The 282478-nt window shown below is 46.7% G+C and overlaps 3 protein-coding genes across 13 annotated transcripts; 1 reads left to right on the top strand and 2 right to left on the bottom strand.

Moving 5' to 3' along the window:
* Positions 1–45606: 45606 nt before the first annotated feature.
* Positions 45607–152090, bottom strand: LOC144115377 (uncharacterized). 4 transcript variants are annotated; one of them, XR_013311386.1, is made up of 22 exons: positions 151489–152085; positions 146078–146147; positions 144162–144477; positions 129562–129618; positions 129243–129433; positions 125101–125261; positions 117501–117883; positions 112766–112918; positions 110492–110553; positions 104718–104787; positions 95804–95884; positions 94594–94701; positions 88241–89481; positions 82349–82417; positions 80529–80646; positions 79265–79344; positions 79108–79176; positions 74613–74715; positions 74296–74369; positions 71617–71726; positions 47176–47363; positions 45607–45861 (listed from the first exon to the last, which is right to left on the bottom strand). XR_013311386.1 is itself a non-coding variant. In XM_077649741.1 (21 exons), exons 1-21 carry the CDS (start codon positions 151784–151786, stop codon positions 45797–45799), a joined length of 3879 nt encoding a protein of 1292 aa, XP_077505867.1. In that variant the 5' UTR covers positions 151787–152085; the 3' UTR covers positions 45607–45796. The 4 variants fall into 4 exon arrangements, 2 of the variants coding, with proteins under 2 accessions (XP_077505867.1, XP_077505868.1); XR_013311387.1 differs by lacking the exon at positions 129562–129618 and having other exon boundaries at positions 151489–152090; XM_077649741.1 differs by lacking the exon at positions 47176–47363.
* A 3728-nt stretch (positions 152091–155818) lies between these two features.
* On the bottom strand, positions 155819–172006 carry LOC144115376 (uncharacterized). Of its 5 annotated transcripts, XR_013311383.1 has the most exons (4): positions 171883–172001; positions 171689–171770; positions 171108–171258; positions 155819–157206 (listed from the first exon to the last, which is right to left on the bottom strand). XR_013311383.1 is itself a non-coding variant. In XM_077649739.1 (2 exons), exons 1-2 carry the CDS (start codon positions 166713–166715, stop codon positions 157070–157072), a joined length of 351 nt encoding a protein of 116 aa, XP_077505865.1. In that variant the 5' UTR covers positions 166716–170681; the 3' UTR covers positions 155819–157069. The 5 variants fall into 5 exon arrangements, 1 of the variants encoding a protein (XP_077505865.1); XR_013311385.1 differs by lacking the exon at positions 171689–171770 and having other exon boundaries at positions 171883–172006; XR_013311382.1 differs by having other exon boundaries at positions 171689–171997.
* A 413-nt stretch (positions 172007–172419) lies between these two features.
* Positions 172420–268441, top strand: LOC144115378 (uncharacterized). 4 transcript variants are annotated; one of them, XM_077649744.1, is made up of 21 exons: positions 172420–173592; positions 177970–178039; positions 179640–179955; positions 194524–194580; positions 194709–194899; positions 198820–198980; positions 206203–206585; positions 211155–211307; positions 213507–213568; positions 219272–219341; positions 226265–226345; positions 227466–227573; positions 232684–233915; positions 239734–239802; positions 241525–241642; positions 242827–242906; positions 242995–243063; positions 247664–247766; positions 248009–248082; positions 250649–250761; positions 268191–268441. In XM_077649744.1, the coding sequence occupies exons 1-21, from the start codon at positions 173295–173297 to the stop codon at positions 268253–268255; spliced, it is 3873 nt and encodes a 1290-aa protein (XP_077505870.1). In that variant the 5' UTR covers positions 172420–173294; the 3' UTR covers positions 268256–268441. The 4 variants fall into 4 exon arrangements, with proteins under 4 accessions (XP_077505870.1, XP_077505869.1, XP_077505872.1 ...); XM_077649743.1 differs by having other exon boundaries at positions 172957–173592; positions 266701–268441; XM_077649746.1 differs by lacking the exon at positions 194524–194580 and having other exon boundaries at positions 173037–173592.
* Positions 268442–282478: the final 14037 nt, after the last annotated feature.

Below are 282478 nucleotides of genomic sequence, written 5' to 3'. Positions count from 1 at the left end.
CCGCATTGCAGCATTGTAAAGAAAAAGCTAATCTCTATCACACACCTCCTCAGATTTCTTGGCGGCAAATCATGGGGCTTGTCGATTCTATCAATGCTACAACTCTACAGAGCACTCTTTTTGGGAGCTTTGCGGTATAGTTCACCAGCGCTTTCAAGCACACGCAAGACGAATTTGCGTTCCCTCCAGACTATACAAGGTCAGGCACTTTGCACATGCCTGGGTCTCCCTCGCAGCACCTCAATAGTTGCTACCATTGCTATCGCCCAGGACTACCCACTCTCGACGTATATAACCCTTGACACCCTGCGGATCCACATACGGCGTCTAACGAGGATTCCCCAGTACGACCTTGTGTCAGTGGCGGATCAAACACCACACGCAGCGTTTTCAAAGGTTATAACAGCTCACCAGTCGTCCATCCCATCACAGTTCACCCCGGCAGCCCGGCCTTCCTCTGCGCTGTGGTGTCTGCGGGAGCCATGCGTGCCCCTTACAATTCCGGGCATAACGAGAAAATCGAACTTATCAACACCGGGCATTAAACAGTTGACACTCCACCTACTCCACGCCGCATATAGTGACCGCACTCATGTGTATACAGATGGTTCGGTCTCAGGTACAAGTTCAACCTTCGCCGTGGTAATTCCTGCGAGACAGACCAGTATTATCCAGCAAACTTCGCATCGAACAACTCCACCGGGTCAGAATTGGCCGGTCTTCGTGCGGCTGTGCTGTACATCGGTGCACAAACACCCCACAACGGGCTGTGTTCTGCGACTCAAAAGCAGCCCTACAGTGTCTTAATTCTGCTTTACGCCATGGCGATCACGATCAACTCGTAGCTGAATTAAGACATCTTCAACACCAGGCGCAAAAAGAGGGTCATGACATCGTCTTCCAGTGGATACCGGGACACTCTGACATTGTCGGAAATGACGCAGCTGACGCTGCAGCTCGAGCGGCTCACGACAGTGCCAGCATTGTTCATATAGTGTTGACAAGATTCGACGCAGCAAGACATCTGCGAATGCTTGGCAGAAAAGAGATTTTAGCGCGATGGTCTTCTTCTGGCAACTGCACATGCCGTCTGCACCGCCTAGACCCCTTACTTCAACTCAGTCCTCCGTCCGGCCTCTCCCGCTGCGATGCTACGCTGTTGTGTCGCCTGTGGCTGGGAGTGGCGTTCACAAATGCCTACTCCCACTTAATCGCAATGGCAGACTCTCGTGCGTGCGAGATCTGTGGGTGCGACGAAACTATAGAACACCTTCTTTGTAACTGCCCTCGGTTTCAGCGTGAGCGTGCACTCCTGGCGGCAACACTCCGCCGTTTAGATCCCCGGCCCCTACTGAAGCCAAGATTCTGGGTCCTTGGAGTAAGCCTTCATCGCAGAGGACAGCTTTGAAGGCACTTTTCAAGTTCTTGAAGGACTCAGGACTGAGTGCAAGGTTGTGAACTGTCAGTGTGTGCCCTGTGAATCCTGCAAGTAATGACCAACGGACATGTGGAAAAGTGATCATCTCCCTTTGTCCTCACCCTTTCTATCTCTACCTCCATTCCCCTTCCCACGTGTAGGGTAGCATACCAGGCGCCGCCTAGTTAACCTCCCTGCCTTTCCGTTTCTCTCTCTCTTTCCGTGATAGCCTTCGCTTTCTGCGCGTAGACAGCGTTTTTTCGTTTCGAATAAGCGCATTTGTTTCCGCATACAGCCGGCATTTCCAACGGCACCAAGCTGGGCATCGGCAGAAATACGCGGCCGAATTTTTTTTCGTGGTTGCCTTGGGGTCGCAACCGCGGCCGTCGGACACGTAAATCCTATCCCTTCAAGCGTGTAGAGCCCTGCTTACTGGGCAGAAGACAATACACCGAGATTCTGAAGGGTTTGCTTTGAGCCAAATTGAAGAATAGCGCTGAATTGAAGAACAGAACTGAAGAAAGAGACGTGTAAGGCCAATAAAAGCTGTTTAGAGGACAGGGCACTGTCAGGGAAAGAATGGTGACAAAATATGCAACCTATACATAGGACTTCGCTCTTTGAACTGCAGGCGTCTTTCCGTGCAAATATGAGCTCCAATGCTCTAAGAAAAAGCATTCCCTTTGCGCGCCGCACATATCCTGTTTTTCCCTCGCCGATTTCAAATAACCGCAAAAATATACGGGTGCCACTTCCTCTCGCTTCGCAGCTGCGAGCTCAGGACGTTTTCCAACATTTCAGATGTTTATATTGCATATAAGCAGCTGATTGAATTTTATGTCTTATTTCTTTTTGACAAATGCGTGTGCGTTGTGCACGTGCGCTTACTGTTTCATTATTCTGTCATAGTTGCGCTGTCGGCGGCTTTTATCACAGGGTTTGTCAACCACACCCCAACGTCCGCTCGTCACCTCGTCCGTTTGTGCGCACCTTGCGCGAGCACGTTGGAAATGGTGCGCCGGGTTCGTTTTGCAACAGTCAAGAGGTTTCGACATCTAAACCACTCGGGGCGAGAGCGCTCGATCGGCACTGAGCATTGCATACTTTGCACCGACGTCATAGCGGCCACCGGCATTGGTCGCAGAAGCGCGGCTAAAACCTGAGCTTTTATCCTAATCCGCTTATCGCCACCTGCTCCGGCGTACAGTAGCGAAGCTAAGCCCTGCGCCCAAAGATGGCGCCCGCAACTCCTGTTCAGACCGAGTAAGACAGGACTGCTTGACTCTGCGCACCCGCAGCACCACTCGCATCAAACATCGGCCGAGCGCCCCGTGTAAGGTCGACTCGGGACAATGGCGAACCTGAACCCCCGGGAGAGCGAGGGAGCGCGTGCTGAGCAGTGACGCGTGTTTACGCTCGCCACGCCGCCGCCGCCGGGCGGGCGGGCTGCCAGCAGGCATCGCCTGCCAAGATGACACCTCCCAATAGCACGCGACGCGGCACCGTCCCGAGGACGGTACTACGCCCTCGGCTACGACGAGCCGCGTGGAAGGGGCGTGCAGCGGGCTCGCATTCCACCGTGGCTGCAGTTTACCCTCGAGAGGTCTGCGCGTTGACACCCCAGAGGCGCTGCATGCGCAGTATACCTCTTGTCCTTGGGGGTTGTCGAAACGCCGGAAAAAGCACCGCGAGGGCCTCCGGCATTTTTATTTTTGTTTACCTATTCCAGTCGGACAGTTTTGGAACAGATATTTCCCGGGCTTTATGTACGATGTGGTACATCAGGGACTTCTTGACAGCTACTGCTGTCCTGTGACACGCAATCAGCCCAACCCCTGCTCAGATCCCTTTCCCCAGTCGGATAAATCACGACTTCTCAGCATCACTGCAAAATGTGTATCTGGGTACGTTTCTATACTCACGTGCACGTGTTTCAATGAAATAAACTTCAACAGTGCATACAAAGCTTAGGGCTGAAAAAAAAAAGAAAACACGGCCGTGATAAGTGACTTCACTTTCAGCGTGCTCCAGTTGGCAACGTAATTAAATACAATTAGCATATTTCGGAAATGAAACCCGCGAATTTGATTCCGAAATATGCTAATTGTATTGAATTACGCTGCACACTGGAGCACGCTGAAAGTGAAGTACTGGTACTGCATTACTTTTGAAAAGTTACGTTTCGCTCTACGCGTTCTCAGATCTTAGCTCACCGGCTTAGTGAATTAATCAGAGAGCCGATTGGCATTAGCGGCCGAGAGGTCTGGAGTGGCAGGCTCATTTTGACGTTTCACAGGCGATTTCCCGATTTGGCGTCGCACAGGCCCATTTTGGAGTCCGTATATATACGCTGACGTGCATACTGGGCCCTTTTCTGCTTGGGGTCTTCGGTTCGATCGCGTTCCCGGCACACTTCACGGACTCCAGGGCCCACTTGCAGGAAGCAAATAGTCTAGTTCCCGGTGTTCTCTCATTCGCAATCTAATCCCCCCCGTTGGTTCTGAGGAAAGTAAAGGCGCATAACTGGCTCCCTGTGTCAGTGGACACCTCGGTCGGAGGTGGCGGTGGTGTTCTACAAATTGAGGCAGTTTAATCTCAAAACCAACGGAGGGTGTAGACTCTGCGGGTTTTGAGGAAAGGAAAAGTGTACTGTACAACTGGGCCCCTGTGTCAGTGGACACCTCAATCGCGCTTTGAGGTGCGCGGCAGTGGTATCTACCAACAAAAAAGTGCTACGCGTAACGCATTACACTGCTGCCGTCGTACCCCTTAAATTTCTTCTACTAAATGCCCTGTACAAAGCTATTATAGCTTTCGATGTAAAACATTTCAGACATAAGAACAAATTTAGTTGCATTTGTCACACTTCAACCTCAACTAGACAGCTGGCGCGCCGCCCACACTGTATATGCTATACGAAATTTATCGTTGAAACCCGGACTTCTTCAGCGCCGCACCATACAGACGTGCCGATTCCAGAATGTCCACACTGCGAAACAAGCCCTTTCCTGCAAAAAAATACTTGCCAAGTGGTTGTACGGAGCACTACTGCTGGCAGCTCTTGGATCTGTCTGCAGGAGTGTCAGATGTATCAGTTTGGAAAATGCCTCAAGAGACGCAGAAAATTCGGCCGTGATGGCACAGAACAACCCCATCCAAGAGAGGTCATTTGGGAGCTGTGACGAATTGTCCTCCGAATCGTCAAATTCGGACGTGCATGGGCAAGCGCACGAGAGTATTTTCCTGTCCAAATTCCACGGAGAATTTCTTCTCGTCCGTAGCGCCCCCCCCAACTTGTCGTAGCTTGCTCGAGCAACGGGAAATGGAGAGTTCTCCCTTTATCTCAGGGCCTCTGCCTCCGTGCGTCTATGAGCGTTTCGATACTTGCGGGCGAACATGTAGGTTGAGCTGCTGTTGCACCACCGTATGCACTACCGCATCGGAAACGACGTCTCCATCTCACGCTCGAAGATTCGTTCCTTTCTTGGCGGTTTTTCGTTGCTGCCAGAGGGAACCGCAGTGCCTTGCATCACCGATGTGCAGACACCGAAGTACGCACGCAAAGCGCACGCAGTAAATAGAGGCCGCCTCGTTAGTTCACAATACAATGAAAATATAAAAATAAAAAGCGGCATTGGCGGGAACGAGGACGCAGACATGACGGTCTTGTGGAGGAATCTACACTAGTGAACAAAAAGATAGGATATTTCAGTTTTTCGAATATAACTGTTTTTAGCGCACTAAAATTTGAGCGCGAGGTTGGTGGGATGACGTTATTAGACTTTTTACACAATAGCAATTAATGTTTATCATCATAGTAAGCGACGATTTGCTCTCACAACAAATTGATTGGACAACTGCTTTCTGCACTGCGTGAAGGTATCGTCGATTGTATGTTTATTTTATTACAAAATGGGGCAAAAATTTCAAGAATGCCTCTTCACAATAACCTAATACATCAATACTTCACACGAAAGCATTTTCCGGCGATCACTCCTTGATCCCGCCGAAGCATGCATGGAGCCCAGGAAACTGTCAGTGAACGTCTAGCCAAGGCTTCCCACTCTTGCAGCAGCTTCTCGAGTTGATATGCTAGGCGCTGCTGGCGTTTTCTCGCTCAGACGACGCACGACGCTTATCAAAATATATTAAATTGAAATAATCTCGATAGCATGGCTTGACCACTCCATGCGATTCGCCGTCTTATTCATCCAATTTTTCACAAGCGTAGAAATGTGCTTTAGGTCGCAATTATTTTGAAACACATATATAAATCCCAGATCCTTGCCTGCCTATGGAAGGATAGAAAACCTTTTCAAGAATGCCCTGAGCAACCTTTTCGATTATGGTACCTTGAATACACTCAAGGAGACAAAGTCAATGGGCGGAGAGTCAGCCCTGTGCCTTTACGTTCCCACCTCTGACAACGAGGTCCATATATAAATTGCGTTTGAGACGACGTGTGCAACGAATCCCATCATTGCCGCACGACGAGAGCTTTGATTCATCTAATTAAATCGCTCTTTTCCATTCATTACCTATCGCCACCTGGTGTTCCTTTGCCTACATCATCCTGGAAATGGAGTTCTTTTCACAGATGTGCGGGGTTTGAGCTGGGCTTCTGTCGTTTAATTCAGCGCATTGCATATGACGTCTCACAGTCCAGACAGTTACTGTAGAGCCTGGTAACAGGGTGAGATGTTCTTAATTGTAGACGCCAGTCAGTTCTGAGTTGTTTAGGCTCGCACGAACAACGTCTTTCGCAACAACTTAATTGGTTGGTCGCTCTGGCGAGTCTCCTGCGAAGATCGAGAAAGCAAACCTTCTCTGAACCTATATCTCTTCAAAACTTGTGAAGGCGTGGACTGGGCTGCTCTGAAATCTGGTGAAATCCGTTGGTGTTTCACCACATAGTTACTGCCGCAGATAACTGCTATGTGAGAAGTCCTGATGGCGTTATGTTAACCTCACACTCCGCCCATTGCATATAAACGTATGCCGTAATAAATGTAATCGTAGAATATGTCATCCGAAAGTAACAGCAAGTTAATAATAATTTAGAACAGACGGATATTGAACGCAGTGAGAAGCACCCATCAAAAGGACAAAATTGGAAAACGAAGTGAAGGCAAACAGTCACGTCACCGAAAACTGCAGACGGAAGGAGGGTCATTATTGCATCATAATATATGCAGAAATACAAATACCCGTGATATTTTGAACTGATTCGAAAAAATTGAAAATATATTTTTTTATTCACTACACTGTGCGTGACATACCTGCGCAGCGGTAACGTGCAGGTATGGCACGGTTCGTGGAGCATAACGAGCTGTCGCCGTAGTGGTGGAAGTAACGGGAAAGCACCTGCGTGAGGCACCTGTGCAGAGGTAACCGAAAACAAGCACATTCAGAAAATGCTGATTGAATCGGTGAAGAATTGGTGAGATATCCCGCCGGTAGCAAGGAAAAGAGAGAGAGAGAGGAGAGAGAGAGAGAGAGAGAGAGAGAGAGAGAGAGAGAGAGAGAGAGAGAGAGAGAGAGAGAGAGAGAGACGCTTGAACGGCGCGGCTGAGCCGCAGACGGTACGCGGTTGGCGTTCGATTTCCCCGCAGCCGGCTAGCGCCGGAGTCGAGAACCCGTATCGCGTCGACGCGATTGCGTGCGCGCATAGCCGGCAGACTGAGACAGAAGGCGACTTGAATGAGTGCGCGCGCCTTCGTGGAGTGAGACATTCCAGCGAGCCGAAGCAGTGGGCGTCGCGCCGGCTGTCATGCGGATAGCGATAACGAGTCGCGCCTTTCCCAGAGCCGATGACTGGGCCGCGTGTGTGACTCGTCCCGGCGCGCCGACCATCCCGAGCGCGAGATTGCGCCACCGCTCGCGTCGACTCGCCGGAGATCACGTCCAGACTGCGGCTAAACAGATCCCGAGGGAGCCAGCTGGTTGCGCAGTCGCCGCGCCATATGCGTCTGTGCCCAGTACGCAGCTTTGCGTTCGACACACAGTGCAGCCACAGGCCCGCTCTTACAGTATATAGCAACAGGGTACTTTCGTACTGGTCATGGAGGATCTGCGTAACACCATGGAAGCGCCCTGTCCTTACCCCTTGGCCTAAATTTACGCGACCGCGGCTGGTGTCGGGGTCGCAGCATTCGGGTCCAAGAGTTGGCCATCATTCGCTTTTTTGTGGTAATGCCTCCGACACTAGACACGAGAAACACAGGTATCCCGACGGCACGGGAACAGAGGCCCGTCTCCTTCCCTTCCCTGCCTATAGCCTCTGCTGCATTGCCAGAAAAAGCTGCTGGGCGCGACTCAGTGAACGCGAACTTCGTGTTCTTATTGAGCACGCGCAAACGCCCCATGGAAGCACAGAGTCTGCGTCTAAATTAACGTATGTTTCTGCGTTTAACGAGAAATGAAAAATATTTTTCTCCGACACTACTTGCCTCCAGTTGCTACATTTACTTCATTAAACTTTTTTCTTCATGGCAATCCTAACGTTGCATTCTCTCTCCATGTGCAGACGCTACGTCATGGGGCAGCCTGGCTTGCTGCCCCAATAGACAATGGTTCCTTTCGCTGCGGCTGGTCCTATCTCCACGATGCAGGCACCGTATACTCCAGTTCCAAGCTAGCCCAGACGCTCACTGGAAACTTAGCTCCCTTCGGTCAAGTCAAGTCAAGGCGCAAGACTCCTTCCAAGTAGAGTAAGGTTTATGGCACACGATGAAGCTGTCTTGAGACCAGCGCAAGCCAAGTTCGAGCCAAGTTACATTTCTGCATTCGGGGGTAAAACTTCGGATCGCACGTGGGTGTGACTGTTGCTGTTGGTTGCTCAATTTAATCACGTGAATATTGCCGCAGCCTTCTGAGAAGTCATCATAATCGGCCTGTCTTCGTCCACTGCAGGCCATAGACCGCTCCCACTGACCTCCAACTGGCCCTGTACTGCGCCTGCTGCGGCTGCCCCATCCCCGAAGAGTTCCTAATCTCATCCGCCCACGCGGTTTTCTATCGCTTCCTGTTACGCCCGCCTGCCCTGCACGAATACCCCCATGAACGTAACTAAGCGTTACGTGCTCCCCGTATTAAATGCCCTGCCCGCGACCAGTTCTTCTTGATTTCAGCTAAGAGATCTTTAACTCGCATTTGTTCTCCGATCCACTCTGTCCTCCTCCTCTCCCTTAGCGTTACACCTACAGTTTTCCTTTCGCTGTAGCCCGCCGAGCTGTCCTCAACTTTTGCTCAAGCCTTTTCGTTTCTGTCCCATAGGTGAGTCATGGCAAGATACAACTCCCTCGGCGTTGTGGCCGAAAAAATGTCCACTATTTTGACGAGTTACATGCACTGTAGGGGTTGCTCTGCGCGCGAGCTTCTCGAAATCGGATGTTTTTTGGGGCAATGAAGGCAGAATTTGTTGTGTAAATGCGCTTTCGAAATTCTAAAAACTGATATGGATATTCATTACGATGGGCTACATGCCTCCCAATAAATACCTACATGCTGATGTGTATGCTGATGTACCACATCGTTGACAATCCTATCCTGAAAAAAGCGCTCTTCTAACTCAAAAAGCCTATTTTAAAAAATTGTAGAAAGCCTTAGGTGAAACACCGTGTATAGCCGCTGATAGCCAGATGAGGGCTGCAGGAGAGAGCGTGAAGCAAGCCAACAAACAGCAAGAGCAAAAGGGCACGTATAGGCGAAACTAACAAAACCAGGTACTGGGATTCATATCGACCTGTGCCGAGGTTCTATAAAACTTTCTAGAATGAACATTCACACGGGCTGAAACATATACATAACAACATGAAAAAACAGTGGTGCATGAAAAATGACAATGAAAAGAAATAGATGAGAATTAGAGAATAAAAACCGTGAAAAGGCGTCGAACAATGCTATTGAGTACATCCTATAGTTTACACACACACACACACACACACACACACACACACACACACACACACACACACACACACACACACACACACACACACACACACACACACACACACACACACACACACACACACACACACACACACACACACACACACACACACACACACACACACACACACACACACACACACACACACACACACACACACACACACACACACACACACACACACACACACACACACACACACACACACACACACACACACACACACACACACACACACACACACACACACACACACACACACACACACACACACACACACACACACACACACACACACACACACACACACACACACACACACACACACACACACACACACACACACACACACACACACACACACACACACACACACACACACACACACACACACACACACACACACACACACACACACACACACACACACACACACACACACACACACACACACACACACACACACACACACACACACACACACACACACACACACACACACACACACACACACACACACACACACACACACACACACACACACACACAACACACACACACACACACACACACACACACACACACACACACACACACACACACACACACACACACACACACACACACACACACACACACACACACACACACACACACACACACACACACACACACACACACACACACACACACACACACACACACACACACACACACACACACACACACACACACACACACACACACACACACACACACACACACACACACACACACACACACACACACACACACACACACACACACAAAACCATACCTTAGCTGTAATGTTTTGTCTTTCAGAAAAGAGAACTCCTTTTCGGACAGTAAAAGCAAAGGCGCATTACACCTGCTCTTTCAGCGCCGGAAAGAGAAACGCTGTCAAGAAGCAGGCAGAATCCGCTTTCATTATATATACAATTTATTTATAAAAAATACCTACAGCGCCCCCACTACGGCATATATTCTTCTACAAGAGGGAAACATCATAAAAGCAACAGATGAAATACAGCAATTGAGGCAAATGATGCAATATACTGAGAAAACCCATGGACTATAGGAGGAAAGGCAAAAATAAAAAGAACGTTGCAGAAAGGCAAACACGCCCGCCCCAGACGCGGAGAAAATGACATTCAAAATGCAGCACTGTTTTAGCAACACAAAACAAGAACACAATGCACTAGGATAAGAAATATTGCTACACTGACATTAACAGTGATACTAACAGTCATTTTAACTTAATGCAATCATATTAACAGGTGGCTTTGCAAAGCGTTGGAAAAAATTGTGGGAGGGAAAGCAGCAATTTGTGCGGGCATACTGGTTCAATCATGTATTGTTAGCGGGAAAAATATATATTTGAAAGCGTTAATTCGGGAATTGTATTCGCGCGCTTTTAGTGGGTGGTCGGTGGGGGCGGAAACGTAACTTGGCTCATGTATGTATTTCTCTTTTGGAGTACCAGTTTTGTCATTAAGCACATTATAAAAGAAAGAGAGTCTCGAATATTTTCTCCTTTTTTCAAGCAACGGCCACCCCAACTTGTCGCGCAAACCATAAGAGCTTGTTTCGAAAAAAAAAAAAACAGACCGTTTTTGGACACGCTCCAGTTCCTCAATATTCTGTTTTGTATGCGCGTCCCAAGCGCTGCAAGCGTATTCAAGTGCAGGGCGTAGCTTGGACATGAATAACGTCTCCTTGAGTGGAATTGGCGCATCCCTAAAGTTCTGTCGCAGGAAGTTTAATGTGCGGCTGGCTTTAGCCGATATATAATTGACATGTGTATTCCATGAGAGGTCAGCCGAGAAAAAAGCTCGCAAGTACTTATAAGTTGGGACAGCAGATTTGTCTGAGCTGCCAAGAAAATAGTCTGTTCGGAAATTTTTTTTATTTTTCGTAAACCGGATGAGATTACATTTGCAGAGATTTAGCGCCATATTCCATTTTCGCACCAAGAGAACACGGAGTTGAGGTCATGTTGTAAAGTAGCTGCATCTGCTACCGAAGAAATGTTGCGGTAGATACAGCAGGCATCTGCATAAAGTCTGATTTTACTTGAAACGTTGCTACTGAGATCGTTTATTAATATTAGAAAAAGAAGAGGACCTAAAACCGATCCCTGCGGAACACCTGAAGTCACGCCCACACTTGCAGAACTGATTCCGTGGTAAACTACGTTTTCTTCCCACGAGATAAGTTTTTATCCAGGTTAGGAATGTAGTTGGGATATTTAAATGTGAAAGCTTCTGTAGTAATAGGTTGTGAGCCACTAAATCGAACGCTTTTCGAAAGTCTAGAAAAATACAATCTATCTGTCCAGCGTAACTTAAGGAAACGGAAATGTCGTGGGTGAATTCTACGAGCTGTGTTTCACACGAGAAACCGGACCTAAATCCACGTTGTGTCGAATAGATAAAGTTATTGTTTTGTAGATGGCTAATTAACTGAGTATATATGACATGCTCGAGTTTTTTGCACGACACGCTCGTCAGAGATATGGGGCGATAGTTACGTTTTATTTTTATCACCGCTTTTATATATTGGAACGACATCGGCGTTCATTATGCACTGTTTTCAAAATTACTGGTGTTCACTGCGGCTGCCGGTTTGTCCCAATTAAGAATTTTTTTTCGAACACTCCATTTTTAGGAATTTTTGAAAGTGTTCGCAGAAACACTGGTATAATTAAAAACAACGTAGAACGACGCTAGATATAAACTGTAAGCCAGTTTCACCGCATGATAGTTAATGTGTCGTGATATGGTTCTTGACATGTAACACAGAAAGAATTAAGAAAAAAAAAGCATTACGAGCTTTGAGACAGAAGTAGAAACGAAAGCGCATGCACACGAGAAAGGAGGAAGGGGAGGGTGTATAGGGTTTTTGATCTGAAAGCGTATTACGGGAGGAGTTATAGATTAACGCCCTCGCGTCTACAACGAACAGTCGCTCACTAGCTTTCGTAGCTTCTGAATTTCCGCATCAACACCAGCCACCGCCTGCGGGTTCACCGAGCAGAGTCTTGCCAACCTTCGCAGCAAGTGGACCGACCCCTTCAACACGGCGCGGTTTAGTGCAACCGCGGACCGAGCCCTTCTCTGAGAATCGACCTTCCGCATGCCAACACAAGCTGACTGTTCAGTTTTCCCAGCCTGCAGTGATCGTGGACCCGCCTCCCCGCGTCCTCGTCTCCGCAGTAACCTGTGATGTACAGCGCTGTGTACGTGGCCAACGTCACGCATTCCAGTGCTGTATCACCTGCAGCATTGTCCATGGCGGCTACGGATGGGCCAGCGACGGGCGATGGCTGCATGTTTTGCACCGCACACTCCGTTCGTAGCCCTGTCAGCTCTGAACAACCGCGGGGCACACGTACTACGGCAATGCACAGCTGAGGCGCATCTTGTCGAACAGAAAGAAGATGACGATGATGAACAAGAAGGCACTTGGACACGACGGTCACGTCGCCATTCGTCATCATCATCTTCAGACGGTGTTGATACTGTGGAGACGGTTTCTCGCTCACAGAAGTCCACTTCTTCCGCGGTAGGAGCAGCCGCACGCCTGCCTGCCCTGACCATTGGTGTCTGCGATCGGGTCGAAAGCATGCATTGCGTTTTTTCCTTGGTCACGTTCCTGCATGCTGCGCGTACCGTTTCCGCCAGGAAATGAGCCCTGCAGCCACTGGTTAACCATGAGATTAATGTATGCCGCTCATCTGAAGAATGGGAGACTTCACGTTGCGGGTGACCGGTACGCTCAGCTGATTCTCGGTCGCGTGAGCTGATGAAGTCGGCTCCAGTTCCTCCAGTCTTCTCATCGCCTGCAGTGGGGCGAGGAACAGCTGGATCACGTCCATCGTCGTCACAACCATGTTGCACGTCTGTGTAAGCATCAGGGTCGCTGGACAACGGCAGAACAGAAGCAGCACTCAGGCAGCCTCCGCAACCTTATGGTATGGTTCGCTGTCGTCTTGGGATTGCGCTTTGCCATGATCTCAAATACGAGCACAGTCTTCTTTCGTGGCACCCGTGGGAAAATGCAGCAGAATCAGAGGTATAAGGTGACTTCTGCTTCCCCCTTAGTGAGGGATCGGACATCGTTCGTTTTTTTTTTCTCTAACACTTGCTTCGAAGTAGCATCAGAGAGCGAGTCAATCATCACCACAATGCCTGTGTGCCTTGCCTTGAAGCCTACTGTAGCTATGCTTTTTAAGTGAGTTGGCGCATGCGATTTCTTAGCTTCTGGTTGATTGTGCTCCTTCCTGCTCTTATGGGCGCAACGCTTAATGAACTTGGCAGGCGCCTCAGTACGACCTCCTTTGTCCTGCATGATGGCGCCGGAAACCGGTGAAAGGGAAACATGCTTTGGAACGCTTGGGGAAGTGTGTAACCTGGATACGGATGTACTGCGCCGTCTGGTCATGCATCCACTTCGACGTCTCGTCCTGGATTTAGTGCGGCATGTCGTCATGGATACACTGCGTCTTCGAAGCCTTATTTCGACTTCTCTTCTGTGCTTCTCGTTTCACTTGTAAGTGCCAGGACAATCACGGTCGTACCGCGGCGAGTTGCACGTCCGCTTAAGCGTGCTTTCCTCGCTCATCCTTTCATTTCGCGATGACGCTGTCTTCCCGATACGGCGAGCCTTCTGTGGCAACCGATGTTGCCGCTCCTGAGAACTCCTTGGGGTACTGTCCGGCCTGTCGCTTACGTGTGGATGGTAAAATAGGCGCCGTCGCCGCTCCTGGGACCGTACTGGGGTGCTCTCTGGGCCACCGTACTGTAATTGGTGAGGTTACATGCGTGGCGAAGGCCTCCGCAGCACATATCTCTTCTCAAGACCACTGTTAAGATTAGCCTTCAGCCCAGGCCAGCTCAGAGCCTTCTATTTCTGAAAACTCATTCCCCTCTCCCCGCCAACCTCCTGCTCTCTCTCCGCATCTTCAGGTTCATGTGATGACCCCCATAATGCGCAGGTCCACACGGGACGGAGAGGCAAAGAGACACCGTATGGCTCAGTTTAAACAAACAGGTATATTCAATAATTACACATGATTAAGATTATACATCAGAGGCTGGGGCGTCCGAGCTTACGTGCCGACGACTTCATGGGGGCGATGGAGTGGCTCCGGAGTTGGGCTCGAGCGGTTGCTGGCAGAAGCTGCACGCCGTCGGGCTTCGGCGCTGAAGGCCCTCTTGGCGAACGATGTCGTCCTGAGCGTGTATGCAGTAGAATTTCAGTAGTCGTCCGTTTCTTCGAGGATGGTTCACAAACCCTTCCTCTAGTGTCGTTCGGCTTGGAAGATGAGCAGGAGGCGAGCTTGTAGATGATGACAGCAGAGCATAATTTTACAACATACATATACAGAGAGTTAAACTGGAAAAAGCAGAACTGAATTTACAAAAGAACAAACTTTGCACTACTTTACTCATCGACCGGGCAGGTTAGTGCCTAAGTAGCATCACATTACATGCTAAGCATGGAGCCCCAGCTCAGACTGCACTGCATCCGTTTACATGTGCTTTTAATCACTTGATTAACAAAGGACTAAGGGCGGTCATTTCCAGTGGCCCGCCCAAAGCATCAATTCTCCAATCCAAAATAACATGCGAGATGGGGACAACCCCTTGGGTTGGGCTTAGCCTCGAACCCAGAGTCTGTTAACAATACAAACTAAATAAACAACAAAAACGCCACCACTCTCTCTCAAGTGAGAGTATACACAGGCTCTCTCTTCGGAGCTAATTCACTAGCGCCTGTCTTTCCACATTCTTGGCGAGTACTGCCTGTCCGCCATGACAGGTGTCCGTCACGGCCCTTCTGGGAATGCGCTTTTGTTCACGAGGCACGGCGGGAAGCTGTGGGTGCCTTCCCGGCGATAGCCCACGTCGAAAGGGGAAGGAGGGAAAGAATGTTGTCTTCGCGGTAGCGCATAGCGTCGGCTGTGGTACGGCGCGCTCTGGCCCGCTGACAGCTCCCTTGTCCTGGAATGTGCCCGGGAGGGCCGCACCTGGAACGGCCACGCAAATTGGGGAGGATAAAGCCTGTTTCCCCGCGGCGGCGGCGGCGGGTCCGGTTGTTCTGGTCGTCACTCAAAGAGCATGGCTGGGTAATTGATGATGCCGCTGTCACGGCGGCGGGTCCCTTCGTTCTGGTCGTCACTCAAAGTGCATGGCTGGGTAATTGATGATGCCGCTGTCATCTGGGTCTCCGTCTACGCCGCGCCGTGGAACGCGGAACCTCGCAGCACACAAGGAATGTCACACTCATGGCAAGCCCATCACCGTCAAAACATGTGCCTTCAATAGTCCCGTATCATACCCTGGCGTCATACATAACATCGGTGTCCACGTCACCCTTGCTCAGCTCATACTTGATGTTGACTAATTCACGACTGATATTCTCGCTGCTCGCATGATGAGCACCACTGAATCGGTGCTCAAAACTTTCATTGGCACCACCATCCCCCAATTCGTCGTCTATTTCAAACGCGTCGTCTTCCTATGTCACTCTCATGAACCCAGCCCCCCCCCCTCCCCTCCTCATGCAAGCGTGTCTCGCTATGGGACACCGTGCTCACCAGTGCCTCAGCACAGCGTTTCGGCCGAGTGCCGCCGCTGAGCTGCTCCTCTATCCGCAGATCCGACCTCTAACGTATGTTCCCCACCCTGGTGCATTCATTGCAAGGTAAACACCGACCCCCTCCCTCGACCCCACTTGCCGCCTCCTCCTCCTCGCTAAGCAACACGAGCAGTAGTATGTGGTTATTTATTAAACAAAATAAAAACGAAGGAAAAGATTGCTTTTCCGGCTGCGGCATCTGCAATCGGATACTGAAGCACCTGAGCTGCGGCCAGCGGAAATAAAGGGACAGCAAGTACACAGGGAGATTAAATAAAAGAGAGCGGCGATAGGGGGGAAACGTCATGGTTAGGAACATAGTAAATGACACAATTTGCAGCGAGGGGCTGGAGGTGGTAAAGGGATACGTCTACTTATATAGGGCAGGTAGTGACAGCTGATCCGCATCATGGCAGGGAAATAACTAGAAGGATAAGAATGGGGTGCAGCGCATATGGCAGGTTCTCTTAGATCATGAATGACACTTTACCAATATCCCTCAAGAGAAAAAAAAAGTGTACAGCAGCTCTATCTTACCGGTACTCACCTAAGGGCCAGAAACGTGGAGGCTAACGAAAAGGGTTTAGCTTAAGTTAAGGACAACACAGCGAGCCATGGAAAAAAAAATGATAGGTGTAACGTTAAGAGACCAGAAGCGGGCAGAGTGGGTGAGGGAACGAACGCGAGTTAATAACATCCTTGTCGAAATCGAGAGGAAGAAATGGGCTTGGGCAGGGAATGTAATGCGAAGGCAAGATTACCGCTGGTCCTTGAAGGTAACGGAGTGGATTCCAAGCGAAGTCAAGCGTACAGGGGGCGGCAGAAGGTTATGTCCGCGAATGAGATCAGGAAGTCTGCAGGGATAGAGTGGGTGCAGCTGGCAAAGGACAGGGTTAATTGCAGACATGGGAGAGGCCTTTGCCCTGCAGTGGGTGTATTCAGGCTGATGATGATGATTAAATATGGCACTAATATCAGTGAAGCATCGAGTGTGCCAAAGCCGTACTTTCTCCGTCGCGCAGCTTTGTGCCGGGCCACGAAGCGCACCCCCTCCTCTTCCATCGCCACGAAGCTCCCACGCTGCTACAGTGAAAGGAACCGCTGACCTACGGCTCGCAGTGCTGGAACGCCACCAGCGCCAGCAACAATACATATCCCATGATCCGTGAGAACATATCCATGCCTTGGTCCGAACCCTACAGACAGCCACCTCCTCTATTACCTCTCAGCATACCAAGCCAAAGAAACACCTTGTCGCGTTCACCACTCCCTCTTCCACCGCCTAGGTCGCCCATTCGGCTGACTTGGTCGAAGCCACCTCCGCCGCTCATCACTCTCACTTGGTTCAGCTAGAGATTTCGGTTCACCAGATCCTCATCACCCTCGATGCCCAGAAGTCCTTCACTTCTATGCTCCACTGCCTGCCTGACTCACTCCCCCAGGCCAGAAAGAAGGAACGTGTCCCCTCAGAGGCCTCTACCTCTACAATATACTAGATGGCGTTTGGTGAGGACCTCTAAATTGTGAAGTGGAACTGCCGAAACCTTTGCCACAATAAGACCCCCCTGCATCAGTGTCTCCTCAGCTTCCCCTCCCTGCGCTATTTACTCCTTCCGACTCGGATGGCCAGCACCGTCCACGGTTACCGAGCCTACCATGCCACAACGGGCATGCCACTTGCGTTCATTTGTGTACACAGCGACGTGCTCTTCGAGTCACATGACATCCCCTCCGTCCCCCTACAGTAGCCGTCCCGTTCGCTGCCGTAACCCGTTACCCGACCATGCGGGCTACAAACGTACCCCCGAGCCAGCGGCAAGCGCGTCGGAGTCACGAGACAGCGAGCGCTCGCCACCGGGAGTGGGGAGAGAAGGCAATCCTGCTTCACGCCCTACTCTCGACAGTGACGTGACGTCACGACAGCTCTCTGGCCACTTATGGAAGGGTACATTCCCAAATTCGTAAGAAACAGATTGTTCCTATAGTTAGGGAATATCCGAGGGGTTAAAAGAGAAGCTCGCAGCGGGAAAGTGTCGCCTGCCTGCGATCTGCCCGGCCGGATCCGAATTCCTTGCCCGACATCCACGGACCCGACGTCGGTCGACAGCGACGACTTGGTGAGCCTGCCGAACCTCTACTTTATCGGATAGAACATTATTCCGCGGTGTGATTTACCTCGCGTTAGGTAATAAACTCTTTCCTAACGTGCTCTGCCGTTGCCTATTTCGTGCGAACCTGTCATGGCTGCGACTCTGCGCTACGGGTTGCGGAAACGTGGCGCATACGAATAACGCCTGTGTGTAACATGCATGGACGCTCGCCTTCCTGGCCGTCTGGACGCAGAGTGACCCCATAACCGGGACGCTTGCTTTCTCTGTTCATGGCGTCGCCGTAGAAGTCTACAACTTTCCTGCCGTCCCTGTAAAAAGCCGTGCTTTCGTTCCGTGCTTGGAAATGCTAAACCGCCAGCCAATTTTTTTTCTGGTAAAGGAACACTTTTTGCGCCACAGTAATGCCAGTGTTGGCGGACACCAGAAAACAGGCGAATCATGTTAAAGGAGTATATACATCTAATTTTGGTGGCATGTTTTATTCTCAACAATAATACGGAAGACACTAATATGCATGAATCACCACGTGGTATTCATTCGCCTACGACCGCTAACTAATTTATTATCGAATTTTTCTGTCATACTGTGTCGGATTGAAAAGCCGAATCAGGGGGAGGAAAGCGCGAGCCACTTTCGGTCCGGCTAACGCTAACTGAAAAACCTCCGCTGAAGCCTTAACTCCGTACACCATCCGTTGTGAACATATACCTAAAGGATGAATTGGCGCTATAGCGTCTGTAGTAAAGGACACGATCTAACCGCAAGAAGTTTCTGAAAGGAGAAACGGTCTCTCGCTCTCTCTATATATATCCCTTTTGAATTCCTGACTCGCGCCGCCGTTGCAACCGCCACGCATCCTTTCCGTCTGTTTCGCGAAATCCATCAGTCGCGCGATATTTCGAGTGCTGTCGCGTGCTTTGCAGCGCCGTTCACAGACAGTTCGGCGTCGTGTTCCTTCATGCGTTAGTGATGTTGGTGCTGCGACAGCTATGGTGGTGTCATCCATGCCCAGCGAGCGGCCAAACTCAGCGGTGCCCTGGAATAGGGACGCCGACGTCTGCAAGACGGAGGGAGACATCTGCTTGAAGATGAAGACCTCTGTCTGACCGAAACACCTTGTTAGAGCATTAAAGTGTATCCTATCCTAACCTTCGAAATTGCGAATAGTGCAGCGAGACCCGCACCCGTATACGACGGGAACCGCTACCTGCGCCCACTTTCTCGGGAGCCATCGCCATTTCGCGCTGTGGATCATGAACTATGATTTAGTCACTGCTGTTGACGAAGCAGTCATCCGGTTTGGCCCGCAGAAGAGCAGGCACATCGTCGGAACCGATTATGCAACTGCATGTTAACTGAATTTTATTGGTGTCGCATATATCAGCATGGAGAGTGAAGGCAGTTGCGTGATAGGGGTTTGCTTTCGCGCGTTTACGTAAATATTAAACAATTTTTTGCAATTTTCTATGATTGTAAGGTACATCATGCATGCTTTAAATTGCGTGCACTCACTGTGCACAGACCGGTCCTTCTGTATTGCGTGAATTATGCACGAAATTATGTACTATAGTTGCGCCGTTTGACATAACTTAACACCTCTGGTGCGTCGACGCACATTATCAGCTTTGTACGGAATGCTGTAATGTGGACATGTATAGGGTATTTTGAGAAATATCTCTTTTTGACTGAAAGTAATGGGAAGGATATATATGTGTCAATGAGTGCATGAAAAATGTTCTCTGTTCTCCAAACATTGGCCCAGCGCTGCGGTTACCATTGTTGACCAGCAACGCAACCAATTTTAACATGCCACAGCAGTAAATAAAGGGTGTACGAAAACCCAAGTAAAGCGCGGCGCAGAGACCGCGCGCAGCAAGCGGACGACGATACATCCACCCACCTCCGCTAGCGGGCCCGATTTTTGACCAATCCGGTCGCGAAGCAGATGCCATGCGAGCACCCCCCGGGCCCGCGTGCTTCGGTCGTCCGTTGTCATGGAGATAACTCGTACACCAAACGCTATGAACGTAAATTAAGGAGGAGTTGGCGCTACCGTCTGTAATTCGTGGCCGCTGGGAGGTATACGAAGCCCCCACCCCCCCCCCCCCCCTGGCCGAATGATGGCTGTGACGTCAACGTGTGCTTATGGGTGACGTGAGGCATGAAAAAACTGCAGTGTAATCGCTGCTTCTACATTCATTGTCATTTCGTCTCTTGAGGAAGGCTGACTTTAGCCTTGTAGTGTATTAAAACGGTGAAGCAGCGATTATATCGCAGCTTTTTCATGCCTCACGTGACCCATAAGCACACGTTGAGGTCACTGTCATCGGTCAGCTGCTGAAACCAAAATAACACAAGAAATTCGATATTTAGCGGTCGTAGGAGAATGCCAAGTGGTAATCCATGTATAATAATGCCTTACGCATCATTGAAAAATAAGGAAACACGCACCCAACAGTTATGTGTCTATAGACCTTTAACTAGTAAAGTGATTAACTAAATTTTAAGTTGACTAATTAACTGTTACTTATAGAGATTTGTAGCGAGCCCTTAGTAACAGGATTCTTGGTTTTTGAGGAAAGGAGGCGCAGTAATTGTCACATTTCTCGGTGGACACCTGAACCGCACCGTAAGGGAAGGGAGGAAGGTGGGTGTGAAAGAAAGAGAGAAAGGTGCCGTAGTGGAGGGTTCCGGAATAATTTCGACCACCGACCTGGGGATATTTGGGTAGATAGGCAAAAACTTTATTGATGAACCAAGTAAGGGAAGGCGTTAGGGGAGGTTTGGTTGGCGGCCATCAGTCCGTGACTTCTGGCGACCTTCTCCGCCCATTCCACCAGCCTCTTCTGTGAGGCCGGCTCTGAGCTAGAGACCGCGATCTCCCAACCTGCTATGTCTGTGAGGTTCCAGCGAGATGGTGGTTGGAGTTCTCGGCATATGAAGAGTGTGTTCGAAGTCTGCTCTCGGGGCATCACAAAGAGAGCAATCGGGCTTGTATTGACCCGGGTGTATTAGTGCCAGTTAGGCCGGTGAAGGAAACGTTCTGGACTGGAGTTGCCTTCATATAGTCTGTTGTTCCTTCGTGAGGGTGTGGTGTGGTGGCGGATATGTGAGCCTTTCCTGTCTATAGTGTAGCGCAATTTCATTGTAGGTGATTAGTCTGTCCCAGGCGCAATCCCTCTTGACTGTTTGTCCAGCTCGGTTGACGTGCGCTCGAGCAATAGAGTGCTCCTCCTCGTTTCCGGGGTTGCCTGCGTGGGCTGGCGCCCAAACTAGTTGAATTGGTCTGGGGTCGTGGGGGCTTGATTGGAGGCTTTTGTAGGTGGCAGAATGGATCTGTCCCTTTGCAAAATTCCTGATTGCGGTTTTGGAGTCGCTCATTTTGAGTGTGGCAGTGGAAGATGCTACGGCCAGTGCTATGGCCGCCTCTTCCGCTTCGATCGAGGGAGGTGGTTGCCCTTATCGAGCCCGAAGCCTTGTATTTGAGGTCGTGTGACACCACGCTTAGGGCATAGGCTGGGTTGCATGGTTATTCTGCCGCGCCTAAGTAGACTGCGTCTTCGTTGTCCGCGTGGTTTTTATACAGGGCTTTTGCGCGTGCTTCGCGTCTTTCCCGGTTCTGGGTTAGGTGTACGTTCTTGGGTAGTGGGTGGACGATTAGCTTTTCGTTTATTTGTTAACAAATGCTGTGGGTGTTGTCTGGAGGGGGACCGGTTGGTTTAATCTTTAATGCGGCTAGAACTGCCCGTGTTTGTGGAGGATAATCTGCCCAACTGTGTTGTGCGGTGGGCTTGAGTCAGTTCTTGTAGAGTGTTGTGGACCCCCATGCGGAGGAGTCTGTTGTTTGAGGTCCCTTGCGGGTGATTTACGGCCGATTTGTAGGCTTGTCTTACAAGCGAGTTTACTCTGTCCGTTCCTGTCTTTGTGAGGTGAAGATAGGGGAGTGAGTATACCATTCTGCTAATCACGAATGCTTGCACTAACCGCCTGAAGTCGCGTTCTCGCATGCCTCGGTGCTTGTTTGCTATTCTTTTGATTAGCCTGATGGTTTGATGTGTCATGACCGCGAGTTTGGAGATGGCCTCTGTATTGAGGCCGTTGCTTTGGATGAACATTCCCAGAATGCGGAGTTTCTGTACCTCCGGTACAGGGAGGCCGTCGACCTTCACTTGAATAGAGGGGTTCCACCTTATTGTGACGGTTCGCGGTCGGGTGGAGCAGCAGGATTTCGGATTTGGTCGGCGAGCATGCGAGGCCTATACAGGCCGCGCACTCCGCTACCGAGTCCGCCCCCACTTGAAATTGGAATTTATTGAATTTATAGCAAATACAAATTTTCCATCGGACCGAGGCTAAAGGTGATGTAAAAGTCACCTGACAGGGCCTTCGGCACTACAGATTACATGTGCAACACAACTTGGCGGGCACGGAGCAAAACAAAACTCAGTCACTGGTCGCGGATACAGTGCACATAAAAACGCATAAAAAATAGGACACTTTACGTACATCAAGTGAACAGTCAGAAGATCAGAAATGCGAAGACAAAGCAGGAATAGGGCACAAATAATCACATATGTTCCACAAAGTATAGTTAAGTTTTTTTTTCGTGAAGGATGACAAGGATGATTGTTCAAGAAGATCAAATATGCGAGGGTAACAATTGAAAAGGTTCGGGATTTACCAGTGAATTAACTGCTCGCCGCGGTTCTTATACAAGGTTTTAGAAACTTGACTTTTCTTAAACCCTAGTGCGGGTCTGTGTATTAGTAAACATTTAAAAACGCACTACAATCAGTTTTGTATTGCATGTATATAAATTCGCACAATCGTTGATAATAGAGTGCTGTTATACTTATTATCTGACTTCTGTTAAAGTATGCTGAAACAGGCTCATACCTAGACAGATTATAAATGAAACGCAAGCCTTTTTTTGTAGAATATAAATCTTTTCCATGCTTGTTTTCGTGCCTGCTCCCCCGTACCAACAAACAGTACTGCACGAGAGACTGGACCGTGGAAAAATACAGTTTCTTCCTCAAGTGTATTGGGAGAAGGGGGCGAGATTTATTTAGTATACCAATGTATCGGGCAGTTTTGCTGGTCACACCAACGGAGGTTTTCGTGAAACAGCACGCCTAAATATTCATGCACTGAAACACGTTCTAGGGGGCTAGACCGGAACGAAAGTGAGATAGAATTAATTCTTGGTTTATTGACAGCTGAGAAAATTCCGTCTTACGCTTTATTAACATTTAACATCAGCTGGTTGGCACAAAGCCATTCCAACAGATGTTCAAGTCATTTGTTTGCCACAAACATTAGAACGGGTAAGTTTCGTGAGGCAAAAATGCACTAGTGTCATCGGCATAGAGCAATAAATTAGAAGTTCCAGGGATAGCAATAATGTCATTAATATATATAAGAAATAATAAAGGGCCTAAGATGGAACACTGAGGAACCCCATATTTTATGAACTCCCATAATCAGAGGCAATATCATTCAAAACGATAAATTGAGAACGGTTGGAAATAGGCGGAGTGCGGCGCCTCTTATACCGTAGTGCGGTAATTTTTGTAAAAGTATTTGATGTTTAATTGAGTCGAAAGCTTTGTTAAAATCCAGAAAAATTCCTATGGAAAACAACTGCATTTCTATGTTATGTGCTAACTTATCTTTAATGAATACTAGTGCAGATTCAGTTGATTTCCCCTTCTGGAAACCATACTGGGCTGCAGAGAGCAACGTATTTTCAGTTCAGTGCTTAGTTAGCCTCATATTAAATACTTTTTATACTATTTTGTAAAATAGCGGGAGCAGCGATATTGGCCGAAAGTTATTGATACATTCGGCAGCACCGCCTTTGTAAAGAACTATGACTTTGGCAATTTTCATTCTATGTGGAAATATTCCGGTATATAATACCTGATTTGCTAAGTGGCATAGGACTTCATATAGAATATCAGAAACAGCTTTGATTGGCACTGCACAAAAGCCATCAAAACCAGAAGAACCGCTATTTTTAAGACCTTTGATTAAGCAAACAATTTCAGTTTCTGTGGTCACGTAAAGAAACATGGAGTTGGATGGGCTACATTGAATATACTTTTCGAACTCATAAGAACCACGAGCAGTAAAAGATCCCAAAGCTAAAATGTCTATTGAACTCATTGCTCAGAGCCGCACCGCCAAACATTTGGTTATCGCTATTTAATTCAGCGGGTACAAAAGTATGACGTTTACTAAGTAAACTTTTTACAACGCGTCAAGACTTTTGAGGATCGTAAGAAATGTCAGCAAATTTGTTGCCATAATAGCGAATGCGTGCCTTCTTTATATCGGTACCCAATTTTCTGCGTTTTTTTGTTGCATTCCGCGAACAACACTTTATCTCTGCGTGATAAGAATTTGTGAAAAAGAGCATTTCGTGATTTTATTAGCAGTAGTTCGCGTTTAATCCAAAGTTTCCTGGCTCTTTTGCTTTTTTTTACTGTTACAATGGGGAATACGATATCGTATAATTCTATTATTTTTTTCTAGGAATCGTTCGTACAAGTCGTTGGAGTTTTGGAGTGCTAAAAGTTCGTGCCATTCTACAGCGGCCACAAGAGATGGGAGCTGTTCAATGCTTCTCTTTGTTATCATTCGAGTATTGCGTGCAGTATTTGTGCATCGACAATCTGTAGACCGCCCTCTTGGTATAAAACAGAAAATAGATAAATGATCGCTGATACCACTGGCAAGAACACCAGCCATTGTTTTTTCGTGATCGCAACTTAACAAACAGAGGTCTATTAATGACTCAGTATTGACAGTGACACGGGTTGGGGCATTGATAACATTGGGGAAGCCATAACAAGACAAAATATCAACGAAAGTGCCAGATGCATGTGAGGGACGAAACAGGTAGATGTTAAAATCACCCATAATTATAACTGGAAGTCCTAGTACATAAAGTTTTTCTAGCATTAATTCAAGAATCCGGACAAATTAGTAAGAACCTGACGGCGGCCTGTAAACAACGTCATACATGAATGCCCTGGATCTGACAAAAAGCGATTCAATGTTTTGGTTCAAGAGTGTGTAGTCAGATGCAACTTCATAACACAGGCATTTTTTAACATAAATTGCAACACTACCGCCTATTTTAGCTTGTCTGCATAAAGCTTCACATCTATAACCATCAAAATGCACTATATCATCATAATTCCTGAACCAGGTTTCTGAAAAACCGAAAACATCAAACTCATGCTTTAACGAAGAAAAAAACTGCAAACCTCTTCATCCTTGTTACGCAAACTGTGCGCATTTAGGTGGTAAAAGGAAAAACACTTTGCCTGCATTTTCAATGATAAAGAAATGCTGCCAAAGGACTCTAAGTCATGATAGAGAAGACCAGCGTCATGACCTGCCATTCTTCTGAAAAACCGGCCGCAGCAGTAAACGCCCGCCGCTCATCATCACATTTTTTCCAGATCGTGTTCATCATAGATCTGATTCCTGAAGAACCTTATCGCCTTCTGCCCTACGAGCGAAAATGCGCCCGTCTTTCTGCCACACGAAGGCATATATAGTTAAGTTCGGTTCCTTTTGAGCGGGGCTAGCCAGAGTAGCCGTTTGTTTTCCGCGGTCAAGTTGTCCAGAAGCTTAACATCCGAGTCCTTTGTCATAAAAACAGTACGATATTTCATCCATTTCTGTTTTAGAGATGCCAGACGAAATCTGCCAATAATCACTGATTCCTTTCCAGCCTACGCTGGAAAGCGATGCAGGGATTCAAGATCCGAGTCCTCTAGGGTTGGGAGTTGTATCGAGGCCGCTAGGTTATTCATTATCTCGAGAAGGTTTTCATGCCATTCCTGAACTATTCCATGCACTTCCATGTTCAGTCTGCGGTTGTACTGCTCTAATTCATTCCTCTGAAGCCGTATTTGCCTTGTTGCTGGGGGTTTCCCAGTTTCAATGTTTTCTACCCTTTTCTTAAGGGCAGCCGTGTCGTTCTTTTGTTTCTCAAGATTTTCTAGCATGGTGTCATACTGCTCGGAAACCACCTTATTCAGCATTCAATTCCATCAACTTTTGCAACAAGTTCAGTAAGTGCGTCGACCTTTCTCACAAGAGGAAGAAGCAGACAAAGTTTGTCATTGAGATCCTTTAGCTGGCGCTCAATGTTAGCATTTTCAGCTGTCGAAGGAGCAGCTGGGCCAGTTTTCCTTTTCGCGGAATCAGAAGTTGGGCACTTCCATGTCGACCTAATAGAGTCACCCTAGTTTCGAAAGCTCGACGCAGTTGAAGAGTAGTGGATACAAAACAGCCTTGGGGTGTGCCCCTGCTTCCTAGGAGCAAGGGGGAGAATTCCACGGACCCAAATCTTATCTCCGCCGTCCTGTTGTTCAGAAAGGCGGTTAAATAAGCGTGTGTTCGAGTTCCTACGCCTAAGTCAGACAGGGCGTTTAGTATGGCTTCGTGCTGGACATTGTCAAAAGCTTTCGTGAGGTCTAGGGCTAGTAGTGCTCTCGTGCGCTTGCCGTGTCTGGGGTGTGGAATTTCTTCCGAGATTCGAAGCATCACGTCCTGCGTGGACAGGTTGCTTCTAAATCCCAGCATCGTATGGAGGAAGAGGTCCTGGTCGTGCATGTGGGTTTGGAGACGGCCGAGAATAACGTGTTCGAGGGGTTTTCCTAGGCATGAGGTGAGCGAGACAAAACGGAGGTTCGCCAATTGAAGTGATTTTGCTGGCTTTGGAATAAAGGTGACCTTAGCGTGGGTTCATTCCGGGGGGAGGATGCCCTTCCTCCAGTGTTTGTTGAACAGTTTTGTTACGGCTTGGATCGAATTTTCATCCAGGTTCCGTAATGTTTTGTTGGTGATTTTATCTTTGCCCGGCGCCGACGTGGTACGCAGTTTGTGCATGGCTGCCCTCACTTCCCACGTCGATATGTCTTCGTCGAGCTCGGGGTTCGGAGGGCCCGAGTATTCGGGGAGTGTGGTCTTAGCTGTGGTTGTGAGATACCCGTCTTTTAAGTTTTTGATCAGAGTGCTGTCGTCCACATCTAATTTGTGGACGATGCGGATGGCGTTACGTTGTTGGAAGTCTTCAGTGTTTTCTGGTTCCAAGAGGCAACGTAGAAGTTTCCGCGTGTCTTTAAGTCCCAGATTTCCTTCCATGCGGTTGCAAATCTGGCCCCGCTGTTGAAGGGTTGGGTGTGCTGCATGTGTTTCGATCTTTTTTACTAAGGCCGCTATCCTTAAGCGCCAACTCCAAGGCGTGGGCGTACGCTCTCAGCGTCGGCGCTCTTGGCGTACGCCAGAACCGTTCTGTGCATGCGCACTGCAGAAGACACCAGCGAACCTCGGCCAGGCGCCGATATCTGTCCGTGCTAGATATCGGCGTCAGCGCGCACGGGCGCTCGCGTACTCGTCCGAAGAGGGGTTCGGTTTTACAACAATCGGAGGATCACAGGGCTCTCGGTGACTCTTTTCTTCATGGCTTGAAGCTCTTTCAGGTTCCCCGAACTCTTCTTTGCAGTTTAAGCTGTCCTTTCAGAGCCCCCAACCCCTTCTCTTCCCGGCTTGAAATTCTCTCCGTCGGTAGGGTGGCTACCATCGGCTCAAGAGGGGAAACGAGCCTGCGCCAGGAACATGGAGATGCCTGCCCCTTTTCGACACTCGTTCAGGCGTACGCCAAGAGCGCCGACGCTGGGCGCATACGCTCAGGAAGGGCCCTTCGTGTCGGCACTTTAGTTTGAGAGGTCTGTTGTGTTCGTTTTTGAGCCATCTTTTTTGCATACTGGAGTGTGCTTCCCACATCTGTAGGGATTTTAGCGTGCACTGACATCGCACAGCACATGGGTGCCTTTGCGTTTCGCGTCCATCGAAACGCGGCCGGATTCGAACACGGGAACTCCGACTCAGTAGCCAAGCGCCCTAACTACTGAACCACCGTGGCCGTAAAGTTTTTTGTATTTCGAAAACGCGATTACCCTTGCCGCTGTGGCTCAACAAATTTGGGCCCTTTCTCGCGCTATTCGAAAATCGCGCGATTGCAGAGAGCGAAAAGCGACGCCCATCTAGTCGCGTCACTCCGTGACGCGCGTACCACATGACGATTTCTGACCCTCCTACGTTGCGGCGCTCCCGCTTCTCGCCTCTTCTGCGCGGGTGGGCCAGAGAACGTGACGTGATGAGCGTCGCTGTACGCACTTTCAAGGCGCGTGGTTTTCGAATAGCTTGAGAGATGGCACATTTGGATTGGAAAACATTGTCAGCATTGAACCCTATGTGGGCACTACACTAGATGGCTTCGAGCCCGTGGCTCCCGCGACGACCTTGTGAGCCCACTCAATGGCCCGAACTGGCTTCAACGGGTCTGAGCTGGCCAGTGTAGCCTCCCACCGCTCTAGAGAAGGGACTGGTAGTAGGTCCCCCGATGGTGGCGCCTTTTTGCAGCTCCATAGAATGTTATCGTATCCGGCTATCTCGCGGCATTCTTTAAAAGTCGGATTGTATTGCGTTGGGTACATGAGTGCTAGTTTCGACGGGCTAAAGAAAGCTCGCGTCTGGAGCCGACGCCACGTTACCTCCTGCCGTTTGTCGAGCTTCTTGTCTGGTGGAGGATATATCCTCCTTTCCAGTTTAAACTGATTAGTGCAGTCGTGAAGGGATGAATTCATCTCTCGTGAAGTTTGGGGACTCAACTCGGCTCACTGCTCGGCTGACATAACCTCGAGCAATACTGTGAGCCAACTGTGAGCCTGTTCCCTGAGTGCCGGCACCCATATTACACCTCTCTTTGGTAGTCTTGATTCCTTGGGATTCGTGCTGTCACCTCGTTTATAGCGACTTTGTTTAGCAATATTGTTTATAGAGACTTTGGAGTAGCTAATTATCCTGACTGCTTTGATGTTGACCATTGCTATGGCGATAGCCGCCTCCTCCGCTGTCCGCGAGTTCTTTGATTTGACCGAACCAGAAAGAACAAAAGCTCAATCGGACCCTTAAAAGCGGCTAGCCGCACTGCAAACGCAAATTACTGAGCACCCTGAGGAGCTCTGCCGATCCAACTGGGGACAAATTTCCGATAGTATGGCTGGCAATCTGTCCTCCAAACGCAGCTGGCATGACCCCAGGCAATCCAAAACAGCCACACAACACCACGTCACACGTTTTATACACAAGACCAACCTTTCTCCCGACGCACTCATCGATATACTTAGGAACACACATACAACTCCAGGTACCTCAAACCCCCTGCCCCACTTTGCAGGCACCCGATATGCCAATCTCGACGAGGAGATCACGCAAGCAGAAGTCAGAGCGGCCCTCCTGTTCTCTGCGCTCTAACTCCACCCCAGGAGTTGACCGTATTTCCAATAGCATGCTCCGCAATTTGGACGATCAGTCGATCACCCAGCTGACGGGGTACTTCAACACATGCTGGCAGGAGGGCACCCTCCCCCAATCCTGGCGTCACGCCAAAATCCTATTAATACCCAAGCACCTCAGACCGCTTACACCTGAAAATCTTCGTCCCATCTCACTAACATCATGCCTGGGCAAGCTTTTCGAATATGTCGCACTCGCCCGACTCACCCAACGCATGGCGGAGCAAAACCTCTACCCGCACACCATGGTGGGCTTCCGTCCCCATCTGTCGGCACAGGACACCATGCTCCAACTCACACAAGACATTTTCGACCCCTCACACCGGGCCACACAAAAGCTGCCTTCGCATTGGATTTCTCTAAGGCCTTTGATCGCCAAGACCATGTGGAGATAGGGGGCGACAAAGCCTTCCGCCCGCCACACCACACTCCCACTCCGCGGATGCAGTGTTCCCGCTCGCTAACTGCAGAGGGGTTCGTGCTCGAGGGACAAAGGGCAGGGACGACAAAGCGTTAACGCTCATATGCAATTTATTACACTTGCAATCAATACACAGAGTGGGCCAGCTAGCTACAAAACATCAACGAGGCATTCCTCGGAAATAGAAGGCTACGTAAGGACTTCCGACTTACCGGCTGGGGCAGGGGCGCGAATTTGGAGGTATCGGCGGCGAACGTTTGTATGCGCCGACAATGGCGGCCAGGTTTTCCCGTGCGCGCCGCATTCTTGGGCCAAAGCCATTCCCTAGCATTTGCTGGGGAATGCGACCAGAGCGCGCGTTTGCTGCGCTCGCTTCGCTGCCTGGAACCAGAAGACCAGCGGCAAGGCACAACGGATCTCCGTGCGGCTGCCGCGGAATGTGACGAGAGCGTGCGGCTGCAACCGCTCGTGACGCTGGCCGGATCCCGAAGAGCCTCTGTCCGGTCCCGAAGAATTCCGCGTAACCTACAAGGTGGCGCTCCCGTCGCCGTTCCCTTTCCCCCATGAGGGAGACTTTCCTCCTCGCCCAGCCGGTGCTATCCCGACGGCCGACGATGAAGATGGGCCGCATCGAAATGGAGGGGGAAACAGGTTTCCACGTCCTTTCCTTCTTAAATGTTGGCCTACGGTTGAACTCATCCGTGGAGGACAACGACGAAGGGGCCACAAGCGTTGCGATGAAGACTGCAAGACAGCTTGTACAGGCGGGGTGCTGGGATCACCCGGCGAGCAGCAATGTCACCGGGCACCCGTCCTTGTCCCACGGCAGGCATCCAAAATTAGCGTGCCGGGAGGTTGTTCACCATGACGCGCCTTTGTTGGAACGTAGGGGGGCTGCCCCCCCCCCCGCTCTCGTAGCTGCTGCAAACTGCTCGCCGGAGACTCCGCAGCTCGATGACTCACGGCCACAAGGCAGCAGGCAGGGACCCATAAAATGGACAGCAGGCCGGGGCAGCTTCTCTTGAACTCTGCATATCGCTCCTATGATCTCCAAAAGTTTGAATCAAAAACAATGGAGACCGCGCAAACTGACCATTTGGTAAAATGCAGAGCAATGTGAGTGCCAAACAATCCTATCCGGCACCACCCAAACGCTCGGTTCATTTGAACGTAGCTGGCTCTCTTTGATCGAAGCACATGCGCGGTTCGCTTTCCGGCATGGTGGTGTTAAGCTCACTTGAACTGCATTAGCGTCTCTGGTCGCGCGAAATTATCAATTCGCTTCACAGCCGTAAAAATATGCGAAGTTCGTTTGAACAAGTAACCTTTCTATAGTTGAGCGAGACCTCTCGGCTCTAGCGAGGTTAAAGCAAGCCCGTTTGCGCGTGCTTGTGCCACGGTACGACTATGTCCTCCCAAAAGCGACAGGCAGCTCCCGAAGAGCCTTAGGCCTACTCGCTCTGACACTTGGCGGTGCCAACAAAGGGCCAAGGACAATAGCTAGAACACAACGCCACGAGGAGATACGTTTCTGCCAAGGTGACCCTAACGCGAACAGCGCCCACCGCTTCTCGCGGTGTCGCAACGCCCCGGTGATTTTCCTGCAATCACGACTGCAATCCAAATCAGCCGATTACGGCACCCGGCTCCCAGAGCCAGAGACAGAACAGCGAATATTTACAACTATGTACAAGAAGAATCGGGCCACCCTTCAGGCTTCCGCATTCACTCGCTTCTGGCTTGCTGTCCTCCGTGGACGGCTCGGTCTCGCTATCAAATCATCTTAGCCTTGCTAGCAACTCTGAATTCGGTCAGGCCTAACGCTGTTAAGTTCGGCGGGCATTCCACGAACCAAACTGGCTGTCGTACCTGGTCCCAAGAGCAGGCCCCACGTTGGGCGCAATTGTGGAAATACGGCCTTCCGCCCCGCCCGCACTCCCACTCCGCGGATACAGCGTTCCCGCTCGCTAGCCGCAGAGGGGTTCGTGCTCGAGGGAAACAAAGGGAGGGGACGACCATAGAGTTAACACTCATGCTATTTATTACACCTGCAATCAATACACAGAGCGGGCCAGCTAGCTACAAAACATCAACGAGGCATTCCTCGGAAATAGAAGGGTACGTAAGGACTTCCGACTTACCGGCTGGGGCAGGGGTGCGAATTCGGGGGTATCGGCGGCGAACGTTTGTATGCGCCGACAAAGGATCCTGGTTTTCCCGTGCGCACCGCATTCTCGGACCAAAGCCATTCCCTAGCATTTGCTGGGGAATGCGACCAGAGCGCGCGTTTGCTGCACTCGCTTCGCTGCCTGGAACCAGATAACCAGCGGGAAGGCACAACGGATCCCCGTGCGCCTGCCGCGGAATGTGACGAGAGCGTGCGGCTGCAACCGCTCGTGACGCTGGCATCCAGAAGAACCCCTTTCCGGTCCCGCAGAATTCCTCGTAATCTACGAGGTGGCGCTCCCGTCGCCGTTCCCTTTCCCCAATGAGGAAGACTTCCCTCCTCACCCAACCGGTGCTGTCCCGACGGCCGACGATGAAGATGGCCCGCATTGAAATGGAGGGGGGAAACAGGTTTCCACAACCATCAAGCGATCATGGTGGCCCTCTCTGCCCTGACCAAAGGTGACCGTATGTACACCTATACTCAAGCATTCCTTACTAATCGCACGGCCGAAATTCACTTCAGTCTCCACACATCCAGCCCAAACAACCTTAGTGGCGTTGGCACCCCCAAGGATCTGTCCTCTCCCCTTTTCTCTTCAATGTCACTCTCATCCCCCTTTCCCGTAAACTACAAACCATCTGTCACCTTCGGCACACACTCTATGCCGATGATATCACGGTATGGACCCATGGCAGTGATGGAGACAGAGAATACTCTACAGTCGGCAGCTACCCTCACCCAAACACGTGCGCGGAGTATCGGACTCTCATGCTCTCCAGAGAAGTCGGAGCTCCTCATACTCCGCCCCACAACCCGAAACTGCCCCACAGCCCCCATAACCGTGATACTGGAAAACCGGTACATCCCGGAGGTACACGCTCTCCCGGTACTGGGACTCCACATCCAGAACAATGGGAAAAACACTCTCACCATCCAAAAACTCAAGCAGACACCGGTGTCGATATCCCACCTTATCCGCCGAGTTTCTGGACACCACCGGGGCATGAAGGAGCATGACCTATGTCGTCTCATTCATTCCTTCGTCCTCAGCCGCTTTCTCTTCACGCTCCCCTACCTGAAACTCCAGGGCAAAGAAATCTCCACCCTGGATGCCATGATCCGAACAGCATTTAAGACAGCACTACACTTACCCCTAAATACCTCAACCGAAAAACTCCTCCAACTGGGCCTACACAACACGATAGGGGAGCTTATCGAGGCCCACCGACAGACACAATATATACGTCTCGCGAGAACCCGGCAGACACATTCTACACACCCTCGGTATCCGCATACGCCACGGATCCCACACAGCTCCAGGTCCACCAACACATTCACCCGTGAACTAGTTATTTAAACACTCACCAAAAACATGCACCTCACCTACCACGAACCCCGCCGCAGAGCTCGCACACGGGCGCTGCCACTTCGCACGAGGCTGAAGAGGCCGCCATTGCCCTGGCCATCACGCGCACGGAGGCCCGGTATATACTGTCAGAATCTGAAACTGCCATACTAAATTTTTCTCGCGAGAGAGTTCGCGTCCCTGCATTTCGCATACTGAGCACTCTCGCCGCACGCCCGCCCCGCCACATGGAGCTCATATGGGCAGAGATGGGCATCCTCGCGACGGCGAGCCCTCATGAGGGCGGCGTCACCCTCCTCTCAGGAGGATTTCACTCGGTGAGCTGAGGGCGAGGGAGGATGGGCGCCAGAAAATTCGTGAGTACGAGGGTGAGGGAGGAAGGACATGGTGAGGTGAGGGCGAGGGAGTGCAAGACGCACGGTGTAGGGCGAGGTTGATGGCTCGAACCGTACTCCGGGCTAACGTATTTCGTTTGTGCAGCCTGTTATGAATTCACGTTTTAAAGCGCTAGTTCTGAGTGTGAAGGTTCCCGGGGAGGACGTAGTTTCTGCAGTCTGTAGGTACACGAGGCGAACAAGAAAGACGAGGAGCCGAACATATCGAGAACGTCGCACAATGTACTGACAATGCTATGCCGTAAAAAGCGCCCTTCTAACTGAAAAAGAATATTTTTAGAAATTATGCAAAGATTTAGATGAAACACCCTGTATAGTGCGCTAACAAGTAAGCACTGGTCGGGCCGTGCGGGTAGCCGCCGGTCCAACGAGTACCGTGGTATCGCAGTCAGCATTTTCATTATCAGCCCCGAGTCTGTCGGATCATCAGAGTGCAGAGTAAATCATGTAGTAATTGTACCTAGTAAGGCTATTGAATTCCCAAGGCCTAATAAGCCTTGTTTCCCGGAACGAAGTCCGATTTCAACTTAATGAGGTTTCAAAGAACTGGCTGTAGCGTAAAAATACTTCTACGAAATTCCACTGCCAAATCAAAGACTGTTGGCGGCGTTGAAGTAGAATTTTTTCACTCGCGCGGTCAGTAGTTAAGTACAGTCGTATCTCTGTTTTCGCTGGAAGTTCTGTATAGGAAAGCGGTGCCGCAATGTGGTGGGCAAAGCCAACCACTGTAGTCTTAACATGGAAATAAAGCAGCAGCTTAACCACCTTGGCCAGAATCATTGCTCGCTCCGCTTTTCTATGTACGATGTGCTAAAACGAAATAGGTGCACTGCTCTCTAAATAAAAGGAACATGTCTGTTTATTTCTGTCCCTGGTGAGACGTGTGACCACATAATCGCGCGCCTGATTTTATGAACCACATTTCTTGCAGGCATGGTAGAGAATTGACACTCAACGTTTGGGTAGTGCGGAGATGTTCAAGCAAAGAAATCACAGGCCGTTTGGCATGGGATTAAACACGAAGTATCGTGCGCTAGCACTTCCCTGGTTTTTCACTGTTTATCGTGACTTTCTATGCTTTTTCTTGACCTGAACTGGCTTAATTCGGTTGATAAAACATATAATGTAAGTTTGCATGATATTGCATCATTTTAGACTTGTACTGCGGTGGAATTGGTCAGTTATCTGCATTCACACATCCACGGGAGTTCTGATTCCGCTCCTGGCGCAGAGGTGCACTGCATGGTTAAGCTACGCGCCACTGCCTTGCGACAGCAGGTGCTGCCATCGGTGGGGCTTATGAGACCCATGTTGTTTCTGAGGAATCTCTCGCGATTAATGATTAATTGAACTTCCACAGTGGGCAGTTTGTTCAGAATCCGGTGGACAGCTTGTGATGACGTCACGACGTCACGTGACTAAGGTGGTCCACGTGCTAGAAGTAGGCATCGGACAGCAAGGCAACCGCTTTTCGGTGGAGTGGAAGCGCTAGGGCACTAAAATGGCAACCACAGGAATCGTTCACTCCCAACTCGGGGGGGGGGGGAGAAAGTAATTACCGTTATTGAGCCCAAATGCTGCATTATGGCGACCCGTTTCATTTTCAAGTGGCATGAATAATGTTTTGTGGCGAAAGCTACATTGGCCACGAACTCGCAGTTTCGCAGTCCTCGCATTCCCACCGTGGTCACACCGCATCACGTGACTGGTCACTTGACGAACCGCGTGACGAACCACGTGACAACAACTAGCCAGACAACCAGACTAACCTGGTCTTGCAATCAAGATTAACCAAGGATAACCAATCTATGCCTTAGCTTTCGCTACGTATATCCTGGCATAGCCGAGCTAAGCCACTGCCAATTTTTATTTTAAGCGACAGCATAAGAGCCCCACTGCAGCGGAAAGCTGGCATCGCACTGGGGGAAGACACTAAAGAAATAAAAAAAAGAACTTCATAGCTGGGTGAGAGGGATCCGAACCCGTGGCAGCGCTAAAAATCAGTCCCGCTGGCCGCTGCTTTCGACTACTACGCCATCGCCACAACTTTTATTAATCATCTTTTTATTACATTGAAAATATATTCGATTTACATCAGCTAAATCATTTACAAATCTTTTAGGAAATGCCACGAAACACACCGCAAAAACACAAAGCAGCAGAGTACTAGAGGCTAAGTAAGGATGAGCACGTCATCAAGAGGGAATGCCACTCCGATTTAAAGTCGGTCGGTTCATATACTTCACCCAGATGAACGATCAGCTGGGAGAAATCTTAACATACTGCCTGTATGAACTGCCAAGCTCTTGAGCTGTGCTTGCGATGTCGTCGTCTTTGTCGCGTAACGGCGTTCACGTGCGCTAAACTGCCAGTCTCTCACGCTGTAGTTTGAAAGCGTGATCTTCATCATCTTCCATGCGTGCGCGTGGAAGCGTCATCAGACGATCGTGCAGCAAACCGCACGAAATGGCGGGAGACTTAGAAGCAGTGAAATTCAGAATATTCTGTGCTATCGCAATGTCATCGGCTAATGGTAATTAAGCGTCCTACAAATTTTCCTTGTTCTGAGTCTATTCTGTGCTCGGCACTTATTGTAATTGTTGTGGTAAGGGCTACTGCATTGTTTTTTAAATATTCTTGGCAGGCATTAGTTTTTGTACAAATACCACAACGCGCTGACTCATTTTAGCAGTTCATATAGATAACAATAAAGTGCTATAAGTGCAGCGCTTATGTATGCACGCAGTGAGCGCCAGAAGTAGACAGAGTGATACTGTGGGGCTCAACTCGTAACTGTATCGGTTTTGTCTCACGTATCAGCTCTAACAATAAACACACATGTACACGGACACACACAATATAAGGATCTAGCCTCTCGTCCGATAGTGACTTGAGGGCTTGTCTTATATGTTTATTACTCAGTAGTATCGCCAGAAGTTGCCTACTGCAAAAAATAACTCGAGTCTTAAAACCACTGTTAATGAGGGTGAGGGAGGGGCGATGATGTGAGGACGGTATGAGGGAGGGTCGGATAAATTTTCAAAATGATGGCGAGGGTGAGAGAGGGGCATGGTTTCAAAAGTGAGGGTGAGGGAGGAAAAGTAAAAATGAGGGCATTTGCCCACCTCTGCTTATGGGTGCCTGCCCACTCCGGGAATTCAGGAAACGAGGCTGCCAATTTAGCCCGGGGTTCTCTCAAACGGGTACCGGCGGCCTCCAATCTAGGGTTCTCACGGGAGCGCATGCATTCATTCAGTGAACTAACGCAGGCCTGCAAAGCCGAGCGTCGGCTCTACCTCCCACCCCATCCCTCCCTCGACAATTATCACCAGACACTTTGGAGGTGGCTCCAAACACGCACCTTAACCTCCCCTTATATACTATATACGCTAGCGCTATCACCAAATCCACCCAAACCCCTCCTGTACCCTCTGCCACCATCCCATAGCCACTCCCGATCATATCGTTTTCCTCTGCCCGGCGGATCCGCCCCCGCGGGGCCTGGATCACCTTACCACTTGGGAGGCCTGGAAGACCCTACTGCGCTCCGAGGACCCGGCCAAGTAAGCCATCGCCGAAGGCCGGGCTTCCAGCGTCATGAGTCTCCGGGGACATGAACGTTTGAGTGCAGTGGGGCGTGCGGGGGCCCAAGGACCTGCGTGTCCTAAACTCCCTTGTTTTAAATGATGTTTTCAGCACCACCACCATTAATGTTTCACCTGAGTCGTTCGCGCCCACGACCACAAGGCAGTCGCCTCCTTCGTATTCTGCCGCGTCAACGTAGTCAGTGTATTCCGAGCCTTCTAGATTGGCTTCAAGGGCCTTGGCTCTTGCTCTCCTCCTAGGAGCCTTCGTGATAAGCAGGGTGCATGTTTTTTGGGATCGGTTCAGTAGTGAGCAAACTCTTCACTTCGATCGGTAGTTTTGCCTGCGCGTTTCTTTCCAGGATTCTAACTGCAGCGGTGGCCAAGTGGTTGAGCATCCGCCTCGCATGCGGGAAGTGCGGAGCTCGATCCCCAGTGCCGCCAGGTACCCACCGGTGATACAACGGGTACAAGCTTTCCCCTGGTCAGGTGCTCGGCTTATTTATGGTGTAATGCTTTGGGAATGGGTCTTTGACCCCACCTTGAGTAGTCGAAAATACCTTGTGCCATGGCGCTCTGGCCATAGATGCCCTTGCGCCATAAAAATCCATATTCATCATCTTTCCAGGATTCTATCATCTAATCCTAGGTTGACCAGGATGTTTCAGCCCGTGGGTGTGGTCGCTAGCCTCCTTAGTTGTGCATTATATGTGCCTCGCACAATGCCGTGCGTTGTTTTAGACCCCCAGTTCAAGAAGTCTTTCCGTAGGGGTGCAGTGGGGTTGCCTCAAGTCTGCTAAGCCTGCGTCATGATCCCTTCGTGTTTGGTTTATCAGGGTTTAACGTCCCAAAGTGACCCCGGCTATTAGGGATGCCGCAGTGAAGGGCTCCGGATGTTTCGACCACCTGGGGTTCTCTAACGTGCACAGACATCGCACAGTACACGGGCCTCTAGAATTTCGCCTTCATCGAAATTCGACCCACGCCGCCGGGACCGGACCCGCGTCTTTCGGGTCAGCAGCCGAGCGCCATAACGTGCACTGGGCCAACGCGGCGGCCCTATGATCCCTTTTATTTTATTTTGCGCCAGCCCTAGCTCGAGGTAGGGGATGGCATATACTATTCTGTTTGTCACAAAAGCCTGAACCATTCGGCACAGATCTCTGGCTCGTCTCGACCAGCCAGTCGGAACCACGCCGACGGAAAGTAGGTTCCAAAGACGCAAGCCTGAGAACGTCGATCGGCCTCCATCTTGACAAGTGTGCCGGTCGTGCTTTGTAAGCTAGAGAGACAGCGGCTAGAAAACGCAAAACAATTCGCCGCATAAAAAGTGCACCATGAAAGTCCGCGATATGCTACGTTCATTTGTGAGTTCGCTTACTGGAAACATCGGGACGTAAGGATCGCATGGTGCATGACAGTCATGTTCGTTATAAGTTATCTTCAACCTACCTTAGCATTATAGTGCACTTACCATTTCGAAATGGCGGAAACAACTACAAGGTTATCCCCGCCTAGATAGCCGTCGCACGGAACTGCCCAATCCGAAAGGAGCGAGTTTGGAGCAGTTATTCGCCGCAATTTTCTTCGTGCAACTGCTTCTAAGCAATTTTATCAGAATGGCGCAGCTTATCCGATTTGGAGCATTGCCGCAAGGGTAGCGCCACACGTATACAGACTCGTCGTTCACGTTAAGCTCTAGAGATGCATGCGCATTGCTTTTAGCCGCTGTATGCGTGCTTCAACAAATCCCAACGCAAACGGCCGGTGAAACACGGCGCTAACAGTAAGCTCAAGCGCCACAAATTGTTGAGTGTGCGAAGATGAAAGAAAAAAATGGCAGTGGCTTAGCTCAGCTATGCCAGGATATACTTAGCGAGAGCTGCAGTTCCCTCCTGGTCTAATCGCGTGGTCAGTTATACGACGAGCCTTTACAGCCTCCTCTTTAGTTGATGATGTTGCCATTGCTTCATATTGATTTTCTTGCGAAGGAACCATGCGAGCTGCCATGCGCCGCTTGTTACGTCCCGCATTCTTTCTCTGCAGAGTGGTCAAGTGCCAGGCGACGACTTCTGGGTCCGTAGAATTGATCTTCTTCTGAAGATAACGTCGGATAGCCGCATAGCGGCGTCTGGAGTCCCTTCTTTGTCACCCATTCGTACCCCGCCGCGGTGGATCAGTGGTTATGGCGCTCGGCTACTGATCCAGAGCTCCCGGGTTCGAACCCGACCGCGGAGGCTGCGTCTTTATGGAGGCAGAACGCTAAGGCGCCCGTGTGCTGTGGTGGTGGAAACTTTATTACACACAGGGGGTTTAGGACGCGCGGGTCCTTGGGCCCCCGCACGGCCCCACTACACTCAAACGTTCATGTCCCGGAGGCTCATGACGCTGGCAACCCGGCCAGTGGCGATGGCTTGCTTGGCCCGGTCCTCGGAGCGCAGTAGGGTCTCTCAAGCCTCCCAAGTGGTAAGGTGCTCCAGGCCCCGCGGGGGAGGATCCGCCGGGCAGAGGAAAAGGATATGATCGAGAGTCGCTTTGGGGTGGTGGCAGAGGGTAAGGAGGAGTTTGTGTGGACTTTGTGATAGCGCGAGCGTATATAAGAGGAGGGTAAGGTGCGTGTTTGGAGCCGCCTCCAAAGTGTCTGATGATAATTGTCGAGGGAGGGATGTGGTGGGGCTACAGCCGACGCTCGGCTTTGCAGGCCTGCGTCAGTTCACTGAAGGAATGCATGCGCTCCCGTGAGAACCCCAGATCGGAGGCCGCCAATGCCCGGTTGAGAGAACCTCGGGCTAAAGCGTTGGCAGCCTCGTTTTCGGGATTCCCGGAGTGGACCGGCACCCATATGAGCTCCATGTGGCGGGGCGGGTGTGTGGCGAGGGAGTTCAATATGCGAAATGCAGGGATGTGAACTCTCCCGCGGGCGAAATTTGAAATGTCAGTTTTAGAGTCCGATAGTATATACCGGGCCTCCGTGCGCGTGATGGCTAGGGCAATAGCGGCCTCTTTAGCCTCCTCCGAAGTCGCAGTGGGGGATATGTGAAGGGTGGCAGTCGGTTGTAGGGAGGGGTTCGTGATGGGTACAACCGCGTCCTCGCCTGTGCATGAGGCATCCACCCACACGGCATCCGGTTCCATGCCATAGTGTTTGTGAAGCGCCCGTGCGCGAGCTCTGCGGCGGGGTTCGTGGTAGGTAGGCTGCATGTTTTGGGGAGAGGTTTAATTAGTTCGCGGTGAATGTGATGGGGGACCGGGAGCTGTGTGGGATCCGTGGCTAATATCCTGATGCCGAGGGTGTGTAGGATGTGTCTGCCGGTGGTGGTTCTCGCGATACGTATGTATTGTGTCTGTCGGTGGGCCTAGATAAGCTCACCTATCGTGTTGTGTAGGCCTAGCTGGAGGAGTTTTTCGGTTGAGGTATTTAGGGGTAGGTGTAGTGCTGTCTTAAATGCTGTTCGGATCATGGCATCCAGGGTGGAGATTTCTCTGCCCTGGAGTTTCAGGTAGGGGAGCGTGAAGAGAAAGCGGCTGAGGACGAAGGCATGAATGAGACGACATAGGTCATGCTCCTTTATGCCCCGGTGGTGTCCAGAAACTCGGCGGATAAGGTGGGATATCGACACCGGTGTCTGCTTGAGTTTTTGGATGGTGAGAGTGTTTTTCCCGTTGTTCTGGACGTGGAGTCCAGTACCGGGAGAGCGTGTACCTCCGGGATATACCGGTTTTCCAGTTTCACGGTTATGGGGGCTGTGGGGCAGTTTCGGGTTGTGGGGCGGAGTATGGGGAGCTCCGACTTCTCCGGAGAGCATGGGAGTCCGATACTCTGCGCATGTGTTTGCGTGAGGGTAGCTGCTGACTGCAGAGTTGTCTCTAGTCTCCATGACTGCCATGGGTGGTCCATAAAGTGATTTCATCAGCATAGAGTGTATGCCGAAGGTGAGGGATGGTTTGCAGTTTGCGGGCAAGGGGAATGAGTGTGACATTGAAGAGGAAAGAGGAGAGAACAGATCCCTGGGGGTGCCAACCCCACTAAGGGTGTATGGGCGGGATGTGTGGGGACCGAAGTGAATTTCGCCCGTGCGGTGAGTAAAAAATGCTTGAATATAGGTGTACATACGTTCACCTATGTCCTAAGGGGACAGCGCCGCCATGATCGCTTTATGGTCTAGGCGATCAAAGGCCTTGAAGAGATCCAAGGCGAGGACAGCTTTTGTGTGGCCCGGTTAGAGGGGTCAAAAATATCCTGAGCTGGAGCATGTCGTCCTGTGCCGACAGGTGGGGACAGAAGCCCACAATGCTGTGCGGGTAGAGGTCTTGCTCCGTCATGTGTTTGGTGAGTCGGGCGTGTGCGACATGCTCCAAAAGCTTTCCCAGGCATGATTTACTGAGATGGGACGAATATTTGCAGGTGTAAGGGGTTTGTGGGGCTTGGGTATGAATAAGATTTTGGCGTGACGCCAAGATTGTGGAAGGGTGCCCTCCTGAAAGCATGTGTTGAAGTACCCTGTGAGCTGGGAAATCGACTGATCGTCCAAATTGCGGAGCATGCTATTGGAGATACTGTCAACTCCTGGAGTGGAGTTAGAGCGGAGAGTCAGGAGGGCCGCTCTGACTTCTGCTTCCGTAATCTCCGCGTCGAGATTGGCATTCGGGGTGCCGGCATATATGGAGGCAGGGGGTTTGAAGTACCGGGAGTTGTTTGTGTGTTCCTAAGTATGTCGATGAGTGCGTCGGGAGAAAGGTAAGTCTTGTGTATAAGGCGTTTGACGTGGTGTGTGTGCGATGTCAGTGCACGCTAAAGATCCCCAGTGGTCGAAATTATTCCGGAGCTCTCCACTCGGCACTTCTTTCTTCCTTCACTCCCTCCTTTACCCCTTCCCTTACAGCGCGGTTCAGGTGTCCAACGATATGAGACAGATACTGCGCCATTTCCTTTCCCACAAAACCAATTATTATTATTATCACCCATTCGAAGCGATTGTGATACACCGAGTCGTATCACCTCAGCTTACACACACACAGCACATACCCAGTTTATCCACACGACCCCACACGCGGCAGCGGCCGAGCTCTGATGTCATGCGCAGCGCACGTACTGCTGCCCGTGTCTGGTTGCCGCGCATGCGCATTCACGCGCGGCGGCTAACTCTGACCGCGCGCTCCCCTCGAGACCGGCTGTGCTCCGGCAGTAGAGGTGTGCGCCGTGTCGGTTTCGAACGGCGGCGGCGTGGCGGTCGGTCCTAGTCGGCGTGGAAAGCTAAACCACAAATTTAAAACGCTATTTCGCTACAGCCTTATTTGCTGAACTGGTTGAAATCTATAGGGCTTTTCGTACCAAGGGCTCCGAACACAGAATACAGGGGGGCTGAAGGGTGAGAGAAATACAAAATGTTCTGTAAATTTTTGTTTCTTAGGCGCCATATTAAAAAAAAATTAGGCACATATCACAAGCACGTATGTTGATTGTGTTTATATTTCTTGCTCACAAACGTGCAGAATATTTCTTGTTTTCTGCGTCGTCTTTTTTGCTATCCTCCGGTTATACAGGTATTTCTCCATTGGACGGAATGGAGAACTCGTCTATAATTGTTAACCCGGCACCGATGCACGTGACACTCGATATGTTAATCGTACTTCCACTTGTTCTAAATGAGATTGTGTTACATAAAACAAACAGACCTCTTTTATGACCAACTTTTGCTTGGTTCCGCTTTTACCTGTCAACCAATCAGTAGATGTTATAACACAAACATTTCCGTATGGGCAGTTTGTGAAATCACTTGTTCTGAATAATAATCACCATTTGTTTAAAGCAACTGTTCTTATAAGGGCATTTTCCCCGAATAAAAAAGAATTTTTTTTTCTTGCAGCAGGGGAACATTTTGTACCCGAGATATGTTACGATGCGTTGGTGCCGTTTGTGGGGATACACGCGAATCCCCTGTCCCATAGTAACGGCCGCGCGTAATTATCACGCGATGTTATGCGCGCGCTGTTCGGGAGGTTTGCGAGGGAGGACACTCAGGCTGCCCCCGCTTCCTTTCGCGCCACCGCAGCGACACCGCCGCGGACTTTCCCTCTTCCATGGAGAGACCTGCTCTCCACATCCCGGGAGAAGGCGCGGTTCTTCTGGGGCCCGCTTGTCTTCTGGCGGGAGCGGTGCACACGCAGGGACGCAGATCTGACACGGAGATCGCTGCCGTTATCGCCCGGCCACCGCGTGTGAACTGACCGCCGCGGGCCGTGAGCGAGGAGCCACGCGAGGTGAGCGGAACTTTCCTCCCCCACCATTTTGTGTGCGCTCCACCCTCTTCGTGCATTTCACCCCCGTACGCGAGCGGAACACTCCCTCGTTGCGGTGGTTGCTTTGTTGCTTGCTGCTAATTGTATTGCTCGGGAGCAATAAACGCTCATCTGAGTAGAATACTCGTGTTTGTCCCCTCTGGCCCGAACCCGCCGCGGTTTCAACTTACAGCACCGCGGGTTGGGGGTCACAGCTCTGACTGCTAGGGCTGGCACGCTGGTGCTAGAGAGCGACTACTGATTCTAGCCCTTTGAGCGTTATTACAAGAATAACCCCCATGTTTTGGGACATCGCCGATTCCACCCGCAGCCAGTGGCAACAACCCTCAAGTCGTGATTCCGACGTTCCGAAAACGTTGTTTCTCCTCGTTGCGCCACGCTGCGTTTTTGAAGTAGTTTCGGAATGACACGTTGCGTTGTCAGGTGACGATACGCATGCGTAGACGCACGGAGAGCAGCGTTTCTTTTGTTTGTTACATGTTGATTCATTGCAAGACACTTGACGTAATTATATGCCTTAGACAGGGAAAATAATTGACAAAACCATATCTCAACCGCAGATAAATTTGCGGGAGAAATATATTCATATTTAGCGGGCGCGCCGATGCTTCGGCGCACACCGCTACGAGTCTGACATCATGCGCCGCGCAACTCCTGCTCCTCTCTGGTTTCACGCATGCGCCCTATCGGCCTCCCAGGCTCACGGCGAAATGCTCGACTGGGCAGCGTAGTGCAGCTCTCGCTACAAAAGTAGCCGACGATTTCGCTTCTCGGCGAAGCGATTTTTGAGTGTAACTGCTGCGGTGCTTGGCGACCGTACACGGAACACACGCTGCTGAATGCAGGTGGCTCAGGGTTTTCACTCGGGCAGCGCGCAGAGTTCCGCCGCCGAAGCCTCACCTCGGGCGAACGGCCAGCGTGCACTACTCCGGCGAGGGACGCATATCTTACAGGTGACGTCATCGGCGAGCAGACTACAGCGCGCACTACTCGCGCCGCGGGTCCTTGCTGCACCTTTTCATCCTTCGCTGCGCTCCGCGCTCGGTTACGCCAACGACAGCGAGGCACGCCGCTCAACTCTGGAGAGCTGCAGCGCTCTAAAATTTAAAGAACTGCGAAGAACCGGGGGCACAAAACAACGCGAGCGCAGTTTTAAAGGGGACAAGCTGCGGGTGCCGCTCGCTCCGGCGGCGCCCTAAGCGCAGCGCCCCGCGCGGCTTACGCGCGTTCTGGGTCGTTTCCGGCAGGAGCTTTTCATACAAACAGCTCTAGCCACTCCAATAAAGTCGCTGCAACCTGGTACGTACCACAACCAGCAGGCGGGCAACATCAGGCTGGTGCCAGACTTAAATTAGACTTACAACTCGAAGGAGAGCGACGAGCATGTCCTCTGCCAAGCAGATGCACGTTCAAAGCACGGCAACGCCTACGGAATATACCATGCAGACTGCTTCTCCCTTAAGAAGCACGAACCCAATCATGCCTCATCATTTCTTCTAAAACTTATACCCAGACATTACTCATGCAGTTTAGCACATATTTTAATTCCAATGGAAAAGCACCTTTGAACAGTGTCATTTTGAGTTGGTCTCCGATTTGTCATCCTAGACTGCTTGGAACAAGTTTGCTTTTAGAGGCATTGGACTAGGCAGGAGATAAATGCACCTTTAACTGCTCTGAATGCATTCAGCGATGGGGAAATATTTTTGCGCATCAAAATCCCGTGCTACCAATTCCAAGGAATTTTCTTGAATCAACAAAGATGTGCTCCAGGCCCTCTAAATGTAGTGTGCAATTTCCGGAATAAACAGTAGAAGAGAATTTATAACTCTCATGCAGCTGGATCTCACTCAAGGATCAACAAGTTCTTTATTAAATGATTTTTGATGAAACAGGTATACAAGGAATCACAGGCAAAATGAAAGTGAAAGGGACACATCTCAGTCCCAACTCCAAGCAGTCCCTGAGACAACATGGAACTTGGCGAATGTAGTGCAGTCTGAACCCTGAACCTGCAGAATAGCTGGTCACTTCTCACATGCCAAGGTGATTTTCTGGTTCCTTGCACCTGGCAAGAGATGGCTGGTGTGGCTGAATTCCTGTAACGAAATTAGAAGCACTGAACTAAAGGTAAGAACTTAAATCAGTTGGTGCAGTTTCAGCAGATTTTAAGAGAAGAAAAGATTTACCTCTAATAACAACCCCATTACATAATAAAAAAAATGTTACATGGAATATTGCCTCTAGGTCAATTACTGAACCCTTTCAGATGTTATATACACAGTCGTCCACAAAGCAAACAGCTTGGCAGTACATTCACAACAGTCGTGCACAGATTTCGTAAATATGTAGAAATAGCAAGCAGCATCTAAAGGGGTTAGTGGGATATTCAATGAACACATTGAATGAAAGACTGAGGACACAATCACTCTTAAAAGAGAAATATTGTCAATGATAAAAATAAAAATGGACCAAACGTAACTCATCCTCAAAATAAGGCCACATCAATGGTGAAAAGCATAGTGCTAAATACTGTCACGACAAATTTAACAGTGGATTCACGATGTATCCATGCAAGCTTGGTCACATGTTGGAGATCTTTAACTTGTACTAGAAAATGGAATTCTGCAGTGTTGAAGCCATACCTGGACTACAAAACATGCTTTAACATAGAGCTCTGCATTAATTCTGAGCAGCCAGGTTTTTTAACATCCACAAAAGCCTCGGTACTTCGTATTTTCGTTCAAAAAATGAAAGGTACAGCACATAGAAAAACACACATCACCTATCATTTTACTCCATTTCACGTTTCTATTGTACCACAATACCCTAAATAGCAACTATATTATGTTTTAAAATAGAATTTGGCACAATACATATGACCAGCACAAGTGGACAAGATGTGCTATTGATGCACTGCTGTTTTCTTGCAGACAAAAGTTGCCTCCAGCACCTTGTGTGATATCCTTGAGGCTCGAGCTAAGTCATGCAGCACAACAGTTGAGCCTAATAATATGCATGACTGCTATGCGTCATTCGTTCATTACATCCGATGTTCAAGAAGACTAGACCCAACACAATGGACTGCAGTATGGCGTACTGAGGAAGTTGATATCGGCACGGAAATGTTTTGGCACTAGTTGGCACATCTTTGCATCTGCACCCATTTCAGTTTCGAAGCAATGGTGTTGACGCACTCTTATGTCACCAGCCCAAGTCACTAGCGAAGGTGTGGTTGGCTTGATGGGCAAAACGTTAGCCTGCTGACTGCATGGTGCAGCAAGGGCAACACGCACCAAGGTAGCCCCCATTGAGAGAAGACAGGAAAAAGCATGACAAATCTGAGATAAATGCAGAGGCCAAAATGGGTATTTCTGCCCGCCAGACCCCTTGGCATGACACTGTTTACGCACAGGGAGTGGTCCATTGTCATGATGTTGCAGTCAGCTACCTCGCGCCTGCTAGCGTGGCATCACAGGTGGCAAGCAGGCACAAGGTGACAAACTTTGATGTCATGACAACTGATCGGAGCTACTGGTTGGAGAGCCTGCTTGGAGGCGTGCTTGCTTCTTTGTCCAAGTTTTGCAAGTAGCAGCGTGCACTGCAAGTAGCAGCGTGCACAGCAATCAACAAGCCGTCGTTGCCATGATGTATGTACAAAGGGTTGCTTTTAATTATGGCACAGGTCGTCAGCCAGCAGTGAAACTTTAGTAACTTTGTGTCTGCGGCCCTTGGTATTTGTAACGACACTCCCTTTGCCCGGCAGTATCTGGCAACAATCTTTCAGAGAAGCGAATGCCGGCGACCAATTTTCGAGCTCAGAAAATGTTCTGTACCACCGAAATAGAAGGCAAGGGCACGTGGAGAGTTTTGAAACAGATGAAGTGCAAAAGAAAGTGCCTTAGTGGAATGCAATTGCCACCATGGCATATGGCAAAAACTGATGGCTGTGTGGCACAATTATCTACCTTACGCACACGCAAGCTTTTTTTAGCTTGCAACGTTTAATCTTGCTCTGCAAGAATCAGTGGTCCATACAAGTGATAACGTATGCTCCAGTGCAAGAAGTCGGTAAGACCTCTTTATGACCTGCTATAAAGAAGTTTGGCCCTAAAGCACAAGATTATTGGAAGCTGTCAACAGAATTGGAAGGTGTCAACATCTGAGGTGAACCTAGCTCTGGGAATTTCTGAACTGGCACCATGGCTCATGATGCTGATTCAGAAATGGACTCAAACTGCAATTTTACCTTGGATCCTGAACCCGAAAATTAAAAAGGTGGTTAATCAGTTATCTTTCAATTGCAATCTATTATGGACAATGCTCAGAAGACCAAGGTTCGGGGCTAGTTGGTAATGCATTTAAAAGGAAGAAGCAGCGTGATGAAACACAGACACACAAAGAAACGACACACATGAGCGCTGACTCACAACTGAAAATTTATTCTGGTGGAAAGACGTTTAAATAGAAAACATGAGAGGGTGGGTAACAGGGCTGCTGCAGCGATAACCAGCAATCAGTGTGGTCGCATTACAAGATGGAAAAAAAAAACGGAACAAAAGAAAGTTATAAGCGATAAAAATACTGTGTAAAGGGCCACGAAAAGGTGGTCAGGTAGGTAACATTAACAAAAAACAGTGAAAAATTACCCAAAAGGGTGGGGAATGTGTTAGAACCATGAAGGACACAGAGGAGGTTATACAAGTGAATGCATAAAAATATGAAGAAAGTAATCGCTTTAAAAACGTACCCAAAAAAGGGGAACTAAAAATGTTAAAATCTTGTAAGATGCTGCGGAGGATAAAACAAGATAAACGCAGTGCCAGTGAGAGATCAGTGAATTATTCAGCTGTGCGTGGCACACAAGAAACCTTAGGTGTTGGTCAAGTCACCCAGAAATTCCAGCTCTTTTTTTGACAAAGAGAGGGATGGAGTGCTCAGGCATTGCTCACTGGCGTAATGAATTTTGAGGGCTTCGTCGATTTTCCTCGTCAACCTATCCCGTCCTTGGCCGATAGTGGTGCAGCGATTAAAGTCCGGGATGCAGATTCGTTCAGGGCTGTTTTCCCCCGATTTTACACTTACTACAGTGCTTAGCCAGGTGCCTAGAAATGGCTGTACTTTTAACACTGTTTTGATGTTCTTGGAGTCAGATATTGATACACCTTCTAGGATGTTGTCTTCACGACTCCCAACAAGCTTTCCGCTCTCTGTTCCAAAGTGCATAACCTTCTGGAACCCCGAGGGTGTAGGGTGACACACTCTATGTCCCCTGTGAATCAGGAATAATTTACTCTGTGCCAGTGTCATGCGGGAAGAGGTATATCGGTCAAATGGGAAGGTGTATCAATATCAGATTCCAAGGACGTCAAAACAATGCTAAAAGTATAGCCATTTATGGGCACCTGGCTAAGCACTGTAAGAAGCGCAAAATAGGGGAAAACAACCCTGAACGAATCTGCACCCCTGACTTTAATCGCTGCACCACTATCAGCAGAGGACGAGATAGGTTGACGAGGAAAATTGTCGAAGCCCTCAAAATCCATCGCACCAGTGAACAATGCGTGAGCACTCCATCCCTCTCTTGTAAAAAAAAAAAAAAAAACAGCTGGATTTTCTGGGTGACTTGACCAACACCTAAGGTTTCTTGTGTAATTCACTGATCCCTTGTTGGTACTGCCTTTATCTTGTTTTATCCTCCGCAGCATCTTACAAGATTTTAAGGCTTCTAGTCCCCCTTTTTTGGGCGTTTTTAAATGTTTTACTATCTTCATGTTTTTATGTATTAACTTGTGTAATCTCCTCTCTGTCCTTTATGGTTTTAATGCATTCCCCACCTTTTTTTTCCAGTTTTTGTTAATCTTAGCTACCTGACTACCTTTTCACGGACCTTTACACAAGTCTTTTTATCACCTAAAAGTTTCGTTTGTTCAGTTTTTTTTCTGCCATCTTGTGACGTGACCACACTTATTGCTGCTGATCACTGCAGCAGCCCTGTTACCCACCCTCTCATGTTTTCTATTTAAAAGTCTCCACCAGAATGAAATTTCGATTGTGAGTCAGTGCTCGTGTGTGCCGTTTCTTTGTGTGTCCATGTTTCATCGCACTGTTTCTCCCTTTTATATGGATAATGATCTGCCTCCCATACAGATCCACCTGCTAGCACATGAACATCCACTCGCTTATCTGTGCTGGGCTAAATTCCACCATAATTATGCCAAAAATTGAACACTAGTCAACTTAATTCACTGCTTAGGCTTGATCACCATAAGTACCTTCAATGCCTATTGCCGTATTTACTCGAATTTAGGCCGACCCCGATTCTAAGCTGACCCTCTAAAGTCCGAAGCCAACAAAAAAAAAACATTACCTCGAATGTAGGCTAAACAAAAAAGCGAGGACAGCGTTCACAAAATGCAAACAGCATTTATTGAATCTGAATGTGCAGAGCTCATTCAACGTCAACGTCGCTGCTAGACTCGTCGCTGTGTTCCTTGTCACTGTCCCCTTCAAACAGTGCACTATCTTCGGTACCGTCAAGCACTTTTTAAAGGCGCGCACGATCAATGTACCTGGGATGTCTTCCCACGCTGCAGCTACCCAGCCCGCCAGCTGCGATAGCGATTCAGGTTTGATGCGGCCCGTTGCCGTTAGCATGTGGTCTTCGTCAGTCAACCAGTCTGTGTAATATTTCCGAAGACAAGGTTTGTTGATGCAGACATCAAGTGGCTGCAACTGGCCCGTCATGACACCCGGTGACAGCGAGGTCTGTGTTCGCTTGAGCGAGTGCAGCCTTCACGTTGTCGGTCAAGTGCCCACGGTAAAGCCTGAACTCCATGTACGCGAAAACTCAAGCGAACGCGACGGCGGCAAGCGACGAGTGACCCCGTCGCGCGAAGCATTTTTGCCGTGTCGCTTGTCTCGTCGCTTGGACCTGCAGCAACAGAAAATTTCGCTCGTCACCCGGAAGTCCCCCACGCGATTGGCCAATCAGAGCCCCAGAAAGCAGTTTCCGGTTTGTCCATGGTTTGTCACAGCTTCTCATCCGAGATCCGAAATTCCCTCAACCAACGTGGCCTCAACAAGCATGTCGTCTTGGTCGTCACCACCGTCGAGAAAATATTTGCTTTGTTGTAGCTGTGAGGCAGACCCGCATCATTCAAATAATGAGAACAATCTACTTGTCCGTTACGGAGGGCTAAAAACATTTGGAGCGGGCTATACGAGCGGGCGCACTGCAGGGAGACATGAGTGTCAAGCCGCGGGTACTGGCACTCGATCCACCGAGCCGCTGCACTCCAACTGCATATACGTGTAGAAACACTCGCGGTGCGCATTCTCACTCGTATATTATAGTTCACTCACATACAAGCAGATTGCGGTGACAATTTATGGGAGTGTTTTTACTAAGCCGGAGTGCACAGGCACTGAAGCACACCTCCCCCGTGAATCCGTGATCTGACTTCGTCTCCGCAACCACGTTATCTCCACTGCCGCTACACCGCTGCCGTAGAGGAAACTGTTGCAAATGGGTTGCAAGCCCCAAGGGTAGCGTTGGCCTGGCGGCCTGGGGCACAGCTGGAAACATCCGAAGGTCCAGGCAAAGGATGAGTCGACTGGCAACAGAACAACTTGTTTATTCTGGCATCGCAAAAGAGCAGCCGGTCAGGGCGACCACGTTACTCGACGGAAGAAATCGAAGTCTCTCTTTGGCGTCTGGGGCAGCTGCCTTTATACCCACGGAGTCGAGGGCAAGAAGGAACGGCTCGGGATGAGGCGCCCGATACGGCGACGCTCGGACATGTTCAGACGTGACGTGCGCGTCTGCCGGGCCGGCGCCGGTCAGACCTCCTCGCCTCCCAGTTGGGGAGCTCCTCTCCCCGGCTGCCGGGCTTTGACAAGCGTGGGCACCAACATGCACACACACACACACGCACACACGAAGACACGTGGCATTGAAACCTGCCTGGACGCGCTTGGCGGGAGGCGTTGCGGCAGCGATGAACGGGTCAAAATGACCGCCACTTTGAACGAAGCCCCGGCGTCCGTTGCATCCGCGCCGGCTATACCGCGCGTCGTAGGCGAAACGTAACAGACCGCCCCGCCGGGAGAAGGAGATCCCGATGGTCAGGGGACTGCATCCGCTGTCCGGAGGGATGTCGCTCGATGATGCTCGTAATCGAAATCGGTCGTCCCTCGGCATTGCTTGAGCGCAGCGCACAGAGAAGGCCTCGTTCTCAGGTTCAGGTTCACACAGGTCACTGCAAAGTGACTTCGGGAGAGTTGCCATTTTTGTTCTCGTTCCCAGCAAGCGTTAGAACTACGCCGAAACGCAACCGCTCAGTCAGCAAGCACGAGACAACCCTCACTAAGCTCTGCCAGGCTCTTTCCCCTTTTATACTACTGCCTAGTTCCTTGCAGTAGTCAAGCAGCACTCAGAACGCGTCCACAAATGGGAAAATTGCACTAGAAAGCACGTCATCACTTTGAAACACTAAACAAAAGCAATATGTTAAAAATCCTGCCTTAGGAAGAAAACATCAGTAACAAACAACTTTGAGGCGGATTCCTACGTTAGGGGCCTCGACTTAAGCCATCGGCGTTACCGTTGAGACTCCCCTTTTTGTAACGCACCTCAAAGGAATATTGTTGCAAAGCGAGGCTCCAGCACAGGAGGCGGCCATTTTTGGGAGAGATGGTCTGCAGCCATTGGAGAGGGCAGTGATCCGTCTCAATGATAAACCTCGAGCCGGCTAGGTAGCATGACAATTTCTGAACAGTCCACACGAGACACGCACACTCTTTCTCGGTGGCGCTGTACGCCTGCTCACGACAGGTCAGCTTACGACTAGCATACAGGACGGGGTGTTCCACTTCTCCATTTTCCCGTTGGCACAGTACAACGCCCATGCTTCGCTCACTAGCATCGCACTGAACAACGAACCCTTTTGTGTAGTCTGGCGATCGTAGCACAGGCTGGCTTGTTAGGGCGCTCTTTAGGGCGCTAAAAGCTCTTTCCTTTGTCTCGCCCCAGACGACTGTTTGGGGCTCTGTTTTTCTTAGAGCATCCGTCAGGGGAGCCGCGATATCGGAGTACCTGGGGATGTACCTCTGATAGTAGCCGGCGACACCTAAGAACGACCGAATATCGGTCTTCGTGCGCGGTTGCGGGAAGTCTCGCACAGCGGCCACCTTTATTTCAGAGGGGCGGCGACGACCCTGTCCAATCACGTGACCGAGGTAGACAACCTCGGCCTGTGCTAATTGGCACTTGGGAGCCTTGACTGTCAAGCCCGCTTCGCGCAGGCGGGTTAGCACTGCCCGCAAGTGTGCCATATGCTCAGACCAGGATGCGGAGAATATCGCTACGTCGTCTAAATACGGTAAAGCGAATTCTTCCTGTCCCCGCAACACTTTGTCCATGAGGCTTGAAAAGCAGTATGGCGCGTTCTTCAAACCAAAACTCAAAACTTTAGGACGGAATGTTCCCATTGGTGAAATGAACGCCGCATACCTACTAGCCTCTTCTGTAAGTGGAACCTGCCAATAACCCCTGACAAGATCTAGGGTGGAAATAAACTGAGCGCTACTAACTTTCTCAAGGCGCTCCTCGATGTTAGGGATCGGATAAATTTGATCCTTAGTGATGGAATTAAGCCTGCGGTAGTCGACGCAAGGACGAGGTTCCTTGCCCGGTACCTCAACTAAAATCAAAGGGGAGGTATAATCACTCTCACCCGCCTCAATAACACCGAGCTGTAGCATTTTCTTTACCTCAGCCTCCATAATATCGCGCTGGCGGGGTGACACCCGGTACGCCTTGGATCGTACTGGCTCTGGGGAGGTAAGTTCTATTTCATGAGTAAGGAAAGAAGTCCTACCAGGCCTCTCAGAGAACTGACCTTGAAACTCTTGTAAGAGTTGGTGTAGTTCGGTTTTCTGCTCAGGCGACAGCGGTGCTTTAATGATTAAGTCACTAATGACCTGATCAGTGTCTTCCCTGTTCGTCACTGAGCCTAGTCCCGGAAGCTCGACCGGAAGCTCTTCGGGAACGTTTACCATCATACACGCCACTGCTTCCCGTTGTCTATAGGGTTTGAGCAGATTACAGTGGTAAACTTGCTGTGCTTTCCGTTTTCCTGGCAGACTCACCACGTAGTTAACGTCCGACAGTTTTTGGACAATCCGTGCTGGGCCCTCCCACTGCACGTCGAGTTTGTTTTTTAGCGACGTGCGCAATATCATTACCTCATCGCCCACCTCAAAACGACGGGCCCTGGCTGTCCGATCATAATAAACCTTGGCCCTCTGCTGGGCCTTTGCCATTGATTCACCTGACAACTCCTGTGCCCTTCTTAAGCGTTCGAGTAGCCTAAGCACGTACTCGACCACGACTGGGTCGTCGCCCCTGCCTTCCCACGAATCTCGAAGCATGCGAAGCGGAGACCGCAGCGAGCGACCGTGCACCAGCTTAGCTGGCGAAAACCCCGTAGCCGCATGCGGCGCGGTCCTTAATGCAAACATCACCCCAGGCAGACACAGCTCCCAATCACTTTGTTGTTCAAAACACAATGCTCTCAACACGCGCTTCATGACGGAGTGGAGCTTCTCAACGGAATTAGACTGTGGGTGGTACACTGAGCTGTGTAACAGCTTTACCCCACACCTTTCGAGAAAGGCTGTCGTCAAAGCGCTAGTAAACACTGTGCCCTGATCTGACTGGATTTCCGCAGGAAAACCAACTCGCGCAAATATGGACAGTAGTGCATTGACTATCTCAGCTGAGTTCTTTAAGCGGCACTGCTTCAGGGAACTTTGTCGCTGGGCAGATCACAGTCAAAATGTGTCTGTACCCCGTGGCTGTTACCGGCAGAGGTCCCACTGTATCCATAACGAGCCGTCTAAAAGGCTCCGTAATGATAGGTACCAACTTCAACGGCGTCCTCGATTTGTCCCCTGGTTTGCCAACCCGCTGACAGGTGTCACATGTCCTCACAAAGTGTTCTGCGTCACGAAAACACCTTGGCCAATAGTACTCTTGCAAGAGACGGTCCTTAGTCTTCTTAACTTCTAGGTGTCCGGACCACGAACCGCCATGCGACAAGCGCAACAGATCCTGACGGTAGCACTGAGGCACGATCAGCTGATCGAACTCCACTCCTCTGCGGTCTAGTACTTCCGGTACAGGACCCCACCTCTTTCCACAAAACGAGCATTTTTCTTGGCGATACCTTCCTTGACATTGCAGCGCATGTTTTCTAGGCTGCCATCCTTTTTTTGCTCGGCTATCAAAGCCGACCGGCTGACTTTTAGCAACCTATTAAGTCCATCTGACATAGGCGCGATGAGCAAATCTGCAGATAGCTCTTCTAACTTTCCCGTGTCGGGCATTTCCTCTCCAGTACCTGGTGCCTTCAACGCTACAGGCTCAATTTTATTCAGTTCGGACGTGCTCTGAATATCACCTTGCTGCGCCTCCGACCCTTTCTCATTGTTCGACAACGTCGGCCCCGCAACTACCGCCTTTGCAGCGAGCTCCCGAACTCTCGATCTGGTTAAGGACTGAACGCTAGCCTCACCAAACAAAAGCCCCTTTTCGCGCAGGAGGTGATCGGACCTGTTCGAAAATAGGTACGGGTACTGGGGGGGCAGCATAGATGACACTGCGGCCTCCGTCTCAATTGCTCCGAAAGGTCCTTCAATAAGCACTTTTGCTACGGGCAGACACACGCTGTGAGTTTCCACGGCTTGCTTGATCCATGCGCACTCGCCCGTGAACATATCGGGTTCTACGTAAGAGGGGTGAACTACATCCATTGTAGCTGCGGAATCACGAAGCACTCGGCACTCTTTCCCGTTCACGAGGAAGTCTCGCATGTAAGGCTCGAGAAGCTTCATGTTCTCGTCAGGGCTGCATAATGACAAAAACACGACTTTTGTTTTTGTTTCTGGACACTGCGCCGAAAAGTGACCCGGCTTCTGGCACGTATAACACACGCGCGCTTACCTCGTCTCGAACCGCTTTCTGCGTTCGGCTTCGGCTGCCGCCGTCTCCTTACGTTCGGTCGGACTGCTTTCACTCGCATCCGCACTACATGTGTCCCCCCTTGCTCTCATGGGTGTGAACTTCGGCCTCTCAGACTTGGAGCCAAATTCACCCTTTTGACCGTCCTTAGCTCCGCGAGCCCGACGCGTCACAAACTCCTCGGCTAGCTCGGCGGCTTTAGCCACTGTACTAACGTCTGGCCTATCCAAGACCCAGTACCGCACGTTCTCAGGTAACCGACTATAAAACTGTTCTAGCCCGAAACACTGCAGAATTTTCTCATGGTCACCAAACGCTTTCTCTTTGAGCCACTCCTGCATGTTTGACACAAGCCTGTAGGCAAACTCTGTATATGACTCACTTCTGCCTTTTTCATTTTCCCAAAACTTCCAACGGAACGCCTCCGCTGACAGCCTGTACTTTTTTAGCAGACTCGATTTCACTTGGTCAAAATCCTCTGCCTCCTCTCTCTTCAAGAGAGCGACTACGTCGGCCGCCTCGCCGGGTAACAAAGTGAGCAAGCGCTGTGGCCACGTTTGCCGAGAGAACCCCTGCTTCTCGCACGTTCGCTCAAAGTTAACCAGGAACAAACCAATGTCCTCTCCAAGCTTAAACGGCCTCATCAGGTCAGTCATTTTGAACGATACTCGTTCTCCTGCACCGTGTGCCTGACTTCCATTACGAGCGCGTTCCATCTCTACCTCGAGACGCTTCATTTCCAAAGCGTGTTGACGGTCGCGCTCTTCTTTCTCTTTTTGTTCTTTACGTTCGCGCTCGTCTTTCTCTTTTTGCTCTTTACGTTCGCGCTCGTCTTTCTCTTTTTGCTCTTTACGTTCGCGCTCGTCTTTCTCTTCTTGCTCCCTCTCCTCAATGGTCTCAAGGCATTCCGACAGCTCGTCATCCTCAGCCTCCAACTCAAGAATAGCCCTTAGCAGTTCTGGTTTTCTGAGTTTGTCTGAGACATCCAGACCCAACTCTCTTGCAAGCTCCAGCAATTTCGGTTTGCGCAACGACTTCAAATCCATGGCTGCTCCGAATGCTGCTTTCTCTACTGCCTACTATTGTCTTGCCGCAAACTAACCCGGCAGCAACGACAACACAATTACCAGCTCTGTTTCTGACACTAACAAAAGCCTGGCAAAACTCAGAAGAAGAAAGTCCTGCACTCACCAAACCTCGCAGCCAAGAATTCAGCGCAGTCGTTCCGCTGCAGGCAACCAGTCATCACACAGGGCTCGTTGCACTGCTCCCGGATGGTCGTTGTGCTGCTCAGCATACAGTTGACCGCATATCTTCGCTGCTGGCCTCCGTTGTCGCGATCCCACCGCTGCCACCAGTTGTTGCAAATGGGTTGCAAGCCCCAAGGGTAGCGTTGGCCTGGCGGCCTGGGGCACAGCTGGAAACATCCGAAGGTCCTGGCAAAGGATGAGTCGACTGGCAACAGAACAACTTGTTTATTCTGGCATCGCAAAAGAGCAGCCGGTCAGGGCGACCACGTTACTCGACGGAAGAAATCGAAGTCTCTCTTTGGCGTCCGGGGCAGCTGCCTTTATACCCACGGAGTCGAGGGCAAGAAGGAACGGCTCGGGATGAGGCGCCCGATACGGCGACGCTCGGACATGTTCAGACGTGACGTGCGCGTCCGCCGGGCCGGCGCCGGTCAGACCTCCTCGCCTCCCAGTTGGGGAGCTCCTCTCCCCGGCTGCCACGCTTTGACAAGCGTGGGCACCAACATGCACACACACACACGCACACACGAAGACACGTGGCATTGAAACCTGCCTGGACACGCTTGGCGGGAGGCGTTGCGGCAGCGATGAACGGGTCAAAATGACCGCCACTTTGAACGAAGCCCCGGCGTCCGTTGCATCCGCGCCGGCTATACCGCGCGTCGTAGGCGAAACGTAACAAAACGTTTCTTTCGCCCTGACTATGAGGCACATCCACAAAATTTTAAGAGAGAGAACAGGTTAAGGGCGTGTTTACTAAGCTGGAGTGTGCAAAGCACGGGGTCCGCTGTGTATGTCGTGGGCGCGTGTCGCCTGCCGCCTTCGCTTGCATGGAGGTTGCCCACAAGCGACGGAGCGAGCATTGCCGTGCTGCCTCATCGCGTCGCTCGCTCTTTCGTGCACATGGAGCCCACACTTAAGAGTCGACAACAAGGAGCGAGTTCTTTGTCAAAAGGGCTCCTGGACGCCGTCGCCACACAATCTTAACCCACTCTTCCACCATCGCACCCGTCATCCACCCGTTCTCATTTGGCCGCAAAATGACATTTCTTGGGAAACTTTCTCGAGCAGGCAGTGTCTTCCTTTTAAATATCACATAAGGAGGGAGTCCGTCAGCTGTGCAGCACAGCATCACAGTTGTGCGCTGCTTCTCGTAGGCTGCAGAGCACACTTTCATCTCCTTGGCACCCTTTTCATTCACGGTGCACGCCACTGGCATATCAAAATACAGAGCCGTCTGTTCGGTGCTGCCGATTTGCCCAAGGCTGTAGCCTGCCGCTTCTCTTTTGCAGCACGTAGCGCTGAAAGGCTGCCAGCTTTTCTTCGAAATCGCTTGGCAGCTTTTGGGTGATTGAAGTGCGAAGTCAGAGGCTGAAGCCGAAGCGCTTCATGAATTGCTGAAGCAAGCCCCGGCGGGCTTTGAACTCCTTTGGTGCTTGGCCTCGCTCCCTTGAAAGTTCCCTAGCTTTCGCTTGGAGCACTTCTGTTGTCACTGGAAGGGCAGCTGCTCTCTGCATCCGAACAAAGTCAGCCAAAACTACCTCCTCTTTGTGGCGACGGCCTTTCTTTGGTCCGCTAAATGCCATCCTCATTGCGGCGCATGCAAAAAGCTGCTGTTGTTGTCCCCTCCAACGACGGCTGTTTTTTTCGTCAAGACCGAAGTCCCGCCCGGCTTGAAGGTTCGACGATGCCTCTGCGGCTATCACAACTTTTCGCTTGAAAGCGGCACTGTAGTGACATCTCCTGCTTGGTGCCATCGCGACAACAGCACGCCGTACACCGATACGGCCGACCACGCAGATAGAAGGCTTTTAGGAGGCGCAACTCCATACCCTGCGGCCCAGGCGGGCAACCAGAAAGCGTCACAGTGGAGGAGAGGGAGGGAGGTCGGCTTTCGTGGCGCGCGGTAGATGGTTCTCTTGCGTGGTGCCCGCCTGGGCAGCGCGAGGCACTGCGGTGCGCGGTGTGGGGACCTGCCCTGCAGCCCCCTGTGTTTGCTTTTCCACGAGGCAACGTGCAGCAGCAGTCTCATCCCGAGGATGAACGCATTCCCTTGTCAGTTGCATTAACTGGCAAGAGAGAGCGCCAGCGTTGCGGCGCGGGAGGCTGCTGAAGCCCGTGTGCGGGAGGTGGGGCTCTTCGGCTGGGATTGTTGGCGCGAGCAGACGTGTCGCTTGTGGCACCGCTCTTCGCCGGCGGGGCGAGGAAGCAACGGGGAGACCCGCTCCAGTATATCATCCCGTCCGGCCTTCGGAGAATATATCCCTTGCCCTAGCATGGACGAACATTTGCTCGGAACCTTGCTGGTGAGTGGGACAACATTGATTCAATAGTGTACCTTGTTGCTAGCTGGCGTTATTGTTGCTGCAGCAATAAATGCCTGTTTGTGTAAGCCAATGTGTCGTTCCTTTGTTCCCTCCGAGCAAGGCCCGCCGTGGCTGGCGTGCGCTCGGTAGCGTACGCGATCACGGGGTGGGGTCCACGCGGCTTTGAACCGTGTCAGCCGCGATTGAGTGGGAAGAACTTGTATATATCTCCCCAAGTCAACCCCACATCTGGCAGACAAACGTGGGGCCCGCTCTTGGAACATTGGACGACTGTCGGTTCCTTTCGAGGAATGCTCTTTGTCCGGACTTGACAAGTGTTAGGCATAGAGTGAATTGTGATCGCTAGGACCTGCGGCATGCCTTCTTGAGTGCGAGGTGTATTGCGCTGCAGCATGTTCGAACTTTTCGACATGCTCAGCACATTTTTAATTAAAATTTCCCTGGAGTTTCATGAGAATCACTTGGTCCGCATCGAGGGAGCGGGAGGCCTAGCTCCGGAGTTGCCAAGCCCGAAGCGAGTGAGTATGGAAGCCGCGTGGGTGGTCCGAGTTTCTGTATATATTTTCTCTACTGTCTCTTTTTCGATTCTGGGAGTAGCGGCTCCGAGAGCTGGGGCCACGGGAGCCGTTACGAGCTCGCTGGTATTGCAGCTCGGCACCGGGCGCTCCGACACCATCCGATATGGTGGGCGCCGACCGCTCAGAAGCTGCTTTGTGCAATTAGCGGGGTAGGAACACCCCACAAACCTGATGTCTCCTCGTGGCTGCGCACACGTAACCCGTTCCGGGTCTTCGTTGTGTTCACGGTCGTTGTCGGAGTGGTAGTTAGGCCTGAGGCTTTTCGGAGCTGCCTGCACCACGTCACAAGAGAAACGACCACCGGACCGGGTTGTTGAGAGGGGGCGCACTTTGCTGCCCGCCCGTTTTTTTTTGTAACCTCGCATGAACTGAGCAGTCTCGTTCAACTCAAGAAAGGGCTTTGTTCACTCGAACTTTGCGTTTGCACAGCCGCCGACACACTTTGCTAGCGAGTTAGGCATTGTGCCACGAGGCCCTTGCGGATGCCGTTTCCCCTCCCGTGACCTACGTTAAAGGCTCGCCGAAAGCCTTTCGGCAATTTTGCAGATCCGGTGGAGCCACTCAGGCTTGCTGTCCGGTGCACACCATCTCGCTGCCACCTGCTGCGACGGAGCGGCCTGTATCCTGTTCGCTGCATCCATCCGGGGCAGCTGCGGCGAGACCAGTCAGCAGTCACTTCCGGCTGCTGCTGCCCTGGCGACTACTGCAGAATCCTGGCCTGCGGTTTTTTCCACCGGCCTTCGATTCGCGGGCCTGCGGACACGGTAGTCCGCCGGCCATGCGAGTCGTCCCAGCGGAGACCTTCATGCCGCCTTCGGAACACCGCGGAAGACTGCGTGGACACTGTCGGCGTGACCTCCGCTGCAAGACACGCCTCAAGGACATGAAGACCAGGAGACTCCTCCATAGCATGTACTTTCAGGCGCGTGGGTCTATTTAAGGTTGGGGGGATGTGGGGACCTGCCCTGCAGCCCCCTGTGTTTGCTTTCCCGCGAGGCAATGTGCAGCAGCAGTCTCACCCCGAGGATGAACGCATTCCCTTGTCAGTTGCATTAACTGGCAAGAGAGGGCGCCAGCGTCGCTGCGCGAGAGACTGCTGAGGCCCGCGCGTGGGAGATGGGGCTCTTCGGCTGGGATCGTTGGCGCGAGCCAACGTGTCGCTCGCGGCCCCGCTCTTCGCCGGCGGGGCGAGGAAGCAACGGGGAGACCCCCTGCCGCATATCCGGCCTTCGGAGTATATATCCCTTGCCCTAGCGCGGGCAAACATTCGCTCGGAACCTTGCTGGTGAGTCAGACGACCTCGATTCATTAGTGTACCTTGTTTCCAGCTGGCGTTATTGTTGCTGTAGCAATAAATGCCTGTTTGTGTCAGCCAATGTGTCGTTCCTTTGTTCCCTCAGAGCAAGGCCCGCCGTGGTTGGCGCGCGCTCGGTAGCGTACGCAATCACGGGGTGGGGTCCGGATGGCTTGGAACCGTTTCAGCCACGATTGAGTGGGAAGAACGTGTATATATCTCCCCAAGTCAACCCCACAGCGGTGCATGGCGTGGTTTCGGGACGGCGGGGCAAAAGAAAGCAGCGCGAGAATACTTTTGCGGGGTGTTACAGGAAACCCCCCCCCCTCCCCCCCTTTTGTGGTCTGGGGCCGCTGATGGGGTATCAAGAATGTTACCATTAAAGCCGGTCTGCAGGGAGAACGGCGGCTAAGGGCATAGACGTCGTGTTTCTTTTCTAGTTTTGGCTATGTTTGCCAGCCCACGGACAGGATCACACTTTTTTTTTTCATAAACATTGTACCATTCCCTATTCATCCCTTGCGGCCAGAGGGACATTGAAGCAAGTTTCCAAACGCTGTACTTTCCCTGCAAGGTGCGTCGAATCCCACGAGGGACAAGCCCAGCTGGTTCCTTATCTCCCCTGCCCCTTTAGCTGCAAGAGCGCCGCAACGCTATCGCCGCTAATTGGGCTCTGGACGCACCAATATGGCTTCGTGTAGCAGCGCAGCCTCTTTCATCTTGTCGTGGAGAGGTTCATGGTAGCTATAGTCAAGCCTGAGAAGTCAGGCTCTTTAATTTGGGCATTCAGTTCAAAATGGGTCCCCCGCTCAGAATGCATTGAGAACAGCGAGAAAGACAGCCCTGCCTGTGCGCAGTGATGGTTGTAAAACGCCCTCCCCTCCCTGCAGAGGAGCTTCGACAAATCTCTTAGCAGCGTCGGACACGCACAGCTGGAAGACAAGAACCCCCCACCCCCCCCCCCCCCCCAAAAAAAAAAGAAAGAAAGCAATACTCTGTAACACGTAACACCCTCGAAACAGTAGGTGCGGTACCATTCTCTAGTCTCCAGAAGCTGTGTGGCCGGCGCGGTAGAGTGCTCGCGCTCGAGACCTGGTTAATCTCCGTGGACCAGATACTTCTTACTGCCTTGCTATAGCATACGATGGGACGTGAGTGCTTTGTTCCGAATTGCAATAGCGGATACAAGTCCTGCAAAGAAAGCGTGATCTCCTTCAAGGCTCCCAGTGACCAGCAGCGATTGGAAACATGGGCTAGGGCGATTCCAAGAAAGGATCGGGAGCTGACTACGTCTGCGAGAAGCACTTCACAAGTGATATGATCAAGCGTAGCAAGCATTACGCAGAGCTTGGAGGTGTAGTCATCCTAGACCAGCCAAAGAAACCGGTACTAGATTCTGAAGCGGTTCCATGCATTTTTCCTGGATGTCCTCCCTACCTGTCGTCTGCAAAGAAAAATGGAAGCCACCGAAATCCCGCCAAGATACCGAGTCCCGAGGAGAGAACAAAGCGGGCGAAAAAGGAAGTGTTGGATGATCAGCCCTGGGATATTGCCAATGCTTTCAACTTTGACGATTCAGAGACAGAGCATCAGGTATCGTCTTTCATGAGCGGTTCTTCCGAGCATGCGACAATTCCACTCTCTTGGCATGCAAATCCTGAATCTTCTGCAAATGTGAGTGCCAATCAAGCAAGTCAACTAAACGCCCGAAGTACCATAATTCCAGGTCAAGCATGCAACGCTTTAGTTCCAGCTCTCACGGACGTGAAATCTGAGACAGAAGCACAAATATGCAGTTCATCAACGGTGACATGGTCGGTGAGCAAACTTCTGAAAAATATGCAAATTACATTGCCTGGCCCAGTGTGGTATCGCCATGATATCAGCATGGAGGGAATTGAAAGTGTTTGTTTTGTCCAACTGAAGAAGATGCCAACAACACCAGACTTCATGAACAAAAGTCTTGAACTAGTTGCGTGCCCAGCAGGCATGAAGGTGAGCCACTGTGTCCTTGAGCGCGAAGTGAGCTGCACTGTTATCCCAGTTGATGCCAAAATGGAGAATGTTGGTGGCGTGGGTGCACTAGACATCTCAAGCATGGTGGAAACATTTAACCAAAAGCGGGTATGTCGAGGTGACCCCGCGAAGCAAAATTTTCCTGGAATTCTACTGGAATGGGCCTTTGTAGACAAGACTGGATTCTGGAGGCACAATAGGTGCCCCCTCCTTCTCAGTGATGCAGAAGTTCAGTGTTCATCATGCCATACGTTATGAAACACGCTACGAGTCCACAAGGGGCGAAAAGAAAGATGAGTGCAACAGTCACGCGTAAGACTTCTGCTGAGTCCGTTGAAAAAAGAAAAATTAGAGACACTACGTAAACAACGCACTGCCTGCTACCGCTCGAAGATGAGGCTGCAAAAAAGGAAGGAAGCGCTCGAGACTGAACTACTTAAGTGCAAAGGGCACGTCAAAACACTAACCGAAAATGAAATTGGAGACCTGGCACAGAAGGCGAACCTTCCTGAAAAGCATCGCATGCTCCTGACGGAGTACGCAGAAGCTGCAAAGGCCGCGTCAAAACATAGTAGGCGCTAAAGTGACAACTGGCTACTACTGTGCCTTCTTCTACATATCCGTACTCCGTCGGGCTACAGATTTCTTCAGGAGAACAACATACTGCCTTTGCCCTGCGTTAGAACCATAAGAAAATACATTGCTATGGTAGGAATGAAGTGCAGGTTCGATACTAATTTTTTTGAGGCACTCAAGAAAAAAATGGAAGTAAAATCAGAATTTCAGAGACATGGAATGCTCCTCTTTGATGAAATACAGGCCAAAGAAAGAAAATGTGTCAATTCCACAACGCTGACGTACACTGGCCTCGGTGATCACGGAGAAGGCTGTAGAGAGAGCTCTGCGCTGGCGAATCATGGACTTGTTTTCATGTTTTGCCCGTTTGGGAAAAACTATGCGCAGCCAGTGGGCGTGTTTGCCTCAAAAAGAGCCACGAAAGGCACAGTTCTGACCCAGCTGGTTATCCAAGAGGCTGGTGCCATTGTCGATGGTATTGTGACGTAGCGAGCACCAGTAGGAAAACGTGGACCCAGCTAGGCTTAGACGGAAAACTTGAGGCTCCTAAGCATTTCTTTGAGCATCCCTTAAATGAGCAGAGGAAAGTCTACGTGTTTTCTGACGTACTGCACATTTTCAAGTGGGTCAGAAGCTGGCTGCTGAAGCAGCGACTCTTGAAAGTTAATGGAGAGTGGGTATACTGGACTTATTACACGGCAATATACAAGGAAGAAAGCAAAAACGCTGGTGGTCTCAAGGTGTGCCCTAAGATAATAAACCATCATATATACCCATCACACATGAATTTGATGCGTGTAACACTTGCAACGCAAGTCTTCAGCCAATCTATGGAATTAGCAATCGAATATTACAGCAAATTGAAAGTGCTGAATGCCGTTAAAGCTGTGCTGGAACCATCGCCTTCACAGAGAGAATGAACGACTTGCTTGATGCCATAAATAGGCGTCATCCAGGTGAAGGAGTGCGCAATGGAAATCGCAACCTCTCTATTACGGAAAGCCTGCAATGGCTGAACGCGCGGGAAAGTGACCTCCGAAGTGGACTGATAACAAAAGATATGTTCCTCCCCCAGTCAACTGCTGAAGGCCTGCGAGTTACGATGTTGACAACATTAGACCTGGCACAATATTTGCTCAGTGAATGCAGGTTCAGATACGTCCTCACGGCGAAGTTATATCAAGATCCACTCAAACGATTCTTCGGGAAAACTCGTCAAGCTGCAGGTGAGAACGACCATCCTGATATGCCTACATTTTTTCAACTGTACCGGATGCTAAGCTTGTATAGCTTGCTGAAGCCACCTAAGTTCGGGAACTGCGAAGCCTGAGAAGAAGGACCGGTACTGAATCTTTCTGCTTTCGGGAAATTTTTAAGAACGATTCGGAACGATCACCACTTGATGAGCTATAAGAGAAGTTGGACGGCATCACTGAAACCGAAAGATGGGAGTGCTATGAGGTGTTTCGCAGCGACAACAACGATGCGGACGTCGTGAACGCAGTTTTATATTAAGTGACAGGGTTCCTGACTAGGAAACTAACAAAAATGTTTTCCTGCTCAAAATGTAGAGCGTTTCTTTCTGTTGCAGTGCCAACATTGAAAGAAGACTCGTGCACCCTAACACCAAACTGTTTAACCTTCTTTGCTGCGCAGAAGACTTTTTTCGAAGAATATGGATGACTGCGATGTGCTTTGGCGCACCATCGACCATGTTCTGGACACCTTTCATGCAGCGTTCCCTTGCCATGAACATAAAAATGACGCTACTGCGAAGACTCTGCACTATTACGTCGCAATGTGTATGAGGCAACGTTGCAATGGGGAAACACTGGACACTGAGAAAACAACAAAAGAAAAGAAAATGTCATGAATTTGTAAGGACCGAGACCGTGTGAAACATCAAGCATTTTGTGTGAGTTGTGCTACACAATAAATTCAAGAAGCTCCCAGCAACAGGCGTCTGCGCACCACCAAAGCGCAGCATAGAAACGGCGACTGCAGTCTTAACTATTTGTGGAAGACTTATGGAAAGCGGCATAGGAACAAAACTTTGATAGAAATGATTGTCACAGTATTAGCTGACGCCCTCAATGTACATATGTAAATACATTTGTATACAATGCAATGCTTTTCACAAACATTTCATGTGGTGTGTCCCCCTCGGAGGCAATGTGAATAAATGCGATGCCTTCGTATATTGTTCATTTGTCCTACCTTGTGTGTAGATTTCACAATTTGCTGAATTGAAAGCAACAAATCAAAGAAATTGGCATGAAGCCATAAGAAGTTATAAAGTGTAATGATGGACTACTTGCACCTTAAAATGGGATTTGAGAACAGCCAGGTGCTGAATTTTTTTTTATTGATTTAATCGGGCTGAACAGGACACATTAATCAGCAGGCTATGGGTGTACGTGTTGCCTTAATTATGACCGATGCTGTCTCCGGGAGCATACGCTCACCTCTTCATCTTTTACTTCTTCAGAGCAAACTTCTTAGAACGCATCTCTCTCGTGGTCCCTACATCCCTCAAGGTAAGTGCACAAAGCTAAAATCATTCATGTGCTCTATTTGTCCCTTCACGACTGTCAAGCAAGAGGGTAGCCATCGCGTGGCACTCCCCACCATTATGTGGAAGAGCGCCGAGCCGCAGGCCCTTCAACGGTTGGCATTCGAACGTAGATTGCATCCCGTACTATAAACCCACGTGTTACTGCATGGTAGGTCAGGGCAGCATGATTATTGCGAAGAAAATGATAACCGCGCAAATGCTCTCCAGCGGAAGAGCGGAAATGCTAGCGGCGGTGGGAGCGGCCGTCGTCGCCGGGAACCTGACGAGGGCGACATCCGGCGGAGGCCGAAAGAAGCATGCAGCACCTTTGACTCTTCCCGGTCGCGGGAGAGAGGAGAGTTTCGCCTCCTAAATGCTTCTATCTCTGTGCGGCCGACACGACACAGGTCAAAATGGCGACCTCGCTTATGTACGGTTGGCTACTGGCACGGCTAGTAGCGGCTGCGATACCGACTTTTCTAGATGGCGCTAGCTATGCACCATACTAAGCAGTTTCAATGAAAAACTGGCGTGTTTTTTAAAATCCTCGAATCTAAGCCGACCCTAAAGTTTGGAATACGATTATTTGAAAAAAACTATCGGCTTAGATTCGAATAAATACGGTGTCATGATTGGAGATATATCAACTCCTTCAACCACTCAACTACCCAAGGCAAAGCAAGACTGACCTTGAAAGCCAACTTTTAGGATTCTACACTCAAGAAAACTTTGCAATTATCAATCTTAGCACACAAAATTTTAATTTAAACATATGATGAGAGAGTAAACAGTGTAAATCTTAGCACACAAAATTTTAATTTAAACATATGATGAGAGAGTAAACAGTGTAAAATGAAATAAGAATAGTTACATTATTCTAGTTAAGTGAAGTGCCAAGTGGTATGCGCCCCGTGCCGGAGTCCATTCCTGGCCGGACACATAGGACTCCACGGCAAAAAAAAACAAATTTTTATGCAAATCAGCTGTGTGCCGCTAGTCAGCCGGGCCACATGTTAGTGTTGAGGCAAGCTGGAAAGCCGCTTTTTGCTTTTTTATTTCCACTGGCTTCATTAGCCTGCTGTCCTTGTGATTGCATCATTACATGTTTGTTGCTTTGAGTTGCGCGCGCGCCGTGATGCCATCTGTCGAGAAACTACAAAAGAAAATGCGGCGGCAGGATTAAGGGGAGAGAGCGTGCGTGCGCGCGTGTGTGTGTGTGTGAGGGGGGGGGGGTTACGTAGACTTAATAGTATTTGGAGTCAACTTTCTCTTTGGCCAGCATTGGTTACGAGCTGGACAGTTGAACTTTATGCGGCAAAGTTCGTGCAGTCCGCAACAAAATTTTTTGCTTGGGTCTTTTTTTTGCTGTGGTCGGTTAATTCAATATTTTTCCCGGTCCCAATGACTTCGAATAAAACATGTTTTACTGTATATTATTCCTACCGACATCCACAAACACAATACCACAAGAAACAAAGAGTGTGGCTCCTAAAGCACCACTCCACAGAGAATGCTTAAATCCGCGATTGTTCGCAGAATCACAGGAAACTAGGGGCCTTAGTCACAGTGCTCATTTTCTTCTGCCACAGGACATGAGAAATGCACAACTTTAGGGAACCTCGAGGTAGTATACGAAGAGTAGCCAAAACAAGCAGGTGCAGGATGAGCAAAAGTGTCAGTTGTTAGGTAGTATGGCCAAGGTTTTACATCGATAAGGGCTTTTAACTTACAAGCATTGGAGGGATAAACAGGATGTTAGGGAATGGTTGAGGCACACAAACTGTAACCTGGTGCACACAACCCAAGGTAAGAACTGCGTCCTCATAATGTTATGGGTGGGATCTGCAGCCTCATATGCATCATCACACTCATTACGACCAGCGATACCGTATTTACTTACATAAATTGTGCGCCCCTAATTTACTACCCAGGTTTATATAAGAAAAGCTTCACTAGTACATTTTGCACTCCCTGCTGCACAAGCACAACAGCATCTATGCGGGTGTGCACAAGGAGGGAGAGATCGGTGCAGTCGCATCAGCGCATGCGGCTGCAAAAGGTGAGTGAGTAGTATAAAAAAAAAAGCTGGTAATTTGTTTGTAAATTGGTTCTGGTATAGAAAAACCAATAGTGTCATTTACCTGGCTCACTCGTGCCGGCGGTCGCTTTCCCATACAAACAGTTGCAGGAACTAAACTTCCGGTAACCTACGAAGTATGCATCGCGCCAGAATCCGAAACTACCGAACCGTTGGGTTTTCTGTTTGCCGCTACTTGGCGGGGCGCATACGAGGGTGCACTTTAATTGGGCTTGTATCTCCATTTGCCTCTAATTGCTGGCTCTGTGACTGTATCCTCCAGCGTTTACTTTTTGAGTTGTGCACGCGCAGTCATGCCATCATGTGGGGACCTATATAACCTGTGTCTGGGGTGGGGGAGAGTATGCTTTGACTTATATTTGGAGTAGAATTTTTTTTGGCCAGCAGTGTTGCGAGTTGAGGGGCTGATTTATATGTGGCAATATACCATATACATTGTGCATTATGACTTTCATAGAGTATTTTAGGACGCGTTCACGAAACCTCCGCGTAATTTGCGTACCCCCTTTTGACGACTTAATTTTAGAAAAAAAAGGGCACAAATTACGCGAGTAAATGTGGGATATGTGGAGAAATACAAGTTTTCTTTGCTGGCCATGTGCGCATTGATAAGGTTTTGAGATGCCCATGCTAACAACAAAAGTAGAGGCCTCTTTGTGTTTGCACTTGTCCCATGATGAATTTCTCATCATGCCTCACCGCTGCCAAGCATATTGATTGTTGCTTTGTTGCAGGTCACACTGAGCATAACTGTACAGGAGTATAATGCATTCTGTTCTAGAATCTCGCAGTATTATCCTTTATGACTAATGTCCCTTAAAAGCTCAAGCAAATGCAAGCCTAAACCATTGTACAAAAACTATGCTTGACTGATACTTAGAACACAACAAACACAAGGAATGGCAGACAAATGAACAGTGCAACACACAACTTGACAGATCTCATGTTACCCAAGTTATTAGACATCTATATGAAGGCAGGAACATGAACAAACACTAAAATGACACAACCTGGCGCATTACCTGCTGTAACGACAGTTTGGATGATTGTTTGAAACTGCATTCCATACGTGTGAACCGCAGCTGCTGGTAATATGCAGTTCTCACATGGCCTGCTTTTCTACTTGCTCAACTGCTGCCGGCATCATGGGAATCAACCATAACTTCATTTTAATATAAATTATTGTGTTGGTGGCAAAACTGGCAACAGGATCAGACTTTATGGTATCCAGAGGCTGGCTGAAGCATCTTGCAACTTGAGCACCAGACCGGAGCATAGCAGTCTGAAGACGTTATAAAACATGCTCTACACTTAATTGCTATGAAGGAAGCAGGACCTTCAGATCCCCAAGCGGTCTGGCGAGTCCGAGATTGGGAGTGAAAATGCTTAACCCCTCTCACACCCCAGGTAACGCTTAAACATTCACATTACACACTCACAACCGTCCTGGCGAGATTTTTTACTTTGCCTAAAAAATGCGTACCTCACATAAGCATGCTTATCTTGCTATGATTGGCCGTGGCGCCATCAACAATCGCAAAATCGTCGGATCACACTGTGATTGAGCAAACAAATTTAGAAGCAAATGATTCTGAACACCTGTGACATGAACTGCTGATCATGTGATTTGTTGATGATGGATGCATGGGGGGTGGGTGGGGGTGGGGGGTTGGGGGAGCGGGTGGATGTACAATATGAAATTTCGACTCTCACAAAAATGTGTCAACTGTTTTCTTTCCCAGTGTAATGAACCTTTCCCCAAAATTGAGGTCATGTTTTCTGCGAAAAAAGTGGGTTCATTATGTGGGTAAATACGGTATCAATGCCCATGCTTAACGTGCAGTGGCAAGGGTGCATATACTAAATGTGCCAATTTTATGGTATTTCCCCCATTATACAAAACACAAACTGTGTGATAGATTAGCACAGCACATGTAAGTTTTATAATCAGGAGTCCAATGTATATGACTAAAGTGCAGCAATGCTTCTTAGTAAGTGCATGCTAAATGTCATATCTATTCATTAAAATGTCCACACAAAAGCCAAAAATGTCTTGCAAAGCACTCTATGACTTTGTGGGTACAAGCCATAAACACAAATTCTTACATTCTACATTACAGAAAACTAATTTTCTAACCAAATCACTGCAAATCACAAAAACTTACATTGTGCACCAATTATCCAGCTTGCTCACACTGGTGATTGCATTCTTTGACGGGCCGTAGACAGCGCGAGAGCAAACTTCCGGTAACCTCCCCTCACACCAGAATCCGAAACTACAGGGCTGCTGGCAGTTCACTTTTCCGCAAATCAACCAGCCACATGCAAGTATGGAAGGCAGGATGGGGAGCTGTTTCATCACATTTGATCTCCATTTGCCTTGGACTGCAGGCCTTTCGACTGCATCATTACGCGTCTCTTGCTTTACGCTGCGCGCATGCTGTGATTCAGCCTCGAGGAGGAAGAAAAGGGGAAGGGGGGGGGGGTCTACAGACTTCTATGCTGCAATATATAGCACTGGAAAAATGGGTGAAAAAAGTAACCTACCCTTTCAGATAAGAGGACAAAATGTGACTGGTACAGACAGGTGGAGTCACATGATGCACAGCCCCAGAATACAAACTCATTTGGTTTGTCGAGTGAACACACATATTAGTGCCCCTGACACAGTTTCTAAGGATGACAACTAAACCCTGCTAAATGTTGGATAACAAATATAGCTGCCCAAAGTATGGCAAAAGGCACACAATTTTGCTCCAAACTGCACCCATTTCTATGTACTGCTATGGTGTCATTTCCAGTGAAATTAGTATACCACTGCAGAGACAGCAACAGTAAGCTGGAAGGATTTTATCAGCGTCACAAATGGGCAGAGAGGCAGAGAAAACTGGCCAAGCCTGCTGCACCACAAGTGAAAAAGACGAAAAGGCCGCACTCTGGTGAGGCCTTGAGAAAAAAGTGGCAATTTTTGAGCTGCTGGATAATTAGCAAGATGTTTCTATTTACAAATAAAAAAAAATCAATGAGGGAGTTTGAGCACATCCTGTCTTTTCACAATGATGACAATATAATGACAGAGCCCAACCAGAAGGCTATGCAAAGATGCTTTAATGTATAACCTCCTTTTCATCCTCACCTTTTCGAGACATTAGCACCTCAACTTTTCTTATGCTTGCTTCGATCCGGGAGAGCTCATCCATAATTTTATCATTACTCGAAGTCATCAACTCTTGGAGCAGCTCTTTCCTGCAAGGGCCAAGCAATGTTAATTATGACCCTGTACTTATGTAGTAAACATACAAGCATAAAGAATCCCACAGAAAAGATTAACTCACTTCAAATAACCTACAGGCTCTACTGTGGCAGAAAATAAAGACGATTGCACTTGTAATACATCTGCTTCCAGAAAGTTCAGTTTCTCCAGACCCTATGCACTGCTCATGCCATGAGAAGAACACCTTACATGAGGTGCTCCATGAGAAGAACACCTTACATGAGGCCACTTTTATTCCCTGAGGTATAATATAATTTGTGACGATTTCATAACATTGGAACTGGAGTAGCATGCCAGGTCAACAACCAGGCAGACCTCTCCTGTTTCAATAAAAACTCTCTCCTCCTCCTCATAACATTGGAAGGCAAGTTTTAAGTGGTACCCATTGTGATCCAGGGTATCCACCTGCTTAGCTTAGCTTGGCTATGTTAGCTAAACTGATTGCATAGGCTGATGGTTCTGCATACTCAAGCCAACATGACTAAAATGATTATAGTAGACTATACTCATTAATTCAAACTTCAAGGGATCAGAGATTTTCGTCAATTATCAGAAATGCACCTTAATATGACCCAAGACTAGTGCTGTGCATTATGGACATCTATACATAAAAATAGCAAATCACATCTCTTTCATCATCCAAGTGCGGTTAAATGCTATAGCACAAGATAAAATATCAGTGAAAGGCATTGATGTCTTCACTCGACCACAATTCTCCGACTGTTTGTATGGCTGAAAAAAAGTGATCAATAATGCATTTGTTTCCCAAGAGAGTAAAACCACATTAATTGGGACCTCAAAAGACTGGAAAAAAGGTCCAAATTACTCGAAGCTCTGACAGTTGAATGGCTACAAAAAAACTTTCAAGGAGGAGGAGGAGGATTAACTACTTTCGTCGACAAAAGTAGCAGATGGTGTGGGGTTATGGCCCCATCAAGTGGCCATGAGCCTGTGGCGTTCGGCAACTTCTAGGGCTCTTGTCACAACCCGGATCTGTGTGAATGAGTCGGAACTGAGCAATGCGGCCTCCCACTGGTCTGGATTCGAAAGCTGCAAACCCCGAGAAGGGGAGTCATGAGGGCAAGCCCAGATGATGTCGCATAAAGTGGCATGTTGACCACATAGTTTACAGGAGGGAGAGTAGACCTTTCAAAAACAGTTTAGCAGAGCAGCAAGTTGAACTGATTAAAAGATAAGCAATGGTCATCTGAGGCAATGCCGATTTATCGCAACTACGCTGTGGTGTACTGTTTGCCCACTGTCATGAATATCAAAGGAGAACTGCTACAAAATCCACAAAATAGTAAGGCCTTCTGCGGCCTCCTTCACAGGAGCGATGCTGTAGCAGTGAAGCCACAACAGAGCAAGCAGCTCGTGATGACTGCGCATTTTTGGCACATGACCACGCAGAGGGAACAGAGGGGAAAGCACATTTGTGCCGGAACAGCACAAAGCCTAAAAAGAAAAACGAAAGATACCAGCGACGCCCAAATCAGCGTCTCATCTGGTGCACAGCTGACCTTGGCTCCCTGCTGCGCGGCCGATAGCAAATATCGTCGACGACTGGTAGACAAGGCTTAGTCAGGCCATGTTACGGTCCTTTGTACAGAGGCGATCACACTTGTCTAGAGTGCCCGACAGGTGCCATCCGGGGGAAATGAAGCGGAATTCTAAAGCAGGTACTGACTTTCACTGATAATGGCTGCGCTGGAGAGCAGCAGAATAGACACGTGAACCGCACAGGCACCAGCGCCTTACCGCTAGCAAAGCAGCTGCAAAAAGATTTCACTTCATTTGCTCCGCAGCACACCGCCCGAGCGCTCTAGACAAGTGTGATCGACTCTGTAAGCAGCATCAAGGGACATTTCTGCTTTTACAGTCCCTAGTTGGGTCCAATAATGTAACATGGCCATTCCAGAATGCTGTTGGGCACAGCCCGACAAGCTTTTCCATGCTCGGAATTGTGCACGTTTTCCTCACAATGCATGATGCACCATCTGTTAAACCACACGCTGTCCAAATATCCTCTGAAGACTTCGGCACATAAGAAGATATCAAAAATAAACATTCCATAAACAAAATTGGCAAAACAGCTCCGAACTGGAACAGCCGCAAAGTGGGTAAAAATTTCACGCCACAACGCGTTAATGATATGAAATTACATGTAAATGCGTCAACTTCTGGCAGTTCATTTTTTCAGATGTGTAACAGTGCTAAATTTCATACATCATTCTAGTATTTCAATAACACAAGTTCTTTAGGATGTTCACAACTAGCTTACAAAGGCACTGTTTTGCAACACAAAGCATGCAAAGCCCAAACCACTCAGTCATGCACTGCTTTGTATAACACAAAACGTTTGGCACATTTAACACAGAACATGTACTTTCATCTGCTTAAACATTTCTGTCCACATTAGTTATCAAATCAGTTAAAAGACAAATAGGGGTTGTGTTAAGCTGTGATTTCTAACACTAAATTCACAAGGCGAACTACATGCCTGGGAGAAGGCCCTCAGTGAAAATCGAAGGCAGTAATCACCTTTGTGCATGCAGCCTGGCCAGATCTTCCTCCAGGGATTGTAAATCCTCTGTGTCACTGTCGTCGGACACACACTGAGGAAAAAAAAAATATTCCAACTCAAAACCTAAGGCACTGTTCGAGAGATTTTCAGGCCATTTTTACTGCTTCAAGCACGCTGAAATGCAGCAACTGTTTTAATTTTAGTCACCAAGGTGTCAATAAATTTAACTCCTATGAAGCCCCTATCAGAATCGGAAATCCAATTTATTATTCACCAGTAAAGTTGTACTTACAGTTGCTCTTTGCATGCATACAGAGCAAATGAGGTTACCTACCTGCCAGTATTCACTTGCTGGGTCAAAGGAGTTCAAGACTCTAGTGACCTCCTGTCTCAGCCTCTGAGATGGATGTTCGAATAAGTTCAGCAAGTCAATGACACTGGAACAATCACCCGAAAAAGAAAAGAAGAACGTATCTTGAGACTTCAATTCACGCATCACACACACATAAACAATGCAGTGCAGGTTACAACCATATGGTTCATGCTCATGTTTTGTGCTACCAATGCAGTCAGCCTGATGCCTATGAAATACAGTAGACTCCCTTTAAGAGGAACTTGAAGGGACTGGAATCTGCTTGTCTTGCCAGAAGTTCAACTTAACAGAAATGCCCCTAAAAAAAGATATGTGAGCATGCTAGGTGAGTCCATTTATATGTTACATGAAAAAAGTAAACAAAATTGTCTTTTTCAGATAGATGGTAATTGTTAACACAGCATTTATTGCAGTATACAATAAGACAGAGTATGAAACAAGCTCACATTATCCTACGTGAAAATGGCATTGGTCTAGTTTTCTTTTTCCATTATCTTTCTTTTTTTCTCACTATGTCCCACAACGGCTGCTATTGGTATGAGTTTTTCTTTTCTGCTTATGGCTTATGGGGGGCTTAATGTCCCAAAGCGACTACGGCTATGAGGGATGCCATAGTGAAGGGCTCCGGAAATTTCAACCACCTGGGTTTTTTAATGTGCACTGATATTGCACAGTACATGAGCCTAAAACGTTTCGCCTCCATCGAAATGTGACCACAGCGGCCGGGATCGAACCTGCGTCTTTCGGGTCAGCAGCCAAGCACCATAACTACTGAGACATCGCGGTGGCTCGTTATTTAACGCAATAGTGTTAAATGCCTCATTGTCCAGAAAATCAGGTGTCGGCACCAGCGTCGGTGTTGTGAACGAAAAATCACAAGCATGACTCTGGCAGGTGGTGCCCAGGGAGCAACCTAGGAGGCAGGTGGGCCACCTCTACTTGGCAGGTGGCATGGCAGCTGGCACCTAATGATTGGTCGCTTGGGAATGTCAACCTGGGCTCCACAAGGCACACCACTAGGAGCACCTGCCAATGCAGGGCAGGAGCATATCGCTTAACTGCTGCGCCAGGAGGCATATGAAGACTCCCAGGGATCTATGAATGTAGAGTAGAGAAGTGACATTCTACATATATGGGTATTAACCCACTACACTATCACGCATACCATTAAAGGTGCACTAAAGAGGAATCTGAACTTGTCTTTTTACCACAGGAACTCGATCTACACATTCCGAGCATTCCTAGAAACTTTAAATTATTGTCCTGTGCAGCCAATTTCCCTAATTTAAATCGAGTTAAACGTCCCGGGTCCCATCTTTTTTTTTTTTTTTAACTCAACACTGAAGGTAAGAGGAGTCAGCCAACGAGTGGAGTGCCTTCCAGGCAGTCCCGTGGCGGCTTCGCTTTCGTTTTTTGTTTTTGTTTTTTTTAATGCTTCTGTGAATAACTAGTTTCAGTCGCAGACAACACAGCTGCAAATTACGCCCACGGAAATAAAAATACGCGTGGACTCTTTGATTTACGTATCACTCCGCCTGTGGCAGAGCAGCAAGCCGCCACGGGGCTGGCTGAAAGACACTCCACGCGTTGGCTGACTCCTCCTACCTTCAGCGTTGAGTTTAAAAAAAAAAAAAAGACAGGAGCCGGGACGATTTAAATTATGGAAACCGGCCGTACAGGAAAATTATTCGAAGTTTCTAAGAATGCTGGGAACATGTAGATCGATTTCTCGCAGTAGAAAGACGAGTTCAGATTTGTCTTTAGTGCACCTTTAAGGCGCAGCTTAAGTGTCCTCTCATTTTTGCTTTTCATCCTCCTCCAACCACGTTGAAGGTGCCCTACAGGGTACCCTTGAGTCCAACTTGCTCCTTCTGCTGCATAACTATTACCAAAGCCACCAACAAGCACACCACGTGCCTTTCCATACACAGCAGGCAATGCATGCGACGGCACTATCTGGTCATCTGTGCACTACGATAATGCGTTGAAAATAAGTTGACAATGAGAGTTTAAATGAGTTGATAATAATGAATTTAAAATGCGGCACCGGAATTTTAAAGCACCGAGTAAACGAGTGAATGCACTTTGCGCACACACGCCTTTTGGCCTGTGGAAGGCAACGTGTGGCAAGTGACACGAGCATGAAGCAGACACTTGAACATGTCAGTCCTCTGCGCCAGCGTAGGCACTACAGTGCCCTACCTTCTCCATACCGGCAAGAAAGGCACTCCGCCAAGATGGCTTCCCCGCAGTTTTGCGTGAAGGTGTGCAGCAGCCATCTTGTGGGAGTGCACTTTATCAGGTAAATGCGTTTTGTATGTATATTTTTTTCTCCTCTTGACAGTGCCACGTGGACGCCCCGTGAATGCCATTGCGTGAGGCCGCTGCAGTTCGCAGTCGCTGCGAAAGTTCATCTTAACCGAAGGTCATGCGAAACAGTTCATCCCAAGCGGATTAATTTAACATTGAGTCCTAGTGGAAACCAAAGAAAAATCACATTGTTCATTGTATCCTAGAATTCGTCTCAACGAACGTCTACTGTACTGCCACTTACTCTAATTTTTTTTTTTTCCATAAGCACACCAAGACTTGTGTGAGATAACCGAAACCAATAGCTCTTATTAGCTGGTAGCTTCAGACCACACTTATGGAGATGAAAGTTCGACATGTACACTAAAGTATGGAAGTCAAATAAAGTGATCAATGGCAGACCTGACGCCTATGTCTTTAGGCCACTTTCTGCACATTCTGGAGGCTTTGGTCGCTGATATTATCAGAGTTATATGGAGACTTTTCACTGCACACTGCATCTAGTGTCAATTTCTTAAGAGAACAGGGTAGGCTAAAATTTTTAAAAATTGATTTTTTGCTTTTTCGCAGTATGAAATTTCGTTTTTTTTTCCAAACAACAAGATCCAATGTCTCATTTGTGGGGGAAAAAAATCTGACACAAAAATGACATTTTTAGAAATGTAGGTGGTTGCGAACCGTGACCCATTTTGCTAATCTGTAATATGTAGCTCTCCTGTGTTGACAAAAAAAATAAGAAAACAGATAAGCCGAATTTTCTTGAGGATTAGAATGATTATCAGTGCTTATCTGGCAACAGCAAAAAGCTTCCCACCATTTTGTTTTGAGCCAAGTTTAGCTCTAGACACTATTCAACTAGCATTGCTTGCTCTTCGAGTGCATTGTTTACTCTTACCCTGCTTCGGTGCGATACAGTTACTGCAATGACTAACGCTGAAGAATCTGTGCTGTAAGCATTGAATCTGCACCAACCAGCCTATGTTTACTATCATGTTGTTGAATACTGGGAACGCCGCCCGGCGTAGGGCACAGCATCTGAGTGATGGCTGGAGTCTACCATGAATTCTTGTTCTTCAAAACTCTTGCTGTCAGCAGCATACGCAGACGAGATAAAAGTGCTTACCGACCGCAGCCATCACTGGTTGAGGAAGAAAAAAACACCTCCATGGGAAGATAGAAAACGCAAATGAGTATTGCACGTTTTTTTTTTTTTTTCGCGAGCGTGCTGCAAAATTTGTTTATTGGTATTTAGACGCTGAAAATATCTCTGATGAACGCTTTGCTTATTTATTATCGTATATCAATGCACATTTGTTCAGGGTAATTTCGTAATGAAGCCGGTTTTTTAACTTAAAAGCCAATTATGTCAAAACAAATTTTTGAAACTTGACCCTTTTTCTCAGGAACCACGAGCACTGGAGACATTTTTGCCTGGTATGTAACAAAGACGATGAAAAGTCTGCTGAACCAGAATTATAAAAAATTAATGCAAGGAATTTTATTTCACAGGATGTTTATTGCTGATTCTGGCTTGGAAATTGGTAGAGTCCAGTAAAGAAACAAACAAAAAATGCAAAACAGATATTAAAAAATTATTCCGGTTCAGTAATGAGAACACAAAAAGCTGATTACGATACCAGTGTGACTGCCCTGACCCTAGTAGTACCCAAGAAAAAGAGTCTCGAACATCGTCTAAAATACATGGGAGGAATGGGGCCTACTTGTCCCCTTAAGGGAGGACGTGGCTTTCAGAGGTGAAATTTTTTACTTTTTCGCATAGAGCAATGAATTTTGGCAAGCTTATTGGAAAGTGTATTAGATAAAGAAATATATATTTTCACACGCATACCTTCAGCAGTTTTGACATTTTAAAATCTTATATGCAGCACCATAAGGGAACGAATAAAGGAGCGAGTGAAAGAAGTAAGGACGAAAGGCGTGCCATAGTGGAGGGCTCTGGAATAATTCGACCACCTGGGGATCTTTAATGTGCATTGACATCACACAGCACACAGGCGCCTTTGCATTTCGCCTCCAATGAAATGTGGCCGCTGTGGCCGGGTTCAAACCCGGGAACTCCAGCTCAGTAGCCGAGCACCCTAACCACTGAGCCACCGCGGCGGGTAGGTAAGAAGTAGTGTCTTACTTTTCCAGAGCAAAGAAAGAAACCTGTTCCGGGAGCTGTTCGCAAATCCTCACACCCGGGACTCCACCGCTGCACAATAGAGAGGATGACAAATACAAAATGATTTATTAAAATAACACAAAATGAGTGAATCATCAACTTTCTGCACTTTCCTTACCTAGCCACTTGGTTGAAAAGCAAGACATCTTCAGGTCTTCTCAGGACCAGCACTGGAAACTCTATGTGTTTCTCTTCCAGCTAAGTAACAAAAGGAAAAACAACAATACATGAAAGTGAACTTTTTGTGCATGTACATGGATTCAAACTGAAGAATAAAAAAAAATCTCTGCCAACACGGCCTCAGAGTTCAAACTAAGAGCACTAACTACAGGAATTTCAAGTGTTTACATCGGTGCGCTCAGCAAACGTGGCGAAGACTAAATCAAAGCATCCTTCCGGAAACATCCCTTCTAAAATGCAAGCAGCGCCATCTACCTCCCGAATTTTGCACAACTATTGCGATTTACAGCCACCTTTGCTATATCCGGTATATTTCTTCGTTATATCAGCGAATACCATAAGCTTGCCGTCCCGGTTAGCTCAGTTGGTAGAGCGACTGCTCCAGTGAAGCGGTGGTCCTGGGTTCGAACCCGGGACCAGGACGAATTTATCTTTAACAATGAGGTTTCTGAGAAAGCTGTATAGCTTTCCTTTGTAGCCGTATGGCTGCCGTTGGGTGGATGCCAATGAGTAATACTCCCTTGTTCCAAATTTTATAAACATGTGCATCGCAACACGACGAATCATTTGACACCATCCGGAACCCCCTGCGACAAATGGTTCAGCTTTAATGGCCATCTGAAGGTCCTCGGAATGCATGGTTTGGGGGTGGAAATGTTGTCGGTGCAAATCCCACACATATTTTGGGCTTCATCTCAATTAGTAATTTTATCCTCAGAAACATGCCAAGTCATTTGACACCATTTGGAAGATCCTGTGTCAAACGTGTGGTCCCCAAATTTTATGCAAATGGCAATTCCTCAGGGGGGGTCCCACTTCGATGGCCACTATACTGGCACATATATAATGGATCGAAAGTAGAGGTATCAACACTGTTGCTATGCGATATAGTGTGGTCACGTGGTAACTGTTCTGGACAATTTCACCTCCATTGCAGATAGGCGCATCCTTGACAAATGCAAGTAGTAAGAGCTAACGCTCTTAAAATGGGTTATCTGCTTAGTACAGCACGCCACTAGCTTCTGGTCCTAATGGCCATTTTAATGCAAAGTAATCCCTTACCGAAAGGCTGCAGACCGCATTAAAGACTTCAAGCCAAGACCAAACTTCTTCCAAGCAAATAAAAAGCGTAAAGAGCCAACAAAAAAAACAAGTGAAGATAACAAACTGGTTGCAGGGGAGACAAAAGATGCCATACATACCTTCTGCAAAATATCATCTGATGTCCACTCCAGAAGTTGACAAACATTTGCAGTGGTAATGAAGGGCTCTTGCAAATGGTTAAGAACCATCAGGCAGTGCCCTGTCTTGAGGTACTCACTGATCAGAGAGAGAGAGAGAAAGAAGCGAGACATATGATCAAGGTATGAATTTATCAGAATTTAATATGTGGTCTTTCACAAGACAAAGAAGAGCAGGGTTGCATCAAATGCTGAAAAATGCGAATTTAGCTAGCTCCAAAGGTATGAAAACCAAAGCACAAGTCTGACTATACAAACTGCCAGTGTACCTTGCTTCTGTCAAAAAAAAAAAAATGAAACGCAGCTCCGTTTCAGATTCATGGCTCGTTATTGATGGCACCTGCGTACAGTACAAAATTTCACATAATACAGTCACTCCGGCTCTAATGCAACGTCGTGACTGTGTGGCCAGAAATTCACGCCATTAAATAGTGCTCACATTTGCTATTACATCCCTGCATGCAACATTTTTCCAGCTTATTCCAACAAATCAACAGTTGTAGCAAGGTGCATATCACAACACAGCTGCATGAAAGGCAGAAAGTGTGGAGGACAAAGATTTCAAATGCGAACTGTTTATAAGGCTAGTTATAACTAGTGCTGGAAAAAAATAAATGCAAACTCAGTGCTGCCAATAGTGATGTTTCCATTCGGCATTCCCCCAGATCAAAATGGCCACAGCTATGCCTGCACTGTTTGAACATGACAACTTTCCCCACCCTCTCTCATCCTCCTGGCGCGCCTGGCTGGCATGGGCCCAAAGGGATGATCAGCTGACACTAATACGACAGACAAGCCACTAACTTGCTAAGCACTAAATATTGCACTAAAAATAACACTGTTTTCTCTCTCTTGGACTTTTTGAGATGTGCTGATATTGTCGCCAACTGTCCTGGACATTGTGGAAATGCCTGCATGTGGTTGCAATCTTTCAGGAACAAACTAGTGGTCCCTAATGACTCCACACAAGAGAAGTCAGGCCGCATAAAAAAAACTATATGGCTTCCTTGGCAGCAAAGAACACTGCTTAAAAAGCAAACAATAAAACTCCTTGCTGGGCTCGTTGGTGCATGTTTTCAAGTAACCAGTTAGCGCAAAAGAAGACTATCACAAGAGGAACATCACCACTGTCCCGTGTTGTAGTCTTACTGAGAAATCACTTGCTGCAGTGCTGCAGTGCACAAGTTCCTTGTAAGAACTTTGAACTACAAATATTTCTAGACTATGGACAAATGAAGCTTTGGAAACTAAGAATAGTTATCTAAACACACATCCTCCAGATGCAATTAATACTTTGGTTTGGGCTAGCTGATTCATCCTTAGATTGGTTTATGGTTTATGGGGGTTTGAAGGGTTTAATGTCCCAAAGCAACTCAAGCTATGAGGGACACCATAGTGAAAGGCCCCGGGAATTTCGACCACCTGGGCACGTTAACGTGCACTGACATCGCACAGTACACAGACCTGTAGTATTTCGATGGACATGGCTGGGAGGTTCATCCTTAGATGGATGCATCTTGCACAGAAGGGACAAGTTGAAACAAAGGGACACAAATGACAGCACAGTGGAATATGTGCAACAGGACAGCACCGAAATATACTTGGGATTGTAACCCATGCACAAAAAGGCAAAAAGTAGCAGTACCATGCTACGTCTGACCTGAATGATATCAAGTCAAGCTCTTTGTGATGCAAAGTACAGCAAAGCTATCATTTACAATACAACATTTATAAATAAAGAAGCAAATGATTACAAGCACTGTCAAATTACAAGCACTTACGGTTTGACAAAACGTGGCAGGAGGGGTCCATCCAGCTCTCGCTGAAGTACTGCCATAAAATCTTCATCCCTGTTTTGAGAACAAAAAATTCGAGGGGACACTTAAGCTCCGTATTAAGGGTATGACTCGATAGCACTAACGAGTTAATGCATATTTTTGTGGAATTCGTCATTCTCAATTTTACATTCATAGATTCCTGGGAGTCCTCATACCGCTCCTGGTGCAGTGGTGCGGCAGCTAAGCAATGTGCCACTGCCCTGCCACGGTTGTCAGTTTTGTCACAATCCGGTGGGCAGGTTGTGATGATGCCACAAGATCATGTGACCTAGGCGGCCTACCGAGGTTGCTTCTCCAGGGATTTTTCACTCAACGCTGACAATGATGACGCCAGATTTTCTGCAGGCAGCATTAATGCTATTGCATTAAAAGCTGCTCAGGGCCAGTTCTCATAGCACACGCATTAAGCAACAAAAGGCAGTCATACGAATGCCTACTTACAATGATAAGTAACAATTACTCTTGAATAAAGTAGAATCCCGAAGGAAAGATAACAGATGACACAAATCTTGCTGAAGTGCACCGTGTAAAATCATCAGGAATTTGGATGTTCCGAATGCTCTTTCACGCCACTACAGATGACACGAACATGGGAGCTGCAGCTGCACCCACCAGCACCAGGCACTGCACTGTCCAGACATGCAGTACGCGCCACAAGTACAAAGCGGTGACAAGTGGCTGTAAATAAATCGCACCACCCATGAACAGACGTGCTTATTAAATACATTTCTCGTGCTTCAGCATACAAAACTAGCTTGTTTTTTGATGATACAATTTTTGCGAGCCCGTGAAATCTGTATCAACAGTCAACTGTAGCAAGAGACTGAAAGCTTGAAGGCAAGCATGCCATTGAAGCACACTGGAAATTCACCATTTCACACTACTTTTAATCTGAAGAGGCCAAGAATAGGGAAGATAAGCAGTGTATTAGGATGTATTTGTAAGAAGCCAACAGTCTTCAAAACCCAGGAAGCACCAGGAAACACTACTAGTACCATTGTTTTCATAAACAGCTCAGTAACTGATTTCATGGTCAACACTGGACTGCAGGAGGAATGCAATCGTAAAAGTGAGCAGTCAGGGCATGAGACACTTGCATGCGGCTGCTGTAGCACAGAAGCCTTGTGAGTCATGACTTGACCTGCAGAGCACTAAGTGAATGATATATAAGCAGTCATGCAAACCAGCCTTGCGGTATTCCCCCTTTTATAAAAAACCGCATGTAATAAACTTAGAGAAGAAAAAAACTTTGCAGTTTTTAATGAGCAAAACTTGCTCCTCCTGAGTGTTTGATGGCTTGCAGTTGACTTTCTTCATATAAAACAAACTTAGTCCTCAAAATATGAAGAAATTGGTGGTCCACCCAGCATACGCGATACAAAAAGGAACCCTTCAATGAGAAGTCTACATATTACTCTATAAAGAGAAATATAGCTTCCAACTTGCAACTTTAGAACTTCTAGTACATCTTTTGCACTAAATTTTACATGGAGGCTTTCCTTGTGCTTGTAGTTTGGTTGCATTTCCAATATGCAGCACTTTGGAGCAATAAAATATTGATTCAGAAACACTCTGGAACACACAGCTTTTAGTTTCCAGATTTCTTAAGTTAGCAAACAATGCTGGAAAAGTTTCAATCTCATGAAAAGGTGTGCCACGCCATTAGTTTGTCATTACTGGCACAGAGCGGCACCCGAAAGGTTTTCAGTTTTAAGATTTATGCTGCACAACTGGGCACAAATGAACATCCCCGGATGCGATGCGGTTGCAACGGAAACGCAGCACTGGAAGACTGTGTGCAGAAATGCGCCGCATGGCAGCAGTCTTCACTGTGAACATATATGGCTATGAAAAGTTTTCCGTGCACAGCATTAAAATGATGGGCGTTACATGAATGTAACAGAAAGCAGGAAACAATGCTCCACGTGAGCCCAGCATTGCCTTGTCTTGCCGACACTTCGAGCTCACTGCGAGTTTGCCAGTGTTGGGTATGAATCTTACGGGACAAATGTTTATTGTTTATGGGGTTTAACATCCCAAAGCAACTCAAGCTATGAGGGATGCTGTAGTGGAGGGCTCTGGGTAACCTCGACCACATGGGGCTCTTTAACGTGCACAGACATCACACAGTACATAGGCCTCTAGCATTTCAATAGGGTGAAGTGCGACCGCCGTGGCCAAGATCGAACCCGAGTCTTTCGGGTCAATAGCTGAGCACAATAACCACTGAGCCACTGCAGCAGCTCACGGGATGAATGTGGAGTGGAGCAAGACGCTAACGTTTCTTGTCTTCCTCACCCTTAGAACAGAGAAATAGGAATTCTATTCCATTAATGGGCTGCTGTCATGAAACCGGTTGAAGGACTGTGCACCGGACCATCTTCAGAGAGCTCATTCAGTCGCTACTCACTGCATTGTATCAAACAATCGTCAATCTTGAAACGAAAAGAATACTAGGCACTACACCACCAGGCACTGCGACAGCCACATTCGATTTTAATTATGGTATATTTGGATTACGTGAGGAATGTTTAAAAGAAAAAACGTGATTATTTTACGTCTCCTCCAGAATATTGTAGATTCTTGATTTTCATTTCACAGAATTTAAACTTTTCCACCGTAGAAAGCTAGGGGACCTAGAGCTGACACTCAGGACTAAGAGTTCAAAGCAAGCTGTTTGTGGGTGAGAACAAACGAATGCGACTCAGTGGTGGAGACTGACATGTGCACTTCGCAGCCGTCAGAAATGGAGCTGCATTACCATGCGACAGTATGTGGAAATGTTCATTCAGTCTGGAAAGGCAAGAGGCATTACTGATAGGTTTGAAGTGCAAATGAGCTCACTTTGCTCCGAAACAACATTTAGCGCACAATTAATGGTGGATTCCTGCAAGAATTTTTCCTTTTGGCCACTCCATATGATTCCTTATAAGCTATTCTCATTTATCTGTCCCAATCCTGATTTACTTGCACCCCCATGCATACCTCTGCCTACACACATCCTTGCACTTCTTGTTAGGCTGCACTGTCATATCATGTTTGCTTCACGCATATTTTCATTGGAAAGCAGTTTCTGCAGCACGGTTTCCTAGCCACCACACTGGCAGATATTTATAAAACAGATTTGCAGTAACTGGAAAAAAATAAGCCCCCACATTCACACTGACTACCACCGTGCCCACAGGTACGAAATAAACACCTTTAGCCCATACACTATAATCACTGAACCAAGATATTTTCACAACAACTGCTGTGTCAGAATTCAACTCAAAAGCTGGCTGAAAATATGAAGGCAAGCTTGCCGTCCAGCTATTAGTTTGCGTTCAGAAGTCGCCTTCACACTTGACCACGCATCCTTTCTCAAGGCTTTGGACAGAAAAGAACGTTAAACTGACTTGGTTGGTTTGTTGTTAATAATTTACAGAGTTTCTTTTTTACCCCTTGATGTATAGGGCTGTATTCCTTGCTGTATTGCATCCCTACCTCGGAATTACGTGTGCACATAGTTTGTTTTTAAGACCATGTAACATTGTTGAATGCCATATAACTATTGTTTAAATAAATCCTTTTGCTTTGTTCTTGCATTTTTGCAGGCAAACTACTCTGTGTACTTTGTGAAATGCGACTTTACTTAAGTGTTTTTTAAAATCAACATTCTTTGACTCCCTCCCTATGTAATGCCTGAAATGGCCCTTAGGGTACATAAATAAATGTTAATGAAAGGGGCAATGGTTATGCCACATTACGGTATATACTTGTGTACGGCTGCACTTTGTTTTTGCAATTTTGACGGGTGTGGCCCTTACATGGGAACATTTTTCCATAATTTTTGCTTTCACTGCAGCGGAGCCCTGATTACACATTCTCTTTTATGCTGCGACACTAGGCATGTGCAAATACTCGAAAGCATTCAATATTTATTTCGATCCGAATGTTTGGTATTCGAAATTTCAGCGTATTCATTTCGAGTGAATAATGTTTCTGTAACTCTTGCTGCGTGTGGTTTCGGTTACGCTTACATCCTAAGGGATGGCACCGCGGTGTGCAACCAAAGGTCCCACTCTGTGCCGCGTGCTTGCATTCCCATGCGTATGCCGGAGCCAGTCTGCGCATGCTTGCGTCAACAGACATTAACAGACGAAAGCACAGCGCCCAGATCTGTACCTGCCAGGTACTGCGGCCGTGGCACCCACGATGCGCACACTGTAACTGGCACGACGGTGTGCATCAAAATAGAGATTTAGCATAGTGCAATCCGCTTCCATGCGCCGCCAGTGTGCATGCGCTGATTGGCCCCGACAAGGCAGGCGTGCAAACAGCTGTCTGGCGCCTTATGCCTTGTGGCATCCTTTGAGGAATCTGCATGCGCAGTGGCGCCCTGAGGGAGTGGATCGCATTATGCTCAATTAGACTACAGCTCCCACATCTGCTCTTCTCTGCGTAAAATTCGCTAAAGAAGCGCGACGGTGTGAGCATTGAAGGGGAGTTAGCACGAGACATATGGAGATGGATGCCCCTTTCTGACACCTGACGCAGGTGGTGCTGGGCGCACGCTGCATACTGGGGCGCCTCGATAGTTTCCTTTGGTCCAAAGGAAGCTGCATCGAGGCACCCTAAGTGCGTACACCTAGCAGGTGTCATGGAGTCACCACTTAAAAGCAGCAGCTGAGCCACGACGCAATTACAATTAAGAGCAGTAGATGGAGACTGCACATACAGTTCTCACACCCCACAGGCACATTTTCACCGCATGTAGGTAGACTCCTCCAATTTTTAATGGCCATTTTTGCAAAAAGTCAACACGGCTTCAATGAGTGTAACAAAGCTTCAACGCATCCTTCTTTTTTTTTTTTTTCATGTAATGGCCTTGTGTGGTAAAAAAAATGCATGATATTATTGAAAATGCCTATTGTGCCGTCCAACCTTTTTTTGCGTGCCAGAAGTTCCCTTATTCCCTTCAAACAAAAAGCCACAATTTGTAAATGCCTATGCTACACAAATTTTTATGACAAACCAGCAGCAGCCCCGGCGAATCCTGTAAATACATACTGTATTGAAAGTATGGACAATAGAATGTGCGCCAGATGACCAGCACGAATAACTGCCTGGAATAAAATAGGTTGCCAGATGATTTACTAGAAATGTAACATGATTCAAAATATTCAGATCCTCTGAAGACTGAGCGCTCGACTGAGAGCTCGCCGACGGTACAGAGTGGCATTCCACGTGTGCAATCCATTGTCGTCAGTGTGAGGTGGCCTTTGCCTGGCCTGCTTTTCCACACGTTTCACTGTTAAAGGCCTAGTAGAAATTAAATATAAGTTGATTTTTAATGTCAGGTTATTTTGTGATGGTAAACTGTGAAAAGGTTAGATCATTTATAAATAACCGTGACTAGATTTAGAGCACTTTCGCTGCGGCTTCAATGTGAAGTACGCTATGGCTAGTGACACTGGGCGATCGACACGCTACTGCGGCGCATATTGTGTCAGCGCCCGAGCCTGGCCGCCGGTGCTAATGTGCTGCTAGCGTGGGTGCACCTCATTCTAGCTTCTGCACAGCATAACGTTTAGTAGCAAACACTGAGAGCACAAGGTGAGTTAACAGCGGAGAGGCATCGTTTGCTTGTGGCTCCAGGTGAAGTCCGGCCTGCAGGATGACGCATCCGAATGTTGCATACAACGAAACGTACAACACGGGCGAAATCATGCACACACGAAACAATTATTTTGGCGGACTTTTTTTTCTCCCTCGAATTACTGGCTGCCATGTTGGAGGTGCGGCCCTCACACGAGTAGATACGGTATTTTAAGGAGAGAGGAGGAACAAGCTTACTCAGGAAGTGGACCTGCTGCCTGGACCTGAGCACCCTCAGGCTGCTGACTAGAAGTCGCACTTGCAGTCGCACCAGCAGAAGAGTCCACGGAGCGGTCCAGAGATTTTGCAGATGCTTGTGGATGCAGATGCTTTCCACTTGATGATGCAGCAACCCGAATAGCTGCCACCAAGTGTTCCACTGTACATGGTTGACCCAATGACCGCTGACTTGGCAGATAACTGACTGGCACAGAGCTCTGAAGTGCTGATGCTGCTGGTGCTACAGCTGACCCGACAAAAGGCTCCACCGGAGTCCGACCCTTTTGATCCACAGGAGGCATTACAGGTGCCTGCGCCACAGGCTCATTCAGTGCACCAAATGCAACCTTGGTCTGCCCAGATGGCGGAGAGTGGCCTTCAGTCCATACTCTGTTAGCTGCCAAGGCCTGGCCGTTTTCTTTGCGCTGATTGGTCCAGTTATGCACTGGCTTAGTTTCATGAGGCCCCCTTGTTTCAACTTGTGGCTCAGTTGGCACGTCAGATGCTGTCTGCATCGGGCTAGCTGAATGGCAAAGATCAAGTATCTCAGCCTGACTAGGGGTGTAAAAGTGGTGAAACGTATAAGCTTGCCCGCTTGCTGTGCAGCCATTGGCTCCTTGAGCTTGGAGATTTACTGAGCCCTTCTGAGGGTTTCCAGTGGCCCAAACTTGCTTATATGTTGAATCTTGCTCAGTAGTTTGAGAGGGAAACATCGAACAACCTCGTTTGGTTGCTTCACTCTGGTCGCGTGTCACTGTTTTTTCAGTTTTCTTGGCTTGGCTGGTTTTCCAAGCATGTTCCTTGACATATTCTGTAAACAGTGACCAACTTCGTTTGGTCGCCTCGCTTCGCTTGGTCGCCTCGCTTGCCTCGCTTCGCCTGATTTCCTTACTTTGTTCAGTTGCCTCACTTAGTCTGGGTGCGTCCCCATGGCCGGCTCTCCTACCCTTTTTGGCTGACTGATCTGCCTGGCCTGTTTCAAAGTGTGGCATTTGGCAAGCTGGCTCAGCACGGTGACCTGCTGGTACACCGCTGCCAGGCTGAGTGAGATGATCTGTAAAAATGCATCTGTCTGAGTGAACACTACGCAATGGGTGCTCGGCTGGCTTCGGAGCTACAGGTTCACTTATTTGCCGTGGAATACTTGCAAGCGACGCCTTTTGAGTGCCCTCTGTTTTTGGATTGCTGGAATGTAGGCTGCTCACGGTCCCCACTGCCTGCTGTAAAAGGGAGAGAACAGCAGTGAATAAGTGCTTGGTAAAACCAAAATCATGTGAATGGAGACAATTATAAATGATGGATCAGTTGGAGCAGGTTGTTGCCTGCATGATGTCATATACCAACTAAGGGAACAAACTGAGCAACTGAGTAAAAACTGAGCTTTGAGACAGGCTGTGGTGGAGGGCTCCCGATCAACTTCAACCAATCACTGTTCTTTAAAGGAACACTAAAAGAAAACATCAAACTAAGCAAGATGGACTGATTATTCCTCGGGAACTCTACCGTCGTTTTTTTCCACGCAGAAAGGTGCCTGCGTAGCTGATAAACCACAAATGGAGGTCCTGAAACTCTGCCACATTTAAAGCAAAAAATGAACTCAATGAAAATGAATGTCAATGAAAAGCATTGAAAAAAAACGCAGGGTCGTCGTAGCAGCAAAGTTTTCATCTCAGCAGCAGACAACCATGGCCCAGGTTTTCACCAAACGATTGTACCATGCAAACAGTTTTTACTCTTTACTGTGGACAAAATGGCAGTTTTCTGTAGCTTTCAGTAGTTTTTTTCTGTAAAAACTCATGTCTAAAATTTTATGCAATACACGAAAAGAAAGCTAAATAGATTCGCCTTTTAGGCATACAAGCTTGAATATGGAGTTGTGCGTTTCAACACAAAAATTTATTTCCCAAAAACAATAATTTAGAAAAAAATTGAAAAAAAAAAACGGAGAAATGTGCATGTAAATGAAACAACAAGAATTAAAAAAATTGTAGAGATATACAAAATATTGAGCACACTATTGGCCACTGTCTGTTAAAAAAATGAATGTTCAATCTTGCATAGCGTTCATGGTACATAATCAAAAGAAAACATTTGACAGAAGTCTGTCGGATTGGGAAAATTAATTTAGTAGAAAGATGACTGACGCCAACCAGGTTAATTTTTGAAAAAACACGACGTTTCGGGACCGGCTCGGTCCCTTCTTTACGGTGTGACTACGGGCGAGCCGCAGCTTGGCTTTGTAAGCTCCCTTGTTGAATACCTCCGGGTCAATGGCTGCAAACCATGGATGTAAGATGAAGGAAGTGCCCCAGGGAGTGATTAGCATTCCTTCGTGTCTGTTGTATGTGCCACGACTCCAGCAGAAGCCTCCTGCGCTGGTTAGCTTCGGTCTCCAGTACAACAGTGCCGTAAAAGTCAATTCGGTGGTCACATTGCTCTCAGTGTTCGGCCACCGCGCTGCGCTGACGGTTCATTTGTCGGATGTCCGATTTGTGTTGTCTCATTCTTTCGGCGAAGTTCTTCGTTTCCCCCACGTACCAGGCCGGGCCACCGCGCTGCGCTGACAGTTCATTTGTCGAACGTCCGGTTTGTGTTGCCTCACGCCAGAACCGGAAACGTGTTTGCATACCATACGTTAAAGGCGTGAGCGAGACGCTGGCTCGAATTCTCGGTAAAGAAGGGGTGCTAACAACGCACAAACTGCCTACCACCATCGGACGCTTCCTTCCCCGCCCGAAAGACCGTCACCCAAAAGAAAGGGCCCAAAGGGTAGTATACAAGATTCCATGCTCAGTCTGCCCGGCCTCGTACGTGGGGGAAACGAAGAACTTTGCCGAAAGAATGAGGCAACACAAAGCGGACGTCCGACAAATGAACCGTCAGCGCAGCGCGGTGGCCGAACACTGCTAGCAATGTGACCACCGAATTGACTTTGACGGCACTATTGTACTGGAGACCGAAACTAACCAGCGCAGGAAGCTTCTGCTGGAGTCGTGGCACATACAACAGACATGAAGGAATGTTAATCACGCCCTGCGGACCCTTCCTACGTCTTACATCCATGGTTCGCGGTCATTGACCCGGAGGTATTCAACACGATGGCTTTACACTTTCGTGACCGTGCCTAATCCCGTCGACAGTATGTTGTCGATGGTACATGTTTGAATTTTGGCGCCTCTCCGAGCGTTATGGACAGCTAGCACAATCGAGCGGGTTAAAGAGAGACTATTTTATTAGTTTCAGAGTTGTGTTTCTCTTTTCCACCGCGCGGGGATTTTTAAAGCGCCTGCACAGTTGGGGTGACGAGCGCTCGTTTCTGAGATGGCATCTACGTTGCGCGCGTCCTCTGCACGGAAACAGCGATCTTCAATGGATTCCGACGCATCTGGGCTCGCATTTGCGGAAGATCGTAGCAGCACAGACTCGGAAGATGACTTCGATTCGTCGGACTTCAGTACGGATGACGAAAGTGCGGCAAACCGCCCCAGAACATCGACATGTATCCGCCGGTGAGTTTTGCTTTCTTCTCGGACCGTGTTATCGCGCCGTAAGGATTTCCAGCGTGTTCTAAAGGTCACAGTTCTTATCTGCAGGGTGTCAACGTCGTTCAGACAGGACCATTTGCTGGCAGCCGCGCAGAGAGTGGAGTTTTGTCCACAAAGACCGACGGGAGTGGACCTTGAAATCGCGCTCCAGAGTGCTGCACGCCAGTTCGTAAGAGCCGTCGATTTCTTCCTGTTGTTTTCACCGCCGAAATCATCAGGGAGATATGCAAGAACAAAAATAAGTATGCGTGGATGCATAATTTCGACAAGCCTGCGTACAGCGAGAGAGATGGATCGTGGAAGGAAGTCACTCAAGAGGAGATACTCAAGTTCATTGGACTTCTCGTATACATGAGAACTGTGCAAGTCCCACGCTTGCATTGTTATAGGAGCACACGCAATTATTCTCGGGTCTTCTTCCACCTACAGTGATGCCAAGGAAACGCTTCAAGGCGTTGCTTGCCTTTCTGAGTGTGTCTGATCCAGAGAAGACGACCGTCACATCCCATGGCAAGCTTCACCGCATATCCTCTCTGCTTCAGCACGTCAAAGATTCATCCACGCTATTTTTTCAAATGCATCAAACGCATCGGATGGTGAAATCAAAAGGTCGGTCCAGAATTCGACAGTACATGAGGTATAAAGTGATCAAATGGGGTTACAAATTATGGGTTTTGGCAGATTCGGAAACAGGGTACACTGTTCAGTTCAGCGTCTATACGAGAAAGCACGAAGAACCTAGCGTGCGAGGTTTGGCATTCGATGTTGTGACAAGGCTGTGCGAAAATGATCTTGATCAGGGTTACATAATCTTTTGAACAATTTCCACACTTCCATATCTTTGTTTGTTCATTTACTGGAGCGCATATCTCTGTTTGTTCATTTACTTGAGTGCAAGACACTTGCGTGTGGGACAACGCGGAAAGATCGGCGTGGCTTTCCAAGTGAACTCAAAGACACACATAGGGAAAATGAGGCGAAAAGAGGGGACGTTCGATGGCTGAGGGAGCAGGATGTTTTGTACCTGCAATGGAAAGACCGGTGAGTTGTGAATATGATGTCTACCGCGCACACAGCGAACAAATTCGTCCTTGCAAAGCGAAGAAAGAAAGTCGGGAATATGTGGACAGAAGTGTCCGTGAAGAAGCTGGTACTGATCAAGAACTACAATGTGGGCATGCTTGCAGTGGGCAAATCCGACCAGCTCATCGGATCCTACAACGTTCTTATGAAGTCAGTGCGTTCATTGGTGGAAGACACTGTTCTTCCACTGTATCGATATAACTGTAGTAAATAGCTTTATAATGTTTAACGAGCATCGTCGGCAGCATCCAGAAGTCCCAGAATTATCGAGAAGTTTGCACTTCCACCAGTTTGCCTTCAGGCTAGAACTAATCGACCAGCCGCTGGGATATGATGAGCCACATCTTTGGAGCCCCCAGTCGCGCCTGTTGTTCCCTCTCGGAGTGCACCTCATGTTCAATAGCATCAACCACAAAAAATGGAAAGATACAGAAACTCTAAAATGTGCTATGATGAAAGAAAAGTTGAGCAGAAAACAAATGTTCTCTGCGAAACATGTGCAGCTAACCTTTGTTTCACTTCATCGAGAAACTGCTTCGCAGTGTGGCACGATAGACACTAGGTCTAACGCTTCCCTGTGTACCTGAACAGCTTTAGTAGATACAGAGCTAATATTTGCAGGCTGATTTCATATGGCTCTTTTGTGAAAAATGTGTATTTCGATTAAAATTTTTTTTTTGTGCAAAGCAGCATTGATGTTTTTATCCATCTTTCTCGTTTTTGTTGCAATTTTTTTGCTTTGATAATTTTTTAAAATAAATATGCTGTTTGAAATCAATACCGTTGGAAAGATAATTTCTTCTTCTACAATTTGATACCATACACTTCAACATGAATCTTTTTCTGTGGCAGGAAAAAAAATAATTACATGACTACACGAAAACAACCGATCTTCCTGCGGTCACAAAAGTGTTAAAAAGCTAAGCTGCACCTCGAACGTAGTCACACCGTGAAGAAGGGACCGAGCCGGTCCCAAAACGTCGTGTTTTTTCAAAAATTAACCTGGTTGGCGTCAGTCATATTTCCACTAAATGGTACATAATAACTGGAACCCATATAGTTTGGCATGCCATGCAGTGGAGTGCGGCCGCCGATGTTTCAGGCTGGTTTCCACCTTCATTGGTGTCAGAATTGAATTCTGACAATAAGGCAGAATCTTCAGACTTGCTGCTGGTTGTGTCGTCGATAAAATCGATCGTAGACAGAGTGAAGTAGTCAGATTTGCGACGCTTCAAAGCGCGCGTCGCGAATGCTGCCATTCTCGCATACGACTCCGATGCTGCCGCGTGTTTAGAGTGCGTTCAAAAATAGCCACCTAGCAGAAAAGAAACTAAACTGCATCAAATTCGAAACTTTAGCTACCTGACTACACACTAGATGGTGGAGCGTGTCCGTGAGCAACGCGAAAGGACTAAAAATCGGCTAAGTCGCCTCTCATTAGCACTGTGCTCTAAATTAAGGGGACACCTCCAGCCCCTGATGTACAGCTAACGATGCTTAACGGGCAAAGTAGGGACAGAGTTAGAGCAATAAAATTAAATTAAATGAAAAACTGAATATTCTTTTGCCCCTGACGTTGAATTTTCTAACCAGGCCTTGCACTGGCCCCATGCTGTAGCAAACCACAAACTCCTCCAACAACCTCACTTCCACAGAGGTACTAGTCTCACACAAGTAGAAAACCAGCTCCACTGATAAGCTTACCTCAAAGCACAGACGTGCTAAGCCTTCATCCACCAGGCAGTCAGCAAAATGCAGTTCTGGTTCAGCGACCGTATCACAGAGATAGACGCTGTACACCGGGCCTTCTTTCTGCATTAAGCCAGAGTGCGAATTTAGTGATCCAAGGGTCAATTTCACTCCTCTTATATTCACATGCATTTCTTAGATGCCTCCTAGCCATGCAGTTTGTTTTCCTCTTCTCATGCAAGCACCGATACTACTGTAAGTGCAAAGATTATTGGGTCACGCTTATGTCTTGTCTGGCTAAGTCGCCTCTCATTAGCACTGTGCTCTAAATTAAGGGGACACCTCCAGCCCCTGATGTACAGTTATTTTTGTCGTGCAATAGCACTGACAACTTACCGTATATACTTGCGTAATGAACCCACTCGCATAATGAACCCGCCGCAGACTTTTGTCAGCAAGGATTTCCTTTTTTTTTTCTTTCAGCCTTTAGCTTTTTGTAGCAGGTTCCTCAGGTTTCGCGCCATCCAGCCCAGACCTTTGCAGCGCGCTAAGATGCTGCCCGCTGCCGATAACATCACCACTTGCTTGTTTATCTTTTGAAGAGAGCTCCTGCCAGAGGGGTGGTGGGGAGGGGGCTCGGTGGACTTGGCGGAGCGCCAAGACGTTGTGTGCCATAAGCTAAGGCTTAAACATTCGCATTACATACTCGCCACTGTCCTGTGAACGATGCTAAACAACAGCGGCACAAACACGTCTGACTGCGTGTGTTTGTTGATGACGGAAGGACGGAGGAGGGCATATAAAATCTCGACCCTTTAAAAAAAAACCTGCTGGAACTTTTTTCCAGCGCAATGAACCCTCCCCAAACTGATGACAAGATCTCTGGAAAAAAAGTGGGTTCATTGAGCGAGTGGTATATACGGTATTTAGTTTATCAAACTAAAATAAAAATGCAGGCACATAACACTAGTATACATATGAAAATAAAGCTGGCAAAACTGGCACTGGCAAAATGCATGGGTAAAATACTGTACAGGCCAAAGCAGTCATCCTGAACATCATAACCTGATCTAGAGAGAGCGTGTGTGTGTTCGCATGCATGCATGACTTATTAGGCCTGCAAATCAAGCACGTACACCCCCCCCCACCTAGAGGATAAAAAGTTCTCTCAGAAATGTTAGCGCATCTAAAACAATGAACAAAAAATCTCAGATCCGAGACTAACCTTGTATACTTTGCACATCAGAGCGTGGTCGACAGTAGCCAGCTTGATGAAGAAGTGTTTAGATTCAGGGGTCCAGCCACACTAGGGAAAGAAAGCAAGACATTCAACCTTTCTTTCTTGGTAGTATACTCTCTTTATTTAAAGTGAAACCCACAAAAATGCCTAAAGAACAGCTACTTCATTTTGTACAATAAAAAGGCAGGGGAGAAAGAAAAGATGTCATTAAGTTGTTCAACCTAATGCCATAAATACATTTTTTCCTGGCCAACAAATGTACTCAAAAACCAGTTCGTGCAGTCTACACTCGCCTACACCCACCTGCGGGCATAGTCAAGTAATGAAAGTTGTAAAGTGCAAATGCTGTCAATATAATTTTTCCTGGCTAACACATGCACTCAAAAATGAATTGGTGCAGTCTAAACTTGCTTGCACTGCTACCCGACGGCATAGTAAAGTGATTTCCAAAACATCTGAGTTGTTTCCAATGTATCTGGCTTTACCTCTGCACACTGCTCAGGAGATAAAGACAACACAGAATATATTGGTTCCATAAAGGGCTTGCAGATTACATCAAAGCCATCGGTTACATAGTGGAACCAGACGAGATAAACTGGCTGCCAACTCACGAAAATGTTGAAGCAATACCGCACTTCGAAAATTGTTCGTTGCAAAGGGAAATAATTGCATTGCTTTATATCGTTTGCCGACATAGAATCAAATACTTTGTTGTGGCGGGAAGTGAGCACTGAATCCCTGACCACTCAAAACTTTCACTCAATCATTAATACTCTTTACCACACATGAATGGGACCACTTTCCTGCGGAACTCATAAATATTAACAATAACCCACTTTGTCGTGATGCTTTAGCTAAAACTGCATATTCAGGTGCTGTCTTAACGTTTGTACATTGCATATGGCTTTCTATATATCGTGTATTTTTTTTTTATATCACAACCCCTCTGTAATGCCTTTGGCCCTCAGGGGCAAAATAAACGAATGAATTAGTTTTTTATGCACTTTTGTATTCATCCCAAAGCATAAAAACAAAACCTACTTGAAGGACAGCGCTGAAAAATGTGCAGTCATTGCAAAGCACTTCTCATGTGGCACATTTAAAAAGCAGTATAAGAGGGCAACTGTTTTTAGCAGGACGTGAGAAGAGACCATTGTGATTCATTATAAACGTAAGTCTAGCGCTTAAGACGTTGACATACAAAAGTATCAGACAGGACGAGCGCTAAACAGCAACATCAACTTGATATTTAACGCTCACCCTGTCTGAATCTTTTACAGTCGACGTCTTAAGTGCTAGTCTTACGTTCATAATGAATCACAATCAACTAGCCTAGATTTCTGCCTTCAGAAGGGACCACAGTGTGTTCTTCATGCTGCTTCTTCCCAAAGAAGCAAGTGCAAAGGTCTAGAAACACTTCCATAATAGCTGGGTGTTCGCTATCGGACATCCAGCCCATTATGTGGGAGACCCTCCATCTACTTCCGAAGTGACCTGGGCATAGCCCAAGTACAGTCGTCCACACACCTGTTTATAGCGCTCAAGTGGCATGGTCTGTTGTGAATTTATGGCAATCACTGCAGCCTGGCGGGCAAAACATAGCATTTAAAGACATAAGGAGCTAAACACGATCCACGTGAATGTGCATGCATGATAAGGTCTCATTTCGAGCCCTCAAGCTTCTTGTAAATGACGTCAGTGTACTCTCTGGTGCACCGCTCAAGCGCTCTAGACGGGTGTGCGGACGACTGTGCATGAACAAACAGAGCACATGTACTTGGTGATTGTCTCCTCCGAATCTCGTGCGGCAAAGAGAACAGCACTACATTTGCTGAAACCTGCCAAAAACCCAAAGTTTTTTGGGGATCTTGGTTCTTCTGTTATTACTACCTTGCTCATTTTGTTGAGCTTCCAATGACACAAAGACTTTCAAAAGCTCGTCTACCCGATTACCTGCTACTGAAGATTTACACAGAAGCACAGGCATCCAAATGGATTCAAAGAGCTGGCCATGAACTAATTGCCAACTGCTGCATCAAAGATAAAGTACAGATTCTTCTTGCATAAGTATTTTGAAAAGCGGTAAGGGCGTACCGTATTTACTCGATTTTAACGCACTCTCGATTGTAACGCTGTGGGGACCTGCCCTGCAGCCCACTGTGTTTGCTTTCTCGCAAGGCACCATGCAGCAGCAGCCTCACCTCGAGGAGAAACGCATTCCCTTGTCAGTTACATTAACTGGCAAGGGAGGGCGCCAGCTTTGCTGCGCGTGAGACTGCTTGAAGCCCGCGCGCGGGAGAGGGGGCATGAGGGGTCTTCGGCTGGGATCGTCGGCGTGAGCGGACGTGTCGCTCGCAGCTCCGCTCTTCCCCAACGGGGCGAGGAAGCGGCGGGGAGACCGGCTCCCATACTCGTCCCGTCCAGGGGTGCGAGTATCCCTTGCCCTAGCACTGGCGAACGTTCGCTCGGAACCTTGCTGGTGAGTTGGACGACCTTGATTCATTAGCGTACCTTGTTGCTAGCTGGCGTTTTTGTTGCTGTAGCAATAAATGCCTGTTTGTGTCAGCCAATGTGTCGTTCCTATGTTCCCACAGAGCAAGGCCCGCCGTGGTTGGCGTGCACTCGATAGCGTACGCGATCATGGGGTGGGGTCCGGGCGGCTTTGAACCGTGTCAGCCGCGATTAAGTGGGGAGAACGTATTTATACCTCCCCAAGTCAACCCCACATTTGGCAGCCCAACATGGGGCCCACTCTTGGAACATTGGACGACTGTCGGTTTGGTTCGAGGAACGACCCTTGTCCGGACTTGACAAGTGCTAGGCCTAGAGTGAATTTTGATCGCTAGGACCTGCAGCATGCTTTCTTGAGTGCGAGGTGTATTGCACTGCAGCATGTTTGAACTTTTCGACATGCTCAGCACATTTTTAATTAAGATTTGCCTGGAGTTTCTTCATGAGAGCCACTTGGTCCGCATCGAGGGAGCGCGAGGTCTAGCCCCCGCGGAGTTGCCGAGTCCGAAGCAAGTGAGTACAGAAGTCGCGTGGGTGGTTCGAGTTTCTGTATATATTTTCTCTACTGTCTCTTTTTCGACTCTGGGAGTAGCGGCTCCGAGAGCTGGGGCCACGGGTGCCGCTACAAGCTCGCTGGTATTGCAGCTCGGCCCCGGGCGCTCCGACACCGTCCGGTACGGTGGGCGCCGACCGCTCAGAAGCTGCTTTGGGCAGTGAACGGGGTAGGACCACCCCACAAAGCTGATGTCTCCTCGCGGCTACGTGCACGTAACCTGTTTCGGGTCTTTGCTGTGTTCACAGTCGTTGTCAGAGTGGTAGTTAGGCCTGAGGCTTTTCGGAGCTGCCTGCACCATGTGAGAAGAGAGACGACCGCCGGACTGTGTTGTTGAGCGAGGGCGCACTTTGCTGCCCGCCCGTTTTTTTGTAACCTCGCACGAACTGAGCAGTCTCGTTCAACTCAAGAAAGGGCTTTGTTCACTCGAACTTTGCGTTTGTACAGCTGCCCGACACGTTTTGCTAGTAAGGTAGGCATTGAGCCACGAGGCCCCTGCAGACGCCGTTTCCCCTCCCGTGACCTACGTTAAAGGCACGCCGAGAGCGTTTCGGCAATTTTGCAGATCCGGTGGAGCCACCCGGGCTTGCTGTCCGGTGCACATCGTCTCGCTGCCACCTGCTGCGACGGAGCGGCCTGTATCCTGTTCGCCACATCCATCCGGGGCAGCTGTGGCGAGACCAGGCAGCAGTAACCTCCGGCTGCTGCTGCCCTGGCGACTACTGCAGAATCCTGGCCTGCAATTTTCCCACCGGCCTTCTATTCGCGGGCCTGCGGACACGGTAGTCCGCGAGCCATGCGAGTCGTCCCAGCGGAGACCTTCACGCCGCCTTCGGAACACCGCGGAAGTCTGCGTGGACACTGTCGGCGTGACCTCCACTGCAAGACATGCCTCAAGGACATGAAGACAAGGAGACTCCTCCATAGCATGTACTTTCAGGCGCGTGGGTCTATTTAAGGTTGGGGTGATGTGGGGCCTGCCCTGCAGCCCCCTCTGTTTGCTTTCCCGCGAGGCACCATGCAGCAGCAGCCTCCCCTTGAGAAGGAACACATTCCCTTGTCAGTTACATTAACTGGCAAGGGAGGGTGCCAGCGTCGCTGCGCATGAGACTGCTTGAAGCCCGCGCGCGGGAGAGGGGGCATGAGGGGTCTTCGGCTGGGATCGCCGGCGCGAGCGAATGTGTCGCTCGTGGCTCCGCTCTTCCCCGGCGGGGTGAGGAAGCGGTGGGGAGACTGGCTCCCGTACTCGTCCCATCCAGGGGTGCGGAGTATCCCTTGCCCTAGCGCGGGCGGACATTCGCTCCGAACCTTTCTGGTGAGTTGGACGACCTTGATTCATTAGCGTACCTTGTTGCTAGCTGGCGTTAGTGTTGCTGTAGCAATAAATGCCTGTTTGTGTGAGCTAATGTGTCGTTCCTTTGTTCCCTCAGAGCAAGGCCCGCCGTGGTCTGCGAGCGCTAGGTAGCGTACGCGATCACGGGGTGGGGTCCGGGCGGCTTTGAACCGTGTCAGCCGAAATTAAGCGGGGAGAACGTATTTATCTCCCCAAATCAACCCCACAACGCGCACCCGCTTTTGAAGGTCAGAAAAAAAGAAATGCAATGACTTCAACTATAATGTGCTCGTACTTATTCTAATGCACATGTCATTTTAGGTGATTTTTTCCACTAGAAAGGTGCGCACTACAATTGAATAAATACGGTAGACAGTTTTCTAGTGTAACTTATGAGCACTGGCAGTTACTCACAATACGAGAACGCTTTGGCGCCTTTTCTTCCCCCCAAGTGTCAAGAGCATGCACTGCCATTAGAATTTGTTGGCAAGGTGAAAAATATGTAGTCTCTACAGCCCCCAGGCATTTATTCAGCTTGTAACAAGCACACAACTCTGCCACAATTGGTTTGTGACATATATAGCACGCATTAAGAGTCACTGTCACCAAAATAAAATTTTATTCCAGTTTGACTTTGAAACGATCATAAGGTAACGCTTGAAGGTATATTGTCTTATGGCACAAAAGGGGACAAGTAGAATCATTAACAAAAATGCAAGAAAGCTGCCCTGAAAACCTATGAGTATTTAAATTTTTTTTTGTGACCACTATATAAATTACTAAGTTCTAATAAGAAAGAGCACTTCCACTGAAAACTGAACTTTTATAAGCTATAAAAAACCAAGAATTGAAATGCAGGCATCACCACCACCAGCCACTTTCACAAGAAACAGTTTTCCACTGCCTTCCCAAAGGTGACCACGGAGTCTTTTTTTTATTTTTAACATCACGAATATGCATAGAGTGGTGGCAAAAAAGAGATGTTCCATTCTTATATCCAATTCTCCCAGCAATAAATGATCTTTTCCTGCTAAACAAACATTCCCATAGCCACAAAGAGCCAAATGATTGATTTTTACTCAGAACAATAAATAACTGGACGAAGTCCTCAGTATCCCTTTAACACTCTGCACCAGTGCCACAGCACTTTGCCCCAGAATAAGTGAGCATGGAGCAGCTAAATAAATAAATTTGTACAACCAAGACCACAACAGTAGAGACCAAGTGGCATGTTTTAAACTAATGCCTTATGGTTTGTCCAGCATCACCAAAAAGTAAACCTGGCACTGTAGCTCTCCATTTTCCTTTCTCCATTCTTTGTACCTGCTGCTGATACCTGCCACCACATAGCTCTTTAGATCACTGCTTTCCGGCACTTCAGCATAAAGTCAACGACCGATTTTTTGGACCCTCTAGGGACCGCGAAAACGACCGAAAAATCAGGCAGTCCAGAAAATCAAATTTCACCAAAAAATTTCGAACTTACTGATATTATGCTAGAGGGAGAGGTCAGTTGTGTTGCACACATTCTAAAGCTCCTAATGACTAAATTTCACTGTGCAACACGTGCACAGACGACGGGCGGCAACCGTTTTCACGAGCTCGGCCTGGATGGGCTGCCCTCGGCATGTCGCCAATGAACGCACGGGTTGGGACAAAGTCTAAACCGGAAAGCGAACACGCCGCTGCGGGAGCTGCATTGCACCTGCAGTATGATGGGCCCACAACGCGAACGCGAAGATGACGAAACAATTAAGAACCAAGAAACGGCCGAAGCAAGCGCTCCGTCGGCGTTGGCCTCCGTCATTAGGCCTAGCGACTAGAGCCAAAATCGGCATCGTATTCGGCGATATGCACTCTGCGGTGAGTTGTGTATAATGAGGGGCGCCTTGCCTGCCATCGAAACGCCAGTTATTTATGGTTTTACGATAGAAAAGTCAGGGTTGTGGTGCGTTTTGCTGCGGGTACGCTGACCTCGCTTTAAAATGCACAACCATTTCCTGCCGTGCTCGGCGTCTCCGTGAAGCCGTATGCCTCTCACGCGCTTCACTGCTACCTCTTTCCGTATTCAAAACAAAAGACTCGGCATAGATGAGTTCCGCGAACTCTGACTGCTTTTAAAAAAGTTCATGCGGCGGAAGACGTTCAAGAATCCTACGAATTCGAAACCACGCGGGCGCAATGTGCCGACTCTCGCAGAATTTCAGTCTCGCAAGAGGCCCCGTTTAAGCTTGAATTTCGTTTTATTTGATCAAGATTTCAACCTCTCCTGCAGTTTGAAGTAATGAGGTCCCACTGTACACATTATATGGTGGCTTGGGTATTGGTGACGAGAGCGAACGAGGCCCGAAAAATTGAGCAGTCATTGCAGTGCGTCCGAAATTTCAGGCGCTCTTACACATTGGCTCTATGAGCCATGTCGCGGTGCCACGAAAAAGTCCGAATAATCAAGCACGTCCGAAAAATCAGGCGTTCAAATTTTCAGTCGTCGACTGTATTTTGGCTCAAACAGACATTTTCAACCATGCAGCAATGTGCCGGAATTAAATAGAACAGATCTGCATCCCCCCATTAATCGTGTTGAAGGCAGCCGATATTGCAGCGTGTTCAAATATCTGACTTTTCCCCTTCTAATACCCTTGCTACACAGGTAGCTTCAACTGCTGTTCAACCGAACAGCAGTTCAGCTTTGCAACTGCAACTGAAAAGAACTGCAGCAGGCTACAGTTAAACAGCACTTCCTGCAAAAGTTATGAATTGTCGTCATGTCATGTGCAGCCACAAAAAATAAAAATAAACTGGTATTTTGCTATTTTAATTTCAAGCATTTTTGACTGAATTGTAATTTCTGTGAAAACTCTGAACGTTGCAAAGAGCCAAGACAATCAAGTGCTGGCAAGCTCAAGTTCAGTGCTTAATGCACTTCTTCAGATAGCACTTGATGAGTTTGCACGTTTCCAAAGCAATCAATTAATGCAAGCTGTAGATTAGGAATCACATTAAAAAGGAACACAACTTATCATGCAAACTGAGAACATATCATGGCGAGTACAGTCAAACTTCGATATATTGAACACAGATATATCGAATTATTGCGCATATCGAACACTTTCTATATCACGCGGAAAATCGCATGCATTTTTAATTTTTTATTTTGAACGGGGCCAGATGTAAAATGGATATATCGAACTCCGCTACCCCAGACCATGTGCGCTTTGTTGACAGGAGGCGAGCTTTCCCGCAACACCCTCGATGATAAGGGCAGCGCGATGGGTGTTCCCAACTGCTCCGCATGATAGTTGCACACATCAATCGCGGCGAGGACGCCATTTGAACGTAGCGGCGTCATAGGAAAACGTCAACGACACATTGCATTTGCGGCACTGACTCCTCGCGCCGCCGCTTGTGCTATGCCAGTCGACGTTATCGTGTGTGATTGGTGTGATCACTGTGATCGCTTAGGTGGTTCTTTACTCTATGGCTTAGGCCTGTCGTGGCGTTGTTGGTGTTGCCGGCGTTTAGCCACAGAGCATGTGCATTGACGACTTCATTGGCGGTGACGAGAGCACCGGAACAGTGGCGGAGTTGACAGGCGTTGAGATGCCAGCGGAAGTTACTCCTGAGCGGCCAAACCAAGACGCTGCCGAGGTTGATTCCGCAAGCGCTGATGTTGCCCCACTCCCGACTGCAACTGAGGCTGTAGCTCCTTTGGCCCTTGTAAGCCGCTACTGCGGCGCAATAGAAGGCAGCACTGGACTATCGCCTGCGGCTCATTTAGACTATGTTGAGGAGGCTTTGGTTAAGCACGTGGTTGCCAATATGAAGCAGGCTACACTGCTACAGTACTTTCAGCCAAAGAAATAAATACTTTGTTTGCAGCTTCATGTGAGTATCTATTGTGCCACGATTGGCTCATTGATTGATTTGTACTAGTTTTTCACGCATTCTCTATGTGATTTTATACATCGAATTCTGGCTGTATTGAACTATTTTGCGACCACCGCGCTGTTTGATATATCGAGGTTCGACTGTAGTCTGTAGACCACCATCTTATCGCTTGACCTATTCAACTAGGCTATCTGAGCTGAACTGAACTGTCAAAGGAAGGCGACAGGAATTTGTTCTGGAGCTTCCAAATTCAGTTGCAGTCAGCTCAAGTGTCCAAGCTGCATTTCAGCTCACGGATCATTTCGTCCACTCGTGTCATACTCAGTAACTCTACAACTCTTGTTCTTAACATCATTCATTCATTACGGTAGTTCCACAGAACTGTTCCAAGAGAAAGGAAAGTGGACTGAAAGCCTGCTCTCCATTGAAAGCTCTGCTACGTGTGCTGTACCAGCTGAATGCTCAAAGATGACAGCCTAGAGCTTAGTGTTCAATTGGATGGTGATTGACTCACACAGCATGAATGCCACGTGTCACTTGAACTGTTTTTGAAGTTGAGTGTAGAACCATGCAGAATTTGAACAACGCTCTTCAAAGTGCCAAAACACACTTACTGGAGATGTGGGCACCAGATGTCCCAATGAAGCTCGTATTGCTTGAGCTGGCAAGTCAAAAAACTCATCTCTGAAAGTAGTAAAAAAATTTTCCAGGGAAAAATATATTAGAGCTCGCACTGTGCACCACACAAATCTAGTGCGCTCTTACAACATACCTATAAAAATAGAATCCAGATGATACAAGCATGGTTGATATGAACTTATAAAATTCCCTGGCCAAGTAAGTGCAGAATTAAAATGTTCCGAGCATTCTCCTGCGCCACAACGAATGAGACACACGCGCGAGCCACTACCGTACCCTCTACACTAAGCGCTGCCCGTGCATCTTTGACGTTGAAACGCTAGTCGTGAGGCATGCACCGTAAGAACCGAGTGGCGGCGCACTGCAGAAAATAAATCAAGTCAGCTGTAGACAGATATGCGTGAACGAATTTCTGTGCTTTTGCATACAGATCTGTTTGTCCTGGAAGATAAGAATTTCAGATGACAAAAATATTTTTCATGACCATGCAAAATTCGTATCATCAAGGTTCTCCTGTATGCTGAAAACATAACGAGAGCAAAACCAAGTTCCATAACACAAAAATGCAAAAGAATTCAGCAGCACATGCTAGTCCCACATATTCACGAACCAGGAACTGCAGCCTTCTTTCAATGATTCATGCTCACTGAATTCACATCTCATTAAGAAAGCAGAGAAAAACCTGCTACAGAAGAATCTTGGTGATGCGAACCTCACGGGGGTGCAAAAAAAATTCGTATCATCCGAAATGTTGTATCATCCAAACGAACACATTAGTATGCAGAAGCACGAAAAATACATTCACGCAGATCTGTTTACGGCAGACGACATTTATTCGCTGCTGTGCGGCCACAGCTCACTACTCGTGGTGCGTACTGCATGATTAGCGATCGTGACGTCGGCGATGTGCGGGCAGCGCTTAGTGCTCGAGGATGTGGTCGTGGCTCACGCCTTCGTATTATCCATAGAGGCGAGGGAGAAAGTTTGGAGCATCTGAAATTCCACACATCGTACACAATGCACTCTGGCCGGGGAATTTCACGAATTTGTATCAACCGGTTTGTATCACGAAGATTCTACTGTATACTGCGATGACGGCCTCGAGTTAGCAGCCACAGAGCACCTCTGGTTTGCAAATTACCAAGTGTGCACTATTTTACTTACAATATAATGTGGATCAGTGGCATGTGCCTTGAAAAAAAAAAAAAAAGTAATAGTTGAACAATATATAGTCAATAGCGGACATATCAAACCTGGATATATCGAACTATTAGTTTTATCAAACAGTCAGGATAACCCCTTGAAAATCCTATGCAAACATATAGCACTACAGTTCACTATCATCAAACCCCCATACAGAGAAAATTCGATATATTGCTGCAAATCTTTGTACAGTTTGTTCACACTTAAAGTAACCGGCACGCAGTTTCATCAGTTTGTTTGTGGTGCGAGATGCTACCATACTTCTCGATTTATCACGACCATGCGCAACTGCTTCCACATTTTTCCAGATTATTGTTGTTGCTTCTGGTTCTCGAAGGTTGGGTTTCGTCCACTTTAGTCTTGCCAGGAATCAAGTGCTCATGAACCAGTTCTGTGTCAAATACAGGAGGTGTCTTAAGAAAAGCTAAAATCGAATGCAGTAAGAAAGATATATAATTACTCGAAAGCTAATACTGCAGAAATATACTTGGAGTTAGAAGCTTACTTTCCCCTTTACGAGGACTTGTCAGGAACTTGCAGTGTTAATGATCTGTGGCCTAGTTTCAAAAACAAAATGTTAGATTTACAGCAAAGGTTTGTTCCGTCATGGGTGCAGTCACCAAGGCGTTGGAAGAATAACCCATGGTTCAATGCCGATTTATGACGCCTTCATAACAAATGCCAAACAGCGTTTAAAAGTTATAAAAAGAATCGTAACTCCTAGACGAAAACAAACTTGGAGGAGGCAAACAATGCGCTACAGATGACTGTTGCAAAAGCTAAAAAGGGCTCCCTTGACTCTTTCTCGTCAAGGTTCAAAAAGAACCTAAAGGAATTTTGGCGATACGTTAAACGCAATGGTAAAGATAATTTAGGCATTCCATCCATAGCGCACAATGGCCACCTGATAGATGGCAGTCTTGAAAAGGCAAACTCCTTTAATGATTTTTTCAGTTCGGTATTTCTGCCCAGAACAACTTGTGACATCCCTGTTATCAACCAGTACAGCTTAATCCTATGGCGCCCATAGAAATAGATGAAAGGGCAATTACTGCATTACTTCAATGACTCGATGTGTCCAAAGCAGGAGGCCCTCATGGTTCGTCCAATGGCCTTTTAAAGATGTGCGCCGAATCTGTACCTTGTTTTTTAGCTCCCCTATTCAAGAAATCTTTGCTCACCAGCCCTCTTCCTACAGATTGGAAGATTGCCTGCGTGGTCCCTATTCATGAGACCAGGCCTCGGGAATTAGTCTCTAATTACCGTCCTATATCCTTAATAAGCAATGCCTGTAAAACTCTTGAGCACATCCTATATACGAACATAGTGAATCACCTCAGTCCCTTATTAACTCCAAATCAGCACGGCTTCCAGCAGGGAACATCCTGTGTTACACAACTAACCGAGTTTGTTCATGAGGTATGCGAAGCTTTGGATCGTTGCAGCATCATTGACTGCATATTCATTGATTTTAAAAAGGCTTTTGACGCAGTAGATCATAGTCTATAAGTCCACAAGTTGCGTTGTTTAAAAGTGAATGAGAAGGTTGTTGAATGGATTAGAGAATATTGGAGTTTAAGGTGTCAGTACGTCACAATAAATGGAGTCAAATCAAATGTAACTTCCGTCGCATCAGGCGTCCCACAAGGGTCAGTTTTGGGACCGTTGCTTTTTCTTGTGTTCATTAATGACATATCAGAGAATATTACTTCCTACATGCGACTCTTTGCTGATGACTGTGTAGTCTACAGAGAAGTGAAAAATTCCCAGAATTCACTTGCTTCGCAGGAAGACCTAAATGCATTGCACCGGTGGTGCTAACAGTAGCACATGAATATAAATTTGCAAGAAACAGTGCACATGTGTTTCACGAGGAAAAAGAATGTACCTAATTACGTCTATAACATAAACAGCCACTTATTAGAAACTGTTCTCGAATATAAGTATTTAGGTGTGCACATCACCTCAAAACTATGTTGGCATCGACATGTTGATTATGTTGCTGGGAAAGCTTGCAAAATGTTGCAGGCCTTTTTGCGCCGTAACACGAGAATGTTTCCGCAACACTCTAGGGATTTACTATTTAAAACATATATTAGGTCCACTCTAAAATATGCTTGTACTGTATGGGACCTGCCGACAAAGACCGACCGACAAAAATGAGAAAGAGTCCAGAACTTAGCGGCCCGCTATGTTTCTGGGAATTATAGTAAATGGCCACCAATGTGTGTCTGGCATAAAACAGGAATTAGAATGGGAACCCCTTGAAGTAAGAAGGCGAAAGCTAAAGCTTAAATTTTTTCATAATATACATTACAACAGGACTGCTATTCCTAGGGAGAAGTACATTTTTCATCCACACTACAGATCCGAGCGGGTTGATCATAACCAAAAAGTGCGTGAATTCAGATCAAGAACCGATTTGTTCAAGATGTCGTTTTTTCCTCACACTGTTCGAGAATGGAATACTTTGTCTTCATTTCTTGCTAATATTACTGACAATGAAGTGTTTGCATTGTCACTGTGACTGCCCTTGTAATAATTCGTTTTTGCTTTGTACAACCTACCCCCCCCCCCACTGTAATGACACTGTGGTGCAGAGGGAAAATACATAAATAAATAAATTGCTCGCTTTAAGGAGGAAGACTGCTTCTGGAGAAAAATTTATTTCTCTGCCAAACTTAATGAAATCGCACACCCTTCACCAGCTCCTCATGCTGATTTCAAAAATTTCATTACTTTTTTGATAGGTTAGTTAGTTCTCAAGCTGTAATAATTAGCCCTCCTTTGTTCACCAGAACAATAGAGAAAAAAGTAAAACATGAAAGCTCAAAAATGGCACACTGTTAGACTCCAGAAAGATAATGGAATACAATGTTGCAGAGTTTTCTAATTTTACCATCATTAGTGACTTCACAGCACAATGAAATTCATGCCACAAACTTTTACTAACATGCAATTAAGAACTACATCATTAAAAAACTTTGAGCCCTAACTGAAAAATCTGTTCCCAACATTGCATGCTCAGATCACCTAGCTACATGCTAAAAAATGAATTATAGTTCTCTCAGTTATAGATGCCGAGATATGCCACTTAGAAATTTGGTCGGACTCCAAAATTTGCATTCTGAGAAAAATGAGAAAAACAAACCTAGTGCTGTTTATTGAAGTAAAATTAAAGTTATCCATCCAGTGGCCTTGGGAAATTGCTAACAGCCACGGCTTGCTCACTAGCATTGACATGGAACTTTTTCAGCGTGCGCTGCACATTTTCTGCCGACTTGTGCAGACTTCAAACTAATAATCGTGAATGTCGCGCCGTCGAGTGGTTCGGCAGCGGTAGTCGCAGCGTCTTCGGTTCCACCCAAGAAAGCTGCCTTGCATTTCACTGCGGGAGTCGATGCGATCTGCTGCAGTTTTCCATGCGCTTTCCTTGTAATTGCTTCGACCTCGGACGGTTGCAGCATTGCGTTGTCTCACCGAACACGACCGCTGTGCCAGGTTTCTATGTCCGCGGCTGTTGCTGCGGTTAGGCCTAACCCGGTCCCCACAGGCACATTTTTTGCAGCATTTATGATGTTTATTTCTGAACATGTTGTGCAGAAAGTGCAGTTTTTGGTGTCTATTTTTGGTGCCCAAAGGATTATTTTTAGTGCCTAAATGTGCATTTTCTTGCTGCAACTGCTCAATGGAGTATCATGCCTCATTTTCAGTGCACTGACGTCCAGCTTCCTAGATTCGGGCGGTGGTATATCCACGATGCTTGCGGTTTCCGCGGAGCTCTTCTTCTTAAAGTTGCCAATGAGTGACTTTTTCCTCTTCTTTCCCAACTCTTCTTTCCGAAGGCGCACCAACGACGATACTCGGACAAGATGATTCCCGCTTGCCACAGGCGCGTCCAGCAGACGACGGGAAACATGTCAGCCAATCGGATGACACGTTTCAGTCACATGCACCGACTAGCAAATAGCAGCGCACGTTGGGACTTTTTTTGGCACCTTTTTTTTTTTCTGCAACCAATAAGCATGAAAGTGCACCAATGGTGCGAAATTGAGCACGAAAAGCTGCTCTTTGGCGGTTGGATTGAGGGGAGTATGTGCAGACACGTATTTGGAGTCAACTTTCTTTTTGGCCAGCATGAGCTACGTGCAGGACAGACTATTATGCAGCAATATATGGCAACCATCGCAAAGTTTGTCCAGGAAAGGTTGCCAGTTCCAGCAACAAAATTTTTTATTCGGGTCCAGTTTTCTGTTGTGGTCGGTTAATTCATATATTTTTCACGGTCCCGATGACTTAGAATTGACGAGATTTCATTGTACCTAATTATTTCATGATTGTTAACCTATAGGCCTACTTTACAAGTGCAGGACTGCCATGCTTTATGAAGCAAACAAAGGATTAATTTGTTGACAATTTCAAAATACATATTTTATCATACTTCAGATAATCAAAGCTGACTTTCTGTGATACCATTAGGTCAAACAACAAAATTCGACTGTACACTTGATTTCGTGCACTGCTATTTTCACCTGTAGCAACTTACCGCAATATGCGCAGCCGATGCATTGGTACCACAGCAAGACTCCCATAGTCAACATAAAGAACCTGCATGAAGATCACAATGATGTTATGATGGATATTAATGTCTCCTAAAAGTACATGTAAAACAGCCTAGCTACAACTCACCACTGAATAACCCACTTAGAGTCAAGAATACTGACGCCAAAAAGTGGATACTAATCCCACATGCACATACAAACAAAAATGAATTTTAAAAAACATGTTTTAATGACAGACTAGATGGCCCTACTTAGAGAAATGTTTCCTGGCACATAGACTCAGGTATTGATGTTTTACTTCAAATGTTTTAAATACAAGCCTTGCCAAGTTCCCTACTGGGTCAACAGCTACGTGGAGAGGCCTGCTTACAAGATTTTTCAAGAACTGAATTATGTTTTGATTTTTTACCCCTAGCACAAAACAACACAGTTAAAACTGATCAACATTACTTTTTACTTATCTAAATTATCTAAAACAGCCACATCACGACATCGCGTGGAAAAGCTGAACAGCTGAAACGCGGCCGGCAGTCGTCAAATGCGTCACAGCCAAAGAGAAACTACGCGTGAATGACATCGGCTCTTTCGTTGGCTACCGACACTCCCTGGCACCGCTGCCGTTCAGAGTGGGGGTGGCGCCTCGATTGGAACTGCGGCCCTCCTATCAACGCTTCCTTGAGCGCCGAGCGTGCATTTGAAAGTAAAAAGAAAACTTGAACTCTTGAGCTTTCCATAGAACGCTATTGCGTTATCGGGCCGCCGTCGTCGCCGCTTATCAGCAACCGCAGTGAGCAGCAACATGTTGTGGGGTGCCACTTGCTGCTTATCGATAGCCGCCATCAGCCACCCGCGCGTGGGGGTGTATGCCAGTTTTGCGCGTATGCATCTGAGCCAGGCCTGGCAACAGGCTAGCTGCAGTTAAGAGCTCATTGCATCACCCTGTTTTTAACAAAGTTTTCTGCCAGTTTAGGTGTGTAACCTGAGCAGTTGGGTATAAAAGCAACTCGATAGTCCAATCTGTGAGCTAATAGGAGTCCTGAGTCAGTTGAAACGAGTGAGTACAGGTGAGTCCTAAGTCGAAATGATGGTTTGGTTTGGTTTATAGGGGTTTAACGTCCCAAAACGACTCAGGCTATGAGAGACGCCGTAGTGAAGGGCTCCAGAAATTTCGACCACCTGGGGTTCTTTAACGTGCACTGACATCGTACAGTACACGGGCTGAGTCGAAATGAGTGAGCCCACATGAGTCGTGAGACAATATAAGCGAGTCCAGATGAGTCCTCAGTCAAAAATAAGTCAATAAGTCAGGTCAGTCGCGAGTCGAAATGAGTGATTGATTTATTGGGGTTTAACGTCCCAAAGCAACTCGGACTAAGAGGGACGCCGTAGTGAAGGGCTCCAGAAATCTAGACCACCTGGGGGTTCTTAAATGTGCACTGACATTGCACAGTACACGGGCCCCTAAAATTTCGCCTCCATCGAAATTCGACCACCGCGGCCAGGATCGAACCCGCGTCTTTCGGGTCAGCAGCCGAGCACCATAACCACTGAGCCATCACGGCGGCTCGAAATGAGTGAGTCCAAATGAGTTGTGAGTTGAAATGAGTAAGCCTAGACGAGTCATGAGTTTGAGTGGGTCGCTATGAGTGGTTGACCCTGGATGACTGGCGAGTCTAAGTGAGTCTAGGTGAGTTGTGAGCCTAAACGAGCGAGTTCATGAGGTTGAGTGAGTGAGCCCACAGGTTGACCAAAGTTTTGTGAATGAGCCTGAGTGAGCACTTGTGACTTTGCTGAGGTATGCAGGGGAGTGGAGAATAAGCACCAGGGGCATGTGAGAGGAGGGCTCTCTGCCGTGGTCAGTCGTGCCTGCCTGCTGGTGGGCACCCAGTGGATCACTTGTTCGTATCATCCACGGCCACTTCAGAAATCATTCGCATCATCCTAAAGCATAATGCATTCTGCATAACACCCTATCCTGAATTCTGAATTAATCGTAACACCTAGATTCTAATATAGAAACATTATCTACACTTTCTACTTTTCGGCCCACTGGAGTACAGTGATGTGCTGCAGCAAAAGTCTGCAAAGGTGCACATGCAACAAACGTAAGTGGCATCCGCAACATGAAGCCAACGGAGACACCCCCAAAGCCTTTAGAAGACTCATCTTAGATGCAATGTGGCTGCACACCAGAGGGTGATCTTATCCAGTGCTCAATACCAGCAGCTTTCTCAACATATTTAAAGGGAGGCACTGACCTGGCACGAACGAGGGCATTTGCTGACAGCTATCACAAGTCCACGGTGCCAGGCTGAAGAACCATCCGAAGAGGTGTAAGGCGCAGCACATGGAATTCCCACATGCACCCCGTCTTCGGGAATCTTCTCTCTGGGGTCATATTTGTGATACACCTGGTCGAAAGGCATGAGAAACAACTCAGAGCCATTTCTACATTGTTGCACCTCCTCATTAACACGCAAGCATTCCAGTAAATTTCACTAAACAACGGCACCAGAAACTCTGACCACACCATTACTATCGTCACCCACTATTCCTCTGTAAATGAACAAACGATCCATAGCCAGGCTTCTTTCCTGTTAACTTCACAACTGTCACCACCAGCAGTAAGTATCGAACAATACTTCCCTGACAAAGATGGCCAAAAAGGCAACGCCTACCAGAAAGCAAATAACTAATTGCTTAACATGCTTGCAAGTTTCAGCTGTATGCTTTGAGCCAGAAATACAAGCACAGACCATTTAATTCAAAAGTAATGACACATCAAGAAACTGGAGCCATTTAAGGTTTTGCAACTGACTGCAGCAATGTTTCGCTGTACCTTCACATGAGTTTGCTATCTCAGCAAAGCTCCTCCTAACAGACACGGATTAAGACTTTGGTTATGGCTCCTAATGCAGTTTCTCCTGCACATTCTACAGCCACAAAGGAACATATGCTGCATTCAGTTTTCCATACAGGCAAGTATGACTATGCATGATAAGAAATGCAGGTACACAAGCTTCCAGCAAGTAATGAAACACCCGAGGAAGTACACAATGCAGAATCTTCCGTGCCTGAATGCAGCACCCTTTTTAATCAGCTAAGCCATTCGCCAATGCACACAATGCTTAGTGCCAAGTGTTGGAAGCTGGAAAATTGCAGACTGAGGGTGCATATTACGTGCAGAAAATGAAAAAAACCTCTTCTTCACCGCAGCAAAGCATAAGCATAAGTTCTTTTTTTCTTTCGTACCTTCAGCCTTTGTCCAATAACCTATGCTTTCATAATTGAAAATCAGTGAGTTTGTGTTCACCACTTATACATAATATCAGCAATGAAACCAACCGGGAATCCAATACATGCCAACAATATGATGCGCATGGTGGAGAGAGACCAAGGTGCAGACACTAGGACTAAAGGCTCTGTTATACTCCGACGTTCTCGGCGCGCGCAAGCGCGGCGGTTGTGGTCGGACACATCACATTGGCAACGCTGCCCCGGGCTGAAATCTGCCCCCCTATACTCCAGCCGCGTTAACGCGAGACAGCGCTGAGCGACAAGCGGCGCGCATGCGTAGAAATCCATTCATCCGGCCTGCTGCCTCCGCGTAGTGTCTGCGCGCTCCTCAGACAACGTGTGTGGTGCATTCTGGGTTCGTGGCTTCGACACGCCCGGCGCAGAATAGGCACATGTTCCATTTCAACGCCAGCACCGTCAGAGTGCACCGAAGCCGCCGAACACGTCCGTGGTCAAGCAGCGTCGGATTATAGAGGGTCTCGGTTTGGCCAACTTCACGTGGCAGTGCTGTGCGCATGCGTTACGTCGGAGTAAAACAGAGCCCTAACAGTCAAGAGGTGAAGCTTTGCTTAAAGAGCCCATGAAATGGTATGCAGGGTAACAAAGCAAACGACACATATCGAATCACCTATCATCCTCCCCCAAAAAATTTACTATCTAGCCTGTGTAGCATTTGGATAGAAACTTGGGTAAGTTGGTATGGTGTCACGGTGAATCGACCAGCGCGAAAGACAGGGACGTGGAAAGGGGACAAAAGAGGCGCTGACTGAAGTTTATTGAAATGAACAGGAAAGCTATTTACAAGCGAAGCAACACCACAAACCACACAATTACTGATAGCCACACAGCCCAACACAAGTCATCCATGAATAGAGCTTATTTTGTCTCCTTTCCTGTCCGTCTTTCACGCTGGTAGATTCATCACGACTGCATAGCGTCAGGGATATCAACAGTTGAAAACAGCCCCCTTATTTTTCTCTCTCAGCTCATACCCCACAGTGAACCAAAAAAAAAAAAAAAAGATTACAGGTTGGGACTATGCTTCTCCCCTCTGGCTCAGTTAACTTTTTTTTGTCCGCGCACTCCCCCATGTCATCTCCAGCCAGCCATGACCCTCCCCCCACATTTGTCTACGAACACCCTTGTGGTTTTAATGTGTTTGCATTAGAACCCCCGTGCTGAAAAAAAATCTATCCGTCCATCTGCCTGAAGTCTCGGTTGGCAGGAGGCAAAGCGGAAAGAGAGAAATCCCCTCTCCACTTTCAGGGAAGGTTAAGACAGAGGGAAGACAAAGAAAGGGTGGGATGTGGCAGGTGGGGAATAGTGAAAAGGGGGCATGGTGTATCCCACAGTGATTGCTGGATTAAATGGGGGAAGTGGAGCAGGGGTGCGGCAAGTGAGACGGTGAGTGACTGGTTGCATTACGATGCCCGCTCACATGGTCTGAATCAGTCAGTGGTAGCGGCTGCTCCGTCCGGGAGGGGGGACATGCTAATGCTATAATGCTAAAGTATACTCTGCCACATCAATCGCACTGATCGTCTATACTATTTAATTTTTTTGTTTTTGTGAGCCAATGACAGGACCTCACGACTGACGTCACATGCTGCATGGCAGGATTCGCATGAAGGACTGGCACCGGACACTGCCGCAAGGCACAGGAAAGGAAACGTTAAAAAATCTGCAAATTATCAGCTCACTTTTGAGGACTTGTACGTGGCATGAACAGTCAAAGGCATTTATGCTCAATAGGCTTGTCATAATGCCACTTTAAAGTCATTTTTAAAACAGTTTCATGAGCCCTTCAACAGTTACCAACATGTCATAACTGGGCAGTTGGTATGAATGAATACAACGTGGGTAACTCCCACAGTAGTTTCCGTGTGCTGCTGGGGTCGAGAGTAGTAACTCTTTGTTACAACATCCAGTGATGCTAATTTTGGCTAAATTTAAAAGGCCTGTCAGAAAATGTCGGAAACACTAACTCCTGCCTCAAAGTCTTTACAAAAGTTATTGCAGCCCACTGCTTTCATGGCTGACGTGGGGAAGAGGGCATGCAATAAATCAGAATTCAAATGTGATCTGTTCATTGAACTCATTCAAATGTGAACATCATTAGTTTTACAAAACATTAAATCTTTAAATGAGGTATGGGTATTATAGCTTGGTGTGGTTGTAATGGCTACCTAACAGAATCTGCTTCTTAATATGCTAACATGATCAACACATTCAAAACAGCTCATACATCATAGCTCATAAAAGAACCTACAAGTTATTAGAGACTCCAGCTACTTCTGTATCTTGTAGCCAGACAAGAGCTCTCCAGGACAGCAGAAACAACGACGCATTATAGAGCTTTAATTGAAATTCATGGCAAAGTATATGTTTGCAAACTGGAGGGAAGCTTCAAAAATGTGCAGACCTACACAACCTACACTACGCATGCATAAACTTGTCTCGGCTGTATCAATAGACAAACCAAAACACAGCAACAGCTCGTGGGCTCCACAGAGAAATAGCTTTTAGTAAAAGTGCATGAGCCTTGATCAGCTACTTGGCTGTCTTACCATCATCTGTCTTACCACCTTCTTATTTCTGTCCTACAAACCACTGTGGGCATAGTTGGGAAGCATTAAATTTCATTGAACCAACCATTCACCAATAACTGAGCAAATTTCTGTCTCTATTCCACGCCAGTCGCAATGCCACCTTGCTAAAAAGAAGTGTCAAATTCTATGTGCTGCTGCTACCTGACCACTGAAAAAGAAAAGCTGCGGCCAACATAATACAGAGCCCGCTTTGGCAATCAAATTCCTTTCACACCTTATCCAGCAAGGATTATGAGGTACTTAATACATGTGCTAGACAAAAGCCCCTGGTGCCCTCACATACAAACTCAAACAATCCTTATACTTTTTCAATGCAATGTGCGAGAGAAGTTAAAATGCCAAAGTGTGCTCTAAGTATGTTCTGGCTGCATCGATACCAGAAGGCAGATTCCAAAAGATTCGGAAAGAAATTAACTGCTTTCTTGGAATACTTTCCCTTTCCTCACGAATGCACAAATCCTACTGCGGCTGAAGCTGAAGCAGCCGTATTTCTATGCAGGCAAAACGCACCACACGTGAAGTACTCTGATTTTGGTGCATGTTGCAAAATCCCAGGTAGGCAATATTTATCTGTAGCTACCCATTACTGCTTGCCTTACACTTCACAGCATTGCTTTAGCACATAAAAACACATCAACATAACAATATCCACTTTACACTACCTCCAAGGTGACATCACACATCGCACTGCCCGTACCCAATGTGCTCACCACTGCACTGACAATCGCAAGCCTGAGACAGCCTGCCCACGACAGCCTGCCCACAACAGCCTGCAACACGAAATTAGTGAAGGTGACATTTCCAGGCGGCGTGTTGTTGAAGTATGAAGTCAACGAGAGTGTTCACATGCATCCCCAGCTGACTCACAGCCAGAAACAAAAAAGTTCAGGTCCATGCAGAAAGCCAGTTAGATATGTGTACAACCCTGCAGACTTCATAAGTCACCACCAGGAGGAGCTAATACCCTGCTCAATACTTCAGTAGCATAGGAGGCCTCTATGGCACTTCAGGCAAGCACACAGAAAACCCAACAGCACACTTAACAACAGGAACCAGCCAAAAAGCAAGAATAAAACTGAAAACTGACCTTCATCTGATTCATAAGTTTCTCAAGGCGAAGCGAGGTATCCGGTCCCTTCAGTTGCAGATAGAAATGGTCGACAGCATAAACCTGCGACACATATACAGCACAGTACTTTGCCTCCGAAAGGCCCTCTTGGAGCTGAAATGGGCTCTTAGGCAAATCAAGCGGGGGACTACTGAAGTGTCCAAATGAGGCCTCTACTTCCGCCAATGCCCTTTTAAATGCAGCCTCCACACTTGTAGCTTGATCAGCCAAGGTCCCTCTGGCGGTTCTTTCTATGCCGCCAAAATTTTCAAAAGGTGAAGATGGTTCAGCAGCTGCCAATCCTCCAGTTCTGATCCGTGCTGCTTCTTTGACGTCGTGATGCCACTTAAGCACAAACTGACCTGCGTACAAGCAATAGAATTAAGACCCTCACTGTTAAAAGCAGTGAAACTAAAAGTGGCATTTTTTGTAAGGCAGATCAAACCTTCATTATCCAAGTCAACAGGCAACACAGTAAAGGCTCAATACACCCAAACTTGCTCAAATAAATTTTAAGGAAGGCTTCGTAACATTATAAAACTTCCATGAAACTTCCATGTTCCACAGGAGTTCCCATTACTGAAAATGATACCTTGTAATGCAAAAATAGTTCAGTTGCAAGGTCCAGGAGTCTGCTTTTAGAATCAGGTGAATAGTATTTTTAAAGAGGCACTGAGGACAATTCCGACCAATTATTGTGCAGAGTAAATATTTTTCCGGATCTTTCTGGCTATGCCGAGGTTTCTCTGGCAGCAAAAGACGGATTTGTCGCCGAGAAAATTGGGTTTATAAATCCTCCCGCCAAACATTTCAAACATGTGATGCCCTTACTCTGTTGTCTCTGTATAGAACGCAGCACCGCATCGATACCGGCCAACTTCTATTTGTCATCAGTGTCCCTTTAGCATCATGGCTATCTGAATGGTAGCAGAAGACACCAAGTGTTGCCTACTTCAACCAGCACATGTGAATGTTATTTGGCTATTGAGCTAGGACAACACCACTTTGTCAACAGCACATCAGCATATCTTTTAGATACTGAATTGGGATCAGAATAATACGATAATATGAATGGTCAAAACAAATCAGCAAATTCATGGTTAACAAGCACAAAAAAAGACAGACGGTGGAGAAGAAGACAACATTGTGTCGTGTTGCAAAAGACTAGGATGCACTAAGTACACGCAGAAGCACATGTGCATTAGCCTGTCAAGAAAATGCATTGTTTATGTCAACTACTCCAAAATTGCCCTAAATTAGTTTAGACAGGCATTACTTCGACAACAGTTTGAAACTATACCACGAAGTGTATGAGCAATGTTACTGGTGATGCTTGTTCAGAAAATAGTGACAACGGTCGTAACAAGAACATTTTGTGCCTCTTCCATCGAAAAGATGTGCATTTTGCCCAGCTAGCAGGCAGCAGGCCAGCAGACCACTGTTAATACGGAAATCCAGATAAATCAAACTACAGTGCTGTCCTGGCCAGTGCTCATGTAAGCCTATGTCATCGGATGCTTGCTCAATCGGACGCTACAAGCCTCGCACCGGTAAATTCAAATGGGCTTCCCAGGGGAGCTCGTGTTCAGGTACGGCTGTCACAGCAAGATATTCTCAAGGTAGCCCTACTCAAACCTGAACTGCATGCTAAAGAGCCGTCTGCACACTTCTAACAAGTGTGCAATGGCAGGCATGACAAATAAGGAATGCCCCGTCTTTGAGAATAGACTGACCGCTTAGTATCGGTTTCACTTCTGAGATTCTGAGTTTTCCGACCTTAGTGCCAGCCCACGACAATAGCAGCTATAGCTGCGTTCATATTAATCAATTCTCTAGTGCATTGCATTCATGTACATGAGGGCAATGCGACAGAAAAGTGCACTGCGTTTGAGTAAGTCGACTTTCACACTGCATGCAGACACGATTGAATCGCATTAGGAAGTATGGGAAGGGAATTTGCTGCGGGTATGATGAGCTTGCTAAGCTGCGAGATAGCAAAACTAAACTTACGATGTGCAAACGCAACATTTCATTTAAAGATACGTTCCACAGAATTGAAAGTACGACATCACAGCAGTCGACGAGCCAGGTAGAAAGTGAATAAAACAAAAGAAACTGGTTGTGCTAAAAGCGCCGCTTTGCCTTCAGTATGCGACGCCATGTGCCATCACCATCGTTTCAGAGATAATGTGATGCTACATGCGACACTAGGAAATCTGTTGCATTCATGTAAACGTGGCTTACATAGGCCGCACATCAGCAAGCCAACCGAGTCCGGCTGAGAGTTTCACCCACTTCCACCCGCGCAGTTCGTCCACTCTTCAACTAAGCCCAAAATGCGCACTCATCCCGTGCCACTTGCTGTATGTGCGGCGAGACCACCTCAGATACAATGCAGCCACTTGTGAGAGGCTCCACTGCTACCACTTCGCTCTGTAGAGGATGCCGGGAAAGCCCTTCCCATTTTGCAAGAGTTCTCCTTCGACACTCCTAACAGTGTGCTCACAATAAAGCCCTGATGGAAATGTGAAAAACAGCCATTGTCGCGCTGTTCTCATCTCAAAAGCAGGCAACATTGCTCAGTCTTTCGCCAAACAAATTCACCGTGATACAAGCAGTTCTTGTCAGTTTACTATGATGCAAGTGGCCCTCCTTCTCAGTTTTTTCGGGGTTATTTGATAATTCAAACTTCCGTATTATTCGAAAAATTTCTTCGGCCCCTTGAAGTTAGATTTAACAAGCTTTTACTGCATATCAATGCACTATTACCATGGTCTCTAGGTTTTCGTGATAGCATGTGGCAATTGCTGAAAATACCGCTCCACTCTTTCCCGTTACTTACATCACTGCACTAGACATGTGCAACAGCTAAAACTGTACAGTAAAAGCACATTAATTTGAGCTCCGTAAATTTGAAAATTTGGATAATTTGAACTGCTGGCTCAGTCTCCGCCAATGCCCATGTAAGTTGATGACACTGTTGTGGTGGGAGGTCCACATTTATTGGAGTCCCAGTAGCCGCCGCTGGTGAGCCGGCGGAGTGGGCTGTCGACATTGCTGGCGAGGCCGGTTGACGAAAGCGTTCTCTGCGGCACGAGCGAGAGCTTCTGGTCTGCACGAGGCAGGTCGCGCCAACTTCATCTTCATCAGCGCCGCTACACTGTAAGCTCAATTCAGATGCTACGGGTCTCGCATGATTAATTCGAAGAGGATCCTGAAGAGAGGCTGCATCCAGATATGACCGCCGCACCAAGAGACTGTTGACATTGCCTTATTCAAAACTTGAATTTCATGTGGCAGAGTCACTCATGGCCTGCACACCTTTGTCAATGGCGTGAAACAGCATGTGTGACGTGATGCATGCAGTTTCACGCCATTGTCAACAAACAGCTCAGCCTTCAAGAACAGTCCAACCGCTTAGTTTCGGTTTCACTTTTCTGATCATGGCACCAGCTCGCACCAACAGTGGCTCAACCAGCCAGCACCAGCCAGCCAAATGATGTTTCGGTAGCTGACTGACGTGATATTGGTGTTTTTCCCAATTTTCTTCTCCCCGCTTTGCTTTGGCGCTGCTGAGCATTTCTTTCACTTCTGTCCGTGCGGTTCCACTCTTTTAATCCACTGAAACTGTGTGCTCATCACGTGCTATTCACAGTTCCTGTGGCCAAGCCATTTCACACATGATGGTGCCGTTTCAGAGGGGTGTGATGCAGTAGCAGTGGACCTCCACTGCGTTGCATTGATAAGGATGCCAGCGAGACCCTTTTGATTTTGGAGCAGTTCTGCTTCGACGCTCCTGACAGCACGCCTGAGATAAAGCATCGATGGAAACGAGAATAGTCACTGCCGCGCCATTCACATTTCAAAAGTAGGCACTCCTTGCCCAGTCTTTCACCAAATAAATTTACCGTGATGCAAGCAGAAGTTGACAGTTTTTTCAGGGCCATTCAATAATTCGAACTGTCGGATTATCCGAACATTTTTTCCAGCCACTTGAAATTCAAATTAACGAGCTTTTACTGTACTTTGCTCAACATGAGCACACATATTTTTCATAAAATATGTATTTGGGGTCAGACAAAAATTACATTAGCGTAAATACAAACTCATCAAGAAAAATGCTGAAAAATTTTTTTCCCTTTCACATTCTAAACAAACTTAACGAAACATCTCTAGTGTAATCACTAGAAACTGGACTTCTATGCACTAAAAATGTGCATTTTAGTTGCCACAGGCAAGCACATAAAACTATATCTTCAACCTGCAGGGCTCAAATCCCCTAAGAGCGGCTTGGTGTCTACACCTAGCATTATCAGTGCGGGGCACAAAAGGGTCCATTTAAACAAGAACAGCTTTCTGATAAACAGAGAAGTTTTTTCCAGGTATCCTTCCCCACTCTCTGGCACCCCTGATTCGCCATTGGTGGACGCTAAAATGCCAACAAATTTATCATCGGTCCATGCCCAGAAAACATTAGTGTAGTTGCCGATTGGTACTATACTATACTCCATTTCATACATAGCAGGCAATGCTGCGGAGGCTGCGGAAGTAGTGAGTCTGCAAAACCATATTACTCTGCCATGTATCATCTGTTGTTCTCGAAACCTTGGTGAGTGTTCGGATGAAAACAAAGAGTGGTATAAAACGAAGTGGTAGCATTGAAAATCACTGTCAAAGCTGTGAGGCGCTTATTGTGCAGGCCATCTGGCTATAATTTTCACTGAGTGTAAACAACTTAGCAGTCAGGGCACTTAAAGGGTGATGAGAGTCTTGACATGGTAAAAAAAAAAAGCCAAAATTTTGATTTTTCAAAAATTGCATATTCAGGTTCAATGTACTCTAAAGAAACTGCCTACAAAGTTTCAAGGTCTAATTCGACCAACAACTAGTACTAAAAATGATATATTCGACGTCATTAAGGCGTCAAAATGGCGATTTCAGGAGAAAATGCAGGAGAACTTCACGCCCGTCACTTCCTGCAATTACGTCCCCAATGGCCGCCAACTTGGTCTTGTTCATAAGCTGGTGCTCTTCTCTACATCCCGTTATTACTCGGAATATCTGCATTTCGCCGTTTTCTGAGGCATCTACGACGACCTCCTAATGGCCGGCATGCGCTCTTCAAATACGCTTTTGCCAACTTGAGTTGCCTTATGAAAGTTTTCGCCATGTTTATATGGTACAATTTCAATTATATTATATTGTTGAAAACAGAAAGAACTAAGCGATGGAGCTATGCTATTTTTTTCATGGCCGAGTCAAACATATCAAATATTGTCAATAGGGGTGTGCGAATATTCGAAACTTCGAATACGAATCGAATATGTTTCATATTCGGTTCATATTCATATTCGAGAAATGATATTCGTGAACTTCCAAATATTCGAAAATTCGCGAATACTCGGCAGCGATCGTATACCGCGCAGACTTTTGTAAATTCGATTGTGGCAAAACTGCAATATCTGGGCAAATTATCTTAATATAGAGTTTAAAGTTCCAGAAAAACAACATAAAGGCCCTGTTCTCTTTCTTCTACATCGTTTATCGCGTGGACCGATTGCATTCCGATGCCGCTAGGCTTCACCTTGTGCGCAACTCCGCAAGTGGGCTTTCCCACATACCACACGTGCTGCGAGCAAGATGGAGGACGACCCGCTTCAAACAATTGCAACGCGAAAGCGCGTTCATTTTTTTATCCTTCCGTAATATGTTTTTAATAATGCCCACACCCATGGCATTCGTTCTGTCACCTTAACTATCTGACTGTGACAACCGCCATCTTGTTTTGGTCAACTGCGCTATGCGGGAAAGCCTACTTGCGGAATTTTGCGTGAGGCTCCCGAAGTGGCGAGTCGAGGTGTCACAACAGGGCAAGCGATCCTGTAAAAATCCCGCCTAATGCGTGGTGCACTGTGACCCATGCACTTCTTAAGTGGGCATAACGTCACGCGTGAGAACGTTCGGAGGACCCCGAAAATAACCTGGCCGCGTAGTTTTGGTTTCTGAGCTTCGCCACTTGCCCGTGGCAATGGCAACTGTCTGCCCGCGCATTCGCCAGTAGTGCAATCTCAGCACCGTGCCGCTTTCAGACGCTGACTGACGCGTCGATAGTCATTTTTTTCCTTTTTAGAAGCAGTCTCGCCATTCCGACGTCAATGTGCATTCCCATCTAACTCACGTTCGCGATTGCCTCCAGCGCACCGAAACTCGGTGCTTGTCACGGGATTACAGGTGTTCGCATGATAGAGCTGCCTCATACGACTACCGCATTTTCGGTAGTTTTTTTTTCCGGGGCCAAAGGCATTTTATAAATCGACCTTCAAATAACCCGGGCATTTCTGTCGGTTCTTTGAACTCCGAATTAATGAGGTTTTACTAGCCACCATGCTATTCTTGTTTCCAGGCTTGTCATGTTATGGATTTCATTTTCCCTAACCTCATTACAGGTTGAATACTGTTATGCTCCTCAGTTAAGTAGTATACATTTCTGTGCACATTGTTTTTTTTTTTTTATACGGTGCTCAGGCAGTCTAGTTTTGTTTATTTCAGTTGCAAAGGCCACAGACTATTTTGAAAAAAAAGAATGAGCAACAATGTTTGCTTGTTTCTATTCTGAATTTATTTTTGCGCTGACCAGATATTGGATATTTGATTCGATATTCAAGCCATTTTTTCTTCATATTCGCATTCGATTCGTATTCGAAAATTTCAATATTCGCACACCCCTAGTTGTGAACAATGTCACCAATTATATCACACAATTATGGTGCTTCGACGCAACTCAAGATTTCTATATGATGATGTAACTAAATGAGAATATAAATAGCACAGCTCCACATCGCAGGTTTTTCGCTTCAGCTCCACTTCAATCGGAATCAAAAATACTAAGGAAAAGTGCCAATGTCCCGTAGGAAAAACCCTAATTAGGCTTCAGTTATTTTTGTACAATATGGGAACTAATTGAGACATGCTGAAACTAATTATATTTCTGAAAACAGGAGGAGAAATACATAAGCACACCTAGTTTCATTATGAGCTCTCTAATAATCAGAACTTTAATTTAAGACCAGCGTCTTCCCTCAAGGTTTGTTGCAACAAAATATGCTTGTGTGCACTTTGGTTGCATGGTGAACTACTTTTGGGCAGTGACTCAGCCTGCGCGAACAGGCATGCTAGCTTTGGCAGTGTTGATTGCTATGTACGAAACAGTATAGTCATCTTGATTTCATGCCTGTCTCTGGTGTCCCTTCCAAGCAACTTCTTGAGCCTTCTAAGTGACGTATGCACTGCACAGGGCACTTCCTGCTCATTATCACACAAAAAGCAAGCAAACATCCCATTAGCAATGCCTCCTCAAGCACCCAAATTTATAGCAATTCGCAAAATCAGCATCAGATAAGGGCAGAACTGCCACAAAGCTTCTGATCAGACAAGTGCCCATCAGAACTACCAAAACAAAAAAATCAGCTTCCAATCCCCCTCTGTACACATGCATGCACACACACAAAAATGCATTTTTTAGCATCCCTAAAGACTGACAAATCAAAGCATGCACTATACACCACAACACCATACTAACCTCGCCCGAAGGAGGTAAAGCTCAGGTGTGGATTCCCAGCCAGGAAAGCAACAAATGTTTGACGGGAAAACCCCAAATCAGAGGGACATATCAGGATCCCTGTCTTCTCTTGGTAAGCCTCCAGAAGCTCATCCACAGTCATGCCTTGCGAGCCACTTGACCTGCAGTGAACAAAATTGGCAAGACACTAAATATCAGCCCCGGTATTTCAATACGCAAAGCTACTCGCTAAAATTTCTTAGTACTGCCTGTATAAACATGACCCAAATTTCCCTTGTAAGCCAACTTGTCTGTTTTACACTACACAAAATTTGAAAAACCACAGTAGCTGAGTGACTATAGCATACTCTCTTGAAAAGATACCCTCTATAGCCATTACAAGACAAAAGTCAGTGGATATTATACAATACATTATATAGAGCCGACTCTGTATGTGGAGGCATTGCTTATTTGCAAGTGTAGTGTGCATATGCAAGAAACACACTGCATGCACCGGCTGCGTACATACAGGCATCAATCACCGTTAAGCTGCATAATCACTGTCGTTGGACCACACAGTACTGCTATGACTGAACTGTGATCCATTACTGTAATATGCAGTATATCCCCCATATCTGTTAAGAACCTCCAGAGAAGCATGTCGCATAACTGTTACGATCATTTTAAGCCACATGGAGTGAGCTCTCAATCCCATGAAGTGATGGCCCCAGCAAAGCAGCACATGTAAATTTGGGATTTATCATGGGCATCCACCAACTGTTGAGATCACATCAATAACACTGGCTTTTCAAAATGTAATCAAACTATGCAAACATGACACCAATGTCAGCAGGCTCTGCCTTGCACCAGTCTGCCAAACAAGACTGATGACACCAGCATAAATATCAACTTAGCACTGTCGCAGTGTAAGTTCAGGTCAGTGACGATGAAAAATCCTGTCAGCGGAGTGTCGCACAACCAGTATTGGCAGATCGAGTGCCGAGAGAAAATTTCACTGATATGAGAATTTGGCCTGACCAGCCATGCTTCTAACCTACTTCGAGATGAAAACGAGCCAAAGCAGCATCGAAAGTTTTTACGCTTCTGATGTAACACTCACAAGCGGTTAACACTAGCCATATCAAGCAGGCCTCCTTCTGTGATGGATATGCCTAATAAATGGCAGAGTTAGTGCATGTACGCTATTATTGAAGGGCAACCTCTGATTTTAATGAATGCAAATATAGCGAAATTCTGAAAGAAAAAAACAGCAAAAACAAGGATGCAGGACAAAGAATGAGAAGTACAAAATACAGGTGCTGTGTTGTGTACTTACTCTTCGTCCTTCGAGCTGTGTGTTTTCCTTCAAAATGAATGTCACCCACCTAGCCCAACTTGCTATCATACTGCACCAAATATAGTCAAGCCCGGATATATCGGACTCTATGGGGATTGCAAAAGAGTTCGATAATTCTATATATAGAACACAGCAATAGCTAAGCTTTTCTGTAACACAGAAGCAGGAATGCAGTGCACCCACACTAACAGCGCACTTCCTGCAGCGCACCACTCTCTCTAGACGTCGGCCTCGCTTGCTTTGCATGGAAGCCGTTGCAACGGTGCTTTGGAGCTACAGTGTAATCCACTTATAACGATACCCGATATAACGATATACAGCTTATAACGATCAAATTCTTTAGGTTTATCAATTCTCCCATTGCCCCTATGTAAAAATAAACCGTATATAACGATACAATTATTGGCAAAATAACGGATACGATAAAATTCTAGCCGCCCGGATGGTGTTTACTACAAAAATTTGTCAGAAAGTTTGATAAAAAATATAATATTTCGAAGCAAATCACGTTTTATAAAAACTCAGCAAACGAACCAGCGTGGCGAAATCCGTGAGGGAATGTTGCCTACGGCCTTGGGAACCAAGCACCGCCATCCTTGCAATCGCTGGAGGGAGGAGTTTGCTTGGTCCCTGCCACGCAACGCTGCCTCACACAAACGCAGTTTCCACCCGAGATGGTTGAGAATTTAAATTTTTTTTTAAGTGTCAACTTTTCTTGTGCGTTTCCCCATTTTTCACTGTCTGCAGCGCTGACCTTTGCAGCGTGCGCCATGGAGCAAGGTAGGAACTCAGAAGAGGCGGTTACGTCACATTTTTTGAAGCCACTAATCCCCACTCCCTCCCTACTAGGCCGCCATCTAAGCGCGCTTGCGTATGCCCAGCAGACAATGCAGCAGACGACGTCGCTGCGCCCAGCGTCACCATTCGCTGCGCCGTTGGCCCAAGACTCCCAGCAGTCCTTTCGAAAGCGCGTGACTTCCGGCACACTTTTTGGTGTGCAGCCCGGATAGTGAGGGCCCCTCCTGAGCTTTCCTTCCTCCATGCTGTACGCCAATAACATTGCGGTGTGTTTATCTTGACGGGAGCTCCGGAGGGGGTAGAGGGGGCTTGCTGAGCGAACTTGGCAGGAGCACCGGTGGCGGTGGCTACATGCATGGGAATACATGAGGGTGTTCTTTTTGCTTTTTTTCTGCCGGTCCAGGTATAAAGATAATCAATCGGTCATAAAGATCGGATTTTCCAGTTTTCTCAATATCGGTATAAATGGATTGCACTGTAGCCACCGCCTATCATAAGACATCTAATCTTGTTACCTGTTTACTATAAACAGAATAACCTCTCATTAAAACTAAGGTATAAGTAGTTTCCGCAAAGCTTTCGGGAGCGAAGCATACCAATTGAGGGCCGCCGCTAGCCCTCGGTCAGCAGGTTGGCTTCATTGCATGCCAAGCAGTGTACCGCATGCCGTGTTTTCCACATGACAGCGTTGTTGCGTGGAGAAAAATATGAGACCGAAGTTCCATAGTTACAGTGCAAAAGACAAAACGTTGTGTTCTGTCGTCCTCTCTTGTCCTGTCTTTCGCGATGTAACTATGGAACATCGTCACCAACTCGCCCAACAACTTGCTTTGACGAGACCGAAGGCTACTTTCAAACCCACTCTGCATTCACCTTTCGGTGTATTACAGCGCCAGCGCTGTTAGCAACTGGCCAAGGCTGCGCAGCCAACCCGGGTCCGCATGCGAAAAGTGATCACGGGAGCTAAGTCAGGAAAAGTGCCACCAGAAGGCACTTTACATTTCACATAATAAAATCATGCTGAACCCCATTTTCCCCCACCCCCAAAAGAAGTCCAAGAAATACACGATTCAAACTGGACTGCCCCTTCCCCCCAACTGCCCCCTCTGAGAGTGACCCGTAAATCCGCCCGTGTATTGGTAGATGCGAACCTGCCAGCAGACATACAACTTTCTTTTGAGCAAATCACACAATGCACTTTGAACTAAAGTGGGTTTCTATAAAACAGAAGTATGACCTCTCCGTGTCATGAAATTAAAATAAAAACTTGCAGTCATTCCTCGGCAATTTACTAGTATACAAATTGTGTAGTTGTACTGAATTTAGAAGTACTTTAGGATGGGGGTATTTTTGGATGCCTGGGCTCTGTGTAAAGCCAGAAGCCTACGAAGTAATGCTCTAGAGACAATGGCAGTAAATAACATATTGCCAACAATGCCAACATAGCTGGTCAAGAGCACAGCACTTTTTCAAACAGGCAGAGGACAGTTTGACATGTAATTAGTACTGTTCATTTTTGGTGATATGAATTTTGGGTCACATTTTTTGTTGCCTCATCAAAATTTTTATCATTAAAATTTTACAGCATCTTGTGGGTGAGATGCCTTGCAAGTTTTACAATTGGCCTCTGCCAAGGGTTTCAGCACGAATCGAAAGTCAGTACAGCCAGAGAATCACACACTTTCAGGGCGAGTGATCAACTGTACGACATCAAAAACCGAATAAGAAACAGTGGCATCACTATGCACGATCTTTATGCAATGACAACAACCTAATTGCAGCAGTTTGAGTACTTCAGGGTGCCACTGCAGCATGCCTGGCACAGCAGTGCAAGAATTCTTGCCTTTTTACCGGCAGACGAGTCCTACAGTATTCCATTCGAGATGCTACACATTAAAAACTGATGCGCACCTATCTTAGGCAAACTTTTACTATCTCATGTTGAAGTGCGATGTCCCTTCACCCCAAGGAGCCCTCCAAGTAACCAGACGGCCCCGTACCTACTGACCTGATTAGGAACTCGAAGGCAGCCAAAATCCTGGTGTCGAATGCCTTGTTAGGGTCAATATGTGGATAAACCATGAAGTCCCCATTGTAGCATGGCCGGGTAAGATACAGTATGTCAGTACACTTTTCCATCAGCTGTAGCATGTTGTTGAAGCCATGGTCACTTGGCTTCAGCTCGTGGCCTGTCACCTCCTGCACCACGATCACAGGCACCTTTCATTAGGCTCTGCTAAAGCAGAATTTATCTACAGTGCACTGAATTGCAGTGTAAGCATGCATTCAAAATAAAGCCACTTGAGACAACAGCGATTACTCCTTACCTGGTACTTTAATGCAAAGTCAGACAACCATATGCCGCTAGAATACTTTAACAGAACCTAAAAAACAAAGGAGAAAACATGAAGTGCTTACAGTTGGCTCGACTTTAAACAAAACCTCACAACAAGTGGACAAAGCAAGACAGCACAATCAAGTGTTTAAAAAGAAGAATTAAATGGTGAACTAGCACTCAAGATGCAGTGAATAATATGAAACAATTGCAGGAGCAAAAGCTACACGCCATATGAACTGGTGTTTCTGAACACTCAGCGATTTTAGAGGATACAGCTAGTGTACACCTGAAGCATGCATTAGAGAGCATATGTTCATGACTACACAGCAAAAACAGAACCAGTGGTGTAGGTAACCTCCAAAGTTCTGAGGCACAGCTGGCACTTAGGTACAGAGCAATGTCATTAGGAAAACAGAGAGAAAAAAGGGAGGTTAACAAGGCCAAACGCCCTGCTTGATACATGGGGATGTGGTTAAAGGAAGTGAAGGAGAAGACAGAGTGAAGGAAAGTTTGGCCCGTCACTGCCATGGGATGTGACCATGGTCATGGGCCAATGAAATAAAAAACACAGTTTGTCCACAGAGGGACCACTGGTGCCTCAAATTACACACAGTCAGTGCTCTGCATGTTTAAAAAAAATGGCTGGGGTTCAACGTGGCTTGAACCTAGTTAAACGAGCGAAAGTTCTGTTAAGCATGGTCTCCGCTGTCACCAATAAAATGTCAGTCAAAGGTCAAGATCAGGTACCCAGTGGTCATAGTCATATGATCACATAGTCATGCTACCATAGCTTAGGCCATACCACCATGCAGTTAAGTTCGGTTTGACCTTGCGAGGCCTACCGTCTCCAATCATCATCAGCAGCAGCAGGAGCCTGACTACGCTCACTGCAGGGCCAAGGCCTATCCCATGTCTCTCCAATTAACCTTGTTCACTTCCAGCTGTGCACACCGTATCCCTGCAAACTTCTTAATCTCATCCGCCCACCTAACTTTCCACCACACCCTGCTATGCTTGCCTTCTCTTTGAATCCACTCCGTTACCCTTAAGGACCAGCGGTCATTTTGCCTTCGCATTACATGCCCTGCCCAAGCCCATTTCTTCCTCTTGATTACGAATAGGATGTCATTAACCCGCATTTGTTCCCTCACCCACTCTGCCCACTTCCGGTCTCTTAACAATACACCTATCATTTTTCTTCCCATAGCTCGTTGCGTTGTCCTTATCTAAAGCTGAACACTTTTCGTTAGCCTCCACGTTTCTGCCCCGCTGGTGAGTATCGGTAAGATACAGCTGTTGTACATTTTTCTCTTGAGGGATATTGGTAAAATGCCATTCATGATCTGAGAGAACCTGCCATATGCGCTCCACCCAATTCTTAGTCTAGTTATTTTCCTCTCATGATCTGGATCAGCGGTCACTACCTGCCCTAAGTGGACGTATTCCCTTATCACATCAAGAACCTCGCTACCAATTGTCAACTGCTGTTCTCTTGCTAGAGTGTTGAACATTACTTTGGTTTTCTGTATGTTAATTTTTAGACTCACCGTTCTGCTCTGCCTGTGAATCATTGACCATGCTTTGCAGTTTACCTCCTGAGTGACTCAGCAAGGTAGTGTAAACAGCGAATCACAGATTATTTAGGTATTCTCCATTAACTCTTATCCCCAACTGTTCCCAATTAAGACATCGGAATACCTCCTCTAAACGAGCAATAAATTGCACTGGCAAGATCGTGTCTGCCAGCCTGACGCCCTTCCTTATTGGAATTTTATAGCTGACTTTATGGAGGACTATGGTTGGTTGGTTGGTTGGTTTATTGCGTTTACCGTCCTAAAGCGACTCAGGCTATGAAGGACGCCGTAGAGTAGGGCTCCAGGAACCTCGACCACCTGGGGTTCTTTAACGTGCACTGACATCGCACAGGACAAGGGCCTCTAGAATTTCGCCCCATCGAAAAGCGACCACAGCGGCCGCAAAGTATTCGTGACACTGGAACAAACACTGAAACAAATGTACAAGCAATGCCGCAAGGGCCTATTACAAACGTTTTTCCAACAAAACTTTCACCACAATAAATAATCTTAATGGTGTTTTCTGAATTCAAAGGCACTCTGGATGCATAGGCTGCAGTGACATAAATGCAAGGCTTGACTAACTTAACACCTTAAAGGTTCATGACAACCTCAGCTTGTCATGAACGATTACCACATTTCGCCTACGACGAGCTCATATTGTAATGGATGTTTCACTGTTTTTTACTTCGACAAGCTGCGCTCATCTAATGGTGTTTTTTTTACATTTAAAACATATATGGCAGCACATGTTCTTTCATCCACACTTTTACTGAGAGTTTTCACACTAGATGGTAGAAGGCGTTCCTTGTGTGTTGAGGCTAACTCTGTTAGCATTAGATTTTCTCGCACTTTCAAACAAACATGTCATCACCCGTGTGGCGTTATATTGCGGAAGAAAGTTAGCGTCGAGCGCAAGAAATGAGGATGTTGAATTCCCAATTTAATTTCTCAAGTGGAGAAGATAGTGACGAGACTGAACGACAGCGAGGATCTGGTGTAGGTGGTGATAGAAGGCCCTGTGCGACTGCAGTGTTCTGAGCACTACCGCAATATCTCACAGGTAGCTTTGCTACCATGCAACACAGTTTTCTCACTCAATGAGCAGCAAAATCTCACTCCCTCTTTCCTTTCTTGAAATCTATGCTGAGCAGCAAGCAACCCACAGTTTGTGAAAACCGTTCTGTAACCTTCACAGTTGGCATCCACAGTGGAGTGGCAAAAGAAGTTGTGAATGCAGGGCCTCAGTGCACGTGCGAGATCACTGAACAAGGTGCTACTGAAGAATACTACTGAAACTACAGGATCGGCAATGTGCGGGCCGTGCACTGCCACTCACTGCTCGCAGTGCGCACCACGACTTAGTGATTGCGCCGTCGGTGATGTACGGGCAGCGCTTAGAGCTCAAAAGTGTAGTCGTGGCCCGTGCACTGGTGTCATCCGAAGTGGCGCAACAGGGGATTTGAAACTTCCGGAATTCCACACATAGTGCACAATCCCCACTCAACCGGGGAATTTTATGAATTCGTGTCAGCAGTGCTCGTACCACCAGATTCTGCTGTATTGTACGTGGAATTACGTGCGCGAAAACGAGATGATAATGAAACAAAATGCATAACGTGTGCTTTGAGCACTACAGCCCTAATTTATGGCAGATGGTGCATTTAAAAGACGAAGCACGAATCTGTGTTCCTCTACCCTGTGACCAGCATCTTATCTTTCGGCATCACTGCAGGCAAATTATACCAACATCAAGAGTAAGACACCAGTTGGACACTCGAGAACCGAAATGCACCTTGCACCTTCGGTTTGAGACAGTGTTCGGGTCCATCAAGGGGTTTGATTTCTGGCAAAACCCACATGCGAGGACGAGGCACGCCACGTAACATCTTGAATGGGGCATTTTGATTGGCATTGAACAGCCAGCGCTTTCTACTGAGGCATCAGGAGGGAGCATGAAACGGATGGTACCTCTCACATAGCTTACATAGCTCAACTAGCCACTTTTGTGTCAGTTTCACGATCAGTCTTGCGTTTCCCCAGCACTGCCATCAGCCTTGCCCCTTCAATAATCTTCCCACTGAAGGCACTCCTCCAGTAAGGAGCTGCTTCAGGATTATGTTCATTAAGCTTCACTGTTGTGCAACACCGTCAAACTCTTTTTTTTTTTAGCTGAACAAAATTGCGTTGTTCAAACTGTAACAAGGTATTGGCCTAAAGAATACTTAGTACTATTGCTACTACATGATTTCTCTTCCCTTACTTAAACCTTTAACCGCCAACCCTGAGCTGCCCTCATCGTGGAAGATTGTACCAGTACCGCTAATGACGAGCCACACTTCGTCTGACTTGGTGTTGCGCTGCTCTTACTACAAAAATGAGTTACAGCCGGCAAGTGCGTAGCTTGCAATTTTCAACACCGCACGACATTGGTTATCCATTAAAAAAAACATGTTTGGTGCCATTAGTGGTGGCGGCGATGTCCCGAGAAAATGAGCTACTTCTTTGAGCAGTTCTAACAGCAGTTTTACTGACAATCTAGAATTTGTTTCCGACAGTGCCTCTGACTTCGTTTGCTAGCTGGAGACTGCTTCAGATGACGATGAGAGCACCGGAGGTGACGACATAGACATGCTGGTGGTCTGGGCATCCACTTCATCTGCGGGAGGTGGTTGGTTCGAAACCCACCGCTGGACACCCACCGGTAAAAATGGGTACAAGGACTCCTGCCCCGGCGCCCGGCTTCCTCAGGAGTGGGTGCTTGGAGGAGGCTCCCTATCGGGGGCAAACCTAGTTTCTAATACTCAGCATGCAAAGGTGGTTCATGTTTCACTCCCAAGTAAAGGGTTCAACTCAGCTCGTATGCTCTAATCAGCGTGTCTCAACAGACGTACAGGTTCAAACCTATCACTGCAGTCCTGGGCAAGTTGGTTTTTCCAGCTGTCAGACTTTGCGAGAAAAAAAAAGGGCCACAAACGGGTTTCTACTGCACGAGGCGGAGTTAGGGTTGCTTGACGGGGGAACTTATCTCTGATTCGTCAAGGCAACGGTTTGGCTCAAGACCCTTTTCCCAAGCATCTCACCCTAGAAGAGCTAGGCCAAGGGAAATCTTGTCCCCATTAAAAAATCGGTGGGTACCCGGCGGCACTGGGGATCGAACCTAGCACCTCCCGAATGCGAGGTGGATCCTCTACCACAAGGCCACGCTTCGGTTAATTACTAATGATGAAAGCTGGTTTGTGTTAGGACAAAGCAATGTCTATGCAATTTGCAGTATGTTACAGCATATTGGATCAAATAAATACATCGCATTTCTGTACACTATGACCCATTACTAAGGCATGCACTGAGGGAAAACCACCCTCAATAGCAGTTTTTTCTTTTTTTAAATATGTCTTAACTGCAACCTGAAAGCAATGAAATAGTATAACTTTAGAAGAATTACTTGAAAAAAATTATGACGAGTGAAGAAAGTTGGGAAAGTTGGTATATATTCATGATTCATAACAGCTCAGCAAAAACGGACAAAAGGGAGACCGGACAAAACAGGCATTGTCTAGTCTCCCTATTGTTTGCGTTTGCTGCGGTTTTTGTGAATCATGAAAAAATGATGACAACTTAAACAACATTCGGCATGTATGTTTTTCAGGAATTAATATAGTAGTTAAAGGGTTAATGCTAAGAAGGCCTCATGTCATTATGCCAACATAATTATGATATCATTATTCTCTCCCAGTAACACCAGGAGTCCCTCAAGGGTCAGCGCTTGGTCGCCTTCCATTTTTGATATGCAGGTAAACATTGTTATAACGAAGTTGACCGGGTCCGGCGACAAGTATACTTCGTTACAGCCGTGTTGACAGAGCTTCCAAGGAAAATCATCATTCCTTCGTTATATTCCTTAATTCGTTATAAACAGTTTCGTTATAACAAGGTGCGACTGTATATCAACGATGTACCCACGCATGCTTCTTCCAACATCCGCATGTTTGCCGATAACTGCGTAGTCTACTCAGAGTTGCTAACCCTTCTTATCACATAGCTCTTCAAAATGACCTAACCTGTGTGCAAGAATGGTGTAGCCAATGGCTCATGGAACTCAACCCTGCTAAATGCAAACAAGTGTCCTTTCATCGCAAATGCAACCCCCTTTCATTCCCATATGTAATCTTGGGCGTCGCAGTAGAATAAACAAATTCTTATAAATACCTAGGCATAATCCTATGCGAAGATCTAATCTGGAATGCGGATATCACTAACATCCTACCATCAGCTAACAGAACACTTGGTTTCTTAATATGTCATTTCCACCAAGCACCGCCAGACGTGAAACATCTTGCATACAAGTCCCTGGTTTGAACAAAACTAGACTATGCATCCCCAACCTGGAACCCTAATCAAATCTATCTGATAGCTTCACTAGAGTCAGTACAGAATCGAGCTGCTAGATTCATTCATTCATGCCATTCATACAATGTCAGCATGCCATCGTTAAAAGCAAAGTCCGGTCTAACAAATCTTTCTTGCCGTCATCGAATCGTCAGTATGGGCTAGTTTCATAAGTTTTTTACAGCTCAGTTTATATACCGCCCTACATCAGCCCTCCAGCACGCATTTTACTCTGCATTTCCTTTGCATATTTCCTGTCCACGTACTGATACTGTAATATTTGCTGCATCATTATTTCCTCGTTCAGCTTTAGACTGGAACGGCCTTCTGTCACATTTAACTGATAATATTTTTGTACATGCAGAAAATGCAGAAAATATGCCCCCTATGCAGAAAATAGAAAGAAAAGCTCCCTCTCTGATTTTCCCTGGAAAATTTCTTTGGAACACCTTCAGTACCTAGTAATTCTAGATCAAAAAGTGTAGATCAAGAAAAACTGTGCATCAAGTAGACAAAAAAAAATCCTGTAATTTTATAATTTAAAGCAATTACATAGACCATATTGCGTTAAGTTACCATTACGGAATATTGTGCGTTAAAAAGAGCAATGGTCATGAATTCGGCTTCGAACTGAGCGCATGTGATTGTGCTTCAGTTAGCACAATGGCAGAGTCTCAGAAAATGCCTTGGAAGCATGTTTTTGTTTGTAAGCATTTAATAAGTAAAAAGAAGAATATGCTCGCTTCTTCACGTGGCTACTGTAAATCTGGTTAATGGGATTCAGAATTCTGCCCTATTTCAAAAGTATTTCATGGCAATTTGGCTTGGAATCAGATTAATAAGACACTTATCTCAAACTTGCAATGCGTTTGGATCAACGATAGTTTGTTTAATTGACCTTTAGGTGCGCAAAATCATATAGTTGTACTTTGTGTTTCTGGTAGTCCAAAATGAGCCAGGAAAGCCCCTTTTTCCCAGAAGCAAGAAGATTCTGTACATATGTCGGCAAACCAGTGCCGCCTTCAGTAAGGACAAGCGTTGCCGAAATGAGGCAACTTTCACTACAAAAAAAAAAAAATAAGAGATAGCCACAGTCCCACCGCAGAGGAGCGGTGGGACAGCGAGGCGGGTTTTTTCGGCGCTGGCATTTGGGGCAAGACTAGATGAACTGGCGAACATAATGGTACATCCCACGACAGTAGTACCGATATCGTAGACAGGTGAAGGTCTTCAAAAAGTTGGCATGGGCATACTGGGGATCAGCGTGGTAGTAGGAGCAAATGACTGAGCGCAGATGGGTCGGAATGACAAGCAGCCACTTGCAACCATCCGGAAGTTAGTTCAGACGGTAAAGAAGCCAGTCTCTGATGCCGAAATGGTGGGACTGGCGACGGAGAGCACGGGAAGGAGGTCGTGACGATTGGCCAGATAAGAAACCCAAGAGACAAGCGAGCCATGGGTCTCTGCATTACTCGGAAGCCATATTGGCAGGCTCAAACAACAAAGAATGCAGGGCGGATATACAAGGCACTGCATAAGACAGCAGAGTGGAACGTAAGAGGGCATCAGCATCTGCATGTTTGCAGCCGAAACGATAGCCAACGTGAGTGTCATACTCTTGCAGTCGCAGAGCCCAATGCACCAGTTAACCAAAGGGATCTTTCAAAGAGGACATGCAGCAGAGGGCGTGGTGATCGGTGACAACGTCAAAAGGGTGCTCATACAAGTAGGAGCGAAATTTTACGATTGCCCAAAGGATGGCTAAGCACTCCTTCCCTGTGACAGCATAGCTGGCTTCAGCTTTTGTTAAGTGTCCGGTTGGAGTAAGTGACAATGTATCCGTCAAAGCTAGGCTTGCACTGAGCGAGTACTGCACCAAGGCCGATGCTGCTGGCATCGGTGTGGATTTCCGTGGAAGAACAAGGGTCGAAATGGTGCAGGATGGGCAGAGTCGTCAGAAGGCGACGGAGTGTCGTAAAGGCTGCATCACAGGCTGGCGACCAGGCCGAAAGGTCGTGGCTGGAAAAGAGGTTGGTCAGGGGGTCAATGATAGTGGCGAAATTGCATACGAAGCAGCGGAAGTAGGAGCAGAGGTCGACGAAGCTGCGAAGTTCTTTCACAGAAGTGAGTGGGCTTTGGAAATTCTGCCACAGCTTGCAACTTTGCCAGGTCTGGGAGAACACCATCCTTTGACATAACATGTCCGAGAATGGTGAGCTGCCACGCTCCGAAGCGGTACTTTATAAATTTGATTTGGAGGCCAGCGTTGGCCAGGCATCGAAGAACAGTCTCAAGGCGCTGGAGGCGAGACGAAAAATCCGGAGGAAAAATGACAAACGTCATCCAGGTAACAAAGGCATGTGTGCCATTTGAGCCCTTGCAGTAGGTTGTCCATCATGCGCTCGAATGTGGTGGGTGCATTGCAGAGGCTGAAGGGCAGGACATCAAATTCATAGAGCCCGACGATGGTGATCACAGCGGTTTTTGGGCGATCGGCCTCTGCCATCAGCACCTGCCAGTAACCGGAGCGCTACCTATCTAGTTGGTTATTCAGAAATTACAGTTTCGCTTTATGCATAGAATGCAATTTAATCATGAGCCGCTAATTTTTGAAGTGCCTTTGAAGCGGAGGCTACGGTGTAGGGTGCTCCCAGAGCGGCAACGGTGCGCGCTCGCAAAAACCCTGCTGCATGCAATTCTACTGCATCGGCAGCATATATTTTTGATGCATCGAGCAGCAGGGTGTCCCGATGATATCGCATAGTTGGATTTTGGTTCAGAAGCTCAAAACTGCAGAAATAGAGCTTGGAACATTGTCCTGTTGGTTTCGCTTTCCGGTATGCTTATGCGAGCGGAGCGCTGCTGTGAAGCATATGAACTCTCTACGATTATATGGTGCCATCTGGTTTGTCGTTCAGAAACTAGTTTCATTTTTCTGTGTACATTGCAATTTCCCCACGAAGCGCGAATTTTTGCAATGCCCTTCAAGCAGAGGTTACGGCGTAGGCTGCTCCAAGCATGGCCCTGAGCGCAGGGACGGTGCGTGCTCAAAAAAACCCTGCTGCAGGTGATTCTACTGCATCGGCATCAGATATTTTCAATGCATCGAGTATCGGGGCCTCTGATGATGGGATTTTGGTTCAGGCGCTGAAAAGGTGCAAACAGAGCCCGGAACCTTGGCCTGCTAGTTGTGTTTGCATAATTTTTCTCAGTTTTTCCTGAAATGATATTAGTTACAATTTGTATTTTTAAAAAGCACGCTTATCAAGCTTTACTTTGGCACATAACATAATACTTCCAATTGTTTTTTGTCAGACTTTAATAATCATATCAAGGCCACACTGAAATCAGCCTTTTCAAAGAACGTAAAGAAAAAACTTCTAGCTCAAAAAGTATTTGAGTTGTAACTTTTACACTTTAGTGCCAAGTTGTAAAAAGAATTTGAATCATTTCGTAATTGCTAGAACTTTTATAAATTATTTTGGACAGTTACTGTCATGCAAATACAAATTTTTGGTTCCTTTTCAATTTTTTGTTGTACTATTTTTTCACAATACTTAAAACAAGTATTTATGTTGAAATAAATTTGATTGATTAGCACATTCAATTCCAATCACTGTTATGCATTTTGTATACTTATACCTATCATACTTATTCTAGAAACTACGCGTGATCGGTGTCAGCTCTTCCAGCAGCTACCAACACTGCCCGGCGCCGCTGTGGTTTCGAGTGGCAGTGCCGTCGCGATTGGAAAAGCGGCCTTTCCATCAACTATCGGCGCTTCCTTGAGCGCCGAGTGCGCGGTTGAAAAGTAAACAGAAAAAGACTTGGACGAGGCCTATTAAAGGGGCTGCGAAACACCGCTTGAACGGATGCCGGTTACGCTTAAGATGGATTCTTTATGTCACACAGGTGCTGACTCAAAAAGAATTACCGTATTTACACGATTGTAAGTCGACCCTTTTTTTGAAATTTAAAATTCCAAAGTGGGGGGGTCGGCTTACAATCGAAACGAAACCTTGAACTGCCAATAAAAGCAAGAAAAACAATCTATCAGGGGCGCTACTGCGATGTTAGAAGTTTTTGTTTGCTCTACGGCTCCAAGCGTAGCATTCAGGTATTCCGCGGGCTTTTTGGCCAGGATTTTTCATTTTTTATTTTTACTGCTCACACCGTTACCCACCGCGATGGTTCAGTGCTACTGAACAGGATACCCGGGTTAGAATCCGACCACGGCGGCAGCGTTTCGATGGAAGCGAAATGCAAAGGCGCCCGTGTGCTGTGCGATGTCAGTACAGCAGGTTAAAGATCCCCAGGTGGTCGAAATTATTCGGGAGCCCTTCAGTACGGCACCTCGTTCTTCCTTTCTTCTTTCACTCCCTCCTTTATCTCTTCCCTTACAACTGGGTTTCCGCCGATATTTGAGACAAATACTGCGCCACTTCCTTTCCCCCAAAACCAATTTCATTTCACTCGCGGGAAGGGCCGCTGTCCCACTGTTCCAATCGCAGAGTCTGCGCCAGCGCCCGGGAGTGTCGCTAGCTGATGGAAGAGCCGCTATTTCAGTTGGTTGCGTAATACGTAACAGCGGTGCTTCTGGGGAATGCCGATGTTTGCTGGAAGAGCCGACACCCCGACACCGATCACTCTTTGTTTGGTGGTGCTTGGAGTTGGTGCTTTTGACTCGACTGCCGGCCGCGTGCTTCGCCATGAGCTCTCCAGGTTCGAAAAGCATTCGGCGCTCATTCACTGGAGCGTTCAAGAGGGAGGCCATCATTTACGCCGAAGAAACCAACAACTGCGCGGCGGGCCGCAAGTTCGACGTTACTGAACGGTTGGTGCGGGAGTGGAGGAAGCAGCGAGACAAAATTTTCGATTGCGACTGCAAGCGAAGAGGTTTCAGCGGGCCAAAGTCGGGACGCTTTCTGGAGCTGGAGGTCAAGCTTGCAGCGTATGTCACCGAAATACGTGATCGGTCCCTTCCAGTGACATGCGAAATGATCACGCAACAAGCCCGGGCCTTTGCTGCGGAAGCTGGAATACTCCGAACAGACTTCAAGGCCAGCAGGGCTTGGGCTTCGAAATTTATGAAGAGGGCTGGCTTCTCTCTTCGTCGGCGTACTAGTGTATGCCAGAAGCTGCCTGCTGCTTACAAGGAGAAAGTTCTAGCCTTCCATAGGCATTACCTCAAGCTCCGTGACTCGCAGCGATACCTGCTCGGCCAAATCGGCAATGCGGACCAGACTCCCGTGTACTTCGACATGACGAGCAACACAACAGTGAGCGTGAGGGGAGCTCGCGAGGTTAAGCTTCTCACGACAGCAAACGAGAAACTTGGTTCACTGTTATGCTATCATGCTTGGCAGATGGCATAAAGCTCCGACCGTACATCGTCTTCAAAAGAAAAACTATGCCAAAGGAAATGTTCCCGAAAGGTGTGATTGTGCGAGTGAACGAAAAAGGCTTTATGACGGACGACTTAGTTATTGATTGGTACCGTCGGGTGTGGATTTTGAGGCCAGGGGCATCCCTAAAAATCGCAATCCGAACCTCCTCATGCTGGACTCTTTTCGCGGCCACCTTACCGCGAAAGTGAAGGCAGAGCTCCGAAAAGAAGATACAGATATACTGGTGATTCCCGGCGGTCTGACGGGGCAGCTGCAGCCGCTAGACGTTGGCATTAATAAGCCATTCAAGGACTTGCTCCCGCGTGAGTACAACGAATGGCTGGCGGCAGAAGGGCAGGAACTAATGGCAACGGGGCGCGTGGAGAGAGCCTCCCAGGCAGCTGTGTGCGCGTGGGTGATTTCCGCTTGGGCGGCCGTTCCACGCGATGTCATGGTGCGGTCATTTAGGAAGTGCGGGCTTTCCATGGAGGACGATGTGCTGTGGGATTGCTGCGGCGACGACGACAACAGCAGTACCACTGAACATGACTCAAGTGAGGATGAATAGCCCATCTATGCAATAAATTTTTGTTTTTGAAGCGCTCCACCGGTGTTTTTTTTTTTCGGACATGCGATTGGGAGGGTCGACTTACATTCGCGCCAATTTTTTTTTTTTTTTTTCGGACATGCCATTTGGGGGGGGGGCATCAGTGATCCCATCAGTGATCCCGTATATTTCTAGGGCAAGAGTGGAGGGTGGGGAGATGCGTGCACCACTTGAGTGAGTGCTGGTTGTAGAGAGGAAAGGGTCGAGGAAGGAAAAAGGCTGCTATGGAGCCCGCGGTTTCCGTGAGGCAGGTGTCTGTGTAGGTCGCCATAGTGTCTAAGGGTGGCTTGTGGTTGTATGCGTATGCCTGGCGGCGGCCAGTGTGTGTGTGCAGACATGTTGCGCGGAATGGGTGCGAGGCGGAGGTTAGGGGGGTAGATCGGAGACTGCGGTGGGTCTCGTCAAGTTAGGAAGGACGGAGCATTTGGTGGCTTTGTTGGCCTTAGCAAGACCTGGAGAGATTACGATGAATAGAGAATTTACATAAACGTCGAACGTGACAAAAACTGGGCTGACAAGCAAAACAATGTTTTCGAGGTATTTTCTGAGACTGCTTTTGTACTGACTAAAATGCAACTACATGCGCTCAGTTCAAAGTCGAATTCATGACCGTTGTTCTTTTAACACACAATATCCAGTAATGGTAACTGAACGAAATATGGTCTCTGTTAGGCCTTTAATTTTATAGTTTAAAACAATATAATATAACACTTTTAATGCAAAAGCACTATTCCGATGGGCAAACCCCAAGCAAGAGCTTCCTCGTTTTTGTGGATTTGTGCCATCAAGATCTTGCGATGTTTGTGGGCTTGTGCCATCACTGTTGACAGCGCCGCCATTCTAATACATCGTTTGAACTCCCAGCACCCCCGCTTGGCGGATACTCTCACCCATACCGCGTCATCAGAGCGCTCTGCCGTCCCCGCTCCCAACGCGTGAGAGCCATCAGCGCCGGAATCACGCAAGCAACTGCGAAGAGGCTATGTATACGCACTGCTTGTGCCTTGTCTTTTCATGCAGTTGCCTTTGAGGCAGTACAGCCTCAATTGCTTTCACTCATCCTACTCAGTTTAACTACATTAAAACCCTACCATTTAGGACATCAAAAACAGCATGATAAACCAACATTAGAAAACAAACAGCAAAGTAACAAGACAAGCACACATTCATGCAAATCTACTTTCGCACGTTTAACAGAATTTGAGCAAAAATCCTCCGTCATTTTTTATCCTGACCTAGAATTACCTGGTACTGAAGATATTCCAGGGAAATTTTGAAAGAAATCGGAGAGGGTGTTTATTTTTAAATTTCTGTCAAAATTCGCCATTCCTCTAATTTTTCGGATTCTAGACGATTTCAAGCCTAATTAAAAATCATGTGCCCATTCTAGAAGTATTAATTCTGTCCGGCGATAATAAAAAGAACGGATTAATGCTGACTGAATAGATTAAGGCCAATTCAAGCCTCAGGTTCTTACTCCTTCTTGTCACATTATTGTCCCAAAAAGTGTCGTTATTGGAATTGAAAAGTTAGCAATATTTCTGCTGCAAAATTACAGAAGGCAAAAAATATTTTTGATTGCTTCCAAGAGGAAAGTTTGCATACAATTACTAAAAAAATAATCGGGTTCCAAAAAATTTTATTTTACTTTTTACAGGGATCCAAACTCCTTTTGCGCAATAACAAAATTGACATTTTCCACCTAGTGTGATATGCACTTTTTCCGAAAAAAAAACTACAGCATTGCTCGAGTATGACTCCTTTACATCACACATTTGCCCACCAGAAATAAAAATTTCACTGAAAGCAAGAAATGGTTTTGGCACCTCGATTACTGTTCTTACCTAAACACACACCCCCATACACACGCACGCACACACAAACACACACACACAGGTATATATAGTTATATATATTAAGGAAGCCAACAGTCACCGAAACCAAGATGCATAGGGGAATATTTTTAATTTTCTTTTTAATTTGTAGTGCCAATCAATCGGTTTAAAGAAAATTACTTATAAAGCAGCAGAAAAAACAACCATGCCGCCGGTGGGATCCGAACCCACGACCTCCGAATATCGCGTCCGGTGCTCTTACCAACTGAGCTACGGCGACGGCTGTCCAATCTGCTGCTTTCGTGGGTATTTATGTTTACTGGGTGTAAGCGAACCTTGAGAGTGTTCACCGGCGCGATATTCGGAGGTGGGTTCGGATCCCACCGGCGGCATGGTTGTTTTTTCTGCTGCTTTACAAGTAATTTTTTTTAAACCGATTGATTGGCACTACAAATTAAAAAAAAAAAAACATTCCCCTATGCACCTTGGTTTCGGTGACTGTCGGCTTCCTTAATATGTTTGTCAAACAAGCCCCTCATTTCCTTTACCATGTCTGCTATATATATATATATATATACCACGCACATTATACACGCATATATACCACACACACATTCGTTTTTAACAAATTTTCGTTATTTGCACTCACTATGCAACCCAAAATTTGATAATTTTCACACCACCTGAAGTATTTTTTCCTAATCCAGAACCATGCAGCACGGTCGACCCTATGATGCAGTTTAGCACAACTGGCTGCAATAAATATGGCAGAGGCAAGAGGATAACATTCTGCTCACCTTCTTAATGCCCCACTTGAGCACAGGACTGAGGCCACTCTTCCTAGTTTGGACATCATTGGTGCCCTTAGGCAGTGCAGTCTTGTTATCATCAAAGTGCTCAGGACTGCTGTGGGTAAAACTGATGACTGGTGATAGTGACGGCTCCAGTTGAGAATGAATCCCTTGAGTACGACTGCTGCAGGTAAATGTGATGACTGATGGTGGTGACTGCTGCAGTTGCGAGCGAGCAGCATCTTGAGCCATTATATTAGCCTCCCAGTGAGACTCCTCCTCCTTTTCTTTCACCTGAGGCTCGGGTAGACGACCAGGAATCCTGCAAGCAATAGGTCACATTTTTATTTAGCAAACGTTTGGCTGTGAAACCGTTCAATCAAAACTTGCTTAGGTGGTAGAATCTTCAGATTTGACATCATGAGTATGTGCTCGGCTCACGTTAATACTACTACAGGTTATCACTAGTGGCAAATGACAAGAATACAGTACATAAGGCATTGTTTTGTTTGATTCACAGCAACCACTGCACCATTTCAGCACTCTTATGACGTGGAACCAGTTGCGTTTGTATCAAAATGGCGCAATTGGAGCAGGAGTCCCACCCCTGTGAAGGCATGCTTCAACTGGTCATAGGTATTAACTGGTTCAACTGTGCACTACAATGTGACAATTTCCCATAGTGCTCAATAGGTGGCAATGATAGTGCCAATTTCATTGCAGTAATACTGCTGGAAGGATTGTAATTACAATTAAACGAGCTGCATTATTCTGAACCATTTTGAGTGAGGATGCTAACGTTGCAAAACCAAGGTCCCAAAGAGCAGAAACCAGGTGCCTTAGAAATATTGCAGTGCAGGTAACCAAGCATGCGATACTGTTGTTAATGATGTAATCAATACGTTGCTTCCAGCTAAGGCCATTAGTTATATACACACTACAGCATCTTTAAGAAGCAAACAGATCTAAAGGAATAATAATCAATATAGTAGCCGACCGATTTTTAAGACTCTGCTGATTCAGACCTGTGCGATATTTCGGATTTAACTAAGGAACTATCATGCACCTCATAGGAACGTGCACATTCCCGACAAATATTTTGGGCTCTATGGGGTCCTAAGGTTCGATTTTTTTTACCTCACATAGATGCGAGCAAACATCACCGTCGTACATATCACAGACTTTGCTGTCGTCACCGCCATCTTGGATTCAAATAATGGATTCACTGCTAAATGCAGATGCTAACCCTTTACTGCCCAAATTATGAAGGAGTCAAAGAGAAAATCATTTACCTTCACATTATGCTAGCTAATGCGCCCATAATCAAAAGCTAATATAAAATTGTTAGTGGCACTAAAATTTTAGAAATAGGCACATTGTCAGTTTGTGATTATTAGCATTTGCTTCATTTTTGTTCAGTTGGTTCGAGTTGTGTGCAAAATCAAATCTGAAGCCACAAGTCAACTTCAGGCCAACAGACAGTACACAATACTTTTTTTCCAGCAAATGCCTTTTTATTTCCCATGCAATATATCGGGGAGTGAAGCGAGAAATTTTTGGACGCTGACTAGAAGTCGCGCATTAGTGCCCTCATTTTCTTCCTACAGCTTGAACAATCTGACCAGAAAGTCAAGGCCATGCAAATGATATGTCGAGATTTTGCAACACAGATTAGTAAAGGGCGGAAGTAAATGACTGATGTTTACAAGATCACTTTTGCATTGCGCCCAATGGGAAATTAACCCGGTTGTTTAGCTTACCGAGAGTTCAGCTCCCCAAGGTTTTTTCTAAAGGGGGTAAACTGTTACTGCATAAGGTGAGTATGTGCCTCATTTGTAGTACCTTAGCTCATAAGCACCGAACAGCAGCCAGCCAGAGGTTATGTATGTACATCACAATTCAAACATAAAAGAAACTCTCACCTGTACGAGTATGTGGTTTTTTTTAATGGCATCATGTCTGCAGGCTGGATGTTGGAGCTTGCTGGTTTCACTGCAGAAGATGGCATACAAGAGAACAGGCATAGATGTTTAAAGGAACAGGCTACTGTACAACATGAGTAAAAGCATAGTAACCGCATATTCTGGTAAGTCTTGCTCTCTGGTGGTAGAAGCCAGAGTAATACTTGGCAGTTTTGTCAGCCATTTATATTTTTAACTGGCTAAGAAAATGGGGCCAGATACAACGTGGCGACATGCTGTGTGCTAACTTGGTCACTCGGCTGGTAAGCGGGCTATGCACCCTGGAGAGAACATATTTCATTTTACGATCAGGTGCCTAAAATATTTCCTCTTGCAATCAGTCACAGTGTCTTGCACAGTTTACCCTACTTTTTACCATCCTTTAAGATGTTTTAAAAAGGTAGACTGCTACTATGCTCACAATGGCACTGCCATTGCCAGTACCACTACTGGCAAAATACTCCTGCAGTCTGTACAAATATTACCAGTCTTATTTTAGTGAGCTTCTTTAAACCATCTTAGTCACCTTAACTATAGTTGCACAACTCGCTATGCTTATCGGTTACTGCCACATTCCTCATCGCCTTGGTGGCAGAAAGCAGCTGTCATATCTTTATCAGGGTTCGCAAACACCGCCTACATAACAGAAAGAAATATCCAAAGTTGAAAAATTGTTTTCAAATGCTCTGCATTTCTCAGTACTACAGGCGGGCATATGTTCATTTGGCCAAGAGCTCTTGACTGCTCAAAAAAAAAAAAAAGATACAGCCCATAAAATTAATATGGTGTCTACCCTTCAGCAGGTAGACACCAAAACCCAGATAGAGCATACAGGCTCAGCCAGAAGCATTAATAGAATGTGGGAAGGGGGCCATGGTGCATTAAGTCTAGAGTGAAGAAAATTTGCTTATGAGCAACACAAAGGTAGGAAATAGCCATTCACAAACTGCGGCTTTCACTACGAGGCTGTCCAAAGCATGCATGCAGGCTTAAAAGCTAGGCGGAGGAAAATAATTTCATCAAGGAAATTAGGACAGCACCAGCTATGCGCAGCATTTAATGAATCCTGAAGAAAAAAATAAAATCTCACGAACCTGCCAAAATTCAACACCAGATGACAGCAAAACTATCCTCTTTAAGTAGACACTATATGTCAACTGAAAATATGCACTAACATCATACAGGGTGTTTCGCCGAGGACTGTTCGTAATATTTAAAACTGCAGTACTGTTACCGATGGCAGGCACCAGAAAACAGTCATGTTAACTAGCAAGCCGGTTAACTAGAGACCAATAGTTCATACTAATATAATACAAATATGAGGGCACTTAAGTCTCTTTACGTGGAGGACTGCGAAAGCATGGAATTTGTAGAATGGAACTTTGTAGGTTTTTTCCATGACGCCAGTATGCGTTGTATTTATTGTTTTTGTTGTATTTTTATTATTTATTTATATTTAAATTTTAGTCTTGACGTCCAGGTGCTATGTCGACGTCCGTGGCTGTTTTGACATCCAGGTGCTATATCGACGTCCGTGACTATTGTGACGTCCAAGTGAAATTTTTGTGTTTAATTAAGTAATTAAAATTCACCAACCAACTTTTTCCCCCAGGAAGACCTTACCACATACTAACACAATCAAGGTTTTGCACATTTATCTTCAGAGAACGACGTAATCGTGTGGAGTAAGTTTTGGCGACACGAAACACGGGACAATTGTGATGCCAAAGTAATTCTCCTGTTTAATTAATTACTAATTAAAATTCATCAACCAAAATTTTCCAACAGCAAGATCTCATCACGCACTTGTAACACAATCAAACCTTTTCACATTTATCTTTATTGGACGACACAATCATGCGGAGAAGATTTTGCTGACGCGACATAGCCATCTAATTCTTTCATATTAATAACAGCGACAAACTATTACATTTAGACACCATTTAGAGGTTTGTAGCTCAAGAAAAATTCATATTAGAGTTATTTTGCAGTGCACATGGCCCATTCCCTTTTCTGTTGCTTACGCCGCCGTAGAACTCAGCCTGGCAGTGTAGCGGAGAGCAGGGAAAAACCACACACATGCATTTGTAGGCATAGATGCATGAGCTCCTCTCCACACACTCCACTTGCTATCCACCACCTAGAACATGGCCAGCACACAGCCTCCTAAGCCAGCACATGCCCTGCCAAGAAAGGCTGGCACATGCAGGCCATCTCATGTGCGTGCCTCCACTTGGTTGCAGCTACAGGGTCTTGTGACCAGGATCTTTCTGTCTGAGCCACTCACAGCTGTCACTGTAAAACGATCCACACCACACTGTCACCCAAGTTGCTTACCACACAAATGCTGCAAGCTACACTACATTAAATCCTTCGGATGTCACATTAAAGGGCCACAGAAAGGGGTGTTCCAGCTTGGCTTTAAAATGCTTGCACTATGTAGAGTACAGGCCACCGAGTGTCCATGCCACGTATGAGACCTCAAGAGCGAGCGGGAAATTTACAATACATTTTTAAAAATTTCCGCTTTCGCACCTCGCAGCGAAGCGGGGTGCCAGACTTTCGCGCGAAAACCTGGCACACGACGTCACATCGTGCAATTGACGTCAGCAGCTGGGGGTTATCATTGGTTCACAGCACCAAATTCTTTCAGACGTCACGCACCACCATGACTGCGGCCACTACGCGCGTGTTGCAGCTGGCGGAGATAGGAAAGGGGCCGAGTGGGCGAGGCTGGCGGAGGAGCGCTGCTGCTATGGCGTGTGAGAGGAGAGGGAAATACACGAAGACGCAGATGTTCAAATTTTGTCTGAATATTACTCAAATTTCACAAAACGCATTAAAAAATTGACGATGGCCTAGCTCCATTAGGCCAGGATATATGTAGCGAAAGCGCGGCGACATCTGGTTCGGAAGAGTTAATATATCAAAGGCGCGCATTCACTACATACGCCTTTATTCATGATTAAACCTTGAGCCGTCGTGGAGGAGTGGTAGCGTCTCCGCCTCAAACACCAAAGGCCCTGGTTCAATTCCCAGCCGCGACAAAGGGTTTTTTTTTTTTATTCAGCGAGTGTGTGGGGGTTTCAGTGGCTCCCGCTACCTGCCACGTGGTTGGCCACATGGTCGGTCACGTGGCGCGGAGCCACTGCCGGCGGCACGGCGCCGTGGCTGGTCATGTGGTGCGGTGCGACTATGCTGGGAATGCAAGCACGGCGAAACTGCGAGTTCGTGGACAATGTAGCTTTCGCTACAAAATTCTTGCTGCAGGATAATTATGAAGCGGCATCCTTCAATGTCCCAGACATATTGCAACTTTATTGAGAGCCCCTTTCTGGGGCCGTTTAAGAACAGGTGCTGTGTATATCAGAGGCAAGCCTCCATCCAGTGGATATTGCACAAAGAGGGCACCCCAAGTAACAAGATGGCATGTGAAAAGTCATGAGCAAGTTCTCACTGCGGGCTGAACACTTTTATTTTTCATTCCTTTTCTTGCCCATTCTAACATATATATGTGTTGCCTTCCCCAAACGTGACCCTCCCAGCTCACTATTCAAGTGAACAGCTGCCTTCTCCACTACTGCAGGCTTTTTAATTGCACAGAATTCAGTGGGGAAGACAGAAATAAATCTACCTTTGGGCCACGACACTTCCCAGTTACTGCTACTCCTTACTCCTCCTGCCCGATTGCCCGGTTTCACTCTGGCATCAGACACATTATGGACCACTGGAACTTGCATGCTTGGCACAACCATCATTACTACCACCAGAACCACATCCCATGCCACTTTGCCCAGAGCTGGAATTGAGAAAGATGACAACAATGCAAAAGCCAATGCCATAGTCTATGAAAAAACTTAAATGTACATCCTCTATAAAATAAACAACCCAAAGAGCGTGCTTCTAAGCCGTTATAACAAGGCCCCCCGAGAGACTAGGGTTGCTAAGGATGCAAAATGAGCTAACGATGCAGTGCCCAAAGGCAAACCCTTTGGGTTGTATATTTTTGACAAAGGTTGACTCCCAATGCTAAAGCCCTGTGCTGCCTTTCAGAAAGACATCTGGAGTGTACAGCCTAACGAGTGCTTTCCTCAAGGACATCACAACAAAAGCAATTTGTGAGTACAAGGACTGGACATGTGCTCCAGATATAAACCCCCCTATGGTGCACCCTTGAGTCATTTCCTGTCATTTAAATGTTTAATCGTAAAGGGATTCGTAGCTAACTAAATGGCTGCCAGACATAACATAGACACCTCTTTGACAACACTTTCAACCATAATTGAAATCAAGACACCACGAAAAATAACTAAACTAATCGCCTGAAGTAGCAAAGGCATGGTGCAATAATGATAATGGCAATCGCCTGCCCCCTCGTAGCAGACAAGAACAGGAAAATGGCAATAAAACTGTGCTAGTTGTAATATCATCCGATATAATACTGAGAACAATGTACTACCCTTTGTCCTCTAACAATTACTATCCAAGAATAAAAATAATGAATTGCATAACAGGTGCAGCTGTCAGTCAAATTATGTTTGATCCGTTTGCATTTTTATCCCAAGCTACGGACTCGGCAAAACAAGCCTTAATTGTAATAACATCTGCCATTTGTTTCAGACTCCCTGTGCTTTGCTCTTGGTTGACAGTTTGGATAAAATATGCCCCTTCTGGCAATTTTTTGAAGAATACTTTGCATATTAATCACATTCTCACCACACCCCAGGGATCTGCTTGAACCATGCTCATGATTACCATGCAAGTCATGCAAGGCACACACATCATAACAGAAATTAAAACAATGTGAAAGGTTCCTGACCTTGAGTGCTGGCATTTGTGGGCTTTCATGGCACTCACATACAGCACCTTGTGGTCACTAAATATCGCTCTTCGAAAACTGTCACGCTGTCGACAATGTTCCCACCCCATTCGTACATTTTTCGAAGGGCCATTATTTAGATACATTGTAGTAATTTAACGTACTTGAACAAATACATAACAATGATTTAAATAGAACATACAGCCACAACCAGGGCTTCGGACATTTAAAAGCACGCTGTTAAAAGTGTTAAAAGGTTAGAGGAACAGAAATTAAATAAACACACTACAGAAGAGGCAAATCAAGGCCGTGGGGCTTAAGCATAGAGAAATAAAGGTCAAGGCGGATGAGTAAGTATTCGGAACACGCAGGCCACAAGAAAGCTGAAAATGCTCGATGGCTGAAGGTCCGACAGAATACTGTGGGCCGCTCTTCTGTTCGTGGTCGCATGCTTAGACTGCCGAGAAATTAAGCATTTTCTGTAGCTTCTGCGTTCCGAAGACTGTGGCACCTGCATGTTCAAAGCAATTGGACAGGTCAAAAGTGTGCTCACCCCCCTTCTTGTTGAGAAAGGCTTTCATCACTCCAGCCGAGCTCCGCGAGAGCGAAAGAACATCGGCCATGCCGACCAAAAAATGTTCGAACGTCTGGTAGCCACATGCCTTGTGGTCGATGGTGCTACCAAACTTCTTGTAGTAGATGTCTTCGAACTCGCGCAAGTCTATTCCATCACGGGAATTCTCTGTCAGTAGCTCCCTCAAGTTTTTCTTCACTCGTTCAGTGTTTGTTAACACAGCGGCGAGTTGGCCGCCACCTACGGCGCCTGCGGGTCGGACAGCTTCCGTCTTCATCTAGATCGGATGGCATGCCTCGCTGTGAAGAACAAAGCGTCAAGTACGCATACCATGAATCACTGCCAACGCAGCCAGACAGCGTGCAGCTAGCTGCAACGCGCCTTCGGATTCAAAGCATGTGAAACGATCAAAAATAAGCACAAGGCGCAAGGAGTACTAAACGGTTCAGGCACCAGTGAAAAGTTTCCTTGGCAGCTAAGCCGAACCACGCCAGCGTTCCAAACCTCGGCTGTAGTTGTTTTTTTTCCGACAGGAGCGCGAGGTGCCCGAAGCGCGCGCGTTGAGTAGGCAACTCAACACAGATCCGAAAGTCACGTGTTTGCCGCCTAAACAATGAAAGATATTTCCGGTTTGTCGCGTCACCTATGGACAACTTAATGCAATGCTTAATTTGTCTTTTTAAAGCATTTTAATAGTCAATAAAATATGCAAGGGCTATTTTTTATTACTGATAGGAAATATCTACGTCGGCTAGACCCCGCAGTTAGCAGTTAGCGCGAGCCTCCGCGCTCTGTCGAAGGCGCACCTGCCGTGCGTCAGCCATAGAGCTGCGTCAGGCCGGCGTTATTTCGACCAGGTGAAAATAAAGCGGTAACCGCATGAGGCGATATCCCTTCGCGATACGTCGCGCGATGACGCCGCCCTCGCCCATCGCTGCCGCTGGCGCAAACCGCACGAAGCGACGGGACTCGGCGTCGGAGCGGCGCGTTTTCAGTGTTGCTCGATTGCGGCAGCTTCAGCGTTCAGCCATTTTGCGTTAATTAACGCGTAGAACAACGCTCTTAAGGCTTCATACAAGATAAAACACAATAAAAACATCGAAAAAATATATTCAGGCAATAATTTTATTTTTAGTCGACTACACGAAGTCACGTGACGCAGAAAAGCGCGCCCGAGGGACGGTGCGATGAGGCGCCAGGCGACATTGCTGCGCTCTTGCGACTTATAGTGCGTGTAGGACATACCCACGACACCCTTTACTTTTGAACTTCATTAATACGCCTTTCATTAAATTCTTGCATAGCTGCCATGGTGAGGGATGCGGCGGCTGTTGCTCCGCTAAAAAAAAAAATCAACTTTCGCGCGCAAAACGGATCGGAAGTTACGCGCCCTCAAGGCCTACCGTCATTGGCTAGTCTCGCCCGGTACTTCCGGGCGATGGGCGAAATTTTCTGTAAACCCAGAACCTTGGCGACGCGATGAGCGACAGTGCTTCGGCGGCCCTCAGCCCACCGCGCGATGCCATCGCGCGGCATGTCGCCGCGAATTTTCGCCTCATGCGGTTACCGCTTAACAGAAAGCCAAGCCAAATCGTTATTCCGACCTGGTCGTAATAACGAAAGTACGAAAGCGTTATTAGACAGTTTTAGCTGTGCGTACGCAAAGAGTTAGCGTACGCGAGGAGTTTGCGGGGACGGTAGTGCGCATGCGCAGAACGCAAGCGCAAGCCTTTCGTCTTGCGTACGGTAGCCTTGCGTACGGTAGCCAGCGGAGTTTGCGTTGCGGCGCTTGCGTACGCTAACTTTGACAAGATGGCGGCGCCCTTCTCGCCCGCTTCGGAATAAATACATGTCGCCGCTGGATTCTTCGACGCAATAGCTCGCTCAAATGGTAGCGGTTCGCTTTTATTTCGCCTAATCTTGCCCACACGTAGTGGTATAAGCGATAACTAGCGCCTGTTTTTCAGATAATTTGGCGATCTTCAAGCTCCTAGGCCTAACTATATTCAGTGTGTTTTCCTCGTAGCAACGACACCTGGCGAAGCAGTTTTCTAACTTTTAGCCAGATCTCGCATTTTCTTCGGTTTGCATAGTTTTTCTTCTTGGAACAAAAAAGGCTCCCAATGCACTCACAGTAGTTATCAGTAATCACGGATGAAATTTTCTTCAACCGAGCGTTGATGTGGTTTGACTTCTTGTCACTAGATGGCGCCACGTGCGCCTGAGGGACGCTACGGCACGGTCAGCTAAAACTATACTTCGGAGCGGACAGCGTAACGCACGCAGCGCCGTAGCTCTTTGGGTACGCAAGCACTTGCGTACGCACAGCTAAACTGTATTTTCACCCATGGCTTGGCGTCATTTGTGATTTGTGGATCGCGGTCGTGCAGGCGCGCCCGTTTTGCATCGCTTGCTTGTTTGGTCGGCCTCTGGATGCTCTGGACGTGTGGTGTGGCACATTCGTTGTAAAAGGACGCTTGTGTGGTTTGTGTGCTCGCACCCCAGGTGAAAATTTGTTGATGGGAACCTACTGGTTTGTACTGGTTCGGCTGGAACCAGCAGGTTTGTACTGGTTCCAGCAGGGTGCTTACTGGTTTTCTGCTGGTTGTACTGGTTCCAGCAAGGTGCTTACTGGTTTTCTGCTGGTTGTACTGGTTCCAGCAGGGTGCTTACTGGTTTACTGCTGGTTGTACTGGTTCCAGCAAGGTGCTTACTGGTTTTCTGTTGGTTTCACTAATTCCAGCATCAGGACTTTTTGCTGTTCTTTTCAGAGGCCTTTTTCCTTTGTTTTCATGGTAGCAATATCCTTCAGCTAACAGAATTTTGCAGCTAAATCTATTCAACTGTGAGCGCTAAAATTGAATAAATAGTGTCAAAATTTAATGAGAGAGCGTTGTTTATTAACCATTCCCCACTAACACCTGTGGGAGACCCATCTTGAGGGGTATACAGTATTGTGCGTTTTTATCGCTGACACTTTCAAAAATTTCCCCGCCTCAACCGCTGGCTCGTTTGCGGTGAAACTGCACACACAGAGCTTGCTTATTATGGTAACTTTTGTATCGTAGCAAGTTTGACAATGGTACTTACTTAGTTCAGGCGCACATGATGCGAAAACGTAAGCGTCTACGAGAGATCGGCGAGCCAAAACCCGCAGACGCTTTTTCGCTGAGAACCGGCAGTGGCGCCATCTGTTTTCGGCAGCGGAAAGCGTCACGACTAGGCTTTCCGCTGCCGAAACTACCATCGTGAGATGACTTTCGCGACGTACGACAAGGGAATTATGCAACAATTGCATTATGTTACAGATATAGGCGATCGAGTTTCACTAGTAGGGGGGCTTCTGCGGCATCTGGACTATCTGTCTTATATAAAAAAAAAACGTACCAGGAAAAACGCAGCAACCGCGAACGTAACAGCGAGTTCTACTAGATGTTTGTTTTGCAAAGGGAAAAATTAATCCTGCCTCTTTTCATTGCGAGGGCTAGAAGCGCCAGATGCGGAATTCCATCTTATATCGATATCACCGTTTCGCTGTGCCGCATGCAAGCACTATAATCAGTGCGTTTAGTGGTAAAACCTCTTATGCGCGATCCTTCCTCAAACACACGTTCACACAGTGAATTCTCGTTGTTTCGTGCTCAATTTTATAGCTCAAACTTTCGGTCAGTCTATTGGAACTGAATAAGAGCGCCAAGAGTGAACACGTGTGTGCGGCGGTGGGTTTGTAGTCGTGCTCCCTTTGAGCAGTCTCATATATAAATTTGTCGCTACAATAAACATGAGATTTTCGCCAGGTATATTTAAGATGAAGACAGTATATCCAACGCTCATTACGTTTAGGGACAAATTGTGCGCGCGCCATGGGTGGAAAATATATATATGGCCACGTACCAGTGGTCAGGCATTCGACGCCTCGATACTTCAAACTATTAAGTGACCGAAAATCTGTTAAATCTATGCTGATATTAGAAACAAAGGGTAAGGGGACCGAAAAATAGTTCCTTATGCAGAATTCGGAATAAAGAGAGCCCGACCAGAGGGATTGGTACGGGTCTTTTCATTCTTATGCGACCGCTCATCAGCACTGTCAGCGGCGCGCCTCATAGATTCCACTCGATAGGCCCCGCATACGGTAAAATAAACTGGTCCCACGTCGTGGCAGGAACAGGAGCGCAGCTGGGGAGAGAAACTGCACTTCGAAAGCACCGTGTGACAGGGGTAGTAGACGAGTGGTTCTCCACGATGGCCGCATGCAGCACGCTGCATTGTCATGCTTTATCGGTAAGGACAGGTAAGCTGTACTGTCGTTGCGTATGCTTATATTACCGACAGCTATGTCGCACTGAAATACGCGATTTTGACAGGAGCGAAGTGCCAGTTTGCAAATACCGTTGGTTTCAATTAAGCGATTTTCCTGTCTACAGTACACAAATTACATACCCCTCTGGCAATAATGGCCCTCAGCAGCTGAGAAAAGAAAAAAAATTAATCTGACATTAACAGGTGATGCAAATTCACTCAGCCACCTAGCTCAGACCACTGTTCTGTTTGAGGAAAGATAGATTACAACAGTAAGAGAAGACTATAAATCAAATTTAGCAAATATTTAGGGCCTCTTGTTAGCAGTTAAAGCCCAATATTACCCAGTTTGTGCACCCGAAACATAAATCACGAAAACCAGGGTAAACCCAATTCCTGCTTAAAAAGTGCCTTCAAGAGAAATGTAATTTTCCAGTGCAACAGTCTGAAGCTATCGTATAGAAACTGGCAGATGTCTTGAACCTGAAGGCAATGGATAAACTGGCCATGTGATGGTTTCCATGTCATGTTGCATGACATGAATTGCCGAGGAAGACATTTTCTTTATGCTCTTTTACAGTGCAGTTTCGATTGATTTATGGGAGTTTAACGTCCCAAAGCGACTCAGGCTATGAGAGACGACGTAGTGATGGGCTCCGGAAATTTCAACCACCTGGGGTTCTTTAACGTGCACTGACATCGCACAGTACACAGTGCAGTTTCGGGTAATGCGAATTTCAAAAACTGCCAGCAAGAGCCCAGTGCTACTGAATCCGCCTCGTTTGCAGCGAGTTGCAATCCCAGTAGCACTGCTAGGACTGTTATCTTGCCTTTGTAAAATACCTACAAAGAACAATCAATTCAAAGGGCCTCAATTACAATGTTCAGTGGGCTTCAGCACCCGTTTAGCAGTTGTCTCAAAGCAGTATGTTGGCGAAATTTATTTTTTTCTCATTAGCTTTGTGGAGCATTTTCTGCTGCAATGGCATAAACAGGAAGGCAATATGCGGTTCTGCAGCAACACTTCAGACTGTGATGCGACACACGGCAAGCACTTACCTCACAGATGAGTAGGTTACTCATAGGAAACAATGTGGTGGTTGGGTATGGTCTTAAGAAAAAAAAACTGCTTTGTAACACTGTTTTTCTATACGGCCAACAAAGTTGTTACTCATTTATTCATACGCTTCATCAATTACTGACAAGGCGTGTCGGTAGGAATACTTTATTTGGCAAGGAAGTCCTGGCCGACGTAGGCCTAATGCGACTCTGCCTGTAGGCCAAGGTGCAGACTTGTGGGCACAATCTTGAGCCAGTAGCCTGGAACGGGGAATAGGTGCCTTGGACCAGAGAATGCCGCGCCATGCAAGGTCGGCTGCTGCAATCCCTTCACTACTGTCAGTCGTACACAGGGTTGGATGCCATGAAAAGAGAAAAAAGTATGCAAGCTCAGAACAATAAAATGCAACTAATAAACCACTAAGAGAAACCCACAAACAAGTACACAAAAAATGGAATGCATATGAGAGAAAAAAGATAAGGACATCTCCCAACAGACTATAGCAGCAGCCCACGCACTCCTGTAGTGGCTTTGCGTATGGACATTAGAAAGATCCTTAATAAAAAGGATACAAGGAACATTGTTCAAGATGTGTCAGAAAAACCACATACAAAAAGAAGTGTGTACAAGGCAGAGACCAAGAATGAATAAAAATAGTCAAGACAAACAACGAAAGGGTTTCTGAAAGGCTTCTGACGCTGGCACACAGGAGGTCACAAGCTCCATATGATAAAACCAAAACCTTAAAGGGGTGGAGACATCAAAATTTTGGTTGGAGTGTTCTTAGTTTCAAACATTGCATACTCCCACCAGGCGTGTGATACGTGCTCCGCAATTAAAATATGCACATTAAATATTATCACATTATTTATACTGAGCGATTTTGGTTTGTGAGTGTCGGGGTGCGTTATGACGTCACTCCCGAGGAAGAGCAGCAACCCTGGTCATGTGGGCTCCAAAATTAGTGACACAGGGACCGCTGCATCATCTGCTTTCGTACACCATGCTGTGCATATCAGGGCCTGTCGAAATGCCGGCCAGTACTGCAATATGCTTTATTTTCGAGTAGTTCAAATTATGAAACAGATATTTGAAATTACAATACAAACATGTTTCCACAAAATGCAGTGATGAAAAGAAACATTTCACACAAATATTTCATTCCTCTTCATAATTGATCGCATCCTCAAGCTTATTGAGCATCTCAATGAATGAGGGAAAATCATGTAGAATAGTACAATTAGTCTGAGCCATAACTGTGTTCAGGAAAAAACATGACAGCTTGACTTTGTAAGCTGCCGAACGACAATCTTTCGGCTTTTCATTTCTCGGCCTTTTGGCGAAGATCATAGCACCGAAGCGCGGCCTTGTGGTAGAGCATCCGCCTCACATTGGGAGGTGCTGTGTTCGATTCCCAGTGCCGCCGGGTACCCACCGGTTTTAAGATTTCCCCGCCATGGTGCTCAGCTCATCTAGGGTGAGATGCTTGGGAGAAGGGTCTTCAACCAAACCGTTACCTTGACGGATCAGAGATAAGTTGCGCCGTCAAGCAACCCTAAATCCACCTCGTGCGGTAGAAGCCCATCTTTTTTTTTTTAACCCGTCATGCACACCTGTTGATGCATGTGAGCCAACCACAACAGTAGCAAGCAAATACCGCTGCACTTTGCTCGAAGGGGGTTTGTGAGCGGAGAGAGCTATGGCACATCTCTCTTGAGGCTAGAGAAGTGAATGTTGTAAGTTTTGTAACTGGCACAAGGTGAGAGTTTTGGACTGCGGGTTTTAACCACGTGGAGACGTTTTTGTGCCCGCATTTGACGGGAATTTTGAGGCGCAGGCTATCCTTCCCACGCAGTGCACCCCTGGAGAGCCGAGCACTAGGCCGGGGGATCGCCTGTTCCCATTGGATTAATTGGCTGGTGGACCGGAGGCCGCAAGAATCGTACCCAGGACCTTCCGCAGCCGAGGCGAGCACTCAAGCACGAGGCCACGGCTACGGTGGAGATGCTCTTGTCACAGTTCAGACACTGAAAAGGCGCATGACGTGATGTGGCATTGTTGAGAAACATTAATGACACAAAAAATAGATAAACAGCAGCTTAAGCTACAACAAGAGTGAGAGCATTAACAAGACGACCTCTTCCACACGCCCTTGTGACACCTCCAGCTGTGGAATGCTGTCCCAGATGCAGCATTCTCGACGGGACATGGCCCGCTTAACTCTTGTGTATGGGTTTCACCACACTGGAATCCCTGGCCGTAACGGACCCACAGATGCTGGCACATTTCAACTAGGAATCTGTGCAGAAATTTCAGCAGCTGTTTCCTTTCTCACTAGATGAAAAGTGCCTGGGTGATCCGGAGTCTTAGATTTGGAAGTTTGTTAAAATTATGCTCACAAGTTTTTGCCTTCTTTTAATGGTTCATAAGAGTGGTGGCCATATGTGCTGACATTACATGTGCTTTTACAAAAGAAATAAACAACTCTACTTTGAAAAAATTCTGGAAAATTTCTAAACGGAACACTCTGCATGCTTTCAGGGGCTCCATGCACTGCTCATTGTACTGCGAAAGAATATTTCAGGCTTTCAAGAAGGAACCCTTGAACAAGAGGGGTGACAAAGGTTGGTTAGCTCATCACTGAGAAGCACTGCCTTTTACTGCCTTTCCAATGAAGGCACGCTCTGGCATCCCTTTCGAAAGCAGCAATGCCACAGGACAAGCATCAAGCCATTTCCACAAAAAGTAAACAGCTTTTTACGACCTCGTCATCACAGCTCGAACCGCAGAGAAACTAGCCTTTGTTTCTGCAATAGCCTACAAGATTGACGAGGCCTGAAAACAAGATTTACAGATCGATTTTGATGCTACACTGGGGTGGTGTGGCACCTCGCATCAGTATACTGAAAGTGATTGAATTCTGCACATTACTATGACTACGGCTTATTCCACAGAAAATAATTTTGGACGTAGCTGTGTCTATTCATATGCACCAGACCAAATTTAATGAGTGTGGCAACCTGTACAGAACCAACAAGTATATACAATGCTCACTTAATTGAAGACAAGAAAAGACAGCTACAAAGACAGGCTGCCATGCCTAATACTGATTGGAAGCAAAAATAAGCCATGCCGATAAGAACACACCTTGTGCTGGACACTTACAGTATTGTTAAAACTCGCAGCAGGCTTCTGCGTTAATTTCAGTCTGTCCTTTTCCGAGAATTGACCACTTTCTGGATAGTATCCCTCATTATTCCCCGAGTTGTCCAGGTAAACGAAATTCCTCTTGACAATTCTAGGTTGCTAGACACCCTTTAAAGCCGTCACAGCCCTTCAAAGAAATACAGTAGAACCTTGCTGTTCTGTTCTTGGTTCGTGTAATCTGCAGTATCACAAAACCAAAAATTATGCGTGTTGTGCTATTTTTATTCACAATACAAATCCTGGATAACTTTTTGAAACGATTCCCTGGTATACGTACATGTCCATAATTTTGCCAAATTCTGAAAATATGATGCATTCAGAGACCAAGAGAAAATGCCAGCCAAGCTAGTCATCATTTTTGGATGCTTTGCCCACAGGCACCTGAGCACTGCGGAGAAGACTCCGCTGCTGCCCTGCACAAAGGCAAGGACACAAAGCATCTTAAGAGCAGCTATGGCTCTTCCACAATGCACAAGTGTAACGGGATAAAGTATCTGAGAACGGTAAGAAATAGTTGACGGACTGGACATGCCATGAAACTTCACCCCCATCGAAAACAAAAATATGGTAACAACTTGCAAGTGCTAGAAAAGGAACTTTTCAAAATTTGCGCCAGCACATTCACAAAAGTTTTAATGAAGTATAAGTGCCAATAAATGCCAGGGACTAGGAAATGGCGCAAAACTTGGACACAGAGACAGTCATGTGCAGACCAGCAAAAAATTTTTTCATAGGGGCTAATTCAAGCTTGTTGCTAAAACATTGCATTCATAGCATCCAAGAAAAAAATATGAAGGGGGAAGGGGGGCAAGACAAAAAAATAAAAGGGAAGGTGGCACAAACCTTTGCCTTAAAAATGTAAAAGGCCTTGTTTCGTACCATTTGCAGAAGCTATCATGTCAGGATTTCGCATTCATTGAAAAACAGTGCGCAATCACCTTGAAATCAGCGTGTGGCAGATTAGCCAGCAATTAAATTACTGTAATTTACTGTCATTTAATAACGTAATGAACTACTTTCAAGCAGTAATTTCACGGAAAAGTAATTATTTACTAGCAATATTACTTTGATGCATACCGAGTCCATGCTTCTCGTATCTGCCATGCCTTGGCCTCGCGTTTGTGGAGATGAGCATATACAAAGCAAAGAAGCAGTTTATGGTGGTTTAACGTCCAAAGCAATCGATTCGGGATATGAGGGACGCCATAGTGAAGGGCTCCAGGAATTTTGACCACCTGTGGTTCTTTAACGTGCACTGACATCGCACAGTACACGGGCCTATAGCATTTCACCTCCACCAAATTGAGACTGCTGTGGCCGGGATCAAACCAGAGTCTTTCGGGTCAGCAGCCGAGCACCACATAACCAATGAGCCACCACGGCGACTCCCAAAGCAAGAATGAATTCCGGAGGGCACTAGAGACTACTTCGATGTGCTTTGAAGGCGAAAAACATTAACTTTTTAATTTATATTGTTTCCTTCCTTTCTAGTGACACACCTACTCATTAGCTTATAGTCATAGGGCAACACATACATTAAATGAATCATTACTTGCCAAGAAGCAACGCAGTTTTGTGGCCCATGGGTTGTGTGATCACCTCGCAATCTGAAAGGGGCCCCAAAACATTTTCAGTGCATTGTTTTGCCCGTTGGTTGCATAGAAGGAGTTATAGTGATGCTATTAGCATCGGTCGTACCATGTATACTCCTGTTTTTAATATTTTAATTAGCTCGCAAAAACAAATTCATGGTGCTGACGGTGTCACCATACAGTGGCGGTTTTTAGCATCGGATATGACATCACGGAGGGCGAGATTTATGATTGGACAGAGTAAATATACTGCAAATTGTGTTAATAACTAGAGATACGTTTTGCCAAGTATTTGTGTTCTATATTACATTAACAAAACCAACTTGTTTGCCCTAGATAAAAGCACTGTAAAGCAAGTAAAACAAAAATACACCACTAGAGGCTCTGGCTACTTTTTGCATCGACGGACTTTGCGCCTCTGTAAACATCCTGCGACCTAGCACTAACACTTATGGGTACTCTCTGTATCTGAGAGCGGCTTTGCAGAGTTGATCCGATTGAGCCATTGCACTCTACAAGCGTTCGTTTCGGTCACAAGGAATGATGCGTTCAGTTCACATTTAGCAGACAGTGCGCATCGTCAGCTTGTGGAGGATCACCGGGCGGCGATCTGGCGACACGTTCCCGTCAACAGGGCGCACTCCTTGCTCGCCGTGACCAACCAGCGCGCTAGGGGCGATGGTTGGCGGTAAGCAGTAGCAGTACGCGCTATGCTAAATGTGTCTGATATCTTGCGCAGGCTCTCACACCATCGCAGTATCTCGCGCTCGAGATGGGATCCATAAGTAAGGGAACGTCACTGATCAGCGTTCCCTTCTGTGCCGTCGTGGTGACGATGAAGCATCGTTGGGTCAGCTGGGCGTTCACATGGTTGTTGTAACCATGCAAACAGCGCCGCCAGCCCTGGCATGAACGAGTTACAAAGAACAGGCAACCATCGAGTGTAAACTTCCGCCACGTGCTAAGATAGGCTGTTTTGATTGGTCGCACAGTGTGTCGTCATTGGGAGAGTGAAATGGGAATGAGAAGCTGCGCGAAAATAGAGTTGAGGGCAGCATTTTGTTTGCTTGTATTTTGAAATTTCTTCATTGAATACCGTATAAACGCGTGTAAGGGCCGCACCCCGTATTCTGAAAGAAAATATTTGAAAAAAAAAAAAAAAATCCGTGTAAGGGCCGCACCCAAACTTTCCAGGAAACACGCAATAGCCTTCAAAATACATGCGCACAGGAGCTTCGAGGTGCCGCCCATGGTAGGCGCCCGAGGCCGCGGGTCATCATCATCTTTTCTTCTGCCGCGAGCTTCTGCTACTATACTTCCGCTATCCGTATCGGCATCGGTATCGCCAGGTCTAACTTTGTTCTGTTCTGGCTGTCAAAGCATGCGTTTTTTGGTGGTTGTGTTAGCGTGGTCGCTCGGCATAGTTGTTGCTCTCGTGCGCTGTCGTTCTTCACTTTTTCATGAACTGCCTCTGAGCAGTGTCACTGTTGCACGATGGGCAAGCACCTCAACAGCTACACAGCGGGCTTTAAACTGAAAGTAGTGCAGTTCGCTCTCGAACACGGCAAGCGTGCCGCGGGCAGAAAATTTGACGTGGACGAGAAGTGTGTCCGACGGTGGTGCGGACAAAGGGATGCGTTGAAGAATACCAGCTCCAAAAAGCGCGCTTTCCGAGGCTAGCCATGCAAATTTCCTGAGCTAGAAGAAGAGCTGCTATGCTATTCAATGGAAGTGCGGAACAACGGCTACGCATTGACAACGGACATGCTGCGCGTGAGGGCACAAGCCTTGGCGCGTGCTAAAAGCATACCGCACGAGGACTTCAAGGCTAGTGCCGGCTGGGTACGAAGATTTCTGAAGAGGAAGGGCCTATCATTTCGGCGAAGGACCACGCTGTGCCAGCGGCTGCCCCCCGACTATACCGACAAGGTGCTCAGCTTTCAGAAGTATGTCATCGGTCTGCGTCGTGAGCACAACTATATATTTTCGCAGATAGCGAACGCCGACCAGACCCCCGTGTGGTTCGACTGTCCCGAGAGCTGCACAGTTGAACTGAAAGAAAAGAACAGTGTTTTCGTGCGGACAACCGGCGCGGAGCGCCAACGGTGTACCGTTATGCTGTGCGTCACCGCGGACGGGCGGAAGCTGCCCCCCTATGTCACCCTGAAAAGAAAAAAGATTCCTAAAGGCGTTTTCCCCAAGGGAATTGTAGTTCGCGCCCAAGAAAAGGGCTGGATGGACGATGAGCTTGTGCTCGACTGGGCAAAAAGCGTTTGGGAGAAGCGCCCAGGGGCCATGCTGGCCCGACGATCGCTGCTCGTCTTGGACAGCTTCCGCGGTCACTTGACGGGTAGGGTTAAGGAACGCCTGCGCGGTATCCGCACAGACATGGCCGTGATACCGGGCGGCCTCACCGGCATGCTGCAACCCCTGTATGTAAGCGTCAATCGGCCTTTTAAGGTTGAATTTCGAAGGCAGTATTCGGAATGGATGGCCAATGGCAATCACAACGAGACGCCGACAGGGCGGCTTAAGAGGGCACCGCTCGCGACTGTGCTTGGATGGATTTTGTCCGTGTGGAATTCCGTGTCGACCGACATTGTAACCCGGAGTTTCAAAGTGACCGGAATTTCAAACAGTTTAGACGGGACCGAAGACGACTTTCTATGGGCTGAGCATTTAGCTGAACACAGCACCAGCTCGGAGTCTGAAGACTCCGTGAGTGATGCCTGAACGGTAAATAAATGCCACGCATTCCAGATTGGTTTGCTTTCACTTGTATCGCATGTATGGGCCGCACCCCGAAATTTGCCCCCCGAATCTGGGAAAAAAAGTGCGGCCCTTACACGTGTTTATACGGTAACTCCCATTCCTATGCATCGATTCTAGTAATTCTTTTTGAGTCAGCATCTGTGCGACAAAGAATCCATCTGAAGTGTAACCGGCATCCGTTCAAGCGGTGTTTCGCAGCCCCTTGAAGGCCCTTGGTTCAATTCTCTGCACCCTTGGAAGAAATTTTTCTCTTTGCTGATGGTGTCATTGGGGGTTATGGACCACTTTTCCTGGACGTCGACAACAACCCCGGGTATCGACATTAATGTGCCACTTAAGGCTTGCGCCTTAAAAGCGCGCAAGCAGTAATAGCCAGCACCCCAAGGAAGCGGAGCACGCAGACGAGAGGTGATGTGCGCGCAGGCGTCGGCACTGCCTTGGTGAAGAGTCTGCATATCAGCCACAGGACTGCTACGCATCTTCCTGCACTGCATACGGCCTCGCACACAAACGCACTGCATGGCCACCAGGAGAGCTCCATCACCAAGGCATGCCATATGGCACCTTCGCGCAGACGCACTGCGGGTGCTTGAGCAAGTACTTTGACGTCGCCGCACTGACAAGAAGTCTCAACTAACGTGTATAAGAAAGTTGGCCATGAGTTGTCGGGTTTTTGTGGCCTCATCTGACGCCGTATTTCTAACTCAAGGGCAAGATAGGCAACAGCGTCCCAGTGACATGCAATTTATTTCCACCAACTTGCCTCCAGAACAAATCAATTGAACAGCAGAATTGGCAGCTTCGCGCACACCTGTGCACTTCTGGGATGATGGGTGGATAAGCAGTCAATGCACTCCCGCTGTTTACGTGGATGACAAATTCTTCAATATCAGGATGGTGGAACCATATTACATATTGAACGATGTACTTCTGATTGAAGAGTGATATGACAAAGACCTCATCTACATCAGCAAAGCGGCTGTTCAAATTGACTAAAGAGGGGCAAAATTTCTGACGCCCATTTTCAAGCACAGTGGCGGTGCAAACTAAAAAACTCTAGAAATTTTGCACAAACTATGACCAATGCGCAACATTTTAGCATCGAAACAAAGTAATTTTCATTACTTAAGGCAGGTAATTGTAATGTAATGTCATTACTTATTGAGACCAGTAATTTGTAATATAATTTAATTACTTCTGTGATTTCTAGGAAAGTAATTAGTAATGGAATTTAATTACTTTTCAAAAGTAATTTTGCCACGTATGGTGTGTGGTCAGCGGCTGCCTAGGGAACTTCTCAGTGTCCTTAAGTTCTTACGCAAACAATGACACACCACCCAGTTTCCTATATGTGACAATGTTCATGAGAAAAAGGAATATTGTGACAAAGACCACGAAGCTGGCTGTGGCGCGTTACAGAGCACTCGCGCTAGGCCAACGGCCATTAAATTATATCTCTGCCGTCGTTCATCGCGCCTCACTCGTTGGACGGCCACCACGTAACAATATTATACACCACATAGCATTTGCATTGGAGGGAATGGCCAAGAGCATTTTCCATTTGGTTTTCTGCGTGCTAAAGGAATATAGACAAGTAATTTTGGTGGCATGTTTTCTTCTCTACAACGATGCAGAAAATACTACTACGCATGAATCACCATGTGATATTTGCCCATGGCCGCTAAATAATTTATAATTGAATTTTTTCTGTCACGCTGTTTCGGTTTCAACAGCCGAACAATTGCTGTGACGTCAAAGAGTGATTTTGTGTCACGTGAGGCATGGAAAAACGCCCATATAATCGCTGCTTCATCGTTATAATTTACTGCACTGCTGAAGCCAGCCTTCCTGAAGAGCCGGAATGACAACTAATGTGGAAGCAGCGATTATATTGCAGTTTTTTCATGCCTCACGTGACCTGTAGGCACATGTTGGCGTCACAGTCCTCATTCGGCTGTTGAAACTGAGACCGAAACAGCACGAGAAAGAAATGCTATTATAAATATTTAGTGGTTATAGGAGAATACCAGGTGGTAATTCACGTATAACAATGCCTTACGCATCATTGTGGGCGGCGTCTCAGGTCGCTGCAGCGTTGTCATGTCAACGTGTCTTGTGGTCAGGGCGGGGGACGGGACTGGGGTGAGCGGCGAGGTCGGTTCAGGTTTGGCGGGCTGGGGCACAGCGGGGCAAACCAGGTGCACACGGCCGATGATAACGGCAGGCAGAAGACTCCGAAGATCCAGGACCAGGATAGGGATGATACCCCGCATCTCACACCAAATGTTAAGTGTCGACCAGCCGAATAATAAGTGGCGATGAATGATGGCAGTGAGATGATTTTAATGGCCGCTCGCCTATAACGCGACCTTTCCGTTCCCGCACCACTGCCAGCTTCGTCGTCTTCGTGACAATATTGCCGCTTTGCACACAGTTTTTCCACAGTGCCGCGAGGTATGCCTTGATGAGGTTTTACTGTACCTGTGAGTACTAACGTTGCTGAATCTGATGCGTCTCAAAGTGAAATCTGAACCAATTCGTACACCTCCCGCAGTAAGGCCCATGATCCAACTACAAAATTGAAGCCCTGATCTATTGCTATGCGATGCATTCAGAACAGGTGCTGCCCTTGATGGTCTCACAGATAACTTTGACCACAATGGCAACAAAGGCATCAAAGGTTGCCTCCAAACTATAGCTCTCCAAAATTCGTGGCATATTTTCCGCTGCTCTACTGTCTTTTTCCACAGTGGCCCACTCGTAACTCACCTCAGTTCTGACTGCGGGGCCAATCTAGCAAACAAGTCTTACACAGTGCTGTTCGGATGGACCTTATGGCCATGCCACTGCTCTAATTAAACCCCACCACATTCGCTCGGCCCCATGGCACCATTCCTAACAGAGGTGGGGGAAGGAGGAAGTTGGAGCACCATGAAAGCCAAATGTACAATAAGGACGTAGTGCAGTGGCCTCGCTCAAAGCTCTTGCCCTGAGCTCAAACAGCACAGGTACTTCTGGTTGAGCTTACAACTTCGCCATGCCCGAGTTGACAGCTCACCAGCCACACACATCGAAATAAATTTTTAATTACACATGCCAACAATGCCACATCTATTAAGATACGGAAGATGATGTTAAGCCATCTATGCTCTAACCAACCCAAAATTCTTACCACTGTCAAGTAGATGACCTCGATTCTCTTCAGCAATACATCCAGCTCATTACTGTTCACAGCCATGGTAAATTGTCATTTTTACCTCTCAGATTTTCTCACCAAGAGGCAGGCACAAGGGCAATCGGTTAACTGTCTGGTTCTTGGGACCAAGTGACATTAAGCAATCACTACAAGCTCTGGACAAACACTCCCTGAAGGGGCCACCGAAAATCTTGCACCAAAGTTCCAAATTACACTGTTTGAAAGGGCACTACTTTTTTTCATTTATTTGTATCTCAAAGGCCCACAAGGGAGTATTACATGAGGGGTGGGCTGACATGCATTAAAACCTATTGCCACAAAATTTTTTCAGAAAAGCCAAACTGAAGTGTTAAAAACATAACAGCGCGGAAAACGGGGACTTCAAGGATGGAAAACACAGGACAAGCGCGGGTGTCCTGTGTTTTCTACCCTTGAAGTCCCTGTTTTCCACACTGTTAAGTTTTTAAATATGTATCACCAACTCGCCCGCACTTGTCCTGCGTTTTCTACCCTTGAAGTCCCCGTTTTCCGCGCTGTTAATTTTTTAAATATGTATCACCAACTCGCCCGCCTTGCTATCGTGTTGAAGAGCTAAACTATTCATCCACATCCTTGAGGTTTTTTTTTTGCTCCCATAATTCCTACTGCACTAGAAGCCGTGTGTTGGTGCTTGAATCTGAATGCCACACACCCATATGCATGCAGCACACATCCTTTACCTGCATAGAACCACATAAGATCATGTCAATGCCCCATTTAGGGACAAGGAGTGCAAGCAGACAGAACAGTAGGAATAAAACGCAAACACTAATGTTGTGTGAGACACTCCTGTGCTCTGTCTTTTGGGCTGCATGTCTCAAGATGAACAACCCCTTCCCCATTTTTTTCAAAAAGTGAAACTACAACAAACATCTACTGCTAACTTGTGAAAACAAAACGACAAACATAGAAGGAAGAACATAAACATGTCTCGTCCTTGTCTTTCTTTGTATTCTTCAATTACGGGAACTACTTCCTCGTTCAGCTACCTGTCCTACCTACATTCGTCTGCGACTTCTCGCCTCTCGCCACTGCTTGTCTCTAGGGGCACAAACGTTGCCAGTTTCACAGCAGGAGGCCCACTTTCATAATTATAATTTGCTAGATCCGTGACAGCCTAGTTGTTTTGTTCACTATACAGGCAGGCTTTGTTCATTTTGGGTCTGCAGGTGAAAGCTGTTGTCTTAATAGTGAATGTTTCCACGTTTTCTTTTCGTTTCTTCTTTCTATGTAATGGCTAGGATAAAAACTGTTGCCCACCCAATGCAAAGGAAATAGCCACATAATCATAAGGTCTCTTCCATTTGGCTGCACTTTCTGCACTAGTTTAAGAAGTGCGGCACGAGTTCTAGGCTGGCTTGCACTTGCCGAAATGGAAGCGCAGCTGTGGTGCAGCAATACGGCGGTGCCCATGCGTAGGTCGAAGAAGCGGAAAGGGTATGGCACTATTTATTTAATGAAATGATGACAGTTCTTTGTTGAAATGTTTATGGGGGTTTAACGTCACAAAGTGACTCAAGCTATGAGGGATGCCATAGTGAAGGGCTCTGGAAATTTCTACCACCTGGGGTTCTTTACTATGCACTGACATCACAGTACACGGGCCTCTAGAATTATGATGGAGGCAAAATTCTAGGGGCCTGTGTGTCAGTGCACGTTAAGGGAGCATAGAGACCTAATTTTGGTGGCATATTTTCTTCTTTATAATGAAGCGGAAGACGCTACAATGCATGAATCACAATGTGGTATTCGCCTACGACCGCTAAATAATTCATAATCGAATTTTTCTGTCATGCTGTTTCAGTTTAAACAGCCGAATGAGAGCTGTGACGACAAAGAGAGGTTTTAGGTCATTACAGGCATAAAAAAACTGCGATATAATTGCTGCTTTATCGTTTTAATTTACTGCACTGCTGAAACCAGCCTTCCTCAAGAGGAGGAATGACAACAAATGTAGAAGCACCAATTATATTGCAGTTTTTCACACCTCACATGAGCTACAACCTCTCTTTAAGGTCACAATCATCGTTCAGCTGTTGAAACTGAAACAGCACGAGAAAGAAATTAAGTTATAAATTATTTAGCAGCCGTAGGAGCATACCACTACTAATCCGTGTATAATAATGCCTTACACCTCATTACAAAAAAGATTGGTTTGGTTTACGGGGGTTTAACATCCCAAAGTGACTCAGGCTATGAGGAACACTGTAGTGAAGGGCTCCAGAAATTTCGACCACCTGGGGTTCATTAACGTGCACTGACACTGCACAGTACACGGGCCTCTAGAATTTTGCCTCCATCAAAATTCGACCCCCGTTGCCGGGATTGAACTCATGCCCTTCGGGTCAGCAGCTCCCTTAAAGAACACCAGGTGGTCAAAATTTCCGGAGCCCTTCACTACGGCGTCCCTCATAGCCTGAGTCGCTTTAGGACACTAAACCCCCATAAGCCATAACCTTTCAGCAAATAACTGTCATATTTTCATTAAATAACACATGCCATACCTTCTCTGCTTCTTCGACCTACACATGGAGGAGTTGAGTGACTGTTTGAGGCGTCATAATGAAAACCTAAGCGGTCAAGTCCAGTCGCATGGGCAGCATTTCAGTGCTAATTCGTAAGTCGCCTGTGTGTATACATGCACCGACTTTTTTTCTCTGTGAAACGACGATTTCCTAGAGCAGGTTCACGGCAACATTTCTTTGCAATCTGCTGCTTGAAGATTCTTCCAAGTGTTTCAGAATTTTGGTGGTCGTTGGTGTCGGAGGCATGCAGTTGGCTGCACTTTCGTGACGACAGCAAGGCTATCACAATCAGGCCTGCACACGACCATTCGTTTGGAAACGGCCAGTCCCAAGCTGCATTTGAACTGTCTGAACTTACGCTGCACACTGCCGGCACCACCGCAGAACTTCACAGAACTAGTGCAGGGAGTGCAGCCAAATCAAAGAAACCTATCATGACCACAATTTTAACAAAGTGGTAGTTTGGGCTTGTTGGTATAGCATATTAGAAGACAGCGCAGCACAACGGGACAAAGAAAAGGAGCACACAGGGCGAGCGCTTATCCTGTGTGCTCCTTTTCTCTGTCCCATTGTGCTGTACTATGTCTTCTAATATCACCACAATGAGCTGTCACACATTGCAACAGTGCCTTGTGAGCTTTATGCACCTCACAAGCTTCCAAACAGTCAAAGGACATCATGCACATTGTCCACAGTGTTCATCTCTTTAAGGCCTCTTTGCAGCATCAGCTGTAAAAATGTCTTCAGATTAGAGGGCTTAAAAGAACGCTTGCTTTTCCAGTTGCCTCATGGGCTCCATGCTAGTTGGCCACCTAAGTCCAAACACCTTCCCCACGTAAAACCGATGTTCGGTGCAGGTGGCACAGCACTCACTTTAAAATTATCAACGAAGGTGGAGGGCTCACCTTGTGGCGCCTTAAAGCCTTTGCTGCCTCAGCATTTTAACGACCCATTTGTTCAGCCTCTGCGCCAGCAAGTGAACGCCGGACTCGAAGCAGGATCAGGAAGGCCCGTGCGTACCAGAAAACTGCAAGCCAGTTTTTCAAGTGCTGTTTTCTGAAATAAACATGAATTTAAAAGAAGAACATGTTTCGCTCTGCAGACACCAAAGCGTAATCGCTTATCTCGCCGCAATTTTTACGCCTGTTTAAGCAAGCGAATTGTAACAGGAGCACACAATTGTGAAGTGCAATTAAGTCAACACTTTACAGACTTTTCCAGCCGCGGGGCCACAAAAAATCGGACCGCGTACAAAACTCATCGCACGAACGGTTAGTTCAACTCACGACCGGCTTTATAAAGCCGGTCGTCGTTTAACTGTTGTCAAAAGTTTCCCGCCTTTTTTCGGGAGCACGCAAAAGCTGGTAATTATGCGTGTTTTACATGACCATGAGTTACGTTGGGCTGGGTTGACAAAAGATATAAAAACACGCTCAGCGCTTGCTCTTTTCCGTAGACCTGCACAGAGCTTTTGAGCAGAACTTACGATAAAACAGATGAGTCTTTCCCTCCGGCCCTTTGGGTCCACTGGCGGGCAAGCGGGCTCCGTGCTAGCCCTGGGTTATCAGCTAACACAAAATATTCGGTCGCAAGGAAGTTGACAACGGAATGCCGAGTGTCAGATAACAGGCAATCGCTCAGTATGTGCATACCAAAAAATAGAAAGAACAAATTACTCACGTGCAACACGATCGCACGCTCCTCACGCCGACCGGCCATAGTGCTACTGAAACTACAGTGGCTGGAATACCCCTATATTCATTCCAGCCACTGTACCAACTGTACTGATCAAACATGGCTCAAACAGCAAAAAAAAAAAAAAAAATTGCCGGACGTGACGTTTTTTTTTCAAACTGGATGCGACGTCATGGGTTGAAATAACGCTTGCGTTATTTCGACAGTGGTTGTAGCAGTCGCTGCCTTTAAATTCAGCCGTATCTATCCATCCATCCATCCATCTATCCCAAGGCATTGGGTTTTAAGGATAGTGAATGGAAAGTAGATTTTAAGTGGGTAGAAGTAACCAAGCGCAGGTTATACGATTGGTGGCTAAAAGCAAGACAGGAGTAAAATTTCACAAGACATGGCTAGGTGACTTGAGCCACCGCCCGATTTAAAGGGTTCAGCCGTATTCATCCATCATCCATCCATCCACATTCTGCGCGATTAGATACACGCGCTTGGCTGACACCAGTCTTCTCTCGGTGTAGCCCAGATAAACCCGCCGCGGTGGCTCAGTTGTTAGGGCGCTCGACTACTGATCCGGAGTTCCCGGGTTCGAACCCGACCGCGGCGGCTGCGTTTTTATGGAGGAAAAACGCTAAGGCGCCCGTGTGCTGTGCGATGTCAGTGCACGTTAAAGATCCCCAGGTGGTAGAAATTATTCCGGAGCCCTCCACTACGGCACCCCTTTCTTCCTTTCTTCTTTCACTCCCTCCTTTATCCCTTCCCTTACGGCGCGGTTTAGGTGTCCAACAATATATGAGACAGATGCTGCGCCATTTCCTTTCCCCAAAAAACCAATTAAAAAAAAAAAGCCCAGATAGCTGACGAACGGCACGTGCGCCTTCGACAGAGCGCGGAGGCTCGCGCTAACTGCTAACTGCGGGGACTAGCCGACGTAGATATTGCCTATCAGTAATAAAAAATAGCCCTTGCATATTTATTGACTATTAAAATGCTTTAAAAAGACAAATTAAGCATTGCATTAAGTTGTCTATAGGTGACGCGACAATCTGTAAATATCTTTTATTGTTTAGGCGGTGAACACGCGACTTTCGGATCTGTGTTGTGAGTTGCCTACTCAACGCGCGCACTTCGGGCACCTCGCGCTCGTGTCGGAAAAAAAAAAAAACTACAGCCGAGGTTTGGAACGCTGGCGTGGTTCGGCTTAGCTGCCAAGGAAACTTTTCACTGGTGCCTGAACCGTTCAGTACTCCTTGCGCCTTGTGCTTATTTTTGATCGTTTCACATGCTTTGAATCCGAAGGCGCGTTGCAGCTAGCTGCACGCTGTCTGGCTGCGTTGGCAGTGATTCATGGTATGCGTACTTGACGCTTTGTTCTTCACAGCGAGGCATGCCATCCGATCTAGATGAAGACGGAAGCTGTCCGACCCGCAGGCGCCGTAGGTGGCGGCCAACTCGCCGCTGTGTTAACAAACACTGAACGAGTGAAGAAAAACTTGAGGGAGCTACTGACGGAGAATTCCCGTGATGGAATAGACTTGCGCGAGTTCGAAGACATCTACTACAAGAAGTTTGGTAGCACCATCGACCACAAGGCATGTGGCTACCAGACGTTCGAACATTTTTTGGTCGGCATGGCCGATGTTCTTTCGCTCTCGCGGAGCTCGGCTGGAGTGATGAAAGCCTTTCTCAACAAGAAGGGGGGTGAGCACACTTTTGACCTGTCCAATTGCTTTGAACATGCAGGTGCCACAGTCTTCGGAACGCAGAAGCTACAGAAAATGCTTAATTTCTCGGCGTCTAAGCATGCGACCACGAACAGAAGAGCGGCCCACAGTATTCTGTCGGACCTTCAGCCATCGAGCATTTTCAGCTTTTTTGTGGCCTGCGTGTTCCGAATACTTACTCATCCGCCTTGACCTTTATTTCTCTATGCTTAAGCCCCACGGCCTTGATTTGCCTCTTCTGTAGTGTGTTTATTTAATTTCTGTTCCTCTAACCTTTTAACGCTTTTAACAGCGTGCTTTTAAATGTCCGAAGCCCTGGTTGTGGCTATATGTTCTATTTAAATCATTGTTATGTATTAGTTCAAGTACGTTAAATTACTACAATGTATCTAAATAATGGCCCTTCGAAAAATGTACGAATGGGGTGGGAACATTGTCGACAGCGTGACAGTTTTCGAAGAGCGATATTTAGTGACCACAAGGTGCTGTATGTGAGTGCCATGAAAGCCCACAAATGCCAGCACTCAAGGTCAGGAACCTTTCACATTGTTTTAATTTCTGTTATGATGTGTGTGCCTTGCATGACTTGCATGGTAATCATGAGCATGGTTCAAGCAGATCCCTGGGGTGTGGTGAGAATGTGATTAATATGCAAAGTATTCTTCAAAAAATTGCCAGAAGGGGCATATTTTATCCAAACTGTCAACCAAGAGCAAAGCACAGGGAGTCTGAAACAAATGGCAGATGTTATTACAATTAAGGCTTGTTTTGCCGAGTCCGTAGCTTGGGATAAAAATGCAAACGGATCAAACATAATTTGACTGACAGCTGCACCTGTTATGCAATTCATTATTTTTATTCTTGGATAGTAATTGTTGGAGGACAAAGGGTAGTACATTGTTCTCAGTATTATATCGGATGATATTACAACTAGCACAGTTTTATTGCCATTTTCCTGTTCTTGTCTGCTACGAGGGGGCAGGCGATTGCCTTTATCATTATTGCACCATGCCTTTGCTACTTCAGGCGATTAGTTTAGTTATTTTTCGTGGTGTCTTGATTTCAATTATGGTTGAAAGTGTTGTCAAAGAGGTGTCTATGTTATGTCTGGCAGCCATTTAGTTAGCTACGAATCCCTTTACGATTAAACATTTAAATGACAGGAAATGACTCAAGGGTGCACCATAGGGGGGTTTATATCTGGAGCACATGTCCAGTCCTTGTACTCACAAATTGCTTTTGTTGTGATGTCCTTGAGGAAAGCACTCGTTAGGCTGTACACTCCAGATGTCTTTCTGAAAGGCAGCACAGGGCTTTAGCATTGGGAGTCAACCTTTGTCAAAAATATACAACCCAAAGGGTTTGCCTTTGGGCACTGCATCGTTAGCTCATTTTGCATCCTTAGCAACCCTAGTCTCTCGGGGGGCCTTGTTATAACGGCTTAGAAGCACGCTCTTTGGGTTGTTTATTTTATAGAGGATGTACATTTAAGTTTTTTCATAGACTATGGCATTGGCTTTTGCATTGTTGTCATCTTTCTCAATTCCAGCTCTGGGCAAAGTGGCATTGGATGTGGTTCTGGTGGTAGTAATGATGGTTGTGCCAAGCATGCAAGTTCCAGTGGTCCATAATGTGTCTGATGCCAGAGTGAAACCGGGCAATCGGGCAGGAGGAGTAAGGAGTAGCAGTAACTGGGAAGTGTCGTGGCCCAAAGGTAGATTTATTTCTGTCTTCCCCACTGAATTCTGTGCAATTAAAAAGCCTGCAGTAGTGGAGAAGGCAGCTGTTCACTTGAATAGTGAGCTGGGAGGGTCACGTTTGGGGAAGGCAACACATATATATGTTAGAATGGGCAAGAAAAGGAATGAAAAATAAAAGTGTTCAGCCCGCAGTGAGAACTTGCTCATGACTTTTCACATGCCATCTTGTTACTTGGGGTGCCCTCTTTGTGCAATATCCACTGGATGGAGGCTTGCCTCTGATATACACAGCACCTGTTCTTAAACGGCCCCAGAAAGGGGCTCTCAATAAAGTTGCAATATGTCTGGGACATTGAAGGATGCCGCTTCATAATTATCCTGCAGCAAGAATTTTGTAGCGAAAGCTACATTGTCCACGAACTCGCAGTTTCGCCGTGCTTGCATTCCCAGCATAGTCGCACCGCACCACATGACCAGCCACGGCGCCGTGCCGCCGGCAGTGGCTCCGCGCCACGTGACCGACCATGTGGCCAACCACGTGGCAGGTAGCGGGAGCCACTGAAACCCCCACACACTCACTGAATAAAAAAAAAACTCTGTCTCGAGGGTGGGAATCGAACGAGGGCCTTTGGTGTTTGAGGCGGAGACGCTACCACTCCTCCACGACGGCTGAAGGTTTAATCATGAATAAAGGCGCATGTAGTGAATGCGCGCCTTTGATATATTAGCTCTTCCGAACCAGATGTCGCCGCGCTTTCGCTACATATATCCTGGCCTAACAGAGCTGGGCCATCGTCAATTTTTAATGCGTTTTGTGAAATTTGAGTAATATGCAGACAAAATTTGAACATCTGCGTCTTCATGTATTTCCCTCTCCTCTCGCACGCCATAGCAGCAGCGCTCCTCCGCCAGCCTCGCCCACTCGGCCCCTTTCCTATCTCCGCCAGCTGCAACACGCGCGTAGTGGCCGCAGCCGTGGTGGTGCGTGACGTCTGAAAGAATTTGGCGCTGTGAACCAATGATAACCCCCAGCTGCTGACGTCAATTGCACGATGTGACGTCGTGTGCCAGGTTTTCGCGCGAAAGTCTGGCACCCCGCTTCGCTGCGAGGTGCGAAAGCGGAAATTTTTAAAAATGTATTGTAAATTTCCCGCTCGCTCTTGAGGTCTCATACGTGGCATGGACACTCGGTGGCCTGTACTCTACATAGTGCAAGCATTTTAAAGCCAAGCTGAAACACCCCTTTCTGTGGCCCTTTAATGTGACATCCGAAGGATTTAATGTAGTGTAGCTTGCAGCATTTGTGTGGTAAGCAACTTGGGTGACAGTGTGGTGTGGATCGTTTTACAGTGACAGCTGTGAGTGGCTCAGACAAAGATCCTGGTCACAAGACCCTGTAGCTGCAACCAAGTGGAGGCACGCACATGAGATGGCCTGCATGTGCCAGCCTTTCTTGGCAGGGCATGTGCTGGCTTAGGAGGCTGTGTGCTGGCCATGTTCTAGGTGGTGGATAGTGGTGGATTTTCAGTTGACATATAGTGTCTACTTAAAGAGGATAGTTTTGCTGTCATCTGGTGTTGAATTTTGGCAGGTTCGTGAGATTTTATTTTTTTCTTCAGGATTCATTAAATGCTGCGCATAGCTAGTGCTGTCCTAATTTCCTTGATGAAATTATTTTCCTCCGCCTAGCTTTTAAGCCTGCATGCATGCTTTGGACAGCCTCGTAGTGAAAGCCGCAGTTTGTGAATGGCTATTTCCTACCTTTGTGTTGCTCATAAGCAAATTTTCTTCACTCTAGACTTAATGCACCATGGCCCCCTTCCCACATTCTATTAATGCTTCTGGCTGAGCCTGTATGCTCTATCTGGGTTTTGGTGTCTACCTGCTGAAGGGTAGACACCATATTAATTTTATGGGCTGTATCTTTTTTTTTTTTTTGAGCAGTCAAGAGCTCTTGGCCAAATGAACATATGCCCGCCTGTAGTACTGAGAAATGCAGAGCATTTGAAAACAATTTTTCAACTTTGGATATTTCTTTCTGTTATGTAGGCGGTGTTTGCGAACCCTGATAAAGATATGACAGCTACTTTCTGCCACCAAGGCTATGAGGAATGTGGCAGTAGCCGATAAGCATAGCGAGTTGTGCAACTATAGTTAAGGTGACTAAGATGGTTTAAAGAAGCTCACTAAAATAAGACTGGTAATATTTGTACAGACTGCAGGAGTATTTTGCCAGTAGTGGTACTGGCAATGGCAGTGCCATTGTGAGCATAGTAGCAGTCTACCTTTTTAAAACATCTTAAAGGATGGTAAAAAGTAGGGTAAACTGTGCAAGACACTGTGACTGATTGCAAGAGGAAATATTTTAGGCACCTGATCGTAAAATGAAATATGTTCTCTCCAGGGTGCATAGCCCGCTTACCAGCCGAGTGACCAAGTTAGCACACAGCATGTCGCCACGTTGTATCTGGCCCCATTTTCTTAGCCAGTTAAAAATATAAATGGCTGACAAAACTGCCAAGTATTACTCTGGCTTCTACCACCAGAGAGCAAGACTTACCAGAATATGCGGTTACTATGCTTTTACTCATGTTGTACAGTAGCCTGTTCCTTTAAACATCTATGCCTGTTCTCTTGTATGCCATCTTCTGCAGTGAAACCAGCAAGCTCCAACATCCAGCCTGCAGACATGATGCCATTAAAAAAAACCACATGCTCGTACAGGTGAGAGTTTCTTTTATGTTTGAATTGTGATGTACATACATAACCTCTGGCTGGCTGCTGTTCGGTGCTTATGAGCTAAGGTACTACAAATGAGGCACATACTCACCTTATGCAGTAACAGTTTACCCCCTTTAGAAAAAACCTTGGGGAGCTGAACTCTCGGTAAGCTAAACAACCGGGTTAATTTCCCATTGGGCGCAATGCAAAAGTGATCTTGTAAACATCAGTCATTTACTTCCGCCCTTTACTACTCTGTGTTGCAAAATCTCGACATATCATTTGCATGGCCTTGACTTTCTGGTCAGATTGTTCAAGCTGTAGGAAGAAAATGAGGGCACTAATGCGCGACTTCTAGTCAGCGTCCAAAAATTTCTCGCTTCACTCCCCGATATATTGCATGGGAAATAAAAAGGCATTTGCTGGAAAAAAAGTATTGTGTACTGTCTGTTGGCCTGAAGTTGACTTGCGGCTTCAGATTTGATTTTGCACACAACTCGAACCAACTGAACAAAAATGAAGCAAATGCTAATAATCACAAACTGACAATGTGCCTATTTCTAAAATTTTAGTGCCACTAACAATTTTATATTAGCTTTTGATTATGGGCGCATTAGCTAGCATAATGTGAAGGTAAATGATTTTCTCTTTGACTCCTTCATAATTTGGGCAGTAAAGGGTTAGCATCTGCATTTAGCAGTGAATCCATTATTTGAATCCAAGATGGCGGTGACGACAGCAAAGTCTGTGATGTGTACGACGGTGATGTTTGCTCGCATCTATGTGAGGTAAAAAAAATCGAACCTTAGGACCCCATAGAGCCCAAAATATTTGTCGGGAATGTGCACGTTCCTATGAGGTGCATGATAGTTCCTTAGTTAAATCCGAAATATCGCACAGGTCTGAATCAGCAGAGTCTTAAAAATCGGTCGGCTACTATATTGATTATTATTCCTTTAGATCTGTTTGCTTCTTAAAGATGCTGTAGTGTGTATATAACTAATGGCCTTAGCTGGAAGCAACGTATTGATTACATCATTAACAACAGTATCGCATGCTTGGTTACCTGCACTGCAATATTTCTAAGGCACCTGGTTTCTGCTCTTTGGGACCTTGGTTTTGCAACGTTAGCATCCTCACTCAAAATGGTTCAGAATAATGCAGCTCGTTTAATTGTAATTACAATCCTTCCAGCAGTATTACTGCAATGAAATTGGCACTATCATTGCCACCTATTGAGCACTATGGGAAATTGTCACATTGTAGTGCACAGTTGAACCAGTTAATACCTATGACCAGTTGAAGCATGCCTTCACAGGGGTGGGACTCCTGCTCCAATTGCGCCATTTTGATACAAACGCAACTGGTTCCACGTCATAAGAGTGCTGAAATGGTGCAGTGGTTGCTGTGAATCAAACAAAACAATGCCTTATGTACTGTATTCTTGTCATTTGCCACTAGTGATAACCTGTAGTAGTATTAACGTGAGCCGAGCACATACTCATGATGTCAAATCTGAAGATTCTACCACCTAAGCAAGTTTTGATTGAACGGTTTCACAGCCAAACGTTTGCTAAATAAAAATGTGACCTATTGCTTGCAGGATTCCTGGTCGTCTACCCGAGCCTCAGGTGAAAGAAAAGGAGGAGGAGTCTCACTGGGAGGCTAATATAATGGCTCAAGATGCTGCTCGCTCGCAACTGCAGCAGTCACCACCATCAGTCATCACATTTACCTGCAGCAGTCGTACTCAAGGGATTCATTCTCAACTGGAGCCGTCACTATCACCAGTCATCAGTTTTACCCACAGCAGTCCTGAGCACTTTGATGATAACAAGACTGCACTGCCTAAGGGCACCAATGATGTCCAAACTAGGAAGAGTGGCCTCAGTCCTGTGCTCAAGTGGGGCATTAAGAAGGTGAGCAGAATGTTATCCTCTTGCCTCTGCCATATTTATTGCAGCCAGTTGTGCTAAACTGCATCATAGGGTCGACCGTGCTGCATGGTTCTGGATTAGGAAAAAATACTTCAGGTGGTGTGAAAATTATCAAATTTTGGGTTGCATAGTGAGTGCAAATAACGAAAATTTGTTAAAAACGAATGTGTGTGTGGTATATATGCGTGTATAATGTGCGTGGTATATATATATATATATATAGCAGACATGGTAAAGGAAATGAGGGGCTTGTTTGACAAACATATTAAGGAAGCCGACAGTCACCGAAACCAAGGTGCATAGGGGAATGTTTTTTTTTTTTTTTAATTTGTAGTGCCAATCAATCGGTTTAAAAAAAATTACTTGTAAAGCAGCAGAAAAAACAACCATGCCGCCGGTGGGATCCGAACCCACCTCCGAATATCGCGCCGGTGAACACTCTCAAGGTTCGCTTACACCCAGTAAACATAAATACCCACGAAAGCAGCAGATTGGACAGCCGTCGCCGTAGCTCAGTTGGTAAGAGCACCGGACGCGATATTCGGAGGTCGTGGGTTCGGATCCCACCGGCGGCATGGTTGTTTTTTCTGCTGCTTTATAAGTAATTTTCTTTAAACCGATTGATTGGCACTACAAATTAAAAAGAAAATTAAAAATATTCCCCTATGCATCTTGGTTTCGGTGACTGTTGGCTTCCTTAATATATACAACTATATATATCTGTGTGTGTGTGTGTGTGTGTGTGTGTGCATGCGTGCGTGTGTGCGCGTGCGTGTGTATGGGGGTGTGTGTTTAGGTAAGAACAGTAATCGAGGTGCCAAAACCATTTTTTGCTTTCAGTGAAATTTTTATTTCTGGTGGGCAAATGTGTGATGTAAAGGAGTCATACTCGAGCAATGCTGTAGTTTTTTTTTCGGAAAAAGTGCATATCACACTAGGTGGAAAATGTCAATTTTGTTATTGCGCAAAAGGAGTTTGGATCCCTGTAGAAAGTAAAATAAAATTTTTTGGAACCCGATTATTTTTTTAGTAATTGTATGCAAACTTTCCTCTTGGAAGCAATCAAAAATATATTTTGCCTTCTGTAATTTTGCAGCAGAAATATTGCTAACTTTTTAATTCCAATAATGACACTTTTTAGGACAATAATGTGACAAGAAGGAGTAAGAACCTGAGGCTTAAATTGGCCTTAATCTATTCAGTCAGCATTAATCCGTTCTTTTTATTATCGCCGGACAGAATTAATACTTCTAGAATGGGCACATGATTTTTAATTAGGCTTGAAATCGTCTAGAATCCGAAAAATTCGAGGAATGGCGATTTTTGACAGAAATTTAAAAATAAACAGCCTCTCCGATTTCCTTCAAAATTTCCCTGGAATATCTTCAGTACCAGGTAATTCTAGGTCAGGATAAAAAATGACGGAGGATTTTTGCTCAAATTCTGTTAAACGTGCGAAAGTAGATTTGCATGAATGTTGGCTTGTCTTGTTACTTTGCTGTTTGTTTTCTAATGTTGGTTTATCATGCTGTTTTTGATGTCCTAAATGGTAGGGTTTTAATGTAGTTAAACTGAGTAGGATGAGTGAAAGCAATTGAGGCTGTACTGCCTCAAAGGCAACTGCATGAAAAGACAAGGCACAAGCAGTGCGTATACATAGCCTCTTCGCAGTTGCTTGCGTGATTCCGGCGCTGATGGCTCTCACGCGTTGGGAGCGGGGACGGCAGAGCGCTCTGATGACGCGGTATGGGTGAGAGTATCCGCCAAGCGGGGGTGCTGGGAGTTCAAACGATGTATTAGAATGGCGGCGCTGTCAACAGTGATGGCACAAGCCCACAAACATCGCAAGATCTTGATGGCACAAATCCACAAAAACGAGGAAGCTCTTGCTTGGGGTTTGCCCATCGGAATAGTGCTTTTGCATTAAAAGTGTTATATTATATTGTTTTAAACTATAAAATTAAAGGCCTAACAGAGACCATATTTCGTTCAGTTACCATTACTGGATATTGTGTGTTAAAAGAACAACGGTCATGAATTCGACTTTGAACTGAGCGCATGTAGTTGCATTTTAGTCAGTACAAAAGCAGTCTCAGAAAATACCTCGAAAACATTGTTTTGCTTGTCAGCCCAGTTTTTGTCACGTTCGACGTTTATGTAAATTCTCTATTCATCGTAATCTCTCCAGGTCTTGCTAAGGCCAACAAAGCCACCAAATGCTCCGTCCTTCCTAACTTGACGAGACCCACCGCAGTCTCCGATCTACCCCCCTAACCTCCGCCTCGCACCCATTCCGCGCAACATGTCTGCACACACACACTGGCCGCCGCCAGGCATATGCATACAACCACAAGCCACCCTTAGACACTATGGCGACCTACACAGACACCTGCCTCACGGAAACCATAGCAGCCTTTTTCCTTCCTCGACCCTTTCCTCTCTACAACCAGCACTCACTCAAGTGGTGCACGCATCTCCCCACCCTCCACTCTTGCCCTAGAAATATACGGGATCACTGATGGGATCACTGATGCCCCCCCCCCCCAAAAGGCATGTCCGAAAAAAAAAAAAAAATTGGCGCGAATGTAAGTCGACCCCCCCAATCGCATGTCCGAAAAAAAAAAACACCGGTGGAGCGCTTCAAAAACAAAAATTTATTGCATAGATGGGCTATTCATCCTCACTTGAGTCATGTTCAGTGGTACTGCTGTTGTCGTCGTCGCCGCAGCGATCCCACAGCACATCGTTTTCCATGGAAAGCCCGCACTTCCTAAATGACCACACCATGACATCGCGTGGAACGGCCGCCCAAGCGGAAATCACCCACGCGCACACAGCTGCCTGGGAGGCTCTCTCCACGCGCCCCGTTGCCATTAGTTCCCGCCCTTCTGCCGCCAGCCATTCGTTGTACTCACGCGGGAGCAAGTCCTTGAATGGCTTATTAATGCCAACGTCTAGCGGCTGCAGCTGCCCCGTCAGACCGCCGGGAATCACCAGTATATCTGTATCTTCTTTTCGGAGCTCTGCCTTCACTTTTGCGGTAAGGTGGCCGCGAAAAGAGTCCAGCATGAGGAGGTTCGGATTGCGATTTTTAGGGATGCCCCTGGCCTCAAAATCCACACCCGACGGTACCAATCAATAACTAAGTCGTCCGTCATAAAGCCTTTTTCGTTCACTCGCACAATCACACCTTTCGGGAACATTTCTTTTGGCATAGTTTTTCTTTTGAAGACGATGTACGGTCGGAGCTTTATGCCATCTGCCAAGCATGATAGCATAACAGTGAACCAAGTTTCTCGTTTGCTGTCGTGAGAAGCTTAACCTCGCGAGCTCCCCTCACGCTCACTGTTGTGTTGCTCGTCATGTCGAAGTACACGGGAGTCTGGTCCGCATTGCCGATTTGGCCGAGCAGGTATCGCTGCGAGTCACGGAGCTTGAGGTAATGCCTATGGAAGGCTAGAACTTTCTCCTTGTAAGCAGCAGGCAGCTTCTGGCATACACTAGTACGCCGACGCAGAGAGAAGCCAGCCCTCTTCATAAATTTCGAAGCCCAAGCCCTGCTGGCCTTGAAGTCTGTTCGGAGTATTCCAGCTTCCGCAGCAAAGACCCGGGCTTGTTGCGTGATCATTTCGCATGTCACTGGAAGGGACCGATCACATATTTCGGTGACATACGCTGCAAGCTTGACCTCCAGCTCCAGAAAGCGTCCCGACTTTGGCCCGCTGAAACCTCTTCGCTTGCAGTCGCAATCGAAAATTTTGTCTCGCTGCTTCCTCCACTCCCGCACCAACCGTTCAGTAACGTCGAACTTGCGGCCCGCCGCGCAGTTGTTGGTTTCTTCGGCGTAAATGATGGCCTCCCTCTTGAACGCTCCAGTGAATGAGCGCCGAATGCTTTTCGAACCTGGAGAGCTCATGGCGAAGCACGCGGCCGGCAGTCGAGTCAAAAGCACCAACTCCAAGCACCACCAAACAAAGAGTGATCGGTGTCGGGGTGTCGGCTCTTCCAGCAAACATCGGCATTCCCCAGAAGCGCCGCTGTTACGTATTACGCAACCAACTGAAATAGCGGCTCTTCCATCAGCTAGCGACACTCCCGGGCGCTGGCGCAGACTCTGCGATTGGAACAGTGGGACAGCGGCCCTTCCCGCGAGTGAAATGAAATGAAATTGGTTTTGGGGGAAAGGAAGTGGCGCAGTATTTGTCTCAAATATCGGCGGAAACCCAGTTGTAAGGGAAGAGATAAAGGAGGGAGTGAAAGAAGAAAGGAAGAACGAGGTGCCGTACTGAAGGGCTCCCGAATAATTTCGACCACCTGGGGATCTTTAACCTGCTGTACTGACATCGCACAGCACACGGGCGCCTTTGCATTTCGCTTCCATCGAAACGCTGCCGCCGTGGTCGGGTTCTAACCCGGGTATCCTGTTCAGTAGCACTGAACCATCGCGGTGGGTAACGGTGTGAGCAGTAAAAATAAAAAATGAAAAATCCTGGCCAAAAAGCCCGCGGAATACCTGAATGCTACGCTTGGAGCCGTAGAGCAAACAAAAACTTCTAACATCGCAGTAGCGCCCCTGATAGATTGTTTTTCTTGCTTTTATTGGCAGTTCAAGGTTTCGTTTCGATTGTAAGTCGACCCCCCCCACTTTGGAATTTTAAATTTCAAAAAAAGGGTCGACTTACAATCGTGTAAATACGGTAATTCTTTTTGAGTCAGCACCTGTGTGACATAAAGAATCCATCTTAAGCGTAACCGGCATCCGTTCAAGCGGTGTTTCGCAGCCCCTTAATAGGCCTCGTCCAAGTCTTTTTCTGTTTACTTTTCAACCGCGCACTCGGCGCTCAAGGAAGCGCCGATAGTTGATGGAAGGGCCGCTTTTCCAATCGCGACGGCACTGCCACTCGAAACCACAGCGGCGCCGGGCAGTGTTGGTAGCTGCCGGAAGAGCTGACACCGATCACGCGTAGTTTCTAGAATAAGTATGATAGGTATAAGTATACAAAATGCATAACAGTGATTGGAATTGAATGTGCTAATCAATCAAATTTATTTCAACATAAATACTTGTTTTAAGTATTGTGAAAAAATAGTACAACAAAAAATTGAAAAGGAACCAAAAATTTGTATTTACATGACAGTAACTGTCCAAAATAATTTATAAAAGTTCTAGCAATTACAAAATGATTCAAATTCTTTTTACAACTTGGCACTAAAATGTAAAAGTTACAACTCAAATACTTTTTGAGCTAGAAGTTTTTTCTTTACGTTCTTTGAAAAGGCTGATTTCAGTGTGGCCTTGATACGATTATTAAAGTCTGACAAAAAACAATTGGAAGTATATATGTTATGTGCCATAGTAAAGCTTGATAAGCGTGCTTTTTAAAAATACAAATTGTAACTAATATCATTTCAGGAAAAACTGAGAAAAATTATGCAAACACAACTAGCAGGCCAAGGTTCCGGGCTCTGTTTGCACCTTTTCAGCGCCTGAGCCAAAATCCCATCATCAGAGGCCCTGATACTCGATGCATTGAAAATATCTGATGCCGATGCAGTAGAATCACCTGCAGCAGGGTTTTTTTGAGCACGCACCGTCCCTGCGCTCAGGGCTATGCTTGGAGCAGCCTACGCCGTAACCTCTGCTTCAAGGGCATTGCAAAAATTTGCGCTTCGTGGGGAAATTGCAATGTACACAGAAAAATGAAACCAGTTTCTGAACGACAAACCAGATGGCACCATATAATCGTAGAGAGTTCATATGCTTCACAGCAGCGCTCCGCTTGCATAAGCATACCGGAAAGCGAAACCAACAGGACAATGTTCCAAGCTCTATTTCTGCAGTTTTGAGCTTCTGAACCAAAATCCAACTATGCGATATCATCGGGACACCCTGCTGCTCGATGCATCAAAAATATATGCTGCCGATGCAGTAGAATTGCATGCAGCAGGGTTTTTGCGAGCGCACACCGTTGCCGCGCTGGGAGCACCCTACGCCGTAGCCTCCGCTTCAAGGGCACTTCAAAAATTAGCGCCTCATGATTAAATTGCATTCTGTGCATAAAGCGAAACTGTAATTTCTGAAGAACCAACTAGATAGGTAGCGCTCCGGTTACTGGCAGGTGCTGATGGCAGAGGCCGATCGCCCAAAAACTGCTGTGATCACCATCGTCGGGCTCTATGAATTTGATGTCCTGCCCTTCAGCCTCTGCAATGCACCCACCACATTCGAGCGCATGATGGACAACCTACTGCAAGGGCTCAAATGGCACACATGCTTTTGTTACCTGGATGACGTTTGTCATTTTTCCCCCGGATTTTTCGTCTCGCCTCCAGCGCCTTGAGACTGTTCTTCGATGCCTGGCCAACGCTGGCCTCCAAATCAAATTTATAAAGTACCGCTTCGGAGCGTGACAGCTCACCATTCTCGGACATGTTATGTCAAAGGATGGTGTTCTCCCAGACCTGGCAAAGTTGCAAGCTGTGGCAGAATTTCCAAATCCCACTCACTTCTGTGAAAGAACTTCGCAACTTTGTCGACCTCTGCTCCTACTTCCGCTGCTTCGTATGCAATTTCGCCACTATCATTGACCCCCTGACCAACCTCTTTTCCAGCCACGACCTTTCGGCCTGGTCGCCAGCCTGTGATGCAGCCTTTACGACACTCCGTCGCCTTCTGACGACTCTGCCCATCCTGCATCATTTCGACCCTCGTTCTTCCACGGAAATCCACACCGATGCCAGCAGCATCGGCCTTGGTGCAGTACTCGCTCAGTGCAAGCCTAGCTTTGACGGATACGTTGTCGCTTACGCCAACCGGACACTTAACAAAAGCTGAAGCCAGCTATACTGTCACAGGGAAGGAGTGCTTAGCCATCCTTTGGGCAATCGTAAAATTTCGCCCCTTCTTGTATGAGCGCCCTTTTAACGTTGTCACCGATCACCACGCCCTCTGCTGCATGTCCTCTTTGAAAGATCCCTTTGGTTAACTGGTGCATTGGGCTCTGCGACTGCAAGAGTATGACACTCACGTTGTCTATCGTTTCGGCTGCAAACATGCAGATGCTGATGCCCTCTTACGTTCCACTCTGCTGTCTGATGCAGTGCCTTGTATATCCGCCCTGCATTCTTTGTTGTTTGAGCCCGCCGATATGGCTTCCGAGTAATGCAGAGACCCATGGCTCGCTTGTCTCTTGGGTTTCTTATCTGGCCAATCATCACGACCTCCTTCCCGTGCTCTCCGTCGCCAGTCCCACCATTTCGGCATCAGAGACTGGCTTCTTTACCGTCTGAACTACCTTCCGGATGGTCGCAAGTGGTTGCTTGTCATTCCGACCCATCTGCGCTTAGTCATTTGCTCCTACTACCACGATGATCCCCAGTATGCCCATGCCAACATTTTGAAGACCTTCTCCCGTCTACGATATCGGTACTACTGTCGTGGGATGTACCATTATGTTCGCCAGTTCATCTAGTCTTGCCCCAAATGCCAGATCCGAAAAAACCCGCCTCACTGTCCCACCGCTCCTCTGCGGTGGGACTGTGGCTATCTCTTATTTTTTTTTTTCTTGTAGTGAAAGTTGCCTCATTTCGGCAACGCTTGTCCTTACTGAAGGCGGCACTGGTTTGCCGACATATGTACAGAATCTTCTTGCTTCTGGGAAAAAGGGGCTTTCCTGGCTCATTTTGGACTACCAGAAACACAAAGTACAATTATATGATTTTGCGCACCTAAAGGTCAATTAAACGAACTATCGTTCATCCAAATGCATTGCAAGTTTGAGATAAGCGTTTTATTAATCTGATTCCAAGCCAAATTGCCATGAAATACTTTTGAAATAGGGCAGAATTCTGAATCCCATTAACCAGATTTACAGTAGCCACGTGAAGAAGCGAGCATATTCTTTTTTTTACTTATTAAATGCTTACAAACAAAAACATGCTTCCAAGGCATTTTCTGAGACTCTGCCATTGTGCTAACTAAAGCACAATCACATGCGCTCAGTTCGAAGCCGAATTCATGACCATTGCTCTTTTTAACGCACAATATTCCGTAATGGTAACTTAACGCAATATGGTCTATGTAATTGCTTTAAATTATAAAATTACAGGATTTTTTTTTGTCTACTTGATGCACAGTTTTTCTTGATCTACACTTTTTGATCTAGAATTACTAGGTACTGAAGGTGTTCCAAAGAAATTTTCCAGGGAAAATCAGAGAGGGAGCTTTTCTTTCTATTTTCTGCATAGGGGGCATATTTTCTGCATTTTCTGCATGTACAAAAATATTATCAGTTAAATGTGACAGAAGGCCGTTCCAGTCTAAAGCTGAACGAGGAAATAATGATGCAGCAAATATTACAGTATCAGTACGTGGACAGGAAATATGCAAAGGAAATGCAGAGTAAAATGCGTGCTGGAGGGCTGATGTAGGGCGGTATATAAACTGAGCTGTAAAAAACTTATGAAACTAGCCCATACTGACGATTCGATGACGGCAAGAAAGATTTGTTAGACCGGACTTTGCTTTTAAAGATGGCATGCTGACATTGTATGAATGGCATGAATGAATGAATCTAGCAGCTCGATTCTGTACTGACTCTAGTGAAGCTATCAGATAGATTTGATTAGGGTTCCAGGTTGGGGATGCATAGTCTAGTTTTGTTCAAACCAGGGACTTGTATGCAAGATGTTTCACGTCTGGCGGTGCTTGGTGGAAATGACATATTGAGAAACCAAGTGTTCTGTTAGCTGATGGTAGGATGTTAGTGATATCCGCATTCCAGGTTAGAAATTCGCATAGGATTATGCCTAGGTATTTATAAGAATTTGTTTATTCTACTGCGACGCCCAAGATTACATATGGGAATGAAAGGGGGTTGCATTTGCGATGAAAGGACACTTGTTTGCATTTAGCAGGGTTGAGTTCCATGAGCCATTGGCTACACCATTCTTGCGCACAGGTTAGGTCATTTTGAAGAGCTATGTGATAAGAAGGGTTAGCAACTCTGAGTAGACTACGCAGTTATCGGCAAACATGCGGATGTTGGAAGAAGCATGCGTGGGTACATCGTTGATATACAGTCGCACCTTGTTATAACGAAACTGTTTATAACGAATTAAGGAATATAACGAAGGAATGATGATTTTCCTTGGAAGCTCTGTCAACACGGCTGTAACGAAGTATACTTGTCGCCGGACCCGGTCAACTTCGTTATAACAATGTTTACCTGCATATCAAAAATGGAAGGCGACCAAGCGCTGACCCTTGAGGGACTCCTGGTGTTACTGGGAGAGAATAATGATATCATAATTATGTTAGCATAATGTCATGAGGCCTTCTTGGCATTAACCCTTTAACTACTATATTAATTCCTGAAAAACATACATGCCGAATGTTGTTTAAGTTGTCATCATTTTTTCATGATTCACAAAAACCGCAGCAAACGCAAACAAAAGGGAGACTAGACAACGCCTGTTTTGTCCGGTCTCCCTTTTGTCCGTTTTTGCTGAGCTGTTATGAATCATGAATATATACCAACTTTCCCAACTTTCTTCACTCGTCATAATTTTTTTCAAGTAATTCTTCTAAAGTTATACTATTTCATTGCTTTCAGGTTGCAGTTAAGACATATTTAAAAAAAGAAAAAACTGCTATTGAGGGTGGTTTTCCCTCAGTGCATGCCTTAGTAATGGGTCATAGTGTACAGAAATGCGATGTATTTATTTGATCCAATATGCTGTAACATACTGCAAATTGCATAGACATTGCTTTGTCCTAACACAAACCAGCTTTCATCATTAGTAATTAACCGAAGCGTGGCCTTGTGGTAGAGGATCCACCACGCATTCGGGAGGTGCTAGGTTCGATCCCCAGTGCCGCCGGGTACCCACCGATTTTTTAATGGGGACAAGATTTCCCTTGGCCTAGCTCTTCTAGGGTGAGATGCTTGGGAAAAGGGTCTTGAACCAAACCGTTGCCTTGACGAATCAGAGATAAGTTCCCCCGTCAAGCAACCCTAACTCCGCCTCGTGCGGTAGAAACCCGTTTGTGGCCCTTTTTTTTTCTCGCAAAGTCTGACAGCTGGAAAAACCAACTTGCCCAGGACTGCAGTGATAGGTTTGAACCTGTACGTCTGTTGAGACACGCTGATTAGAGCATACGAGCTGAGTTGAACCCTTTACTTGGGAGTGAAACATGAACCACCTTTGCATGCTGAGTATTAGAAACTAGGTTTGCCCCCGATAGGGAGCCTCCTCCAAGCACCCACTCCTGAGGAAGCCGGGCGCCGGGGCAGGAGTCCTTGTACCCATTTTTACCGGTGGGTGTCCAGCGGTGGGTTTCGAACCAACCACCTCCCGCAGATGAAGTGGATGCCCAGACCACCAGCATGTCACTGTCGTCACCTCCGGTGCTCTCATCGTCATCTGAAGCAGTCTCCAGCTAGCAAACGAAGTCAGAGGCACTGTCGGAAACAAATTCTAGATTGTCAGTAAAACTGCTGTTAGAACTGCTCAAAGAAGTAGCTCGTTTTCTCGGGACATCGCCGCCTCCACTAATGGCACCAAACATGTTTTTTTTAATGGATAACCAATGTCCTGCGGTGTTGAAAATTGCAAGCTACGCACTTGCCGGCTGTAACTCATTTTTGTAGTAAGAGCAGCGCAACACCAAGTCAGACGAAGTGTGGCTCGTCATTAGTGGTACTGGTACAATCTTCCACGATGAGGGCAGCTCAGGGTTGGCGGTTAAAGGTTTAAGTAAGGGAAGAGAAATCATGTAGTAGCAATAGTACTAAGTATTCTTTAGGCCAATACCTTGTTACAGTTTGAACAACGCAATTTTGTTCAGCTAAAAAAAAAAAGAGTTTGACGGTGTTGCACAACAGTGAAGCTTAATGAACATAATCCTGAAGCAGCTCCTTACTGGAGGAGTGCCTTCAGTGGGAAGATTATTGAAGGGGCAAGGCTGATGGCAGTGCTGGGGAAACGCAAGACTGATCGTGAAACTGACACAAAAGTGGCTAGTTGAGCTATGTAAGCTATGTGAGAGGTACCATCCGTTTCATGCTCCCTCCTGATGCCTCAGTAGAAAGCGCTGGCTGTTCAATGCCAATCAAAATGCCCCATTCAAGATGTTACGTGGCGTGCCTCGTCCTCGCATGTGGGTTTTGCCAGAAATCAAACCCCTTGATGGACCCGAACACTGTCTCAAACCGAAGGTGCAAGGTGCATTTCGGTTCTCGAGTGTCCAACTGGTGTCTTACTCTTGATGTTGGTATAATTTGCCTGCAGTGATGCCGAAAGATAAGATGCTGGTCACAGGGTAGAGGAACACAGATTCGTGCTTCGTCTTTTAAATGCACCATCTGCCATAAATTAGGGCTGTAGTGCTCAAAGCACACGTTATGCATTTTGTTTCATTATCATCTCGTTTTCGCGCACGTAATTCCACGTACAATACAGCAGAATCTGGTGGTACGAGCACTGCTGACACGAATTCATAAAATTCCCCGGTTGAGTGGGGATTGTGCACTATGTGTGGAATTCCGGAAGTTTCAAATCCCCTGTTGCGCCACTTCGGATGACACCAGTGCACGGGCCACGACTACACTTTTGAGCTCTAAGCGCTGCCCGTACATCACCGACGGCGCAATCACTAAGTCGTGGTGCGCACTGCGAGCAGTGAGTGGCAGTGCACGGCCCGCACATTGCCGATCCTGTAGTTTCAGTAGTATTCTTCAGTAGCACCTTGTTCAGTGATCTCGCACGTGCACTGAGGCCCTGCATTCACAACTTCTTTTGCCACTCCACTGTGGATGCCAACTGTGAAGGTTACAGAACGGTTTTCACAAACTGTGGGTTGCTTGCTGCTCAGCATAGATTTCAAGAAAGGAAAGAGGGAGTGAGATTTTGCTGCTCATTGAGTGAGAAAACTGTGTTGCATGGTAGCAAAGCTACCTGTGAGATATTGCGGTAGTGCTCAGAACACTGCAGTCGCACAGGGCCTTCTATCACCACCTGCACCAGATCCTCGCTGTCGTTCAGTCTCGTCACTATCTTCTCCACTTGAGAAATTAAATTGGGAATTCAACATCCTCATTTCTTGCGCTCGACGCTAACTTTCTTCTGCAATATAATGCCACACGGATGATGACATGTTTGTTTGAAAGTGCGAGAAAATGTAATGCTAACAGAGTGAGCCTCAACACACAAGGAACGCCTTCTACCATCTAGTGTGAAAACTCTCAGTAAAAGTGTGGATGAAAGAACATGTGCTGCCATATATGTTTTAAATGTAAAAAAAACACCATTAGATGAGCGCAGCTTGTCGAAGTAAAAAACAGTGAAACATCCATGACAATATGAGCTCGTCGTAGGCGAAAAAGTGGTAATCGCTCATGACAAGCTGAGGTTGTCATGAACCTTTAAGGTGTTAAGTTAGTCAAGCCTTGCATTTATGTCACTGCAGCCTATGCATCCAGAGTGCCTTTGAATTCAGAAAACACCATTAAGATTATTTATTGTGGTGAAAGTTTTGTTGGAAAAACGTTTGTAATAGGCCCTTGCGGCATTGCTTGTACATTTGTTCCAGTGTTTGTTCCAGTGTCACGAATACTTTGCGGCCGCTGTGGTCGCTTTTCGATGGGGCGAAATTCTAGAGGCCCTTGTCCTGTGCGATGTCAGTGCACGTTAAAGAACCCCAGGTGGTCGAGGTTCCTGGAGCCCTACTCTACGGCGTCCTTCATAGCCTGAGTCGCTTTAGGACGGTAAACGCAATAAACCAACCAACCAACCAACCATAGTCCTCCATAAAGTCAGCTATAAAATTCCAATAAGGAAGGGCGTCAGGCTGGCAGACACGATCTTGCCAGTGCTATTTATTGCTCGTTTAGAGGAGGTATTCCGATGTCTTAATTGGGAACAGTTGGGGATAAGAGTTAATGGAGAATACCTAAATAATCTGTGATTCGCTGTTGACACTACCTTGCTGAGTCACTCAGGAGGTAAACTGCAAAGCATGGTCAATGATTCACAGGCAGAGCAGAACGGTGAGTCTAAAAATTAACATACAGAAAACCAAAGTAATGTTCAACACTCTAGCAAGAGAACAGCAGTTGACAATTGGTAGCGAGGTTCTTGATGTGATAAGGGAATACGTCCACTTAGGGCAGGTAGTGACCGCTGATCCAGATCATGAGAGGAAAATAACTAGACTAAGAATTGGGTGGAGTGCATATGGCAGGTTCTCTCAGATCATGAATGGCATTTTACCAATATCCCTCAAGAGAAAAATGTACAACAGCTGTATCTTACCGATACTCACCAGCGGGGCAGAAACGTGGAGGCTAACGAAAAGTGTTCAGCTTTAGATAAGGACAACGCAACGAGCTATGGGAAGAAAAATGATAGGTGTATTGTTAAGAGACCGGAAGTGGGCAGAGTGGGTGAGGGAACAAATGCGGGTTAATGACATCCTATTCGTAATCAAGAGGAAGAAATGGGCTTGGGCAGGGCATGTAATGCGAAGGCAAAATGACCGCTGGTCCTTAAGGGTAACGGAGTGGATTCAAAGAGAAGGCAAGCATAGCAGGGTGTGGTGGAAAGTTGGGTGGGCGGATGAGATTAAGAAGTTTGCAGGGATACGGTGTGCACAGCTGGAAGTGAACAAGGTTAATTGGAGAGACATGGGATAGGCCTTGGCCCTGCAGTGAGCGTAGTCAGGCTCCTGCTGCTGCTGATGATGATTGGAGACGGTAGGCCTCGCAAGGTCAAACCGAACTTAACTGCATGGTGGTATGGCCTAAGCTATGGTAGCATGACTATGTGATCATATGACTATGACCACTGGGTACCTGATCTTGACCCTTGACTGACATTTTATTGGTGACAGCGGAGACCATGCTTAACAGAACTTTCGCTCGTTTAACTAGGTTCAAGCCACGTTGAACCCCAGCCATTTTTTTTAAACATGCAGAGCACTGACTGTGTGTAATTTGAGGCACCAGTGGTCCCTCTGTGGACAAACTGTGTTTTTTATTTCATTGGCCCATGACCATGGTCACATCCCATGGCAATGACGGGCCAAACTTTCCTTCACTCTGTCTTCTCCTTCACTTCCTTTAACCACATCCCCATGTATCAAGCAGGGCGTTTGGCCTTGTTAACCTCCCTTTTTTCTCTCTGTTTTCCTAATGACATTGCTCTGTACCTAAGTGCCAGCTGTGCCTCAGAACTTTGGAGGTTACCTACACCACTGGTTCTGTTTTTGCTGTGTAGTCATGAACATATGCTCTCTAATGCATGCTTCAGGTGTACACTAGCTGTATCCTCTAAAATCGCTGAGTGTTCAGAAACACCAGTTCATATGGCGTGTAGCTTTTGCTCCTGCAATTGTTTCATATTATTCACTGCATCTTGAGTGCTAGTTCACCATTTAATTCTTCTTTTTAAACACTTGATTGTGCTGTCTTGCTTTGTCCACTTGTTGTGAGGTTTTGTTTAAAGTCGAGCCAACTGTAAGCACTTCATGTTTTCTCCTTTGTTTTTTAGGTTCTGTTAAAGTATTCTAGCGGCATATGGTTGTCTGACTTTGCATTAAAGTACCAGGTAAGGAGTAATCGCTGTTGTCTCAAGTGGCTTTATTTTGAATGCATGCTTACACTGCAATTCAGTGTACTGTAGATAAATTCTGCTTTAGCAGAGCCTAATGAAAGGTGCCTGTGATCGTGGTGCAGGAGGTGACAGGCCACGAGCTGAAGCCAAGTGACCATGGCTTCAACAACATGCTACAGCTGATGGAAAAGTGTACTGACATACTGTATCTTACCCGGCCATGCTACAATGGGGACTTCATGGTTTATCCACATATTGACCCTAACAAGGCATTCGACACCAGGATTTTGGCTGCCTTCGAGTTCCTAATCAGGTCAGTAGGTACGGGGCCGTCTGGTTACTTGGAGAGCTCCTTGGGGTGAAGGGACATCGCACTTCAACATGAGATAGTAAAAGTTTGCCTAAGATAGGTGCGCATCAGTTTTTAATGTGTAGCATCTCGAATGGAATACTGTAGGACTCGTCTGCCGGTAAAAAGGCAAGAATTCTTGCACTGCTGTGCCAGGCATGCTGCAGTGGCACCCTGAAGTACTCAAACTGCTGCAATTAGGTTGTTGTCATTGCATAAAGATCGTGCATAGTGATGCCACTGTTTCTTATTCGGTTTTTGATGTCGTACAGTTGATCACTCGCCCTGAAAGTGTGTGATTCTCTGGCTGTACTGACTTTCGATTCGTGCTGAAACCCTTGGCAGAGGCCAATTGTAAAACTTGCAAGGCATCTCACCCACAAGATGCTGTAAAATTTTAATGATAAAAATTTTGATGAGGCAACAAAAAATGTGACCCAAAATTCATATCACCAAAAATGAACAGTACTAATTACATGTCAAACTGTCCTCTGCCTGTTTGAAAAAGTGCTGTGCTCTTGACCAGCTATGTTGGCATTGTTGGCAATATGTTATTTACTGCCATTGTCTCTAGAGCATTACTTCGTAGGCTTCTGGCTTTACACAGAGCCCAGGCATCCAAAAATACCCCCATCCTAAAGTACTTCTAAATTCAGTACAACTACACAATTTGTATACTAGTAAATTGCCGAGGAATGACTGCAAGTTTTTATTTTAATTTCATGACACGGAGAGGTCATACTTCTGTTTTATAGAAACCCACTTTAGTTCAAAGTGCATTGTGTGATTTGCTCAAAAGAAAGTTGTATGTCTGCTGGCAGGTTCGCATCTACCAATACACGGGCGGATATACGGGTCACTCTCAGAGGGGGCAGTTGGGGGGAAGGGGCAGTCCAGTTTGAATCGTGTATTTCTTGGACTTCTTTTGGGGGTGGGGGAAAATGGGGTTCAGCATGATTTTATTATGTGAAATGTAAAGTGCCTTCTGGTGGCACTTTTCCTAACTTAGCTCCCGTGATCACTTTTCGCATGCGGACCCGGGTTGGCTGCGCAGCCTTGGCCAGTTGCTAACAGCGCTGGCGCTGTAATACATCGCAAGGTGAATGCAGAGTGGGTTTGAAAGTAGCCTTCGGTCTCGTCAAAGCAAGTTGTTGGGCGAGTTGGTGACGATATTCCATAGTTACATCGCGAAAGACAGGACAAGAGAGGACGACAGAACACAACGTTTTGTCTTTTGCACTGTAACTATGGAACTTCGGTCTCATACTTTTCTCCACGCACCAACGCTGTCATGTGGAAAACACGGCATGCGGTACACTGCTTGGCATGCAATGAAGCCAACCTGCTGACCGAGGGCTAGCGGCGGCCCTCAATTGGTATGCTTCGCTCCCGAAAGCTTTGTGGAAACTACTTATACCTTAGTTTTAATGAGAGGTTATTCTGTTTATAGTAAACAGGTAACAAGATTAGATGTCTTATGATAGGCGGTGGCTACAGTGCAATCCATTTATACCGATATTGAGAAAACTGGAAAATCCGATCTTTATGACCGATTGATTATCTTTATACCTGGACCGGCAGAAAAAAAGCAAAAAGAACACCCTTATGTATTCCCATGCATGTAGCCACCGCCACCGGTGCTCCTGCCAAGTTCGCTCAGCAAGCCACCTCTACCCCCTCCGGAGGTCCCGTCAAGATAAACACACCGCAATGTTATTGGCGCACAGCATGGAGGAAGGAAAGCTCAGGAGGGGCCCTCACTATCCGGGCTGCACACCAAAAAGTGTGCCGGAAGTCACGCGCTTTCGAAAGGACTGCTGGGAGTCTTGGGCCAACGGCGCAGCGAATGGTGACGCTGGGCGCAGCGACGTCGTCTGCTGCATTGTCTGCTGGGCATACGCAAGCGCGCTGAGATGGCGGCCTAGTAGGGAGGGAGTGGGGATTAGTGGCTTCAAAAAATGTGACGTAACCGCCTCTTCTGAGTTCCTACCTTGCTCCATGGCGCACGCTGCAAAGGTCAGCGCTGCAGACAGTGCAAAATGGGGAAACGCACAAGAAAAGTTGACACTTAAAAAAAAATTTAAATTCTCAACCATCTCGGGTGGAAACTGTGTTTGTGTGAGGCAGCGTTGCGTGGCAGGGACCAAGCAAACTCCTCCCTCCAGCGATTGCAAGGATGGCGGAGTTTTTATAAAACGTGATTTGCTTCGAAATATTATATTTTTTATCAAACTTTCTGACAAATTTTTGTAGTAAACACCATCCGGGCGGCTAGAATTTTATCGTTGTATCCGTTATTTTGCCAATAATTGTATCGTTATATACGGTTTATTTTTACATAGGGGCAATGGGAGAATTGATAAACCTAAAGAATTTGATCGTTATAAGCTGTATATCGTTATATCGGGTATCGTTATAAGTGGATTACACTGTAGCTCCAAAGCACCGTTGCAACGGCTTCCATGCAAAGCAAGCGAGGCCGACGTCTAGAGAGGGTGGTGCGCTGCAGGAAGTGCGCTGTTAGTGTGGGTGCACTGCATTCCTGCTTCTGTGTTACAGAAAAGCTTAGCTATTGCTGTGTTCTATATATAGAATTATCGAACTCTTTTGCAATCCCCATAGAGTCCGATATATCCGGGCTTGACTATATTTGGTGCAGTAGTATAGCAAGTTGGGCTAGTTGGGTGACATTCATTTTGAAGGAAAGCACACAGCTCGAAGGACGAAGAGTAAGTACACAACACAGCACCTGTATTTTGTACTTCTCATTCTTTGTCCTGCATCCTTGTTTTTGCTGTTTTTTTCTTTCAGAATTTCGCTATATTTGCATTCATTAAAATCGGAGGTTGCCCTTCAATAATAGCGTACATGCACTAACTCTGCCATTTATTAGGCATATCCATCACAGAAGGAGGCCTGCTTGATATGGCTAGTGTTAACCGCTTGTGAGTGTTACATCAGAAGCGTAAAAACTTTCGATGCTGCTTTGGCTCGTTTTCATCTCAAAGTAGGTTAGAAGCATGGCTGGTCAGGCCAAATTCTCATATCAGTGAAATTTTCTCTCGGCACTCGATCTGCCAATACTGGTTGTGCGACACTCCGCTGACAGGATTTTTCATCGTCACTGACCTGAACATACACTGCGACAGTGCTAAGTTGTTATTTATGCTGGTGTCATCAGTCATGTTTGGCAGACTGGTGCAAGGCAGAGCCTGCTGACATTGGTGTCATGTTTGCATAGTTTGATTACATTTTGAAAAGCCAGTGTGTATTGATGTGATCTCAACAGTTGGTGGATGCCCATGATAAATCCCAAATTTACATGTGCTGCTTTGCTGGGGCCATCACTTCATGGGATTGAGAGCTCACTCCATGTGGCTTAAAATGATCGTAACAGTTATGCGACATGCTTCTCTGGAGGTTCTTAACAGATATGGGGGATATACTGCATATTACAGTAATGGATCACAGTTCAGTCATAGCAGTACTGTGTGGTCCAACGACAGTGATTATGCAGCTTAACGGTGATTGATGCCTGTATGTACGCAGCCGATGCATGCAGTGTGTTTCTTGCATATGCACACTACACTTGCAAATAAGCAATGCCTCCACATACAGAGTCGGCTCTATATAATGTATTGTATAATATCCACTGACTTTTGTCTTGTAATGGCTATAGAGGGTATCTTTTCAAGAAAGTATGCTATAGTCACTCAGCTACTGTGGTTTTTCAAATTTTGTGTAGTGTAAAACAGACAAGTTGGCTTACAAGGGAAGTTTGGGTCATGTTTATACAGGCAGTACTAAGAAATTTTAGCGAGTAGCTTTGCGTATTGAAATACCGGGGCTGATATTTAGTGTCTTGCCAATTTTTTTCACTGCAGGTCAAGTGGCTCGCAAGGCATGACTGTGGATGAGCTTCTGGAGGCTTACCAAGAGAAGACAGGGATCCTGATATGTCCCTCTGATTTGGGGTTTTCCCGTCAAACATTTGTTGCTTTCCTGGCTGGGAATCCACACCTGAGTTTTACCTCCTTAGGGCGAGGTTAGCATGGTGTTGTGGTGTATAGTGCATGCTTTGATTTGTCAGTCTTTAGGGATGCTAAAAAATGCATTTTTGTGTGTGTGCATGCATGTGTACAGAGGGGGATTGGAAGCTGATTTTTTTTGTCTTGGTAGTTCTGATGGGCACTTGTCTGATCAGAAGCTTTGTGGCAGTTCTGCCCTTATCTGATGCTGATTTTGCGAATTGCTATAAATTTGGGTACTTGAGGAGGCATTGCTAATGGGATGTTTGCTTGCTTTTTGTGTGATAATGAGCAGGAAGTGCCCTGTGCAGTGCATACGTCACTTATAAGGCTCAAGAAGTTGCTTGGAAGGGACACCAGAGACAGGCATGAAATCAAGCTGACTATACTGTTTCATGCATAGCAATCAACACTGCCAAAGCTAGCATGCCTGTTCGCGCAGGCTGAGTCACTGCCCAAAAGTAGTTCACCATGCAACCAAAGTGCACACAAGCATATTTTGTTGCAACAAACCTTGAGGGAAGACGCTGGTCTTAAATTAAAGTTCTGATTATTAGAGAGCTCATAATGAAACTAGGTGTGCTTATGTATTTCTCCTCCTGTTTTCAGAAATATAATTAGTTTCAGCATGTCTCAATTAGTTCCCATATTGTGTAAAAATAACTGAAGCCTAATTAGGGTTTTTCCTACGGGACATTGGCACTTTTTCTTAGTATTTTTGATTCCGATTGAAGTGGAGCTGAAGCAGAAGACCTGCGATGTGGAGCTGTGCTATTTATATTCTCATTTAGTTACATCATCATATAGAAATCTTGAGTTGCGTCGAAGCACCATAATTATGTGATATAATTGGTGACATTGTTCACAACTAGGGGTGTGCGAATATTGAAATTTTCGAATACGAATCGAATGCGAATATGAAGAAAAAGTGGCTTGAATATCGAATCAAATATCCAATATCTGGTCAGCGCAAAAATAAATTCAGAATAGAAACAAGCAAACATTGTTGCTCATTCTTTTTTTTTTTTCAAAATAGTGTGTGGCCTTTGCAACTGAAATAAACAAAACTAGACTGCCTGAGCACCGTATAAAAAAAAACAATGTGCACAGAAATGTATACTACTTAACTGAGGAGCATAACAGTATTCAACCTGTAATGAGGTTAGGCAAAATGAAATCCATAACATGACAAGCCTGGAAACAAGAATAGCATGGTGGCTAGTAAAACCTCATTAATTCGGAGTTCAAAGAACCGACAGAAATGCCCGGGTTATTTGAAGGTCGATTTATAAAATGCCTTTGGCCCCGGAAAAAAAAACTACCGAAAATGCGGTAGTCGTATGAGGCAGCTCTATCATGCGAACACCTGTAATCCCGTGACAAGCACCGAGTTTCGGTGCGCTGGAGGTAATCGCGAACGTGAGTTAGATGGGAATGCACATTGACGTCGGAATGGCGAGACTGCTTCTAAAAAGGAAAAAAATGACTATCGACGCGTCAGTCAGCGTCTGAAAGCGGCACGGTGCTGAGATTGCACTACTGGCGAATGCGCGGGCAGACAGTTGCCATTGCCACGGGCAAGTGGCGAAGCTCAGAAACCATAACTACGCGGCCAGGTTATTTTCGGGGTCCTCCGAACGTTCTCACGCGTGACGTTATGCCCACTTAAGAAGTGCATGGGTCACAGTGCACCACGCATTAGGCGGGATTTTTACAGGATCGCTTGCCCTGTTGTGACACCTCGACTCGCCACTTCGGGAGCCTCACGCAAAATTCCGCAAGTAGGCTTTCCCGCATAGCGCAGTTGACCAAAACAAGATGGCGGTTGTCACAGTCAGATAGTTAAGGTGACAGAACGAATGCCATGGGTGTGGGCATTATTAAAAACACATTACGGAAGGATAAAAAAATGAACGCGCTTTCGCGTTGCAATTGTTTGAAGCGGGTCGTCCCCCATCTTGCTCGCAGCACGTGTGGTATGTGGGAAAGCCCACTTGCGGAGTTGCGCACAAGGTGAAGCCTAGCGGCATCGGAATGCGATCGGTCCACGCGATAAACGATGTAGAAGAAAGAGAACAGGGCCTTTATGTTGTTTTTCTGGAACTTTAAACTCTATATTAAGATAATTTGCCCAGATATTGCGGTTTTGCCACAATCGAATTTACAAAAGTCTGCGCGGTATACGATCGCTGCCGAGTATTCGCGAATTTTCGAATATTTGGAAGTTCACGAATATCATTTCTCGAATACGAATATGAACCGAATATGAAACATATTCGATTCGTATTCGAAGTTTCGAATATTCGCACACCCCTATTGACAATATTTGATATGTTCGACTCGGCCATGAAAAAAGTAGCATAGCTCCATCGCTTAGTTCTTTCTGTTTTCAACAATATAATATAATTGAAATTGTACCATATAAACATGGCAAAAACTTTCATAAGGCAACTCAAATTGGCAAAAGCGTATTTGAAGAGCGCATGCCGGCCATTAGGAGGTCGTCGTAGATGCCTCAGAAAACGGCGAAATGCAGATATTCCGAGTAATAACGGGATGTAGAGAAGACCACCAGCTTATGAACAAGACCAAGTTGGCGGCCATTGGGGACGTAATTGCAGGAAGTGACGGGCGTGAAGTTCTCCTGCATTTTCTCCTGAAATCGCCATTTTGACGCCTTAATGACGTCGAATATATCATTTTTAGTACTAGTTGTTGGTCGAATTAGACCTTGAAACTTTGTAGGCAGGTGCTTTAGAGTACATTGAACCTGAATATGCTATTTTTGAAAAATCAAAATTTTGGCTTTTTTTTTTTACCATGTCAAGACTCTCATCACCCTTTAAGTGCCCTGACTGCTAAGTTGTTTACACTCAGTGAAAATTATAGCCAGATGGCCTGCACAATAAGCGCCTCACAGCTTTGACAGTGATTTTCAATGCTACCACTTCGTTTTATACCACTCTTTGTTTTCATCCGAACACTCACCAAGGTTTCGAGAACAACAGATGATACATGGCGGAGTAATATGGTTTTGCAGACTCACTACTTCTGCAGCCTCCGCAGCATTGCCTGCTATGTATGAAATGGAGTATAGTATAGTACCAATCGGCAACTACACTAATGTTTTCTGGGCATGGACCGATGATAAATTTGTTGGCATTTTAGCGTCCACCAATGGCGAATCAGGGGTGCCAGAGAGTGGGGAAGGATACCTGGAAAAAACTTCTCTGTGTTTATCAGAAAGCTGTTCTTGTTTAAATGGACCCTTTTGTGCCCCGCACTGATAATGCTAGGTATAGACACCAAGCCGCTCTTAGGGGATTTGAGCCCTGCAGGTTGAAGATATAGTTTTATGTGCTTGCCTGTGGCAACTAAAATGCACATTTTTAGTGTATAGAAGTCCAGTTTCTAGTGATTACACTAGAGATGTTTCGTTAAGTTTGTTTAGAATGTGAAAGGGAAAAAAATTTTTCGGCATTTTTCTTGATGAGTTTGTATTTACGCTAATGTAATTTTTGTCTGACCCCAAATACATATTTTATGAAAAGTATGTGTGCTCATGTTGAGCAAAGTACAGTAAAAGCTTGTTAATTTGAATTTCAAGGGGCTGGAAAAAATGTTCGGATAATCCGACGGTTCGAATTATTGAATGACCCTGAAAAAACTGTCAACTTCTGCTTGCATCACGGTAAACTTATTTGGTGAAAGACTGGGCAAGGAGTGCCTGCTTTTGAAATGTGAATGGCACGGCAGTGACTATTCTCGTTTCCACCAATGCTTTATCTCAGGCGTGCTGTCAGGAGCGTCGAAGCAGAACTGCTCCAAAATCATAAGGGCCTCGCTGGCATCCTTATCAATGCAACGCAGTGGAGGTCCACTGCCACTGCATCACACCCCTCGCAAACAGCACCATCGTGTGTGAAATGGCTTGACCACAGGAACTGTGAATAGCACGTGATGAGCACACAGTTTCAGTGGATTGGAAGAGTGGAACCGCACGGACAGAAGTGAAAGAAATGCTCAGCAGCGCCAAAGCAAAGCGGGGAGAAGAAAATTGGGAAAAACACCAATATCACGTCAGTCAGCTACCGAAACATCATTTGGCTGGCTGGTGCTGGCTGGTTGAGCCACTGTTGGTGCGAGCTGGTGCCATGATCAGAAAAGTGAAACCGAAACTAAGCGGTTGGACTGTTCTTGAAGGCTGAGCTGTTTGTTGACAATGGCGTGAAACTGCATGCATCACGTCACACATGCTGTTTCACGCCATTGACAAAGGTGTGCAGGCCATGAGTGACTCTGCCACATGAAATTCAAGTTTTGAATAGGGCAATGTCAACAGTCTCTTGGTGCGGCGGTCATATCTGGATGCAGCCTCTCTTCAGGATCCTCTTCGAATTAATCATGCGAGACCCGTAGCATCTGAATTGAGCTTACAGTGTAGCGGCGCTGATGAAGATGAAGTTGGCGCGACCTGCCTCGTGCAGACCAGAAGCTCTCGCTCGTGCCGCAGAGAACGCTTTCGTCAACCGGCCTCGCCAGCAATGTCGACAGCCCACTCCGCCGGCTCACCAGCGGCGGCTACTGGGACTCCAATAAATGTGGACCTCCCACCACAACAGTGTCATCAACTTACATGGGCATTGGCGGAGACTGAGCCAGCAGTTCAAATTATCCAAATTTTCAAATTTACGGAGCTCAAATTAATGTGCTTTTACTGTACAGTTTTAGCTGTTGCACATGTCTAGTGCAGTGGTGTAAGTAACGGGAAAGAGTGGAGCGGTATTTTCAGCAATTGCCACATGCTATCACGAAAACCTAGAGACCATGGTAATAGTGCATTGATATGCAGTAAAAGCTTGTTAAATCTAACTTCAAGGGGCCGAAGAAATTTTTCGAATAATACGGAAGTTTGAATTATCAAATAACCCCGAAAAAACTGACAAGGAGGGCCACTTGCATCATAGTAAACTGACAAGAATGCTTGTATCACGGTGAATTTGTTTGGCGAAAGACTGAGCAATGTTGCCTGCTTTTGAGATGAGAACAGCGCGACAATGGCTGTTTTTCACATTTCCATCAGGGCTTTATTGTGAGCACACTGTTAGGAGTGTCGAAGGAGAACTCTTGCAAAATGGGAAGGGCTTTCCCGGCATCCTCTACAGAGCTAAGTGGTAGCAGTGGAGCCTCTCACAAGTGGCTGCATTGTATCTGAGGTGGTCTCGCCGCACAAACAGCAAGTGGCACGGGATGAGTGCGCATTTTGGGCTTAGTTGAAGAGTGGACGAACTGCGCGGGTGGAAATGGGTGAAACTCTCAGCCGGACTCGGTTGGCTTGCTGATGTGCGGCCTATGTAAGCCACGTTTACATGAATGCAACAGATTTCCTAGTGTCGCATGTAGCAGCACATTATCTCTGAAACGATGGTGATGGCACATGGCGTCTCATACTGAAGGCAAAGCGGCGCTTTTAGCAAAACCAGTTTCTTTTGTTTTATTCACTTTCTACCTGGCTCGTCGACTGCTGTGATGACGTACTTTCAATTCTGTGGAACGTATCTTTAAATGAAATGTTGCGTTTGCACGTCGTAAGTTTAGTTTTGCTATCTCGCAGCTTGGCAAGCTCATCATACCCGCAGCAAATTCCCTTCCCATACTTCCTAATGCGATTCAATCGTGTCTGCATGCAGTGTGAAAGTCGACTTACTCAAACGCAGTGCACTTTCCTGTCGCATTGCCCTCATGTACATGAATGCAATGCACTAGAGAATTGATTAATATGAACGCAGCTATAGCTGCTATTGTCGTGGGCTGGCACTAAGGTCGGAAAACTCAGAATCTCAGAAGTGAAACCGATACTAAGCGGTCAGTCTATTCTCAAAGACGGGGCATTCCTTATTTGTCATGCCTGCCATTGCACACTTGTTAGAAGTGTGCAGACGGCTCTTTAGCATGCAGTTCAGGTTTGAGTAGGGCTACCTTGAGAATATCTTGCTGTGACAGCCGTACCTGAACACGAGCTCCCCTGGAAAGCCCATTTGAATTTACCGGTGCGAGGCTTGTAGCGTCCGATTGAGCAAGCATCCGATGACATAGGCTTACATGAGCACTGGCCAGGACAGCACTGTAGTTTGATTTATCTGGATTTCCGTATTAACAGTGGTCTGCTGGCCTGCTGCCTGCTAGCTGGGCAAAATGCACATCTTTTCGATGGAAGAGGCACAAAATGTTCTTTTTACGACCGTTGTCACTATTTTCTGAACAAGCATCACCAGTAACATTGCTCATACACTTCGTGGTATAGTTTCAAACTGTTGTCGAAGTAATGCCTGACTAAACTAATTTAGGGCAATTGTGGAGTAGTTGACATAAACAATGCATTTTCTTGATAGGCTAATGCACATGTGCTTCTGCGTGTACTTAGTGCATCCTAGTCTTTTGCAACACGACACAATGTTGTCTTCTTCTCCACCGTCTGTCTTTTTTTGTGCTTGTTAACCATGAATTTGCTGATTTGTTTTGACCATTCATATTATCGTATCATTCTGATCCCAATTCAGTATCTAAAAGATATGCTGATGTGCTGTTGACAAAGTGGTGTTGTCCAAGCTCAATAGCCAAATAACATTCACATGTGCTGTTTGAAGTAGGCAACACTTGGGTGTCTTCTGCTACCATTCAGATAGCCATGATGCTAAAGGGACACTGATGACAAATAGAAGTTGGCCGGTATCGATGCGGTGCTGCGTTCTAATTACAGAGACAACAGAGTAAGGGCATCACATGTTTGAAATGTTTGGCGGGAGGATTTTTAAACCCAATTTTCTCGGCGACAAATCCGTCTTTTGCTGCCAGAGAAACCTCGGCATAGCCAGAAAGATCCGGAAAAATATTTACTCTGCACAATAATTGGTCGGAATTGTCCTCAGTGCCTCTTTAAAAATACTATTCACCTGATTCTAAAAGCAGACTCCTGGACCTTGCAACTGAACTCTTTTTGCATTACAAGGTATCATTTTCAGTAATGGGAACTCCTGTGGAACATGGAAGTTTCATGGAAGTTTTATAATGTTACGAAGCCTTCCTTAAAATTTATTTGAGCAAGTTTGGGTGTATTGAGCCTTTACTCTGTTGCCTGTTGACTTGGATAATGAAGGTTTGATCTGCCTTACAAAAAATGCCACTTTTAGTTTCACTGCTTTTAACAGTGAGGGTCTTATTTCTATTGCTTGTACGCAGGTCAGTTTGTGCTCAAGTGGCATCACGACGTCAAAGAAGCAGCACGGATCAGAACTGGAGGATTGGCAGCTGCTGAACCATCTTCACCTTTTGAAAATTTTGGCGGCATAGAAAGAACCGCCAGAGGGACCTTGGCTGATCAAGCTACAAGTGTGGAGGCTGCATTTAAAAGGGCATTGGCGGAAGTAGAGGCCTCATTTGGACACTTCAGTAGTCCCCCGCTTGATTTGCCTAAGAGCCCATTTCAGCTCCAAGAGGGCCTCTCGGAGGCAAAGTACTGTGCTGTATATGTGTCGCAGGTTTATGCTGTTGACCACTTCTATCTGCAACTGAAGGGACCGGATACCTCGCTTCGCCTTGAGAAACTTATGAATCAGATGAAGGTCAGTTTTCAGTTTTATTCTTGCTTTTTGGCTGGTTCCTGTTGTTAAGTGTGCTGTTGGGTTTTCTGTGTGCTTGCCTGAAGTGCCATAGAGGCCTCCTATGCTACTGAAGTATTGAGCAGGGTATTAGCTCCTCCTGGTGGTGACTTATGAAGTCTGCAGGGTTCATATCTAACTGGCTTTCTGCATGGACCTGAACTTTTTTGTTTCTGGCTGTGAGTCAGCTGGGGATGCATGTGAACACTCTCGTTGACTTCATACTTCAACAACACGCCGCCTGGAAATGTCACCTTCACTAATTTCGTGTTGCAGGCTGTTGTGGGCAGGCTGTCGTGGGCAGGCTGTCTCAGGCTTGCGATTGTCAGTGCAGTGGTGAGCACATTGGGTACGGGCAGTGCGATGTGTGATGTCACCTTGGAGGTAGTGTAAAGTGGATATTGTTATGTTGATGTGTTTTTATGTGCTAAAGCAATGCTGTGAAGTGTAAGGCAAGCAGTAATGGGTAGCTACAGATAAATATTGCCTACCTGGGATTTTGCAACATGCACCAAAATCAGAGTACTTCACGTGTGGTGCGTTTTGCCTGCATAGAAATACGGCTGCTTCAGCTTCAGCCGCAGTAGGATTTGTGCATTCGTGAGGAAAGGGAAAGTATTCCAAGAAAGCAGTTAATTTCTTTCCGAATCTTTTGGAATCTGCCTTCTGGTATCGATGCAGCCAGAACATATTTAGAGCACACTTTGGCATTTTAACTTCTCTCGCACATTGCATTGAAAAAGTATAAGGATTGTTTGAGTTTGTATGTGAGGGCACCAGGGGCATTTGTCTAGCACATGTATTAAGTACCTCATAATCCTTGCTGGATAAGGTGTGAAAGGAATTTGATTGCCAAAGCGAGCTCTGTATTATGTTGGCCGCAGCTTTTCTTTTTCAGTGGTCAGGTAGCAGCAGCACATAGAATTTGACACTTCTTTTTAGCAAGGTGGCATTGCGACTGGCGTGGAATAGAGACAGAAATTTGCTCAGTTATTGGTGAATGGTTGGTTCAATGAAATTTAATGCTTCCCAACTATGCCCACAGTGGTTTGTAGGACAGAAATAAGAAGGTGGTAGACAGATGATGGTAAGACAGCCAAGTAGCTGATCAAGGCTCATGCACTTTTGCTAAAAGCTATTTCTCTGTGGAGCACACGAGCTGTTGCTGTGTTTTGGTTTGTCTATTGATACAGCCGAGAGAAGTTTATGCATGCGTAGTGTAGGTTGTGTAGGTCTGCACATTTTTGAAGCTTCCCTCCAGTTTGCAAACATATACTTTGCCATGAATTTCAATTAAAGCTCTATAATGCGTCGTTTCTGCTGTGCTGGAGAGCTCTTGTCTGGCTACAAGATACAGAAGTAGCTGGAGTCTCTAATAACTTGTAGGTTCTTTTATGAGCTATGATGTATGAGCTGTTTTGATTGTGTTGATCATGTTAGCATATTAAGAAGCAGATTCTGTTAGGTAGCCATTACAACCACACCAAGCTATAATACCCATACCTCATTTAAAGATTTAATGTTTTGTAAAACTAATGATGTTCACATTTGAATGAGCTCAATGAACAGATCACATTTGAATTCTGATTTATTGCATGCCCTCTTCCCCACGTCAGCCATGAAAGCAGTGGGCTGCAATAACTTTTGTAAAGACTTGGAGGCAGGAGTTAGTGTTTCCGACATTTTCTGACAGGCCTTTTAAATTTAGCCAAAATTAGCATCACTGGATGTTGTAGCAAAGAGTTACTACTCTCGACCCCAGCAGCACACGGAAACTACTGTGGGAGTTACCCACGTTGTATTCATTCATACCAACTGCCCAGTTATGACATGTTGGTAACTGTTGAAGGGCTCATGAAACTGTTTTAAAAATGACTTTAAAGTGACATTATGACAAGCCTATTGAGCATAAATGCCTTTGACTGTTCATGCCACGTACAAGTCCTCAAAAGTGAGCTGATAATTTGCAGATTTTTTAACGTTTCCTTTCCTGTGCCTTGCGGCAGTGTCCGGTGCCAGTCCTTCATGCGAATCCTGCCATGCAGCATGTGACGTCAGTCCTGAGGTCCTGTCATTGGCTCACGAAAAAAAAAAATTAAATAGTATAGACGATCAGTGTGGTTGGTGCGGCAGAGTATACTTTAGCATTATAGCATTAGCGTGTCCCCCCTCCCGGACGGAGCAGCCGCTACCACTGACTGATTCAGACCATGTGAGCGGGCATCGTAATGCAACCAGTCACTCACCGTCTCACTTGCCGCACCCCTGCTCCACTTCCCCCATTCATTCCAGAAATCACTGTGGGATACACCATGCCCCCTTTTCACTATTCCCCACCTGCCACATCCGACCCTTTCTTTGTCTTCCCTCTGTCTTAACCTTCCCTGAAAGTGGAGAGGGGATTTCTCTCTTTCCGCTTTGCCTCCTGCCAACCGAGACTTCAGGCAGATGGACGGATAGATTTTTTTTCAGCACGGGGGTTCTAATGCAAACACATTAAAACCACAAGGGTGTTTGTAGACAAATGTGGGGGGAGGGTCATGGCTGGCTGGAGATGACATGGGGGAGTGCGCGGACAAAAAAAAGTTAACTGAGCCAGAGGGGAGGAGCATAGTCCCAACCTGTAATCTTTTTTTTTTTTTTGGTTCACTGTGGGGTATGAGCTGAGAGAGAAAAATAAGGGGGCTGTTTTCAACTGTTGATATCCCTGACGCTATGCAGTCGTGATGAATCTACCAGCGTGAAAGACGGACAGGAAAGGAGACAAAATAAGCTCTATTCATGGATGACTTGTGTTGGGCTGTGTGGCTATCAGTAATTGTGTGGTTTGTGGTGTTGCTTCGCTTGTAAATAGCTTTCCTGTTCATTTCAATAAACTTCAGTCAGCGCCTCTTTTGTCCCCTTTCCACGTCCCTGTCTTTCGCGCTGGTCGATTCACCGTGACACCATACCAACTTACCCAAGTTTCTATCCAAATGCTACACAGGCTAGATAGTAAATTTTTTGGGGGAGGATGATAGGTGATTCGATATGTGTCGTTTGCTTTGTTACCCTGCATACCATTTCATGGGCTCTTTAAGCAAAGCTTCACCTCTTGACTGTTAGGGCTCTGTTTTACTCCGACGTAACGCATGCGCACAGCACTGCCACGTGAAGTTGGCCAAACCGAGACCCTCTATAATCCGACGCTGCTTGACCACCGACGTGTTCGGCGGCTTCGGTGCACTCTGACGGTGCTGGCGTTGAAATGGAACATGTGCCTAATCTGCGCCGGGCGTGTCGAAGCCACGAACCCAGAATGCACCACACACGTTGTCTGAGGAGCGCGCAGACACTACGCGGAGGCAGCAGGCCGGATGAATGGATTTCTACGCATGCGCGCCGCTTGTCGCTCAGCGCTGTCTCGCGTTAACGCGGCTGGAGTATAGGGGGGCAGATTTCAGCCCGGGGCAGCGTTGCCAATGTGATGTGTCCGACCACAACCGCCGCGCTTGCGCGCGCCGAGAACGTCGGAGTATAACAGAGCCTTTAGTCCTAGTGTCTGCACCTTGGTCTCTCTCCACCATGCGCATCATATTGTTGGCATGTATTGGATTCCCGCTTGGTTTCATTGCTGATATTATGTATAAGTGGTGAACACAAACTCACTGAATTTCAATTATGAAAGCATAGGTTATTGGACAAAGGCTGAGTGTACGAAAGAAAAAAAAACTTATGCTTATGCTTTGCTGCGGTGGAGAAGAGGTTTTTTTCATTTTCTGCACGTAATATGCATCCTCAGTCTGCAATTTTCCAGCTTCCAACACTTGGCACTAAGCATTGTGTGCATTGGCGAATGGCTTAGCTGATTAAAAAGGGTGCTGCATTCAGGCACGGAAGATTCTGCATTGTGTACTTCCTTGGGTGTTTCATTACTTGCTGGAAGCTTGTGTACCTGCATTTCTTATCATGCATAGTCATACTTGCCTGTATGGAAAACTGAATGCAGCATATGTTCCTTTGTGGCTGTAGAATGTGCAGGAGAAACTGCATTAGGAGCCATAACCAAAGTCTTAATCCGTGTCTGTTAGGAGGAGCTTTGCTGAGATAGCAAACTCATGTGAAGGTACAGCGAAACATTGCTGCAGTCAGTTGCAAAACCTTAAATGGCTCCAGTTTCTTGATGTGTCATTACTTTTGAATTAAATGGTCTGTGCTTGTATTTCTGGCTCAAAGCATACAGCTGAAACTTGCAAGCATGTTAAGCAATTAGTTATTTGCTTTCTGGTAGGCGTTGCCTTTTTGGCCATCTTTGTCAGGGAAGTATTGTTCGATTCTTACTGCTGGTGGTGACAGTTGTGAAGTTAACAGGAAAGAAGCCTGGCTATGGATCGTTTGTTCATTTACAGAGGAATAGTGGGTGACGATAGTAATGGTGTGGTCAGAGTTTCTGGTGCCGTTGTTTAGTGAAATTTACTGGAATGCTTGCGTGTTATTGAGGAGGTGCAACAATGTAGAAATGGCTCTGAGTTGTTTCTCATGCCTTTTGACCAGGTGTATCACAAATATGACCCCAGAGAGAAGATTCCCGAAGACGGGGTGCATGTGGGAATTCCATGTGCTGCGCCTTACACCTCTTCGGATGGTTCTTCAGCCTGGCACCGTGGACTTGTGATAGCTGTCAGCAAATGCCCTCGTTCGTGCCAGGTCAGTGCCTCCCTTTAAATATGTTGAGAAAGCTGCTGGTATTGAGCACTGGATAAGATCACCCTCTGGTGTGCAGCCACATTGCATCTAAGATGAGTCTTCTAAAGGCTTTGGGGGTGTCTCCGTTGGCTTCATGTTGCGGATGCCACTTACGTTTGTTGCATGTGCACCTTTGCAGACTTTTGCTGTAGCACATCACTGTACTCCAGTGGCCCGAAAAGTAGAAAGTGTAGATTATGTTTCTATATTACAATCTAGGTGTTATGATTAATTCAGAATTCAGGATAGGGTGTTATGCAGAATGCATGATGCGAATGATTTCTGAAGTGGCCGTGGATGATACGAACAAGTGATCCACTGGGTGCCCACCAGCAGGCAGGCACGACTGACCACGGCAGAGAGCCCTCCTCTCACATGCCCCTGGTGCTTATTCTCCACTCCCCTGCATACCTCAGCAAAGTCACAAGTGCTCACTCAGGCTCATTCACAAAACTTTGGTCAACCTGTGGGCTCACTCACTCAACCTCATGAACTCGCTCGTTTAGGCTCACAACTCACCTAGACTCACTTAGACTCGCCAGTCATCCAGGGTCAACCACTCATAGCGACCCACTCAAACTCATGACTCGTCTAGGCTCACTCATTTCAACTCACAACTCATTTGGACTCACTCATTTCGAGCCGCCGTGATGGCTCAGTGGTTATGGTGCTCGGCTGCTGACCCGAAAGACGCGGGTTCGATCCTGGCCGCGGTGGTCGAATTTCGATGGAGGCGAAATTTTAGGGGCCCGTGTACTGTGCAATGTCAGTGCACATTTAAGAACCCCCAGGTGGTCTAGATTTCTGGAGCCCTTCACTACGGCGTCCCTCTTAGTCCGAGTTGCTTTGGGACGTTAAACCCCAATAAATCAATCACTCATTTCGACTCGCGACTGACCTGACTTATTGACTTATTTTTGACTGAGGACTCATCTGGACTCGCTTATATTGTCTCACGACTCATGTGGGCTCACTCATTTCGACTCAGCCCGTGTACTGTACGATGTCAGTGCACGTTAAAGAACCCCAGGTGGTCGAAATTTCTGGAGCCCTTCACTACGGCGTCTCTCATAGCCTGAGTCGTTTTGGGACGTTAAACCCCTATAAACCAAACCAAACCATCATTTCGACTTAGGACTCACCTGTACTCACTCGTTTCAACTGACTCAGGACTCCTATTAGCTCACAGATTGGACTATCGAGTTGCTTTTATACCCAACTGCTCAGGTTACACACCTAAACTGGCAGAAAACTTTGTTAAAAACAGGGTGATGCAATGAGCTCTTAACTGCAGCTAGCCTGTTGCCAGGCCTGGCTCAGATGCATACGCGCAAAACTGGCATACACCCCCACGCGCGGGTGGCTGATGGCGGCTATCGATAAGCAGCAAGTGGCACCCCACAACATGTTGCTGCTCACTGCGGTTGCTGATAAGCGGCGACGGCGGCGGCCCGATAACGCAATAGCGTTCTATGGAAAGCTCAAGAGTTCAAGTTTTCTTTTTACTTTCAAATGCACGCTCGGCGCTCAAGGAAGCGTTGATAGGAGGGCCGCAGTTCCAATCGAGGCGCCACCCCCACTCGGAACGGCAGCGGTGCCAGGGAGTGTCGGTAGCCAACGAAAGAGCCGATGTCATTCACGCGTAGTTTCTCTTTGGCTGTGACGCATTTGACGACTGCCGGCCGCGTTTCAGCTGTTCAGCTTTTCCACGCGATGTCGTGATGTGGCTGTTTTAGATAATTTAGATAAGTAAAAAGTAATGTTGATCAGTTTTAACTGTGTTGTTTTGTGCTAGGGGTAAAAAATCAAAACATAATTCAGTTCTTGAAAAATCTTGTAAGCAGGCCTCTCCACGTAGCTGTTGACCCAGTAGGGAACTTGGCAAGGCTTGTATTTAAAACATTTGAAGTAAAACATCAATACCTGAGTCTATGTGCCAGGAAACATTTCTCTAAGTAGGGCCATCTAGTCTGTCATTAAAACATGTTTTTTAAAATTCATTTTTGTTTGTATGTGCATGTGGGATTAGTATCCACTTTTTGGCGTCAGTATTCTTGACTCTAAGTGGGTTATTCAGTGGTGAGTTGTAGCTAGGCTGTTTTACATGTACTTTTAGGAGACATTAATATCCATCATAACATCATTGTGATCTTCATGCAGGTTCTTTATGTTGACTATGGGAGTCTTGCTGTGGTACCAATGCATCGGCTGCGCATATTGCGGTAAGTTGCTACAGGTGAAAATAGCAGTGCACGAAATCAAGTGTACAGTCGAATTTTGTTGTTTGACCTAATGGTGGCACAGAAAGTCAGCTTTGATTATCTGAAGTATGATAAAATATGTATTTTGAAATTGTCAACAAATTAATCCTTTGTTTGCTTCATAAAGCATGGCAGTCCTGCACTTGTAAAGTAGGCCTATAGGTTAACAATCATGAAATAATTAGGTACAATGAAATCTCGTCAATTCTAAGTCATCGGGACCGTGAAAAATATATGAATTAACCGACCACAACAGAAAACTGGACCCGAATAAAAAATTTTGTTGCTGGAACTGGCAACCTTTCCTGGACGAACTTTGCGATGGTTGCCATATATTGCTGCATAATAGTCTGTCCTGCACGTAGCTCATGCTGGCCAAAAAGAAAGTTGACTCCAAATACGTGTCTGCACATACTCCCCTCAATCCAACCGGCAAAGAGCAGCTTTTCGTGCTCAATTTCGCACCATTGGTGCACTTTCATGCTTATTGGTTGCAGAAAAAAAAAAAGGTGCCAAAAAAAGTCCCAACGTGCGCTGCTATTTGCTAGTCGGTGCATGTGACTGAAACGTGTCATCCGATTGGCTGACATGTTTCCCGTCGTCTGCTGGACGCGCCTGTGGCAAGCGGGAATCATCTTGTCCGAGTATCGTCGTTGGTGCGCCTTCGGAAAGAAGAGTTGGGAAAGAAGAGGAAAAAGTCACTCATTGGCAACTTTAAGAAGAAGAGCTCCGCGGAAACCGCAAGCATCGTGGATATACCACCGCCCGAATCTAGGAAGCTGGACGTCAGTGCACTGAAAATGCGGCATGATACTCCATTGAGCAGTTGCAACAAGAAAATGCACATTTAGGCACTAAAAATAATCCTTTGGGCACCAAAAATAGACACCAAAAACTGCACTTTCTGCACAACATGTTCAGAAATAAACATCATAAATGCTGCAAAAAATGTGCCTGTGAGGACCGGGTTAGGCCTAACCGCAACAACAGCCGCGGACATGGAAACCTGGCACAGCGGTCGTGTTCGGTGAGACAACGCAATGCTGCAACCGTCCGAGGTCGAAGCAATTACAAGGAAAGCGCATGGAAAACTGCAGCAGATCGCATCGACTCCCGCAGCGAAATGCAAGGCAGCTTTCTTGGGTGGAACCGAAGACGCTGCGACTACCGCTGCCGAACCACTCGACGGCGCGACATTCACGATTATTAGTTTGAAGTCTGCACAAGTCGGCAGAAAATGTGGAGCGCACGCTGAAAAAGTTCCATGTCAATGCTAGTGAACAAGCCGTGGCTGTTAGCATTTTCCCAAGGCCACTGGATGGATAACTTTAATTTTACTTCAATAAACAGCACTAGGTTTGTTTTTCTCATTTTTCTCAGAATGCAAATTTTGGAGTCCGACCAAATTTCTAAGTGGCATATCTCGGCATCTATAACTGAGAGAACTATAATTCATTTTTTAGCATGTAGCTAGGTGATCTGAGCATGCAATGTTGGGAACAGATTTTTCAGTTAGGGCTCAAAGTTTTTTAATGATGTAGTTCTTAATTGCATGTTAGTAAAAGTTTGTGGCATGAATTTCATTGTGCTGTGAAGTCACTAATGATGGTAAAATTAGAAAACTCTGCAACATTGTATTCCATTATCTTTCTGGAGTCTAACAGTGTGCCATTTTTGAGCTTTCATGTTTTACTTTTTTCTCTATTGTTCTGGTGAACAAAGGAGGGCTAATTATTACAGCTTGAGAACTAACTAACCTATCAAAAAAGTAATGAAATTTTTGAAATCAGCATGAGGAGCTGGTGAAGGGTGTGCGATTTCATTAAGTTTGGCAGAGAAATAAATTTTTCTCCAGAAGCAGTCTTCCTCCTTAAAGCGAGCAATTTATTTATTTATGTATTTTCCCTCTGCACCACAGTGTCATTACAGTGGGGGGGGGGGTAGGTTGTACAAAGCAAAAACGAATTATTACAAGGGCAGTCACAGTGACAATGCAAACACTTCATTGTCAGTAATATTAGCAAGAAATGAAGACAAAGTATTCCATTCTCGAACAGTGTGAGGAAAAAACGACATCTTGAACAAATCGGTTCTTGATCTGAATTCACGCACTTTTTGGTTATGATCAACCCGCTCGGATCTGTAGTGTGGATGAAAAATGTACTTCTCCCTAGGAATAGCAGTCCTGTTGTAATGTATATTATGAAAAAATTTAAGCTTTAGCTTTCGCCTTCTTACTTCAAGGGGTTCCCATTCTAATTCCTGTTTTATGCCAGACACACATTGGTGGCCATTTACTATAATTCCCAGAAACATAGCGGGCCGCTAAGTTCTGGACTCTTTCTCATTTTTGTCGGTCGGTCTTTGTCGGCAGGTCCCATACAGTACAAGCATATTTTAGAGTGGACCTAATATATGTTTTAAATAGTAAATCCCTAGAGTGTTGCGGAAACATTCTCGTGTTACGGCGCAAAAAGGCCTGCAACATTTTGCAAGCTTTCCCAGCAACATAATCAACATGTCGATGCCAACATAGTTTTGAGGTGATGTGCACACCTAAATACTTATATTCGAGAACAGTTTCTAATAAGTGGCTGTTTATGTTATAGACGTAATTAGGTACATTCTTTTTCCTCGTGAAACACATGTGCACTGTTTCTTGCAAATTTATATTCATGTGCTACTGTTAGCACCACCGGTGCAATGCATTTAGGTCTTCCTGCGAAGCAAGTGAATTCTGGGAATTTTTCACTTCTCTGTAGACTACACAGTCATCAGCAAAGAGTCGCATGTAGGAAGTAATATTCTCTGATATGTCATTAATGAACACAAGAAAAAGCAACGGTCCCAAAACTGACCCTTGTGGGATGCCTGATGCGACGGAAGTTACATTTGATTTGACTCCATTTATTGTGACGTACTGACACCTTAAACTCCAATATTCTCTAATCCATTCAACAACCTTCTCATTCACTTTTAAACAACGCAACTTGTGGACTTATAGACTATGATCTACTGCGTCAAAAGCCTTTTTAAAATCAATGAATATGCAGTCAATGATGCTGCAACGATCCAAAGCTTCGCATACCTCATGAACAAACTCGGTTAGTTGTGTAACACAGGATGTTCCCTGCTGGAAGCCGTGCTGATTTGGAGTTAATAAGGGACTGAGGTGATTCATTATGTTCGTATATAGGATGTGCTCTAGAGTTTTACAGGCATTGCTTATTAAGGATATAGGACGGTAATTAGAGACTAATTCCTGAGGCCTGATCTCATGAATAGGGACCACGCAGGCAATCTTCCAATCTGTAGGAAGAGGACTGGTGAGCAAAGATTTCTTGAATAGGGGAGCTAAAAAACAAGGTACAGATTCAGCGCACATCTTTAAAAGGCCATTGGACGAACCATGAGGGCCTCCTGCTTTGGACACATCGAGTCGTTGAAGTAATGCAGTAATTGCCCTTTCATCTATTTCTATGGGTGCCATAGGATTAAGCTGTACTGGTTGATAACAGGGATGTCACAAGTTGTTCTGGGCAGAAATACCGAACTGAAAAAATCATTAAAGGAGTTTGCCTTTTCAAGACTGCCATCTATCAGGTGGCCATTGTGCGCTATGGATGGAATGCCTAAATTATCTTTACCATTGCGTTTAACGTATCGCCAAAATTCCTTTGGGTTCTTTTTGAACCTTGACGAGAAAGAGTCAAGGGAGCCCTTTTTAGCTTTTGCAACAGTCATCTGTAGCGCATTGTTTGCCTCCTCCAAGTTTGTTTTCGTCTAGGAGTTGCGATTCTTTTTATAACTTTTAAACGCTGTTTGGCATTTGTTATGAAGGCGTCATAAATCGGCATTGAACCATGGCTTATTCTTCCAACGCCTTGGTGACTGCACCCATGACGGAACAAACCTTTGCTGTAAATCTAACATTTTGATTTTGAAACTAGGCCACAGATCATTAACACTGCAAGTTCCTGACAAGTCCTCGTAAAGGGGAAAGTAAGCTTCTAACGCCAAGTATATTTCTGCAGTATTAGCTTTCGAGTAATTATATATCTTTCTTACTGCATTCGATTTTACCTTTTCTTAAGACACCTCCTGTATTTGACACAGAACTGGTTCATGAGCACTTGATTCCTGGCAAGACTAAAGTGGACGAAACCCAACCTTCGAGAACCAGAAGCAACAACAATAATTTGGAAAAATGTGGAAGCAGTTGCGCGTGGTCGTGATAAATCGAGAAGTATGGTAGCATCTCGCACCACAAACAAACTGATGAAACTGCGTGCCGGTTACTTTAAGTGTGAACAAACTGTACAAAGATTTGCAGCAATATATCGAATTTTCTCTGTATGGGGGTTTGATGGTAGTGAACTGTAGTGCTATATGTTTGCATAGGATTTTCAAGGGGTTATCCTGACTGTTTGATAAAACTAATAGTTCGATATATCCAGGTTTGATATGGCCGCTATTGACTATATATTGTTCAACTGTTACTTTTTTTTTTTTTTTCAAGGCACATGCCACTGATTCACATTATATTGTAAGTAAACTAGTGCACACTTGGTAATTTGCAAGCCAGAGGTGCTCTGTGGCTGCTAACTCGAGGCCGTCATCGCAGTATACAGTAGAATCTTCGTGATACAAATTGGTTGATACAAATTCGTGAAATTCCCCGGCCAGAGTGCATTGTGTACGATGTGTGGAATTTCAGATGTTCCAAACTTTCTCCCTCGCCTCTATGGATAATACGAAGGCGTGAGCCACGACCACATCCTCGAGCACTAAGCGCTGCCCGCACATCGCCGACGTCACAATCGCTAATCATGCAGTACGCACCACGAGTAGTGAGCTGTGGCCGCACAGCAGCGAATAAATGTCGTCTGCCGTAAACAGATCTGCGTGAATGTATTTTTCGCGCTTCTGCATACTAATGTGTTCGTTTGGATGATACAACATTTCGGATGAGACGTATTTTTTTGCACCCCCGTGAGGTTCGCATCACCAAGATTCTTCTGTAGCAGGTTTTTCTCTGCTTTCTTAATGAGATGTGAATTCAGTGAGCATGAATCATTGAAAGAAGGCTGCAGTTCCTGGTTCGTGAATATGTGGGACGAGCATGTGCTGCTGAATTCTTTTGCAATTTTGTGTTATGGAACTTGGTTTTGCCCTCGTTATGTTTTCAGCATACAGGAGAACCTTGATGATACGAATTTTGCATGGTCATGAAAAATATTTTTGTCATCTGAAATTCTTATCTTCCAGAACAAACAGATCTGTATGCAAAAGCACAGAAATTCGTTCACGCATATCTGTCTACAGCTGACGGGATTTATTTTCTGCAGTGCGCCGCCACTTGGTTCTTATGGTGCATGCCTCACGACTAGTGTTTCAACGCCAAGGATGTACGGGAAGCGCTTAGTGTTGAGGGTACGGTTGTGGCTCGCGGGTGTGTCTCATTCGTTGTGGCGCAGGAGTATGCTCGGAACATTTTAATTCTGCACTTACTTGGCCAGGGAATTTTATAAATTCATATCAACCATGCTTGTATCATCTGGATTCTATTTTTATAGGTATGTTGTAAGAGCGCACTAGATTTGTGTGGTGCACAGTGCGAGCTCTAATATATTTTTCCCTGGAAAATTTTTTTACTACTTTCAGAGATGAGTTTTTTGACTTGCCAGCTCAAGCAATACGAGCTTCATTGGGACATCTGGTGCCCACATCTCCAGTAAGTGTGTTTTGGCACTTTGAAGAGCGTTGTTCAAATTCTGCATGGTTCTACACTCAACTTCAAAAACAGTTCAAGTGACATGTGGCATTCGTGCTGTGTGAGTCAGTCACCGTCCAATTGAACAGTAAGCTCTAGGCTGTCATCTTTGAGCATTCAGCTGGTACAGCACACGTAGCAGAGCTTTCAATGGAGAGCAGGCTTTCAGTCCACTTTCCTTTCTCTTGGAACAGTTCTGTGGAACTACCGTAATGAATGAATGATGTTAAGAACAAGAGTTGTAGAGTTACTGAGTTTGACACGAGTGGACGAAATGATCCGATAGCTGAAATGCAGCTTGGACACTTTAGCTGACTGCAACTGAATTTGGAAGCTCCAGAACAAATTCCTGTCACCTTCCTTTGACAGTTCAGTTCAGCTCAGATGGCCTAGTTGAATAGGTCAAGCGATAAGATGGTGGTCTACAGACTACAGTCGAACCTTGATATATCAAACAGCGCGGTGGTCGCAAAATAGTTCAATACAGCCAGAATTCGATATATAAAATCACATAGAGAATGCGTGAAAAACTAGTACAAATCAATCAATGAGCCAATCGTGGCACAATAGATACTCACATGAAGCTGCAAACAAAGTATTTATTTCTTTGGCTGAATGTACTGTAGCAGTGTAGCCTGCTTCATATTGGCAACCACGTGCTTAACCACAGCCTCCTCAACATAGTCTAAATGAGCCGCAGGCGATAGTCCAGTGCTGCCTTCTATTGCACCGCAGTAGCGGCTTACAAGGGCCAAAGGAGCTACAGCCTCAGTTGCAGTCGGGAGCGGGGCAACATCAGCGCTTGCGGAATCAACCTCGGCAGCGTCTTGGTTTGGCCGCTCAGGAGTAACTTCCGCTGGCATCTCAACGCCTGTCAACTCCGCCACTGTTCCGGTGCTCTCGTCACCGCCAATGAAGTCGTCAATGCACATGCTCTGTGGCTAAACACTGGCAACACCAACAACGCCACGACAGGCCTAAGCCATAGAGTAAAGAACCACCTAAGCGATCACAGTGATCACACCAATCACACACGATAACGTCGACTGGCATAGCACAAGCGGCGGCGCGAGGAGTCAGTGCCGCAAATGCAATGTGTCGTTGACGTTTTCCTATAGCGCCGCTACGTTCAAATGGCGTCCTCGCCGCGATTGATGTGTGCAACTATCATGCGGAGCAGTTGGGAACACCCATCGCGCTGCCCCTATCATCGAGGGTGTTGCGGGAAAGCTCGCCTCCTGTCAACAAAGCGCACATGGTCTGGGGTAGCGGAGTTCGATATATCCATTTTACATCTGGCCCCGTTCAAAATAAAAAAAATTAAAAATGCATGCGATTTTCCGCGTGATATAGAAAGTGTTCGATATGCGCAATAATTCGATATATCTGTGTTCAATATATCGAAGTTTGACTGTACTCGCCATGATATGTTCTCAGTTTGTATGATAAGTTGTGTTCCTTTTTAATGTGATTCCTAATCTACAGCTTGCATTAATTGATTGCTTTGGAAACGTGCAAACTCATCAAGTGCTATCTGAAGAAGTGCATTAAGCACTGAACTTGAGCTTGCCAGCACTTGATTGTCTTGGCTCTTTGCAACGTTCAGAGTTTTCACAGAAATTACAATTCCGTCAAAAATGCTTGAAATTAAGATAGCAAAATACCAGTTTATTTTTATTTTTTGTGGCTGCACATGACATGAAGACAATTCATAACTTTTGCAGGAAGTGCTGTTTGACTGTAGCCTGCTGCAGTTCTTTTCAGTTGCAATTGCAAAGCTGAACTGCTGTTCGGTTGAACAGCAGTTGAAGCTACCTGTGTAGCAAGGGTATTAGAAGGGGAAAAGTCAGATATTTGAACACACTGCAATATCGGCTGCCTTCAACACGATTAATGGGGGGATGTAGATCTGTTCTATTTAATTCCGGCACATTGCTGCATGGTTGAAAATGTCTGTTTGAGCCAAAATACAGTCGACGACTGAAAATTTGGACGCCTGATTTTTCGGACGTGCTTGATTATTCGGACTTTTTCGTGGCACCGCGACATGGCTCATAAAGCCAATGTGTAAGAGCGCCTGAAATTTCGGACGCACTGCAATGACTGCTCAATTTTTCGGGCCTCGTTCGCTCTCGTCGCCAATACCCAAGCCACCATATAATGTGTACAGTGGGACCTCATTACTTCAAACTGCAGGAGAGGTTGAAATCTTGATCAAATAAAACGAAATTCTAAACGGGGCCTCTTGCGAGACTGAAATTCTGCGAGAGTCGGCACATTGCGCCCGCGTGGTTTCGAATTCGTACGATTCTTGAACGTCTTCCGCCGCATGAACTTTTTTAAAAGCAGTCAGAGTTCGCGGAACTCATCTATGCCGAGTCTTTTGTTTTGAATACGGAAAGAGGTAGCAGTGAAGCGCGTGAGAGGCATACGGCTTCACGGAGACGCCGAGCACGGGAGGAAATGGTTGTGCATTTTAAAGCGAGGTCAGCGTACCCGCAGCAAAACGCACCACAACCCTGACTTTTCTATCGTAAAACCATAAATAACTGGCGTTTCGATGGCAGGCAAGGCGCCCCTCATTATACGCAACTCACCGCAGAGTGCATATCGCCGAATACGATGCCGATTTTGGCTCTAGTCGCTAGGCCTAATTGCGGAGGCCAACGCCGACGTAGCGCTTGCTTCGGCCGTTTCTCGGTTCTTAATTGTTTCGTCATCTTCGCGTTCGCGTTGGGGGCCCATCGTACTGCAGGCGCAATGCAGCTCCCGCAGCGGCGTGTTCGCTTTCCGGTTTAGAGTTTGTCCCAACCCGTGCGTTCATTGGCGACATGCCGAGGGCAGCCCAGCCAGGCCGAGCTCGTGAAAACGGTTGCCGCCCGTCGTCTGTGCACGTGTCGCACAGTGAAATTTAGTCATTAGGAGCTTTAGAATGTGTGCAACACAACTGACCTCTCCCTCCAGCATAATACCAGTAAGTTCGAGATTTTTTGTTGAAATTTGATTTTCTGGACTGCCTGGTTTTTCGGTCGTTTTCGCGGTCCCTAGAGGGTCCGAAAAATCGGTCGTTGACTTTATGCTGAAGTGCCGGAAAGCGGTGATCTAAAGAGCTATGTGGTGGCAGGTATCAGCAGCAGGTACAAAGAATGGAGAAGGGAAAATGGAGAGCTACAGTGCCAGGTTTACTTTTTGGTGGTGCTGGACAAATAATAAGGCATTAGTTTATAACATGCCAGTTGGTCTCTGCTGTTGTGGTCTTGGTTGTACAAATTTATTTATTTAGCTGCTCCATGCTCACTTATTCTGGGGCAAAGTGCTGTGGCACTGGTGCAGAGTGTTAAAGGGATACTAAGGACTTCGTGCAGTTATTGTTCTGACTAAAAATCAGTCATTTGCCTCTTTGTGGCTATGGAAATGTTTGTTTAGCAGGAAAAGATCATTTATTGCTGGGAGGATTGGATATAAGAATGGAACATCTCTTTTTTGCCACCACTCTATGCATATTTGTGATGTTAAAAATAAAAAAAGACTCCGTGGTCACCTTTGGGAAGGCAGTGGAAAACTGTTTCTTGTGAAAGTGGCTGGTGGTGGTGATGCCTGCATTTCAATTCTTGGTTTTTTATAGCTTATAAAAGTTCAGTTTTCAGTGGAAGTGCTCTTTCTTATTAGAACTTAGTAATTTATATAGTGGTCACAAAAAAAAATTTAAATACTCATAGGTTTTCAGGGCAGCTTTCTTGCATTTTTGTTAATGATTCTACTTGTCCCCTTTTGTGCCATAAGACAATATACCTTCAAGCGTTACCTTATGATCGTTTCAAAGTCAAACTGGAATAACATTTTATTTTGGTCACAGTGACACCTAATGCGTGCTATATATGTCACAAACCAATTGTGGCAGAGTTGTGTGCTTGTTACAAGCAGAATAAATGCCTGGGGGCTGTAGAGACTAGATATTTTTCACCTTGCCAACAAATTCTAATGGCAGTGCATGCTCTTGACACTTTTGGGGAAAAAAAGGCACCAAAGCGTTCTCGCATTGTGAGTAACTGCCAGTGCTCATAAATTCCACTAGAAAACTGTCTACCGTATTTATTCGATTGTAGTGCGCACCTTTCTAGTGGAAAAAATCACCTAAAATGACATGCGCATTAGAATAAGTACGAGCACATTATAGTTGAAGTCATTGCATTTCTTTTTTTCTGACCTTCAAAAGCGGGTGCGCGTTGTGGGGTTGATTTGGGGAGATATATACGTTCTCCCCGCTTAATTTCGGCTGACACGGTTCAAAGCCGCCCGGACCCCACCCCGTGATCGCGTACACTACCTAGCGCTCGCAGACCACGGCGGGCCTTGCTCTGAGGGAACATAGGAACGACACATTGGCTGACACAAACAGGCATTTATTGCTACAGCAACAAAAATGCCAGCTAGCAACAAGGTACGCTAATGAATCAAGGTCGTCCGACTCACCAGCAAGGTTCTGAGCGAACGTTCGCCAGTGCTAGGGCAAGGGATACTCGCACCCCTGGACGGGACGAGTACGGGAGCCGGTCTCCCCGCCGCTTCCTCGCCCCGTTGGGGAAGAGCGGAGCTGCGAGCGACACGTCCGCTCACGCCGACGATCCCAGCCGAAGACCCCTCATGCCCCCTCTCCCGCGCGCGGGCTTCAAGCAGTCTCACGCGCAGCAAAGCTGGCGCCCTCCCTTGCCAGTTAATGTAACTGACAAGGGAATGCGTTTCTCCTCGAGGTGAGGCTGCTGCTGCATGGTGCCTTGCGGGAAAGCAAACACAGTGGGCTGCAGGGCAGGTCCCCACAGCGTTACAATCGAGAGTGCGTTAAAATCGAGTAAATACGGTACGCCCTTACCGCTTTTCAAAATACTTATGCAGGAAGAATCTGTACTTTATCTTTGATGCAGCAGTTGGCAATTAGTTCATGGCCAGCTCTTTGAATCCATTTGGATGCCTGTGCTTCTGTGTAAATCTTCAGTAGCAGGTAATCGGGTAGACGAGCTTTTGAAAGTCTTTGTGTCATTGGAAGCTCAACAAAATGAGCAAGGTAGTAATAACAGAAGAACCAAGATCCCCAAAAAACTTTGGTTTTTGGCAGGTTTCAGCAAATGTAGTGCCGTTCTCTTTGCCGCACGAGATTCGGAGGAGACAATCACCAAGTACATGTGCTCTGTTTGTTCATGCACAGTCGTCCGCACACCCGTCTAGAGCGCTTGAGCGGCGCACCAGAGAGTACACTGACGTCATTTACAAGAGGCTTGAGGGCTTGAAATGAGACCTTATCGTGCATGCACATTCACGTGGATCGTGTTTAGCTCCTTATGTCTTTAAATGCTATGTTTTGCCCGCCAGGCTGCAGTGATTGCCATACATTCACAACAGACCATGCCACTTGAGCGCTATAAACAGGTGTGTGGACGACTGTACTTGCGCTATGCCCAGGTCACTTCGGAAGTGGATGGAGGGTCTCCCACATAATGGGCTGGATGTCCGATAGCGAACACCCAGCTATTATGGAAGTGTTTCTAGACCTTTGCACTTGCTTCTTTGGGAAGAAGCAGCATGAAGAACACACTGTGGTCCCTTCTGAAGGCAGAAATCTAGGCTAGTTGATTGTGGTTCATTATGAACGTAAGACTAGCACTTAAGACGTCGACTGTAAAAGATTCAGACAGGGCGAGCGTTAAATATCAAGTTGATGTTGCTGTTTAGCGCTCGTCCTGTCTGATACTTTTCTATGTCAACGTCTTAAGCGCTAGACTTACGTTTATAATGAATCACAATGGTCTCTTCTCACGTCCTGCTAAAAACAGTTGCCCTCTTATACTGCTTTTTAAATGTGCCACATGAGAAGTGCTTTGCAATGACTGCACATTTTTCAGGGCTGTCCTTCAAGTAGGTTTTGTTTTTATGCTTTGGGATGAATACAAAAGTGCATAAAAAACTAATTCATTCGTTTATTTTGCCCCTGAGGGTCAAAGGCATTACAGAGGGGTTGTGATATAAAAAAAAAATACATGACATATAGAAAGCCATATGCAATGTACAAACGTTAAGACAGCACCTGAATATGCAGTTTTAGCTAAAGCATCACGACAAAGTGGGTTATTGTTAATATTTATGAGTTCCGCAGGAAAGTGGTCCCATTCATGTGTGGTAAAGAGTATTAATGATTGAGTGAAAGTTTTGAGTGGTCAGTGATTCAGTGCTCACTTCCCGCCACAACAAAATATTTGATTCTATGTCGGCAAACGATATAAAGAAATGCAATTATTTCCCTTTGCAACGAGCAATTTTCGAAGTGCGGTATTGCTTCAACATTTTCGTGAGTTAGCAGCCAATTTATCTCGTCTGGTTCCACTATGTAACCGATGGCTTTGATGTAATCTGCAAGCCCTTTATGGAACCAATATATTCTGTGTTGTCTTTATCTCCTGAGCAGTGTGCAGAGGTAAAGCCAGATACATTGGAAACAACTCAGATGTTTTGGAAATCAGTTTACTATGCCGTCGGGTAGCAGTGCAAGCAAGTTTAGACTGCACCAATTCATTTTTGAGTGCATGTGTTAGCCAGGAAAAATTATATTGACAGCATTTGCACTTTACAACTTTCATTATTTGACTATGCCCGCAGGTGGTGTAGGCGAGTGTAGACTGCACGAACTGGTTTTTGAGTACATTTGTTGGCCAGGAAAAAATGTATTTATGGCATTAGGTTGAACAACTTAATGACATCTTTTCTTTCTCCCCTGCCTTTTTATTGTACAAAATGAAGTAGCTGTTCTTTAGGCATTTTTGTGGGTTTCACTTTAAATAAAGAGAGTATACTACCAAGAAAGAAAGGTTGAATGTCTTGCTTTCTTTCCCTAGTGTGGCTGGACCCCTGAATCTAAACACTTCTTCATCAAGCTGGCTACTGTCGACCACGCTCTGATGTGCAAAGTATACAAGGTTAGTCTCGGATCTGAGATTTTTTGTTCATTGTTTTAGATGCGCTAACATTTCTGAGAGAACTTTTTATCCTCTAGGTTGGGGGGGGTGGGGGTGGGGGGGGGGGGGGGGGGTTACGTGCTTGATTTGCAGGCCTAATAAGTCATGCATGCATGCGAACACACACACGCTCTCTCTAGATCAGGTTATGATGTTCAGGATGACTGCTTTGGCCTGTACAGTATTTTACCCATGCATTTTGCCAGTGCCAGTTTTGCCAGCTTTATTTTCATATGTATACTAGTGTTATGTGCCTGCATTTTTATTTTAGTTTGATAAACTAAATACCGTATATACCACTCGCTCAATGAACCCACTTTTTTTCCAGAAATCTTGTCATCAGTTTGGGGAGGGTTCATTGCGCTGGAAAAAAGTTCCAGCAGGTTTTTTTTTAAAGGGTCGAGATTTTATATGCCCTCCTCCGTCCTTCCGTCATCAACAAACACACGCAGTCAGACGTGTTTGTGCCGCTGTTGTTTAGCATCGTTCACAGGACAGTGGCGAGTATGTAATGCGAATGCTTAAGCCTTAGCTTATGGCACACAACGTCTTGGCGCTCCGCCAAGTTCACCGAGCCCCCTCCCCACCACCCCTCTGGCAGGAGCTCTCTTCAAAAGATAAACAAGCAAGTGGTGATGTTATCGGCAGCGGGCAGCATCTTAGCTCGCTGCAAAGGTCTGGGCTGGATGGCGCGAAACCTGAGGAACCTGCTACAAAAAGCTAAAGGCTGAAAGAAAAAAAAAGTAAATCCTTGCTGACAAAAGTCTGCGGCGGGTTCATTATGCTAGTGGGTTCATTACGCAAGTATATACGGTAAGTTGTCAGTGCTATTGCACAACAAAAATAACTGCACATCAAGGGCTGGTCCCCTTAATTTAGAGCACAGTGCTAATGAGAGGCGACTTAGCCAGACAAGACATAAGCGTGACCCAATAATCTTTGCACTTACAGTAGTATCGGTGCTTGCATGAGAAGAGGCGAACAAACTGCATGGCTAGGAGGCATCTAAGAAATGCATGTGAATATAAGAGGAGTGAAATTGACCCTTGAATCACTAAATTCGCACTCTGGCTTAATGCAGAAAGAAGGCCCGGTGTACAGCGTCTATCTCTGTGATACGGTCGCTGAACCAGAACTGCATTTTGCTGACTGCCTGGTGGATGAAGGCTTAGCACGTCTGTGCTTTGAGGTAAGCTTATCAGTGGAGCTGGTTTTCTACTTGTGTGAGACTAGTACCTCTGTGGAAGTGAGGTTGTAGGAGGAGTTTGTGGTTTGCTACAGCATGGGGCCAGTGCAAGGCCTGGTTAGAAAATTCAACGTCAGGGGCAAAAGAATATTCAGTTTTTCATTTAATTTAATTTTATTGCTCTAACTCTGTCCCTACTTTGCCCGTTAAGCATCGTTAGCTGTACATCAGGGGCTGGAGGTGTCCCCTTAATTTAGAGCACAGTGCTAATGAGAGGCGACTTAGCCGATTTTTAGTCCTTTCGCGTTGCTCACGGACACGCTCCACCATCTAGTGTGTAGTCAGGTAGCTGAAGTTTCGAATTTGATGCAGTTTAGTTTCTTTCCTGCTAGGTGGCTATTTTTGAACGCACTCTAAACACGCGGCAGCATCGGAGTCGTATGCGAGAATGGCAGCATTCGCGACGCGCGCTTTGAAGCGTCGCAAATCTGACTACTTCACTCTGTCTACGATCGATTTTATCGACGACACAAGCAGCAGCAAGTCTGAAGATTCTGCCTTATTGTCAGAATTCAATTCTGACACCAATGAAGGTGGAAACCAGCCTGAAACATCGGCGGCCGCACTCCACTGCATGGCATGCCAAACTATATGGGTTCCAGTTATTATGTACCATTTAGTGGAAATATGACTGACGCCAACCAGGTTAATTTTTGAAAAAACACGACGTTTTGGGACCGGCTCGGTCCCTTCTTCACGGTGTGACTACGTTCGAGGTGCAGCTTAGCTTTTTAACACTTTTGTGACCGCAGGAAGATCGGTTGTTTTCGTGTAGTCATGTAATTATTTTTTTTCCTGCCACAGAAAATGATTCATGTTGAAGTGTATGGTATCAAATTGTAGAAGAATAAATTATCTTTCCAACGGTATTGATTTCAAACAGCATATTTATTTTAAAAAATTATCAAAGCAAAAAAATTGCAACAAAAACGAGAAAGATGGATAAAAACATCAATGCTGCTTTGCACAAAAAAAAAATTTTTTAATCGAAATATACATTTTTCACAAAAGAGCCATATGAAATCAGCCTGCAAATATTAGCTCTGTATCTACTAAAGCTGTTCAGGTACACAGGGAAGCATTAGACCTAGTGTCTATCGTGCCACACTGCGAAGCAGTTTCTCGAAGTGAAACAAAGGTTAGCTGCACATGTTTCGCAGAGAACATTTGTTTTCTGCTCAACTTTTCTTTCATCATAGCACATTTTAGAGTTTCTGTATCTTTCCATTTTTTGTGGTTGATGCTATTGAACATGAGGTGCACTCCGAGAGGGAACAACAGGCGCGACTGGGGGCTCCAAAGATGTGGCTCATCATATCCCAGCGGCTGGTCGATTAGTTCTAGCCTGAAGGCAAACTGGTGGAAGTGCAAACTTCTCGATAATTCTGGGACTTCTGGATGCTGCCGACGATGCTCGTTAAACATTATAAAGCTATTTACTACAGTTATATCGATACAGTGGAAGAACAGTGTCTTCCACCAACGAACGCACTGACTTCATAAGAACGTTGTAGGATCCGATGAGCTGGTCGGATTTGCCCACTCCAAGCATGCCCACGTTGTAGTTCTTGATCAGTACCGGCTTCTTCACGGACACTTCTGTCCACATATTCCCGACTTTCTTTCTTCGCTTTGCAAGGACGAATTTGTTCGCTGTGTGCGCGGTAGACATCATATTCACAACTCACCGGTCTTTCCATTGCAGGTACAAAACATCCTGCTCCCTCAGCCATCGAACGTCCCCTCTTTTCGCCTCATTTTCCCTATGTGTGTCTTTGAGTTCACTTGGAAAGCCACGCCGATCTTTCCGCGTTGTCCCACACGCAAGTGTCTTGCACTCCAGTAAATGAACAAACAGAGATATGCGCTCCAGTAAATGAACAAACAAAGATATGGAAGTGTGGAAATTGTCCAAAAGATTATGTAACCCTGATCAAGATAATTTTCGCACAGCCTTGTCACAACATCGAATGCCAAACCTCGCACGCTAGGTTCTTCGTGCTTTCTCGTATAGACGCTGAACTGAACAGTGTACCCTGTTTCCGAATCTGCCAAAACCCATAATTTGTAACCCCATTTGATCACTTTATACCTCGTGTACTTCGAATTCTGGACCGACCTTTTGATTTCACCATCCGATGCGTTTGATGCATTTGAAAAAATAGCGTGGATGAATCTTTGACGTGCTGAAGCAGAGAGGATATGCGGTGAAGCTTGCCATGGGATGTGACGGTCGTCTTCTCTGGATCAGACACACTCAGAAAGGCAAGCAACGCCTTGAAGCGTTTCCTTGGCATCACTGTAGGTGGAAGAAGACCCGAGAATAATCTGCGTGTGCTCCTATAACAATGCAAGCGTGGGACTTGCACAGTTCTCATGTATACGAGAAGTCCAATGAACTTGAGTATCTCCTCTTGAGTGACTTCCTTCCACGATCCATCTCTCTCACTGTACGCAGGCTTGTCGAAATTATGCATCCACGCATACTTATTTTTGTTCTTGCATATCTCCCTGATGATTTCGGCGGTGAAAACAACAGGAAGAAATCGACGGCTCTTACGAACTGGCGTGCAGCACTCTGGAGCACGATTTCAAGGTCCACTCCCGTCGGTCTTCGTGGACAAAACTAGACTCTCTGCGCGGCTGCCAGCAAATGGTCCAGTCTGAACGACGTTGACACCCTGCAGATAAGAACTGTGACCTTTAGAACACGCTGGAAATCCTTATGGCGCGATAACACGGTCCGAGAAGAAAGCAAAACTCACCGGCGGATACATGTCGATGTTCTGGGGCGGTTTGCCGCACTTTCGTCATCTGTACTGAAGTCCGACGAATCGAAGTCATCTTCCGAGTCTGTGCTGCTACGATCTTCCGCAAATGCGAGCCCAGACGCGTCGGAATCCATTGAAGATCGCTGTTTCCGTGCAGAGGACGCGCGCAACGTAGATGCCATCTCAGAAACGAGCGCTCGTCACCCCAACTGTGCAGGCGCTTTAAAAATCCCCGCGCGGTGGAAAAGAGAAACACAACTCTGAAACTAATAAAATAGTCTCTCTTTAACCCGCTCGATTGTGCTAGCTGTCCATAACGCTCGGAGAGGCGCCAAAATTCAAACATGTACCATCGACAACATACTGTCGACGGGATTAGGCACGGTCACGAAAGTGTAAAGCCATCGTGTTGAATACCTCCGGGTCAATGACCGCGAACCATGGATGTAAGACGTAGGAAGTGTCCGCAGGGCGTGATTAACATTCCTTCATGTCTGTTGTATGTGCCACGACTCCAGCAGAAGCTTCCTGCGCTGGTTAGTTTCGGTCTCCAGTACAATAGTGCCGTCAAAGTCAATTCGGTGGTCACATTGCTAGCAGTGTTCGGCCACCGCGCTGCGCTGACGGTTCATTTGTCGGACGTCCGCTTTGTGTTGCCTCATTCTTTTGGCAAAGTTCTTCGTTTCCCCCACGTACGAGGCCGGGCAGACTGAGCAGGGAATCTTGTATACTACCCTTTGGGCCCTTTCTTTTGGGTGACGGTCTTTCGGGCGGGGAAGGAAGCGTCCGATGGTGGTAGGCAGTTTGTGCGTTGTTAGCACCCCTTCTTTACCGAGAATTCGAGCCAGCGTCTCGCTCACGCCTTTAACGTATGGCATGCAAACACGTTTCCGGTTCTGGCGTGAGGCAACACAGACCGGACGTTCGACAAATGAACCGTCCGCGCAGCGCGGTGGCCCGGCCTGGTACGTGGGGGAAACGAAGAACTTCGCCGAAAGAATGAGGCAACACAAATCGGACGTCCGACAAATGAACCGTCAGCGCAGCGCGGTGGCCGAACACTGAGAGCAATGTGACCACCGAATTGACTTTTACGGCACTGTTGTACTGGAGACCGAAGCTAACCAGCGCAGGAGGCTTCTGCTGGAGTCGTGGCACATACAACAGACACGAAGGAATGCTAATCGCTCCCTGGGGACACTTCCTTCATCTTACATCCATGGTTTGCAGCCATTGACCCGGAGGTATTCAACACGGGGGCTTACAAAGCCAAGCTGCGCCTCGCCCGTAGTCACACCGTAAAGAAGGGACCGAGGCGGTCCCGAAACGTCGTGTTTTTTCAAAAATTAACCTGGTTGGCGTCAGTCATCTTTCTACTAAATTAATTTTCCCAATCCGACAGACTTCTGTCAAATGTTTTCTTTTGATTATGTACCATGAACGCTATGCAAGATTGAACATTCATTTTTTTAACAGACAGTGGCCAATAGTGTGCTCAATATTTTGTATATATCTACAATTTTTTTATTCTTTTTGTTTCATTTACATGCACATTTCTCCGTTTTTATTTTCAATTTTTTTCTAAAGTATTGTTTTTGGGAAATAAAATTTTGTGTTGAAACGCACAACTCCATATTCAAGCTTGTATGCCTAAAAAGCGAATCTATTTAGCTTTCTTTTTGTGTATTGCATAAAATTTTAGACATGAGTTTTTACAGAAAAAAACTACTGAAAGCTACAGAAAACTGCCATTTTGTCCATGGTAAAAGTAAAAACTGTTTGCATGGTGCAATCATTTGGTGAAAACCTGGGCCATGGTTGTCTGCTGCTGAGATGAAAACTTTGCTGCTACGACAACCCTGCGTTTTTTTTTCAATGCTTTTCATTGACATTCATTTTCATTGAGTTCATTTTTTGCTTTAAATGTGGCAGAGTTTCAGGACCTCCATTTGTGGTTTATCAGCTACGCAGGCACCTTTCTGCGTGGAAAAAAACGACGGTAGAGTTCCCGAGGAATAATCAGTCCATCTTGCTTAGTTTGATGTTTTCTTTTAGTGTTCCTTTAAAGAACAGTGATTGGTTGAAGTTGATTGGGAGCCCTCCACCACAGCCTGTCTCAAAGCTCAGTTTTTGCTCAGTTGCTCAGTTTGTTCTCTTAGTTGGTATATGACATCATGCAGGCAACAACCTGCTCCGTCTGATCTATCATTTATAATTGTCTCAATTCACATGCATTTGGTTTTACCAAGCACTTATTCACTGCTGTTCTCTCCCTTTTACAGCAGGCAGTGGGGACCGTGAGCAGCCTACATTCCAGCAATCCAAAAACGGAGGGCACTCAAAAGGCGTCGCTTGCAAGTATTCCACGGCAAATAAGTGAACCTGTAGCTCCGAAGCCAGCCCAGCACCCATTGCGTAGTGTTCACTCAGACAGATGCATTTTTACAGATCATCTCACTCAGCCTGGCAGCGGTGTACCAGCAGGTCACCGTGCTGAGCCAGCTTGCCGAATGCCACACTTTGAAACAGGCCAGGCAGATCAGTCAGCCAAAAAGGGTAGGAGAGCCGGCCATGGGGACGCACCCAGACTAAGTGAGGCAACTGAACAAAGTAAGGAAATCAGGCGAAGCGAGGCGACCAAGCGAAGCGAGGCGACCAAACGAAGTTGGTCATTGTTTACAGAATATGTCAAGGAACATGCTTGGAAAACCAGCCAAGCCAAGAAAACTGAAAAAACAGTGACACGCGACCAGAGTGAAGCAACCAAACGAGGTTGTTCGATGTTTCCCTCTCAAACTACTGAGCAAGATTCAACATATAAGCAAGTTTGGGCCACTGGAAACCCTCAGAAGGGCTCAGTAAATCTCCAAGCTCAAGGAGCCAATGGCTGCACAGCAAGCGGGCAAGCTTATACGTTTCACCACTTTTACACCCCTAGTCAAGCTGAGACACTTGATCGTTGCCATTCAGCTAGCCCGATGCAGACAGCATCTGACGTGCCAACTGAGCCACAAGTTGAAACAAGGGGGCCTCATGAAACTAAGCCAGTGCATAACTGGACCAATCAGCGCAAAGAAAACGGCCAGGCCTTGGCAGCTAACAGAGTATGGACTGAAGGCCACTCTCCGCCATCTGGGCAGACCAAGGTTGCATTTGGTGCACTGAATGAGCCTGTGGCGCAGGCACCTGTAATGCCTCCTGTGGATCAAAAGGGTCAGACTCCGGTGGAGCCTTTTGTCGGGTCAGCTGTAGCACCAGCAGCATCAGCACTTCAGAGCTCTGTGCCAGTCAGTTATCTGCCAAGTCAGCGGTCATTGGGTCAACCATGTACAGTGGAACACTTGGTGGCAGCTATTCGGGTTGCTGCATCATCAAGTGGAAAGCATCTGCATCCACAAGCATCTGCAAAATCACTGGACCGCTCCGTGGAGTCGCCTGCTGGTGCGACTGCAAGTGCGACTTCTAGTCAGCAGCCTGAGGGTGCTCAGGTCCAGGCAGCAGGTCCACTTCCTGAGTAAGCTTGTTCCTCCTCTCTCCTTAAAATACCGTATCTACTCGTGTGAGGGCCGCACCTCCAACATGGCAGCCAGTAATTCGAGGGAGAAAAAAAAGTCAGCCAAAATAATTGTTTCGTGTGTGCATGATTTCGCCGGTGTTGTACGTTTCGTTGTATGCAACATTCGGTACGACCACGGACGCGTCATCCTGCAGGCCGGACTTCACCTGGAGCCACAAGCAAACGATGCCTCTCCACTGTTAACTCACCTTGTGCTCTCAGTGTTTGCTACTAAACGTTATGCTGTGCAGAAGCTAGAATGAGGTGCACCCACGCTAGCAGCACATTAGCACCGGCGGCCAGGCTCGGGCGCTGACACAATATGCGCCGCAGTAGCGCGTCGATCGCCCAGTGTCACTAGCCATAGCGTACTTCACATTGAAGCCGCAGCGAAAGTGCTCTAAATCTAGTCACAGTTATTTATAAATGATCTAACCTTTTCACAGTTTACCATCACAAAATAACCTGACATTAAAAATCAACTTATATTTAATTTCTACTAGGCCTTTAACAGTGAAACGTGTGGAAAAGCAGGCCAGGCAAAGGCCACCTCACACTGACGACAATGGATTGCACACGTGGAATGCCACTCCGTACCGTCGGCCAGCTCTCAGTCGAGTGCTCAGTCTTCAGAGGATCTGAATATTTTGAATCATGTTACATTTCTAGTAAATCATCTGGCAACCTATTTTATTCCAGGCAGTTATTCGTGCTGGTCATCTGGCGCACATTCTATTGTCCATACTTTCAATACAGTATGTATTTACAGGATTCGCCGGGGGTGCTGCTGGTTTGTCATAAAAATTTGTGTAGCATAGGCATTTACAAATTGTGGCTTTTTGTTTGAAGGGAATAAGGGAACTTCTGGCACGCAAAAAAAGGTTGGACGGCACAATAGGCATTTTCAATAATATCATGCATTTTTTTTACCACACAAGGCCATTACATGAAAAAAAAAAAAAAGAAGGATGCGTTGAAGCTTTGTTACACTCATTGAAGCCGTGTTGACTTTTTGCAAAAATGGCCATTAAAAATTGGAGGAGTCTACCTACATGCGGTGCCAATGTGCCTGTGGGGTGTGAGAACTGTATGTGCAGTCTCCATCTACTGCTCTTAATTGTAATTGCGTCGTGGCTCAGCTGCTGCTTTTAAGTGGTGACTCCATGACACCTGCTAGGTGTACGCACTTAGGGTGCCTCGATGCAGCTTCCTTTGGACCAAAGGAAACTATCGAGGCGCCCCAGTATGCAGCGTGCGCCCAGCACCACCTGCGTCAGGTGTCAGAAAGGGGCATCCATCTCCATATGTCTCGTGCTAACTCCCCTTCAATGCTCACACCGTCGCGCTTCTTTAGCAAATTTTACGCAGAGAAGAGCAGATGTGGGAGCTGTAGTCTAATTGAGCATAATGCGATCCACTCCCGCAGGGCGCCACTGCGCATGCAGATTCCTCAAAGGATGCCACAAGGCATAAGGCGCCAGACAGCTGTTTGCACGCCTGCCTTGTCGGGGCCAATCAGCGCATGCACACTGGCGGTGCATGGAAGCGGATTGCACTATGCTAAATCTCTATTTTGATGCACACCGTCGTGCCAGTTACAGTGTGCGCATCGTGGGTGCCACGGCCGCAGTACCTGGCAGGTACAGATCTGGGCGCTGTGCTTTCGTCTGTTAATGTCTGTTGACGCAAGCATGCGCAGACTGGCTCCGGCATACGCATGGGAATGCAAGCACGCGGCACAGAGTGGGACCTTTGGTTGCACACCGCGGTGCCATCCCTTATGATGTAAGCGTAACCGAAACCACACGCAGCAAGAGTTACAGAAACATTATTCACTCGAAATGAATACGCTGAAATTTCGAATACCAAACATTCGGATCGAAATAAATATTGAATACTTTCGAGTATTTGCACATGCCTAGTGTCGCAGCATAAAAGAGAATGTGTAATCATGGCTCCGCTGCAGTGAAACAAAAATTATGGAAAAATGTTCCCATGTAAGAGCCACACCCGTCAAAATTGCAAAAACAAAGTGCAGCCGTACACAAGTATATACCGTAATGTGGCATAAACATTGCCCCTTTCATTAACATTTATTTATGTACCCTAAGGGCCATTTCAGGCATTACATAGGGAGGGAGTCAAAGAATGTTGATTTTAAAAAACCCTTAAGTAAAGTCGCATTTCACAAAGTACACAGAGTAGTTTGCCTGCAAAAATGCAAGAACAAAGTAAAAGGATTTATTTAAACAATAGTTATATGGCATTCAACAATGTTACATGGTCTTAAAAACAAACTATGTGCACACGTAATTCCGAGGTAGGGATGGAACTCAGCAGGGAATACAGACCTATACATCAAGGGGTAAAAAAGAAACTCTGTAAATTATTAACAACAAACCAACCAAGTCAGTTTAACGTTCTTTTCTGTCCAAAGCCTTGAGAAAGGATGCGTGGTCAAGTGTGGAGGCGACATCTGCAGGCAAACTAATAGCTGGACGGCAAGCTTGCCTTCATATTTTCAGCAAGCTTTTGAGTTGAATTCTGACACAGCAGTTGTTGTGAAAATATCTTGGTTCAGTGATTGTAGTGTATGGGCTAAAGGTGTTTATTTCGTACCTGTGGGTACGGTGGTAGTCAGTGTGAATGTGGGGGCTTATTTTTTTCCAGTTACTGCAAATCTGTTTTATAAATATCTGCCAGTGTGGTGGCTAGGAAACCGTGCTGCAGAAACTGCTTTCCAATGAAAATATGCGTGAAGCAAACGTGATATGACAGTGCAGCCTAACAAGAAGTGCAAGGATGTGTGTAGGCAGAGGTATGCATGGGGGTGCAAGTAAATCAGGATTGAGACAGATAAATGAGAAGAGCTTATAAGGAATCATATGGAGTGGCCAAAAGGAAAAATTCTTGCAGGAATCCACCATTAATTGTGCGCTACATGTTGTTTCGGAGCAAAGTGAGCTCATTTGCACTTCAAACCTATCAGTAATGCCTCTTGCCTTTCCAGACTGAATGAACATTTCCACATACTGTCGCATGGTAATGCAGCTCCATTTCTGACAGCTGCAAAGTGCTCATGTCAGTCTCCACCACTGAGTCGCATTCGTTTGTTCTCACCCACAAACGGCTTGCTTTGAACTCTTAGTCCTGAGTGTCAGCTCTAGGTCCCCTAGCTTTCTACGGTGGAAAAGTTTAAATTCTGTGAAATGAAAATCAAGAATCTACAATATTCTGGAGGAGACGTAAAATAATCACGTTTTTTTCTTTTAAACATTCCTCACGTAATCCAAATATACCATAATTAAAATTGAATGTGGCTGTCGCAGTGCCTGGTGGTGTAGTGCCTAGTATTCTTTTCGTTTCAAGTTTGACGATTGTTTGATACAATGCAGTGAGTAGCGACTGAATGAGCTCTCTGAAGATGGTCCGGTGCACAGTCCTTCAACCGGTTTCATGACAGCAGCCCATTAATGGAATAGAATTCCTATTTCTCTGTTCTAAGGGTGAGGAAGACAAGAAACGTTAGCGTCTTGCTCCACTCCACATTCATCCCGTGAGCTGCTGCAGTGGCTCAGTGGTTATTGTGCTCAGCTATTGACCCGAAAGACTCGGGTTCGATCTTGGCCACGGCGGTCGCACTTCACCCTATTGAAATGCTAGAGGCCTATGTACTGTGTGATGTCTGTGCACGTTAAAGAGCCCCATGTGGTCGAGGTTACCCAGAGCCCTCCACTACAGCATCCCTCATAGCTTGAGTTGCTTTGGGATGTTAAATCCCGTAAGATTCATACCCAACACTGGCAACCTCGCAGTGAGCTCGAAGTGTCGGCAAGACAAGGCAATGCTGGGCTCGCGTGGAGCATTGTTTCCTGCTTTCTGTTACATTCATGTAACGCCCATCATTTTAATGCTGTGCACGGAAAACTTTTCATAGCCATATATGTTCACAGCGAAGACTGCTGCCATGCGGCGCATTTCTGCACACGGTCTTCCAGTGCTGCGTTTCCGTTGCAACCGCATCGCATCCGGGGATGTTCATTTGTGCCCAGTTGTGCAGCATAAATCTTAAAACTGAAGACCTTTCAGGTGCCACTCTGTGCCAGTAATGACAAACTAATGGCGTGGCACACCTTTTCATGAGATTGAAACTTTTCCAGCATTGTTTGCTAACTTAAGAAATCTGGAAACTAAAAGCTATGTGCTCCAGAGTGTTTCTGAATCAATATTTTATTGCTCCAAAGTGCTGCATATTGGAAATGCAACCAAACTACAAGCACAAGGAAAGCCTCCATGTAAAATTTAGTGCAAAAGATGTACTAGAAGTTCTAAAGTTGCAAGTTGGAAGCTATATTTCTCTTTATAGAGTAATATGTAGTCTTCTCATTGAAGGGTTCCTTTTTGTATCGCGTATGCTGGGTGGACCACCAATTTCTTCATATTTTGAGGACTAAGTTTGTTTTATATGAAGAAAGTCAACTGCAAGCCATCAAACACTCAGGAGGAGCAAGTTTTGCTCATTAAAAACTGCAAAGTTTTTTTCTTCTCTAAGTTTATTACATGCGGTTTTTTATAAAAGGGGGAATACCGCAAGGCTGGTTTGCATGACTGCTTATATATCATTCACTTAGTGCTCTGCAGGTCAAGTCATGACTCACAAGGCTTCTGTGCTACAGCAGCCGCATGCAAGTGTCTCATGCCCTGACTGCTCACTTTTACGATTGCATTCCTCCTGCAGTCCAGTGTTGACCATGAAATCAGTTACTGAGCTGTTTATGAAAACAATGGTACTAGTAGTGTTTCCTGGTGCTTCCTGGGTTTTGAAGACTGTTGGCTTCTTACAAATACATCCTAATACACTGCTTATCTTCCCTATTCTTGGCCTCTTCAGATTAAAAGTAGTGTGAAATGGTGAATTTCCAGTGTGCTTCAATGGCATGCTTGCCTTCAAGCTTTCAGTCTCTTGCTACAGTTGACTGTTGATACAGATTTCACGGGCTCGCAAAAATTGTATCATCAAAAAACAAGCTAGTTTTGTATGCTGAAGCACGAGAAATGTATTTAATAAGCAAGTCTGTTCATGGGTGGTGCGATTTATTTACAGCCACTTGTCACCGCTTTGTACTTGTGGCGCGTACTGCATGTCTGGACAGTGCAGTGCCTGGTGCTGGTGGGCGCAGTTGCAGCTCCCATGTTCGTGTCATCTGTAGTGGCGTGAAAGAGCATTCGGAACATCCAAATTCCTGATGATTTTACACGGTGCACTTCAGCAAGATTTGTGTCATCTGTTATCTTTCCTTCGGGATTCTACTTTATTCAAGAGTAATTGTTACAAGTAATCATTGTAAGTAGGCATTCGTATGACTGCCTTTTGTTGCTTAATGCGTGTGCTATGAGAACTGGCCCTGAGCAGCTTTTAATGCAATAGCATTAATGCTGCCTGCAGAAAATCTGGCGTCATCATTGTCAGCGTTGTGAGTGAAAAATCCCTGGAGAAGCAACCTCGGTAGGCCGCCTAGGTCACATGACCTTGTGGCATCATCACAACCTGCCTACCGGATTGTGACCAAACTGACAACCGTGGCAGGGCAGTGGCACATTGCTTAGCTGCCGCACCACTGCACCAGGAGCGGTATGAGGACTCCCAGGAATCTATGAATGTAAAATTGAGAATGACGAATTCCACAAAAATATGCATTAACTCGTTAGCGCTATCGAGTCATACCCTTAATACGGAGCTTAAGTGTCCCCTCGAATTTTTTTTTTCTCAAAACAGGGATGAAGATTTTATGGCAGTACTTCAGCGAGAGCTGGATGGACCCCTCCCACCACGTTTTGTCAAACCGTAAGTGCTTGTAATTTGACAGTGCTTGTAATCATTTGCTTCTTTATTTATAAAGGTTGTATTGTAAATGATAGCTTTGCTGTACTTTGCATCACAAAGAGCTTGACTTGATATCATTCAGGTCAGACGTAGCATGGTACTGCTACTTTTTCCTTTTTGTGCATGGGTTACAATCCCAAGTATATTTCGGTGCTGTCCTGTTGCACATATTCCACTGTGCTGTCATTTGTGTCCCTTTGTTTCAACTTGTCCCTTCTGTGCAAGATGCATCCATCTAAGGATGAACCTCCCAGCCATGTCCATCGAAATACTACAGGTCTGTGTACTGTGCGATGTCAGTGCACGTTAACGTGCCCAGGTGGTCGAAATTCCCGGAGCCCTTCACTACGGTGTCCCTCATAGCTTGAGTTGCTTTGGGACATTAAACCCTTCAAACCCCCATAAACCATAAACCAATCTAAGGATGAATCAGCTAGCCCAAACCAAAGTATTAATTGCATCTGGAGGATGTGTGTTTAGATAACTATTCTTAGTTTCCAAAGCTTCATTTGTCCATAGTCTAGAAATATTTGTAGTTCAAAGTTCTTACAAGGAACTTGTGCACTGCAGCACTGCAGCAAGTGATTTCTCAGTAAGACTAAAACACGGGACAGTGGTGATGTTCCTCTTGTGATAGTCTTCTTTTGCGCTAACTGGTTACTTGAAAACATGCACCAACGAGCCCAGCAAGGAGTTTTATTGTTTGCTTTTTAAGCAGTGTTCTTTGCTGCCAAGGAAGCCATATAGTTTTTTTTAAGCCATATAGTTTTTTTTATGCGGCCTGACTTCTCTTGTGTGGAGTCATTAGGGACCACTAGTTTGTTCCTGAAAGATTGCAACCACATGCAGGCATTTCCACAATGTCCAGGACAGTTGGCAACAATATCAGCGCATCTCAAAAAGTCCAAGAGAGAGAAAACCGTGTTATTTTAGTGCAATTTTTTAGTGCTTAGCAAGTTAGTGGCTTGTCTGTCGTATTAGTGTCAGCTGATCATCCCTTTGGGCCCATGCCAGCCAGGCGTGCCAGGAGGATGAGAGAGGGTGGGGAAAGTTGTCATGTTCAAACAGTGCAGGCATAGCTGTGGCCATTTTGATCTGGGGGAATGCCAAATGGAAACATCGCTATTGGCAGCACTGAGTTTGCATTTATTTTTTTCCAGCACTAGTTATAACTAGCCTTATAAACAGTTCGCATTTGAAATCTTTGTCCTCCACACTTTCTGTCTTTCATGCAGCTGTGTGGTGATATGCACCTTGCTACAACTGTTGATTTGTTGGAATAAGCTGGAAAAATGTTGCATGCAGGGATGTAATAGCAAATGTGAGCACTATTTAATGGCGTGAATTTCTGGCCACACAGTCACGACGTTGCATTAGAGCCGGAGTGACTGTATTGTGTGAAATTTTGTACTGTACACAGGTGCCATCAATAACGAGCCATGAATCTGAAACGGAGCTGTGTTTCATTTTTTTTTTTTTTTGACAGAAGCAAGGTACACTGGCAGTTTGTATAGTCAGACTTGTGCTTTGGTTTTCATACCTTTGGAGCTAGCTAAATTCGCATTTTTCAGCATTTGATGCAACCCTGCTCTTCTTTGTCTTGTGAAAGACCACATATTAAATTCTGATAAATTCATACCTTGATCATATGTCTCGCTTCTTTCTCTCTCTCTCTCTGATCAGTGAGTACCTCAAGACAGGGCACTGCCTGATGGTTCTTAACCATTTGCAAGAGCCCTTCATTACCACTGCAAATGTTTGTCAACTTCTGGAGTGGACATCAGATGATATTTTGCAGAAGGTATGTATGGCATCTTTTGTCTCCCCTGCAACCAGTTTGTTATCTTCACTTGTTTTTTTTGTTGGCTCTTTACGCTTTTTATTTGCTTGGAAGAAGTTTGGTCTTGGCTTGAAGTCTTTAATGCGGTCTGCAGCCTTTCGGTAAGGGATTACTTTGCATTAAAATGGCCATTAGGACCAGAAGCTAGTGGCGTGCTGTACTAAGCAGATAACCCATTTTAAGAGCGTTAGCTCTTACTACTTGCATTTGTCAAGGATGCGCCTATCTGCAATGGAGGTGAAATTGTCCAGAACAGTTACCACGTGACCACACTATATCGCATAGCAACAGTGTTGATACCTCTACTTTCGATCCATTATATATGTGCCAGTATAGTGGCCATCGAAGTGGGACCCCCCCTGAGGAATTGCCATTTGCATAAAATTTGGGGACCACACGTTTGACACAGGATCTTCCAAATGGTGTCAAATGACTTGGCATGTTTCTGAGGATAAAATTACTAATTGAGATGAAGCCCAAAATTTGTGTGGGATTTGCACCGACAACATTTCCACCCCCAAACCATGCATTCCGAGGACCTTCAGATGGCCATTAAAGCTGAACCATTTGTCGCAGGGGGTTCCGGATGGTGTCAAACGATTCGTCGTGTTGCGATGCACATGTTTATAAAATTTGGAACAAGGGAGTATTACTCATTGGCATCCACCCAACGGCAGCCATACGGCTACAAAGGAAAGCTATACAGCTTTCTCAGAAGCCTCATTGTTAAAGATAAATTCGTCCTGGTCCCGGGTTCGAACCCAGGACCACCGCTTCACTGGAGCAGTCGCTCTACCAACTGAGCTAACCGGGACGGCAAGCTTATGGTATTCGCTGATATAACGAAGAAATATACCGGATATAGCAAAGGTGGCTGTAAATCGCAATAGTTGTGCAAAATTCGGGAGGTAGATGGCGCTGCTTGCATCTTAGAAGGGATGTTTCCGGAAGGATGCTTTGATTTAGTCTTCGCCACGTTTGCTGAGCGCACCGATGTAAACACTTGAAATTCCTGTAGTTAGTGCTCTTAGTTTGAACTCTGAGGCCGTGTTGGCAGAGATTTTTTTTTATTCTTCAGTTTGAATCCATGTACATGCACAAAAAGTTCACTTTCATGTATTGTTGTTTTTCCTTTTGTTACTTAGCTGGAAGAGAAACACATAGAGTTTCCATTGCTGGTCCTGAGAAGACCTGAAGATGTCTTGCTTTTCAACCAAGTGGCTAGGTAAGGAAAGTGCAGAAAGTTGATGATTCACTCATTTTGTGTTATTTTAATAAATCATTTTGTATTTGTCATCCTCTCCATTGTGCAGCGGTGGAGTCCCGGGTGTGAGGATTTGCGAACAGCTCCCGGAACAGGTTTCTTTCTTTCCTCTGGAAAAGTAAGACACTACTTCTTACCTACCCGCCGCGGTGGCTCAGTGGTTAGGGTGCTCGGCTACTGAGCCGGAGTTCCCGGGTTTGAACCCGGCCACAGCGGCCACATTTCATCGGAGGCGAAATGCAAAGGCGCCTGTGTGCTGTGTGATGTCAATGCACATTAAAGATCACCAGGTGGTCGAATTATTCCAGAGCCCTCCACTGTGGCACGCCTTTCGTCCTTACTTCTTTCACTCGCTCCTTTATTCGTTCCCTTATGGTGCTGCATATAAGATTTTAAAATGTCAAAACTGCTGAAGGTATGCGTGTGAAAATATATATTTCTTTATCTAATACACTTTCCAATAAGCTTGCCAAAATTCATTGCTCTATGCGAAAAAGTAAAAAATTTCACCTCTGAAAGCCACGTCCTCCCTTAAGGGGACAAGTAGGCCCCATTCCTCCCATGTATTTTAGACGATGTTCGAGACTCTTTTTCCTGGGTACTACTAGGGTCAGGGCAGTCACACTGGTATCGTAATCAGCTTTTTGTGTTCTCATTACTGAACCGGAATAATTATTTAATATCTGTTTTGCATTTTTTGTTTGTTTCTTTACTGGACCCTACCAATTTCCAAGCCAGAATCAGCAATAAACATCCTGTGAAACAAAATTCCTTGCATTAATTTTTTATAATTCTGGTTCAGCAGACTTTTCATCGTCTTTGTTACATACCAGGCAAAAATGTCTCCAGTGCTCGTGGTTCCTGAGAAAAAGGGTCAAGTTTCAAAATTGTTTTGACATAATTGGCTTTTAAGTTAAAAAACCGGCTTCATTACAAAATTACCCTGAACAAATGTGCATTGATAAACGATTTCAATAGCTATCAGCCAGGTAGGAATCTACGCAATCACAACTTCTCTTTTATTTGCTGCCTTACTTTCTGGGCTCCTTTTGGTGATGAGCTGTGTAGCACTTTCCGCAAAGTGGTCATTGGCGGTCGGTTTCAAACAGCCACTTCATCATGTGTATCACTCGAAACACCAAGTTACATCGAATTGTCTGTTTCGGCAACACACCCATCATTAAAAGTAAGCAAAGTGTTCATCATAGATATTTTCAGCGTCTAAATACCAATAAACAAATTTTGCAGCACGCTCGCGAAAAAAAAAAAAAAAACGTGCAATACTCATTTGCGTTTTCTATCTTCCCATGGAGGTGTTTTTTTCTTCCTCAACCAGTGATAGCTGCGGTCGGTAAGCACTTTTATCTCGTCTGCGTATGCTGCTGACAGCAAGAGTTTTGAAGAACAAGAATTCATGGTAGACTCCAGCCATCACTCAGATGCTGTGCCCTACGCCGGGCGGCGTTCCCAGTATTCAACAACATGATAGTAAACATAGGCTGGTTGGCGCAGATTCAATGCTTACAGCACAAATTCTTCAGCGTTAGTCATTGCAGTAACTGTATCGCACCGAAGCAGGGTAAGAGTAAACAATGCACTCGAAGAGCAAGCAATGCTAGTTGAATAGTGTCTAGAGCTAAACTTGGCTCAAAACAAAATGGTGGGAAGCTTTTTGCTGTTGCCAGATAAGCACTGATAATCATTCTAATCCTCAAGAAAATTCGGCTTATCTGTTTTCTTATTTTTTTTGTCAACTCAGGAGAGCTACATATTACAGATTAGCAAAATGGGTCACGGTTCGCAACCACCTACATTTCTAAAAATGTCATTTTTGTGTCAGATTTTTTTCCCACACAAATGAGACATTGGATCTTGTTGTTTGGAAAAAAAAACGAAATTTCATACTGCGAAAAAGCAAAAAATCAATTTTTAAAAATTTTAGCCTACCCTGTTCTCTTAAGAAATTGACACTAGATGTAGTGTGCAGTGAAAAGTCTCCATATAACTCTGATAATATCAGCGACCAAAGCCTCCAGAATGTGCAGAAAGTGGCCTAGAGACATAGGCGTCAGGTCTGCCATTGATCACCTTATTTGACTTCCATACTTTAGTGTACATGTCGAACTTTCATCTCCATAAGTGTGGTCTGAAGCTACCAGCTAATAAGAGCTATTGGTTTCGGTTATCTCACACAAGTCTTGGTGTGCTTATGGAAAAAAAAAAAATTAGAGTAAGTGGCAGTACAGTAGACGTTCGTTGAGACGAATTCTAGGATACAATGAACAAAGTGATTTTTCTTTGGTTTCCAATAGGACTCAATGTAAAATTAATCCACTTGGGATGAACTGTTTCGCATGACCTTCGGTTAAGATGAACTTTCGCAGCGACTGCGAACTGCAGCGGCCTCACGCAATGGCATTCACGGGGCGTCCGTGTGGCACTGTCAAGAGGAGAAAAAAATATACATACAAAACGCATTTACCTGATAAAGTGCACTCCCACAAGATGGCTGCTGCACAGCTTCACGCAAAACTGCGGGGAAGCCATCTTGGCGGAGTGCCTTTCTTGCCGGTATGGAGAAGGTAGGGCACTCTAGTGCCTACGCTGGCGCAGAGGACTGACATGTTCAAGTGTCTGCTTCATGCTCGTGTCACTTGCCACACGTTGCCTTCCACAGGCCAAAAGGCGCGTGTGCGCAAAGTGCATTCACTCGTTTACTTGGCGCTTTAAAATTCCGGTGCCGCATTTTAAATTCATTATTATCAACTCATTTAAACTCTCTTTGTCAACTTATTTTCAACGCATTATTGTAGTGCACAGATGACCAGATAGTGCCACCGCATGCATTGCCTGCTGTGTATGGAAAGGCACGTGGTGTGCTTGTTGGTGGCTTTGGTAATAGTTATGCAGCAGAAGGAGCAAGTTGGACTCAAGGGTACCCTGTAGGGCACCTTCAAAGTGGTTGGAGGAGGATGAAAAGCAAAAATGAGAGGACACTTAAGCTGCGCCTTAAAGGTGCACTAAAGACAAATCTGAACTCGTCTTTCTACTGCGAGAAATCGATCTACATGTTCCCAGCATTCTTAGAAACTTCGAATAATTTTCCTGTACGGCCGGTTTCCATAATTTAAATCGTCCCGGCTCCTGTCTTTTTTTTTTTTTTTTAAACTCAACGTTGAAGGTAGGAGGAGTCAGCCAACGCGTGGAGTGTCTTTCAGCCAGCCCCGTGGCGGCTTGCTGCTCTGCCACAGGCGGAGTGATACGTAAATCAAAGAGTCCACGCGTATTTTTATTTCCGTGGGCGTAATTTGCAGCTGTGTTGTCTGCGACTGAAACTAGTTATTCACAGAAGCATTAAAAAAAACAAAAAAAAACGAAAGAGAAGCCGCCACGGGACTGCCTGGAAGGCACTCCACTCGTTGGCTGACTCCTCTTACCTTCAGCGTTGAGTTAAAAAAAAAAAAGATGGGACCCGGGACGTTTAACTCGATTTAAATTAGGGAAATTGGCTGCACAGGACAATAATTTAAAGTTTCTAGGAATGCTCGGAACGTGTAGATCGAGTTCCTGTGGTAAAAAGACAAGTTCAGATTCCTCTTTAGTGCACCTTTAATGGTATGCGTGATAGTGTAGTGGGTTAATACCCATATATGTAGAATGTCACTTCTCTACTCTACATTCATAGATCCCTGGGAGTCTTCATATGCCTCCTGGCGCAGCAGTTAAGCGATATGCTCCTGCCCTGCATTGGCAGGTGCTCCTAGTGGTGTGCCTTGTGGAGCCCAGGTTGACATTCCCAAGCGACCAATCATTAGGTGCCAGCTGCCATGCCACCTGCCAAGTAGAGGTGGCCCACCTGCCTCCTAGGTTGCTCCCTGGGCACCACCTGCCAGAGTCATGCTCGTGATTTTTCTCTCACAACACCTACGCTGGTGCCGACACCTGATTTTCTGGACAATGAGGCTTTTAACACTATTGCGTTAAATAACGAGCCACCGCGATGGCTCAGTAGTTATGGTGTGCTCAGCTGCTGACCCGAAAGACGCAGGTTCGATCCCGGCCGCTGTGGTCACATTTCGATGGAGGCGAAATGTTTTAGGCTCATGTATTGTGCAATATCAGTGCACATTAAAAAACCCAGGTGGTTGAAATTTCCGGAGCCCTTCACTACGGCGTCCCTCATAGCCGTATTCGCTTTGGGACATTTAAGCCCCCATAAGCCATAGGCAGAAAAGAAAAACTCATACCAATAGCAGCCATTGTGGGACATAGTGAGAAAAAAAGAAAGATAATGGAAAAAGAAAACTAGACCAATGCCATTTTCACGTAGGATAATGTGAGCTTGTTTCATACTCTGTCTTATTGTATACTGCAATAAATGCTGTGTTAACAATTACCATCTATCTGAAAAAGACAATTTTGTTTACTTTTTTCATGTAACATATAAATGGACACACCTAGCATGCTCACATATCTTTTTTTAGGGGCATTTCTGTTAAGTTGAACTTCTGGCAAGACAAGCAGATTCCAGTCCCTTCAAGTTCCTCTTAAAGGGAGTCTACTGTATTTCATAGGCATCAGGCTGACTGCATTGGTAGCACAAAACATGAGCATGAACCATATGGTTGTAACCTGCACTGCATTGTTTATGTGTGTGTGATACGTGAATTGAAGTCTCAAGATACGTTCCTCTTTTCTTTTTCGGGTGATTGTTCCAGTGTCATTGACTTGCTGAACTTATTCGAACATCCATCTCAGAGGCTGAGACAGGAGGTCACTAGAGTCTTGAACTCCTTTGACCCAGCAAGTGAATACTGGCAGGTAGGTAACCTCATTTGCTCTGTATGCATGCAAAGAGCAACTGTAAGTACAACTTTACTGGTGAATAATAAATTGGATTTCCGATTCTGATAGGGGCTTCATAGGAGTTAAATTTATTGACACCTTGGTGACTAAAATTAAAACAGTTGCTGCATTTCAGCGTGCTTGAAGCAGTAAAAATGGCCTGAAAATCTCTCGAACAGTGCCTTAGGTTTTGAGTTGGAATATTTTTTCTTCCTCAGTGTGTGTCCGACGATAGTGACACAGAGGATTTACAATCCCTGGAGGAAGATCTGGCCAGGCTGCATGCACAAAGGTGATTACTGCCTTCAATTTTCACTGAGGGCCTTCTCCCAGGCATGTAGTTCGCCTTGTGAGTTTAGTGTTAGAAATCGCAGCTTAAGACAACCCTTATTTGTCTTTTAACTGATTTGATAACTAATGTGGACAGAAATGTTTAAGCAGATGAAAGTACATGTTCTGTGTTAAATGTGCCAAACGTTTTGTGTTATACAAAGCAGTGCATGACTGAGTGGTTTGGGCTTTGCATGCTTTGTGTTGCAAAACAGTGCCTTTGTAAGCTAGTTGTGAACATCCTAAAGAACTTGTGTTATTGAAATACTAGAGTGATGTATGAAATTTAGCACTGTTACACATCTGAAAAAATGAACTGCCAGAAGTTGACGCATTTACATGTAATTTCATATCATTAACGCGTTGTGGCCTGAAATTTTTATCCACTTTGCGGCTGTTCCAGTTCGGAGCTGTTTTGCCAATTTTGTTTATGGAATGTTTATTTTTGATATCTTCTTATGTGCCGAAGTCTTCAGACGATATTTGGACAGCGTGTGGTTTAACAGATGGTGCATCATGCATTGTAAGGAAAACGTGCACAATTCCGAGCGTGGAAAAGCTTGTCGGGCTGTGCCCAACAGCATTCCGGAATGGCCATGTTACATTATTGGACCCAACTAGGGACCGTAAAAGCAGAAATGTCCCTTGATGCTGCGTACAGAGTCGATCACACTTGTCTAGAGCGCTCGGGCGGTGTGCTGCGGAGCAAATGAAGTGAGATCTTTTTGCAGCTGCTTTGCTAGCGGTAAGGCGCTGCTGCCTGTGCGGTTCACGTGTCTATTCTGCTGCTCTCCAGCGCAGCCATTATCAGTGAAAGTCAGTACCTGCTTTAGAATTCCGCTTCATTTCCCCCGGATGGCACCTGTCGGGCACTCTAGACAAGTGTGATCGCCTCTGTACAAAGGACCGTAACATGGCCTGACTAAGCCTTGTCTACCAGCCGTCGACGATATTTGCTATCGGCCGCGCAGCAGGGAGCCAAGGTCAGCTGTGCACCAGATGAGACACTGATTTGGGCGTCGCTGGTATCTTTCGTTTTTCTTTTTAGGCTTTGCACTGTTCCGGCACAAATGTGCTTTCCCCTCTCTTCCCTCTGCGTGGTCATGTGCCAAAAATGCGCAGTCATCACGAGCTGCTTGCTCTGTTGTGGCTTCACTGCTACAGCATCGCTCCTGTGAAGGAGGCCGCAGAAGGCCTTACTATTTTGTAGATTTTGTAGCAGTTCTCCTTTGATATTCATGACAGTGGGCAAACAGTACACCACAGCGTAGTTGCGAAAAATCGGCATTGCCGCAGATGACCATTGCTTATCTTTTAATCAGTTCAACTTGCTGCTCTGCTAAACTGTTTTTGAAAGGTCTACTCTCCCTCCTGTAAACTATGTGGTCAACATGCCACTTTATGCCACATACTCTGGGCTTGCCCTCATGACTCCCCTTCTCGGGGTTTGCAGCTTTCGAATCCAGACCAGTGGGAGGCCGCATTGCTCAGTTCCGACTCGTACACACAGATCCGGGTTGTGACAAGAGCCCTAGAAGTTGCCGAACGCCACAGGCTCATGGCCACTTGATGGGGCCATAACCCCACACCATTTGCTACTTTTGTCGACGAAAGTAGTTAATCCTCCTCCTCCTCCTCCTTGAAAGTTTTTTTGTAGTCATTCGACTGTCAGAGCTTCGAATAATTTGGACCTTTTTTCCAGTCTTTTGAGGTCCCAATTAATGTGGCTTTACTGCTCTTGGGAAACAAATGCATTATTGATCACTTTTTTTCAGCCATACAAACAGTCGGAGAATTGTGGTCGAGTGAAGACATCAATGCCTTTCACTGATATTTTATCTTGTGCTATAGAATTTAACCGCACTTGGATGATGAAAGAGATATGATTTGCTATTTTTATGTATAGATGTCCATAATGCACAGCACTAGTCTTGGGTCATATTAAGGTGCATTTCTGATAATTGACGAAAATCTCTGGTCCCTTGAAGTTTGAATTAATGAGTATAGTCTACTATAACCATTTTAGTCATGTTGGCTTGAGTATGCAGAACCATCAGCCTATGCAATCAGTTTAGCTAACATAGCCAACCTAAGCTAAGCAGGTGGATACCCTGGATCACAATGGGTACCACTTAAAACTTGCCTTCCAATGTTATGAGGAGGAGGAGAGAGTTTTTAATGAAACAGGAGAGGTCTGCCTGGTTGTTGACCTGACATGCTACTCCAGTTCCAATCTTATGAAATCGTCACAAATTATACCTCAGGGAATAAAAGTGGCCTCATGTAAGGTGTCCTTCTCATGGAGCACCTCATGTAAGGTGTTCTTCTCATGGCATGAGCAGTGCATAGGGTCTGGAGAAACTGAACTTTCTGGAAGCAGATGTATTACAAGGGCAATCGTCTTTATTTTCTGCCACAGTAGAGCCTGTAGGATATTTGAAGTGAATTAATCTTGTGTTGGATTCCCGATGCTTGTATGTTTACAACATAAGTACAGGGTCATAATTAACATTGCTTGGTCCTTGCAGGAAAGAGCTGCTCCAAGAGTTGATGATGACTTCGAGTAATGATAAAATTATGGATGAGCTCTCCCGGATCGAAGCAAGGATAAGAAAAGTTGAGGTGCTAATGTCTCGAAAAGGTGAGGATGAAAAGGAGGTTATACATTAAAGCATCTTTGCATAGCCTTCTGGTTGGGCTCTGTCATTATATTGTCATCATTGTGAAAAGACAGGATGTGCTCAAACTCCCTCATTGATTTTTTTTTATTTGTAAATAGAAACATCTTGCTAATTATCCAGCAGCTCAAAAATTGCCACTTTTTTCTCAGGGCCTCACCAGAGTGCGGCCTTTTCGTCTTTTTCACTTGTGGTGCAGCAGGCTTGGCCAGTTTTCTCTGCCTCTCTGCCCATTTGTGACGCTGATAAAATCCTTCCAGCTTACTGTCGCTGTCTCTGCAGTGGTATACTAATTTCACTGGAAATGACACCATAGCAGTACATAGAAATGGGTGCAGTTTGGAGCAAAATTGTGTGCCTTTTGCCATACTTTGGGCAGCTATATTTGTTATCCAACATTTAGCAGGGTTTAGTCGTCATCCTTAGAAACTGTGTCAGGGGCACTAATATGTGTGTTCACTCGACAAACCAAATGAGTTTGTATTCTTGGGCTGTGCATCATGTGACTCCACCTGTCTGTACCAGTCACATCTTGTCCTCTTATCTGAAAGGGTAGGTTACTTTTTTCACCCATTTTTCCAGTGCTATATATTGCAGCATAGAAGTCTGTAGACCCCCCCCCCCCCCCCTTTCTTCCTCCTCGAGACTGAATCACAGCATGCGCGCAGCGTAAAGCAAGAGACGCGTAATGATGCAGTCGAAACGCCTGCAGTCCGAGGCAAATGGAGATCAAATGTGATGAAACAGCTCCCCATCCTGCCTTCCATACTTGCATGTGGCTGGTTGATTTGCGGAAAACTGAATTGCCAGCAGCCCTGTAGTTTCGGATTCTGGTGTGAAGGGAGGTTACCGGAAGTTTGCTCTCGCGCTGTCTACGGCCCGTCAAAGAATGCGATCACCAGTGTGAGCAAGCTGGATAATTGGTGCACAATGTAAGTTTTTGTGATTTGCAGTGATTTGGTTAGAAAATTAGTTTTCTGTAATGTAGAATGTAAGAATTTGTGTTTATGGCTTGTACCCACAGGGTCATAGAGTGCTTTGCAAGACATTTTTGGCTATTGTGTGGACATTTTAATGAATAGATATGACATTTAGCATGCACTTACTAAGAAGCATTGCTGCACTTTAGTCATATACATTGGAATCCTGATTATAAAACTTACATGTGCTGTGCTAATCTATCACACAGTTTGTGTTTTGTATAATGGGGGAAATACCATAAAATTGGCACATTTAGTATATGCACCCTTGCCACTGCACGTTAAGCATGGGCATTGATACCGTATTTACCCACATAATGAACCCACTTTTTTCGCAGAAAACATGACCTCAATTTTGGGGAAAGGTTCATTACACTGGGAAAGAAAACGGTTGACACATTTTTGTGAGAGTTGAAATTTCATATTGTACATCCACCCGCTCCCCCAACCCCCCACCCCCACCCCCCATGCATCCATCATCAACAAATCGCATGATCAGCAGTTCATGTCACAGGTATTCAGAATCATTTGCTTCTAAATTTGTTTGCTCAATCACAATGTGATCCGACGATTTTGCGATTGTTGATGGCGCCACGGCCAATCGTAGCAAGATAAGCATGCTTATGTGAGGTACGCATTTTTTAGGCAAAGTAAAAAATCTCGCCAGGACGGTTGTGGGTGTGTAATGTGATTGTTTAAGCGTTACCTGGGGTGTGAGAGGGGTTAAGCATTTTCACTCCCAATCTCGGACTCGCCAGATCGCTTGGGGATCTGAAGGTCCTGCTTCCTTCATAGCAATTAAGTGTAGAGCATGTTTTATAACGTCTTCAAACTGCTATGCTCCGGTCTGGTGCTCAAGTTGCAAGATGCTTCAGCCAGCCTCTGGATACCGTAAAGTCTGATCCTGTTGCCAGTTTTGCCACCAACACAATAATTTATATTAAAATGAAGTTATGGTTGATTCCCATGATGCCGGCAGCAGTTGAGCAAGTAGAAAAGCAGGCCATGTGAGAACTGCATATTACCAGCAGCTGCGGTTCACACGTATGGAATGCAGTTTCAAACAATCATCCAAACTGTCGTTACAGCAGGTAATGCGCCAGGTTGTGTCATTTTAGTGTTTGTTCATGTTCCTGCCTTCATATAGATGTCTAATAACTTGGGTAACATGAGATCTGTCAAGTTGTGTGTTGCACTGTTCATTTGTCTGCCATTCCTTGTGTTTGTTGTGTTCTAAGTATCAGTCAAGCATAGTTTTTGTACAATGGTTTAGGCTTGCATTTGCTTGAGCTTTTAAGGGACATTAGTCATAAAGGATAATACTGCGAGATTCTAGAATGGAATGCATTATATTCCTGTACAGTTATGCTCAGTGTGACCTGCAACAAAGCAACAATCAATCTGCTTGGCAGCAGTGAGGCATGATGAGAAATTCATCATGGGACAAGTGCAAACACAAAGAGGCCTCTACTTTTTTTGTTAGCATGGGCATCTCAAAACCTTATCAATGCGCACATGGCCAGCAAAGAAAACTTGTATTTCTCCACATATCCCACATTTACTCGCGTAATTTGTGCCCTTTTTTTCCTAAAATTAAGTCGTCAAAAGGGGGTACGCAAATTACGCGGAGGTTTCGTGAACACGTCCTAAAATACTCTATCATAAAGTCATAATGCACAATGTATATGGTATATTGCCACATATAAATCAGCCCCTCAACTCGCAACACTGCTGGCCAAAAAAAAGTCTACTCCAAATATAAGTCAAAGCATACTCTCCCCCACCCCAGACCCAGGTTGTGTAGGTCCCCACATGATGGCATGACTGTGCGTGCACAGCTCAAAACAGTAAACGCTGGAGGATACAGTCACAGAGCCAGCAATTAGAGGCAAATGGAGATACAAGCCCAATTAAAGTGCACCCTCATATGCGTCCCGGCTGAGTAGCGGCAAACAGAACAACCAACGGTTCGGTAGTTCCGGATTCTGGCACGATGCATGCTTCATTGGTTACCGGAAGTTTAGTTCCTGCAACTGTTTGTATGGGAAAGCGACCGCCGGCACGAGTGAGCCAGGTAAATGACACTATTGGCTTTTCTTTACCAGAACTAATTTACAAACAAATTACCAGCTTTTTTTTTTATACTACTCACTCAGCTTTTGCAGCCGCATGCGCCGATGCGACTGAACCGATCTCCCCCCTCCTTGTGCACACCCGTATAGATGCTGTTGTGCTTGTGCAGCAGGGAGCGCAAAATGTACTAGTGAAGCTTTTCTTATATAAACCTGGGTAGTAAATTAGGGGCGCACAAATTATGTAAGTAAATACGGTATCGCTGGTCGTAATGGGTGTGATGATGCATATGAGGCTGCAGATCCCACCCATAACATTATGAGGACGCAGTTCTTACCTTGGTTTGTGTGCACCAGCTTACAGTTTGTGTGCCTCAACCATTCCCTAACATCCTGTTTATTGCCCCAATGCTTGTAAGTTAAAAGCCCTTATCGATGTAAAACGTTGGCCATACTACCTAACAACTGACACTTTTGCTCATCCTGCACCTGCTTGTTTTGGCTACTCTTCGTATACTACCTCGAGGTTCCCAAAAGTTGTGCATTTCTCATGTCCTGTGGCAGAAGAAAATGAGCACCGTGACTAAGGCCCCTAGTTTCCTGTGTGTCTGCGAACAATCGCGGATTTAAGCATTCTCTGTGGAATGGTGCTTTAGGAGCCACACTCTTTGTTTCTTGTGGTATTGTGTTTATGGATGTCGGTAGGAATAATATACAGTAAAACATGTTTAATTCGAAGTCATTGGGACCGGGGAAAATATTGAATTAACCGACCACAGCAAAAAAAAGACCCAAGCAAAAAATTTCGTTGCGGACTGGACGAACTTTTCCGCATAAAGTTCAACTGTCCAGCTCGTAACCAATGCTGGCCAAAGAGAAAGTTGACTCCATATGCTATTAAGTCTACGTAACGGCCCCCCCCCCCCCCTCTCACACACACACACGCGCGCACGCACGCTCTCTCCCCTTAATCCTGCCGCCGCATTTTCTTTTGTAGTTTCTCGACAGATGGCATCACGGCGCGCGCGCAACTCAAAGCAACAAACATGTAATGATGCAATCACAAGGACAGCAGGCTAATGAAGCCAGTGGAAATAAAAAAGTAAAAAGCGGCTTTCCAGCTTGCCTCAACACTAACATGTGGCCCGGCTGACTGGTGGCACATTGAGCTGATTTGCATAAAAATTAGGTTTTTTTTTTTTGCCATGGAGCCCTATGTGTCCGGCCAGGAATGGACTCCGGCACGGGGCACATACCACTTGGCACTTCACTTAACTAGAATAATGTCACTATTCTTATTTTATTTTACGCTGTTTACTCTCTCATCATATCTTTTAAATTAAAATTTTGTGTGCTAAGATTTACACTGTTTACTCTCTCATCATATGTTTAAATTAAAATTTTGTGTGCTAAGATTGATAATTGCAAAGTTTTCTTGAGTGTAGAATCCTAAAAGTTGGCTTTCAAGGTCAGTCTTGCTTTGCCTTGGGTAGTTGAGTGGTTGAAGGAGTTGATATATCTCCAATCATGACACCGTATTTATTCGAATCTAAGCCGATAGTTTTTTTCAAATAATCGTATTCCAAACTTTAGGGTCGGCTTAGATTCGAGGATTTTAAAAAACACGCCAGTTTTTTATTGAAACTGCTTAGTATGGTGCATAGCTAGCGCCATCTAGAAAAGTCGGTATCGCAGCCGCTACTAGCCGTGCCAGTAGCCAACCGTACATAAGCGAGGTCGCCATTTTGACCTGTGTCGTGTCGGCCGCACAGAGATAGAAGCATTTAGGAGGCGAAACTCTCCTCTCTCCCGCGACCGGGAAGAGTCAAAGGTGCTGCATGCTTCTTTCGGCCTCCGCCCGATGTCGCCCTCGTCAGGTTCCCGGCGACGACGGCCGCTCCCACCGCCGCTAGCATTTCCGCTCTTCCGCTGGAGAGCATTTGCGCGGTTATCATTTTCTTCGCAATAATCATGCTGCCCTGACCTACCATGTAGTAACACGTGGGTTTATAGTACGGGATGCAATCTACGTTCGAATGCCAACCGTTGAAGGGCCTGCGGCTCGGCGCTCTTCCACATAATGGTGGGGAGTGCCACGCGATGGCTACCCTCTTGCTTGACAGTCGTGAAGGGACAAATAGAGCACATGAATGATTTTAGCTTTGTGCACTTACCTTGAGGGATGTAGGGACCACGAGAGACATGCGTTCTAAGAAGTTTGCTCTGAAGAAGTAAAAGATGAAGAGGTGAGCGTATGCTCCCGGAGACAGCATCGGTCATAATTAAGGCAACACGTACACCCATAGCCTGCTGATTAATGTGTCCTGTTCAGCCCGATTAAATCAATAAAAAAAAATTCAGCACCTGGCTGTTCTCAAATCCCATTTTAAGGTGCAAGTAGTCCATCATTACACTTTATAACTTCTTATGGCTTCATGCCAATTTCTTTGATTTGTTGCTTTCAATTCAGCAAATTGTGAAATCTACACACAAGGTAGGACAAATGAACAATATACGAAGGCATAGCATTTATTCACATTGCCTCCGAGGGGGACACACCACATGAAATGTTTGTGAAAAGCATTGCATTGTATACAAATGTATTTACATATGTACATTGAGGGCGTCAGCTAATACTGTGACAATCATTTCTATCAAAGTTTTGTTCCTATGCCGCTTTCCATAAGTCTTCCACAAATAGTTAAGACTGCAGTCGCCGTTTCTATGCTGCGCTTTGGTGGTGCGCAGACGCCTGTTACTGGGAGCTTCTTGAATTTATTGTGTAGCACAACTCACACAAAATGCTTGATGTTTCACACGGTCTCGGTCCTTACAAATTCATGACATTTTCTTTTCTTTTGTTGTTTTCTCAGTGTCCAGTGTTTCCCCATTGCAACGTTGCCTCATACACATTGCGACGTAATAGTGCAGAGTCTTCGCAGTAGCGTCATTTTTATGTTCATGGCAAGGGAACGCTGCATGAAAGGTGTCCAGAACATGGTCGATGGTGCGCCAAAGCACATCGCAGTCATCGATATTCTTCGAAAAAAGTCTTCTGCGCAGCAAAGAAGGTTAAACAGTTTGGTGTTAGGGTGCACGAGTCTTCTTTCAATGTTGGCACTGCAACAGAAAGAAACGCTCTACATTTTGAGCAGGAAAACATTTTTGTTAGTTTCCTAGTCAGGAACCCTATCACTTAATATAAAACTGCGTTCACGACGTTCGCATCGTTGTTGTCGCTGCGAAACACCTCATAGCACTCCCATCCTTCGGTTTCAATGATGCCGTCCAACTTCTCTTATAGCTCATCAAGTGGTGATCGTTCCGAATCGTTCTTAAAAATTTCCCGAAAGCAGAAAGATTCAGTACCGGTCCTTCTTCTCAGGCTTCGCAGTTCCCGAACTTAGGTGGCTTCAGCAAGCTATACAAGCTTAGCATCCGGTACAGTTGAAAAAATGTAGGCATATCAGGATGGTCGTTCTCACCTGCAGCTTGACGAGTTTTCCCGAAGAATCGTTTGAGTGGATCTTGATATAACTTCGCAGTGAGGACGTATCTGAACCTGCATTCACTGAGCAAATATTGTGCCAGGTCTAATGTTGTCAACATCGTAACTCGCAGGCCTTCAGCAGTTGACTGGGGGAGGAACATATCTTTTGTTATCAGTCCACTTCGGAGGTCACTTTCCCGCGCGTTCAGCCATTGCAGGCTTTCCGTAATAGAGAGGTTGCGATTTCCATTGCGCACTCCTTCACCTGGATGACGCCTATTTATGGCATCAAGCAAGTCGTTCATTCTCTCTGTGAAGGCGATGGTTCCAGCACAGCTTTAACGGCATTCAGCACTTTCAATTTGCTGTAATATTCGATTGCTAATTCCATAGATTGGCTGAAGACTTGCGTTGCAAGTGTTACACGCATCAAATTCATGTGTGATGGGTATATATGATGGTTTATTATCTTAGGGCACACCTTGAGACCACCAGCGTTTTTGCTTTCTTCCTTGTATATTGCCGTGTAATAAGTCCAGTATACCCACTCTCCATTAACTTTCAAGAGTCGCTGCTTCAGCAGCCTGCTTCTGACCCACTTGAAAATGTGCGGTACGTCAGAAAACACGTAGACTTTTCTCTGCTCATTTAAGGGATGCTCAAAGAAACGCTTAGGAGCCTCAAGTTTTCCGTCTGAGCCTAGCTGGGTCCACGTTTTCCTACTGGTGCTCGCTCTGTCACAATACCATCGACAATGGCACCATCCTCTTGGATAACCAGCTGGGTCAGAACTGTGCCTTTCGTGGCTCTTTTTGAGGCAAACATGCCCACTGGCTGCGCATAGTTTTTCCCAAACGGGCAAAACATGAAAACAAGTCCATGATTCGCCAGCGCAGAGCTCTCTCTACAGCCTTCTCCGTGATCACCGAGGCCAGTGTACGTCAGCGTTGTGAAATTGACACATTTTCTTTCTTTGGCCTGTATTTCATCAAAGAGGAGCATTCCATGTCTTTGAAATTCTGATTTTACTTCCATTTTTTTCTTGAGTGCCTCAAAAAAATTAGTATCAAACCTGCACTTCATTCCTACCATAACAATGTATTTTCTTATGGTTCTAACACAGGGCAAAGGCAGTATGTTGTTCTCCTGAAGAAATCTGTAGCCCGATGGAGTACGGATATGTAGAAGGCACAGTAGTAGCCAGTTGTCACTTTAGCGCCTACCGTGTTTTGACGCGGCCTTTGCAGCTTCTACGTACTCCGTCAGGAGCATGCGATGCTTTTCAGGAAGGTTCGCCTTCTGTGCCAGGTCTCCAATTTCATTTTCGGTTAGTGTTTTGACGTGCCCTTTGCACTTAAGTAGTTCAGTCTCGAGCGCTTCCTTCCTTTTTTGCAGCCTCATCTTCGAGCGGTAGCAGGCAGTGCGTTGTTTACGTAGTGTCTCTAATTTTTCTTTTTTCAACTGACTCAGCAGAAGTCTTACGTGTGACTGTTGCACTCATCTTTCTTTTCGCCCCTTGTGGACTCGTAGCGTGTTTCATAACGTATGGCATGATGAACACTGAACTTCTGCATCACTGAGAAGGAGGGGGCACCTATTGTGCCTCCAGAATCCAGTCTTGTCTACAAAGGCGCATTCCAGTAGAATTCCAGGAAAATTTTGCTTCGCGGGGTCACCTCGACATTCCCGCTTTTGGTTAAATGTTTCCACCATGCTTGAGATGTCTAGTGCACCCACGCCACCTACATTCTCCATTTTGGCATCAACTGGGATAACAGTGCAGCTCACTTCGCGCTCAAGGACACAGTGGCTCACCTTCATGCCTGCTGGGCACGCAACTAGTTCAAGACTTTTGTTCATGAAGTCTGGTGTTGTTGGCATCTTCTTCAGTTGGACAAAACAAACAATTTCAATTCCCTCCATGCTGATATCGTGGCGATACCACACTGGGCCAGGCAATGTAATTTGCGTATTTTTCAGAAGTTTGCTCACCGACCATGTCACCGTTGATGAACTGCATATTTGTGCTTCTGTCTCAGATTTCACGTCCGTGAGAGCTGGAACTAAAGCGTTGCATGCTTGACCTGGAATTATGGTACTTCGGGCGTTTAGTTGACTTGCTTGATTGGCGCTCACATTTGCAGAAGATTCAGGATTTGCATGCCGAGAGAGAGGAATTGTCGCATGCTCGGAAGAACCACTCATGAAAGACGATACCTGATGCTCTGTCTCTGAATCGTCAAAGTTGAAAGCATTGGCAATATCCCAGGGCTGATCATCCAACACTTCCTTTTTCGCCCGCTTTGTTCTCTCCTCGGGACTCGGTATCTTGGCGGGATTTCGGTGGCTTCCATTTTTTTCTTGCAGACGACAGGTAGGGAGGACATCCAGGAAAAATGCATGGAACCGCTTCAGGATGTAGTACCGGTTTCTTTGGCTGGTCTAGAATGACTACACCTCCAAGCTCTGCGTAATACTTGCTACGCTTGATCATATCACTTGTGAAGTGCTTCTCGCAGACGTAGTCAGCTACTGATCCTTTCTTGGAATCGCCCTAGCCCATGTTTCCAATCGCTGCTGGTCACTGGGAGCCTTGAAGGAGATGACGCTTTCTTTGCAGGACTTGTATCCGCTATTGCAATTCGGAACAAAGCACTTACGTCCCATCGTATGCTATAGCGAGGCAGTAAGAAGTATCTGGTCCACGGAGATTAACCAGGTCTCGAGCGCGAGCACTCTACCGCGCCGGCCACACAGCTTCCGGAGACTAGAGAACGGTACCGCACCTACTGTTTCGAGGGTGTTACGTGTTACAGAGTATTGCTTTCTTTCTTTTTTTGGGGGGGGGGGGGGGGGGGTGGGGGGTTCTTGTCTTCCACCAGCAGTGTGTGTCCGACGCTGCTAAGAGATTTGTCGAAGCTCCTCTGCAGGGAGGGGAGGGCATTTTACAACCGTCACTGCGCACAGGCAGGGCTGTCTTTCTCGCTGTTCTCAATGCAGTCTGAGCGGGGGACCCATTTTGAACCGAATGCCCAAATTAAAGAGCCTGACTTCTCAGGCTTGACTATAGCTGCCATGAACCTCTCCACGACAAGATGAAAGAGGCCGCGCTGTGACACGAAGCCATGTTGGTGCGTCCAGAGCCCAATTAGCGGCGATAGCGTTGTGGCGCTCTTGCAGCTAAAGGGGCAGGGGAGATAAGGAACCAGCTGGGCTTGTCCCTAGTGGGATTCGACGCACCTTGCAGGGAAAGTACAGCGTTTGGAAACTTGCTTCAAGGTCCCTCTGGCCGCAAGGGATGAACAGGGAATGGTACAATGTTTATGAAAAAAAAAAGTGTGATCCTGTCCGTGGGCTGGCAAACATAGCCAAAACTAGAAAAGAAACACGACGTCTACGCCCTTAGCCGCCGTTCTCCCTGCAGACCGGCTGGAATGGTAACATTCTTGATACCCCATCAGCGGCCCCAGACCACAAACGGGGGGGGGGGTTCCCTGTAACACCGCGCAAAAGTGTTCTCACGCTACTTTCTTTTGCCCCGCCGTCCCGAAACCACGCCATGCACCGCTGTGGGGTTGACTTGGGGAGATATATACACGTTCTTCGCACTCAATCGCGGCTGACACGGTTCCAAGCCGCCCGGACCCCACCCCATGATCGCGTACGCTACCGAGCGCACGCCAACCACGGCGGGCCTTGCTCTGAGGGAACAAAGGAACGACACATTGGCTGACACAAACAGGCATTTATTGCTACAGCAACAATAACGCCAGCTGGCAACAAGGTACACTAATGAATCGAGGTCGTCCGACTCACCAGCAAGGTTCCGAGCGAATGTTCGCCCGCGCTAGGGCAAGGGATATATACTCCGAAGGCCGGACGGGACGATATACGGGAGCAGGTCTCCCTGTTGCTTCCTCGCCCCGCCGGCGAAGAGGGGAGCCGCGAGCGACACGTCGGCGCGACTTGCGCCGACGATCCCAGCCGAAGAGCCCCATCTCCTGCGCGCGGGCTTCAGCAGTCTCCCGCACAGCAACGCTGGCGCCCTCTCTTGCCAGTTAATGCAACTGACAAGTGAATGCGTTCATCCTCGGGGTGAGACTGCTGCTGCACATTGCCTCGCGGGAAAGCAAACACGGGCTGCAGGGCAGGTCCCCACACCATGCACCGCATTGCACCATGCACCGCAGTGCCTCGCGCTGCCCAGGCGGCCACCACGCAGGAGCACCATCTACCGCGTGCCACGGAAGCCGACCTCCCTCCCTCTCCTCCACTGTGACGCTTTCTGTTTGCCCGCCCGGGCTGCAGGGTATGGAGTTGCGCCTCCTAAAAGCCTTCTATCTCCGTAGTCGGCCGTATCGGTGTACGGCGTGCTGTTGTCGCGATGGCACCAAGCAGGAGATGCCACTACAGTGCCGCTTTGAAGCGAAAAGTTGTGATAGCCGCAGAGGCATCGTCGAACCTTCAAGCCGGGCGGGACTTCGGTCTCGACGAAAAAAACGGCCGTCGTTGGAGGGGACAACAACAGCAGCTTTTTGCGTGTGCCGCAGTGAGGATGGCATTTAGTGGACCAAAGAAAGGCCGTCCCCACAAAGTGGAGACAGTTTTGGCCGACTTTGTTCGGACGCAGAGAGCAGCTGTTCTTCCAGTGACAACAGAAGTGCTCCAAGCGAAAGCTAGGGAACTTTCAAGGGAGCGAGGCCAAACACCAAAGGATTTCAAAGCCAGCCGGGGCTTGCTTCAGAAATTCATGAAGTGCTTCGGCTTCAGCCTCTGACGTCGCACTTCAATCACCCAAAAGCTGCCAAGCGATCTCGAAGAAAAACTGCCAGCTTTTCAGCGCTACGTGCTGCAAAAGAGAGAAGCGGCAGGCTACAGCCTTGGGCAAATCGGCAGCGCCGACCAGACGGCTCTGTATTTTGATATGCCAGTGGCGTGCACTGTGAATGAAAAGGGTGAAAGTGGAGATGAAAAAAAAGGAGATGAAAGTGCGCTCTGCAGCCTACGAGAAGCAGCGCACAACTGTGATGCTGTGCTGCACAGCTGATGGACATAAATCCCTCCTAATATGATATTTAAAAGGAAGACACTGCCTGCTCGAGAAAGTTTCCCAAGAAATGTCATTTTGCGGGCAAATGAGAACGGGTGGATGACGGGTGCGATGGTGGAAGAGTGGGTTAAGATTGTGTGGCGACGGCGTCCAGGAGCCCTTTTGACAAAGAACTCGCTCCTTGTCGCCGACTCTTAAGAGTGGGCTCCATGTGCACGAAAGAGCGAGCGACGCGATGAGGCAGCACGGCAACGCTCGCTCCGTCGCTTGTGGGCAACCTCCATGCAAGCGAAGGCGGCAGGCGACACGCGCCCACGACATACACAGCGGACCCCGTGCTTTGCACACTCCAGCTTAGTAAACACGCCCGTAACCTGTTCTCTCTCTTAAAATTTTGTGGATGTGCCTTATAGTCAGGGCAAAAGAAACGTTTCCTCTACGGCAGTGGTGTAGTGGCAGTGGAGATAACGTAGTTGCGGAGACGAAGTCAGATCACGGATTCACGGGGGAGGTGTGCTTTCGTTCGGTGCCTGTGCATTCCGGCTTAGTAAAAACACTCCCATAAATTGTCACCGCAATCTACTTGTGAGTAAACTATAATATACAAGTGAGAATGCGCGCCGCGAGTGTTTCTACACGTATATGCAGTTGGAGTGCAGCGGCTCGGTGGATCGAGCGCCGGTACCCGCGGCTCGACACTCATCTCTCCCTGCAGTGCGCCCGCTCGTATAGCCCGCTCGAAATGTTTTTAGCCCTCCGTAACGGACAAGTAGATTGTTCTCATTATTTTAATGATGCGGGTCTGCCTCACAGGTACAACAAAGCAAATATTTTCTTGACGGTGGTGACGACCAAGACGACTCGCTTGTTGAGGCCACGGTGGTTGAGGGAATTTCGGATCTTGGACGAGAAGCTGTGACAAACCATGAACAAACCGGAAACTGCTTTGTGGGGCTCTGATTGGCCAATCGCGTGGAGGACTTCCGGGTGACGAGCGAAATTTTCTGTTACCGCAGGTCCAAGCGACGAGACAAGCGACACGGCAAAAATGCTTCGCGCGACGGGGTCACTCGTCGCTTGCCGCCGTCGCGTTCGCATGAGTTTTCGCGTACATGGAGTTCAGGCTTTACCGTGGGCACTTGACCGACAACGTGAAGGCTGCACTCGCCCAAGCGAAAATATTACACGGAAATATTACACGGACTGGTTAACTGACGAAGACCACATGCTAATGGCAACGGGCCGCATCAAACGTGATTCGCTATCGCAGCTGGCGGGCTGGGTAGCTGCAGCGTGGGAAGACATCCCAGGTACATTGATCGTGTGCGCCTTTAAAAAGTACACCATATAATGCGCTTGACGGTACCGAAGATAGTGCACTGTTTGAAGGTGACAGTGACAGGGAACACAGCGACGAGTCTAGCAGCGACGTTGATGTTGAATGAGCTCTGCACATTCAGATTCAATAAATGCTGTTTGCATTTTGTGAACGCTGTCCTCACTTTTTTTGTTTGGCCTGCATTCGAGGTAATATTTTTGTTGTTGTTGTTGGCTTCGGACTTTAGAGGGTCGGCTTAGAATCGGGGTCGGCCTAAATTCGAGTAAATATGGCAATAGGCATTGAAGGTACTTATGGTGATCAAGCCTAAGCAGTGAATTAAGTTGACTAGTGTTCAATTTTTGGCATATTTATGGTGGAATTTAGCCCAGCACAGATAAGCGAGTGGATGGGACATGTGCTAACAGGTGGATCTGTATGGGAGGCAGATCATTATCCATATAAAAGGGAGAAACAGTGCGATGAAACATGGACACACAAAGAAACGGCGCACACGAGCGCTGACTAACAACTGAAATTTTATTCTGGTGGAGACTTTTAAATAAAAAACATGAGAGGGTGGGTAACAGGGCTGCTGCAGTGATAAGCAGCAATAAGTGTGGTCACGTCACAAGATGGCAGAAGAAAAAAACTGAACAAAAGAAACTTATAGGCGATAAAGAGACTTGTGTAAAGGTCCGTGAAAAGATAGTCAAGTAGCTGACATTATCAAAAAACTGGAAAAAAAAGGCGGGGAACGCATTAAAACCATAAAGGACAGAGAGGAGATTACACAAGTGAATACATAAAAACATGAAGATAGTAAAACATTTAAAAACATGCCCAAAAAAGGGGGACTAGAAGCCTTAAAATCTTGTAAGATGCTGCGGAGGATAAAACAAGATAAAGGCAGTACCAGCAAGGGATCAGTGAATTACACAAGAAAACTTAGGTGTTGGTCAAGTCACCCAGAAAATCCAGCTGTTTTTTTTTGTTTTTTTTTACAAGAGAGGGTAGGAGTGCTCACGCATTGTTCACTGGTGCGATGGATTTTGAGGGCTTCGACAATTTTCCTCGTCAACCTATCTCGTCCTCTGCTGATAGTGGTGCAGCGATTAAAGTCAGGGGTGCAGATTCGTTCAGGGTTGTTTTCCCCTATTTTGCGCTTCTTACAGTGCTTAGCCAGGTGCCCATAAATGGCTATACTTTTAGCATTGTTTTGACGTCCTTGGAATTTGATATTGATACACCTTCCCATTTGACCGATATACCTCTTCCCGCATGACACTGGCACAGAGTAAATTATTCCTGATTCACAGGGGACATAGAGTGTGTCACCCTACACCCTCGGGGTTCCAGAAGGTTATGCACTTTGGAACAGAGAGCGGAAAGCTTGTTGGGAGTCGTGAAGACAACATCCTAGAAGGTGTATCAATATCTGACTCCAAGAACATCAAAACAGTGTTAATAGTACAGCCATTTCTAGGCACCTGGCTAAGCACTGTAGTAAGTGTAAAATCGGGGGAAAACAGCCCAGAACGAATCTGCATCCCGGACTTTAATCGCTGCACCACTATCGGCCAAGGACGGGATAGGTTGACGAGGAAAATCGACGAAGCCCTCAAAATTCATTACGCCAGTGAGCAATGCCTGAGCACTCCATCCCTCTCTTTGTCAAAAAAAGAGATGGAATTTCTGGGTGACTTGACCAACACCTAAGGTTTCTTGTGTGCCACGCACAGCTGAATAATTCACTGATCTCTCACTGGCACTGCGTTTATCTTGTTTTATCCTCCGCAGCATCTTACAAGATTTTAACATTTTTAGTTCCCCTTTTTTGGGTACGTTTTTAAAGCGATTACTTTCTTCATATTTTTATGCATTCACTTGTATAACCTCCTCTGTGTCCTTCATGGTTCTAACACATTCCCCACCCTTTTGGGTAATTTTTCACTGTTTTTTGTTAATGTTACCTACCTGACCACCTTTTCGTGGCCTTTTACACTGTATTTTTATCGCTTATAACTTTCTTTTGTTCCGTTTTTTTTTTCCATCTTGTAATGCGACCACACTGATTGCTGGTTATCGCTGCAGCAGCCCTGTTACCCACCCTCTCATGTTTTCTATTTAAACGTCTTTCCACCAGAATAAATTTTCAGTTGTGAGTCAGCGCTCATGTGTGTCGTTTCTTTGTGTGTCTGTGTTTCATCACGCTGCTTCTTCCTTTTAAATGCATTACCAACTAGCCCCGAACCTTGCTCTTCTGAGCATTGTCCATAATAGATTGCAATTGAAAGATAACTGATTAACCAGCTTTTTAATTTTCGGGTTCAGGATCCAAGGTAAAATTGCAGAGTTTGAGTCCATTTCTGAATCAGCATCATGAGCCATGGTGCCAGTTCAGAAATTCCCAGAGCTAGGTTCACCTCAGATGTTGACACCTTCCAATTCTGTTGACAGCTTCAAATAATCTTGTGCTTTAGGGCCAAACTTCTTTATAGCAGGTCATAAAGAGGTCTTACCGACTTCTTGCACTGGAGCATACGTTATCACTTGTATGGACCACTGATTCTTGCAGAGCAAGATTAAACGTTGCAAGCTAAAAAAAGCTTGCGCGTGCGTAAGGTAGATAATTGTGCCACACAGCCATCAGTTTTTGCCATATGCCATGGTGGCAATTGCATTCCACTAAGGCACTTTCTTTTGCACTTCATCTGTTTCAAAACTCTCCACGTGCCCTTGCCTTCTATTTCGGTGGTACAGAACATTTTCTGAGCTCGAAAATTGGTCGCCGGCATTCGCTTCTCTGAAAGATTGTTGCCAGATACTGCCGGGCAAAGGGAGTGTCGTTACAAATACCAAGGGCCGCAGACACAAAGTTACTAAAGTTTCACTGCTGGCTGACGACCTGTGCCATAATTAAAAGCAACCCTTTGTACATACATCATGGCAACGACGGCTTGTTGATTGCTGTGCACGCTGCTACTTGCAGTGCACGCTGCTACTTGCAAAACTTGGACAAAGAAGCAAGCACGCCTCCAAGCAGGCTCTCCAACCAGTAGCTCCGATCAGTTGTCATGACATCAAAGTTTGTCACCTTGTGCCTGCTTGCCACCTGTGATGCCACGCTAGCAGGCGCGAGGTAGCTGACTGCAACATCATGACGATGGACCACTCCCTGTGCGTAAACAGTGTCATGCCAAGGGGTCTGGCGGGCAGAAATACCCATTTTGGCCTCTGCATTTATCTCAGATGTGTCATGCTTTTTCCTGTCTTCTCTCAATGGGGGCTACCTTGGTGCGTGTTGCCCTTGCTGCACCATGCAGTCAGCAGGCTAACGTTTTGCCCATCAAGCCAGCCACACCTTCGCTAGTGACTTGGGCTGGTGACATAAGCGTGCGTCAACACCATTGCTTCGAGACTGAAAATGGTGCAGATGCAAAGATGTGCCAACTAGTGCCAAAACATTTCCGTGCCGATATCAACTTCCTCAGTGCGCCATACTGCAGTCCATTGTGTTGGGTCTAGTCTTCTTGAACATCGGATGTAATGAACGAATGACGCATAGCAGTCATGCATATTATTAGGCTCAACTGTAGTGCTGCATGACTTAGCTCAAGCCTCAAGGATATCAAGCAAGGTGCTGGAAGCAACTTTTGTCTGCAAGAAAACAGCAGTGCATCAATAGCACATCTTGTCCACTTGTGCTGGTCATATGTATTGTGCCAAATTCTATTTTAAAACATCATATAGTTGCTAATAAGGGTACTGTGGTACAATAGAAACGTGAAATGAAATGTAATGATAGGTGATGTGTATGTATTGCTGTGTCTTGTACCTTTCATTTTTTGAACGAAAATACCAAGTACCGAGGCTTTTGCGGATGTTAAAAAACTTGGATGTTCAGAATTAATGCAGATCTCTATGTTAAGGCATGTTTTATAGTCCAGGTATGGCTTCAACACTGCAGAATTCTATTTTCTAGTATAAGTGAAAGGTCTCCAACATGTAACCAAGCTTGCATGGATACATCGTGAATGCACTGTTAAATTTGTCGTGTGACAGTATTTTGCACTTTGCTTTTCACCATTGATGTGGCCTTAGTTTGAGGACGAGTTATGTTTGATCCATTTTTCTTTTTATCATTGACAATTTTTCTCTTTTAAGAGTGATTGTGTCCTCAGTCTTTCATTCAATGTGTTCATTGAATATGCTCCTTGCCATTTCTACATATTGGCGAAATCTGTCCACATGACTAGCGAATGTACTGCCAAGCTGTTTGTTTGCTTTGTGGACGACTGTGTATATAACATCTGAAAGGGTTCAGTAATTGACCTGGAGGTAGTATTCTGTGTAACATTTTTTTATTATGTAATGGGGTTGTTATTAAAGGTAAATCTTTTCTTCTCTTAAAACCTGCTGATACTGCACCAACTGATTTAAGTTCTTACCTTTAGTTCGGTGCTTCTAATTTCGTTACAGGGATTCAGCCACCCCAGCCATCTCTTGCCAGGTGCAAGGAACCAAAAAATCACCTTGGCATGTGAGAAGTAGTGACCAGCTATTCTGCAGGTTCAGGATTCAGACTGCACTACATTCGCCAAGTTTCATGTTGTCTCAGGGACTACTTGAGTTGGGACTGAGATGTGTCCCTTTCACTTTCACTGTGCCTGTGATTCCTTGTATACCTGTTTCATCAAAAATCATTTAATAAAGAACTTGTTGATCCTTGAGTGAGATCCAGCTGCATGAGAGTTATAAATTCTCTTCTACTGTTTATTCCGGAAATTGCACACTACATTTAGAGGGCCTGGAGCACATCTTTGTTGATTCAAGAAAATTCCTTGGAATTGGCAGCGCGGACTTTTGATACGCGAAAATATTTCCCCATCACTGAACGCATTCAGAGCAGTTGAAGGTGCATTTATCTCCTGCCTAGCCCAATGCCTCTAAAAGCAAACTTGTTCCAAGCAGTCTAGGATGACAAATCAGAGACCAACTCAAAATGACCACTATTCGAAGGTGCTTTTCCATTGGAATTAAAAAATGTGCTAAACTGCATCAGGAATGCCTGGGTTAGGCATGATTGGGTTCGTGCTTCTTAAGGGAGAAGCAGCCTGCATGGTATGTTCCGTAGGCGTTGCCGTGCTTTGAACGTTCATCTGCTTGGCAGAGGACGTGTTCGTCGCACTCTTTGGAATTCCAAGTCTAAGTCTGGCACCAGCCTGATGTTGCCCGCCTACTGGTTGCGGTACGTACCAGGTTGCAGCGACTTTATTGGAGTGGCTAGGGCTGTTTGTATGAAAAGCGCCCGCCGGAAACGACCCAGCACGCGGCGAAGCCGCGCGGGGCGCCGTCGGAGCGAGCAGCACCCGCAGCTTGTCCCCTTTAAGAAAACTGCGCTCGCGTTGTTTTGTGCCCCCGGTTCTTCGCAGTTCTTTAAATTTTAGAGCGCTGCAGCTCTCCAGAGTTGAGCGGCGTGCCTCGCTGTCGTTGGCGTAACCGAGCGCGGAGCGCAGCGAAGGATGAAAAGGTGCAGCAAGGACCCGCGGCGCGAGTAGTGCGCGCTGTAGTCTGCTCGCCGATGACGTCACCTGTAAGATATGCGTCCCTCGCCGGAGTAGCGCACGCTGGCCGTTCGCCCGAGGTGAGGCTTCGGCGGCGGAACTCTGCGCGCTGCCCGAGTGAAAACCCTGAGCCACCTGCATTCAGCAGCGTGTGTTCCGTGTACGGTCGCCAAGTACCGCAGCAGTTACACTCAAAAATCGCTTCGCCGAGAAGCGAAATCGTCGGCTACTTTTGTAGGGAGAGCTGCACTACGCTGCCCAGTCGAGCATTTCGCCGTGAGCCTGGGAGGCCGATAGGGCGCATGCGTGAAACCAGAGGAGCAGGAGTTGCGCGGCGCATGATGTCAGACTCGTAGCGGTGTGCGCCGAAGCATCGGCGCGCCCGCTAAATATGAATATATTTCTCCCGCAAATTTATCTGCGTTTGAAATATGGTTTTGTCAATTTTCCGTCTGAGGCATATAATTACGTCAAGTGTCTTGCAATGAATCAACACGTAACAAACAAAAGCAACGCTGCTCTCCGTGCGTCTACGCATGCGTATCGTCACCAGACAACGCAACGTGTCATTCCGAAACTACTTCAAAAACGCAGCGTGGCGCAACGAGGAGAAACAACGTTTTCGGAACGTCGGAATCACGACTTGAGGGTTGTTGCCACTCGCTGCGGGTGGAATCGGCGATGTCGCAAAACATATGGGGGTTATTCTTGTAATAACGCTCAAAGGGCTAGAAGCAGTAGTCGCTCTCTAGCACCAGCGTGCCAGCTAGCCCTAGCAGTCAGAGCTGTGACCCCCAACCCGCGGTGCGGTAAGTTGAAACCTGACCCACCGCGGTGGCTCAGTGGTTAGGGCGCTCGACTACTGATCCGGAGTTCCCGGGTTCGAACCCGACTGCGGCGGCTGCGTTTTTTATGGAGAAAAGGCGCCAAGGCGCCCGTGTGCTGTGCGATGTCAGTGCACGTTAAAGATCCCAAGGTGGTCGAAATTATTCCGGAGCCCTCCACTACGGAACCTATTATCCTTTCTTCTTTCACTCCCTCCTTTATCCCTTCCCTTACGACGCGGTTCAGGTGTCCAACGATATATGAGACAGATACTGCGCCATTTCCTTTCCCCAAAAACCAATTATTATTATTATTAAGTTGAAACCGCGGCGGGTTCGGGCCAGAGGGGACAAACACGAGTATTCTACTCAGATGAGCGTTTATTGCTCCCGAGCAATACAATTAGCAGCAAGCAACAAAGCAACCACCGCAACGAGGGAGTGTTCCGCTCGCGTACGGGGGTGAAATGCACAAAGAGGGTGGAGCGCACACAAAATGGTGGGGGAGGAAAGTTCCGCTCACCTCGCGTGGCTCCTCGCTCACGGCCCGCGGCGGTCAGTTCACACGCGGTGGCCGGGCGATAACGGCAGCGGTCTCCGTGTCAGATCTGCGTCCCTGCGTGTGCACCGCTCCCGCCAGAAGACAAGCGGGCCCCAGGAGAACCGCGCCTTCTCCCGGGATGTGGAGAGCAGGTCTCTCCATGGAAGAGGGAAAGTCCGCGGCGGTGTCGCTGCGGTGGCGCGAAAGGAAGCGGGGGCAGCCTGAGTGTCCTCCCTCGCAAACCTCCGGGCGCGCATAACATCGCGTGATAATTACGCGCGGCCGTTACTATGGGACAGGGGATTCGCGTGTATCCCCACAAACGGCACCAACGCATCGTAACATATCTCGGGTACAAAATGTTCCCCTGCTGCAAGAAAAAAAAATTCTTTTTTATTCGGGGAAAATGCCCTTATAAGAACAGTTGCTTTAAACAAATGGTGATTGTTATTCAGAACAAGTGATTTCACAAACTGCCCATACGGAAATGTTTGTGTTATAACATCTACTGATTGGTTGGCAGGTAAAAGCGGAACCAAGCAAAAGTTGGTCATAAAAGAGGTCTGTTTGTTTTATGTAACACAATCTCATTTAGAACAAGTGGAAGTACGATTAACATATCGAGTGTCACGTGCATCGGTGCCGGGTTAACAATTATAGACGAGTTCTCCAAATACCTGTATAACCGGAGGATAGCAAAAAAGACGACGCAGAAAACAAGAAATATTCTGCACGTTTGTGAGCAAGAAATATAAACACAATCAACATACGTGCTTGTGATATGTGCCTAATTTTTTTTTAATATGGCGCCTAAGAAACAAAAAATTTACAGAACATTTTGTATTTCTCTCACCCTTCAGCCCCCCTGTATTCTGTGTTCGGAGCCCTTGGTACGAAAAGCCCTATAGATTTCAACCAGTTCAGCAAATAAGGCTGTAGCGAAATAGCGTTTTAAATTTGTGGTTTAGCTTTCCACGCCGACTAGGAACGACCGCCACGCCGCCGCCGTTCGAAACCGACACGGCGCACACCTCTACTGTCGGAGCACAGCCGGTCTCGAGGGGAGCGCGCGGTCAGAGTTAGCCGCCTTGCGTGAATGCGCATTCGCGGCAACCGGACATGGGCAGCAGTACGTGCGCTGCGCATGACATCAGAGCTCGGCCGCCGCCGCGTGTGGGGTCGTGTGGATAAACTGCGTATGTTCGGCTGTGTGTGTGTAAGCTGAGGTGATATGACTCGGTGTATCACAATCGCTTCGAATGGGTGATAATAATAATAATTGGTTTTGTGGGAAAGTAAATGGCGCAGTATCTGTCTCATATATCGTTGGACACCTGAACCGCGCTGTAAGGGAAGGGGTAAAGGAGGGAGTGAAGGAAGAAAGAGGTGCCGTAGTGGAGAGCTGCGGAATAATTTCGACCACTGGGGATCTTTAGCGTGCACTGACATCGCACACACAACACCACGTCACACGCCTTATACACAAGACTTACCTTTCTCCCGACGCACTCATCGACATACTTAGGAACACACAAACAACTCCCGGTACTTCAAACCCCCTGCCTCCATATATGCCGGCACCCCGAATGCCAATCTCAACGCGGAGATTAGGGAAGCAGGAGTCAGAGCGGCCCTCCTGACTCTCCGCTCTAACTCCACTCCAGGAGTTGACAGTATCTCCAATAGCATGCTCCGCAATTTGGACGATCAGTCGATTGCCCAGCTCACGGGGTACTTCAACACATGCTGGCAGGAGGGCACCCTTCCACAATCCTGGCGTCACGCCAAAATCTTATTCTTACCCAAGCCCCACAAACCCCTTACACCTGCAAATATTCGTCCCATCTCACTAAATCATGCCTGGGCAAGCTTTTGGAGCATGTCGCACTCGCCCGACTCACCCAACACATGACGGAGCAAGACCTCTACCCGCACAGCATGGTGGGCTTCCGTCCCCACCTGTCGGCAAAGGACGCCATGCTCCAGCTCAGGATATTTTTGACCCCTCTAACCGGGCCACACAAAAGCTGTCCTCGCCTTGGATCTCTTCAAGGCCTTTGATCGCCTAGACCATATAGCGATCATGGCGGCGCTGTCCCCCTTCAACATAGGTGAACGTATGTACACTTATATTCAAGCATTACTTACTAACCGCACGGCCGAAATTCACTTCGGCCCCCACACATCCTGCTCATACACCCTTAGTGGGGTTGGCACCCCCAGGGATCTGTTCTCTCCCCTTTCCTCTTCAATGTCACACTCATTCCCCTTGCCAGCAAACTGCAAACCATCCCTCACCTTCGGCATACACTCTATGCTGATGATATCACTTTATGGACCACCCATGGCAGTGATGGAGACAGAGAATACTCTACAGTCGGCAGCTACCCTCACCCAAACACGTGCGCGGAGTATCGGGCTCTCATGCTCTCCAGAGAATTCGGAGCTCCTCATACTCCGCCCCACAACCCGAAACTGCCCCACAGCCCCCATAACCATGAAACTGGAAAACCGGTACATCCCGGAGGTACACACTCTCCGGGTACTGGGCCTCCACATCCAGAACAACGGAAAAACACTCTCACCATACAGAAACTCAAGCAGACGGCGGTGTCGATATCCCACCTAATCCGCCGAGTTCCTGGGCACCAACGGGGCATGAAGGAGCATGACCTATGTCGTCTCATTCATGCCTTCGTCCTCAGCCGCTTTCTCTTCACGCTCCCCTACCTGAAACTCCAGGGCAGAGAAATCACCCTGGATGCCATGATCCGAACAGCATTTAAGACAGCACTACACCTACCCCTAAATACCTCAACCGAAAAACTCCTCCAGCTAGGCCTACACAACGCGATAGGTGAGCTTATCGAGGCCCACCAACAGACACAATACATACGTATCGCGAGAACCACCACCGGCAGACACATCCTACACACCCTCGGCATCAGGATATTAGCCACGGATCCCACACAGCTCCCGGTCCCCCACCACATTCACCGCGAACTAATTAAACCTCTCCCCAAAACATGCAGCCTACCTACCACGAACCCCGCCGCAGAGCTCGCGCACGGGCGCTTCACAAACACTATGGCATGGAACCGGATGCCGTGTGGGTGGATGCCTCATGCACAGGCGAGGACGCGGTTGTACCCATCACGAACCCCTCCCTACAACCGACTGCCACCCTTCACATATCCCCCACTGCGACTTCGGAGGAGGCTAAAGAGGCCGCTATTGCCCTAGCCATCACGCGCACGGAGGCCCGGTATATACTATCGGACTCTAAAACTGACATTTCAAATTTCGCCCGCGGGGAGAGTTCACATCCCTGCATTTCGCATATTGAACTCCCTCGCCACACACCCGCCCCGCCACATGGAGCTCATATGGGTGCCGGTCCACTCCGGGAATCCCGAAAACGAGGCTGCCAACGCTTTAGCCCGAGGTTCTCTCAACCGGGCATTGGCGGCCTCCGATCTGGGGTTCTCACGGGAGCGCATGCATTCCTTCAGTGAACTGACGCAGGCCTGCAAAGCCGAGCGTCGGCTGTACCCCCACCACATCCCTCCCTCGACAATTATCATCAGACACTTTGGAGGCGGCTCCAAACACGCACCTTACCCTCCCCTTATATACGCTCGCGCTATCACCAAGTCCACACAAACTCCTCCTGTACCCTCTGCCACCACCCCAAAGCGACTCTCGATCATATCCTTTTCCTCTGCCCGGCGGATCCTCCCCCGCGGGGCCTGGAGCACCTTACCACTTGGGAGGCTTGAGAGACCCTACTGCGCTCCGAGGACCTGGCCAAGCAAGCCATCGCCACAGGCCGGGCTGCCAGCGTCATGAGCATCCGGGACATGAACGTTGGAGTGCAGTGGGGCCGTGCGGGGGCCCAAGGACCCGCGCGTCCTAAACCCCCCTGTGTGTAATAAAGTTTCCACCACCACAGCACACGGGCGCGTTAGCGTTCTGTCTCCATAAAGACGCAGCCTCCGCGGTCGGGTTCGAACCCGGTAGCTCTGGATCAGTAGCCGAGCGCCATAACCACTGATCCACCGCGGCGGGTACGAATGGGTGACAAAGAAGGGACTCCATACGCCGCTATGCGGCTATCCGACGTTATCTTCAGAAAAAGATCAATTCTACGGACCCAGAAGTCGTCGCCTGGCACTTGGCCGCTCCGCAGAGAAAGAATTAACATCAGAAGGCTAAACGAGCGGCGGGGACAGAACGTCTTGCCAAGCGGAGACGCCAAGATGCGGAGCGTAACAAGCGTCGCATGGCAGCTCGCATGGTTCCTTCGCAAGAAAATCAGGATGAAGCAATGGCAACATCATCATCAACAATTGACGACGATGTAAACGCTCGTCGTATAACTGACCACGCGATTAGACCAGGAGGGAACTGCAGCTCTCGCTACGTATATCCTGGCATAGCTGAGCTAAGCGACTGCCATTTTTTTTCTTCGTCTTGGCACACTCGATAATTTGTGGCGCTTGAGCTCAATGTTAGCGCCGTGTTTCACCGGCCGTTTGCGTTGGGATTTGTTGAAGCACGCATACAGCGGCTAAAAGCAATGCGCATGCATCTCTAGAACTTAACGTGAATGACGAGTCTGTATACGTGTGGCGCTACCCTTGCGCCAATGCTCCAAATCGGATAAGCTGCGACATTCTGATAAAATTGCTTAGAAGCAGTTGCAAGAAGAAAACTGCGCCGAATAACTGCTCCAAACTCGCTCCTTTCGGATTAGGCAGTTCCGTGCGACGGCTATCTAGGCGGGGATAACCTTGTAGTTGTTGCCGCCATTTCGAAATGGTAAGTTCACTATAATGCTAAGGTAAGTTGAAGATAACTTATAACGAACATGACTGTCACGCACCATGCGATCCTTACGTCCCGATGTTTCGAGTAAGCGAACTCAAAAATGAACGTAGCATATCGCTGACTTTCATGGTGCACTTTTTATGCGGCGAATTGTTTTGCGTTTTCTAGCCGCTGTCTCTCTAGCTTACAAAGCACGAGCGGCACACTTGTCTAGATGGAGGCCGATCGACGTCCTCAGGCTTGCGTCTTTGGAACCTACTTTCCGTCGGCGTGGTTCCGACTGGCTGGTCGGGACAAGCCAGAGATCTGTGCCGAATGGTTCAGGCTTTTGTAACAAACAGAATAGTATATTCCATCCCTTACCTCGAGCTAGGGCTGGCGCAAAATAAAATAGAAGGGATCATAGGGCCGCCGCGTTGGCCCAGTGCACGTTATGGCGCTCGGCTGCTGACCCGAAAGACGCAGGTCCGGTCCCTGCGGCGGCGGTCGAATTTCGATGAAGGCGAAATTCTAAAGGTCCGTGTACTGTGCGATGTCTGTGCACGTTAAAAAACCCCAGGTGGTCGAAACTTGCGGAGCCCTTCACTGCGGCGTCCCTAATAGCCGGGGCCACTTTGGGACGTTAAACCCTAATAAACCAAACACGAAGGGATCGTGACGCAGGCATAGCGGCCCTGAGGCAACCCCACTGCACCCCTACGGAAAGGCTTCTTGAACTGGGGGGTCTAAAACAACGCACGGCATTGTGCGAGGCACATATAATGCACAACTAAGGAGGCTAGCGACCACACCCACGGGCTGGAACATCCTGGTCAGTCTAGGATTAGATGATAGAATCCTGGAAAGATGATGATGAATATGAATTTTTATGGCGCAGGGGTATCTATGGCCAAAGAGCGCCATGGCACAAGGTATTTTCGACTTCTCAAGGTGGGGTCAAAGACCCATTCCCAAGCATTACACCATAAATATGCCGAGCACCTGACCAGGGGAAAGCTTGTACCCAGTGTATCACCGGTGTGTACCCGGCGGCACTGGGGATCGAGCTCCGCACTTCCCGCATGCGAAGTGGATGCTCAACCACTTGGCCACCGCTGCAGTTAGTATCCTGGAAAGAAACGCGCAGGCAAAACTACCGATCGAAGTGAAGAACTTGCTCACTGCTGAACCGATCCCAAAAAACATGCACCCTGCTTATCACGAAGACTCCTAGGAGGAGAGCAAGAGCCAAGGCCCTTGAAGCCAAGCTAGAAGGCTCGGAATACACTGTCTACGTAGACGCGGCAGAATACGAAGGAGGCGACTGCCTTGTGGTCGTGGGCGCGAACGACTCAGTTGAAACATTAATGGCGGTGGTGCTGAAAACTTCATTTAAAACAAGGGAGTTTAGGACACGCAGGTCCTTGGGCCCCAGCACGCCCCACTGCAATCAAACGTTCATGTCCCCGGAGACTCATGACGCTGGCAGCCCGGCCTTCGGCGATGGCTTGCTTGACCGGGTCCTCGGAGCGCAGTAGGGTCTCCCAGGCCTCCCAAGTGGTAAGGTGCCCCAGGCCCCGCGGGGGAGGATCCGCCGGGCAGAGGAAAACGATATGATCGAGAGTGGCTTTGGGGTGCTGGCAGAGGGTACAGGAGGGGTTTGGCTGGATTTGGTGATAGCGCGAGTGTATATATTATATAAGGGGAGGGTAAGGTGCGTGTTTGGAGCCGCCTCCAAAGTGTCTGGTGATAATCGTCGAGGGAGGGATGGGGTGGGAGGTAGAGCCGACGCTCGGCTTTGCAGGCCTGCGTTAGTTCGCTGAATGAATGCATGCGCTCCCGTGAGAACCCTAGATTGGAGGCCGCCGGTGCCCGGTTGAGAGAACCTCGGGCTAAATTGGCAGCCTCGTTTCCTGGATTCCCGGAGTGGGCAGGCACCCATAAGCAGAGGTGGGCAAATGCCCTCATTTTTACTTTTCCTCCCTCACCCTCACTTTTGAAACCATGCCCCTCCCTCACCCTCGCCATCATATTGAAAAGTTATCCGGCCCTCCCTCATACCGTCCTCACATCATCGCCCCTCCCTCACCCTCATTAACAGTGGTTTTAAGACGAGTTATTTTTTGCAGTCGGCAACTTCTGGCGATACTACTGAGTAATAAACATATAAGACAAGCCCTCAAGTCACTATCGGACGAGAGGCTAGATCCTTATATTGTGTGTGTCCGTGTACATGTGTGTTTATTGTTAGAGCTAATACGTGAGACAAAACCGATACAGTTACGAGTTGAGCCCCACAATATCACTCTGTCTACTTCTGGCGCGCACTGCGTGCATACATAAGCGCTGCACTTATAGCACTTTATTGTTATCTATATGAACTGCTAAAATGAGTCAGCGCGTTGTGGTATTTGTACAAAAACTAATGCCTGCCAAGGATATTTAGAAAACAATGCAGTAGCCTTTACCACAACAATTACAATAAGTGCTGAGCACAGGATAGACTCAGAACAAGGAAACTTAGTAGGACGCTTAATTACCATTAGCCGATGACATTGCGATAGCACAGAATATTCCGAATTTCACTGCTTCTTGTCTCCCGCAATTTCGTGCGGTTTGCTGCACGATCGTCTGATGACGCTTCCACGCGCACGCGTGGAAGATGAAGACCTCGCTTTCAACCTACAGCGTGAGAGACTGGCAGTTTAGCGCACGTGAACGCGGTTACGTCACAAAGACGACGACATTGCAAGCACAGCTCAAGAGCTTGGCAGTTCATACAGGCAGGATGGTGAGATTTCTCCCAACTGATCGTTCATCTGGGTGACGTATATGAACCGACCGACTTTAAATCGGAGTGGCATTCCCTCTTGGTGACGTGCTCATCCTTACCTAGCGTCTAGTACTCTGCCGCTTTGTGTTTTTGTGATGTGTTTCGTGGCATTTCCTAAAAGATTTGTAAATAATTTAGCTGATGTAAATAGAATATATTTTCAATGCAATAAACAGATGATTAATAAAAGCTGTGGCGATGGCGTAGTAGTCGAAAGCAGTGGCCAGCAGGTCTGATTTTTAGCGCTGCCACGGGTTCGGATCCCTCTCACCCAGCCAAGTTCTTTTTTATTTCTTTAGTGTCTTCCCCCAGTGCGATGCCAGCTTTCCGCTGCAGTGGGGCTCTTATGCTGTCGCTTAAAATAAAAATTGGCAGTGGCTTAGCTCGGCTATGCCAGGATATACGTAGCGAAAGCTAAGGCATAGCTTGGTTATATATCCTTGGTTAATCTTGATTGCAAGTCCAGGTTAGTCTGGTTGTCTGGCTAGTTGTCACGTGGTTCGTCACGCAGTTCGTCACAGTCACGTGATGCGGTGCGACCACGGTGGGAATGCGAGGACTGCGAAACTGCGAGTTCGTGGCCAATGTAGCTTTCGCTACAAAACATTATTCATGCCACCTGTAAATCAAACGGGTCGCTATAATGCAGCATTTGGGCTCAATAACGGTAATTACTAACTTCCTCCCCCCCCCCCCCCCGAGTTGGGAGTGAATGATTCCTGTGGTTGCCATTTTAGTGCCCTAGCGCTTCCACTCCACCGAAAAGCGGTTGCCTTGCTGTCCGATGCCTACTTCTAGCACGTGGGCCACCTTAGTCACGTGAAGTTCTGACGTCATCACAAGCTGTCCACCGGATTCTGAGCAAACTGCCCACTGTGGCAGTTCAATTAATCATTAGTCGCGAGAGATTCCTCAGGAACAACATGGGTCTCATAAGCCCCACCGATGGCAGCACCTGCCGTCGCAAGGCAGTGGCGCGTAGCTTAATCATTCAGTGCACCTCTGTGCCAGGAGCGAAATCAGAACTCCCATGGATGTGTGAATGCAGATAACTGACAAATTCCACCGCAGTACAAGTCTAAAATGATGCAATATCATGCAAACTTACATTATATGTTTTATCAACCGAAGTAAGCCAGTTCAGGTCAAGAAAAAGCATAGAAAGTCACGATAAACAGTGAAAAACCAGGGAAGTGCTAGCGCACGATACTTCGTGGTTAATCCCATGCCAAACGGCCCGTGATTTCTTTGCTTGAACATCTCCGCACTACCCAAACGTTGAGTGTCAATTCCCTACCATGCCTGCAAGAAATGTGGTTCATAAAATCAGGCGCGCGATTATGTGGTCACACGTCTCACCAGGGACAGAAATAAACCGACATGTTCCTTTTATTTAGAGAGCAGTGCACCTATTTCGTTTTAGCACATCGTACATAGAAAAGCGGAGCGAGCAATGATTCTGGCCAAGGTGGTTAAGCTGCTGCTTTATTTCCATGGTAAGACTACAGTGGTTGGCTTTGCCCACCACATTGCGGCACCGCTTTCCTATACAGAACTTCCAGCGAAAACAGAGATACGACTGTACTTAACTACTGACCGCGCGAGTGAAAAAATTCTACTTCAACGCCGCCAACAGGCTTTGATTTGGCAGTGGAATTTCGTAGAAGTATTTTTACGCTACAGCCAGTTCTTTGAAACCTCATTAAGTTGAAATCGGACTTCGTTCCGGGAAACAAGGCTTATTAGGCCTTGGGAATTCAATAGCCTTACTAGGTACAATTACTACATGATTTACTCTGCACTCTGATGATCCGACAGACTCGGGGCTGATAATGAAAATGCTGACTGCGATACCATGGTTCTCGTTGGACCGGCGGCTATAGCCCGCACGGCCCGACCAGTGCTTACTTGTTAGCGCACTATACAGGGTGTTTCACCTAAATCTTTCCATAATTTCTAAAAATATTCTTTTTTAGTTAGAAGGGCGCTTTTTACGGCATAGCATTGTCAGTACATTGTGGCGACGTTCTCGAGATGTTCGGCTCCTCGTCTTTCTTGTTCGCCTCGTGTACCTACAGACTGCAGAAACTACGTCCTCCCCGGGAACCTTCACCCTCAGAACTAGCGCTTTAAAACGTGAATTCATAACAGGCTGCACAAACGAAATACGTTAGCCCGGAGTACGGTTCGAGCCATCAACCTCGCCCTACGACCGTGCATCTTGCACTCCCTCGCCCTCACCTCACCATGTCCTTCCTCCCTCACCCTCGTACTCACGAATTTTCTGGCGCCCATCCTCCCTCGCCCTCAGCTCACCGAGTGAAATCCTCCTGAGATGAGGGTGACGCCGCCCTCATGAGGGCTCGCCGTCGCGAGGATGCCCATCTCTGCCCATATGAGCTCCATGTGGCGGGGCGGGCGTGCGGCGAGAGTGCTCAGTATGCGAAATGCAGGGACGCGAACTCGCTCGCGAGAAAAATTTTGTATGGCAGATTCAGATTCTGACAGTATATATTGGGCCTCCTTGCGCGTGATGGCCACGGAGCCTCGTGCGAAGTGGCAGCGCCCGTGCGCGAGCTCTGCGGCGGGGTTCGTGGTAGGTAGGCTGCATGTTTTGGGGAGAGGTTTAATTAGTTCGCGGTGAATGTGGTGGGGGACCGGGAGCTGTGTGGGATCCGTGGCTAATATCCTGATACCGAGGGTGTGTAGGATGTGTTTGCCGGTGGTGGTTCTCGCGAGACGTATCTATTGTGTCTGTCGGTGCGCCTCGATAAGCTCCCCTATCGTGCTGTGTAGGCCCAGTTGGAGGAGTTTTTCGGTTGAGGTATTTAGGGGTAAGTGTAGTGCTGTCTTAAGTGCTGTTCGGATCATGGCATCCAGCGTGGAGATTTCTCTGCCCTGGAGTTCCAGGTAGGGGAGCGTGAAGAGGAAGCGGCTGAGGACGAAGGCATGAATGAGACGACATAGGTCATGCTCCTTCATGCCCCAGTGGTGTCCAGAAACTCGACGGATAATGTGGAATATCGACACCGGTGTCTGCTTGAGTTTTTGGATGGTGAGAGTGTTTTTCCCGTTGTTCTGGACGTGGAGTCCCAGTACCGGGAGAGCGTGTACCTCCGGGATGTACCGGTTTTCCAGTATCACGGTTATGGGGGCTGTGGGGCAGTTTCGGGTTGTGGGGCGGAGTTTGAGGAGCTCCGACTTCTCAGGAGAGCATGGGAGTCCGATACTCCGCGCATGTGTTTGGGTGAGGGTAGCTGCCGACTGGAGAGTATTCTCTATGTCTCCATCACTGCCATGGGTGGTCCATAAAGTGATATCATCAGCATAGAGTGTATGCCGAAGGTGAGGGATGGTTTGCAGTTTGCTGGCAAGGGGAATGAGTGTGACATTGAAGAGGAAAGGGCAGAGAACAGATCCCTGGGGGTGCCAACCCCACTAAGGGTGTATGAGCAGGATGTGTGGGGACCGAAGTGAATTTCGGCCGTGCGATTAGTAAGGAATGCTTGAGTATAGGTGTACATACGGTCACCTTTGGTCAGGGGGAGAGGGCCGCAATGATCGCTTGATAGTTGTGGAAACCTGTTTCCCCCCTCCATTTCAATGCGGGCCATCTTCATCGTCGGCCGTCGGGATAGCGCCGGTTGGGCGAGGAGGGAAGTCTTCCTCATGGGGGAAAGGGAACGGCGACGGGAGCGCCACCTCGTAGGTTACGCGGAATTCTGCGGGACCGGACAGATGTTCTTCGGGATCCGGCCAGAGTCCCGAGCGGTTGCATCCGCACGCTCTCGTCACATTCCGCGGCAGGTGCACGGGGATCCGTTGTGCCTTGCCGCTGGTCTTCTGGTTCCAGGCAGCGAAGCGAGCTCAGCAAACGCGCGCTCTGGTCGCATTCCCCAGCAAATGCTAGGGAATGGCTTTGATCCAAGAATGCGGCGCGCACGGGAAAACCAGGATCCTTTGTCGGCGCATACAAACGTTCGCCGCCGATACCCCCGCATTCGCACCCCTGCCCCAGCCGGTAAGTCGGAAGTCCTTCTTACGTAGCCTTCTATTTCCGAGGAATGCCTCGTTGATGTTTTGTAGCTAGCTGGCCCGCTCTGTGTATTGATTGCAAGTGTAATGAATAGCATATGAGTGTTAACTCTACGGTCGTCCCCTCCCTTCGTTTCCCTCGAGCACGAACCCCTCCGCGG

The sequence above is a fragment of the Amblyomma americanum genome, chromosome 1, assembly GCF_052857255.1.
Source record: "Amblyomma americanum isolate KBUSLIRL-KWMA chromosome 1, ASM5285725v1, whole genome shotgun sequence".
NCBI classification, from domain to species: Eukaryota; Metazoa; Arthropoda; class Arachnida; order Ixodida; family Ixodidae; genus Amblyomma; species Amblyomma americanum.
This window is presented reverse-complemented; position numbering and strand designations above follow the sequence as displayed.

What these genes read in the sequence shown, in the direction of transcription:
- LOC144115378 (XM_077649743.1), top strand. Translation starts at nt 173,295, where the DNA reads ATGAAGACGGAAGCTGTCCGACCCGCAGGCGCCGTAGGTGGCGGCCAA. An exon ending in AACTTATGAATCAGATGAAG is followed by an intron (nt 206,586 to 211,154) that starts GTCAGTTTTCAG and finishes CCTTTTGACCAG; the next exon opens with GTGTATCACAAATATGACCC. An exon ending in CAGATGATATTTTGCAGAAG is followed by an intron (nt 241,643 to 242,826) that starts GTATGTATGGCA and finishes TTTGTTACTTAG; the next exon opens with CTGGAAGAGAAACACATAGA.
- LOC144115376 (XM_077649739.1), bottom strand. Translation starts at nt 166,715, where the DNA reads ATGCGGGGTATCATCCCTATCCTGGTCCTGGATCTTCGGAGTCTTCTG. An exon ending in GACGCCGCCCACAATGATGC is followed by an intron (nt 157,207 to 166,501) that starts GTAAGGCATTGT and finishes TACGACTGACAG; the next exon opens with TAGTGAAGGGATTGCAGCAG.
- LOC144115377 (XM_077649741.1), bottom strand. Translation starts at nt 151,786, where the DNA reads ATGAAGACGGAAGCTGTCCGACCCGCAGGCGCCGTAGGTGGCGGCCAA. An exon ending in AACTTATGAATCAGATGAAG is followed by an intron (nt 112,919 to 117,500) that starts GTCAGTTTTCAG and finishes CCTTTCGACCAG; the next exon opens with GTGTATCACAAATATGACCC. An exon ending in TCTTTCTTTGCTCTGGAAAA is followed by an intron (nt 74,716 to 79,107) that starts GTAAGACACTAC and finishes TGATTGTTCCAG; the next exon opens with TGTCATTGACTTGCTGAACT.